Consider the following 288358-nt stretch of genomic DNA (forward strand, 5'->3'; position numbering starts at 1 on the left):
GGTCACTCACTGTGAGCCTTCAGGGAGACTGTTCAGTGCTGAACGTGAGAAATCACAGCAGCGTCAAGGAGATTTTTATGCATGGTTCCTTCGGAAAAATATCAACAATTGGCTTGAAAACATTTTATTGAACTTGAGCAAAGTCCCAGTTGCCCACCGTTCAGATGATGAAATAATCGCTCATTCAATGCACAAGTGTGAATTGCAAGCCTGCTACCTATGAGGCATGGAGTTCATTCCCGGGAAACACCTGGTAGGCACAATGTCCATCTGCAATCTGCATGTGTTGAAATACGAAAACTGGCTTTTTTAACTAAAAGAAGAAGTCAGCAAAATGGCTGCAGGTTAAGTTCTAAAAAGAAAGTAACACTAGGGCAGAGGGAAATGGACCAAGGCTCTCCCTCTGAAGATAGCATTAAGCTCAGCTTGAAAAGCTGACAATGAGTTAGAAAACAAACAGAAAAAGAAAGAATGTTCCAGAAAGTCATCTCAGCATGTAGAAGCGTGTGACGTTAAGGAAGAACTTGTGTACACTGAAGGCCAACGAGCAACAGGGCAGACGGCGAACAGCAGTGGCAGGAGATGACTCAAGGCAAGTCGTTGAGTCGGATTGCCAGGGTTGGTGGTGGGAACAGTGGGAACTGCATCCCAAGGGGCGAAGGACATCAGCGATTCTCATCCGCTGGGATGTGGTCACTCTAATCACTCTTTTTTAAAAAAGATTTATTTATTTTCATTGGAAAGTTAGATATACAGAGAGGAGAGACAGACAGGAAGATCTACCACTCACTGATTGACTCCCCAAGTGACTACAATGACTGGGAGCTGAGCCAATCCGAAGCCAGGAGCCTGGAGCCTCTTCCAGGTTTCCCACAAGGGTGCATGGTCCCAAGGCTTTGGGCCGTCCTCAACTACTTCCCCAGGCCACAAGCATAGAGCTGGATGGGAAGCGGGGCTGCCAGGATTAGAACCGGTGACAGGATCTCCAGCACATTCAAGGTGAGGACTTTAGCCACTAGGCCACCAAGCTTGCCCCTCTAGTTACTTCTAATGCCTCAAATGCATCAGACAACTGGACATTCGCCAAGGAATGTGTGAACTCCGGATTCATCCATGCCCTTTGTGGGGACCCCATTTTCGGCATTGCTCCTCTTTCAAGTCCTGTCTAAATCCCAGTTTCTTGCACAAGCAGTCTCCAGCATTCTACGTGTGCAGGGACTGGCTGTGTCCTTTAAGAACCTGGCACTCTAACTGCCCCTGTCAAGAGCCTAACAACGTAATCTCCACCCTACTTTAACCCCAGGACAATGTGACTATTTGAAAATGAAGAAGGACCCTGACTCTTCTCTGCACAATGCACATAGTGGGAACACATAAAATGGCATGTAAAATGCGCATGATAGGACCACATCAAATGAAATGCAGTAGCAACTATTTGGGATGTACTTGGGAAATCAAAGAAAACTTGTCAGCAAGTTTCCATGGGAGATACGTTTGTGCAAGGCATGAGGTGTCTGCAGAAAGGCCATGGGAAGCACATAATCTCACCACAGCAGAATCAGGCACAAATGTTTTCTTTTAATCTACCAAAACTACCTTTTAATTCCATTTTCCACAAACTTCCTGAAATCCTGTAGCAGGAGCTGGAATCTTGTCAAGAAAGGCATTGAGTGCCAAGGTGAGGAGTGTTTGTGTGGAATAGGCAATGCTCACTCCTGGTAGATCTGAGGGACAGCCACAGACTTCCAGGGCAGTCAGTATAGAAACACTGGAACTCCTGGCACAGGGCACTTGCAAGAATCTGCCCACATGGTATATTACTTGAGAGAGTTTTGTTTCAAGAGCAGGATCAGAGTTAAGTATTTCCTCCCAAATAAAACAAAAAGGAGAAGAAAGGCTAGGCAGTAGAAACATGCACTACAGCAAAGCTGGCTGAAAATACAGTCAGTCCTGACTGTTGAAGGGCTGCAGATGCCAAGCCAAGTTCAAAGGTACACTGCTGTTTCAAAGTGACCTTTGTTAGGCACGCAATTGCAATCAAACAGAGAGACAACCGATAACACCAGCGTGTTAGAAGCAGGCACAATGGGCCACAGTCATCTGATCCAGTCATCTGGTCTGATGATGGTGGTATTCCTGTCAATACAATTGTCATCTCAGAACCATGTTTATTTTTAAACCCTATCTTTGTTTTGTGTTACCTGAAAGAGATGTCTTCATTTTCAACCTGGCTTTGATGAGAGAGAAGGATTCAAAATTCTAAATATAATGAGAAAAATATTTTTCCTGAGAAATACCACCATTGGAGACTAGGGAGGGGGTAGTCTGTAAGTAAAGAAATAGCCCAGAAAGAATGCTACAAAAGGGCTCACATATACCATGATGTCCCAGAGGATACAGCCCAGGTCGCAGAGGGGCGAGGATGGCCAAGAGGCAGCATCATACACAGAAAGCGGATGTGAGCCCAGCCCTGACCTATGCTTGGCAAAGCCATTGCCTCCTCCCAGCCCCAGGAGCACAGCAAGGCCGTGCCCAGCACAGATAACACACTCCCTCCCTAACACAAAGCCCAGCACTGCTCAGAAGAGCAGCTCGGAAATGTTCCTAAAACATGTCCTCCCGCTGAGCCTCCTGCTCTCGGGGACTGTCTGGTCCAGGAGCCTGCCCCCATCGCGAAGGACATGGACAGCCTGCTTTCGCAGATGCTGTCTCCGAGACCCAGGAGGTCTCGGGGTGGTAGAGGTCAGAGCAGAGAGCCCTGAGTTCAGGGATTTGCTGGCTCTGAGACGCAAGCCAGATGAGCTGTTCTCTGGATCCTCAGAGAGATCTTCCTGCAGGGAGTCTGAGAATTAAACCAAGTGTTCCACCCATCATGTCCCTGGCAAAGAGAAGTCAGTCTGGACTTGGAGCAGGAGAGGACGTGGGAGCTCAGTCAGCCATTCACTCTCCGACTCTGGGATCCCTCCGTGCTTCTCTCTTCCTTCCCAGAAACTTCCTCTTCCATGTAAGCTTGCACCAGAACCCAGCCTGCAGCCTCCTCCAGAGGTGTTTGCTGACACCTGCGTGGCTCAGGTGCAATGCTGGAGAATGAAGCACAATAGGCAATGTGGTATCTCTGGAGGTGAGGGTGACCTGAAACTTGAAGGGAAGAAATGGGGCAGATGTTAAGAGAAGGGCACTTCAGAAACACAAAATGGGGGTTCCTGACACCAGAACTCCCCAACACTAGAATGAGCACTGCCAAACCCACCCCTCCCATCCATGGAGCTTGCTAAGCTCATGGGAGGAGCTCCTCTCCTGGACCAAGAAGAAGGAATTTCTCACCTTCAGATGCTTGAGGAATTGGGTGTCCTTATACGACCAGCCACAAAGCACTGGAGCAGTGCGGGGTGTCTATAACTCACAGGTGTCAGTGAATGGCTCTTCCAGAAGATCAGCTCTGCCCTACACGGGCAGCACGTTGTGATGATTAAACTGCCTGCATTTCCTTTGGATACAGCATTCCGATTTTGAGTGTTTGCTCTAAATGAATCTCTAAATCTACAATTGAAGCCCGTTATCGGTGAGTGTAAGCAAGAGCTATCCACGATTTATAAAAATCTTGCATGAGAGCCTATATCCATGCATGCTATGTTGTACAATATCCTGATTAAAATCAGTTCAGAAGTTTCTCAAGAGGAAAGGACCTGACAGATCACCTACCGCCCTGCACACTCCCCCACTAGGAAATCAGAAGCCTAACCCGCAGAGGGGGTAGGAAATGAGTAGCTGAGCCTTGGGTGTGGGTCATCAGGAGCTGAGAGCAACTCAGAATCAAGGCTGACATACCGGTCCAAGCACTTGTCAGAAACAATGTTCCTATACCCCTCGCCTGAATTCTCTTCTCCTTGACAATGGACCCGATCTTGCCCAAAGCAGAGGAGACAGCAGCCTGTGGTCTACCTGTGTGTGGGGTCTGGAGCTTCTCTGGCACTAGACGCTATGTCTGGCACATTTGAATAACGGGGATACTTGTGGAGGCCAGCGTCTGCCTTCCAGGAGAAGTCGGCTGCAGTTTTTCTCTGTGGTTAGCTCTTCAGTTCCCTGGTGGTCTTGGTACAGGCAGCTGGCTCTAGGGTCCTGCTATGTGAGAATCAAGATTTGGATTTTGAGTGTGGCCTGTACTTCAGGTGGATGGGTCTCCCTTGTACCAAGTTTTCCACTGTCAGACTCTATCAGACCCTGCTTACACAGCTGGGCAGCTTGCCCAGCACCATCTGGACGTTTGGTTGCAAACCAATGTAGACATTTCCAAATTAAACAGACTGTCTGTCCCGAACCATTCTTGTCTTCTCAGTAGATGAAACCACTGGTTATCTACGCTATCCCAACCAAACCTGAACATGTTACTCCCCACTCTGTCCTGTCTCTTGCTATGTATGCAGGTGCTGCCTTCAAAATGATTCCTGAAATTTGCCCCTTGCTCTCACAGCTCTGGTCATTCTTTCCTATTTTCTATTCCTCTTGCCTAAATTCCAAGAATGCCCTCTCATTCTGTCATCCTTATTCTGGCCTTTCACATTTTACGTACGTTGTCCAAATCAGAAAGGCTCCATCTCTACTTAACTTCCTTTCAGCATTCCCCTCTGGATTCCGACCCTTTGCCAGAATCACAAAGACGCCTGGTGGCTGAGCTTCAGTCAGGCAGTGAATGCCAGCACATGGTCTCTGAAATCAGAACCTCAATGCCAAGGCTGACCTCACCTGGGACGTTCACTGGACCCCTCTGAGCCTTACTGTACTTGTATGCCAAAGAACATAAATAACATTGATTTTGATTGGCTTAATGCAAGAACAGAATTAGATAATCCATAATCAAGTAATTGGCTGCATGGCTTAAGACACGATACCTATTATAAATGAGTGTTGATAAGAAGAGTCAAGACTCATTGGCCTCTGTATGGCTCAGCAACTGTGCTGAACTACTTAAACACAGGTCATCTTTTGCAATTTACACAACACAACTTTTTGGCTTTAATGCAACTGAATCACTGTATTTGTCTAAGAAAACACTGGTCATAAGTTACAGACCTGAGACTCAAGCCCAGGTCTGTTTATTGAAGTGTTTAATGCTATTTCAATTCTACCAAGGAACGTGGTTCAAATACCAAGATAAAAACACTGCTGTCTGGGCCCCAGCGCAGTGGTCTAGTGGCTAAAGTCCTCACCTTGAACATGCCGGGATCCATATGGGTGTTAGTTCTAATCCGGGCAGCCCTGTTTCCCTCCAACTCCCTGCTTTTGGTTTGGGAAAGCAGTCAAGGACAGTCGAAAGCCTTGAGACACTACACCCACGTGGGAGACCCAGAATAAGTTCCTGGCTCCTGGCTTCGGATCGGCACAGCTCTGGCCATTGCGGTCACTTGTTGAGTGAATCATTGGATTGAAGGGCTTCCTCCCTGACTCTCTTTCTCTCTGTATATCTAACTTTCCAATAAAAATAAAACAAATCTTTAAATACATGTTGCTTGCTGTCTGGAAATAGAAGAAAATCTTCGAAAGAGAGCAGGTCTTTTACATGTTGTCACAGCACACGGTCTCTAGCGTGCACAGCTGACGAGGAGACATACTTACACAGAACGCATGTTAGCGCATGTAGAGTGGAGCTCCGAGTGGAGCTCCCTGATGTGGACCAGAAAGACACCGAATTTCAGCAAGTGTCTTTTCTGCCTCTAATTAGGTGATCTGACAGCATTTACCCTTCAAACTGTGGCGGTGACAGACCTTCCTCCCTGATTGGCCTCTGTTGAACCATCCTTGCATCCTGGGATGGATTCAGGGTGCACAATCCTCTTAACATGCTGCACTTCTGCGGCTGTGTTTTCTTGTCTGGCTTCAGTAACAGAATGATGCTGGCTTTATAGATTGAGTTTGATCACCGTCTTCCTTTTCTATTTCTTGGAACAGTTTAAAAAGAACTGGTATTTGTTTTTCTTTGACTGTTTGGTGTAAGTCAGTAGTGGAGCCATCTGGTTCTGGACATTTCTTTGTTGGGAGACTTGCTATGAGATTGTCGTGAGTAATTTCATTACTCATTGTTGGTCTGTTAGCGTCTTCTGTTTCATGATTCAGTCGCAGTGGGTACACGTGTCCAAGAATTTGTCCCTGTCTTCTAGGTTCTCACATTCACTTAGCCCTTGCTTTGTGCACATGTCTTTTTTTCTCAGCTCTCTAACGTATTTTCAAATATACTTTGTCTGTTGTAAATGAAAGCTTTGTGGGCTTTCAGCAGATGGCTCAGGCAGAGCATATAACCCATAGAGCACTTAAAATTAAGAAAAATTCTTAATGAGATGAATTACGTCCCCTCAAAATTTGCGTGTTGACCTCTTGACCCAAAGGACATCAAAATGTATCTGCATTCTCTGATAGGAATCTCTCAGTAGGGAACTGAGATTAAACCAGATAATTAGGTTGGGTCCTGATCCAATCTGACTGTGTCCTTCTAAGAAAACACTAGGACACATTGTGTTTGCAAACAGACAGTGGCCAAAAACAAGCCAAGGAAGAAGGCTCAAAAGTAGCCAACCCTGAAATGTTTCCAAAACCAAGAGAAGTGCATTTCCATTGGAATCAATCGTGTATTGTGGAAGAGCAACTAACAGATTTCAGGAATCAAATGTGTCGTTTTAGTTGATTCTAGAACATTCTGATTGTGTAACCTTGAGCAAATTATTTAGCCCTCTATAAATTTGGAAAATAGTAAGTCCCCATTCTATAGACTTATTTGTCTGATAAAACGCTAATATAAGCGTTGTGATTAAAATGTTTCTGATCAATCAGACTCAGATTATATCAACATTATCGCTGCTACAAGTGAGAAACACAAAGATACAAACTCGTATTTATTTAATATATTTACCAGTATCGCCACACACAGATACACAGAGAAGACTGAAAGAAAGTATCCTTGTTTGTTAATGACGGGTCTCGGACCTGCCCAATTAGGTCTTATTTTTCCCTCTTTCTGATTTCTACAGTTTCAAATTTCTCATGATTAATATGTGCCACCTTCATCAGAAAAAAATAACATTCTTCTGCGGGTTTAGACAAGGAATATTTTCTAATGTCAATGATTTTGTGTATATATATAGGTTCACCTTTGGTCGTTAAATTCATTTAAACGCTCTGAACCATTTTTGATCATCTGAAATACGGTGACAGGCCCTACCATCAATCCCCACATTCGAGGCTTGCAGGAGCATAAATTATTTTAGGAGTCATGTCAAGTAGAGTTTATTCCAAGGTTTGCTTGCAAATTTTAATCAGAAAACACAGAAGGTATATGCAGCTTAGATTGAAACACCCCTTCACCTTGTACTCACAGGCAAGTTGACTTACTGTTACCTGGCTGATAGAAGCAGCAGAAGTTACAGCTTGTAGGACAGAACTGAGGGAAACACATAAAGAAACATTTATTTTAAAAAAGTAAATCAACCATAAAGATCCTCCCAGCAGACCTGAGAGATGGAAGCCTCTCTCTCATTTTCTCCTTGGCAAAATTTAATCTATCGCTGGGGTTTGTCAAGCGTCATATTCAAAGAGATGCAAATTTGTCAGAGCCGAGACCCCAGCTGACTCCGAGCACCTTGTGAATGTCAAAGGGGCTTAGAGGTTGGAGTGACTCTTCCTGCTTCCAACCTAATTCAGATGCTTGTGTGTGCGCACGCGTGTGCATGGGTAGTTCCTGTGTGCGTGTGTGCCTGCATGCATGCGCGTGTGTAGAAGAAAAACTAAGACAAAGGCACATTCGCGTTTGAGTTCGGTGTCTTCTTCGAACGCATCCGTTTGCAGTAAATATGAAATTTAAACTGAAAATACCACACTGGGAAACAAAAGTGCTTTCAAAAAATCCAGTCTGTGCCTCCATCGCAGGGCTACTGAGACACATCGTTTTTCTTTTGCTCTGTTTTGATATTTTTAAATAGCAATCATTGTATCCATTGGCTTGTTCACAATCCACTCCAATTAACTGGGTTAGGGATGATTGTTAATCCGTGAGTGATCTCGGCCCTCTGCACAGTTCACTGCTTCCAATTCCCTCAAGTGATATAAGTAATGTATTTACAATAAAAAATAAGAGATTTTAATTAATATTTTGTACACACGTACAGTTTATGCGAGAGTACTGCTCCGCAGAGGGACGGGCAAGATTGTTCTAATGTGGATTTCTCTGCTTAGTACAAATGAAGGATCAATCTATGAATGGCAATTCTATAGCATGGAGAAAGATGATGGGTCCCCCCATTCCATAACAAAAGACCCCCAGATGAAGCAGTATAATTCAGAGCATCTGCACAGAATTTGTCCTATCATTCACCATTCAACAAACACCAAACTCCTAGTAAGCACTGGGCCCTAACAGCACAGCTTCATGTCTTACTCGGTGTCTGCTCAGAACGAAACTTAGCTTTAAAGGAGAATGTCTTGGTCATCCCACAAGGGAAGCTTCCTGATTGTGGAACCTTGGAGTTTGCCTTCTCAGCTATTTCCTCTGCTTGGCCTTGCCCCCTCATCTGAAGGTGGACAGGTTGCTGGTTGGGACAGCTGAATGACTGGGTTGTACCCTCATTTCCCAAGGGCTAGCCTGGACATGTTCTCACGGTGCTGGCACAGACACAGAAGAAGGCAGGCCTGATTCCATCAGTTCTTCACAAAACTCCATTTGACTCACATCTGTTGATACCTTGATGGCAAAAGTCACCAGGATGACTGAGTGGGGTGATGCAACAATCTCAGCGAGCAGGCAGTAAAGACACAGGCAAGGAGGAAGCATGGAGCCTGTGTGCAAGCCCTGCCTTGTGTGGGCAAATGCTCACGGCATTCGTCATGTATAGCCAGGGAAGGAACTCTGGGTCACTGAGGGCAGAGCGGCACACATAGCAAGGAGACGCAAGAAGGGCTTTTGGTGGAAGACAAGGCCGAAGTCAAGTCTGAAGCACCATCAGGGGCCCATCACACAGATCAAGCAGACAGGAACTGCAGTCCAGGCTAAAGACCAGGGCCAAGGCATGAAGGAATAAAATCACAGCCAGCAGGCCTGCAGGTGTACAGGGAGAACAGTGGTGGGTCAGGCAGAAGGTGGCACGTGAGCCTGGGAAGTGAGCTGAGTGTCAGCGTCAGAAGGCAGACCTAGGACTTCACGTTCACATTGCAAACTCATGAGTCTACATCAAGAAAGCAGTTTTAACCAACATGTTTGTATGAGTGTGGTCAGCGGGATAGCAAGGACGCCAGCTTGGGTGTCTCCTCACAAGAGGACGCTGCTGCTGATGCAGACAGATGCAACAGCACAGTCTACCATTACATCACTCTGAATTCTACCACGCGAAGAAACCGCTCCGTGACTGTGATGGAAAGGGATGATTGTCTCTTTAAGAAAGTGGTTGGGGCAGTGCTTTGGTTTGGGAAGTCTAGAGACAGTGGCATTAGATTGATTAGGTGTGTACATGTTGGCTGAGAAAGCTGCAGAAAAGTGAAGAGAAGTGTTTGACAAGATGAAAGACTCTTCAGCAGGTTAGACAGCTGCTTGAGTAGAGAGATCCATAAAGGAGCAGCAAAATACCCGCACCAGGAAACAACACTTCACGGCCAGAGCAGCTAGCAGCGAGACCACGCCAGTGCCGTCTGCGTGACAGCTTCAGCCAACACAGGTTGAAAGCAGACTTCCACGCGCCTGCCCCACAACCGATGGGCAGTGGCCCACATTTGGTTGAACCCAACCACAACATTTGGCTGTTTCCATGGATAAGGAAGCATTCATAGCCAAGAACTCCTTGGGCACCATCACAGCCTTTGATGCCTCTCTTCTGAGTCCCCTTGACTTGCCCTGCTTGACTCACTTCTTTGGTGCTTAGACCAACCAAAGCCACGATTTAACCCAAGATTCAGAAAGCACTTGGGAAACAGATGAAGCTCACAGGAGAATGTTGTCAGTTGTGGTGTTTGGATCCCAATGGGGCTGTCCTTAAGGTTTCAGCTATGGGCTCTGGGATTTGGAGATAAGACTCATGTTGCCAAGGGTCCCACCCTGGGACACAACTCCTTCTTCTTGCTCCCCAGAGGAGCTTCGCTGAGGGAGTGCATGGGTCAGTGGAGTAATGGGGGATCATTCCCTTGTGTGCCCCTTGGGCTGACCAGGCCTTCCCAGAGCCAGATCGCCAGCCACAGGAAACGTCCCAAGCACAATGCACATGCTGGCAGGTCTCGAGACAATGGGGAGCCTGTCAGTCCCATCTCCAGAGCAGTAAGAGAACAAACTCCTTCCAAGATCCCCGGGTCTCTGGGGCCTGACACCCTCTGTTCCTCCGATCTCATGCCCCACTCCCCTCTCTAATTCTGCCCACACTGGGCTTCCTTGTTTCAGCCTGGGGCCTTTGCATGCACGGTTCCCTTGATTTGAGGTGTACCTCCTGACTTCCTCATGTTTGCCTCCATCTCTGCTCACGTGTCATTCCTTCTGAGAGCAGCCGTCCTCAAGCATCCCATGCGACCAGCACACCAGAGTGAGGTTCTCGCTCCTCACAGCATTTGACACTGAACCGTCTGCTCTGGCTCGTGCATTGTGGTTTGCCAAGTTCATCGCTGATGGCAGCCTTTAGTTCTGCACTGCTGTGGCCCTCCAACCGGAAGCATTGGCCTCACTCAGGAACTTGCTGAGAATATTGAATATCCAAAGCTGCAATTAATATCCTTGGAGGCTGTGGTGTGCTTTATGATTTACAAATCAATGTAATAAGATGCCTGGAACATGAAGGTGTAGGGGACCAGTGGTGTGATAAAGCACATGAACCCACCTGTATCCCTTACAGGTCCTGCATTAAGTCGCGGCTCCTCCACTTCCTGACCAGACTGCTGCTGATGCACCTGCTAAAGCAATTAAAGATGGTCCAAGTGCTTGGAGCCCTGCATCCATCCACGCAGGAGACCAGAAAGACGATCTCAGCTCCTGGCTTCAGTCCTGGTACTTAGAGACATTTGAGAAATAAACTTCTCTCTCTCTCTGTCTCTCTCTTCCCTTCCCATCTCCGTAGTTCTGACTTTCAAATAAATTAAAATAAATGTTTAAGAAACAGAAATAAATTCCCCAAGTCCAATCCAATCATTCTGCTGACACGCTCTTTCAAATCAGTAAAAATAAATTCATAAATAAATAGATTTTAAAAATAAGCACATATTAGATAAATGAAGGAGTGAATGAATGATGTTATCCTGCATCTCAAAGACACATGCGGAGAACATCGCCCAGCTGCACACTCCCTGGACCAACTCTGTGGATACAGACCTTGTATGTGCTCATATCTTGCTGTTGGTCGGGTGTGCAGAAAGCCTGAGGCATGGTCCCTCGGAGGGGTGCAGAGTCTGGGTTTCATAACAGACAGGTGTCCAGTGTCCTATTAGACTGGACAGGCACGTTGTAGCTGCAGGAAGATCCTTCCTGTCTCCTGACACAGTCATAAAACGCACGTACTCATCTCTAATTGGTAATTGCTTGAAGCTGAGCAGTATTCAATCATGACCATAAAACACCCTAACTACTGATTTAATGATCTTTCTAAAACACAAACGTGTGCTCACGCACACACCAAACACAAGACTCAGAATAAATAAATAAATAAAGCCTTTGCAGGCACCCATTTTAGGTTAATATTAAGTAAAAACAACCAATGTAAAGCTGAGTCTTTGCCCTGACCTTGTCTATATGCACACAGGCAGGAGCTGGCAAAGAACTGTGACGGTGAAGGCCAGAAAATTTCTTGCACAATTGTCCTTACTTGTTTTTTTGTTCTTTCTACTGTTATTTCAAACTGTCTCCCAATAATACGTAAATAACATTGAACACAAGAGGTACACTCAGTAGTTATAAAATTTGTTGGTGTTGGATAAATTGAAGCTTCCCAGACGGTCTTAGTGGGTTGGCATACCACTGCGTACCACCCAGCTGCCTCATGGAGGCTTGGCTTATCTTAGGCCTGCAAGACCATGAGGCCGTGTGGAACAAGGAGTTTAAAAAAAAAAAAAAAGGAAAGAAAACCCCATCTTGCAGACTTGTTTCCTATAAAATTCTCAGCGTGAGGTTGGGATTCAAAGTTGCCCTGCTCTCCGCCCCCTGCTCTCTGCTCCTCGGCAAGGTCAGTGCCCAAGATCTGAGAGGCCTGCAGCCACCAGGCCTGTCTCTGCTGGCTTCTGCAGGTGGGCAGCGATAAAGCTATGGTCCTCATGGTGTTAGGGACTATGTGTATACATCCCAATGCTTGCAGCACAAGATGCCCCGGGAACCCTGCCATCTTGCCCCACCTGCACACGTAGTCCATTGTATCCTTTGATCTTGCCTCATGCGTCCAACACATCTTCGCAGCCTCCTCGGCGTCAGCATCATTCTAACTGCTTCATATGCACAAGCCCGTTCATCCCCACAGCCTTCCTGATTGGCCTTTGGTGCAGAGGAAGACATCAAGGCTGTGAACAAAGCCCTGCTTGCTTTGGGCTGGGCTGTCCCACAGACTGACTCACCAGGTAGCTCAGAAGCTCCTGGGATGGTTTGTAACTGCAAACTTGGGGTGTGGGCCTCGGGTACTGCTTCACGATACAGCCCCTGGTGCGAACGGGACTTTCCTAGGGAGTTGGACCTCTTTGCTGCCCCAGGAGAGTAGGGAGGAAAAACTCCGAAGGGGCCAGTGAGCTGGTGAAATCCTAATCTAAGTAGATTCCCAAGTTCCTCTCTATTGTTTCAAGAACTGGTTCTGCGGAGCAGCAGCTGTGGTTCTAGGGCACCCATCATCTGGCTATCCAGTCACCTCCACTCTCCAACCCTCCCTTTCCCCACTGCTCAGTACAGAAGCCCTTGACTTTGCAAGGCTAATGGAAATCTAAGGGACAACAGCTCTCAGCACACAGTAGGTGCTTAGCAAAACTGCTGGCTGAATTCCAATTGAAAGTGGAAGTGATGGATGCACGCGCAGAGGGTATCTGAAGAGCAGATTCGTTTTCCCGGAATTGGACTCTGCTAACAAATTGAAAAGCACTCCAGCAACCTGAGACATGCATCGTATGCAGGCTTTTCCACTGTTTGGTCCTGAATTTTTTATCTTCCAAGAATAATGACCTCAGCCCTGGGCATTTCCAGGGGATTAATGACCAGCGGAATTTAATGACCCCAGCTCCAGCCTAGAGCCATCCCACATTCCCTGGGTACTCATTAATCCCAGGTAGGCCAGCCAGCCTTTCTTCTCGCTGCCACAATCATGCTCAAGTTCAGCCCCGCGCAAGTAGAGGGACCACTGGGACTCCCCGCCTCAGTTTCTGTCCCCATCCTGCTCCAAGCTCCAGCCACTGGCTCATTTATTTACAGGCCCAGCCAGCCAGTAATTAAAATATGCTAAGGAATTCTGCGCTCCGGCAGCTGGATCCAATCATGAGTGGCTTCAAATACGGGCCTCCCTCCCCCCGTCCCCCACCCCGTGAACACACACATATTAAGTTTTAGGGCAGCAGCTCGCAGGGCGCCACATTTTATGTAGAAGGATTTCATGAGATTTTAATGAGTTTGCACCACCGCGACAGGAAATTCACAAAGGATCCATGCAAATGGCTTTGTCTCGTGCAGTTGGCCGGGAATGGAGATGCGATCTGCTACCTGGTTTACGCTGATGCAGGCACACCGCTGCTCGCAGGACTGCAAAGCAAGACCGAGACACTAATGCCTGGGGGTATGGCACAAAACCCCAGGCCGGATTTGCGTGCCTGACTTAATGACTGACACCAGCACCCAAGCCCCTCCCACTTGGATCCTCAGTCTTCTCATCTGTCTGGTGGGCAGCAGACAGTAACTCCGATTCCTCCAAGACTGCTTCCAGCCAGAGCGGATGCTTAATTCCTGCCCAGAGACTGGCAGGTGCTTCAAGGACACCACCCTCCTTCAGGGGCATCAGAGGAAAGAGGAGAGCCACACACTCCTGAAAGGATTGGGAGTTGGTGCTTTGGGATATGGCCGTGAGCATTGAGCCCTCACCAACCAACAGGACCCATGCCCTTGTGAGAAACCTGAGACTGTGTCCTTGCCTCGTCCCCCGTGCCAGGAAGGCATCATCAGGCATGGCACCTGCCGGCACCTTATCCTTGGACTTGATCTGGAACCATAGGCAACACACCTCTGCAATTTGTAAATGACACAGTGTGTGTTAGAAAGCCCTCTGTGGACGCAGATAGGGCCGACGGAAGTTTAGCCCAGCCAGGCGATTTCCTGGCTGTCCAACACCTGCCCAGTCCTGTATTCTTGTGTACTAGATGCCAAAGCCAGATTGGCATCTGGTGGCATCTCCCACGGTGACGGCACACAGCACACAAACATTTCTTGCCTCTCTACTTTTCCCTTTTTCCACCTCTAGCATCCTCCAAATCAACGACAAAAAACAACAACAAAACAAAATAAAAAACAGAGCCAATACTACAAACCTTTCTGGATACCTTAAAGCAATCACATCTAACAACTGATTTTACGACAAGGGAGTGGGGTACAGGTTGGAGTGGTGGTCAGAAAAACACATTTCGCAGCTGAGAAATCACAGGCACCCCTGAAGAGATCCGCTCAAAACTCCCTCAAGATCACGCTGAACGCAGGCCCCTGTCCTTGCCCATTCTCGCATCATCTCTCTCCCTCTCCTATCCACCATGTTGTCATGAGCTTCTAGACGTGCCCATTCGAAAGACGCACACAGCCACAGATCATGTTTCCATTTGAAGCAAGGCTTTGGATGAATTTAAGTCAATGTTTGAGATGCAGGCTGTCTTCCGTTGTCTCTGCCAAAATTCTCGGTTGATTAAGCAACAATAACATGGATTATTGTACAAGCATCTCGGGATGGCTGCCTGCACGGCTGTCTGCGAGTTCTGTTGTACTGCAGTCAATGAAGGCCCATTGTCTGGATAAGTTCACCTGTCTCGCTCTGGGGAGAGTGGGACCACACACGAGATCCAACAACGTTGTAGAAACGGAAAGCCAGCCCAGGAACTCGTTCAGCTTGCAAAGAGGAAATGGTCTGTTGGGAGGCCCCAAGTTGTGTGGGGACTTTAGCAGCCACCTGACTGCTGTGGGCCTCTGGCCGGGGACTTGGGCCACGGAAGTTGAACCACCTCTGGAACTCAGTCAAGGAAGACAAAGAACTCTTCTCTGTCATTCTGGGCACAAACAAAAGAAACTTGTCATTCCAACTTCACAAGACAGTGCTTGGAAGACGTGGCGCTCAACTCCACTGGGACAGCCATTTTTTTTTCTTTTTGCTGTTATTACAGAAGAAAATTATAACCATAAAAATGTCCAATTTAGAAAAAAAGGTGCCACTTTAGTGTCATTTGCATAAAAGCTGTTACACACAAATTGTTATAGAGACAAACGAGTAGTGCTCTTGCTGAAAATTGCTTATATCTTTGGTGTTTTCCCTTCAACGACATAAAGCCCTCTTCAAACGGAAATTCATTCTCAGGTAAATAAAGCTGAAAGCGAAATCTCACCCATTTGAGAGAACGTGAGTGGTTTTCCATGGGGTTGTACGCAAGTTTTGAGAGCCCAGGCCTTCTCCTCCCACTGGGAGTACCCACTTTGAGCTGCCTGTGGCCTTGTTAAGCAGCTTCCTCCGAGAGAGATGCGATGGGAGCCACCGTGAGCCCAACTCCTGTGCAAGGAGCAGCAGCGACACCTTGCAGGCAGAGGCCAACCAGGCTCGGGGCTGCGGGAGGTCTGAGAGAGGAGTGGCTGGTGACCGCGCTCCTCAGGAGTGAGCACTGGGAGGGGAGACTGCCAGCTCCTCAGTAAGGCCCAGCTGACTCCACAGCTGTATTCCAGGAGCTTCTCTGGGCACGCCCCACTTCGCACACTCCCCACCTCTCAGCAGTTGAGCCTCTCAGCTTCCCCTGAGCCACCCCTTCAGCTCAGAGCCAGCTTCTGGAGTATTCGTAGGGTCTCTGAAGTCCAAAAGAGCGAGCACACTGAACGATTATGTATTTTTGCTATCTTGTCCCCTATCTGTTGCTTGTACCCTCCCCTCTGCATTGGGATGTCTTTATTAATTACAACGTAGTTGATATTGGATCAGTAGGAATGTATATCAACTACAAACTTACAATGTCCACCGTGACTCATCAAACAGCCACTTCTTCCTCAATGTGATGCTATTTGAAGTCAAGACCTGGGTCTACCCGATGCTCACGTCCAAGGGCCAAGGCCGTGACTGCCTCAGTACATGCAAGGAAGACTCCCACTGAGTGAGTCCAGGAAGTACAATCCACTCAGTACATGCCAGAAAGTGAGTCCAGGAAGTGCAGTGGGGCCTCCAAAAGTATTTTGATGCCCAAAGCAATTTTTTAAATAATCTGTACATCTGAGAAGGGTCTCCAGAAAGTTTGCAGAAAATACATAAATTCCAAAAGTGTTTTGTATCAAAATGAAGTTAGAAAAAGAAATGTTCAGTTTGAAGCTCTTAGAATGTGGATTTCCTTGTCATTATGTCCTAAGCGTTACTGCAAGGACTTTGTCAATGCAGCAGACACTACAACTCGGACTTTCTACTTTCAAGATTACGAATAAGAAGCAGAACCACTCTGCTTGTGTATCCATGCGGATTTCTGCCGGATTGTTCATCCTTGGCTTGTGTCTGACCAAATGTCCCTGGGGAAAAGCATCGCTTGAGCCACCTGGGTGATGGAGGGACGAGGGCGTCCAGGACCCCCTTAGGAAGGAGCAGCTCCAGCCCTGGGGCTGAGACGCCCTCCCCTACATCAGAGAAGGACTAAAGATGCATTCAGAGGACAATGTGATTATTTTAGAGGTCATGGGTCCCGATGAGATAAGGCTCAAGTGGTGGCGATGTAAGCAGCGAAGAATTGGATTAGGGGACGATTTTGTTCAGGCCAATTCATCAAGGCTTGTCTAGATTAGACATTCACGAAACCGCTGCTGGTGGATCTGAAAAGCAAACAGCTACAACAAAGACAATTAGGCAGCTCCTCTGAGCCCTGTGCGCAATGCAGATGTCATCGATGCGATGTGCCCACCTATGACTTCGTTGAGCCTGGGCACGCAGGAGTAGAAGCAGCACCGGGGGACAGAAACTGTGAGAACCCCACCGAGCAACCAGATGCAGCTTCCAGGGGTGAAGTGGAGCCCAAAAAGGAGCACGCTTCCCCCATGAGACTTTGAGACATATTGAGATGGCAGCTAACACCCGCACGCGGAGGGCAGAAGACACCGCAGTCACTCATGAAATGGCGTGTGGGGAGAGAAGCACACGTGCAGATATGTGGCTTCCCTACAGCTGCCTCGCTCAACGGGGTAACTGCAGACCCCACTTTGGGGAGACATCTGATGCTGTAGAAATGGAAATATCCAGGAACAAGCTGAACTTCCGTTCTTTTGGCACAGATAACTTCCAATCTAAAAAGTTATGATCCCAGCAACTTAAAATGCCCCTTCCAAAATTTATGATCAATGGTATACCACATCTCAAGAAGAGCAAGGAAAGGAAAAAAGGGTCTGGCTATATTTTGTTGGCAGAGTCCCCCCACCTTAGAAGAGGAGAAGCAACAGCTGGAAACTGGGCCACAAGCTCTGCCAAGAAAGCAAATATAGGTGAGTCTCAGCACCGCGGTGAAGTCCATCTCCACTCTGAATACAGGCAGACCAGTGAGTGGACACACTGAGAGGACAGTGGGCGGAGCAGGGTCCTGGGCAGAGCGAGTAGGAAGACCGGGCACAGTTACCCTGACAACATGAGTCCAAACCATCCAGCATGCTCAAGTCTTCTCAAGCAGAGTGGAAGGAGTTGACTCCTCGGGAATTCCAGCTTAGGGAACTAGAGCAATGGGAGACAAACCTCAGCTCAACATGAGGACAGGTTCCTCAGCAGGTGAAGACGGGTGTGCCCAGCGGCATGAGCACCTTGCACAGCAGTGAGGACCAGGCAGTGAAAGGGAGTCGGCAGACATTTAGGGGCCCTGTGGAAGGGTTTCCTGCTCAGGGTGGGAGACTGAGCCGCATGGTCCTGCCGTTCTCTGGGAAGCTGTATCTTGACATGTGTGTGCTTCCCTAAGAGATACTGTGGAGGATATTGGTGACTCCTGGGTAAAAAACTGAACAGTGATGCATGCCCAGTTCTGGACATGCACAGAGTGTCCAGAAGGCAGAAAACTCTTACGCATTTTGGTGTGATCTAATCGCCCGGTAATCCTGTGGTGATTCCTGACGCCTGGTCAAAGTGATGGGTGATGTGAAGACTGTGTATCATTTACTGTCCTGGGTAGCTTTTTGCAGCTACAAATGATTTCAAGCACCCCACCACCCTGAAAGGCAGGATGACTTCATGGTATCAGAGCCATGCTCCAGCAAGAGGGGTCAGGAACATCTACCTGTTTGCACACCCAGTAAGTGGTGGCAACAGGAGTTACAAAGACACAGCGCAGCTCTGGAACCTGGGCTGTCAGCTGCTGTGTGGAGTTGCCCAAGCCTCAAACCAGGTTCCTCTAAAGACCTGAGATCATTAGATGTTACCCTCTACCCAAGAAAGCTGCTTCTCTTTTCACACTTCTCTGCTGCTCCAACACTGAGTTTCAGGGCTTCCTTGCACAAGTTCTTGGATTGTTTGACCATCTGCCTGAGGACTTCCTGAATCAGGAAGACCGAGGCAGGCAGGTCACCGCAGGCAGTGGTGGAGGGCTGGAGACCGCGGTTGGCATCAGAAAGATCCCCAGCTGCAGAATTTCTTTGTCTTAATTAACAGACTCTATTTTTAAGAGAGTAGTTTCATAGGAACAGAAAAATGAAGCGAAGAGTCCAGACTTGCCATATGTCCTCTTTCTCTTCTACCAAGTTTCCACTAAGTTTAACACCTTGAGTTGGGATACCACATTTGCTGTCATGGATGAGCCAATATTGGCAATGTCATTACCAATGAAAATCCCTCGTCTGTTGGGGTATCCTCGCTGTGCTGCATTGTGTGGGGCAATGTCATGTATCCACAACACCGTTCTATGGGATAGTTCCCTTGCCCTCCCCACTTAACTCTTCCCCTGAGCGAGGACTGCTCATCTCATCTTCTCCCTGGACTCCTGCTCTTCACACTGCCTGTACTTTGCTTTTCCCAGGTTGCTGAATGTTTAGGATCACGCACTCTCTGACCTTCCAGCTTCTTTCACTTAGCAACATGCATTTCAGTTTCTGCCATGCCGTGTTGGCCTATTTCTCTGGATCAACCACTGGGTCCCATAGTGTGGCTACTGCAGTCTGTTGCCAGTACTCACCACTGCGAACACATCTGGGCTGCTGCCAGCTCTGGACATGGTGAGTAAGCTCATACAGGCACTCAGGTACAGGTGTCAATGGAGACACTGGGTTTTCATTCATTTGGGTGAATACTTAGGAACATGGCTGCAGAATTGTCTGATGGGACTAGGCTGAACCTTGTAAGAAACTGCCAAACCCTCTTGCAGAGGAGATGTGAGTCGGTTCTGGGGAGGGGCAGGATTCAGGAGGCTTCTGCTAGAGAAGAGGGTGCTGGGAAGCTAGCCGGACTCTGCAGATGCTCATCCTTGCCAGGAGACAACGCCAGGTGACTGAGGATGCAGCAGGGCGGGGGGAAGGTGGAAAGGACCAACTTGACAACTCCATCAGTTTCACCAAGACCAACCCATGCAGGACCGTGTTTGCGCAAACGTGTCACATTCGGCAAAGACCCCTGGGGCCCCCCTGCCCTCAGTGAGCCTTAGGTGATATGCACCTTCGCTTCCAAGGCCCAGCCACAGGCTCCCAGCGACCCACTTCTCTTCCTGCCGTTCAGCAGGATGTCTCATGCTTTACCAAAAACTAACCATTCAGTAAGATTGTCCTGTGTAGTAATTACGTGATGATCAATGTCTCTGGCTCCACTAAATACACGTTCTCTCGGCAATCGTTTTTATTGTTATGAACCCGGGCGAGTGAGGTGCTGCTTCATATTTAGCAACATATAATTTACCTCTTGTACATCTTCCTCTAAACTTGCGGTTACCTTGTCTCAAGGTAAAGGGCGGCAAACAATGAATTATTGTCATTATCTTATAATCAAGCCCAGAGCCACCAACAATGCATGTCATTACACCCTAATGGGAGAATAAGCAACCGATGCCGCCGTGGTCATTACAGCAGTGAAATTTAATAATGCGCCGACTCCTTCTCCCTTCTTATTTGCAGCACCAATTAAAACTGTTTTCAAGGGTTTCTTCCTGCATTGTCTGAGTCGCAGTTAGCAGAATGATTGTTTGGCAAACAGTCTGGCAGCAGGAACTGGGGGATTCTTCCCCTTCAGACTGCAAGCAGGTTAAAGGTGGCACCGTCCTTACTCTGTGGAAAGTGTGCTCACCTGAGGGGGGGCTGGACGTGGGGTGGGAAGGAGCAGAAGAGTCTGTGGACTGGAAAGTGAGAACTGTGGAATCCTATTACAAGCACTACAACTCACCATTCCCTACGTAGCTTACAAATACTGTTAACAAGACTTATTCATTTGAATAACTGAGCAAGAGAAGGAGAGAGAGAGATCCCCCCCACCTCCTGACACTCCTCAAATGACCACAACAACCAGGACTAGATCAAGCCGAAGCCAAGCCCTCCGACTCCAACTGGCTCTCCCGCATGGGGGACAGGGTCCTGAGTCCATCAGTCGGAAACTCGTTAGAAATCACTGCAGCCAGGAACTGACACGAGCACTCCAATATGAGAGGTGGGTAGAGCATGCAATTGCTTCACCCACTATACCACAACAGCTGTCCCAAGCGCTTGTGGCATCAATTCACAGATGAGAAACTGATGAGTTACACAGATGAGAGACCATCACATGGAAACTGTGCTAAGGCCTGTCTACCTAGGGTGGACCTCGGAGCCGTGCTCTCTCCCACAAGCTACATCTGCCTTTGCAACAGGTGACGGCACGAGTGCTTGGGTCCCTGTCATTCACATGGGAACCTGGATTGACTTTTGGGCTTGCAATTTTAGTCCAACCAGAGCCATGAAAGCATTTGAGGAGCGAACCAGCAGGCAAAAGATGTCTCCGAGTCTCTCCCTCCGTCTCTGTATTTCAAACAAAGGGAAAATAAATCGCTGAAGTAGATGTGTTGACCTGAATCTCACATGTAGCTGGGTGTCCTGGTTGTCGTCCCGCAACACTTCACATGGGCTCTCCCCAGATCCCAGTGCCAGGGCCTCCACTCCCAGCTGTGTGCCAGGGCCTCCACTCCCCAGATCCCAGTGCCAGGGCCTCCATTCCCAGCTGTGTGCCAGGGCCTCCACTCCCAGATCCCAGTGCCAGGGCCTCCACTCCCAGCTGTGTGCCAGGGCCTCCACTCCCAGTTGGGTGCCCCCTTAGCCTGCAGGCCAGATTTCAAGCTCCTGCATTCCAATACCTTGTGAGGCACAACCTTCTCTCTTACAAGAAAGAGTAATGTTTCTTGACCCACTCCCCACGCCCTAAGCCCGCCCAGTCCTGATAAGATGCAGGCAAAGCACGTTCGCATTAGCTCCTCTGGATTCTGTATTGAGAACTGAGCCTACTGAGTGCTGGTGTATACCACATTTGCCAGTGAGGCTGAGCTGGGGCAATGCAAGGTCACAGGCAGGTTCCAAAATCATGCCACCAGTGTGTCTGCTGGTCGCAGGAGTCAGGGTACCTCGGCCCCCCAGCGTGATGCTTCCTTTGTTTCTGGGGTGCCTGCTACACTGCACTGCCCATCTCCTCCCTCTTCCTCCCCTGGAAGCTGCCAGATGGCTGAGCATCCTCAGAGGAGGACTACTGATGCGGAAAGCCGGGGAGAGGATGAACCATTCTTCCCGTGCATCCATGGAAACGCTTCTCCAGTGCCTAGTACCCCAGGGCCTGGGATCTGCTTTGGCTAGGCCCCCTGTGTCCACTGCCCCAGAGGTAGGGAGACCAGCCAGCCTCATCAGCAACACTCTTCTTGCAGTGAGCTTCCCCAGCCAGCCCTGTGTCAGATTCTTGCAGATCGCCACTTCAGAGCTGTTCAGCACTGCCTGGATCCCACTTGCCTGATCAACACCAAAGAGCTGAGGGTGGTGATTGACAGTCACGGTCAGCAACAGGCATCAGTTAAACCAGATGAATGGGATGGTCTATGCAGAAGCAACTCGACTCCATGGACTTTTTCCCAATTGCTGGCACCCTGTCTGGGTGACAAGATAGCTGACACCTCCCAGGTGTCCATAAATATTTGATCCATGAATAAACAAGATGTACAAATGAACCTGCTTAGAAATTATCTGGTTTCAAAGTTTTGCAGTTATTAAATGTCTGCAGCCACAGATCTCTGGAAATCTCATGAAATCTGCAGATACACAGGGGAAATGTCCGTGCTCCTCACATCTGCATGTGACTTTTGGGCTCAGCGCTCTCTCTCTCTCTCTCTCTCTCTCTCTCTCTCTCTCTCTCTCTCTCTCTCTCTAGAGCAAAGAGTGAGCTCACAGGTTCCCAGGGATAACCCCTGTACTCACTCAGCCTCTTTCGGCACTTGGTGTAGAAAATCAGACTCTGGGACTGGTGCTAGAATGAAGCAAGTTAAGTTGCTGCCCGTGATGCCAACATCTCATGAGGGCTCCACTTTGCGTTCCAGTCGCTCCACTTCTAATCCAGTTCCCTGCTAACACACCTGGGAGGCAGCAGAGGAGGCTCTAGTGCCTGGGTCCTTGTGCCCATGTCGGGGAACTTGGAAGGAGCTGCGGGCTCTCAGCTTTGGTTCCTGATCCTGCTCTGACAAAGTTGTTTTGGGGGTGAATCAGCAGATGGGAGACTTGTCTGTCTCTCCTTCTTTCTCCTTTTCTGCCTCTCTCTTCTCTCTCTCACTGTAACTCTGCCTTTCAAATAAATAAAATAAATATTTTTTTTAAAATATCAGACCCAGGGGACTCAGGGGATTGCACCAAGGTTTTGCGGCCCCAAGCGTTGTAGAAACACTTCCCAAGTCTCCTCCTGTTCGCACCTACACCCCTCACCGCTCACCTGACAACTTTGCCCAGCACTTCCCCAGCTAATCAGCAGCCGCTCAGTTTGACAAGGCGGTTGAACAGGTATTCAACTTACAGTAAAAGTTCCGATCTTTTAATTTTTCTAATATTCCCATTAATAACGTCTGTTTAAGCCATCAGCTGTTTCCCCAATGTTAAAATGTCTTTGAAACAGAAAATGAATGCAAATAATTAGAGGAGAAAAAAATGTGGGGAAAGCTATCCATTTGTCAGGTTTGGCATTAAAATGTCCTGAAATGCAGGGTTTGGGAGCATGAAATATATGAAACTTTTTTTTTAAATAAATGAATTCCTATAATAATCATGTCAGCGGATGCAAATCCCATCATTCTTTCTGAGAATGCCATGATACATCTTCCATGTGCACGGAAAGCACAGCCGAGTGTCTTTTCCAGGTGGAAATGCAGCTTGGACAGCACTGAGGGGCATAAAGCAGAGTGAGAGGGGCTTCCGCAGGGGACACAGGAAGACCAAGCTGCTGACAGCTGGGCGGCACAGTGCCTGCCTCACCCTACTCTGCCACCGCCCCTGTCCCCGGGGCCAGGCACACTGAACATCTTGTAAGTGGTGTCTATTGCCCAGGGGGATGTGCACATGCAGAAATTGCTGGGTTCAGGGAGAGCAGAGAGGGTGGGTCTGGTCCCCTCCCTGGCGCTGTCTTTAAGGCACTGAGACACAATGAGCTGAGTCGAGAACGTGCATCAGCCACACTGCTTTAGAGAGGAACTCACGGCAACAGGTACTGGCCAAGGACAGCTCAGTGAGGAGCTGAACCAGGAAGCATCGCAACAGAACGAGGCCCAGGTCCAGAGGGGCTGGAGAAGGTTGGCGCCCGGCCCAGGGTCCAGCCGTGGCTGGGGTGGCCGAGCCTAAGGCTCCGCAGGAAAGATGGCAGTGTGAATCCAGACTTTGTCCCCAGCCAGGCGTGTCCTCCAGACCTGCCAAAAGATGATGAACCGCCAACAAACTGGCAGTTGTTTGCTTTTCCTATTTTAAATCTTACTATTTATCTCATCACATTTTCTTTTAAAAAATGAGATAAAAGAAATTAGAAATTTAAAATGAGCTCACCTCAACTGAGAAAATTAGAGCCAGAAGACAGAGTGTACTGTTTTCAGGACTCGTGTCCAACAAACACCAAGGAGGAGGCTAATATTTTTTTCTTTTTTTATTTTAAATAAAGCAAAATGCATGTTAATATGCCATTCCAGTTATGCAAGCAAAATACAAACATAAACAAGTGTGAAGAACTTTGGGGAAATGCAGCTTTTGAGACTAGCTGAACTTGGTTTTGTTTTGGTTTGCTTTGCTTTGCTTTATTTTGTTTCGTTTCTGAAGGGCCAAAGAGTGCCTCCCGTCAGCAGGTGCAGCCCCTTGCATCTGCCGTCATGGTCTGCTGCCTCGGCCCCTAGGCCCCTTCTGCTGTGGCTCTCACTTCCACAGGCCCAGGGACATCTGATTCCTTATTGGTGTGGCTCTCATTTCCACCGGCCCAGGGACATCTGGTGGATTCTAGAAGCAGATGAGCTGCATGTCCAAAATCTAGGACACTGGTCGGAGATGCTGCTAGGCACCCACGATGCAATCCATAGGGCATCCCCCCAAAGACTAGCCATGCCTTCATCCTGCAGGGAGAGAGCTGAGCGGATCCCCCACCCTAACCTTGTGGCACATACAAATCTGTCTATACCAGTACACCTCTTTTTTTTTCAGAATTTATTTTATTTTAATTGGAAAGTCAGATATACAGAGTGGAGGAGAGACAGAGAGGAAGATCTTGCACCCACTGATTCACTCCCCAAGTGGCTGCAACAGCTGGAGCTGAGCCAATCTGAAGCCAGGAGCCTGGAGCTTGTTCCAGGTTTCCCACATGGGTGCAGGGTCCCAAGGCTTTGGGCTGTCCTCCACTGCTTTCCCAGGCCACAAGCGGGGAGCTGGATGGGAAGTGGAGCTGCCAGGATTAGAAACAGTGAAGACTTTAGTCATTAGGCCACTGCACTGGGACCAGTACGGCTCTTAATTTTTTCCTCTCGGTTTTGCCTGCGACTCCTCAGGACCCCCCCCCCCGAATGAGCACTCAGCCCTCCTCCACTGGACCAGTTCTTTTTCCTGATCCTGACTTGCATCTCCCTTTGTTATGCGCTAAGCGGCCTCTGCCTGCCTCGCTCTGTTCAAGGTCTCCCCAACATCCCAACATCTGCCTCAGCTGTCACACGTGCACATGTGCTCATGCACAAACACACCCATTCAACACAGGCTCCTATGCCCACATGCCTTCTCACGCATGCATGCACACATGTTCACATTGGTACATGTGTACACAAAAACACACCAATGCAGCTGTATGTTCACAGGCATACAAGGTGCACTTACACTCTTATTGACGCACAATCAAAACTGCACCATAATTACCACTCACACACACACACACACTCATTTCTGATGCTTACTGCTAATCTCCTCTTCCTGTTAATCTTCCTCTTTCTGTTTCAGTCCCTGACCACCTCCCCAGGAGCTGACTATCTCTTCTTTGCATCCTTCCCTACCTAGGATACATTTCAGTGTATCCCACACACTTCCTTACCTGGCCATCAGTCTCTCTTACCAAACTCTACCTTCCTTGGGAGCAAGCTCTGTTCGGCAGTGATTAATGGTGGGGGGAATCCCAGTGCCTATAAAACTGTATCACATAATACAATGTTAATAACAATTAAAACAAATAAATCAAACTTAAAAAAAAATAGGAAGGAGTCAATGAGTCACTGATTAAGCCAACAATAGAGCAGCAGGGCATGGTCACAGCCATTGACTATAGTCACGGTAGGGGGCTAGATGCTTAGGGGTCACTGGGCCAACCAAGTAGCAATTTCATTTACAGACAGTTGGGTGGTCAGTTCCTAAAAAAGGCTAGGCCACAGAAACCTCTTGGCTTGGAACCTACTGGAATGGAGCCCAGCGTCGGGTGGGGACACTTGGTGTGACCTAGAGGGTCCTCCTTGGCAAGGAGAGATGCCAGGGGACCTTCCAGTCCCAGCTTTCGGCTCCAGTTGGCCCCTCCTTCCGTAGTCCTCAGCACCCAACCCGGAGGCGCCGACCCTGCTTCCCAGGCTGCCCCTTCCATCGCAGAGACCAACAGAACTTTTGTGTCCAGGGACCCATGAGAGACTCGGGTTAACCAGAAAACCAGCATTAGCAGGCTGAACCGTCTAAGTGTGCTTGCTTTCTTCCTCCCTTTTTTTGTCTCTTGCCTTCACATTTGCATGGAACAAGCAGAACTTTTAGTCTCGGTGGTTCAGACAAATGCATTAAAAAGATGAACATTTTAGTTAATGTTCTAAGAAGATTTCCAAAAGCAGTTTTGATTGTGTACTATTAGCATTAATTAATTTCCAGACTGGGACCAGCCGCTCTATTAGGGGAATGCATATTTTAATCAATTTCTCCGTGCTGCTCGGTGCTAGTTAAAGGTAGTTTGGTGGGCTGCGCCTGCCCCGTTGTTTCCATTTAACTCAATGCAGCGCAGAAACCCAAAGGCAGAGTGCAGAGGCAAAGCTGGTGGCTGGTCAAGGAGTCATGTAGAAACAACTACTCGCCACCGATGCCCTTCTTCTAAGGTCAAACGCCAGCTGCAGGCTGGGCTCGGGAAGAGGTGCCACAGGCAGTCTGCGACTGTACTGCTCTAGCCCGGGAGGGAACATGGTACAAATTAGATGAGAAGACAAAAGTCCCTTTTTCTCAAGCAGTTCAGCCTCACGGCTACACGAGCCAAGGGCAGACTTGATATTGATCTAGGGCTCTCACATACAGTGAATGTCCCATTCAAGTGCCTGTGACAGCCTTGGTTATTGAACAAGGTTGTCACTCTTGATTTCCAACAGAATGCTGGCCTGGGAGACCCTGATGACCTTTGCCCCCAGGTGGATGTCTATGTAAAGCTTTGTGACATGCTTCATGATAGTTTTAGTGGGTTTGAAGTGATCATGAGGACATGTTTTTCCTCCCTTGAAAAGTATAAATTCCTTCCAAATTAACGCTTGAATCCAGCCTCTCCCAGCCTGCCCATTCTCACACAGACAGTAGGCAAGCTCTAACTCCCCGGGGATCATCTGAGTCTCTGCTTTAAGATTACTTCAGTCTCGCCAGTCCTCCATGGACCCTCTTTTCCTTTAGTCTTTGTCCAAAAAGGCTACAGATGTGTGAGCACACACTGGGTGTGTCCATGCGTACAAATTAACATGTAAGCAGACATTATTCTGAGGAAGAGGTACAACGCAATGTGAGTGTAGGCATGCACATTGGGGCAAGTCTGTGATATTTGTATCTGTACAAAGTAATATCCATATAAGCACACTCCTGAATTTCTATAAGCCCATGTACACATGTGCACCTAGATGAAGATGGTCATGTTTTGTGTGTACTTAGTGTGTCTCTGTATATATTCATGTGTACTCATGGATGAGACATCTGGCATCAGAGGATGCCATGTCACGTTTCTCACGAGCTGATGTCAGTGCACAGTCTCTTGTGTATGTGTGCCTCTTTCTTGCCCTCCCAAGAGCAAGTGTTGGCTTCCCCGTGTGACCCGTCATCGTGGGCACTGGATGAGCAAGCACTCAGGCGGCTTCCTCGGTCTCTTCTGCTCAATCCCGGCAGAGCCCAGAGTCAGCTCACGAAAGTGGGAAAGGAGAAGAGCAAGAGCGGAGTGGTCGTGGGGGACCAGCTCAAGGACAGTCTCACCATCCCCCACCTCTGCCGCAGAGCCCGTGACTCAGGCTACCCATCCATTATTGAACAAGCAACTTAGGAAAGACCAGGCAAGTGAGGCCAAATTGCCTCACAGGCTTTATGTGAGATCGTAAGCAGATTGAGTTCTTGGAAAGCTTGTAGGTTGGGTGCCAGAGACTGAGCCCTTCAATTCCAGCACACAAAAAATAAACAAATAAAAAGGAAATTGCAAACAAAGCCGGTGACAAATGGCACCTCTTGCCACCACCAACCTCAGGATCTGATCATCTGAGTGAACCTGGTGACCCCACGGGATCACTTAGTACACACCGCTGGTTCTCCACCTCAGCTGGTCAGAGACAAATTCTGCACAAACAAAAAGTTTTCTTCTGGGGCCCGGCGCGGTGGCGCAAGTGGTTAAAGGTCCTCGCCTTGCACGCCCGGTATCCCATATGGGCGCCGGTTCTAATCCCGGCAGCCCCGCTTCCCTTCCAGCTCCCTGCCTGTGGCCTGGGAAAGCAGTCGAGGACGGCCCAAAGCTTTGGGAACCTGCACCCGCATGGGAGACCCGGAAGAGGCTCCTGGCTTCGGATCGGCATAGTATCGGCCCGTTGCGCTCACTTGGGGAGTGAATCATCGGATGGAAGATCTTCCTCTCTGTCTCTCCTCTCTGTATATCCGCCTTTCCAATGAAAAAATAATAAAAATAAATCTTTTAAAAAAAAAAAAAAAGTTTTCTTCAGTGTGAGGGTTAGTCTTACAAATCAGTACACCTAGGCCGTTATGCCCAGAGAGTTGGTCAAGACTTATTTTGGATATTTGGGTAAAGGTGTTCTTCAGATGGGACTAACCCACACGTGGAGTTGAACAGATTCCTTCTATAGCATGAGTGAGCCCAATCTAATCAGCCCTAGACCTACAAAGAGACAACACAACTTTCCCCAAGCAAGCTGGGCTCTAGCGACAAAGTGTCCTTGAACTTGAGCTGCAGCTCTCCTCTGTTTCCACATACACTTCCTGTTCATTTGGTCTCTCTGGAGAACCCTAACATACCTGGAGACCAAGAGCTGATCAGAATGAAGCTCAAGTAGCCAGACTGCCTTCTCACCGAGTTCCTGCACAGAGACGTGGGGGAATGGGGAACTGAACGACAAGGTTCGTGTTCCGAGGGTCCCCCAGCCTCTAGGGAAAAGCCCAACTCTTGTTTGCAGCATGGTATGAAGGAGGGCAAGAACACGGTTCCAAAATGGAGTCCAAAGCCAGCCGGAGTGACCGTTGGGCTTTTATGCAGTTAGTCCTTTTATGCAGTTAAGCTCTCTTTGGGATAAGTTTGCCATAATAAACTGAAATACCAGATGCAGCAAAGACATCTAGGAGGTCCTTTATTCCAGCAGCGTAGGAGCCACAGGATGGAAGTGGAGGCAGAGGGAGAGAGAAGGAAAGGGGAGGGTCTCCTGCCCCCATGGTCGCAGGAAAGGACAGCAAGGGAAGAGCGAGACAGGAGAGTAAGATGAACAAGGAGGAAGGAAGAGCCAGGTAGGGGAAGGGGCAGCACGTGAAGGGGCGCACGCCTGCGGGAGTGTGCCTGCTTTGTGGCGAGGGCAGGCATCACAGAGCCACGAGGAATTGTTGGAGCCACAGGGGAATGGTAGGTGCAGGGGAGTTTAGTGGGAGAAGCCACACGTGGTGGGAAAGAGTTGTCAGCCACAGCACCATGAGTGTACAGCACATTGGTGGGAACAGGATTATGAAGCTATAGCAAATTGGTAATCAACAAAATTTGAACCTGAAGAGTGAACAAAATCTTAAGGAAGCTGACCTAGGGGAAGCAGATACTTAAAACAGTAACAAGTCCAAAATGGCGGAGGTCTTCAGGGCCAACATCATTCCTCACAGGGAGGATTAGCCAACTGAGCCAATGCTCCAGGCCCAAGATACTTTCATTCTTGACGGACTGGCATAAAGACCCACGACTATGTACAAGACATTTGCCTCCCCAAAACAAGATGGAGATTTGAGCTTTTCTTCCTTTTTTTAAGATTTATTTACTGTTATTCTAAAGGCAGATTCACACAGAAAAGGAGAGACAAAGATCTCCAGTCGGTCGGTTGACTCATCAAGTGGCCACAACAGCCAGAACTTAGCCAATCCAAAGCCAGGAGGTTTTTCTTGGTCTCCCATATGGGCACGGGGTTCCAAGGTTGGGGCCATCCTCTACTGCTTTCCCAGGCCACAAGCAGAGAGCTGAATGGGAAGTGAAATAGCCAGGATACAAACTGACACCCATATGGGATCCTGGCACATGCAAGGCAAGGACTTTGGCCACTAGGCTCCCACACTGAGCACACAGATGAGCTTTTCAATTAGACATTTAACTCAGTGGTTACTTAGAATTTGCATGCAGTGATGTCATCAATGATTAATAAAGATCATTATTACAAATGGGATGCTCTACGAACCAAATCAGCCAAGAGTTTATTCACCAGTCTCAGTTGTTGCACTTTTGGAAGCATCGGACCAGCTCAGAACGAGAACTTTTTTTCTGAGTGCTCCCTCCTGCGTAGCATAGACAAGGAAGAACCCTCCAGCAAGTCTCTGCATCAATAACCTCGGCTCCAGGAGTGAACACCTGACCTGAATGTGTCAGATTATCTCTTCTTAGAATGGCAACTGTGTCCTGTGTTCATCTCTAAGCCAAGACGAAGTATTTTGATTGGCTATTACTAGGACACAAGCCCTCATTGGCAACCATGGTGCCAAAAGAAGCCAAGATTAGCACCCCAAAATCAGACATTAAGGTGTTGAAAAATGGGGATTCTTTGCAAGGAAAAAGCATAATTGCAGAAATGTATGTTTTCTAAATCTTTTTTATAATGAATCTATTGCCAAGGACAACTACCATGATCCAATTCGTAGGGCTTCATTGCCATTTTAGATGTGATTATTATTATATATTAATTTTTAAACTCTTCGTTATCATTTTATGTTAAAGGCAGAGATACAGGGAATGAATTTCCCACTCATTCCCCTAATGGTTTCAACAGCCAGGACTGGGCCAAGCTGAAGCCAGGAGAGCCCAGAGCTCACGCCAGGTTCCCATGGGAGTGGCAGGGCCCCAGTTACTTGTGTTGCTTGCTGCCTCCCTGGATGTGCCTTAGCAAGAAAATGGATCAGAAGTAGAGGAATCAGACTCTTTGTTACAGCCACACCAAGCAGCTGCCTAGTCGCTGCTCCTTGGGTGTAAACTTCATGTTTGTTTGTTTCTTTGTTTTTGATTTGGCACATTACCCCATCTAACAACAAATCAAAACACTGTGTGGGTGTTTAATGCAGAAACTTTGCTCCACTTCTAAACATCAGGACTGGGCCCAAGACAGTTCAAGCACATTGGCCTCGGGTAGAGTTGCACAGCCATCGATGACTGACACCTGTAGGGAAGTTCTCAGTGTTTTTGAGGATGGATTCGGAAGCAGGACCGCAGATAGAAAACTACACATGCAAGGGTCGAAGGGCAGGCAAGAGCCAAATCAGTAGAGTGGAGTTTTCCAGGAGATAACCCGCAGAGCTCCAAGACCCCACACATGAGTGGTCTGAGGGTCCTAGCCTGACCAACAGGGCAGTGGGCAACGCTCCTCCATCAAGGAGGAAGTAGCTGGTGAGGAGAGGATATCCGCTAGCCCCTCCAAAGTAAACCCTGTATAGTTGCCCCCATGGAAGCCTCCATCCCTTTGATCCTGCCTCTGTCTTTCCCCTTCCTTGTCACCAGGGAATTCCTACACATATGTCCCACCCCCAGTGTCACCATCGGACTCTGAGCATGCGTCCTTGCACAACTCCTTCCGTCTGTAGTCTGCCCACCTTCCTCTGATATACCTGTGAGCTAGGCAATTGAAGTGAGGCCCTGTCCTCCAGCAGAAGGGCTGGCTGCCCTTGCAATGAACCACTGAACTGCCACTGGTCAGCCACCACCTGCGGCTCTTATGGGGGTAAGGGAGTCGGGGTCTCTGCACCACACAGCGATGGGTAGCCAGGGTCTCTCCGGAGGGCTCAGCCTTAACACAATACACTTGCTCTCTAGAATGGAAGGTTGGAGGTAGGCTAGATAAATAAAGTCCTCCAGGATGCATCTTTATCTGATTGCAGATATGCAAAGTTGGCCCAGGGATCTGGCTCTGTGTTGTGAGATAGCAGCTTTTGATGGTAAATGAAAGCCACATCAAAGCGGGAGGGGGTATTTTATAGCATCTGGATACCTGGGCTAAATGTTTATACCTTCAAGTTTGTCAGTCGGTCAAAGAATCACCATGTGTCTTAGAAGAGTCTGAGTTTTAATATGAAATGCCTAATGTTTGATTGCCGAGATGATACGTGCTTATCGGATGCACACATCGGTGAGAAAGCGCCATGGAGAAGCACACTCCCGTGGTGTTTCGGAAATCCTAAGATTTGGCTTCTTTCTTAATTGTTAAGGAGGAGCGTTGGGGGAGAAGGCCTTCTCAGGAAGCAGGGAGAGGCCTAACAGAATCCTGAGCTGTCTTGGAGGCAGAGGCAAGTGTGGCTGTATCTTGGCCAACATGATGCAAAACATTTAATATCATCTCTGAGCTCATCTCAAGAGTTCTGAATGGGATCCCAGAACTTCTTAGCTCCCTTTCCGGAAACGCAGAAGTCTGGGGCTCAGGAAAGCCTACACACCATAGGGTTGGCATCTTTAAGCTTCCTCTGCTTTGGGAAGGAAACTGTTGCTTCCGCCACCTGGACGTTCGGGGGAAGATGCTCCAGAGGCAGCTTTGCTTCCTGAATCTCAGCCCACCTGAACCGGGGGGAAGATTTCCAGTGGCTGAGTCAACACAGAAGCACTGCCCCCAAACCCTGAATGGCTCCCACCTAGAAACGACTTTCATTGGAGAGGTCAGAGAGATCATTCGCCCACCTCCTCCCCAGGCAATATGGATCCACTGCATCCTCCAAGTGCAACATCCCCATCTCAGACTGCCAGGGAGCAGGGTGAGGGCACCTAACTCTCAGCCTCCTGGTCATGAATGCCTGCTCTAATGAGAACAGAAATAGGTAGAGTGGCTGCCCTCTGCTCCAGTGATCATTCCTTGCAATCCCATCTGTCGTGGGGAGCGCACTGTGCCTGTTCCAAAGAGGAGGTTAGTGAACCTGAAGAAGCCATACTTGCGATGAGGAATGACGAAGGGAGAGGGATTATGGGAAACTCAGAAGAGCAAGAGAAGATGTTGCCATCAGACCATGTACAACAGGCTCATACATTTTACCAGGCAACAGAATTACCTGTCTCCATGACACTAGAAGTTCATGTCCATGAGGAGCAGTCTGACTGAAATAAGCTTTGGTGGATCTACACAATGGAGCATTCTGGAACTTTGGAAACGGAGCAGTTTCATTTCCACAAGTGGGGGTGTTGTCAAAGATGGATGCATCTGTAACTGCAGATTCTTTGTTGAAAAAATAAAGAGAAAGGTGAAAGCCAATGACACGTCATTGTCCAGTCTACACTTTGCATTTCTACGTTTGTCCTTGCTGCGTGTGTTAATTTGTCCATCCATTATTAACTGGCAGCAGGCCCCTCCGCAAATTCTGATGCCGAAAGCATGGCCCTGACCGTGCTGTCTCAAATGTGGCAAAGGCTCTGGATCACATGAGGACAGGTTGCTACTGGCTGATTTTATATACTGAGGCCGGAACCTCCAATGTGGCTGTGCTTGTAGGAAGGCAAAAATGAAGGGGAGTGAGACTGTGAGAGTGGAAGTCTGAGCCTGTGAGATTATTGTGTTGTCCTTGTAAGAAATCCCCGAGATGCAGCTCCTCCCCATTCATTGTGCTTTGTAAGGACATGATGCAATGGCTGCAAGTATGGAAGCCAGCCCTCATCAGAAGCCAGGCGGTCCAGGCTGGCCTTGGGCCTCTTGGGCTCTAGAGCTATGGTATGGGGAAGACTAACACAAGGGCTGAGGAAGAGGTTGGCGTCCACTCGGGCTGATGTGGCCACCTCCAGGCAGTCAGGTAATGCTTTATATTCAGGTGTAGGGAAAAAGGAGAGACAGCAGGACCTGAGGCACAGGGCACCCCTGGTGCCAACTGACTGGCTTCAGGCACACCAGGCTTGGGAGAGGGCTCCCTTTGGCCGCTTTCCGGCATCCAGTCCAGGTTGTATTACCAGAGGTCACTGCTGCAGTCACAGTCACAGTCTGCAGGTCACCGTCCTGACCGGTGTGTCCACTCATTCTCCCAGGGGGCTGCAGAGGAGGCCGTTCTGCTGTAGCACTACCTGCTGCTGTTACGGCCTCCCCGACCCGGGAGAGGTTTTTGAACGTCCTCTATCCAGCTGTGCCAAAGTGCCCTCCATGAAGCCTTCACCCTGAAGGTGCTGACCACACCAACTTCCAAGTTCACATCACAACAGGGAGCCCTAACCATTGCATTTGTGTCTGAACAGCCTCACTTTAGCCCCATTGCCTTCACAGAGGAATGACCATAAACGCTTGCTGAGCAAACAAATGAATAAGAGTAGATAAGAGGAGGGAAAGATGGAAGCAGGAAGAAGGGCAGGTTTAAATTAGGTAATGCGTTCTCTTAAAAAATGCTCCTTGAAAAAATAAAAAAGTAAAATAGGGGCCAGCTCAACAGGTCAACTAAACTTCCACCTTGCAGTGCCGCCATCCTATACAGGTGCCGGTTCATGCCCTGGCTGCTCCACTTCCCATCCAGCTCCCCGATTGTGGCCTAGGAGAGCAGTAAAAGATGGCCTTAAGTCTTGGCATGTCCCAATATTAAATCACAAAAGTAAGGGAACTCCCTGTTGTTTGATACATGTGCTCTCAGGGTGCAAAGCAAGTCAAAAGCTTTGCTTTTCTGGGTTTTTTCTTATCTCTCACACTGCTGCCCATTCAAGGTTCAGAATTGCCCACTTGTTGAAATCTAAACTTTCAGAGTAAGATGTCATCAGAAAAGCCAGGCAGTAGAGAAGAGGATTGCATGTGCTAGCCTGACCTTAATCTAGCCACCTGGCCTTCCTGCATTAACGTCTACGTTTGTAGAATGGCAGGGTGGTTCTTGGTACCTTCACCGGATTATTTGTTGTGAGGCTATTCCAGGATGCCTCATGTGACAGTCAGTGTTTTCATCCCTGTGTCTCCAAAACCTCACAAGGTCAGCACAGGCTGGGTCGTTGGCCAGAGCCTGATGGTCAGAACTGGGCACTCAGTGTGTGTCTAGGTGTGCAGGCACCGTGACACCGACACAGATAGTCATCAAGGCAGACACAGAAGTGAGCGACTTTCTCATGGCTACTTCACATTCGTGAGATGACAGGTGCACTTTCCTGGCAAGGTAAGCAGCGTTAGATTCTCCCATGATGTGGGTAGAGCGATAACTTGCCCTGCACCTGTCTTCAGGTGGTACCCTGTAGCTTTAGGACTTTGGTGCCTCCCTGCTGGCCACTGCTATCCTCCGAATCCCTGCATTACGTGTGATCCCCCTTGTGTTTTGGTCATGGCTGCCCTCTAAACTCTAACGTGAGAGACCAACCAAGAATCCAGAGTCTCTCAGAGCCCCCCTCTCTTCTTCCCGCTTGGATCCCTCTCCAAACCGGAGCATGCATATGAACAAAGTTGAATTCTGCCCATTAATGTGAAACCATCTGGAAGGAGAGAATGGTTCAACCCTGCCAAGACAGTTTCTATTTCTGAGTGATTTTGTATTCCAAATTCTCCAAGCTGGCCTACTCCTTGCAATCCCAGGCCCGGCTTCTGTGGAGTACTGCAGACTGCATATGGTCCCAAAGGAGCTTGGCTTTCCTCACAACTTCCCAGAGAACTCTGGCGGTACCAGCCACGTCTCCTTCCGCTCAGCAGCTGATGTCTTCCTCATCACTGTGCTCTAAATCCGATCCTAGTGTTCTTGTCTGGAGTTGGCGTCACCGTGGGGGAGGAGGGAGCATTACCCAGGCACAGAAAGAAACCAGAAAGAACCGGGAGCAGTATTCATGGCCAAGTGGGTGTTCTTACTGATGCCGGCTCACATCTTGACCTGCGACAAGATAGTGAGTGGGAAGTGCCGTGGAAGAGGAAACTGCCCACAGGTGGCCCTTGGCTGAACTGCAGAAGAGGGTCTGTGCTGGCCTCCTCCGCACAGAGGTCGAGGACTAGGCTGCTCCCAAGGGGCAGCATCTTGAAGACTCCCAGGGCACAAGCATAGAACTCCTGACTTAGAAAAAGCAGGGTGAGAAGCTTTTATTGCAGCAAAGCCTTTAAAGCAAGGAGACAAGGGGCCATACGCTGGGTCAGTCATAGTCTCCCCCCAGCAACCTGCCAGCCCATCCTTGGCCCCTTTAGGCGGGCAGGCTTGCCACCCAACTCTGTGATATTCCACTGGCTCCCCTGATTTTCTGCTGCCTTTGCCTGTTCTCAGAGTCTGTCATCATGTTGGCACTTGTGCATCAGGTTGAATGACATGGACTTTGTCATCCAAATCAGTAAAATTCTGAAAGTCAGATGCTACTCATAATTACTCCATGATAGCAAGCAAAAAACAAAAAATTTTCAGGGCAAATATAAATATAAAAATATATGAATAAAATACAAATTTTGGGGAGACACAGCCATTCAGACCAAAGCAGAAAGCCTTCCTCCAGAGCTAGTGAAAACCCGATTTGAGAGATGGGATCGAGACACCACCCACGGAATCAGCAGGCCCGGTAGCAAGCCAGAGGGGCAGCAAGAAGTGAAACAGAACAGAGAGCATGCAGAAACTACGGCTGGCGGAGTTGGTACTCAGGGCTGGGGAGAATGCAACCCAGCTCCTGAACCTGTGCTTCTCACTTTGCAGAGAAAACTGCCATATTCCATCAAGCACTGAGCCCGGTTCTAAAGGCAAAGTTGAGATCTGGCAGGACAGATCGCAGGCTCTGAGCCACAGGGTGTAAAATGAGCTCATCTTTCCTGAACGTTCAGCAAATCTCTCCAAGAGAGTGTCTGTGGACACTTTTCCCACCCCCTCCGAGAGATATTCAGTAGTAACATCAGGAGAGGTTGCAGGTTGCCACAACTGGGAAGGTAAAGCGGCCGCACCCTTGCGAGTGGAAAGCAGGGCCATCGCTGCATCCCACAATGAATAGGACTGCCCCTAAACAGCACACACAGATCCAGTCAGAACATGATGGAGTGAATGGTTGTGTCCTCCCAAAAGGCGGACCTGGAAATTCCATGCTCTAAATGTCATGGCATTAGGAAGTGGGACCCTGGAGGGTAACTGGTTAGACCAGGAGGGCAGTCAGGGGGAGTAAGGACGTCCCCTCCAGCAATGACAGGGCAGCCACCTGCAAACCAGCAAGTCAGCCCTCCCCAGATGCCTGTTCTACCAGCACCTGGCCAGCCCAACCTCCAAAACTGCGAGCAAACATGTGTTTGCTGGGGAAGCCCTGCAGCCTGATAGAGCAGCCCAAACAGAACTAACGCAAGTTGCATGCAGACATTCACAATGCCAAGGACAAGACCTTAGAGATGTTTCTATACCATGTAACTTGAAGCAGGGATTTGACTTAGTCCCTGGTCTCTGATAGGCACACGTGTGTATAATCTTAACATGAAGCCTGAGACATAACTGTAGAAACTTCCATTAAAGACTGACACAGCTCCTACTAGTTGCCCTATGTCGTCCCAGCTGGAAAGAGGGCAAATGGGTTCTAAGATCAAGACACAACCACATTTGGGCATAAGAATAGGAGGATTTGGGAGCCAGAACAACCACACAACAAGCTAATCCTCTCTCCAGCTGCAGCACCGCATCCTGCCACTCCTGATCCAGCTCCCTGTGTATGGAGTTGGAAAACAGTGGAAGGTGACCTGGATCCTCGGGAACCTGCACCCCTGTGGGAGACCTGGAAGAATGTCTGGCCCTCTGGCTTTGGACCAGTTCAGCTCTGGCAACAGAGGGAATGAACCAACAGATGGAATATTTCTCTCTGTCTCTCCCTTGCTCTCTCACTGGTTATGACTCTCATATAAAATAATTAAATCTTTGAAAACATAAAAATAATAGGAAATTTTGATCCCACAGTGAGTAATGACAGCCAGCTTGCCACCAGCCATGCTGTTGGCTCTGTGAGTCAGTTGCACTTGCTAGGGTGCTGGCTGGAATGATGAATCCACCTTCCAGGGGACTAATCTCCTTGGGCTTGGTTCCCATCTGGGACCCACCCCAGCCCAATCAAAGGGCCGCCTCTATCAGTCCTGCCCCCGAGCCCATGCAGGGTGGGGATGGGTGTGGCATAGAACACATGAGGTATGTGGCCCCTTCCAAGGTGCAAGGCCAACAAGACAAGAGCAGACTGGGAACCTTGTGGGAGCCCTGGGCAAGATGGGCTCAGCTGTAGCTCTGGACGATGCCAACCTGTGTGGGCAAGTCTGGCCTAGGAGTTGGCAGAGCTCCTGCCTCCAGGGAGTGAAACTGACACTGTGGTTGTCTCAGCTGCCTTCTGTGCACCAGGGTCCTCCACAGTGCTCCCACAGGCCAGGGAGGGCTCAACCCAGCCCTCTCCCAGGGCTGACACTTAGATCCTGCCACCTCGGGCAGGGCAAGGCTTGGCAGAAGAAGCCACAAGGTCTGCCTGAGACACTGTTGAGCACAGACATCCTGGCAAGCGCTCCTCCTGCTGGGTAGTGATTTGAAAGAGCACAAACAGGCCCCTCATAAACACTTGATTCAAGACAAATATTTATGATCCTCCTTTAATATGGGCACTCTGCTGGATTATGGGATATGGAAATAAATTAAATAGATCCATTCCCTGCTATCATGGAGTTTACAGTCAAAAACTCCATGAGTCACAAAACAAATCCATAACTCCAAGAGCTATTCACTATTTGCCAGGCCTATGCTTCCTGCCATTGACAAATTTGACCATCACAGCCACTGGAGATGCCATCACCCTATACGAGAAGCAAGAAAAGAGAACTTCAGAAAGTTGGGAACCAGCCCTTGCTCTCACATGTGCTGCCAGCTGGTTGTAGACCTAGGACTTGATCCTAGGTTCGTGCCTATTCCTGTTCATCCAGGTGTCTCTCCTGACCCACTATGAGCAGCTCTCTGTCCTGTGCTCAAATGGAATCTGTTCTTGTGCTGGAGAAGACAATGGAGACCTAGATGGTGGTTGTCTTCTGTGTGAAGCAAATCTGTCTTTGCTTTCACCCAACACTTATTTACCAAGAGCTGCAGGGGATGCCTGGATGAGTTTTCAGGTCCCTTGTTCCACGGATACCCAGGCTACTTCAAAGATGGACAGCTCCTGGAAGTGGGGGCAGGCAGAGGTGGTCATATGCTCAGGTGGAAACAGGTATGGACCCAGGGGCCATCAGTGGGGGCTTCAGAAAGGAGGTAGCCTGGGAGCCAAAACCCAAAGAGGAGCTGAGTGGAGCACGTTGGAAGGGACATGGCTGGTCCTATGCCAAGGGTCTGTAGGCCCCTGACACGGATTAGTTGGGCATTCACAGGCCATCTCAGCTCTGCGACTGCTGTGAGCTCCTGTGCAATGCGCACACAATCCAAAACAGGCACGGGGCGCTCGGGAGAACACAGGATGAAGAGGCAAGTTCATTGCAGTGCCCAAAATAAGGGTTTTCACTAAGGTCATGGAAATGCACAATATGAGAAAACTATGCTTCCATGTCAAGACTGTTTTGCCCCCAAATAGACTTAAATTCCCATTTCCATAAAGGTTTATGAAGCAACCTGGCATCTGCTACAGTTAGGGGAGTTGAGACATCTCCATGTGTGTTTCCTGTACCCATCTAAGGTTCTGCCAATGCTGTGGACTTGGGGTGGGGCAGGGACCCAATGACTCCAACACCTACTGATAAAGGGGTTGGTGAGGCAGGCTGGGGTCCTGACCTTGAACACACTGAGCACCACTCAAGACAGATCATGCCTCTTAGGCCTCCCGGAGATGGGGTATTCTGCTGGAGGGTGCCAGCCAAAAGCAAGGAAAGAGAGGGCCTGGTGCATTCCCAGCATGCACTGCAGCCCAATGGCCTACTCTCCCAGGGACATGAATCCGTGTGCAGAAGCCGGGCTGGCTGGTGGGGCTGGCTCAGCACTCGGTTCCCGGCCCACACCTGCTGCACCCTCTGGCCCTGCCGGATGGACCAACCTGCCTGCAGGTTTTCTCAGGATGTATGAGCTCAACAGAGAGCAGAGAACTGAGACTGGCGAACTGCACAGCACTCCCTGGCTCAGTTGACTTCATTGCTATGCGTCCAAACGCTCACAGGCAGACAGGCCTGGCTGCCTCTTCATAAACAGAAAGCTCTTAGAGGATCTTCGCTAGTCATCCCCTCGGGCCCCTGATGCAACGCCCACCTCCTGACGCAGAACTCACCATCGAATCTTGCAAGTAGATGAGACCTACGTCCCAGGGCTGTGAGGTTTTAGCAGTAGCCCACCACCAGTTCTGTAGAGCCAGGTTTACAGGAAGCAGATACACCCATGTTCGTTCATACAGTCTTAGGTTGGTTTACCCCACAGCAGCCAAGTGCAGAATCTGTTTGGGCTACAAAACCTAAAATATTTACTGTCTGGCCCTTTGCAGACTGTTGGCCAATCTTTCCCTTAAGGTACACGGGACCTAAACCTTTTTCCCCATTTCGTCATGGAATCATTCATTCAATGATTTATTACCAGTTTCTCTCTAAACTGGCAGCAACTTGAAAGTAACATATCTTGTCCTCTCTGAACCCTTTTTGTTGACCACAGAACCTGGAAAGGCCACGGGAAACATGCAGTGGATGGACACATGCAGGGAAGAAGGGAGGACACTTAGTCTGTCATCAGGGAGTTGGCCCATCTAGTGGGAGAGATCCACCTGACCGCAGAAACAAAAGTGGCATCAGGGCAGGGTTGTGAATGCACAGGAAAGCTTTCCAGAGGAAATGATGTCTGACTGTCTTAGTAAGTGGGGTGCTCAGAGCCCCAGCTAGCTCTAAGCTTCAGAGGTTCTAGCATCACAGGCATTCAAAGCTGAACGAAGCCCGAGGAAATCAAGTGAACTCACCCATTCCCCATGGGTGCACCTGCTACAGTCTCAGCCGTGAGGCAGGAGACGGGGTCTAATGGTGGACTAAACGGCTTGAGCCTGTGATCCTGACGAGATCTCCTGGCAGCTGGGTGATGTGAGGAGCAATCCCGTCTTCTCCCATCACTTACTCTCTGTGTCCAACCGCATGCCCACCTAGGGGAGAGTCCAGCACTGAGCGGTAGGGTGAGAACAGACAGACACACGGCCCAACAGTCAGACAGGGCTGTGTATCTCCCCCAACACTGACTACAGCCACGAGCCTTGCCGTGCGTCCCGGTCATCATGCGTGAGACAATGGTAACAGCTTTCTGTAGGGAGACTGGATGAGCAGCTCCTCCCCTGCAGTTCACAGGGGCCACCTCCCAATCAAGCAGGCTCCTGTGCTGTGTAGAGCTCGCAGCAGCGAGGCGGCAGCTGGCCTCCTCGCCTGACCCAGTTCTAGTGTCCTGCACAGGCAAGCCTCTCCATCCCCCAAGGCGTCCTCCTCTTGGCCGCTGAGCTGTAAACACAGTGGCCTGTAACACCATGCCTGAGACGCTTTCCCAGGCACCTGCCCACCCAGGGCTCTCTCTGGGGCCAGGGAGGAAACCCAGCTTGTCCTGCAGAACAAGGCTGTTTTATCTAAAGACATCTCCATGCTGCAAATTGCACAGACAAGCACACCACACCTTGCAGTGAGCTGGCTTTCCCGAGGGGAGCAGGACCTTCCTCTTCCCCTTCTTTTCCGTCCTGCTTGTCCTGCTGGAGGCACGCGGGGGTGACAGCGGCATTTAGGGGCAATGAAATGCAGCCGCAGCAGCAGCAGCAGCAGCAGCTCCGTCTGAAAGATTCCTGCATGTGTTCAGGGCATTGCCGTCATCTTTCACTTCCCATCTCTCACTGCCCTTCCTCTCTTCCTGTTTCTCTTTCCCCACTCCATCTCTTCCTTCCCTCCCTTCTCAGCACAAAAAGTTGAGAGGGAAAAAGTTGCAAAGTGGCAGGTACAACAATTGCCAGGAAATTCTCGCGCCATACATCTTATCAAAATACTCCGCGCATGTTAAGACTCAGAGGAATCCGCAGCTCTCCCAGACTCACATTCCAGCTCTTTTTTTTTTCTATTTAAATTTCACTATATTTCCTTTTTTAGCCTCTCCTGCAGGTCTTATATATAGGACAAAACAGGCACACACAGCTCACTTCCTCACTTCTGTCATTTAAAGAATGAAGAAACCAGCAAAGAGAAATCTATTTTGAGCCATTTCTTGTTAGAATGCCTTTTGCCACCACGATGGGGGAGAGCAGATTTCAAAGAAAGGCATGATGGACAATGAACGTCAGTGCTGGGCCGCAGGACTGTCCCTCAACACGAGGCCTGTCATGTGCTGGGTTCTGCTGTAACTGCCGTCTGAGGACCCGGAGGTGAAGGCCAATGGCACCTCCTGGGACTATTTTCAGACACTTAAGAAACACAAATAGACATCCATTCTTGCCCTGGTCCGGAGATGACAGCTCAAAATCCAACAGCACTTGGCTCTAGGAGAATAAGGCCTGATCCTATCAACCACCACTTGCTTCCCACGGCCCCTGTGCACTGAAAATCAAGTCCAAACACTGCGATCTGACTCGCACCAAAGTTACAAATACTGTAGGTATCTTTAGAAGCAGCTGCAAAGTGGTTTCACTGCTGACAAGACGGGTGTTAATTACCAGCCAGGACTTCAGTATAATACTATTTAAATCATTTTAAATTATCCCTCTCAAAAATTAATTTTTCATCAAAGATTACACACAAAAAATCATGATATCATCTCTGCAGCTGCGATTTAGTAATAATTTCATCTATTATTACCAATGTCAGTTGGATAAAAGGAAAACTGGCACCCCACCGTGCCGATTCCAGCACAGGCCATATATAGAAATTTTTAACTATCACTTATAATCGCTTTGATGAGCTTAAACCTCCTCTCAATTAACACCCTAAATGACACCGAGACATCTTAATGGGGGATGTAAGGAAGGAAGAGACTTTAATCAAAGAATAAAGAGAGAGTGCCAGGAGAACATAGAGTGGGCTGCACACCTCTTCCTGTCCCATCCCACAGCTGTCCTTCAGCCCTCTGGAACCTGCTGTCATTTCAGATCCAGGAGCAAGGCAAGTGGCAGCAGCGGCTGGCTCCACTCTCTGGGAAAATAAAGACTCTCCCTAGAGCCCAGAGCAGGACACCAGGCTCGTGGACAGGGGCCGCCTCGTGAGACTGTCGCTTGAACAAGTGCAATAAAGGAAAACAGGAAAGAGGGAACCATCGTCCCCACGGAGCCTCATCAGAGCATCCCAGGGTGGCAGTTTTGGGGCTCCAAGTCACTCCCGTGGAGGCGCCCCAACTCTGCCTCTGCAGGGCCCGACTCCACAGTGTGTCCCTGAAGGCACATCCAAGTTACACAAACTCACACAGCTGTGCGGATGTCGCAGAAGGACGTTTCGCAGGCCGTTACTCTTTATCGGGAGCTGCTGTTCCCAGGCTTTGGGAGGATTGGAAATAAAATAAAACAAAATCCAGATGAAAACTGACCGGCACAGTTTACTCTTTCTAAAGCGTGCTGGTGGTCTCCATGGTGATCTTTGCTTCCAATTAAGACGTCCTAATGAACATGTGTGCGTACCCGAGTTCTCCTCCCCAGAAACAAGCTGGGCAATTAAGGGCCCTGCAGGAGTCCGATCCCTCAAGTCCGCACGCTTATGGGGTCAGAAAATCAACAGTTTGCAAAGTATTGGAAATGGCATCTTTTTAAAATCAGATGCAGGGCCCGGCGCAATAGTGTAGTGGCTTAGGTCCTCGCCTTACACGTGCCAGGATCCTTATGATCGCCGGTTCTAATCCCGGCGGCCCCGCTTCCCACCCAGCTCTCTGCTTGTGGCCTAGGAAAGCAGTCGAAGACGGCCTGAGGCCTTGAGACCCTGCACCTATGCGGGGACCCAGAAGAGCTCCTGGCTCCTGGCTTCAGATTGGCTCAGCTCCAGCCGTTGCAGTCACTTGGAGAGTGAACCATCAAATGGAAGATCTTCCTCTCTGTCTCTCCTCCTCTCTGTATATCTGCCTTTCCAATAAAAATAAATATAAATCTTTTTTTAAAAAATCGGACGCAAAGAACTTGACTTTTAGATCTGCTTACCGCAGTCCTCCGTTGCCTGATCCGCCCAAAACAAGAAGAGGGTCCTACCGTTTTAGGTGCCAAGGTGGAAGAGAAACCAAGGATGAAAGAGAAAAACGGTTTCCTACCTGTTCCCGAAAAGGGTCAGCATCCGTGCAGGGCCTCGGGACTGCCATCCAGGCGCAGCCACATTCCCAGGCCACGATCCCACACGGAGCCTAATCCAGCTTTTTCATGCAGGTTGTGTCGATGAGAAACGGAGACAGCAAAGCAGAATGCTGGGCTGGCATGCTGGCCTCACGGGTTGGTATTCAGCATAGTGGATAGGATGCCCCTTAGGCATAGGATGCTTACCTGTGCCATCTCATGGCCTGGAATCCAGACTCCGCTCTGACTGATGCAGGGGTGGAAGAAGGTGATGGCTCGAGTGCCTCCCTGGCACGTACGTGGGGCATGGATGGTATTCCTGGCTCCCAGTTTCAGCCTAGCCAAGCACTGACTGTTGCAGGCATTTTCAGAGTGAATCAGCAGTTGGACCACCCCCTTGCCTTCTCTCCATCTTTTAAATACATTCAAATTAAAAGCAATTAAAGAAAAGACTGCTTTATGGGCGTTTGACCAAGCAGTTAGCATGCATTCATCTCATGCCAGCGGAATAACTGGGTTCAAGTCCTGGTCTCACCCTTGGTTCCAGCTAAGCCCCACCCCACACTGCAGGAGGCAGCAGCCATGGCTCTAGGACCCACATGGGTGATGTGGCTTGAGTTCCCAGCTGCCCAGCTTTGGTCTGGCCCAGCCCTGTTCGCTGTGGAAATATGTAGAGTGGATTAGTGGAGAAGCACTGTGCTTCTGTCTCTCTCTACCTATCAAACATACACATAATAGGCTTTTAAAAATTCTTTGAAAGATCTGTTGGCTCATAAACCTTCTGCAGTCTTACACAAATAAAAGTAGTATTAATTTGCTTTTGTATTAAAAGAGAGTTCAGTTTGACATACAATATGGATTAAGATCTATTTCTATCAGCACTTAAAAACCAATTCTCAACTCTCAGTTCAGGACTCCGACTTTGGAAATAGATTTTCATCTGAGCGTCGCTTCTGTGTGACTCGTCTAACTTTATGGCTGGGAACGAGTTACTTTTTGTGCTTTTTTGTCATTGTTTTTAATAAAATCAGAGATGCTCCTCAGTTTACAATGAATTACATCCTGATGGGCCCCTTGTATCCTGAAAATATCATCGGACAAAAAGGCTTCTGAACATCACAGCTTGTCAACACAACACACTGTAGAAAATCAATTGTTTCTCCTTGTGCCCCGTGATGAGTGCAAGTCACACACACTTCTGCTGCCCGGATGACTGGTGTGCTGTCCGCTGCACAGGGCTCAGTAACTGAGGAGGCCAGTCCAACGGGTGCTCCGTGCACTGTACTGATCTTCTAGCTCATTAATTTAGTCTTAAACTGTACGTGTTGTGTTTATTACTCTACCTCCTAAATTCTTTATTTCCAGTGTCATGCATTTTCTAGTGTTTTCATAGGATTTTACCTTGGAACCACTTATTTCTATTTCAAGTTCTCAACATCCCTTAATGCCAGGGGTGAGTGCTTTTGCTGTGAATGTGCCCTTAATGCCCTGCTTCTTAAGAGTTTAGGGAGTGAGTGGAGGCCATTTAGCACAGTAGTTAAGCCCCTGCTTATTTCAGGTACTTAGACTCACATCCCATATTAGAGTACACGGAACTGAGTCCCACCCCACTTTCTTGTTCAGGGGAACCCTGGGAGGCAGCAGATGAGCATTCAAGTACTTTGGTCTTTACCACTCATGTGGGCAACTCAGGGTTCTGGACTTCTGGCTTCAGCCTGGCCTGGCCTGGCACCTGCTCCTATCCAGCACAGATCCTCCCTCTCTCAAAATCTATTTCAAATAGATAAAATTAAGTAAGTAGAATTTAACAAATAAACAAAAAAGGTGTTTAAGCAGTGGGATTCAGGTCCTAGGATATAGTGTCATGGCCACCCTCTTTATTTCATTATCTCAACTCTCAGAAAAACTTTCTGTGTTGCCAGGTCCAGCTCTCCCAAGAGCCTGGCCGCCTCTTGCCATGCTTTAACAGCAAAGAAGGATGTAGACCTGGTTGTGCTCAGCTGCTGGGCTCTCACCCACACAGCTGACGACTGCATTGAAGATGTTTCGATGGTGGTACAGCTAGCTTAACCTCTTCCTGCAGTATCTGTATCCCGTGGTGCCATTTCCTGTCTCGGTCACTCCATTTCCAAAACAGCTCCCTGCTGATGGCCTGGGAAAGCAGTTGAAATTGGCCCAAATACATGGACCCCTGAACTCACTCAGAAGAACCATGGCTCCAAATTTTAGATCAGCCCAGCTCTGTCTGTTGCAGTCATTTGGGGAGAGAACAAATGAAGGACGATTTCTCTGTGTCTCTCCCTCTCTTTGTAACTCTGACTTTCAAGTAAGATAAAATCTTTAAAACCAAATGTGCAAGCTCTCCTCTTGAACCCACCCTACTGACAACGACCTGCATGTGTCCTCTGCTTCATGCCAAGTCACAGCTGTCATTGGTCTCCTAAACTTGCTGGCATGGCCTGTGTCTTTCTTCTGGCCCATTCACTCATCTGTCAAGGTCGTGGCCTCTCTGGCACTGGCCCAAGGAGAGGGGCCCAGCAACCCACACTATCCATTTTTCCAGACCTACAGAAATAAGTCCAAACTGTAGACTACTCCTTACCTGACAACTAAATGGACATTGAGACTCTGACACCAGAACCACCAAAAGAGCATTTTCTATTCGTCAGATAACATCTCATTCCTGCAACTCTGGACTCTGAGTCAGAAGGCAGAGTTCAGGACGTGACTCCACTGGCCATCTCCAAGCCAGCTTTTCTTCACCTGCCTGCAAGGCCAACCGGAGCTTGTGGGAACATCTGTCAACCTCCCTGAGGTTGTTTCTACCCTGGACAACATCTACTCCTTCTACTGTGCCTCACAAGATGGATCTAGCTCAGGCACCTCCTCACAGCTGAGCAACACGTCGCAGTTGCTGGTCTCTGGCCTCCTGAGGCAGATGAGTCAACTCTGCAGGATCCACCCTGCAAGCCAGCCAGAAATGAACCCTGTGGTTTCTCATCTCATCGTCCCTCGGGCCTCCAAAACACCCAGTGAGCTGGATGCCTGCAGTGGATTGTGTGGGCACTGATGGTCCAGCGTCCAAGCTGCCCAGTCTGCTTGAAATGGACGCGTGCAGGCAAGGAGACACAAGCCAGGGCTGTGCTCCATGTCAGCTGAACCCTCTGCAAGCACCAGCCCAAATGAGGGCATCTAAATCAACCCCAGCGTGTGTGCCCAGAACACCCCATCCACTTCTAAAATGAAGGGCTCTTTAAACATGTGAAGTACTGGATTTGGAAAGGATTGAAGATGTGGGCTTGCGCAGTGCAGAACAACTTAACATTATGGGAGCTCTTCAACTCTTTTTTTTTTTTTTTAATACATACAAGCACTTCAATTTGGAAGTGACTCAACTAATGCTCTACTACTACACGGAACACGCTGCTGACTTGAAAAATGTGATCACTCTCAACATTAGAGAATAAATCTCCCCCAAAGTCTCCAAGCTGGGGCATGGGATGGGGTGGGAAAAAAGCGGTACTCCCTCCTCCTTATCCATGACGCATCTTCACCAGTTAAAGAAAGAACATTTTGAGTGTATGAAAGTGCTTGATGCATTGAAAGAAAGGGCCCCATGAATCAGACATCCTGAAAGAGGGGCAAAGGAGAAGCAGGGGACCAATGTGTCGGATCTTTGAGAGTTGAACTAGTATCTAGGACACAACACCAGGTACTGGATGAACTGCACACAGACAGGGCGTGTCAGAGCCACAGCAAAGTCAGGCCACCACAGGCCCAGCCTGCTTCCTGCATGGACACAGATGTGTTCACTCCTCCGAACTTTTCCAAGGTGCATGTTCTTTTCTGTTCCTGAAGCCTCTTTTTCCCCTTTTATCTTTTATGCGCACCTTGCCTTTCCATTCCCTCTTCTGTCCCATTGCTTAAGTAATCGCTCTTAGCCATGTTGGAACTCTGCCTCAAAACCCATATGCTTCAACTCTAACCCCAGGATTGCATAATGTGACTGTATTTGCAGATGGGGTCTTGAAAGAGCTGTTCAAATTAAAACAAATTATGATTGCTGCCTTCATAAGGAGAACCTTGGCACACACAAAGATAGGTCAGGGATATATGTGCATGGGAAAGACCATGTGAGGTCCCAGGCTCCGGGAGGCCATCTGAAACAAGAAGGAAGGTTATGGATAAACCAAGTCTGCCAGAACCTTGATCTCGGACATGAGCTTCTAGAACTATGAGAGAGGACATTTCTACTGTGCCAGACACCTCGTCTATGGCATTTTGCAATGGCAGCCCTTACCAATTCTTTCGCACATGCCTGACCTACATAATCATGGCACACACAAATGCCCCATTGCCTTTAGACTTGACCTTGCATTTCCTTGACTCTGCTGGCAAGGTGGTATTGTGGAGCACTTCTCCTCTCTGGCCTTGTCTAGCCTGTGTTCCATTGGAAGAGGGTACACGGCAATGACCTCAGCATAGACCTAGCTATTCACTGGCTCCACAGAGCGTGCGGATCCTAGGAGATTAATCTGCCCTGCTCTGCAGAAATTACCAGCAGGGCAGCTGATCCAATTCACCAGACCATCCATAGTCCCCACATCCAATGTGCACGTGGGGCATCTCCAGGGGTATAAAAAATATATCAGAAAATTTATTATTTTGAAGTAAAAGAGAGGATGAGGCTAGCAAAACCCTGAAGATTTCATTTCTATGTGGTATAAAATGTTTGTAAATATTTAACAGAAACACCCAGCAATAAACCCAAATTATTGCCAAGTGCAGAAAAGAACTAGAGGGTAATTTCTCAACGGAAAGGGAGGGATGGAGAGTGTATTTTACCACGGCACACACATTCTGACATACTAATGGGGATCATGTCAGTTAAATGTTGACATGTACCAAATCATGGCCCACTCTAAATGCCTTAGTCATGGCAGGGGGTTAGAAAAGAGAATATTTGAGAATAATGTGAATTAAAAAGGCAAGTTAGTTTAAATTTCTGTTTGGTAGGCCCCCAGGCCTACAAGTCCAGTGGGAATACACTGTAGCTCGGGCTTGATGAGTGGCCTTAATGAAGTTGGACAACTTGGAATACATGCATAAAATGATTTTAAATATTGATACGATGTCATTGTATGTCTGAAGATATTGAAATGTTCATTCTCTGAGAAAGACAGATTCCATCTAATTTATTAAAGGTGGAAATGATTATTTACATTTGAAAATAGAATGTGTGCCCAGATGGAAGTCCAGGCAATAAAATAATTACATTTAGGGAAACTGATACAGTTCACCTTCTGGAAAGGAAGGGATCAAAATGTGTCTTCATACTGATGTCTCAGAGTCTGTGGTGGCTGCGACAACACAATGGCAGCTTCCTTTAAGGTGTGCATTTCAGGTTCCTGCTGTAAGTATGCAGATCTTCGAAGGACACTTAATGATGCTTAATCTGCACACGTGAAGAAGGCGAGATGGAACACCCTCCTGGCACGATGGGGGCGCCCCTCTCTCCCCCGATGTATCTATTAGGACATTTCCATGACACTGCCTGGCGTTTGCAACCTGCTCTATGTCGCTCACTGATGGGAGGAAGAGGCCTGGCCTGATAGTGGGAAGCTGAGCTCTGTTGTGCTATGAGAGTTTCCACGGAGAATGCCTCCGGGCAGCTGTCTGCCTCGTGTGTTCGACATTAGGGCTGCGTAGCAAGCCAGAGTCGAAGTGTATTAAAGCTAGCAGGCCGTGCAGAGTCAGCTGGAGCTTAGGATGTGCTAACTAGGCCGAGCAATCAAGGGCGGACCCAGGTATAAAAATAAAATCACCACAAGCCTATTTCATTTCCTGCCCATGCATCTTGGTTTGGAGAGCTAATTGCACTTCACTGGACGTGAAGCTTCTGCTCGTGGGAAGCTGTGTCAGTGCTCGCCTCACTATCCTATTACTTCCTATTAATCTCCCATCATTTTCACTATGGCTGTGCGTGTGTGACAGGTAGACCACACCGAAGCACCAGCAGCTTCTGTCCTCACTTCCCCCATCTCCTCTGCTACATGGGAGCCCAGCCAAACTGCACAGCACCTAAAGCAGTGACAAGAGCTCCGAGAGGGGCCACGGCCAGGGCCAACAAGTCAGTGTCTGGGCAAGCCATGCAGGCATCCATTCCACACCACTGTGGGTGCGATCCCCTATTGTGACACAGGCAGGAGGATGGCAACAACATCATAGGAATGTTGTATAGGATTCAATATGCCAGGGTGTTGAAAGCTTACAGCAGGTGCCCACCTTGCTGTGCCTTCTGTTGCTGCTCTTGTCTGTCAGACACTGTCTTGGGCACTGAACTAGACACATAACAGACAAAATCCCTGTCTGAGGGAAGCTTATTGTCACGTCATGTCAACAGTCCCTCCTGTGGACTGAGCACCACTCATTAGGCACTGTGCCAGAGAGATATGCAATTGACCATGCCTATTTCTCCCTTTGGGCTTGGAATCACTATTTTCTGTGAGAAACTCCAGTAATGAGGATGGCATTGGGTGCCTGAACATGCAGCATGCAGCAGAACCAAGAACCCCAAGTTTCCCTCCACCCTGGGACTCCCTGGATCTCAGACTCATCAAGAGCAGCTTACCATTTAGCAGAGCCAGTGCTGACAGTGGTCCTTGCCCCACACACTCACTTCTGCCCAGGGGCCTCTTCTTGGGGTCCAATGACTTAAGCACCATGTGTGAGAATTCTCAGGGACCAGAACAGGGGACAACAGCACTGATGGGTTGTCTGTCTAAATAGAAGGTTGAGGTCTGAACGTTCTTCCCAGTCAGCACTTGGGTAGAATAACTTTCAGTCACAACACTCAGGCTGTTGAACAGAATCTCCTACCTGTCGTCTTAGGTGCTAACAAAGCACTCTGTCTCACTGCCTGTGCTGAGGTCAGAGGGCAAGAGCCTTTTTGCATAGAGAGCTCTCTTGACCCACACTAGAGATGGTAGGATGCAACCACCTGGACTGTGTCCATTCTCTGACCCCTCTGGTCTCCTAAGTCTTTACATTAGTTGTGCTCCAAACAAATAGGTCTCAAAAGCAACCCATGGAAATATTAGAAAAATCATTATGGTAGAAATTACAGTGAATCATTAATAATCATCATTCCAAAATAAATACTGAAATGTCTCTGATGAGGCTGGCCTTCTAGCTATCGTCCCATGTAACCCTCTCCTGGGCTTGGAGCACACACACACACACACACACATGTTTCACCACCATTTTATCAGTGACGAAACTCTCTTAGGTTTCTGAGATTATCCAGTTCTGCTGGGATATAATTTTTAACTCAACCTGCATGGCCCCAAATAGTTGAGCTTCTAGGGTCCAATGCTTTGAGTCGTGAGTCCGAATCCTATAGTGAAGGGACAGGGTAAACTGGGGACAGTGCCTTCTTCCCTGGACTTTATTTCTCCCCAGGTGCAGTTAGTGGGGTGATCTGTTAACTAGTCACCATTCCAACTGGAAAAACGCAAGCTGCTGTACACTGAAACAGACCCACTGAGACTCGACGGGTAGGGAGCTGACCTTGAAAGTCTGCCCGCCACATTACTTTCAAAAAGTCGTTTCCCATCTCTAAGCCTAGTTTGCCTCCTCAAGATAGTGGAGATAATAGGATTGCCTGTTTTATCCAGTTGGGATGAAGGTTAAACAAGATAATGCCTTGTAACAATGCTGAATGAGAGGAGAGTTCAATGAAGAGATGCTATTATAACTAAATAGCTGCTATGTAGGACTGAATGCTCAAAAATATTTCTGGGACAATCGCTGAATACAGAGTTTGCACTTCCAGTCTGTGTTACTTTGAGCCCTTTTGTATATCCCTCTCAAACACGGAGTTGTCCTACTAACAAATGAGATGCATTTGATACTTACCTTAATTATTTCTGCAACATTTATTTCAGATGTTCACATTTATTTGTGTGGTTCATATTGCTTTCTTCCTTGATAATGCGCAAAAGTGCTTCTTCTATTCAAGAAGTGAAAACAACTCAGATTGACAAAAAAAAATAAGTTCTTTTCTTTCACTTTCTTGGTTATGCATACAGAGCCACATACAAAGCCTTCCAAAACTCCAGTCAAAAATGAAAGATTATAATTTTAAAGAGGGTTAGTTTTTTTAAAAAAAAATGCATAGGAAGGAGGATAGCATTGTTTTTAAACAAAGGGTCTTGGTCTTGCTTTAAGCTGCCGTGGGTATGCACCAGAAGGCGTACCCTTCTCCACACCACATATGGATACTCCCTCTTAAGGAAGACAGAGATAAGGAACTTGACTCGGGGCTCCTGGTCACCTGCTCCCACTTAGTAACTATAGTTAAATACATCTGGTCAACCCAAACCGGCTCTTGAATCAGGAAGCAATTCTTCAAATAGCCTCTTCCTTCAATCATCGTCTCCAGAGCATCTGTTTCATGTTACATGCTGCACCCAGGCTCCCTGGGGAAGGAGAAGTACCAGGCCGCCAGTTGCTCACAGCAGTGATACAGAAAGCCTGGCATGCTTACCCCCACACCAAGCCTTGCATGAATCCTCATCACTCCAAAGTACTCTAGTATGTGAAATGGGGCCGTGAATATCTGTCTTACTGGACCGCTGAGAAGTCAGTCAGAGCCCATATACAAAGGCCTTTGAACCTAACAGATGTGCAAAAGTTCATCCCTTTTTCCCATTCTCCTTACGTCATTTTTGACCTTTAAGCCGCTCATCGCTTTACCCCTTGTTTTCGAACTTAATGGGTTACTCTCTTGAGTTTAGACAAGACTAAGACTCCTTGAGGACCATGTGGTAGCCGTTAGAGCTGCCTACCAGACACAGCCAGCTCTCCTCTCCCCCAGGATGTTGCAAGACAGCACTTCTCTGCCTCCTTGGTTTTGAGTGAGGCTAATTCTGACCCAAATGAGTGGAGGTCATAGGTATCCTTTTCCATTGCTCGGGTCACATTCATTATTTTAGGTTGATTGGTTGATTGAATTTTTATGCATTTTTATTGAAAAGACAGATTTACAGAGAGAAGGAGACACAGAAAGATCATCCATCTGCTGGTTCACTCTCCAAATGGCCAGAGATGAGCCAACCCAAAGTCAGGATCCTGGAGCCCAGATGAAGAGAAAGTAGAAAGATGTGTGATGGGAGCTTCAGAATATAACCAACTTCATGGTCCCAACACATTGGCATTAAAACCAGATAGAAAGATGGTGACCTCACTGCATTCCAGGAACAGTCCTGGCTACTAGGAACACAGTCAGAAAGAAGATCTAATCCTTTAGGAGTGAAAATCAAGTTGCACAAAGAGTGGGAACATGCAAAGCAGTACAGAAACACACACCCAGGGGTTAGGAAGACAACATTCACATCAGCAAGCCCTAGCTCTTCGCCTGCTGTACTGTCTGTCACTGATGTGTGCGGCTGCTTTAAGCAGCAGATTATCCCCCTGGAGGAAAGGGGCAGTCCACCATGAGATTTTGTGATGATGAGATCGCCCTTAACACAGAGGAAAGGCACCACCGGCCCAGCAGGCAGAACTGTGTGCTTTCAAGTGACACTTCCAGGTCTGGGATGGAAGTAGATTTGGGAGGTTGCTCTGAGTCTGACACCAAAGCTATGCGCCAATTTCTGCTTGTGTAGCTTCTAAAGAAGGAATGCACAATGACCTCACTCACCTTATCAGCATGGCCCTGGGAGACAAGGCAGTGGAGCCCAGAACAGAGGACTTGTTGAGTTCAAATCTTAGTCCCTACTGGTTGTAGTCCTCGGTCTGGTCCCTACTTGGTCTCCTACTTGTCGTGGGAATGTTGGGCTAGTTCCTGACTTTCACATGCCTCAGCTGTGAAGCGGTGATAGTAATAACCAATACCAGTGGTGGGGAAATAATGCAAGGATTCGCTATTGAATGCATGGAAGGTGGGTGGTTGAGTGCTGGGCAGATGTTAGCTGCTAGTGGCATTGTCACTTCTGTGGTCATTATTGGGAGTGGCGGTGGTGCTGGCATTATCATTACTGTGGTCGTTGTTGGGGGTAGTGGTGGTGGTGCTGACATCATCATTTCCTAATGAAACAACTAAGAAAATTCACAGACAACAGAAAGTCCAAGCTCTCTGTCCTCCTGATCAGTACATGGAGGGAACTGAGCCCACAGCCCAGGAGGCACCAACAGGCCCTGAATCCAGGGCACCATTATCGAGACCAGCAGTTAGGAGGCAGCTGAAGATCATGGCTTTTACTCTCAGCCAGTGAAGCTCTTCATTCCTCCCGCTTCATTGCTCCTGACTAACCATGGAGAGAGCGCTGGGTGCACTGTCAGGCTCATCAGGAGACTCCGCTCTGATTGAGGCACCACAAGGCAGCCATAAGAGCTCAATTTCTGTTCGGAACTTCATTGATTGTATGCGGTAACTGACGAGCTAACAAGGAGAGGGAGCTTGTTTGGGGTGTGCTTTTCTCTTTTCTCTCTCCTTAAGTGATTGCGAGTAAATGAAAGAAAAGCTACCTGCTCCACATCACACACATTGGCTTGCACAGTGCCTGTCCAATGCTGCCACTGGAGACCGGGAAGCTACACGGATTGGTGAGAAGCCACGCAAGGATTTCTGAGAGCACGCTGTTAATGTGAAGATCGTTTTGATTCGCAATTGCCAAAGAAGCAAAAGTTTACCAGGGAAGTTGGAAAGTTTCCTCATTGACTTACCTAATACACCATTTTCCTATTGACATAAAAAAAAAAGAAAGGTAGTTTCATTGATCACTTCCTAGTGATTTGACTAGGGGATTTATACTCAGTGCAAACCATTGATTGTAATGGCAATTCTTATCGACTTAAAGAGGAGTTCTGCTCTGATTGGGGTCCCACCAGATGAGCAGGCATCCACCTCCAATCATCTACAAATCAATGCTCAGGCACCACCCTCTGAAAACCCCAAGCAATCACTTGGCACCAAACTCCAAACTTTCCATGGAGCCTTTTGAAGCCACGGTAATAGTAAGATGAAGGTCGGTGTCTGCTCACGGAGACCCCATCGCCTGGGGTCATCTTTTGCTTTGTCCCCCACAGAACTTCTTAAAGTCCCGGAGTCCAGTAAGCACAGCTGGAAAAGACTCACGTGCCAATGGCCAGAAGACCCCAGGTACTCTCCACCAATAGCTTTCCTTGCATCCCTTCTTTCAGCACTGTCACATTGTTGCTTTCAATGTGTGGCATATGGCAGGCATACACGGTGAGTGCTGGGGATACATTTTGGAGAAGAGTGTTAGGTGCAGGTGTACATCCAGTCCAGAGAGCAATGCAGAGCCAATAAGTGGGCAGAGGGGTGAGAAATAGGCTTCATACAGTAATGAGCTTCATCAAAAGCAAAATAGCATTTTGAGTCAGGGAAGTAGACTGCAAAGTAGAGTTCTGCTGCCCTCCCCAACCCCACTTTCAACCAGTTCCTCCTGCCACCTGTACCCTGTAACCGCACCACCACGGGCTGAGAGATAACAAAAATATGTTAATGACATCTGAGACAGAAAAGATGGAGGAGAAGTTAGGAGAAGCAAAGCGGGTTGGGAAGACAAGGACGTGAGCCTGGCTGAGTGTACATGCTGCCTTTCCACGTGAACGTGGCAGACCGGACTGCATGCCCTCTCACGCTGCCCTTCTACATCCAAGTTGTTTTAAAGTTATCTTTTATTTCTCTATAATGAAGATTTTTCTTTCTTCTTCTGCCAAAAAAAAATGACCTCCATTCATAAGAGAGGTGTATGAGGCTGCATGAGGCCCCGGAGATTGGCAGGATGCAAGCTCCACTGACATAAGGGGCGAAGCCCTTCCCCCAGAGGCTTCTGTGTCACGTGTTGGCACAGACACCGGCCTCAGAGGGAGGGGGTGCTGCTTTCAGTGTGCTCTGACAGTATACAAGGACCAGGAGTTCGTTAAAATTGATGAACTCACTTACTTTCATTTATTTGGAAGGCTGGCAGAGACAGGTATTGACTCTTCCTGACTTGTTCCTCCAATGCCTGCCACAGCTGGGGCTGGGTCCAGGCGAAGCCAGGAGGCTGGAACTCCACCGAGGCCCCCTCCACCTCTACCTGTGCGAAAGGGCCTAGGAACTTGAGCCAGTACTTGCTGTCCCTAGGTGTGCACCTGAGCTGCAAGCTGGCACTGGAAGCAGAGGCAGGACTCCCATGCAGACACTGTGGTGCAGGATGAAAGCCTTTGCTAGCATCTCCTGACAGCCGCACCAAGCACCCCGCCCGTGAACATGACTCCACTCCTGATAAAATCTGGGTTCCATTTCCGACACCAGCCCTCAGAGTGACAGTGTGACACTGAACACTTTGCCTCTCTGGCTTTGTCATGTTTCAGACGGGGACAATCAGGCCTTGTCTCCAGGCTTTTTGTGGGGGCTGCAAAAACAGCATGAGAAGCCTGAATAAGCCAGGAGGTGGGGTGGTCAATCATGGCAGTGAATATTCTTATTAGCATTGCACAACTCTTTTCACCTCTCTATCCTAATGTCTTCCTGTGGAAAATGGCAGGAGACGGAGAAGTTGAAATAGATGCTTTTTGTCAAGTCTAATGTTTGCTAGCCGATAATAACTCTATTTCCTGATTTTGCGTTTTCTTCTTTATTCTTGTCTGCATATTGTATGCACAAGCTCATCGGTGCCAAGGTAGTTGGCTTTTGATCAAGGTTGTTGGGGAGTCCAGTGAGCCAAGTTGTTAATTCATGAACTAATGGTTAACCAGCCCATGCTGGGCAGTGGTTTCAGTGAGGCTTCTGGAGGAATAAACGCTGCTGGCATCAGCCTCGACTGCTGCAATCCACTACACCTGCGTCCGGTATCTGAGCACAACATTCTTGGTTAATTACCCAACATCCTTTTCCCACCATCCACAGGGGGTCTGGGTGGTTCCCCCACTTCTGCCCTTCACCGGCAGTGTGGCCCCTGGCTGTACTGAACGTGATATTCTGACTACTCATTTATATCAGCTGTGAAGCAAATGGATGAAGCTACACCCATTAATTTCTTTTTTTTTTTTTTTTAAGCTTATTTCTTTGTATTGGAAAGGCAGAGTTGGAGAGATCTTCCAACTGCTGGTTCATTCCCCAAATGGCCTCAGTGGCTGCTGTAAATCAGTCTGACCCAGAAGCCAAGAGCTTCATCTAGGTCTCCCACATGGATGTAAGGACCCAAGGACTAGGGCCATACTCCAGTGCTTTCCCCAACTACAGGCAGGGTGCTGGATTGGAAGTAGAGCAGCCAGGACTCAAACTAGAATCCGTTTAGGGTGCTGCTGATACAGGCAGATGCTCAGTAGATATGCCACCATGCTGGCCCCCCAAGCATATCTGTTGCTAAGATCTCTTCCTAATGCTAAAGAGTTAAATAATGGGAGTTTTCAGGAATTGCTGGTAGGATATGTATTATGAATGCTCTAAGTTTGGATTTCAAACTTTCTTGTAGCAGAATAAGCTTAATTTTTACTTCCATTTTTTCTCTGAACTTTTTGAATTGCTCTCACATCCCAGTCTTGTCCTACGCCCATTGTAACATAACAGGATCCCTGAAACATGGTTATCTATTTGACACTCCCTGCTCACCCCACCTCTCTCCCTGCTCCACAAAACAAACCCACGTCCCTGTGCCTTTCTCAGGTTTGCAAATGACCAGAGAAGAAACCAGAAGGCCAGCCAAACAGCTAGGAAGACAACTGCCTCCAAGGACCGAAACACTCCATGAAAGAGCCGTCCAGAGCTTTCCATCACACAGGCGCCGCGTTTAGACAGTAATTCCCCTGGGCAAGCTGCGTCTGTGCAATTTCCAGAGCGCCTTCTGAACAGCCAGTCATCAGGAAATGCCGAGTAATCACGAGCGTGCGTGGATTTATTGAGGGTCACTCTAACACTGGGCATCGTTAGCTCTGCAGTCCTTGAGAGTCACGCCTCTTTGCTCAAATGCTTGCCCTGATATGCCCTGCTGGCACGGACGCCCGCCCCCTGCACATTACCGTTATTATTATTTTGTGTTTCCCTAATACTTTCATTGAGAGATGATCATGTTATGAATATTAACTTTTATCGGCTGCATTTGTAACTGCTTAAGTGTAAAGAAGCAGCACTTTCTGAAAGCAAAATGACACTAATAATTTAGTCAATTTACTTCTTCCCATCTCCATGTTTACAGTCGTGTTGTTTTTTACTGCACGGTCTGAATGTTGATACAGTCATCCTGGTAACGAGCCTTTTGTTCTTCATAGAGATTCATTTACCACCCAGCACAGCAGTCCTGTAATGTAAATATTCAGTAACTATGCCTTGAGCCCTGCTAGGTGCAGATTCTGAGGGCAAGATGGACGCTGCTTGGAAAAACTCGCAGGGGACAGCGAGAAGGGCGCAACAGAGGGAAGCTCTGTCTCCATCTATTTGTCTGCTAGTAGGTTCTCTTCCACCTGTGTGCTCTCTCCCTATCTCTCTCAAATAAAATAAAAATAAATAAATCGAATTTTAAAACTAAAGTGGAAGGGTACTTATCTGGGAGGAGGTGGAAGTGGGGAGGGAGTTTGGTGAGCATGGCTTTAGTTTAAGGAGCTGAAAAAGTTTTGACAATAACTGGTGGAAATAGCTACAGAAATTCGCTAATGTAGTTAATGCCACTGAACTTTGTACTTAAAAATGGCAAATGGCATGCTGCATGTAGCTTACCACAACAGAAATTATAATACAAGATACAGAAAGCCTTATCACCCCTCCCGGCTCTGAGCCGCTCCCAGCCGGGTTTCCACACCCCGTCCGACTTCCCGCCCATTTTCCAAACTGCCGTCTTCCCGGGAGCGGCTGCTGTTCATAAGCCACTTTATTTGTAAATACAATTAAGAACCCAACCACAAAACACCATCATCCAAGGGGTGAATGTTCGCGGGCTCGGCAGCAGAGTGCTGTCATCCCCATTAACAGTAATGAGAGTCCTGTGGCTAAACCGCCACGCGTCTTGCTCAAAATTTACCCCCTAGAGTCTGCAGATGGAAAAAAAAATTATCTTGCACACAAACAGAAAACAGAAAATAAAGCCAGAAATGGGATTCTGGCCATGGAGATGCCACAGGGCAATTCACAGGCAACCTTGAGGAGAATGGCTTCGAAGAAGACCAAGGGGGCTTCTGACTGGCCCCGACTCCAGGATTCCTGGCATTTGGGAGCAGCTGGGGGCTGGGGACACTGGTGGCCCCAAGTCAGCAACCCACAAAATGCCCTCAAGGTAGACAGAAACACAGACTCACCATTCTTGGCCATCCAAAAGTTCTCGAGCTTTTGACTTCAAGTGGATTTCAAAGGAGGTTTTGAGAATCCTGGGGCATTCTCATAATTAAAGAGCTCAAGTTTTTATTTCCCTCTTGATTTTGTCAGAATCTCCCCTGGAGCCTTTGTCCCGGTCTATGCTGTTAGGGAATGCAATTGAATTAACACAAGGACAAGATGCCTTATTGGAAGTCAATTTCTCTCCATCTCTCTGCTACTGACTCTCCCCTCCCTCTGCCTCATCTCTCTTTTTCTATTCCTCTCTCTCCCCTCCCTCTCTCTCTCTTCCCCTCTTTCATCTCATCCCTCTATGCATTCACCACTCCCTCTCCCTTCCGCTCTCCTCTGTGGCAATCACGGGCTGGCATCCCTCCCCCACTCTGCCCTGCATCATTTTCCAAATTCCACCTGCAGCAATGTAATCTCTTCCTTTACTTCCCTGACCACAGTTAGGTGAACCACTCTCACTCACTATGCCCCCATGCCATTTCCAATGCCACAACTTCCTGACTAGGTTCTTACTGTCATTGATTCAGACAGAGAGCCGGCAGGTGGATCACTACTTTGCCAATGCAATGGATGCTTTCTAGCAAAGTTCTCATCCTCCCTTGCATAAGCTATGATGAGAGTTTGGGGCAAAGGAAGAAATCATAGAGCCTGCTACCTGTATCTGAGATTATGACATACCCTTTCTCGGAGTTTCCAAGACCAACCCGAGAATTGAGCAGCTGAAGCAACTCTATGAGCATAGCAGGGAAACCACAGTGACATCTACACTTAGCCTTAGAACAGCAGCTCACAGCGTGCAGCCCACAATCAAGATGCTGCCACGGTGTCTACAGGGTCAAGTACTCCCGCAGTAACATGAAGATGTGATTTGCCACTTCACACCCTGCTGGGATTGGCGCTGATGGTGCAAAAAGCACCTTGGCCCCAACTCTTCTGGAAGCCACTGAATTCCCCAAGGTGGCACACCTGAAGTTAGAACAAATTATGCCAGTTTCATATGAGAATGCTGTGGCGAAGCAGTAGAAATTGCAAGCTAGCTCCCTCAGCCATGTGTGCCTGGGCCAGCGCTTGAATCTCTGTGTCTCACCCTCCTCTGTGGGATGATCATAATGCTATGACTTACCTCATCTTTTACTCCAGGATTCAAGTAAAATAGATCAAACTTGGGGCCAGTTCTGTGACACTGGTGCCCATGTAGGCATTGAGTCCTGGCTGCAACTTCTGACCCATCTCCCTGCCAATGTGCCTGGAAAAGCAGTGGAAGATGAACCAAGTACATTGAACTCTTCACACATGTGGAACACCCAGAAGAAGCTCCTGGCTCCTGGCTCCTGGCTTTGCACAGTCTCAGCTCTGGCTTTGCAGCCATTTGGGGAGTAAACCAATGGATGAAATATTCTCTCTCCCTCTCTCTGCCTTTCAAACAAATAAGTACATCTTTGAAAAATTATCAAAGTTCATAGAATGTAAGAATTAAATATTACTTGGATTAGTAGAGAAACAGATGCTTTTTTTTATTCCCAGAAACCAGAGATTCTGATTGTAGAAATAAAAGCAGAATTTGGTGCCTTAGATTGGCTTTGGCCCCTTGCTCTAGCTCCTGCCTGCAGTTCCCTATCAGCACCGACCAGAGGAGGCTGTAGTGATAATGCAAGTGGTTGCGTTCCGTGAGAAACCTGCCTCCAGCTTCTGGTTGTAGCTTGACTGAGCTGCAGTTATCGCAGCTCTCTGAGGAGTGAACCAGAAGATGAGAAATATTTGTGTCTCTACCTTTCAAATTAAATAAATAAACAGGCAATTTAAAGCGATTAATTTGAAACAAAGAGCAAGAAAGACTACATTCATCCACTAGTTTAATACCGCAAATACCCAGAACAGCCAGGAATGGGCTAAGCAAATATTTGTCTTCAACATGGGTTGCAATGACCTAAGTAGTTCAACCCTTCCCTTGTTGCCTCGCAGCAGGCACCAGCAGCAAGTTGGTTGGACAACAGACTAGCCAGCATTCTGATATGGGGTGTTACATGTGATAACCAGAAGAAATGGCAGCAAGGGCGAAGGGAACCCTTGTACCCTCTTTGCAACTTGTTTGTAAAATCTTTTCCAGTTGAAAGTTAGGTGTAAGAAGGAAAACTTCCTCCCTCTTGAACTCAGAGGGACAGCCAAAGACCCTGTTGCAAAATGTAGCATGTGTTCTGCCCCTGACCTTTTCCCTTTGACCTCCTAGGATCCTCCTTCAATAGCCTCTGTGACACCCTCACACTGACAAGCTTCATGCTCTGCAGTCGGCTCTGGCTCAGGGCTCTTCTGCCTGGGATGCTCTCCCTCCCCTGGGATGCTCTCCCTCAGCCATCCCCGCAGCCTATAACTCTGCTTCTTCCCGGTCCTGCTCACAGGTGAGCTTGTAGAAAGGGCTTACCTCATTATCCCATTTAGGCCATTGCTGCCTGCTCCTCTGAATGATCCAGTTCTTTGCTCTGCATTTCCTCTTTCTGCCTTGTCAAGTATCACCGTCCAAAGCTGCCCGTGTCATGTCCTCACTATTGTTATGGTTTTTGTTTATCCTGTCTTCAGTTCCATGTGGGTGGTCTTGCTTCTGCCCACTCTGGCATCCATCAGCCCTGGAACCTGGGTCTCAGCCAACACTGTCCCCTGGATGAGCTTCTCCAGGTCCTTCCTAAACTTTCCCTTCACTTGCTTAGTGTCTACACACCTGTGCCCAGGTGCTCACAAGAAACAGAGTGGGTAGAGGTCTCACCTGCAAAGAGGACAAGGGCAAAAGACCTCAATGAGTTTCCTTGAATGGATACTGAGAGCCAAGTAGGACTCCTTCCCTGCCGCCTACACAGATGGTGTCTAGAAAGGCAGAGATGGAGGAGTAAGCCTGCATCTCAGGCAATATGTAAGTCAAGTTGAAAGTTATGAAAGATTTAGGTGAGTTCCTTTCTAAGCACCTTTAAAATTCCCAGAGGGCTTTTCTTACGTGGTAGGTATTATAATGAAAAAAGACCCAGACATGACAAGAGACACATGGGTAAAGACAGCTATTAAGGCAAGAATGATTGATTCCATAACATTCCAAGGAAGTACTCCTTAACTCTGGATACAGCCACCCCTCAATGGCAGCCTCCTTAATTTGCATAGGTAATTGACAGCTTGTTAACAGCTCATTAGGAACACTGAAAACCATGTGACAACCACAAACATGTGTGTAAAAAGGGACAGAATCCATGAATTGCAGGATATTGAGAACTCAATCAGATCTCAGACTACAGGTCAGAAAACCAAATGAGAAAGCAAGGACACCACCCAGTTGTTTTTTTCAGAACTTAATCCAACAGGTCTCTGATCCAAGGGTGACAAATGCTAACCCGGGCTCATGATTATTTTCAGGATTCAGAGCTAAGTTCCAATTTAATGTAAATACAGATCATTTTCAGTTTCTGAAAACACCCATTAAACTGCTTATACAGTTTTAAGTTTTGTTCTTAAAATTCACCTTTTTCATAAATACAAGTCATTTGGACTCCACAACCTAATATTCTGCATGGAAGAAAAATGGGAAATGTAATTGGATGTTAGCCTATAAAAAGGAGATCAGTTTCCTGATTTGCACACAGTTATGATCGGTAAATTTGGAGGCTGCCTTTTTTTAAAAGAACATTTGAATATAAATAGTGCAAATAATTGTTACATCAGCAAATCTGTTCTGAGCATTAGATGCCCATGTAGAACTCGTCTCTGGCAAATGGTTTCCGTCGGTGGCATAATGAATTTACAGAGTGTATGTGGCTCTGAGTTAAATGAACTCAGGTCCAACCCAGTGTCACCTGTCACTGTGCCCAAGGGCACACAACCCCTCATGCTACTGACCTTGCAGATTTCTATGCTTTCACTTTCTGCATGGTTCTACAGTAGGCATTGGATAGCAGGTGTGGACTGAGAGCCTAGAAAATCCTCCCTCTTGTTCAGGCCTTGCATTCTGATATGGTTCTCAGATGCATAGTCCAACTTGTCTTACCACGGACAACCCAGACAAACCTACTCTAAACTCCTCATTGTTTATTGGAAGGTCAGATAGACAGAGAGGAGGAGAAACAGAGAGGAAGATCTTCCATCTGATGATTCACTCCCCAAGTGGCCGCAACAGTCAAGTCTGAGCCCATCCGTGGCCAGGAGACAGATCCTCTTTCGGGTCTCCTACCTAAGTGCAGGGTCCCAAGTCTTTGGGCTACTCTCAACTACTTTCCCAAGTCACTGGCAAGGAGCTAGATGGGAAGCGGGGCTGCTGGGATTAGAACCGATGCCCATATGGGATTCCAGCGTGTTCAAGATGAGGACTTTAGCTGCTAGGCCACCACGCCAGGTCCTAAACTCCTCCTTTTTCCTGTACCTGGTTGCCTCCAACTCAAGTGGACTATCTCACCTAAATTTCCCTCCCGCACCCTGTCCTTTCACATGGCCTCAGGCACCTCACCCTGTCAGACATGGCCTGAAGGATGGTCAGGTCAGTGAAGCCAAGTGGACAGAAACAGCAGGAAGTCAGAATGTAGGGAAAGTCCCAGGATACACATCTAACCTTGGCTTCAATGTTCCCTGGCAAAGCGGTTCATCTCAGGCTAGATATTGGCACTAAGAAGGTCTCAGTTTCTTACCCTATAAAACAATTCCTTAAAAAGTGGGAGTTATACTACGTGCTTCAAAACCTGGAGGTGCCAGCTAATTGAGACAAAGACTCTAGCAAGAATCCATCTCTGTCACAAAGGGCCTTGTTATGAAGGTCGTAGCAGAGACAGGTTGACTGGATCAGGTTGGTTCCTTGGACGCGATGTAACTCAATGCAGAAATCCAGGCGCTATCTGACTCAGAGCCTAACAAATGCAAATGAACTTGACAAGGCAGAGTCCCCATCTCTGGAAGGAATCCATGCTCCAGCAGGTGTGTCTGCAGGACTGTATCTTTTACAGGACCGAATTCATCTTCCTTGTAGATTTGGATTAGTTTGGTTTGTTTTAACCCATTAGATTATTGCACACGGCCCAGGTTAGAATGTGTCCCTAAGGAATAACTGTAAGATTGTGTTGCTAGCTTCTTGACTTGGGATTTTCACAAAGTATGATGGAAACTCGGACTGCACTTCCATGCATTGTACAGGGCAAGCTTGTAGATTTGATGTTTACTGAGAGATTTGTATTCATTCCTACCCAGTGGCCAAGGTGAATGGAAAGGGGTTTTCTTATTTGTTTTTTGGGTGGGTTTTTTGCTCCATCTCTTACTCGATCAAATTAGTTACAGATTTGCACTTTCTGCTGGGGATCTAGTTCTATGTCCCCAAATACATAGGATAAAATTGTCCAGAAATGCCTGAAATTATAGATTGAAAGCCTGTGTTGTGGCACAACATAAGCTGTCACTTGCAATGCAGGCATCTCACAGCAGAGAGCCAGGTCAGGCTGCAGCCTCTCGGCTTCCGATCCAGCTCCTTGCTAAGGCTCATGGGAAAACAACATAGGATGGTCCATGGAACGCTCAGCCTGTGAGACGTTTGTGGCCAATTGAGGGGTGAACCAGCTGTTGGAAAACTTTCTCTGTCTTCCCCCATCCCATCACTCTGCCTTTTCATTAAATAATCTCTCAAAAGTATAGTTTATTTTTGTACAAAAATTAAAATCCATGTCTAGTCCTTTTCATAACACTTATTTTCCAAAAACTCACTCGTGTATCTCCTGTTCCATTACGGGCAATAAATAACAGACTGAGGGTCTAAAATCAATACCTCTGAAGGACAGAGGATGCCAGCAAGCTAAACCTTCCTTCTTTTACCTTTGAGGTCACGTATGCATTAGTGCATATTGTAATCCGATGTCCTCACATATTTGTACCTGGAAGAAGATGCCTGACTGCTATGTTGCTAAATCCAGAAGCCTAAAAATTGTTCATGCAATCAAGAAGCAAGAAACTCTTAATTCTTTCCCATCTACTCAGGAGCTGCTGGCAACCAAACAAGAGAGCAATGGAGAGTTTATAAATTTGGATCGATAAGATGTAAAGAGCCACGGCTACAATTTTGCAGAGATATCCACAACAACTCAGACCAAGTAAAGCACGAGGGAGAAAACCCCAACGTGGTCCTAGCATTCTGCAATTATAATCAATTATTCATGATAATTGATCAATAGCTATTGCTGCCTAACAATCTACCCCCCAAACTTTGTGGCTTTAAACAGCAATCACATCTTGTAATTCCGTAGCCAGGAATTTGTGTAGGGCCCAGCTGGGTGGATCTGCCCCACATGATGCTAACACGAACCACTCAATGGTATTCAGCTGGAAAAGAGCTAATCTGAAGGACCAAGACTGCCTCATTTTTTTTTTATGTCTGAAACACCACACAATCTGCATAGTTGGGATCGTTAGCCAGTGCTCACAAGTGACCGCTCCAGTGTGGTGGTCACAGAAGTAGACTACCTACACAGCTCAGGCCATCCAGAGAAAGGTCCAAGAACTAGGACGGGATGCTACCCTGAGCATCACTTCTGTCCTCATTTATTTTCCATCAAGTTGTCACAAAGCCAACGTGTGGTTTGGAGTGAGGGGACTCTTGGCAGGAGAAGCAGCTAAGGGTTCATGGCCATCTTTCATCTGTAGCACAAAGCATTGACTAAAGCTGGGAAGGAATTTGAAGAAACTGATGATCTTCAAAGTTCATTGCTCCTTGTTCTGTTCAATACGTTCTCCGATCATTTGCTTTCCTTATCCAGAAAAGGAGAATATCAATGTGAAATTAGACTGAAACATTGTCATCTACAAGTAATGGAAAACTGATTTCTACTCACTTAAGCCAAGGCAGTTCTCTTTTTCGCATGTAGAAGACTTGAACTAGGAAGTCCTGGATGGGGGCAGTGGTATAATAGAGAGTACACAGCTTGATACCTTCTTTCTTTCCACTGTATCACTAGTGGGATATTCATTCATCATTTAATGATCGCAAGATATGCTTATCCCAGCATTGCGGTTGCATTCTGTGCAAAAAGAAGAGATGGCCTGTCTTTTCTAGATTTATCCTCTCTTATCAGGAAAAAGAAGTTTTTGCAGGAACTCCAAGCAGAGTTCTTGTGTCTCCCTGGCCAGGATCTTGTCACTTGACCAAGACACCAACAAAGGAACCTGGAAATTGGGTCTTGAGCTACATACCTGGCTACCATTGCAAAACTGGCTTCCCCTGGCAAGGAGTGAGCAGGTACGAGAAGGAAATGCATGTAAAAGACATGCCATGAGCCAAGGATGGAGCAAGAGCCGAACGCTCTCACTACTTACTGCCATGCAGTGACGTCAGCAAACAGTCCGTGATGACGATGACGATGGTGATGTTTTGGACCTTATCTTGGTCCATCAAGAACATGAGGTAATTCATTGCAAAAACCAACCAGACAAAATAATGGGCGCTGCATGGGAGGACGGGAAGAACTGGAAGAAAGCAATCTCCTTTGTAGATATTTGAAGGAAAATACTTTATTTCTGGGTTGATGATTACAGATAGAAGACGTTTTGCTCGTGGTAATGAAGATCTGGTGAAGGAAAATGTAGTTATCCAAACACAGACCGACATGCAGTGTTGTTTGTTTTGTTTTTAACGGAGACCAGCATTCGGCCTAGATGCTGACTTGATATTCTCGGGTTCGATGCCTTGCTCCTTGGCCATGCAGCTCCTGGATACAGCTGCCCGCCAGTGTCCACTCTCGGAGGCAGTGCCCGCTCTCGGAGGCAGTGCCCGCTCTCGGAGGCAGTGCCCGCTCTCGGAGGCAGTGTCCGCTCTCGGAGGCAGTGCCCGCTCTCGGAGGCCGTGTCCGCTCTCGGAGGCAGTGCCCGCTCTCGGAGGCGGTGTCCGCTCTCGGAGGCGGTGTCCGCTCTCGGAGGCGGTGTCCGCTCTCGGAGGCGGTGTCCGCTCTCGGAGGCCGTGTCCGCTCTCGGAGGCCGTGTCCGCTCTCGGAGGCGGTGTCCGCTCTCGGAGGCAGTGCCCGCTCTCGGAGGCAGTGTCCGCTCTCGGAGGCCGTGTCCGCTCTCGGAGGCGGTGTCCGCTCTCGGAGGCGGTGTCCGCTCTCGGAGGCGGTGTCCGCTCTCGGAGGCAGTGTCCGCTCTCGGAGGCCGTGTCCGCTCTCGGAGGCAGTGCCCGCTCTCGGAGGCCGTGTCCGCTCTCGGAGGCGGTGTCCGCTCTCGGAGGCAGTGCCCGCTCTCGGAGGCCGTGTCCGCTCTCGGAGGCAGTGTCCGCTCTCGGAGGCCGTGTCCGCTCTCGGAGGCAGTGTCCGCTCTCGGAGGCGGTGTCCGCTCTCGGAGGCCGTGCCCGCTCTCGGAGGCAGTGCCCGCTCTCGGAGGCGGTGTCCGCTCTCGGAGGCAGTGCCCGCTCTCGGAGGCGGTGTCCGCTCTCGGAGGCCGTGCCCGCTCTCGGAGGCAGTGCCCGCTCTCGGAGGCGGTGTCCGCTCTCGGAGGCAGTGCCCGCTCTCGGAGGCCGTGTCCGCTCTCGGAGGCAGTGCCCGCTCTCGGAGGCGGTGCCCGCTCTCGGAGGCGGTGTCCGCTCTCGGAGGCCGTGTCCGCTCTCGGAGGCAGTGCCCGCTCTCGGAGGCCGTGTCCGCTCTCGGAGGCAGTGCCCGCTCTCAGAGGCAGTGTCCGCTCTCGGAGGCCGTGTCCGCTCTCGGAGGCAGTGTCCGCTCTCTGGAGCCGTGCATGGAGCTTCGGATCCTTCCTTGCATTTAAGGGCTGGACCAGGGAATGTTCTTTCTCTCCCCCTCTCTCTTCTCCCTCTCCTCTCTCCCTTACTCCCTCCCTTCCTGCCAAGTAAGTGAATAAATACTATTTGAAAGAAACAAACAGACTGTTAATGAAAAATGAAAGAAGACCTGGAACATTGGGCTTAGATCATGAAAGCGGTAAGATGGTATTATAAGTGAAACTCATAATCTCGCGACATTAGGAGAATTATGCTTAAATTAAGCACACAAGAAATTCTAAACTCTAAACAGAAACCGTTCTGTGGGTTTCTTCCACCACACCTGCTTTTTGCTTGTGGCATTCAGTGCAGCCTGTATTTAGGACACACTCCCAATGATAATGTGTGTCTCCTTGCCTGTTAATCATGGCCGTACTGCTAGCGGGGAGGGCTAGCAGGCCATTTCTTTACTGAGTCTTAGAGATGCTATGGGGGACACATCCGGCGGAGAAGGGCTCATTTGGACCCAGGACAGATTCTCACGCAAGGGCATCCTTCTCATGCCCACAGGCGGGGAAGGGGGTGCGTTCTCCTTTCCTGGCCCACACCCCATTCTTTCTGCCCCGAAGGACCTAATGCAGTTATGGGATTTTTCAACAAAGGCACGATGGAAAGCTAATCCTTCCAGAAGTATTTTACAGCAGCAAAAGCGAGATCACAGTAGAGACAGGAAAATTCGCCCATGCTGCCAGTCCCACAGATCTCCTTCCTGCTAGGAAACTGCCAGGGCACTGGATACTGCCACTGCCCAGCTCCCTAGGCTTCCTGGTCACGTGTCAGAAGTGAACTTCTTACCAAAAGGGTGTCTTCAGCCTCATCCATTCACGTCTAGAAGCTGCTCTGTCATCACTTCCTAGACAAAAGCTAGTCACTTGTAACCTGGAAACACAGCTGATTCTCTACACACATTCTGGCAGAGTCTTCCAGCACACAGCCCCAACGCCCTGCGGAGGGCACAGGCGGACAGAAGACATCACACACCAAAGTCTGCAACCACATTTGGAAGAATGTGATTTTTGAAAACACAGGCAGTTGTGTCACTGGACATTCCTGCTGCAACGTCACAGGCTAGTTCTAGACCGAAACAGGCATTAAAAGGAGACCTGCTCATCTTCCACGCTAAAGATCACCACCCTGGAGGCCCCAGAAGCAGAAGTAAAGAAACCCATGATGAGCCACCCACACCTTGCCTTCTTTCCCCTCTCCCTTCCCGGTTCTGTGGCTGCTCCAGGCAGAGGGCCAGCCCTCCATCCTGGGCACCCCAGGCTTGGCAGGAAACCAATCAATGCGTTGGAAAGGCGGGAAGGGGCCTCCTGGAACCGGCGTCCTCTGCGTGCTGTGGCCGTATCTGCAGTCCTGGAAAGATGCGCCTGTCCTGTGCAGCCGCAGCCTGCACCTGCACAATGCGTCTCAAGGTGCGGAGATCCCCTAAGGGCATGCAGCGGCGGCCCGCACACCAGCAGGCCTGGCACACGCATGCGCGCGCTGCCTGCCTCTCCCCCTCGACAACTCCCAGCTTTATTAGGATTATTATTCTCCTAAGTGGCACATGTACTACCACTTCCTGCTCCACCGGGCCCCGCCGAAAGCGACGGAAGCTCGCTCTGCTCGCGGTGACATCTGTCTTGGTGGCAGCCTCCTCAGGCGGTGCTCCTGGCAGCCTGAGCGCTGCCACCAGGCCTGTCGGGTGGCTCCGCGTGACGCGCTGTCACCGCCGCCTCGTCTTGTGGGCTGCCATTTGCTCTTGACTTACCTTTGATTTAGAGGCATTTGCATGCTTTCATCACCTGGTGGACCAAGTCCGGGGTGAGGCCCCCATGGCTGCCTTCTGCATCCATCCGCTGTGGGTACTGAGCTGACTTTGCTTTGAGGTGTAAATGGGACCTGGCTGGCCTCGCCAGCGAGTGTAGACTGTCACTTCCCGCCTCCCCAAGAGATGCTACTTTGTGCCGCCTTTCCTGTGACCCCCGTGTCAATTAGTTTCTTAATCAGCTGGCTAGACAACGTGGGAAGCCTGCAACTCCGGAGGTGCAAGGCGGCAGGCTGTCCCTTGGCTGGCTGGGCACAAGCTCTCATTAAAGCACCTCGAGGCCTCTCCAAAAAACTCTTTCTTTGCCTGCGTGCACACCCCAAGGAGACTATCCCTGGCGCCAGCGCCTCCTACCCGGCGCAAACGCCAGCCAGGACGGGGTTAAATTGCTAATGGAGGCTCAGCGAGGTCTGCCAGAGCCGAGCCTCCAACACTTACATCTGTTCAACAATTATTACAGCATTTTTGTCATAAAAAATTCAACACCCTGAGTGTCATGCTAGCAAAACCTGAAAATTTATGCAGTGAATAGAATAGCTAATTTCTCTGAGGAAATGCAGGGGGAAAATTACAGATTTGACTTAAATTCCAAACACCAGAGTGCACACATCTGACGCCTTCCTTGGGGTTTTTGTCACACAGCCGGGCCAAACGAGGACTTCCCGGCCACCAGGAAGCAGGGTCAGCCCCCCTCCACGCCGGCACCCACCTGCCCCACTCCCGGGTGCCTCCATGTGTGACCTCGGCCCCAGTTCCAAGCAGGCATGCGATGCAGTCCGATTTCCATCCCGCACTGAGGCTGGCCTGGCTATTGGCTTGCATTTCGACCACTCCCTTCTTGCAATTTGCCCCCACGCCTTTCAAACAAGTCCTGGGAGAGAACAGGAGCGCCGGAGAAGGCCTCGACAGCTCGGAGGGCCTTTAATCTCCTTAATTCATTCTAATGCTGTTTGATGCTCGTGCCGGCAGCACTGGAGTTTGTCTCTCTGCTCCGTAAAGGTCTAGAATATGGATTTTATGCTAAAACTAAAGCTGCCTAGTTAGGATGCCAGCAGAGTGGAACAATATGCTACAGGCGATCGCCGACTCCTCTCCAGGGCCAGGGACTGACTTCCCGGTGGGGTGTTTGTTGCTGTGATAATCATTGCAGCCACGATGAGCTGGAATTTCTTATACCGTCACCACCACGGTGGCACAGCACACGTTCCCCGAGTTTTTGCTGTGAAGAGAGGGGACAGTTGCTTGTCTCTCTTAATGGCTGTTCTGGGTCTCTGATTTTATTCTCCTGGACAAGGATGGTCACAGGGACCCCACGTCCTGTACCCCTTCCCAGTTCCTCTGATTGTTCGAGTTCAGGCACAGTGAGCATTTTTGCTGCATTTTTACATCTACTGCTTCCTCCGCCCAGAGCTGCGGGGCAAAAGGCACCGCTTGGTGGGGACGCTGGGGGAAGGGTCCTGCCCTGTCATTGCCTCTCAAAGCAGAAACAGTGTTCAGATAAAATCAGAAGCTGTGCAGGTGGATTTGAGGGTGGCCTCTCCTGCTCCTTGGCACTGCAGTGTCCAGGGGCGTTCACAGATGCAGACTCAGTCACCAAGCCTCTGTGATCAATTAGTGGTGACTGGGTGCAAGGTCCCCTCACCACCCCCTACCCTGGATGTGCCTGGGGCACAGAGCACCCACTGGGAAGAGGGCCAGCCCTGCCTGGCTCCCTGCCGAAATCTCTCTGGAGGCCACGTCCCCAGGTGTTGGTGCCATAGCCCAGGAATTGCCTCTAGCTGTGTCACTGGCACCAGCCTCCCAGTGGGTCACGGCACAGTCCTCTTCCTTGACATCCCCCGTGGGTCTGTCCTGAGGCTGAAGAACTGCGAGGGGGAGCCCAAGAGGCCAGCCATCAGCAGCCAGCGCACACCTGAGCAACCCCACATCCATCGGGACCTGCTCGCATGTGGAGACAATGGAGACAGAGCCAGGAGCCACAGCCATACCGCTGTCCGTACAGAGCAGCTCCTTAATCCAGTCCCTGGCCCAATTCCCAAGCCAGTATCCCTGCATACAGCCTGGGACTCCAAAGTGGAAGCAAATTCCCCACACCTATCCAGAAAGTGAGCGTGAGGAACATGACCAAGTTTCAAGTGACTGGGACACGTGGGTCCTTGCTGCTGCTTTCCAGTGAAGATGGGAGCTCAGTGCCTAGGATGCAAGCGAAACAGTGCTCCAGGCTTGGCCCTTTGAATCAGGAGAGATGTGCCCAAGGGGGAGGTCTCACCGGTCCCAGATGTCATTTGTAGGGAAGAGGTCACAGGCAGCTCCGAATGTTCTGGAAGGGAGCAGGGATGGAGAGGGCTGGCCTGATGGACTGCACTTTCCCTCCAGCAGAGCTGTGAATCCAGCTTCCCGACCCATGGGGGTGCAGGAAGTGGTGTTGAAAAGCTCTGGGGTCCCCCCTCCTCAATCACAAGGACGTGTTGGGATTCACCTACCAATGCCACACCCTGAAGTCCAAGTGCTGAAACATCCCTTCGGGGACTCTCCCTTTCCCGGCACCGGCTGTCTACCAGGGCCACCTGCCTTCCAGAAAGGTCTCAGAGCTACCCTGGCCCATGGCTGTCCCCACACATGAGCAAGAGAGGCTGTGTGGGAGCAGGACAGGAGTCCCAGTCCGTCATGGCCCAGTCTCCAAAGCACAACCTCCTCACAGATGAGCCATGGGTGTGAGCCAGGCCTCACACAGAACAGGTTCATTCTGTGGAATTGGACAGAGTTTCCTAGCTGAGGATTCATCACTGCTGGAACAGTCTTTGCAATGGGAAGGAGCAGGAGTTGCTTACATCCTCAACACAACCCACACCGCGCACATGGTCCCAGCTCTCTCCCAGAGGCTTCCTGTGCATGAACAGCAGGAGGCAGGAATTACTGGGAATCATGGTACACCCAGAGTATTGTACACGTTGACCCATCCGGGCAGGTACACAGAACCACAAGGCCAGGACATTGACTGCCAGTGGGACCCCTGGTTGGCTCCTAGTGCCAGGCATCAGAACTTTCCTCTCTTCCCACAACCCCTGCCCTTTCAGCAGGACATCACTCCCTGATGCTAAGCCCAGGCCATGGATAACACTGAACTGGAGCACTGAGCACTTTATCTCGGCCACTGCCCAGAGCAAGCCAGCCTGGTGGCACTGCGTGAGTGGGTGCAAACTGAGGCTTAACAACTAAATGCAGCATCCTGGGACCGTTTGTGCAGTGTGTCCCGAAGCAGTCTTGTCCATTCAATAAAGCACGTGGCAAGCAGTGAAGAAGGAGCAAGCTTGAAGCTTCTCAGGGCAAGTGTTGGGAGCCAGAGGCGACAGACTGCTTCTGTCCGTTTCCGCCAAGAACGGGCAGTGTCACAGGATTCTCCATCCCAGAACAAATCGGATGGACCAAGGCTGGAAGAGTGCGGAGCACAGGCTGAGCAGAAAATTGAGCTGCACTGCACTGTGGAAATGTCAACGTGCTTTCAGCATCAATATAGCCCATCCCTGGGAGCCAAGAGGACTATTGTGGAAATAGTAGAAATAACAGCAGAAAGAAACCCAATCTTTACCCAAACCCTACTAAACGTAAGACGAAACAAACCAGGCCTGAGGAAAGCATAAGAAGTGGAAACCAGCATTGTAAGGCGGCAATTGAAAATCATACCTGTGAAAAGGATTTATTACAGGAAACTGAAGAAACCTTAGAATGTACCAACTTTATGTCCTCTTTAAATTATAGCAAGTTTGAGGAATACTATTAAATAGTTTGTTTTTAACATAGCAGGTTTGGGTGAAATCTGAGAGTTTAAAGGAGATTTGAAAGAGACTATGAAAAAATCAATAAGTGATTTTGCTAAAAGTGTTCAATATCCCAGATGTGGTTCTAGGCATTTCACATGCATTACATCCATTATTGCCTATAAGTCCCAAAGTCGGGTCTTCTATGAAGAGAGTTAAACATCTTGTCTAACTCGGAAAAACTTCTGAACGAAAGACCTGACATTTAAACTCAAGAAATCTAAACCTGTGCACTCCGTCATCATATGGCACTCGCAGGAAACAGGACAGAAGCTGCATATCAGAACATGCAATCTGTACATAGAAGGCAGCCTCAAGAAGACTTCTGCCGCCAGGAGTAGAAATCAGAGTCGGACAGTCCTTAGGCGAAGTCTTTTGTTTTTGCATATAAAATTCTATTCGAATACAGCTCTATCTCATCGTTCGTGGCAGGTTTTGTTTCCAAAGGCAGAGAAGAATTGGAATGACCTAAAGAGCTAAAAACATGTGCTGATCTGCCTCCATGCACTCATGGCTGACTTAAACAAAGACAGACACAAGTGGTGAAGATACGGGTGCTGCCATAGAGCTCAGGCCCAGGCCAGCGTGGTGTGTGGTTAATATCGTCTGGAAGGAAGAACAAGGCTGCTATATTTCACTTTGTCATCTGAAGAGTTCACTTTCTTCAAACAGCCTTCTCCAAAGAAGCTCAAATCTGAGACTTTAGATCCCTGGGGAATTTTTTTTTTCTTTTAAACTTAGAGATAGTTTGTGTCATAAACAGGCTAGACAGGGCTTGCACGCCTTCATCCCAAATGAGTGCTGCCTTAAGTCTCAGCTGCTCAAATTCGGGTAGTCTTCGACTGAGAATGCTTTCACATTAAGAGGAAGATGAAATGGAGTGTCATGAAATGGCATGACTTGAGAATTTTATAGAGGGGGGGGGGGGGGGGGGGGGGGGGGGGGGGGCGTGATAAGGGGGGTGGGGAGTGGGGGGGGGGGGGGATGTTGTGTCATTAAGCAGAGGACCCAAGAAACCTCAATCCCCAGACATGCTACAACACCACCCGTACATAACCGACCACCTATGCCCACATCAGAAGCCACCCCCCAGACACACAGCAAGCAGTGCCAGTGAAACCACACCCCCTTCATACCGCCACGCACACGCCAAAAGAGGTTGTTTCCAAACTGTACAGAACATAAGCACAAGGTCATATCTAATAACGATTAATCCTAAACTGAACAAAAAAAAATGACACGGACATCCCCTACGCAAGGGTACCCCTTACCGCAGACACAATCACCCCACCCGCCTGGCAAAAACCACCACCACAAAAACCCAAAGCTCCGCGCAGCACTCTCCTTCACAAACCACGCAAAGGCCACCACCCCCTACCCATACACCCCCCTTCTCACTACTCCAACCACCCACCCCCCGTCCTCATCCCAAACCCCGCCCCCCACCCTACTTCCCGCACAAATACCCAACACCAACCACCTACCCCCCCCTCAACATACTCCAATCCCCAGAAACCCGTATCTCCAAACCCACCACCATCCCCTTAAACCAACTCCACTCAACAAATCCCCAAACCCGCCCAACCCCGACCACCATCCCCACCCTCTTCCCCCTGCCAAATCCATACCGTCAACATCTCCTCCTACGACCACGTTTACAAAACTCACCCACCACCCACCACGCCCCACTTCTTCCGCATTCAATAACATCAATCCCAAGCAATCCCACCCCACCATTACCCCCCACCCCCAATCCTTCCACACCGCAAATCAAACACACTCCCCAACCCCCCCCCCCACCCCTCTTGACCCCCCCCGCCTCACCCTCCCTCCCCACCTCACAACCTCAGCATTGAACATCGCCGTCCTCCCCGCCCCCCCCTACCCCCTACCTCACACAGTAAACAGCCCCGTTCCCCTGGCAATCCGCTCGCACGACCCATCCTCCACCTCCGAACACTGGGATCCCATATGGGCTCCAGCTCATGTCCTGGCTGCTCCACATCCCATCCTTGTAGCCTAGGAAACACCGGAGGACAGCCCAAGGTCTTGGGACCCTGCACTCAAGTAGTAAACATGGAAGAAGCTCTCGACTCCTGGCTTCCCTGGCTTCTAATCAGATTGGTTCTAGCTATTGGGGCCATTTTGAAAGTGAACCAACAGATGGAAGATCTTTCCCTCTGGCTCTCCTTCTTTCCATAAATCTGACCTTCAGACAAAAATAAATAAATCCTTAGGACAAAAATTCCTAGTATGTAGCCAGCATTGTGGCATAATGGGATAATCTTCCACTTGTGGGCCAGCATACCCTGTGTGAACTGATTTGTGTCCCAGATGTTCCCCTTCTGATTCAGCTCCCTGCTAATGCGCCTGAGACAGCAGCAAGGGGGTGGCCCAAGAGCTTGGGCTCCTGCATTCATATGGGAGACCTGAGACAGCAGCAAGGGGGTGGCCCAAGAGCTTGAGCTCCTGCATTCATATGGGAGACCTGGAAGAAGCACCTGACTTCACTCCCAGCCATTAGAGCCATTTGGGAAATGAACCAGCAGATGAAAGATGAAAGATTGTGTGTGTGTGTGTGTGTGTGTGTGTGTGTGTGTGTGTGTGTGTATGTAAAACTCTTCCTTTAAATAAAAATAAAACAAATCTTTAAAAAAAATAAATAAAGCTAGAGCTAGAAATGGTAGTCAGGATTTGAACCCAGGCCCTCTGATTGAAGACATAGGAGCTACCAGCATGTTCACAGTGAAGTCGAATGGATTAGACAGGTGTAATACAGGCAAGATGGACAAAGGCAAGTTCCTGAAGTCATCTTGGTGTGAGTCACGTTCAGAAGAAAAACAAACAAAACATTCAGAAACTGAAAAACGATTCATCAATACTGGGCAGGGCATCCACTCTTACGCCTCAGAAATGCTAGTTTTGTATTATGAAGTGTAAACACATGACATCCTTCAAGCTCTTGCCCGGCCTCTCTCATCCCAGTGCCCCATCGGTTTATCCCACGCAGCTACAACCCAACCCTCTTATTAGAATTCTTCAACAAGACCCCTCCGTTTACTCAGAAGTCTACCTTGGTTCTGGGTGTAAAACAAAATTACCCTATTCTTTCCAAATTAACATATATATGGAATGCAATTCCTAGCAAAATCTCCTTATCTATATTTTTTGAAGGGGAAGAGACAGAATAATTTAAATTTTGTTACGAAATTTCCAGGGAAAATTTCTAAGAAGCTTTTAGAAAAGCAAAAGGAAGGGCTCTATGCTTTATACTGGTAACAGGACACTAGTACTTGGCATGTTGGAGTAACTGTCTCCAAGGCAGACTTGTGCACGTGGGTACATGTGTGTACAAGCACAGCATAGAAGGAAGGAGTAACCCCTTAATTATGAAGAGATGGGTGATCTAATACATGAAGTACGAAGAATGATGGATTTTATAAAGGAAGCTAAAGCTCAACTCATTTTAGGTAAATTACATTTAAATTGTTTTACGAAAAAAAAAAAGCCAAAAAGTAGATGAAGAGAATTTCTGGAAATTATGGGTGAACAATGCAGTGAGTGTACGAATGAGAAGAGTCCCCAGACACCAAACCCATGGACAAACCTTCTAACACCTGCACGTTTCCGGCCTAGCAAAAACCTGCTGAAGTGTTCAGGGTCCACGGTGAAGTTGTTAGGAAATGGGGCTTTGTGGGGGGCGTGGTGGGAGAACAGGTCATGCAGGACACTTGTGAAGAGATCCAGACTAAAGAAGATTCCCTGCGTGTTCCCACCACTTGAGGTCGGAGGGAGAGGGTCAACGGGGTACACCCACCTCCTGCGGTGCTGGAATCTCATACAGGCACCAGTTCATATCCCGGATATTCCACTTCCTATCCAGCTTCCTGCTAATGGCTTGGAAAAGCATCAGAGACTAGCTTAAGCCCTTGGGTCCCTACACCCTTATGGGAGACCTAGAAGAGACTCCTAGTTCCTGGCTTTGAACTGGTCCAGCTCTGGCTGTTGCATCCATTTGGGGAGTGAACTGTAGAAGATGGAAGATTTCTCGTTCTTTCTATATTTTTCCCTCTCACTTTCTATAACTCAAATACTCAAGCAAAATAAATAGATCTTTTAAAAATAATCTTCCAAGTGCTGGGTCCATGAGCCCCAGGGACTGGGGTTTCCACAGGACCCAGGCTGCCTGGTCCAGGTCTTTGGAACCTCCCTGAGTGGTGGGTGCTGGACACATGGGCCCTGGAGGGAAGGGCTCTGACAGGGTCCAAATCGCCTGGCCTGGGACCTTGAGCCCACCTGCATGGTTGGTGCCAGATCTGTGAGTCACAGGAATGGGAGTGCAGTGGAGCCCAGGTATCCTGGCCTGGGTCCTTGGACCCTCTTGTGCAGTGGGTACCAGATCCATGAGCACCAGGGTGCACCTATGAGAACCAGTCCTCCTCAATGAAAAAGATGGAGCAGTGGATGGCAGGCCCTGATGCACATGGAGCACATGGCAGCCCATGGGGCCTGCAGAGGACATCTGGTACCACAGTAAAAGGAGAAAAGAACAAATTGGAAACTGCCAAACGATGACAGCAAAAATGTGGGCAAATGGAGACTCTAACACTGACTATGTCAGCCAATGGGCATTGGAAGGGTTTCCTCTCCTTGGATCAGGGAGACTGACAACATTTCAGAACTATTGAAACCACCCTTGGCGCATGCACCGCATTCGGGACCCTATGTTGATATCTGGTTGTTCCCCATCCCTGAGTGATGGGGTGGTTAGGAGGCTATGTATGGCTCATCCCTTTATCTCCTCCCTTCCCCCAGAAACAGGAAAAAGAAACAGAAAATTTGGAAACAATGGTCATACCCAGTTTTCCTTAACCCTTGACCCTTCCCACCCTTATCAACTATGTAAACACCATCTAAAATGAAGTTATTAAAAAATCCTCCAAACACATGATGGAGCCTTTGCTATTACTTTTTAAAATATTTATTTATTTGTATTGGACAGTCAGATATACAGAGAGGAGAAGAGAGAGAGGAAGCTCTTCCGTCCACTGGTTCACACCACCAATGTCCACAATAGCCATAGCTAAGCCGATCTGAAGCCAAGAGCCAGAGGAGTCCTCTGGGTTCCCCATGCAGGTGCAGGGTGCCAAGGCTTTGTGCCATCTTCAACTGCTTTCTCAGGCCACAAGCATGGAGATGTTTGAGAAGTGGGACCGCTGGGACATGAATCAGCACCCATATGGGATCCCAGCGCATGCAAAGAGAGGACTTTAGCCACTAGGCTATTGCGCAGGGCCCCTGCTACTATTTAATAGGAGAAAAATAATTGCTGTTATTTAATAGTATTTGCCATTACAAATAAAATCAAAGTACAATGCAAAAGACTTCCACAAATATATCAGAAACAACGCTAATATCCTTTAGACATAAAAATATTCAACAAATTAAACACACACACAAGTTTTGTTCCAAGGGGAAAAAAATAGATACATAGGCAACTTGAAATAACAAATGTATGTAAAAACTCTCTCTCTCTCTCTCTCTAAGTATATATATTTATGCAAATCAATGAATGAGACTCTATAATACTGAGCTAGAGTAGGAGTCTGTCTGTGAGTTTGGAGAGTAAGCTAGGACAGGAAGCTTCCATCACTGACACCTGGTACCAGGCTGGGCTGCACCCTCTGTGAGGGAAAGCCCCTGCCTGACCACAGACCATCTCCCGATGCGTGGCTGCTATTTGCAGATGAGACAAGAATGATTAAAATCCTGAAAAGTAAGGCTTTCAAGAAGCTTAAAATACTTACCCATTTTCTTCTCAATAATTTCACTCCTAAAGAGGTGTCTGCAGGAAATAAGCCTTCTGATTAAAACCAGTTACCATAGCAATATACATCACCTAAATAAACAGAAATTAGGGTACACTTATAGATCCAATCTATTCATGGAATGATGCTGGATGGTTTATTAAAATGCTTTTGCTCCCTTGATCGTATAAGAAAAACAGAGCTAATATGCTACAGAAAACATGCTGTGTGCACACATACAAGTAAGAAAGAACCAACTTCATGGAGGGAACGGGGGTGAATCCCCACGTGAAAGATCAACCTGTTGGTTTGTTTCCCATCCATCCCGGTTCAGTCCCTCAGAGAGCACTGGGCATGCACTGCCCAATTCCTTTATTCCTGGATCTCATTGTGGAGCTTGGGGCCAAAAGAACATCAAGGTCAGCTTGTTGGATTTACATATGAGGTAGCTGAACTTAACCAATTAATGGACAGGATGCCCTTCTAAATCTGAATCTTGGATACACACGGAATGACTTTTGAGTAGCGCTGGACACACAGTGAGGCAGTTAACATGTGCTTGAGAGACCCACATAAGAACACTGGAGTTCAAGTCCCAGCTCCAAGCCAGATTCCAGCTGTCTGCTGAGGCATTACCTGGGACTCACAGACGAAAGCACTGCTGGGATCTTTGCCACCCATTTGGAGAGCTAGACTGAGGTCCCTGGCATTGGCTCCGCCCAGCACTAGTTGTTGTGGCACTTGGGGAGTGGACCAGGGAATAGAAGATACCATTCTCTCTTTCTGACTTTCAAAATAAGTACAATCTAAAGAAGAACAATGACCTTGAGTCTAAGTATATCACAAATGTTCAATGGAGTATGCTACAAAAAGGGACTCACACAAAACAACTGTATCTAAGGCTCAAATACAATTGAGCATTCTTTGTATCAAGTGGCCTTGCCAGGACACCCTGAAACAGAGTGACTGTCAAAGGATGGGGGTCTCCAGCCCCGTTTGCTTGTGAGGAGGTAGATAGTGGAAGGCACACAGCACACGGGCAGGGCAGGAGTAGGGTAGGGTAGAGAAGGTGCAGGGAGGGGACCTGGAAGACACAGCAGCTGGGACCAATATAGACTTCCCCTGGCCCATGAAACGCCAAGGACCTAGAACTGCAGATGAAGCGGTCCCAGGGTCCAGGGGGAGATCTGCTGAATGAGGTTGGCCTGGGGTGAGTTTACTCCATCTGCATTTGCATATTTCTCCCATGCTGGCCAGTCTAATTTGTAAAGACACACTACATTACAAAGTAGACAACCTGCTTTGTAAATGGACCTCATTTGCAAAAGTTGCCTTATGATGCTCGAAGTTTCTCTGCTCTGCCAGGCACAGAGCAGCTGGGGGCAAGGGGCACTCCTTCCTGCCATCCTGGCTCAAAATGGCGCATGCCCGGAGAGATTGATTAACCTGCCAGTCTGGATCTGGGTCCGAGTCTCTGAGGGTTGATGAGAAGAAAGAGGTCACCGCAGTCAGGTCAGCAGAATCCCAAGCTGTCCCTGCAGATGGCCGTGCCCTGTTTCAGACACTTGCAGAGGAGGAGTCCAAAGACGGCTACCCCAGCCCGGCCCTCGGCCAGCCCCTCTACACCTGTTCCCCCATGAACCGCTGCAGCGCCTCACATGGGGACCTCATCCCACTCACTCTCCTACCGCAAGGAACCAAGGGGAAACTGAACACACACGAGAGTTCCAAGCCAACGCTTGGCTTGCATCACCTCACCGGTTCTTCCCAGCAGCCTGACAGCAGCTTCAAAAGTCACCCTCCAACAGCACAGGCTGGAGAACTGCCCCGTCGGTGAGCTCAGATTCCAACCACACCCTGGAGGACACCAGTGCTGAGTTCCCTGCCAGCTCAAGGTCCTGGCAGGCAGTTGTTGCATGAAGGCATCAAACCATAAGTTCCAGACTAAAGATGGGAACAGGTATGGTCGGCAAGCACACTGGATGCATCTTATTACACACCTTTCGGGCTTCCCAAAGTTTTCCTCTTAAACATTTGGGCAGTCTGCTTCCTGAGCCAACGTCCCAGCTTCTTTTGGAAGAGTCTTTGGGGGAAAGAGTGTTGACAGCACTCCACACTTTCTGTGGTCCATCATTGATCTTCAAGCCCCATCTCTGCCTCCACCTCCTAGCGTGACAGCTCCTGGGCAGCAACTAAACCCATTTTATTTTCCTCTTACTCCATTTTGTTTCTTTCTGCCCCCATGAAATGTATCCGTTCCAGGGTTCTCTGCCATCTCTTGTCTATGCGTCTGCTCAGCCTTTTCCCTCACCAGTGGAACCTGCCTGGCCGCCTCAGCTATGGGGTCATTGTTCCTGTGTCCCATATCCCATGCATCCTCCCAGGACATCCTCACAATAAAACTATTCGATTTGGAGGGGCTAGTGTGTGACAGTGGTTTCTTCACCATTTCCTCTTCATCAGAATGCTTGAGCTTCAGACAGGAGTCACCACCAAGCCAAGCTCATGCTTGACCCAGGCCGTTTTCACTGCACCTGTTGCCCACAGACAACAGTTTTGTGCTGAGTAAATGGCTCAGGGCGTGGGCCAGTCTGGGTTCAGGAGACCAAGCTCTACTTGACCGCCACAAGGCTAAGTGTAGCAGGATACCTCAGAGCTTGGTGTATCACAGATGCCCCAGATCCCTTCCTAACCTCCCACATGGGATGCAAGGACCCAACTTCTTCAGCCTTCACTCACTGCCTCTCAGGATACATTTGCAGGGAAGCAAGAGTCAGGAGCATAACTGGGACTTAAACCTACCAAGGGACACAGGACCTCTAGCCAGAATCCCAACTGCTAGAATAAACACCTGTTCCATCCCCTCAAATCTGAAGCAGCACCTGGGAGGAATGGCCTTATCCTTATACAACAAGGCTGGGAAACAGCGCCCAGGACACTGTGGTGTCTTCTGCTGGGGTTCCTCCAGTGGGGAGCTGCCACCTGGCGTGGCAGTACCACCCTGCTCACAAAGTCCACTCAGACCTACTCACACCTGCTTGTTCCTGAGCCAAGTCCTCGGAGCGGAGATGAGATCAGCTACCTTGGCACAGGCATGCCTCCCTAACAGAGGAGCAGCCAGAATCCTGGAAAGCCTTTTGAGGCAAACGCACATCTTTCTTTTCCTCCTGGTAAGAAATCTCTTCAGCCGTAATTTAAGTCAAGGTGGCAAAGGGGCAGTCATCTCAGGGAATCTCAGAGAAGATAGTTTAATCCCATTTAGGGACACTTTGAACAATGACTTATAGATAATGAGGGATTTAAAATTCCTTGGTCAGGCCCTAGGTAAAGGCTTTTTACGGGGAAAGAAATGAGTAATTCAGTGCCGGCAATCCAGCCTTTCATAAGCTTTTATTAGTGATTTGTTGGACATGGATAACATAAATTTTGCAACCAATCTATTCACAACTTAAATTGGAACTTGGTCCCCTTGCTCTTCACAAAGCATTTCAGAAACATGTATAATGACCAGAGATCAATAAGTCCTATGCGGCGTCGTATCCAAGCTAAAGGGACATGACTGTGATGTTTCTGTTTATTGAATATCATGTCAACACATCCCCATTTCAAAGATAATACAACAAATGCTGTCAAGTCTCTTTATCCATACAAGGGGTACACAACATAGTTCACTTTTTAAAAAAAAAAGTGCTAACATTCTTTATCTAAATAATCCATGTTTTGATCTACTCTGCCAAGTAAAAATAATTTTACATCGAATGTGTCAGCTGTCAAGACACACTGTGTCCCATAGAAAAAGATGCTAACTTTGGAAGGAAGCTCGTCCCAGTGGATTCTTCCTCCCCCGCCCAGCTCGTTGAGGGAACCATGAGGCTGGTTTAATTAGTGGTGTTAATGTAAACTTGGACTTTTTTTAAAGAAAAATATGGGCAGGAGGAAACAAAGGGCATATTTTTCAGAAGAGGCAGAAAATCGGCTGTGGAATACTTCCAACCTGTAGTTCTCCAACACAGCATGAAATCTGAAAAAAAAAAAAATGAAATTTTAGTCGTTAGAACCTGACAGCTTCCAGTCATAATATGCTGACATATGTAGCAGGAATTAAGCAAGTCTCCCAGCAGAATGAATGGCAGAGACTTCTTCCCAGGTCAATCACTTCCTTCAGCTCCGTGAATCACAGCCCAGCAGTGGGTCACCAGACACGGCCAATGGCAGATACGGCTTCCTTAAGCCTTGAGTTCTTCCTGAACTAGACTCTACTTTGTGACATGAATTAGAGGCCAGAGGATGGCTTTCCAGAACAGGGAACAGGGTCCCAAGGCTACATAGACTTGCTGAAAGCAAAGGGGTTTGGCCATTTGATACCCTCTAAGATGACCTTATAGTCTCACTGTCTCATCCTCCCAGGGGTTCCTCCGGTGTCAGCAAATACTTCCTGGGTGAGCCCTGTGCTAGACCTTGGCTCAGCTATGGGAGCAGCAAGAGATCTGACAAGCAGTGAATCCCATCTCTTTCCTCCTAGGTCTGGGAGGAGTAGATATAGAACAAACACTTGGTGCTGACACTGTAGGTCGGGGACCACCAAACTCTAGTGACCCACCCCCGGGATACTAACGTCTCCACTGGAGCATCCTGTGTCCCTGCCCGAGGAGCTTGACCTTGGCCTGCCTTCCTTTGTCAGATGGTGGCAGTAGCAGTGTTTTATCCTAGGGCTGTGGTGGGATCTGCTGAGAGCATGAGGACATATGACGTGTCCCTGGCACACGATGACAAAACCTACCACCTGCATGGGACACCTGGATTGAGAGCCTGGCTCCTGGTGTCACCCCAACTCTACTTTATTGTGGGCATTCAGTAAGTGAAGCTGCAGATGGAAGATCTCTGTGTGTAGAGGGGTTGTCATTGCACCCACCTAGCTTTCAAATAAAATAAAATAAAAGGAATTTTTGTTTTAAATTGCAAAATAACAAAAGGCTCTAGAGTTTGAGAATCCACATGTCATAAGACCAGAGAATCTAGGAGCTAAGATTCCAGCTTGTGTGTGTGTGTGTGTGTGTTGGGAAAAGGGTTACATCAGTCTCTTAGGACAAAATGGTGAGGAAATGAGAGTCCAGGTATTGTGGATGCTGGTCTGAGTTGCTTCATTTGCATTCTTACTTTCAATCTCCACCAGGAAGCCCTGAGAGGCGGGTTAAGTCATTATAGGGTGATTAATTTTCTTGCAAAGGATGTAGGCCTATTCCCGAAGGCCTCGCGTAATTCAAAACTAGCACAATTCAAGATCAATTCTCTGGAGGAAGAAATGTAAAGTAGGGTTTGCGTTAGTTCAAATCTGTGCATAAACGAGGACTATTAATACATTATGTATCACAATTTCAGATTTGTTTTATTCAGATTTGAAAAAAAAAAACCCACAGCTACACCCTTTACTTATCCTGGGGCGGGGCTGATAAACAGGTGCAAGGATGAAGTATTCTCATTAACGGGATCGGTACCAGCATACTCAGAGCCAGAAAGACCCCTTCTTGGGAACTTTCTAGCAGCACTGCCAGTCCTGGAATGCTCAGCTCTCCTTGTGTCAGGCTTCCCTGTAACGGGACAACACAACTTACTGGACAAGAGTTTCATGTCCAGTTCTGGAGAACCATGAGTTCCAGCCCTAGCTGAGCCCAGGCAGCCGATTTCGTCTTTCGGACTCCCGGCAATAAAGTCAGACACAGCAAGCCTGGTAATGTCAGTTCCCAACAAGTTCTAGCCGGTGTCTCCATGCGTTTGGATTTTCGCTTCCTGCACTCGTTCTCCTCCCTACACATGAAACAACGAAGCTCACTGTGCCAGGCATCTTTAACACGTCTTTGCCAAATGGAATGAAGGGATAGGCACTTGGCTAACCACGGAAGATGCCAAGCATGATGGCTGCATCTTGCATCAGAGCACTTGTTCATGCCTCGCACTCCTGACTCCTGCTGCCTGCACTGATTTTCCAGGTCACAAGCAAGGAGCTGGATGGGAAATGGAGTAGCTGGGACATAAACTGGCACCCGTGTGAAATCTTAGCTCCACAAGGCAGAGGCTTAGCCTGTTGAGCCACTGTGCCAGCTCCCAAGATTATTTGGTTTTTATAACTTGTTAGATGACAAAGAGACAGAAACTCCAGCTGCATGCATGCCTTCCACTCCAACTTGCTCCTGTTTGGAGAAGCCCAGGCATGGACACTCCTATCCCAGCCACTGTAAACCACGGAGTGGGGTAAGCTCCCAGCCACAGTGCTTTATTCAAGGTGTTGCCACTGGTGTGACCGTGAGCTGAGATGGGCTTCCAGGCTGCTGCTGGCATTTCAATAACGCCAGGACATTATGCGCTATAAAAACAGAACATCATTGCTTACCAGGGGCTTATAAAAATAATTGCGATCCAGCCTGGCCTCTGTCACTAGTAATTTATCGCATTGGTCTTCTTTTTGTTAATGCAGTTTACTCGAGTCAAATGCATTATATGTAAATTAGGAAGCACATTAGACTCAGAGTCGAGACGTGATGTGCCTAGGTGTGAATAAGATATTTTCAATTCTTACCAATCCCAGATGAAGGCAGGTGACATATTCATAATGGGAGAGGGTGATGTGCTGGGTGGGAAGGGAGGACAGCTCCCTGAATGCACAGCCACCAGACAGAGACAGATGGAGTCCCTGCCGGCACGTAACTCCTGCGTGAGCTGCTGCTGCCAGGACCCAGGGTCCAGCACCATTGATCCCTGCTGCCCCTCACTGCAGCCAAACACCAAATTCTATTCAACCAATCCCTGCCTCGCTTCCTGACTTCTCATGACCTGTTCTATAGTGGAGTGCCCGACACATGAGAGCTGGGTGTGATACAAGGGCCTGCTGCTCTGTTGCCCACGGTCTGTGAGTCCTTCTAAACCACAAGCCACCGAGATCTGTCAGCGCTCCCACACCACTGAAGTGCCTCTCTTTCCTGTTGATCGTTTTGTTTCAGCCCTGGTGGCTGGGAGTTTCTGCAGTGGCCGCTCACTCACTCGGTTGCTCATTGATGAGTAATCCTTGAACTCCTCCGGTTTCCTGCTTCTCTTCATAGATGTTTCCCAAGCCCTGATTCACCTCTTCACTCCCTGTGTGCTAAATGACATGCTGTGTGGTCAGAAGGAAGGGAAGCACAGAGCGGACGACTGGTCACACTCAGCCCGGCTGGATGCTCCGCTTGTGGCCATACACCAGAGAGAGCTCCTTGCAGCATGGTCTCTCCGTGAAGTCACCCCTCCGGGCATCTGCTGCCCACATCTGAGGGCCTGAATCCTGTCCCAGCTCCTCTGCCCCCTACCTGCCCCTAACCTGTTCCTAACCTGCCCCTAACTGCCCCTAACCTGCCCCTAACCTGCTCCTAATCTAGCTAACGTGCATCCCAGGAGGCAGAAGTTGATGGCTCAGGTTCTTAGGCCCCTGCCATCAATATCAGAGTCCCAGATTGAGCATCAGGTGCCTGGCTTCACTCTGGCCCACTTCTATCTGTTGCGGATCTTCAGGGAGTAAACCAGGAGATGGAAAATTCTCTCTCTTTCTTTCTCTCCCTCTCTCTTTCTTTCTCCCTGTTTCTGCATCTCAAATAAAAAATTATCAAATTTTTCATGCAGCTAAAAATATATTTTTATTAAAAAGAATGAAGAATGTGAAGAATTGCTTTTTTCTTTTGCTCAGCAAGTTGAGGGTCAGCAACTAAGATGATCAATTTGAGTCTATACAGTCCAGATGCCACCCTTGCAACAGCACCATGGTGTATCCTTCATAAAATCCCCCTGAGCTTTTGCAAAAGGCAAATTAAGTGAAGGAATGATGGAACTGTGCACCTGCACTGCAGTCTGAATAAAAGGTTACCTGGTACCCCACACAGGAAGTAGGAAGCACCAGCGCTGCACAAAAGATGCAGGTGAACAATGGCTGAACAATCGAGCCAATCAATTATTAACCAGGTGTTAGGATGTGGCACATGCAACCGAGAGTCTGCAGGATGTGGGCCAATTTAATAAGACTGAGACTGACTGGCTACCCCCACATGCCTCTGGGTCGCCAGAAACCCCAGTGAGCTTCTGAGCACAGCTGGGACTCCAGCACAGGACGGAATTCCATCAGGGCTCCGTTAGCTTGTCAACGATCAGACTTGAGCCCAGCTTTAGGTAACCTCCTAGATTGCCTTGTATCTAGGCAAGTGTTACACTGCTGGAGAAAAGCAGCCAAGGCTGACACGCATTCTGGGCCTTGTTAATGCCAAATTTATTTTAACTATACCAGTGTGGCAGCATAGTTGCCTATCTTTTTTCTTTTTTAAGATATATGGGGAAAGGCAGGGAACACTGGGCCAGGACATGTCACCCAGGCTGCTAGGCAGGGAAGCTGCAGATTACCCAGGAAAGGGGTTCTGAAATATACTGGAGTGGCAGAGCTGAGGGCACGTTTGGCAGGGGAGGAATGACCCAACCACCGCAGTTTCAGGTAGGCTAGAGAGCTGATATAGAATGGTGTAGAGGGTAGAAGCTGGCGGTTATGTCTGGGTCAGGCCACGACACCCATCCACATGGGAGACCTGGGCTAGCTAAGCTATATACAGCACCTGCCACCTACTGGTACATGCAAAAGCTGGGGCTAGGGGCATACTTGGTTAGGTTAGGCCACAGTAGCCACCTGTGAGTGTCAGAGTAGGCTGTACCACCCACCAGTGAGAGCCAGAATGGGTCTGGGCCACTGGGTTAGGCCACTGTACCCACAGCTTAGTGTCAGGACTAGGGCAGGCCATGTCAGGCTGGGCTGCAACACCCACCTACATGTGCAGGGCTGGGAATGGGCCTGGTAGGGAACTTGGGGAACTCACCTGGTTGGCAGCTCCTGCTGGTAAAAATGAGAGCCAGAACTAGCAGCAGGCCAGGCTGGGCTAGACCGTAGCACACAATGGCATGATCAAGAACCAAAACATGGTGCAGGCCAGGCCAGGTTGGAATGCAACACCCACAAATTCACATGAGGGCTAGGTGCGGACAAGTCTGGGCTAGGCTGCTGCACTCACTGGGCAAAGCTGAGCTGAGGCAGGCTGTAGCACCTGCTGATGAATGCCAAGACTGAGGGCAGGCCATCTCAGACTGGGCTGCAGCACCTGCTAACATGCACACAGCTCAAGGCTTGGAGTAGGCTGGTAAGGAAACTGAGCTCTGCTAGGCTGCAGCTCCCACTGGTGAGCACAAGAGCCAGGGCTGCTGGTAGACCCAGCTGGACAACAGCAGCTCCTCCAGAAGAAGTCATTAGGATATTTTACTACCTGCAAGTGTTTTGCCTTCGATGCTTTAGTGAAATTATTGTCATTTAAAATGATTGTCCCAGTAAGCGGAACGCTGCCTCAGCCTGCTTCCCACTGAAAGTTCCCTGAGGTGCCCGGCTCATTAAAAGAATCATAGTAAAGAAAGCGGCTTCAAAGAGATGCTCCTTTTGTACTTGAAGGCCACTCTGGGCCAGGCCCTGGGAGAGCTCCCAGAAGAAACAGCCCAGCGATCTGTTAGTTCACCCAAGCGTTTGGACAAGCATCCAGATAGAGACAGGATGGGATGGACTGGAGGGGGAATCATAGAAGGTCTTGCAGAAAATGGCATTATGGCTGGACTTCCAAGGAAATGCCCCAGAACTGACCAAAAGGAAGAGGCACAGAAAGGGCAAGTTCCTTTCCAATTATCTCATTTTCCCATGCATGCAACAAACAATTGCCACGTCACTCCATCTCTGCTCCTGTGATCACCAGGCAAATGAAACAGAAGACTATCAATATCAAGCAAAGAAAGTACAACATTCAGAGAATGCTTGGCTGACTGTTCGCAAGGATTGACCATTAAAGCAATAGAATGTTAAAGAAACTTCTGTGAGATTAGCAGATTATGAGCAAAGCTTTACTGAGTAGCTGGGAGATGTGGCCTTTCCATAGAGTGACCCAAAATATTATCTTCCAAACTCAGGTATTTTGAGCCAGAAAGACGGTGCCTTTGATTGACCTTAGAGGAGATTTCTTCAATCTGCCTCAGGCAAACTGGAGTACCAGTCACCTGAAGTTAAAGGACTGGTGGTTAGATCGGATCTCAGAGGCAGCAAGACTCACGTGACTGACTGATCTGAAGCATAAATGATCAGTTGTAAATTATTGTAGCAATTAGTCCAAATACTTCAGTGTGGTTAAAACTGGACTGGTTCTAAAACACGTGCTTGACACAGATTTGTAAAAGGAAGACAAGACTGGAAGGCCAGTGTGCCAACAGGAAACTTCCCTTTTGGAAAATCTGACGTCCGTGAAAATCCTCCGAGACAGTGATAGTTCCCCAGCCGCTTGACCTTGATGTGGTGTCTTCATTGGCCTTCGTTCATAAGCACAAGTACTTCAAGTATTTTGGAGGATGGGATGGGGTCAAGTACAAAGGCTTGGCTCCTGGTCTGGAGCCACTTTTCCATTATTTACTAAGTTTCAGGACCGCAGTCTCCTCCAACATAGAATTGCTGGGCCTTCCTCAGAAGACAATGTGCAGCTTGGGTAAAACAGTATTTAAACACTCCCAAGAGTTCTAGGACACACATTCAGCATATCTCTCTTTCTTCAAAAAACTTGAAGCCCAGAGTACACTGAAAAACCCCTGCTATAACCTTAATTCCCACCTAAATTCAAAACAGCTTCCTTATAAATGTTAGAGACTTTTATAAGGAAAACTCAACCAGGAGCACATTCACGCAGTCCAGGAGTGGACTTCGTCAGCCTGAGGGGCTTGGAGACACAGCAAGCCTAAGATCGCTGGGAACCCACTCTGATGAGCGCGTTTGCATCCATGAATAGAGAACTTAATAGATTCTTAAAAGAAAGTTGGATAATTTGCCCATTTGTACAACCAAGTCTGGTAGATTTTAATGGCATTTTAAGCCTCAGAAAATAAGGTTCCTTAATGTAAATGCTGACAGACTCTTGCTATAACGAGACATCCATCGACACAGTAATAGCTTTAAGAGGACTAGTAAAACACCTATTTACATTTTGAGTACAAGCCTATTCCCTAAGCACACACACACACACACACACACACGTTTGAATCAGACAAAAGGCCGAAATGCCACCCTAAGCTGACTGACACACGTCATCGAGGCAGGAAAATGAACTGGAATCAGTGTCTAGCACCACTATTAGTGACTGTCCCCATTTATGACCCCAGTGCTGTCATGACTGAATGCTATCTGCTGACCACTTGGACCATTGTCAGCTTGATCCTCTGCAAGCATTATTCTGGGATGAACCTGTTAAAAACGGACCCAAGCCAGTAAGCCATAGCACACCAGGTGGGTTGTGTGTGTGTCCACTGGCTTTGCAGCAAGTGCCATACCTAACATAAAAGAAACGCACATCCAATATTGTTTCAAAAAGCAAAATGGAAATAAGACAGGGAGGCAAGAAGACAGGCCAGGAGGAAGGAGGGAAGGAAGAAGAAAGAGGCAACCTAGGACATGCCTAGGATTTTAAACAACAACCTGGGCTGCCACATGTCCATCTCAGCAAGCAGCTGGTTTCACCCAGAACCTGGCCTGCTTGGCTGAGCTTCACCTCCTTTTTCACTTCCATGTGTGACACAGAGGGTCATCAGTGGTGAATGAGGGGTCTTGGTCCCACTCTCAAAGGAGTGGGCGTGATGTTTCACTCCCTGCGCGTCCAAAGACAGCTACTACTCTATTCCATTCCTTCACCTTTGGCAGTTTTGGCAAAGCCTAGCTAGAGTCTCTTCTCTCCTCAAATTCATCCCCATCACAGCTGTGGGTCTCTCCATCCAGCCCTTCCCAGCTCCTGAACCCAATGCTGGCATCGCTGCACCAGCCCGCGTTCTGCCACTGTCTTGGGAAGTACCGCTCTGCATCCCAAATGTGCCAGCCTGATTACCATTGTCAACAGACTTCTTAATGAAGCTGCCAATACTGTCAATGGCATCTTTTCATGACTCTTCTCAAGGAGGAAGAATTCTACAGCTCCCTGTTTCACTGCTGTTTGGTTCCTTCGCTTTATATCAGAGGCAGAATGTTCTCTGAATGACAACAGCCAGCGGAGATAGCAATACCGGCTGTATGTACCAGATTCTCTTCCCACTCCAGGTACTGTGCTAAGCACTTTATACAAATGATGGAAAAATGATTCAAATAAGCAGAGATATAAGACACTTCCAAACAGATAATTCTGGGTTTACCAGCCAGTATTAGATTCTCAGTGCTGGATTCTGATACGGTTAGTACATTCTGGTACCTACACCATGACACAAACTACAGACACCATTTTTCTAACCACTGGTATTAGGCAATAGATGATTAGACCCTGTTCTCCCAGATCCATAAGGATACATAAGAATGAAGAGGAACAGGCAGAACACGTCATATTCTACATTGGGCCAACTGGTAGACCACGGTCAGTGTCAGACTAGAACTTGGGTCCATCAGTTTCCAAGCTTTCACTCTGCCCCACTTCCAGGGATGCAATAATGGCCAGGGAAGTCGGGCATATGTTTACCTCATGACTCCAAAACAGGTGATAATGAGGATAGGATGATGACAATGACAGCCTCTTTTGGAATGGTAGAGAAACCGCGACACAAATGACCTTTTCCTCCGCTCTCTTTGCTCTTGCTAATGGCTCAGAACACAGCAGACTCCTGGACTGCCCTGGGAGTCCACCCACCACTGGTAAACTTATTCTGGAAAGAATGATGTAGGGAGCAATGCCCACACACGGTGGGTGACTTTCTATGCATACATATTAGAATGAGACATCTACCACCATTAACAGCATCTTCATTGAAAACAGCAGACTAACAGATTCAGCTGCTGCTCTGTGCAGAGTATGGCTGTGAAAACGAGCAGGTGTCCGTCCAAAACCTGGTTCTACTGCCTACAGATCGTGGAGTCTTAGAAGAACTAACCAAGCCCTGCAGAAGAATCCAGTCTTCTCCCGTAAAAAATGAAAGCAGGACACTTGCCAAGAGACCACACTGAGGTGCCCAGCACCCGTGCTAATCCTGGACACGTTGAGGGTGGAGAGGCACCAAGGAAGACAGAGTGGGTTCTGCAGTAGACAGCTGGGTTGACACTTCAGCATCATCACCTGCTAGCTGAGAGACTTGGTACGTGATCTCCTTCCCCCCAGTGTCCAGATCTACACCACCAAGTGAAGACTATTGTGAAGATGAAATGAAAGAGCTTAGGGGTAGGCTTTGACACAGTAGTTAAGGCCACATTTGCAGCACCTGCATTGCATGCTCAAGTCTCAGCTCCAGTTCCGATCCAGCTTCCTGCTAATGCTCACCCTAACAGGCAACAAATAGTGGCTCAAGTACTCGGCCTCTTTGTCAACCATACAGGAGACCTGGATGGTATCCTGGGTTCCTGGCTTTCCTGGAGTTCTGGCCAAGCCTCAGTTACTATGAATATTTGAAGTCAAGCAGCAGACAGAAAATCTCTGAGCTGGCACCAATGCTCCCATTCTGCTGTCAGCTCACTCTCAGGTCTACACTGAGCTATACAATGGTAACAGCAAAACAAGTGGTCCAACACACACAGGGCTGTCCCAGAGGGAGGCAGCAGGTGCGGTGCTGGGTAGAATGGCGAGAAAGCGTACCCCAGAGCCTCACCAGCCTCTGAAGAGGCATGGCTCAGTGAGCGTCCTCTGCTTTCTCTGCTACCTTACAGAACAGCTGAGGATGGAGTCAGTAATTGAGTTGGTTAGAAAGTCCCTTCTCTCTTGCTCCATGGATTTCCAAGGAGTCACATTTTGAATTAACTAAAAAGTTCAGCAAACTGTGTTTTCCAGACCAGTTGGTTCAGGACTTTCAAAGTACCTGCTGTATTCTTCAACCAAGGCCAGGCACTGGAGGAGTCTATAGGAACATCTTTCCCATGATAACAGAGCTGGGGTGGGGAGGGGATGCCACTGCACAAAGCCTTTCACGGAACAACATAAGACAGTGATGTAAGATAACACACCATGGAGTGTCCCGTGAGTACCATGCTGCACCATTCCCACTGGACAGGTCAGTTCACCTTGCCAGCAGCCTGTGATCCCCCAGCCACTGGGCCAGGTCCAGACACAAAAGTAGGCGGGGGTTCTGTGGAACCCTCCGCCTTCCGCACGCGCGTCCCAGGCTGTCACTTCAGAATGCCACGATGCTCCCACTCCCCTTCCCAGCTCTCCGAGCCACATTGTACTAATAAGTAGTGATTTTGGAGTCTTTAAATGTTAGACTGTATAATGAAAAAGGGCAGGGAAGTGTGCTTAAATACCAATGAATTCCAGCATCTCAGGCTGCCAGAAGTCTGGTCTCTACCTCCGCTTACCAGCCCCAGCACATGTCGTTGGCTGATGAGTAGAGATGAGCCCTCCTGGCTTTGTGCTTAGAGGCCCTGGGAGCCCAGGTGCAGGGGTGGCTGTCAGCTGTGAGAGAAGGCCCTGGTGCAAGGAGGGGGCCCTGGCTCCATGACCGCTCCACCACCTCCCTTCATGGGTGCTGCCAAAAACTCGCATCCAAAGCTCAAAATCGTCTCTCCCCTGAAAGAAGCCAGCACTTGATCAAGCACAAGTGCCCATTCCACAGCTTTGGCATTCCTCTTCAGGCTAGCTGTGCAGACCAGACACATGCTGTGTGGACCCAGGAGGGCAGCAAAGGCCAGCTCCCTACCAAGCACCGCCTCTGGCTGTGTGGCTATCTTGGGAAGAGAGGCAGTCTGCACACCCAGCACACGATTCCTGAGCACTGATCACTGCTCACTCCAGGGGCTGTGTCTAGGAATCCTCCATTCCAAGCTGGGAAGACTGACTTACAACCCAGGCATCCAAGTGTGAGAAGGTCCTGGTGAGAGCCAATGGGCAGCAGGGGAGGCGGCTGCAGGCGAACATAGCCTGCGGACCATGAAGAGGGCCAAGCTGCAGAGAGGAAGTGATGTCACTGGGAGACACCGGGACAGGAGCCCGTTCTGACTCATCTGGGTCCCTAACCTGCATGACACCGGATGCAGGTTGAGGCCAGCAGCACACAGCTAAAGCAGCACAAGAAAGAATCCGTGCGACCCGATGGCAGTCCGCCCCGAAGCTGACATTCCTTCACTTTTTCCTCTTGTTAGCCAGCTCTGACTATCCCAAGAATGCAGCCCACCAGGGCCAGAGTCCAGCAAGGCTGACCGGAACTGCCAGGTCCCAGGAGGTGTTGTGCCTCCGGGATGCTCAGCAGTGTAACAGGACACGAACCAGCAAGAAACTCATTCCTCTCCAAGGGGAGCAAGCCGCCGCAGTTGTGTCCTAACTAACTAGACGGATTCAATTAACGGCGCTAAATACAGTTCCTACTTGAAAATAACTTCAGTTTACTGCTTCTACCAACCTCATTACATTTGATGAGACAGACTAGATAGTAATAGCCGTCAGATGCTGCAAACTTGGGGCCATGGCCCATTGAGTAGAGGCCTGCAGGGCTCAGCAGGGAGCGGGTGGAGAGGGTGGGGGTCTTGGCGTGGGATGGATCTGGTTGGGAGCTCAGCCCTGCCTCCTAGCACCTCTGGGAACCCGGCTCCTGCTCCCTGACCTTTGTGCAGAGTTGGCTAAGTAGAAGAGAGCTCTTACTTCCAAGGGTTACCGTCAAGAGGAAATTCTGGGTGTATCTGTGGGGGGGAGGGACAGTGTGTGCTCTAGTGGTTAAGGCACTGGTTAAGATTATTGCTTCCCACAGCAGGTGTCTAGGGTTAGGCCGTGGCTCCACTCCCAAGCCCGGCTCCTGCCAGGGCAAACCTTGAACGGCAGCAGTGACGGTTCAAATGTTTGTGTCCCTGTCACCCAAGTTCCTTCTCCAACTACAGTCACAGACTGAGGTATGGAGGCCAGACCTTAACTCTATGAATTTGGGGAAAACCCCACTCTGATTCAAACCCCGTGGCGCCTCAGGAGCCTGACTTTCCCCACCCCAAATGGTTGCTCTGGAGCCAAGGAAATCACCAAAGTCCCAAGGAGGGGCTGCACGGAGTGCGGCGTGTCGGCTCTGCTTCCTAACTCCTGCAACTCAAGATGTGCGTGCTTAGCCTCTCAGAACTACAGCTTCCCAAATCCCCGACGTGATCTCTGTCCTGTCTGGAGAGGCCCTGGAACCTCTTACAAGAAGTCTTCCTTACACTGCCCTGTCCTTCCAGGCCAGCTTAGCCACTTTCCAAAATTCTTGTTCGTTCCTACTGTCAAGGCCCAGGCTGTTTCGTTGTGACATTCTGCGTTCTTCTCAGCTACCTCTATTCTTCATTTGTTTTATGTTTGTTTATTTTGAGAAACTGAGAAATACGGAAAAGAGAACAGTTTGATTGACTGGCTCAATCTGCAAATGCTTGTAGTGCTTGCACTGGGCTGGGACCAACACTGAACACCAGGAGCCCAGGCCAAGCCTTCCAAATGGGTGACCTCATCTGAACACTTGATCTTCCTGGCTGCCACCCGTAATCTGCACTAGCAAGGAGCTGGAGTCAGGACTCGGAGCCAGGCCTCTGGTGTGGGATGAGTCCAACCTAGTCAACATCCTAAGAGTTGGGCCCACACCTGCCACATTTCCCCTGTCTTCAAATTCAGGGATTACATCCCATTGCCACTAGGCCTCACGACCCAGCCGTCATGCTGAGGACCCAGCACACACTGCCTGAGTGAATGAATGAATGAACATGTCCTCCCCTTGTTCTTCAGAAGCGGCACCGAGCTAAACAGAAGCACGTGCCTGCCTGTCCTGTGTCCTGGACTGCAGCGGGACTGCCCTAGGGCAGCAGCACTGCAGCCAGGGATGTCGCTTCGTGCCTAACGTGTCAGTGGTTGAATCCATTGCCAACTATTTTCCATCATGACCTGCGCTTAGCTCAGCCCTGAATTAGCCATGACTGTTCAAAACTGAAACTGAGGGCCAGCATTGTGATAAGAACGTAAAGCACCTCTTGTGAAGTTAGCATCCCATATTGGCATGGGTTCATGTCCCAGCTGCTCCACTTCAGATCCGACTCCTGGCTAATGCTTCTGGGAAAGCAAAAGATGGACCATGTGCTTGAGTCCCTGCCACCCAAAAAGAAGACAAGCACGAAGCTTCTGGCATCTGCCTGGCTCACCCCTCACAGCTATGTCACCTCTCCATCTCATCTCTCTCTCTCTCTCTGCTGCTCTGACTTTCAGATTAAATACATAAATCCTTTAAAAATAAATCAATAAAAATCAAAATGAAACTCGGACAGAATGAGCCTTGCGCTGGAACCACGATGGTTGGGGTTCCACTTCAGGAACCCTTCCCGGCAGCTCTGTAATCCCCACCTAGATTCCAACCCTTCCCTTCTCCACATGCAGCCTGCAAAAGAGACAGCTTCCCCATGACTTGCAAGCCAGCTTGGGGTGACCGCTCCACATGTAGCAGTCATTTAACAAACGCCAATCCCCCTTTCCTTGCTGCTTCATTCTACCACCCTCACGGCCAATAGATTTTAGAATTTTGTACAATAAGGAATGCTAATTAGAAAACAGAGAAAGCTTTGGGTATGGGGTGTTGTGACTCCCTACGCTGTGGGGGTCTGAATGTGTCTGGAGTGGATTGCCATTTAGTACAGAACATTCCCCAGGAACTTCAGAGGGTAGGAACACCCCGGGTAAGATTCTAGCGTCAAGGAGGGCTGGGAGTGTGCTTGCGCTCCTTCCACGTCTTGATGAAAATGTCCCAGTCTCCTTGCCCCTACAAACGAGAGGTGTGAATGGTCAGGTACAGGCTCGTCTGCGGTCCTGATGGAGGTGCCGTGTATAGATTTTCTTTTGGTTTCTAGAATGTTTACTACCACTCTTGACACAGCAAAACCTGACGGATTCTGATGCATGGTTCCTGCAAAAGTCCCCGCCCTCACTGGCTCCTGGACTGAGACAGCCCAGCCTCACCATGCAATTGTGGCTTCTGTTAGCAGCATCCGTAATCACTCCAAGGCAGACATCCACCCCTACTTCCACGGGGAGCCGTGCTATCGTGATTAATGCCTGGCAATGATATTTAATTAAAGTGTATTTACTTTGTAAGTACTTTCGGAGCATTTTTCCTGCAGTGTCCCAAGCATTCGTATTGTAAGCAGATCTAACACATCACAGGTAAAGACAAGGATTACAACAACACGCCATGCATGTGCACACCAAGCAAGCCGGAACCAGGTTGTGTTTTTCAATAAAGAATATTTGCAGTGAGCAGATTTGGAAACAATTTGAGTCTCGGGTCTACAGTGTTAGCTCTCTCTCCATATATATCATAGACACAGACATGCACTCAACAAGATGTGTACACTTTTGAGTCTTCTGTTTTATAAGAGCTTTCACCTTCTCCAACCTGGCTGTAGGCTTCTAACAGAATTAACCTTGAAACTTCCAGCCTCGTTATGTCCCTGCTCAGAAACCCACACAGAGTCAGGACTGAGAGCGACATCGCAAGCTGCTACAGTTGCTTCCTGGTGTCCCAGTGTGGAATTCACTCAGGAAAACACATCTGAGATCTGTCCCACTCTCCCTGCCGATCCCAACTCCTCTGGTCTAATCTCGCAAGGTCAGCAAATCAGCTCTCACACAGCTGAGATCAAAACTGGAGCTGACTGACAATGTCTGTGCCAGGCCTGGCCAGCGTCGATGCACCTGGGAAGTTGCCCTGACTTGGGCCGTGAAGCCCTAGTTACAACTGTGGGGAGCTAGAGCAGTGGTTCTTCACTCTGGTTCTGAGCCCTCCCTCCCGATAAACTTTTTTTCACGCCAGACTCACCTCTCGTGCCTGATTTGTCGAAAGACAGCGGGCGCATCCCTTTCCCAGATAAACGAGTAGCGTAACAAGGACGTCTAGATAGGGTCCACTTTTCTTGACAGCTTCAAAACCCTCCATTGCTTCACATCTCTCTATATAGATACAAATATAGATATAGATACAGATATTTCTGATCTCATTTCAAATGGAGACAGAGAGACTTATTTATATTTTATGCAAAGCTACTTAAATTCATGCAATTCAAACTGGGCCCAGCTACCTCCGGGCGGCTGTGTTATTAGTCTCATTCAGTAGATGAGTTGGGTCCTCTGCCTGTGGCTTCGGGGATCCTGCACAGCCCCTCAGCCCAGGGCGTCCTGCTGCAAACTGGCCGCTCCTTGAGTGTGTTCAGAACTCACAGCCGGAGGTGGGCACTTGGCACAGCGGTTAGCACAGCCTCCCGAGTCTCCCGGCATCCCGCGTCCCAGTGCCTGGGTCTGAGTCCAGCTTCCTGTTCATGCACTTCCCAGGGAGAAGCAGATGACAGGTGGGTCCCTGCTACAACCTGGCTCGAGTTCCAGCCTCCTGGCCCACCTCTGGCTGGCTGTTAACAGCTATTTGGGAATTAAACCAGCCTCTAGCTCTCTCTCCCAGTCTGTCTTTCTCCATTTTTCTCTCAAATATTAAAAAAAATATGAATTTTATTTTTTAAAAAGCAAATAAATAACCCACGGCCATATCTGAGACAATGAAAGTTTTTCAGTGCGCCCACACTTGGCCACAGCCAGGCTGTGCTCGGCTATTGCTGTTTGCAGAGACGTCCACCAGGGAACACTGACCACAGGAAGCAAAGACTGCAGCTTTCGACCTTAAACAGTAGTTTGAAGAAAATTAAATTGTCTTGATTCAGTCTCTAATTCATGAAAACTAAACCGTTCTCCACTTTAAATCAGCTGCTATCCCAAACAGAACGTGTTGCTATTCTTTCTCATTTTGAGGACGAAAGTGTATTTTATAACAAGGTGCTCCATTGCTTTTCACCTATTCATCCTACATGTGTGCATAAATGGTAAATGAGCTGGAGAGACATTAAAGCCAATTCCAATGCTTTTAAAACCAAAGGTGACATCAATTTAGGCTGCCTTTCTAATAAATTCTGGTTTTTTTTTTCACTTGAGGAAAAATACGTAATTACTAAGTTTATGCAATTTAACAAGGTATTTTTAGACTCAGAATAATAAACTGCTCTTAAATTGATAGTCTTTGTACTTATTACAAAGAGTTAATGATATAAGGCAGGGGAATATAAGTGCAGTTATTAAATACTTTATTGATAAGTTGAGACCAAGAGTTATACCAACAGAGCAACTGTGAGGGGGGAGAATGGTGATGAAGTTAAAATATAAACAAATATATAATGCCACTTTGCAGGATTAAGTGCACTGTCGAAAAGAAAAATTTAAGGAAATAATTTAAATAAATGGTATAATAAGATCCTTTTAAGAGACAGCTGTTGGGATCCATATTTAGATTCATGCTCCTTTATCCATTCTATGAATAACAACGAGCTTTTGTTATTTCCTTACATGAAACCATTTTTACAATACATTCCAAGTGGTATAAATCACTGGGAATGTGCAGACCCCTAATTCGTGCCGTTTATTGCCACTAAGAAAATCATCATTCTCTCTCACGTGGGATCTTGCTCTCTCTCCCAGTGCACTTCTGGATTGCAGGCATCGGGACAGTTAAAAAGATGCTGCTGCTGTCTGAGCTTATGGCCAGGAGTCCACTCTTTCAAATACAACCCAAAATGTTTTCAGATTTTTAGCAGGGAAGAGGAGAGAGAGAGATTATCCTTGGTCAGTTTTTCTCTCAAAGCCTGAATTAGGTGAGTGGATAGAGAGGTAAACATCTGTATACTCCCATGGCTTATTTATATAAATTTACAAAGGCTTAAAGAGCTTTCCTTTTTCAAATAACAACAAAAAAGCAGTATTGCAGGCCCTGACTCCGCAATACGGACTAGACTTACCGACAGAGGTCAAGAGGAGAGTGCAGTGCCAAGCCACGGTGTTGAGGCTTGTGGCACGTGGTTCTGACCATCGTTCCTTGGTCTGTCTACCCCGGGCAGTGATGCAAGCACTGCACATCACACTGTTCCACCAGCAGAGATGCTCTGTTATACACATGGCAGACACATCCAAAGAACAACACACACAGCCCGACACATGCCTTCAGGAAGCGCGCACTGTTATTCATGTCAGAGCCGTGCAGGTGCAAGTGACTGCACAGTAGAAACACCGGGCTTCCCTCGTAGGCAGCTTACCCGAGTAAGACCCTCACTACCAAGTCGTAATGTCAGTACCTAAGTGCTGACGAAGGTGGAGGAGTAAACAAAGCTAACTGTCCCAATCTGCCATGGGGCTCGTGCTCAGAAAGCTCCATGCTGCAAAACTGGGAGGACCCAGAGCCATGGCTCAGCGACTAAACCCTAGCCTTGCTAGTGCCATGATCCCATATGGGCACCAGTTCGTGTCTCAGCTGCTCCTCTCCCCACCCTGCTCCCTGTTTGAGGCCTGGAAAAGCAGCAGAGGATGGCCCAAAGCCTTGGGACCCTGCACCCGCATGGGAGACCTGGAGGAAGGTACTACTCCTGGATTCAGATCGGCTCAGCTCTGACCATTACAGCTACTTGGGGAGGGAGCCAGGGGACCTAAGATCTTTCACTTTATCTTTCTTTCCGTAAATCTGACCTGATTTTCCAATAAAAATGAAGAAATCCTAAAAAAAAAAAAAAAGGAAGAAAGAAAAGAAGAAAGAGCAAGAGAAAGAAAGAAAGAAGGAAAGAAAGAAAGAAAGAAGGAAAGAAAGAAAGAAAGAAAGAAAGAAAGAAAGAAAGAAAGAAAGAAAGAAAGAAAGAAAGAAAGAAAGAAAGAAAGAAAGAAAGAAAGAAAAATTGAAGAAACTAGCAAAGTCCTGGGCAATCAGGGACAAATTGGAAGCAGTTGGGAATTTGCTTTGGTTGGGCCAATAGTCACAGAGGAAAAGCACTGAAAAAAAATTAGCAAGGACTGGAGCACACACACGCACACAAAAATGACAACCTCAACCAAGAGTGATTTGAATTTGCTTACCTCAAAGGGGAAACATCATGCGGAATGGTAGCTCCAAATGACCTGCAACTTTAAAAAGAAGTTTATTGATTTTATGTTCTTGAGAAACGCAGAGAGAGGAAGAGAACGTTTCATCCACTGTCTGTAACTGGGGGCCAAGCTGACACCAGGAGCCAGGAGCTTCCAGCTGTGTCTTCCACATGGACGGTGGGGGCGCAGCAGCTAGGAACAGAGTGCGTTACTGGGAGCTGAATGGAAACGTCAGGTATGACCGGGACTTGAACCAAGCAGGGTGTGATCGTTTCCTAAGCAGCAAGTAGTTGAACCCTCTGCACAGCAACACTGGCTCTGATCCACAGATATTTTAATATTACAACTCTCAAAAGTTGGCTGCATTTGCTGTTGTTTTCCAAAAAGAATGGATTGGTTTGGCCCACCATATTCCACCACAGTTCTCAGTATTTTGGGTGAGAATTTGGAAAACAATTTTCGCTTAGCTAACGTAGATAAGAAATGATGCATTGATTGTCTAAAATCCTAAACTGGAGGGAAAAATTATTATATTGAGTTCACAAGAGATTAAATTGAACCTGGAGAACTGCTGCATGTGCAGTGTGTGTCCAGGCTCGCAGTTTCTGGCCAATGCTAGCGCCTTCCCTTGAGCCCACCATACCACGTGCTTTGTGAAGGCAAGGTGTTTTTAGTCAGTCTGGCGGTTACATACAGGAGGTATTTTCTGCCTTGGAGCTTCAAATTCCCGCAAAGAGAAGTGCTTGGAGACTATGCCAACCAGCACTGTGTTATCCGTGGGAGAAGCAAATGACCTCCTGAGAGTGGAGACTAAGGACGGTGTAGGGCCAGCTGAACCCCTCCTTCAGTTCAGACAGCTGATGTAGCCTGGGGCCGAAAGGCACCCAACGTCTGCACTCAGATCTCTGGTCACGGTCACGTATCTGACCTGTCGGGGAGCTCTTAGCTTCTACTTTGTTTTTTATAGCCTGTTTTATCAGATTATCCTCAAAAACTTAAACACAGAAGGAACCCGTAGCCCGAAAGTCCACTTCTCAAAGTACACTCAAAGGAACCGAGAGCCAGGGAGGCACGGACAGGTGCATGCCACTGCTTCTAGCAGCCCCTGCTCCTCCAACAGCAGCCACAGGTATCAATCAACAGATGAACTAAACACTGCACAAAGAAGTCTGGAAACGGACACGAGCAACAGCGAGGACAAAACTGGACAACATCTTACCAAGTGGCACAAGGGCACAGCTGCTGTGTGAATCTGCTCACGGAATTATCTAGAATACAAAAATTCCTGGAGACAGTGGACTAGCTCCCCAGGGAAAGGAGCAGTTGTGGCTCAGCAAGGACCAGCGTGGGACTGCTCTTTGAAAGACACAGGGATGGCTGCACAGTGTGCTGGGTGCCTTGTACAGTTGACCAGGGCCATGGGGCTGGCATGGATGCTGCTGGGATAAGCCACCACTTACCACACTGGCATTGCACAGCAGGGTGCTGGTTAGAGTACCAATTGTTCCACTTTCGATTCAGCTTCCTGCTGATACACCTGGGAAGGAATCAGACAATAACCCACCAAGTACTTGGGTCCCTGGTCACCCATGCAGGAGACCAGGATGCAGTTCCTAGCTTCTAGCTGCGACCTGGCCCAGCCTCAACGCCTCTAGCCATTTGGAGAGTGAATCAATGGATGAAAATTTGTTCTCTGTCTCTTCTGTCTCTATCTCTGTCTGTCTCTTTCTCTCTCTCTTTCTCTCTGACTCTGCCTTTTCCAATACATCCTGAAAAAGGGCGTGTAAAGGGGCAAACCAGCAAAGTGCACGCTTACAAAATAGGAAAAAGAAAGAAACATTTTAAAAACAGGATCCTCAAGACAAAGGCCTTGGTGAGAATTGACCAATCAAGTTCATGACGAAGAGCAGAGAAGCCACTCCTGGGGATCGTCCTTGTCTGATGCCGGATCCCCGGGACACCTGACCAGGACTGCAGCCTCCTGGGCAGCTGTTCAGGCTGGAAGCTTCGAGCTGCTTGCCCCCTGCAGTGCCTGTGACCACCCCCGCCCCAGCATGGGCAGTGGCGCCTCTCTGAGGAAGAAGGAAGCGTGAGACATGAGCGTGGGACAAAGGCAATCACAAGTTGTACTCAGAGGAACCTTCCCCCCGCCAGTCCAGAGCTTTAAAATCCCTGCCTCTAAATGGAATTTAAAATGCAATTATTGTGCTGTAATTAACTTTGTCCAACGGAAGCCCTTTCAGAACTTGCTTTCTTCACTGACACATTACTGAGCCAGTTAGCTTTTTTTTCCTAGTGGTGTTCGTTGTTTTGTTTTGGATTTTTTCTTTTTAATTTTTTCAATAAAGTTTTTTTTTTTCTAATCGTCAAATTGGCAGATTAAAAAAATATCTGATTGGATGCATTTGGGCTCCTTCCAAGAACTCTGTCACAGCTCGTTGAGTTCCAGCTTTCCTCTAGTGGGGGGAAAAGTCTCATTTCTGTAAATCAAAAATGTTTGTTGCCACGTGAAGCAGGCTCCCACAGACCAGCCTCCAGCCAGCCAGTCAGCCAACAGAAGACAATGCGAACAGCCATTGCGTATTGGCCCTGCCCTGCTGCCAAAGTTCACAGGGTTTTGTCTTGAACTCACTCCAACTACAGCGGCTCAGTGAGTCCAGCAAGGGGACCCGGGCAAACCGCTTGTGGGAAGGCACACGGGCCTTGGCCCTGGGAAATGCAATCCGAGGGCCCCCAGCCTTTCCACGCAGCAGCCAGCCTAGACCTCCCCTCTTTCTTCTCAAGTACAGTCCTGGGGAGGCTGCAGGGCACCCTGAGGGGGTTAGGGATCCCTGCTCCTGTGGCGCAGGCTAGGCAGGACTGGACAAGCAGGTGAGAGCAGCAGATCCTGAAAGGCTGGCAGATTCGCTCTGGACCCTCTGCTGTTCTCTGCAGCAAAAGAAAGGGGACTTCTGCTAACGGCACCCCTCCAATGTTCCCTAAATTGGAAGTCTCCACGCAGCTCCTAACCGACATGAAACTCAGACGTGAGCTCTGGGGCTCCAGCTCCGCAGACCACCTAGAGGGCGAATAGGGAATGTGTTGAAGGCTCTTAATCTGGGGTTCACATTCCTGCTTCCACAGAGGACATTCGTGCTCATGCTCCCCAAAACCTCCCACACCTCCACACCAAAGTGCCTCCTGAGGCCCCAGAAACCACCACATGCATTTTTTTTCCTTTTTTTTTTTTTCTTACCAAGAAAACAAAAAAAGCACTAGAGGAGAAGAGAGCATGTGAGAACCTGGGCAGATATACGTTGGCCCTGCCCATAACTCTCTATTTAGCTTGTAATCAAAACAACTTAAACCCCGTTACTGTTTGTGTATCTGCCAAGTTTCTCCATTTCAGCAGTCAGCAGCAGGCCCTCAGTGTGGCAGGCCGCCTTTCAGATTCCAGCTGACTCTGCCAGGACCCCAGCACGGAGGCAACTGCTAGATTCAATGCCAGCACACAAGGGCATCCCTACACCTTTGCCGCTTGCAGTGCCCCATGCTTCCTTCTGCTTCCCTGGCTGTGTGAGGGGCCAGGGATGCTGTGGCCTGAAGCCAGTCCTCTTTCCTGGGCCCTGGCAACCCAACCCTTGCCTTCCGAGCCTGAGCCAGTGTGCGAACAGAAATAAACTGCTACATGTTGTCATTAGAAAGAAGCAGGGGTCTTAGACGGGGGAGGTATCACCCCGGCACTAGATGGAAAGAATGCTCTCAAAAAAACTCACTTTCAAGTGTGCAAAGATACCATGCAATCTACAGATAACGTTAGGTATTCAGATTTGCTGCCAAGTGTAATTGAAAATAAAATAGACATTAAATGCATATAGGCACATCTTTAAATCTTGCATCCTAAAAGCTTCTTGTGAAACTACAGATAAGGCTTCTCTTTGCCTAGGAAAGTGTAAGCTTTTCAAATCCAGTCAATTGGCGGGGGGGGCGAGGCAGGATACTGGGGGAGGAAAAGTGGGGACAGGGCCTGGGCCACGAAGGCTTAGCAGCCTCCGTGGTTACAGGTGCCGGTTAGCAGAGCAGATATTAAAAAATAAGCATTGTTATGACTGCAACTTTGACTATAACCTGCTGATTTGATGACTCACACTAAATTTAAGGAGCACGGGCTGCAATCTTAATTAACACGAGTGTGGCCATGCTGATATTATTAGCAACAGCCGAGCATGAATATAGAGCCTAAGAAATCGTAATGAAGGCCCCAGAGACATGCAGCTCGGCCGGTGCCATGGACGCCATAAATGCGAGAATGACCTCTTGATTTCACCATTTTACCCAAATCAGCTTCCACAGGAAATAATCGATTTTGAAAAATGCGTTAGAGACGGAGTTGGGATGTTGGGACTGGCAGTGACAAGGTGTTTTCAGTGAATGGAGGAAGAGGCAGATGGTGGGGAAAAGCTGGCGGGTGGGGTACCATGCGGGGGTTTCGGTTTCCCCTTTGCCTGGACTGTGGCTAAGAAGCCTGCCTGGGCTGTGTATGGCTTCATGATCCCTGGCCCAGGCTGGGGGTACCTCTGCCCTTGGCCGCCGGAACCCAGGGTACCACACAGGTCGGGGTTGTCCTGACCCTTTCATTTGTGGGAGAAGCTGCAGTGTCCTCAGGGCTCCAGGCCCTAACCCCGCCCCCCCCCGCCCCCCTGGGGAAGCTTTCTCTCTCAGGCTCAGGACCTTCCTTTGGGGCTGCAGGAGGAATGCTTTTAAGAGAAACACCAGTTTGTAGGTTTTTCTTTCCTAACCCGGCAGCATTTCCTAAAGCAGACAGAATTCCAAATGACTGCAAGGTTTAAGAGCGAGGCCAATTACCCAGTGCACATTTCTGGAGACGCAGCCGCCAGGGGAAAGCTGCAGAATCGCCTCAGTCCCCAAAGTTTAATCAGCCAGAGGGCAAATTCCCCCATCAAGTTTGTGCTTTTCCCTCAAGAAGGCTGTGAAGGCATCCGATCACTTTTTGGGGGAGAGGGTGATTTTGTGGGTGATTGTGACAGTGTGAAGGCCAGGACACAATTGCCCCGTGGTCAGGTTCTCCAGGAAGCAGCTCCTCGCATCCCCGACAGATCCAGGCTGTAGCTGGCTGTGGTGGGTGTGCTAAGGCCCCAGCTGACTCAATTGGCAATTCTCTGGAAATGCGATTCACATTCTTGCGTCCTACGTATCAAGAAGAGGAGGATACTGGGATTTTTTTTTTTTTTTGCTTTTTTCCCTCTTCACCTGGTCAGATTACTAAAATAAAAACTCTACTTTGGAGGCACACACAGCTTGCCTCTCTTAGGCTGTGTTTGATCTGAATGAAAAAGCAAGTTCATGGCCAAGGTACAACGCCAGTGTTGTGGCTTGCAGAAAAATGACCAGAGGGATGAGCAAACAGGCCGGTTCCATTCACAAACTGCTGTGCCTCAGCTATTGATTTCCAGTCCTTTGTGCAAACCCAAGCCGACACAGTGCCCCTGTCCTTCCTCAGAACCCTGAAGGGGTGTCCTTTCCCTGAAGGTGCTCCCACCCACCCCCACCCTCTTTCTTGGTATTTGAAAATAAACTGTAAAGTTTACCCTGGAAACAAATGATTAATGAAGTGTTTTCAGTGCACCCCAGCTGTTCACCACAATAGAAGAATAATTTCATGTTTGGGGTCCTGAAGTCCTTTGATTTTTTTTTTTCTTTTTGGAGGGGGTTGGGGACAGGGCGATTAAAGGGTTAATATTCAAATCATAAATTTGCAAGGCCTGCATAATGGGAGCGCCACCCTCCTAACAATGGGAATTTTTAACAATATCCAGCCTTGTTAGCAAGAGAGTTACATGCATTGAGGGCAATCAGTGTGTCTTGTCAGTTTCTTTTTATCTACCATCTCCAACCGCCGAGGAGCCGAAATGAAGCACTTTGGAATTATCAATTTCAGCCACATTTGCATAACAAAGCCCCCGAGGAAGAGGCATGATAAATGTGAAGGACCCCTCTTGGAAAAGGAACTGTCAACCGCGCCCCGAAAGATTCTTCGACCGAGCGCATTCCCCCGGACTGCAGTCAGCGAAAATGAAATGAAAGCATTAAAGAAAGTCATTCTCTCAGAGAGAAAAATCCCCCCTCTGCACAGAGAGGACTGGATGAAATGACATTATGCATATGAAAATGTCCAGAAAGATGTTTGATTTATGTATGCATTAGATGCAAATTCCATTACGGTGCGCGCGCTGTTGTGTGATTCGGCGCTGAACACATCAGCGCCCTGATCAGATCTGATCTCATTAATTCCGACAAGGAGAGAGAGAGGGAATTGAGAAGAATTTATGGCCTGGACACTTGAAAGAAGTAAATTGTAATTCTGTTTAAAGCTGTAGCGAACCTTTTAAACACCTTTTATTATAGCAAAGAAGCACTCACTTTTAGAACACTGTTAGGACTTACTTAATCTTGTGCTGGGGGCTTCTGGTCTTCATTTTGGGAGAAAAAAAAAAAATCTATGACCTTGTTTAGGGAAAAGAGAGAAGAGGAAAATGCCTGTCTCGGACCCAAATTCCGGGATAACATCACAATCACAGGATCAAAGGAGCCATGCCTCTGTGAATAATGGGATAAATGTTTGGTTTCCTGGAACCTGCGTTTTGTTTGTTTTGGTGGCTTAACATTTTCAAATAAAACACCAAAGAGTAAGTGAATATTTTTATGGGACCCAGTGCCAGATTTACATTTGAAAACATCTTTAATTGCATCGCAGATAAAAGCACGGGTAAAAAAAAAAAAAATGCGTGCCGGCAGGTGCAGTGGGAAAAGTTGTCCCCGGAAACCTCAACGTGCTGGAACTGCGCTGGAAGCCCAGTTTCAGACCCGAATTAATAATCATCATTGGCAGGACCCAACCGACAAGTCGGTTCGCAGAGGAGCAGCATTTCAGAGGCAGGATCTCAGATTGCTTATCAGTGACGATCCTGATCTTTCTCGTGCTCCTCGGAACAAGACCTTAATAAGTCGTTTCCTCCCTTCAGGAGCCATAATCACCCTTCATGGGTGAGATGTCCTATATTTACTTCATAGCGAGTGTGAGGCGCAAAGTGTCTCAATATGTTATTCCATCAAGGGATCACGGTTCCTCCCCCAGCATTCATGACCCCCTGGGGTGCAGCTTTGCCGGCTGGAGTTGCGGTTCCCTGCGCGTCTTTCATCTTCCCGAGTCGTGATTAACTGTCTTCCCGAGGCCGGAGGTGGGGGCAGACACTGGATTCGGAAAACGTTAGTTACTGATCATGTTTGATTTCAGATGGAAATGAAGATATCGAGGCGGCATTCTCCCCTAGAGCCGCCTACAGCTTCCTCGGGTAATCCATTCGGATAGAAGTCATCGTTGGGTTTAGCGAATGTTTATCCAAACGGATGCAGCAAACTTACACGGGGACACGGACGACAGAGCCTTGGAGGGCATGGGGGCTTCAGAATCAGGTGAACCTGCTTAAACGTCACCTTTTGTCAAAGGCTAATCATCTCCACGTCCTTCCTCATTTCCACCTAAACCGAAAAAGTACCTGGCGCATGCCAGTGGTGTAATCATTGATGGAACTCAAGCCTTATTTATATTCTGTTCCTGGGCGTCCTGCTTTTCAGGACTCGGGGAAGAGACCGCGTCTGTGGGTTTGCCCACTGGCACATCAGTAAAATAGCTGGGACTTCCTTCGAAAAGCCAGGCGGAGGGAGAAAAATTCACCTTCCTGCAATTGTTAGAATAATTAAGTGTTTCCTCGTTTATCTCCGTGATGGCTCCAACCACATGGTCAAAAGGCGTGCTTGGACCACAGAGCTTGTGTCGGAGAACATGGGATTTCGAATCCTCTAACTTGGGGAGCTTGAAAGAATCGTGCACAGTTTTGAATCGGATTGTCTGCCGTAAGAGGGCAACTTACGCAAATGAGGTGGCCCCCACCCCAAGGTGCTTTTGTGTCTCTGGTTGGGGTGAAGGTGTGCGTTGAAATGCACACCAGTTTGTTCTTCAGTTGAGCCACTCCTCAAATACACGCAAAGGAAATGTGCAGATTTATTTCTTATCTAGGAAGGGGGTAGGGACAGCCTTCTCAAGTCTTCACCCCTTTCCACATGACACACACCACACACACACGCACACACGCACAGGCAGGCAGAATGGGCAAGGCTTGGTGATTAAGGTCACGCCGTTTGTTCCTTTATGCCCTGGCTAATGTGATTGAATGGGAACAATACCTTTGAACTCCTGGGTTCTGATCTGCATACTAATTGATCCCGACTCCTTGACAATGACCTCAGCAGCCATCCACCCATTCCCACAAAGGCAGCTGGGCCCTACTCAGAAGTTGCTATCAGAATCCAGCAATAACAACAAAGTCCCTTTATGAAAAGCGGCTTTCAGCTGCGTCTTACTCCCTAGCTCCCCCTGCGAGACGCTGTCAGAAATAAAAAGTGTTTGTCCGGACTGGAATACGGTTCCATCCAGGAATGCTCAAGCTTTTGATCATGGGCTCTCAGGAGTCAGGAGGAAGAATCTGGGTGTTTGGAATTTGCCCTGAGCTTGTAACATTTTATCCTCCACTAAAAAAACCCCTATGATGACGGGTTCCCCACAAGGCACTGCTCCAGCTTGGAGCTGAGAGCTCAGACTCCTTCACGCGAATGTCATTCCTTGAAAATGAGAGGGCAGCCACCTCCCATCTTTAAATGGTAATCATTCTGTTCATGGTGGATTGTGTGCACTAAATTTTGATTTTAAAAAATCGTTCAATAAGTTGTCATTTCTCTTGTGTCCTAGATTTAGGGTGCCCCCTTAAATTTTACCCCCAGTCTGTGTAGTTTAGTTTTCCCACCGTACCCCCTGGCTCCTGGCACAACCCTGCTGGGGGATTGTACCTCTTCTGTATTCTCTAGGGCATCTGGAAGAAAGAAATTCTGAAACTGAAAGAAATCCTGGTTGTTCCCCAAATGAATACCTACAAGTGTACGTGGGCATGGAGACAAATAAAAGCATAGTATTTCATGAGTACTCCTGTGCATGTCACTGCCATGGAAAGTCCTGACTGGCCACCACATCTAAGAACAAATAGCCGCGTGCCCGGTGACTATTACAATGGGGTCGTTCGGCTAGAAGACACCACGAAGCTACATCCTTGCTGTGGTTTTGAAAAGAAAGCAAAAATCTCATTTTGGAAGACAATTGATCAATGAATTGTGTTAAAAGCAAGGGCAATATCAGTCCCAAAGCAAACACTGCAACAAAATCAGACAACCTTTGCTCGGATAGAAACCTGTCAATTGTATTGGACTACAGGATTTCCTGGAATTTTGCCTCGGGGAGAATTGGAAGAGGTCACCCCTCACAAACAGCACCGCAGCATCCTGTGAACAGAGTCTGTCTTACTGACGGAGAACGAATCACCCCGAACAAGGAGCCATGCATGCGCTGGTCCTCTTCACGGGGACCAACATGGCAGGCAGACTGCAAGAAACAAAAAGGCCACCTGCTTCCCATCCAGCCACATCCCCACCTGGAATCCACCTTGGTCTTCCCATGACTTAGAGGCCAGCTGTTTGTCCTGCCCAGCCCAGGGTGGTGTTGGACCCTGAGGACATACCACACACACAGGAGCACACTCGGCTTCCAGAGCTTTCCATTTCGGTAAACAGGCACTTTCCTAAGAACACGTTGCTCTAAAAAGGAAAGAAGGAGGGGAAAAAACTGTCTGTAATTTGTCATGAATTTCAATTACCAAGAAACTTTTGATTTATTTTTCTCCCTTTAAAAAAAATTGGCATTTTTCCAGGTTTGAAGAGACTGTTTTTTGCAGAGAATAGCAGAAAGATAAAGATTGGTGTGTGTGTGTGTGTGTGTGTGTGTGTGTGTGTGTGTGTGTGCACGGTGTGCATGTGTGTTTGTGTGTGTGTGTCTGCACAGTGTGCATGTGTGTTTATGTGTGTGTGTCTCTATCTAGAAGTTGTGCACGGGAGGACCTGGCTGGGCTCGCAGCCCCCACCGAAGGTAGCTGCATACAGGAGTAGGCGGGGCATTGTGTGTGCCAGCCGTGCATTGTTCCGGCAGATTCTGTGGCTTCCCACAGGAGCTGCCACGTCACAGGAGGGCTGCACCATCCCAGAGTGAGGAGGCACTGTGCACTCACAGCAACTACACAAAGAAGGCCTGCGAGAGGAAATGAAGCATCGTGTGCCTGGAAACCACACGGGGATTTTACTCCTTTCAGACACACGGAATACTTACCAAAGGGAGCAGAACTTTTTTCTTTGAAATGCGCAACTGTGTGAAACTTGTCTGGTTTCAGATTTACACAGAAATTTGGAAGCATCTTGTTTTTATCCAAACAAATTGAAACTGAAGAACCTCTTCTTTAAGCAGGGAGCAGATTCGCACCGAGAAATCTCATGCTCCTAATGCATTAACCTACCAGCACTTGGACCTGCTGCGTTCAGCCACTGCCTGTGTTACATGGTGCCGAGTGCTCGCTCTGCTCCAGCACCACCCTGAGGATGAGGGAAAGACTAGCCACATGTCAGGGGCAGGAGAGTACCACAGCCCGGAAGTTACCACGTGGGACACGCTCATTCCCATCTCCTTGGCCTGTCTCTTCCACTTGCCACCCAGCATCTAGCTAATTTGCACGCTGGGCAGCAGCAGGTCAAGTGCTTGACTGGGTCCCTGCTGCTGCCCACAGGAGAGACTCAGACTGAGTTCTGGAATTTGAGCTCTGTCTTGGCCCAGTCCTGGCAATTATAGTGTTTGAGAGGCGAACAAGAAGATGGAAGTCCTTTCTTTCTCTCTCTGTCTCTCTCTGTAACTCTGCCTTTTACCCAAGAACGAAAATAAATACAAAAGTGGGGAAGCTACTACCTATAATGCTAGAATCCCATATCAGCACCAGTAGCTCCACTTCTGATCCAACTCTCTGGAAAAGCAATGGGTAATGGCCCAAGTCCTTGGAGCCATGCACCATGTGGGAGACCTAGATGAAACTCCTGGCTCTTGGTTTAGCCTGACTCCACCCTAACTATCTATTTATTTACTTTAAAAAGAGGAGTTACGAAGACAGAAGGAGAGACAGAGAAAGATCTTTCATTGACTGGTTCTCTCCCCAAATGGCTGCAACGACCAGAGCTTGGCCAGTCCAAAGTCAGAAGCCAGAAATTTCTTCCAAGTCTCCCATGTGGATGCAGGAGCCCAAGGAGGATTTGGGCCATCTTCCACTGCTTTCCCAAGACACGTGGAGCAGGACAAAAGCAACGCAACTGGGACACACCCATATGGAATGTCAACACTGGCAGGTGGAGGATTAGCCTATTATGCCACAGCACCAGCCCTAAATAAATAATTTTTTTAGATTAGCAAATCAATATGATGTTGCCCTGATCTCAAGAAACTCTGTATTCATGAATGGGGGCAAAAAGCACAAAAAATATGGCCTCATGGGACTTCATTCTAGTGCCCCCATGAGATAAAATGAGCCTCCAGTAGGATCGTGGTATGTGGAAAAAGCTGACCATGGATGCTAGGGAGGACCAGAGAGGCCACAGGAGGCTCAGGGAAGCCCAGGGAGGTCCAGGGAGGCCCAAGGAGGCCACAGGAGGCCAGGGAGACCAGGGAGGACCAGGGAGGTCTAGGGAGGCCCAGGGAAGCCCAGGGAGGTCCAGGGAGGCCCAAGGAGGCCAGGGAGGACCAGGGAGGCCAAGGGAGGCCCAAGGAGGCCACAGGAGGCCAGGGAGACCAGGGAGGCCCAGGGAGGTCAAGGGAGGCCCAGGGAAGCCCAGGGAGGTCCAGGGAGGCCCAAGGAGGCCACAGGAGGCCAGGGAGGCCCAGGGAGGCCAGGGAGGCCCAGGGAGGCCCAGGGAGGCCCAGGGAGGCCCAGGGTCTGCACTGAGGTTAGCACTAGGCTCATGCTGGGCAGTGTGGCTCTCCTACCACAGGGGACACTTTGTTTTGTTTAGTAGATAGTTTATTTGGGAGGCAGAGAAACCCCTCCCATCCCCTTGTTCACACCCTAGTTGTTCACGGCAGACGGGCCTGAGCCAAAGCCAAAGCCAGGAGTCAGAGGCTCAATGAGGCTCAATTTCCCACGCAGGTGGCAGGAACCCCATCGCTTGAGTCACCACCTGCTGCTAACAGGGTGCACATGCACCAGTACCCTAAAGGGAGAGCAGAGTCAAAGCTCTAGGAGCTCTGCTAGGGCAGGCAGGCACCCGAGGCAGGTGACAAACACCTGTGGGGCCACTTTAGGAAGGACAAAAGGAAGCCAGAGAATAAGCCAGGGAGGGGCCTCCGCGGGGACAGGAGTTCCAAGAGCAAGTTCAAAGGACCAGGCTCAGAAGCCCAAGCCCAGGACACATACACATGTCTGAGCCTTGGGAGTGTCAGGTAAGAGGCTCGAGGGAGCACACATGGCCCTTGAGGGCATGTGAGGCTGCTGGCCAGTGGAGGGCTCTGGGCACTGGAGTGACATGAGCCCAGGTTCATCATGTGCCAAAAAGACCAAGGCCAAAATGCAGGCCGAGAGCTTCTCCAGCCCCGATTTAAACATACCCAGCACAGGTTGGCTTGCACGAGGAAGATGAGCCTGTACCCAGCCAGGGGAGTGTGGGAAAGCAATCGGTGTGTCTCCCCAACACCCCCACCACTCTGATGAACATGTCACACTCATCTGCTTTTCCACCAGCAGTCTTCCGGAAAAAGGGGGGAAAGTCAACTTGCAAAGCAGACACAGAGGTCACCCACTCTCTGATGACGATCCATTCATTTAGGAAGTTCGTTGGTAAAGCAAAGAATGAGAAGGGAGAAGCAGCCTTCATCTGGGCAGAGCTGCTCTCTGGGTGGCCCTCCGGGGCAGGGCTGTGCGGAGGACTTGCACGCAGGGCATGTGCGTTTGGCAGGGAGGTATGTGTAGCTGTGGGATGCCAGGCTCACGGCCCCCACGCTCACTGGCATCCTTGCCACTTGGTAGATGAGGGCCCAGGAGGCAACAGCCCCAGTAATCTGTGCTGATGGTATATGTGCAATACACGTACACAAGGGCTCTTCCAAAAGTTTATGGACAACAGAATTAAGAGAATGGTCATCTTTCATCAATTTTTTTTGAAGATTCCTTGCACAGTTACGATGCAAATATCAAGGCATACATATGTACAAACACTTGGAAAATTAAAAGTTTAGTTTCATCAATAATAAAACTTCTCAATTTCCTTCTACTTCTTTTCTGTTTAGAATATGAATGTAATTAGTTATTTGTACTCATACAGTTAATATTGTATAGTTATCTATTACACACTATGGCCATGTTATGGAACATGAGCCAGTATTGTAAGTCATATGAAAACCATTGCCTGCAACATAGTAGAGCTGTAGCTGTTAGTCCTGCTAGAGATACAATATGTACTAGGGTTTAAATTACATATATGTGTTACAAAGAACATTTATTAAATGCATATAAGAACAAAAAATACTTAATAATAAATATGTGATTATGGTATTTTCTCAATACTTTGTTTCTTAAAAAAAGATAAATTGCCTGTTTGGTTTTTTTTTTTTTAAATCACCTGTACCAAAGAGAAGTCTCCTACACGGACAGGCAGCGACCTTCAAGACACAGAGTCATGGACATTTCTTCTTCCCTGTAAAACACACCTGGCAATAATTCCGCATCTGCAGACACATACGTAAATCTACTTCTTCATGAAAGCTGCACGCCATTGCAGTGAAAACCTGGTGTATGTGGTGTCCACTCTACAACTCAGTCCGGTCCTTCTCAATCAATCACTGCCCTGAGCAAAGTCATAAAGGCTACTTCTTTGTGAATGTCGGTTATCGCATCCGTGAGTTGGATGGCTACAGTGCACCTGCCGGGTAAGCATGTGAGTCATGCCGCTTACCCCTGGAGAGGTGCCTGGGTTCCCACTCCCCCACACCACCTCTGTGAAGTCCCTCCTCCCACTCACTCCCAATCACATTTGCATTTCACATTTTCCTTATTACAGAGAAACTATTTTTAATAATAACTTCCATTTCCTTTTTATATGAGCTGTCCACTAAGTTCTCCGTCTACTTTTCCATTGAGTTGTTTTTTTTTATGTTCACGATTTGCCAGTTTGCAGGAAGTCTGTTCATTTGTTTTCTTTTTATATAGGAAGGAAACTAATCTGAGCTACAGTACACAGGTTGCAAAACAGGAGTTTTACATTTACATACAAAAAAATAATGTGCAATCCTTCCACAGCTTCTGGATTTTGTTCTATGCTTAAAAAAAAAAATCCTTCCTAATTCTAAATTTACTGAGCGGCAAGGACAAGCCCAGGATCCAGCAGAGCAGAAAGTTTAGGAAAAACAAGAGTTATTCAAGGGAAGGAAGGAGAGGGAAGAAAAGGCAGGAATGGAAAACAGATCCAGAACACTGCCCCCACCCCTGGGAAGGATAGGAAAGGAGAGCGGTTTCATTCAATAAGCAAAGGTGCCTTGCCTGCCTTAAACTATGCAAGCCTCAGAGTGAGGGCTTGGCAAGTGGGAGGAGAAAAGTGAGAATGACCTGCAGCCCAGGGGAGTTACAGGGGTGAAGGGAGAGAGACCTGCAGCCCAGGGGAGTTACAGGGGTGAAGGGAGAGAGACCTGCAGCCCAGGGGAGTTACTATGGGACTAACCTATACTTCATTCTCCTTGACTATAAAATGACAATAGTTATAACATCAATAACAAGAACAAGAAGAACACCTGCTGTCCAGGGTTTTGAGGGTGCCCTGCAACAGTCAGTGAAGTAAGATTAGCACAGGAGACCTTAATCAGCAGCCAAAGACTGCTTTGTGCCACACACTCACTCATTCATTCTTTCCTTGGCAGACCACATTGTCACACCATGCTAGACATGCTGCAGAAGCACCTGTGGATGAGACATAATCCTCACCCTCAGGGAGTTGAAGTCCAGAGCGGGACAGAACATAAAAGAACTATTTCAATGTAGTCTTCTAAATTTTATTTCTTTCATGGAAGAGAAAAAAAGAAGCTAGAAGCTTAGAAAGATACAAGGAAGCTACATCGACGAGAATGAAGGTCAGGGATGGGAAGTGAATATCAAGAGATGACACCGGGAGGAGAGTTCATTATTCTATGTTTGTGTCTCAGGAATTGCGACTCTTGTTTCCTGCTCTCATTTTCAACCAAAACCCAGCACGGGGACTGAGGTATCCGCTCTGAACCTGTTAAAACCAGCAAGGAAGGTACTTCTCTTAAGGAAAATGGGGCCCTAAGCTCAGGCAGCCCAACTGCCCTTTTTCCTCCAACCTTTTTGTTTACAACCTGCAGGTTCAATTCAGATGCAAATGGCTCTGTCAAGTGGTGAATGAGAAGGGAAGGCCAGGTGACAGCAGGAGGCTATTCCTCCCCCTGCCTCCGGGCGTCCCCTGAATCATAGCAACAGGAGTTAGGGTAGTGAGCCTTCCCCTCCTAGGGTGAGTGATGAGGGACCGTCCTCCATACATTTTTTCCTGCAAGCTGGATGGCAAATTCCATTAGTCATCTCAGAGGACAGCCCGTAAATATTATCAGAATATAAAATACTGTAGGCATTTGGGGAGGAAATGGATTCATCTAAATATTAAGGTTTCTCATCTGAGAATTGGAATTCAGAACCAGAAAGTCAAAATACAACTAGCACAGGCGTCTTGGTTCAGAGCTGACCCTTGAAGGGCCCGTCCACTGACCCTGCCAATCACAAGAGGAACGAGATCAGAGGCCATCTCTCTCCCAGATGAGAGCGGGGCATGGGCGCTGGAAACCGGGACGCAGTCGCTGTGGTTGAAGACTACGCTATCCATGATGGGAGGAAGGCAAGTCGTCCTTGCCATGGGCTGCTGTGAAGGCCAGCGAGTGCGGGGCTCTCGGGACACTTGGCCTGGGCCACCAACCCAGGGAGGAGCATCAGCAAAGGTTGGAAGAGCTCACATCTTAGTTTGGAGGACTCTGGTTTTTCTTCCCCACCTTCCTGCTCAGGCCTGGCAAGAAGACAGGTGTGCTCTGCCTACGTGAGGAGACAAACGTTGAAAGCGTTCAGTAGAACTCTTCACGAAACTTGCAAACACAAACATCTGCTTCAAAACGCCAAACTCCTATTTTTAATAAGAAACCAAGGACAAGATACCAGGGCAGGGTGGGGACTGTGGCAGCCTGCAGAGCTCATGAATTGTGCCAATCATTTCTGTGTGTGAATGGCATGGAGAGCTGCCAAAGATTTCAATGCATTTAATAATAATAATAAAAAAAAACTTGTGCTCTACAGTTGTCTAATATGTTATGTCTCAGCTTGTATAAGTCAGCAACGGATACAAATTTTGGCCTGTTTTGTGATGCAATGGGTTAAACTACTGTCTATAAAGTCGGCAGCCCATCTTATAGCACCAAATCAAGTCCCAGATGCTTCATTTTCTTCCTCTCCAACTCCCTGCTTAAGTGCCTGGAAAGGCACAAGACGGTCCAAGTGCTTGGGTCCCTGCCACACACGTGGTAGAGTGGGACGGAGCCCCTGGCCCCTGGCTTAGGCCTGGCCCAGCCCTGACTCTTACTGACATCTGGCGAATGAACCAGCAGATGAACGACCTCGCTCCTTTTCTCTCTCTCTTACAGTCCCTCAGCCCCATCACTCTGTCTTTTGAATAAATAAATATGTCTTTAAAGAAATTAAACACCTTTAAGAGTTCAACAACATGCATTTGTGGTGCATTTGTGGCTCTTGGGCTGTCAGTTTGTGAATTCTGCCTCACCCAGCCAGGAAACCTTAATGGATGTGGTGTTTGTGTGATTGAATTTAATATTCTGCACAGCTAAGTGCGGAGACAGGGCTGCCAGGGTTAACAAAAGTTATGAAGCGTGTTTCTGTTCTCTGGCATGGGATACGTGACAACATTGTAATGCAGCGGGCTGAGCCTCTCTGTGCAAGTCAGCATCCCGTTACCAGTCTGAGCCCCAGCCACTCCCCTTCCAATTCAGCTCCCTGCTCATGCGCCCAGGCCAGGCAGCAGAAAGAAGCTCAGATGCTCAGGTCCCTGCACCCACAGGGGAGACTTAGAAGGCATTTGGGCCTCTGGCTTTGGTATGGCCCTGCCCTGGCTGCCGCAGCCAGTTTAAACTGGACCAGCAAGTGGAATATCTCTCTCTGTCTCTCTCTCTTTCTCACTCTCATCCTCTTCTGCTCTCTATAATTCTGCCTTTCAATTAAACAAATCTTTAAAAAACATTTGTCTTCCCTGTGTTACTGAAAACAGTTAAATGAATGGATAAATGAGTAGCTGAACCAGAGCACCAAGGCTAAGGTTTTAAGTTAAGAAAGTCACACAACAGAAATGAGGCAGATTAGAGAAAACACGAGATCCATCTGGAAAACTGCTCACCCGACAGGTTGTGGTGTGGAGTGGTGAAATGTGGATGGAGACAGAGGCCAGACCTTGACTGGCAGGCCCAGGGAAGACACGGTCAGAAACAAAATGGGTGCGTGAGAATTCAGACACGATTCTTGGCAGCTCTGCGACACCATTTCCCCAGCTGTTGAATGGGACACACCATGGCCATGTCTGGTGGCAAGGACCTACCTCTGCCCAGAGCACCCTGGCTTCAGATCAGCTCAGCTCCAGCCGTTGTCACCATTTGGGGAGTGAACCAGCGGATGGAAGCTCTTTGTGTCTCTCCTTCTATCTGTAAATCTGCCTTTTAAATAAAAATAACTATTTTTAAAGCATGACTTAGTTTATTTTTGAAATTTACATGTAGTTTGTGGACTTTCTGCTCATCAAGAAATAAACTTGCCCTGAAAGAGACCCAGCGTTTTTATCCCCAGTTTGAGAGGACCACGGCAGGTGCCTGTTCTCGAGCAGGCCCCATGGCTTGGTAGAGCCAGAAGGTTGGCTCTGTAGCTAGGCTGCCCACAGAGGAAGAACACAAGCTGGGCATGGACCTTGGAGGGGAAGCCACCCACAGGGACACAGAGCACCTCAAGGACAGCTAACCGAGGCTGCTGCGTCTGGCCCCTGTCCTCCCCGAAAGGAACTTGAGAACTGACAGGGGAAAAGTTTCTGACTTTCTGTAACCTTTTCTCAGAGTTCAGGTTATTTCTTTAATGCATTTGTCTGCTTCAAAATCGTCTCCTTAGCCTCTCAAGGGAAACCAATGTAATACACCATCACATTTCTCACCGGAGAAAAAGAACACTTACTCTTAATAGGTGGCAATTTTGCCAGATGTTATTGACATAGTAAGTGCGAAATTTCCGTGATCCTCAATGCAGAGTGCAGCAGATTAAAGAACAATGAGGCACGGTACAAAATGAAGTTTCAAAAGCCGCAGTGTCAAAGTCAGGGAAAGTGTGAAAAAATTACATCTCCGCTACCCTATTAAGAGAGAGTTTACTAATTACTCTATAAGGCACCAATTTCAAAGTACCTTCCCCAAGACTAGGGAAAGTTTTACAAGTGTGATTTTCCCCTACTGCTTGTCAGCAGAGAGAGAGAGAGAGAGAGAGAGAGAGAGAGGGAGGGAGGGAGAGAGAGAGGAGGCTCGGCAGGACGACTGATCATGTCCCTTGCAGAAGGCCAAGGCACTCACTTGGACTAGCTGAAAGATAAACCTTGCTGGACCTCTGCTGGCCACCAGCCAAAGCCTCAACAGACCGGACCCTGTGCAAAGTACAGGACAGGTGCCATGTCCCCACAGTTGTTCCCGTTCTGTGGGCATCAGAGCCCTTCCCCAGCACAGCACTGGATGCAGGAAACTGACACTCAGCCACAGAGAGCTAAGGGGCCAGTGCATCTCAGACCCAGGTTTCCGTGATGGGTCATAGGTCCCCAGTTCACATTCCCTGCCTTTTCATTCTAATATCCCAGTGGATTTAAGTTGATTTTTAAAAATTTTTGAACGATATATGATGCTTCTTTGAAAGACACCAGAAACAAGATGCTCGCATCTGTCTCAGTAACTGGGCTGGGCCAGGCTGAGTCCGGGAGCTATGAACCCACTACAGGTTTCCCACCTGGGAGGCAGACACCCAGCCACTAGAGCCATCACCATTGCCTTCCAAGGTGCACGTCAGCAGGCAGCCGGAGCAGAGAGTGGAAGCCGGGCACTCAGGTCTGGGAATGAGCCTCCCAGGTAAGGCTTAACAGCTGTGCCTACGCCTGCCCCATTTAACTCATTTTTGAAGCAATGAAAGGCCCTCTTCAATTTAAATGTTAAACAAAAACACAAAATAGGGAACCGATAAAAGCCTAGTTATTCTGCTATGGGGGCCAGTCTTCCTGGCTCTGTTTTGGTCTCTGCTTCCAGGGCTCCTGAGGACTTTATCAGAGAGCAGTGGAAGCATGAGCGTGCGCACCCAACACTGCACACACGGACGTGTGCAGCAAACACACACAGAGAAAGGGACCCGGCTGTGGCAGTTCTGCTCAACTCCTCAGACAAAAGCGTGCAGTCCTTTACGATCCTCTCCAAAAAGCGTGCAGTCTCCAGAACAGATACACAGCACTAGCTCACCCTTTAAGCTGTTCTCTTGACAGTACTGTATGTGGATTTGGTGCAGATGAAAGAGGTGAAATTGCAAGGAACCCCCTGCCCTCCCCGCCCCATGCTGGTTCTCTGGCACCAGGCTGCAGAATGAAATTCGCCCCTCAGTGCCTCAGGATGTCCCCTCATTTTCCTTACCGGTGTGTATGGTGTGTGTCCAGCTTTTCAGGATGGTTTTAAATGAAAGGCTTCTCAAAGCAAAATGACTACTTCCTCCAGGGAAAACCGAGTAGAACAGGGGTTCTGCCCGTTTCGTTCTGAACACAATACCTCCAAACAGACCTTGACCCCAAATGAGCCAACTACAGGGTCCAAAGCCAGGAGCACATCCATGGGGATAGCTTCAAGGCCCAGCCTGGAGGGTGGCTGTGGCTCAGCGCACCTGCTCAGATACAGGCAGTAGAGGGAACCGGCCTTCAAGGCGGACAATTCAATTCCAGCCACTTCACAGCTGAGCATCACTGCCCTTGAGTGTTGCTGGAAGGCAAATAGGAGGAAGAGCTGACAGAATGGGTGAGACAGAGTGGTCTATGTTCATCAAGCCTCTGGCTTGGACTGCTGTCTGCTCCGACCGCAGAGCCTCCACTTGATCAGGTAGCAAGATCAGAGACCAACTCACTCCAGGCAGTGCTGCCTGCTGGAAGCATTCCTCTGTGAGTCCTACCTCCTACCCTGGAACCGAAACAATTCCCAATCCAGCACCATCGCATCCCTCTAAGACATCCCCCACTCCCTAACACACAAACACATAAAACTCGGTACAGGATGGGATGAAATATAAAGGCCAATCCCTCCAACAGGAGGGGAAACTAAGACCCCTCGGCCGAGGGAGATGCCTGCACCTGTCTGAGGATGGAAGAACTGGAGCCAACTGTAGGGGTGACACAGCCTGGCAGTCACAGTTTAGGAGTTGATCCCTGGATTATTTGTGGTCTCTCTAAGCCTTTCTTTGCCATCCATATCAGGGGTTTCGCAACCCTTTTCTGTCATGAGGCAGCTGGTGATGGTTGGTGACGTGGCAGCTCTGTGCAGCATGCCAACATTTGCGATGCCAGCATCCCATATCAGAGTATAACTTTGAATTGTGGCCACTCTGCTTACCATGCAGCTTCCAGCTGTGCCTGGAAGGCAGCAGAAGATGGCCTAGGTCCTTGGGCTCCCGCACTCACATGGGGGACCAGGATGGAGTTCCAGCCTCCTGACTTGGGTATGGCCTAGCCCAGGCCTGTTGCAGCCATTTGGGGTGTGATATTTCTCTCTCACACTTATTCTACCTTTCAAGTAATAGATAGACAAATCTTTGAAGAGGCAAACAAGAAATCTCTTAGGCTGAATGGTCTCTGTCCCAAGGTAGTCAGTTTGGCCCTATGACTTGAAATCTGCTTGAGGTGGCAGGTTTTCAAATGGACATGGCTGTGCTCCCATGAACACAATGAACAAAACGGGGTTTGGCTGAGCAACCTGCAGTTTATCCGTCCTTGGTCACCATAACCAGTCAGTCAACAGTCAGTCTCTCCAAAGGTTGTTCAGATGCCCAACAAAGATAGAACACATGGAATTCTTGAGAAAGAAATTCTAGCTCATAATTGGTGCTCAGAGCATGCTGGGTGCAGGCTTTCTTACAGAACACACCGTCCCTGCACACATGTAACACAGGGCTGACAGCACACTGAGTAGTAGCCAATGCTGGCATGACATGCAGGCCTGACAAAGACTCCATCTTAAAGCTGTCACCAGAGACTTGGCAGGGATGGGGCAGGGCAGTGCAGATCTTTAGGTCAAATCTTTAGGCAGATCTTGGATGTACTTCATTAAGAGGTTCTTCAGTGAGAAAATGTTTAAAACAAGGTAGCCATTGCTCATGATTTAAAGACACCTCCAACTTACAGAAACTTAGTTGTTGCTCACCCTGGGAAAAAGGCAACTCCCTGCAAAGATGACACCCCAGCTTAGGCCATCAACAGAGCCGTGAGCTGTCTAGACAGTGCGGCACAGCCCACGCACAGGCCTGTGATGAGGGGCAGCCCCTCTGAGAATGGGAGAGAACTCCAGAGTCTTGGGCATAGCATACAGGGAGGCCCTGTTCCAGACAAACATGAGCCCTGAAGGCAGAGAAGGCTTCGTGGAGGAGGACATGATCTGGTTGTTAAGGATGGCGTAGGAGTCTGTGCAGAAGAGGAGACGAAGCATGGCCTGGGAGAAACACATTGGCTGCTAGTCTAGATTGCTTCCATGCCCTTGGCATTCTTGTGGATGTGGGTATCCCAGCAGACAGGCAGGCTAGCTCCCACCCTGACAGAGCAGCCCAGAAGATGGACAGACACTAGAAAACACCCACTCTTGAAGCTCTGTTGATGTATTTATTCTTCCATATGTGGAGTAAATAAATGCTTATGGAGGACCATGTATATGAAGGAAGCTTGGAAACTCCGGCCTATGTGTATCAAAACACCCTTTCCCTCTGTAGGCAGGTACTGACCTTGCTCAGCAGACGGTCTCCCAGGAACTGGCCATGGTGCTGGAGAGTTGAGCTCAACCTACCTGAGCCAGCAGCCCAGGTGAGGGGCTGCCATGGCCCTGATTTGACCTCTTATGTTTGGCAGCATCTGCTGTCACTCGTGTCTAGATGTGTCATCTCTTACTGATGCTCAGGACTCTGCCTAAATGTGTCCCTTTGTTCATACTACCAATAACCTTCTGGGTGTGCATTTCAAGCAGGGCCCTTCTGACCTCTTGGGTCATGCAAAAATAATTCTCACACACACATACACACAAATTAGGGGCCATGGGACAGCAGAGCAATAGCACACTGGTCTAGCTCTGTCACCGTGCACCCAGCCTGCTCTACAGTCTACAGACTATGTGTAGAAAGAGAATATGATTTCACCAACAAAATACAGGGGGTAGACTGCTAGCACAAAGCACCCAAAATGCAGCCTCCGTGTCATGGCACTACACAGCTTGGCACCTGCTACCATGACAGAACATTGCAGTCGAATCCACCAGCGCCTGGCAAGTCTTTGTGGAGGCATTGATGCTTCTTTCCCCTTGCCCATGTTTTATTTCAGAGTCTTGAACATCTATATACTTTGGAATAGGAAAAAAAACAGTGGCAGAGTTTTATAAACAGTAATTCATGGAAGAACTTCATATAAGCTATTAAGGCTAATGAAGCTAAAAATACAGAATTCAAGGATGTCTGCCAATAGGAGAATGGAACAATTGGCCTAACCCACCTGGCCACCATTCAAACAACCCCCTTCAGGAGGGGTATACAGCCCTGGGAGCCAGGGCTGCAGGCCCAGTGAGAGCAGTCCGTACTCTGTCATGGAGCAGTGACTGATAACCTGAGAAGACCTGTTTTTCATCCCATATCCCCAGGTTACTAAATTTTATTCCTAACACTTTTTTTTGGTTAAATTTCTCCTATCTTTGGGAAGGCTGAGACTCCATTAACAGCCCCCTTCCCATCCAGCTTGCTGCTTTTTATTCACCCGACAGTTTCACGTTCAGCCTTCAGCTTTGCCTCTGCTAACTTGAAACTTCTTTGCCTTTCTCTCAATAGCTTCAATCACCCGTCACTCCAGAACATTCTGTCATCTGATTGGCATTGCTCAGTTTCACCCGGACAGCTTGGGTGGGCTCAGCATGCTCCCACTGACACAGAGCTAGTAAGAATTTCAAACAGGCAGATATGCAGAAGTCAAGCCAGGGCAGGCTCCCAGGGTCTCCTTGACCCTGGAAGGCAGGGAGAGCAAGTCTGACGGTGTCAGAAGTACAGGTCGTGTGGCTGAGAGGGACTGGGGAGAATAAAGAGGCTAGGAATAGAACAACCCAGGGATGAGTCAGAGGATGGGAAGAGGTGGCAGAGGGCAGATGACACCCACATGGTGACAAATCTGCCGAGTTTCCAGATGGAAAATGCCAACCCGATGTGGGGCTTCTGACTCCCCTTCCTAAAATACCACTGCCCAGGTGATTGACACAAATGCAGGGGCAGTACCTCGAGTCTCACTTTCTTATAAGGAGAATGGGGCTCTGTCCAGCTCCACCATTTCCAGATGTGAGACCAGGAGTAGGGTATTAGCTAAAGCTGTTGCTGAGCTTAGCTTCTTGGTCTATTAAAAGGAGGTAGTGACATAAGATCAGAGCATCTCTCTGCCTCAGTGCAGGGGGATCGGAACCTTGGCTCTAGGGCCAGCACGATGATGTGTAAGGGTAAATAAAGCTGCCTGCAGTGCAGGAATCCCATATGCATGTGTATTTATATCCCTATTGATCAACTTTCTATCCAGCTCCCTGCTTATGTCCTGGGAAAGCAGGGGAGGATGACTGAAGTCCTTGGACCCCTGCATCCACATGGGAGATCTGGAGGAGGCTCCTGACTCCAAATCAGCTCAGTTTCAGCTGTTGTGATCATTTGAGGAGTGAGCCAGCAGACAGAATACTTCTCTCTCTGAAGCATGGATTCCAATTCTGGTTCTCTTGCTAACTGTGTGAACTCAAGCAAATGACTTCAGTGCCTCAGTGCTTCCATCTGTACTCTGGGTGACACAGTGGCAGGCAGCTTCTAAAGCCCCAGGAAAGCCGATTGAGTGGCAAAAGCGTTGGTAGAACAGTCAGCATGTGGTGAAACCTGCTTGAGCATGTTTTTGTTCTTATCTTCCAGGCTTGCTGCAGTGAACATGGTCCAGAACTGCTCATATTTGAGCTGTGGGTATCAAGAATTCAGAAAATGAAGTCTTCACATTGTCCTGTTGTTTGTTCTCTAATACAATGATTTTTCTAAAGTAGGGTTGTGTTTCTAGAGCTGCCTGATCCAAAAACAAAGGAATGAACCAGCATGATCCACGGCATTAACCACTGGCTTTTGCCGCCCCTGGTCCAAGCCACAACTACCTATAGATATTGAGCCCAAAGCCAGAGGGTTACATGGCATGGACCCAGAGTAGCTGTTTCTCTCTCTGAGAAATGGAGAGAGGGGGAGAGGGAGAGGGAGAGAGGAGGGAGAAAGAGAGAGAGAGTGAGAGAGAGAGAGAGAGAAACAAGAATATCTTTTATCTGGCTGCAATTCACAATGCATGGGACTGAGCCCAGCTAAAGGCAGGAGCCAGCAGCTTCTTCCAGGTCTCCCATATGGATACAGGGACTTAAATATTTGGACCATCATCCACAGCTTTCCAGGTGCATTAGCAGGAAGCAGAACTGGAAGTGAAGCAGCCAGAACTCAAACTGATGCCCTGAGCTGTTGATACCATGTCAACATCTACTTTGGCACTGAGAAGACATGACATGGTATCAACAGCTCAGGGACTGGGCGAGTGCAGATGCCAAGCCAGTGAGAACAAACAGTGCAGGTTCTGGATACAAGCATTCCAGGCACCAGCAGTGCCATTTACTCTGTGGTTGCTCTGGGATTTTCCTTAACTGAGAAATTAAAAGAACCAGGCATGGGTCGCACAGAAAAACAGGGCTTATTCAAAACTAAGACAAAGGTATTTGGAAACTCAAGACAGAGAAAAGGGGGCAGTACCCAGGCTGGTATTTGAGATGCCCACATCTCACATGCAAGTAGTGGATTCAGGTGCCAGCTAACAGGCTCTAGCAGGCAGCAGTGATGGCTCCAGTACCTGAGTTCTTTCCTACTGTCTTAGGAAATCTAGACTACATTCCTACCTCTTATTTCCAACTCTGTTCCCATCCTGGCTGTTGGGGAGTGAAACAAGGAGTAGGAGTTGGCTCTCTCTCTCTCTCTCTCTCTCACTCTCTCTGTGTGTCTCAAATATATTTTTTTAAATTAAGAGAAGTAAAAAAGATTCTTAAAAAACATCATGGAGAAAAAAGTGGAATGTATACCGCAAACCCCCTAAGAAGGCAAGATTATGTAGGTCACCACCTTGGGAAGGGCTCTCTGACTCCGCTGAATTTGGGAGCAGGAAAGGATGCCACACACTCATTTGCTACCACACATGTTTCCAGTGATGAAGTCTGCGCATTCCACAGGGTCAAAATCTTAGTTATGTTAATTGCAATTTGTGTAGAATTTTTCATGTATATGCTTCCTAAATTGCCCATGTATAACCCTTACAATTAATTCAATTCTTTGTTAATTTAAAGACTCCAGCATAGGTCAAAACATTATGGGTAATTCCAATGTAACAGCAGATGGCAAGAGCCATGATTCAATGCTTTGTTTATATTATATTGAGATATAAAATATGACAAAACCAACACACACACACACACACATACACACACAAACGTTTCTATTGCAAGCTTAGACTTGTCATTGTCCATAGAGAAAGCACAGGGTGTGTTAAGGTTTAACAAGGAAACTGTAGGCTTTGTTGCATATTATGTGATTCATCCTCTGATCTCTTTCAAGAGCTTTATTCTAGCACCTTCTGAATGTCATACTCTGCATTGGGTGTTAAAGTGCCATAAGTAAAGGACCCCATTCCACTGGGGAGAATAGTATAGTGAAACACTCAAGACAACTAAATTCCACTGATGAGGCCTTCAGCCTTGCAAACTGATCTACACTTAGAACTGTAGAGTGTAGTACAGCTGTTACTCCCATATGGATGCAAGTGGTCAGACCAAAATTGATGATAGAGAGCTCTGGCACTTGGAGGTAGGTGGTCCAGGGTGGAGCTGGTACTCCACAAAGTCAAGGCCTCTCCATTGCAGCTACCATCTCCCTATGATGACTGATCATGGTCCAGTAGCAAAAGGGAGTGGGGTGTCTCTCAGGAATTTTGCTGACATCTCTTCAGCAGGAGCCTTTTCATGTTGTTGCTTAGGGCTCCGTGGGATTGTGGGAAATGTAGTTCTTAGGTCTGATGCTGTTGTCATACATAATTGGGATTTATGGAAGACAGACACAGATCCTGGGGCAGCGAACAGTCTGCCATGGTTCTCTTCCACTCTTCAACTTGGAAAGACTGGATTGAGTTTTCCCGTCTTTGTTCATTTGCCAATCAACAGCAACCAGGGCAAAGGAAGGCAAGAATGAAAATCAGTGGATACTGTCTGAATCCCATGCGGTCTACAAAATGAGCCATGCTTTCCAATCTGTTAAAAATGCAGGCCGCTTAACTGTGACTGTCAAGATGAGTTCTCCGTCATCTGAATCAAAATGTCTCCTACCTCATAATCTCTAGAGAATTTTGTCTCCAAGTTCCCCAGCTCCTTCATTTTCCAGATCAACTTACCACGTGGGGTAAGGTGAGAAAGGCCTTTTGTGCCCTCCTGTTGTCTTCCTTGAATTTCCAAAGTATTCCCACCACAATTTGGTACCACTTTCCTAGATAAATCTGAGAATAACATAATCAGGAGGTTTCAGAGGATATTAAAATCACCACACCCATCGGGCTGCACAAGACATACCGTATCAATGTTTTACATTTTTTAACGGGCAGATGTGTTAACTTAAGCCAACCTGAGCAAGGGAAGGATTTACTGATCAGCTCCTGGTCTTGTCCGTCATTTGTCATGGCAGTCACTTGTGCAATCAATGCTAGCTACATCAAAAATAATATTCACAACACTTAGGGTGATTTGAAGCAAGATGTTTGACAAAGGTGGGGACCCATCACACAAGGAGAGTTAGACTTAATCAATGATGGCTCCATCCAGAGTTTTTATTTATAGCTAATGTGAACATTTAAAAAAATGTACAGCCATTAATTATTAGCAGGTTTTTTTAAGCCAAAAGTACAAGTTGAATAAACGTACTTTGAGACACTTAGAGCTGAGGCATTCTTTATAAAATGACTAGCTAAAGAGTCCCTTGGGTTGCCTTTTAAAGGCTTTCAAAGCTGTAATAGCACTTTTTCCACCAGAGACACACCCCTTGAATCCTCCGAGAGATACAATAGCATAATTGTTCTTTTAGGTTTCAAGGCCTTGACATATCTGTCACAGAAAGAATAGTGAATAATAATACCAGAACTATTTTATGCAAATTCCAGTTAGAGGTTTCAAGACTTCCCTGAGATGGATCTTGCCCTCTTGTTGACACTTGCATTGTCACATCAGCTTTACATAAGAAAGTGGTTAGAGTTTGCCTTTTGTTCAATAATTCTCATTTTAAAAAAATCTTTAGATAAAGTTCAAAAACAAATACAAAAACAAGGAGATGGAAACATCAATTTGGAGATGTAGCAAAGGGAAAAACAGTATTCGCCGCAATGAGTTCTGCCCCCTGCAGCTAATCATTTTGCCAAAGGAGTTCTCCTTCAACTTAAACCATCACGGCATAAAATGAATGCTTATGAAGGTGCAAAGTATGCAAATGCACAGGGGATACCAGCCTGCACATTGGCTGCACGGACACATCTTCCGAAGCCTGACTTGTCAATTCATGGCCGTCCTGGGAAAGACCCGCACAGCAACCCAATCGTCAGCCCGTTATAGTTATTAACAATAAATAGGTTAATCCCAAAAGCAAACCATTGGTCTCGGAAGCGGATCCTGGGAGCAAATAATGACATACACAGTGTGAGAGCTGAAGAGCACCTGCCAACCCATCCCTTATTCTAGCAGCTCAGAAAACCCCCATCAGCTCTCAAAATATAGATTACAAGTAAGGTTAATTTCCTCCAAAGGACAGCATGAAAAAAAGTCTGTCCATGTCAGAACAGTCCAAGTTGGTAGCTCTATGGCTGCCTTTGCAGAGAGAAACCATGGCAATCCCCCATCTACCCACTCATCCATTCCTCTGCGCATGCATTCATTAATTTAGTCATCAAATCTTTACTGCTCCTCTACAGTGCTAATCCTATAAGTGCATTCTGTAATCTTAAGCATGTGGGACACATATTCCCAGCCCTCTGGAACTCTTAATGGAATGAGGAGCAAGATGCACACCAAGCCAAGGAGGGCCTGAGGCCACCAGAAACATGAAGAAGCTAAGAAGATACTTCCTCTACACCCTTTGGAGGAGGCAGGATGCCCTGAGACCTGGGTACTGCATCCTAGCTTCAACATGCTCACAGTGTGGTCAGCCTGGACAAAGGCAGTATGAAGTACGCAGTGCTGTGGACAGCAGCTCAGCAGAGCTCAGAGTGGCAACCCAGGCCTCAGGAAGGCTTGAAGATCAGAGTGCAAACCCAACAAACCTGTGGGAGTCACATCTCCCAGTCTGTGACATGCGGTACACATCTCAACCTCTCTGAGCTGGTATCCAAGGGTAACTGCTGTGATATTTCCCACAGACTCAGGGCCGGCTTCCTAGTTACGGCTCACCCTGGGTCCACAGGCACATCCACTAAACCTCTGACAGTGAACGCAGCACAACCATGCCTGCTGAGTGCCGTCCTCACCTGGGTGGGTGGAAATCCTTGGCAAACCAGGAAGAGGCGAGAGCTGTGAGCTGCAGTATCAATTTTGTGTCTTCCCTGGGGGACCAAGAGGCTTAATGTTTATAAAGTACTTTGAGATCCTGAAAGCAAATACTTTGTACCAATGTGAGATAATCATGATCATTAAAGCTCTGTTATTGAATACAGTGAGTCCTTATTGTCCCCTCATCCTGCAGGGAGCAAACTCCTGGCGGCCTCCTTAGCACTCTGAAGAGATAATTTGCTAAATCATATACCACTGCCCTGGAAAGTCTCACACACCTACAGCCAGGCACCACAGTGCTAATCACAGCCTCCACGGGCCCTGTGCTTTCCAGTTTATAAGAACCCTCAGAGGGCACCCTGCACCCTGCGCTGGGGAGGCATGGAGGCCTACCTGCATGTTACCCTTGATGGATGAGACGGGCACCGTGGGGGACAGGCGTCCAAGGTCTCACAGTGAGGGCTGCTAGAGAATCTCAAATCCGGCCACAGTCAGTGAGTCGTGTCAAGCAGCTCACTGTGCACTCTGTGGGCCTTCGTGTGCTGTGGGCCCGAGGGCTCCACGGGCCTTTGGGTCTTGGCCCTTAGGCTCTGTGGGCCTTCGTGTGCTGTGGGCCCGAGCACTCCACGGGCCTTTGGGTCTTGGCCCTTAGGCTCTGTAGGTCTTAGTGTGTCAGCCTGTGGCCTCATGAGCCCTTGCATGTCCCTAGGGGCATCATCTCAGACCATCACAAAACTCTAGGAGCTCACGGGATGAATGAGGCTGATCTGTCACAGCACCTTTGCTTCCACTCTCATTGCTTCATGCCTAGAGTTTTTGACATCGTTTTGTCATCTGTGCATGGGGAAATCTCGTTTGTCCTCTTTTTTTTTTAAGATCCAACCCAGAGCTTACTTTACTCTCAGAAGACTTTGGCAGAAACTGCAGGCTGGATCTGGTTTCCTGACTGTGGGGTTCTAGACCTGCCAGGTGGAGCCTCCCACAGCCTCAGCACAGCGTGCCATGTTCACTCCCCATCCTCTGCCAGACAGCGAGCAGCTATGCAGAGCTCACACTGTAGTTGCCTGTCCATTAGCAATCAAGTGTGATGCAAGAATAGAGCCAGCATACACGACTCTGTGTTAGTCTATTTCTGCTACTATCACGAAATACCTGAGACGCAGTAACAGCCACAAAAAAAGAGGTCCTTCACCTTACAGCTGTGAGTCTGAGAGTCCAAACAACCTGGTGCCAGTTGGAGGGCCCAGGCCATGCCACATCACGCAGGGGCACCACAGCGGGGCACACCCAGAGGAGGAGGCTGCATGGGGAGGCAGGAAGTCAGAGAGACAGCTGGAGTCAGTAAGCACCTCTCACTAGACTCTCCCTCTTAAAAACCCATTGCACCTGAATCTCACCACCTTGGGGACCAGGCTTCAAACACACAGACACTTGGTGAACTAATCACCTCTAAGCTGTAGCCGAACCCTCCTCCGTAATTCCTTCTACTGCACCACGTAGTTGCTTCTCACTTGCTGTGGATCATCTGCAAAATCGTCTCCTAACATCTGTAGGAACAGTCAGGATTACATGCTAAACAGCATCTTGCATTAGCCATATATTCTATTTTCATTTATTTACCTGAGAGACAGACATTCTTTCCATGGGGCCACCCTCCACTTTCTCACAATGGCCAGTACTGACCCAGGCCGGAGCTAGGTGCAAGTGGCAAGGATGCAGTGACCTGAGCCACCACTGCTGCTTCCCAAAGTCAGGCATCAAACTGAGGCTCAACCAACATCTCAGTCACTAAGCTGAGCACCTGCTCCAGGCTGTGTATTCCAGGTTCACGCTGTAGTTGCAATTACTTCTGCTCAGTGCTGTTTTCTATTTCACTCCTTTGTTCAAGTCAACTGCATTTTCCAGGAGAGAAGGGGTCTGACACCCAAGCCCACTGCTCCAACAGAGTGCCCTGAACTTCCTCCCTACCTGCGTGTGTGTAGCCAAGCACTTGTTTGCCTGTATGCACTTCTTTTCCTGCTGATTTGAAACCTACAAATAGACATCATCTTCCAAAACACACCTCTCCACAAAGCCAACCCACTGAAACAAACTCATTATCTTAAGACATCTCTGCGGCCAAAGGTTATGCTTTTCAGAGCTGTATTAATCTCTTTGTCTAAACAGCACAGACTTAATTGGTTGAGATTGGAGTTGTGCTGTTTTGAGTAAAAGAGTGTGATTAATGGGAGCTAAAGATGGTTGTACCGGAGCAGACTAACTCAGCATCATTCCCAGGCCTGTTACCATCAGAGCCGTCAGGGCTTGGGAAACCTGCCTCAAGCAGCACGAGAAACACACAACACCCTGGAAAGGCCGCACAACAGCCGGACGAACCCTGGCAGTGTGAACACAGAGCACCCACTGTGGTGAGATGTCAGGCTCATTTGGGGTACTCCTCTGGGAGACAAAGTTGTTGCTGTTAACTATTTGCTCTCATTACAAGATGCTTGGGTCCTCTAGCCAGGAGTTGATCTGACCCTTCCTCTCGGGCAGCCAGCTCTGAGTCCCACAATCAAACCTCTGTGGATTGCCATGATAGACCCCTGACCTCTGAGCTCATGAAGGTCACAGGAAGAGACAGGAGAGCCAGAGGGGCCAGCGAGGAGGGTGTTGCTGGCCTCCAGAATGCCTGGGCTGGGGTACAGTCCTGCCCTTAGACCACAGTGCTTGCCTTCATGTCCTCCAGACCCATGTGTGGACCCAGGTGCTCCTGGACTGTCCACGGTTGGTTCCTCTAACTCATCAGCTTTCTGCTAAAGTCTTCATGTACATTCACTTAACTTGCTTTCAGACCCTTTCAGTGAGGTACTGTTTTGCTCGCCCCCAGGCCACACACCTACTGAGTGACGATAACCAGCATGCTACCTAGCCAGGCCCCCGTCAACAGCCCTCAAACACGCATGCACACACACACACACACACGCACACCTGGCAATGGAGAAAACACAGGAGACACAGGTCAGAAACAGTTGGGGACAGTGTTGTACTGGAGTGGCATAAGCCCACTCATGCATCTTTTATCAGAGTACATTCAAGTCTTAGCTGCTGTGCTTCCTACTCTCCTGCTAACGCCCCCTGGAAGGCAGTGGACATGTGATAGCCTGGATAAGAAAAACTGGCAGCCGTGAGGCTAGACCCTGGTACATTTACAGGAATTGTCCATAACCTCAGGTTTTCGCAAAGTCACAAAAGGGAAGCGGGAGTGCTTATCACAAGGAAGTACCTCGTTCCAGGGTGAGGTACTTACTTTCCTCTTACAGTTCAAGCAATAAGGCGATTGCCCCAAACTGATTTGCACACATGGACTTGAAAGGACCTGTTTGCCTGGTTCAGGTGTTTGCTGCCACACAAGCTGTAGCTCTTCCTGACTGGATGGTTGAGAGCACACCATGCTTAAACTGATTGGGTGTCTGTGCTTGGCTCCACTACAGTTGATTGGATAATTAGTATTGTGCACGGATGTGAGCTTGGTTAATTGAATGATTCATATCATGTACCGCTGCTCTGTTAGTTGATTGGATAACTGTTGCTTAAAAAAGCCCTGAACACTGCTGTGGGAGCTGATCTCCTCTTGCTCTTGAAGCGGTAGAGGACACTCCACTGGCTGGTTCCCGAACTTCAAACGGTGTACCTCTGACTCATTTCTCGGGGAGATTTGGTCAGCTCACGACAGGTGATGGCTGAAGTGCTTGGGCCCTGCCATCCGCATGGGAGATCTGATGAGTCCTCCAGTCCTCCTGTCTTCAGCGTGGCCCAGCCACCGTCGCCAGCCTTTGGCGAATCAGCAGATGGGCCATCCCTCTCTTGTCTGTCTCTATCTCTCCCTTTCAAGTAGATGAAGAAAAGATAGACATTAAAACAATGGAAGCTGACATTTCAAGCTGTGGGGCAGTGGGGAGAGGGTGGGTGGGAGCAGAAGCTGGAATGGTCTTGGGGAGGTGGGGGAAAGGAAGTTAACTCCGAAGAGCTGCACTCAGCAGCCCGCAAGCTCTGCTTGTTTTTGATTATAGGGCCTTTGAGGGGCATTCCTTACATGCCTGAGACTTCTATCACAGAAGGACGTTGAGTTTTTGTCAAATACTTTTGCTGCGTCTGCTGAAATGGTCCCAGGCAGTTTTTTATCCTTCAAGCTGCTGATTTACCAGATTGACTGATTTGGGTATATTGAACTGTTGTCACATGCGTGGGACACAGCCCGCGATCCTGGGGAGGAGTCCCTTTGCTACACTGTGGGATTCAGTTGGTCAGAATTCTGATGAGGACCTGTGCGTCTGCGTTCTCCAGGCAGGCTGCCCTGTAGTTTTCAGGAGAATGCTGGCCTCTGAGAATGACTTTCTCTAACATTTCTGGAATCAGTTGAGTAAAACTGGTGACACCCTCAAAGCAGTACTTGCTGAGGCTACCTGGTGGTGTGTCTGAGTGTGCACCTGTGTGTGCAAGTGTATGTACTAGAAGCGTAAGATCCCAGTCCTGTCACAGCAAAAATGAGTGAAAGTCAAGATACCTGTAGCTGTGGAAGGTTCCACGCTTACCTGCACAAGAAGCACTGCCTCAGGTGCACCGTATGAGGAGACTGCGCAGTACTCCGAGACGAATAATACTCAAATGTGGTATTTTTGTTTAAACCAACAATGACATAAAAACCCATAATGAACAAAAGACCAAGATTTTAAATGAAAACAAGATCAACCTCCCTTGTTTTTTCCTGTTGTCTAAGTGTTAGTTATTTTAACGCAATTAAAGTTCTTAAAGTTTTTACCTCATTACGCGCAGCTAATTCTCGCGGCCAAGTTCTTTCATCGAGAGCCGAAAAACACCAGCTGCAACGAGGTACTTTAAGGAGGTTTATTGCGGCGGGGCAGAAGCGGGATGGAGGTGGCGGGAGAGCGACAAGAAAGAGAGAGGGCAGGCATCTGGGGGACCCTTTATATCATTCAGGTGAGCCTGCAAGGTGGGAGGGCGGGGATTGGGAGGGATGGAGGGCAGGCCCCCAGGGGATTGGTGCCTAAGACTGTCACAGCTGATTGCCTCAGTCTGATTGGTAAGTGGCTGGGTTGGGGGCGGGACCCTCCGGGTGGGAATCTCAGGTGAAATGCCGGACCGGATGGACCAGACCAGCGCTGTGAGGAGGAGGAAATGGCGTCGTGTCTAGGGTGGGATGTTGGAATCACTCCTTATACTAAGCCTCTTAACATAGCTGAATTCACATGATCTGTATTTATCGAAAATTGTCATCTTTGGTTCATCACAGGTTGGTTGAGTCTTTTAGTTCCCCCTTGAATTCCGTATCGAGGGAGCAGGGCTCGCCTGTCTCACCCTCTAGGGCATTCGACCTCGAACATTCTGTGGACCCTAAGACAGTCACAAGTGTAACAGACATATCTGCATTGCAGAGAAGAGAATTGACCAGGGAGGGCAGTTAGAAGGAGGCAAAAGGCAAGATAGATCCAGAAGAGTCTTGTGAGTGCAATGCGCTTAGATCTAAGCCTGGGTCCAGTGAAGTAGCTTAGTGGCTAAAGTTCTCTCCTTGCACGCACCGGGATCCCATATGAGAGCCGGTTCTAATCCCAGCGGCTCTGCTTCCCATCCAGCTCCCTGCTTGTGGCTGAGGAAAGCAGTCAAGGACAGCCCATAGCCTTGGGACCCTGCACCTGCTTGAGAGACTCAAAAGAGGCTCTGAGCTATTGGCTTCAGATTGGCACAGCTCTGGCAGTTAAGGCCGCTTGGGGAGTGAATCCGCAGATGGAAGATCTTTGTCTCTCCTCCTCTGTGTAGATCTGACTTACAATTAAAATAAATAAATCTTAAAAAAAAAATCAAGGCCACGCAAAGGTCCTTCACTGTGGTAGGCGAGGAGGTTTCTGTGCATAAACACGAGCTGCTTCTTCTATTCTTGGCCTATTTCCTCTTCCAAATTGTGAGCAGATGCATGTTAAATTAGGATTAATGGAGCTCTTTTGTGGAGCACTGAGTTTGGGCTGTGCACAGTAGCAGTTTCGTAACACGTCATTCAACCTTTCTAAGAGGTTAGAAATTACATGCTTAAAGCTTCAGCCTATTTGTCTACCATTTGAATGATTCCAAACGGGAAGGGTCCATCCACTTTGTTAAGACTGGTTAAAAAGGAAAAAAAATTAGAAAAACACAAAAACCCACAGTGAACATCTCATGCCAATTTAGAACCCAGTGGTGTTTTAAATATAAACATCTCGTTCTTGGTAGTTAGTCTGGGTAGCCCTGGCTCTTTGCAGTCATATATTTGGGTAGAATTTTTTTGTGCCTTACTTATTTCCTGGAAAATCTTCGGAGAGGTCTGAGCTGTATGGCTATAAAAATTATTGTAATGCATTTTCTGTGCATATTAAATTAGCTCCCTAGACTGATGAAAGGTTGAGGCACTATTATTCTGTGTTCTTTAGTGTACTGCAAGCCCAAAGTAACAGGATTCTATTCAAGTATATTGATTGCTCCCACTGTTAACTAGCAGGTTGGCGTATAAAAATAAAACAGAGAAAGCTGCAATTGCATCTTCATTTCTTCTTCCAGCAAGGGTCCCTGGAGTGAGATTTCCAAGCACCCATGTTGGCTGTAGTCGGAGGAAGCGAGTGGCGGTCTTGGGAAGTTTCAGTCTGTTTATTTTTGTCTGTGGTTTATTTTTCTATTCTAAGACGTTACAGTTTTGGAGAGAGATTTGGTGTAACTCTCGGTCTCGCTCCAGAAAGGCTGAGTTCTGCTCTGGGAGAGGATCCTGGGGAGGCCTGCAGGCTGCATGAGCTTGTGCTCAATCCACACACCACACTGAAGGACCGAGAGAATGCCATGTCCACAATGTATCTGTTTCAGAAGTGGAGCGGTAGATGATATACAAGTTAAAAAAAAAAAACCCAAAGACTGATTTTTGATATCATTGATTTGGAGAGAAAAAACCATTCATCTAGAATAATGAGATGAGGGGTGACAGCCACTGTTTTACACCAGGAAATCAGGGAAAGAGACTTTGATGGCTGGCATTCCAAATTCCAATGTGGGGAAGGGAGCCGGCAGATATCCAAGCAAAGGGAATGCCACACGAGCCCTGGGTTTGGCAGGAATGGCACCTCAATCCAGTCATACACAGCAGGTGAACAAGTGGTTTGGGGGGGAGTCTGCTGGAAGCCACACATCACCCCCAAGCTGATAAACACCACCAGTGCCTTCCCAGAGTCCACAGCTTCAAGAGAGGCCCTACTGCAATGACAGTACTTCCAAGGACACTTCACACCTAAAAAGAGCGAACCACCATGCACACACAACCTTCACTGCCTATTTGGGTGCCACAGTGAAGCACTGGGCCAGGCTTAGTTCAGGAACATTGCAGGGATCCATCTGTTTGCTGGAGTTGCCTCAGAATCAAGCCAGGAGGGATGAGAAAAAACTAGGCCAGAGCCAGGCAAGGGGGAAGGGACTCATGGCGGATGCAGAACAGCAGAGATGGCTGGGCAGGAGAAGTAGGAGTTGGCTCAGAACAAGCCAGAGAGGACGTGGCAGGGCTGAGCTGGCGAAGAGATGTCAGCTCTTACTTGGCGGGTGATGGGGATTTGAGGTTTCTAGTGAGGATGTGACTTTGCAAGACATTTACTGTCCAAAGAGATCTGGCATCAGGTGGGAAGTCGCTAGGGAGATGGCTTGGGACGCACACACACAGAGTAGATTCTGTTATACAAGTTTATGTTTCCTATCCTATGAGTAGAAATGACCCCTACGTCTACACTGTAGAAAAGAGAAATCTTTGTCTCTTTCTCTCTCTCTTTTCCCACAATGCCCTCTCACCTCTGTCTGCCCACCTGGACACGTGTGTGTGTGTGTGTGTGTGTGTGTGTGTGTGTGTGCCTATTTTTGTTTCTAAGATTAAAGTTCACTTCCCTCCTTGCTTTTCCCTCTCCCTGTGCTTGTCACCTTCACTCTGAGTTAAGGGTTTTTCATTCAAATCCACGGTCCTGGCCTTGAAGTGTTTGGGCACAGGCATGTAAAGGCAGTGCAGAGGCAGAAAGAATATGTCTCATAAAAAGAAAAAGCTTTATCTTACCTGGAAGTCAGAATTATAGAGGAAGAGTGAGACAGAAAGATCCTTCATCTGCTGGTTCACTACCCAAAATGGCCAGGAGAATCAGAGAGGCTGAGCCAAATCTAGGAGCCAAAAGGCAGGCGCCAGTTCGAGTCCCAGTGGCTCCAATTCTTATCCATCTCCCTGGTAATGACCTGGGAAAGCAGCCAAGATCTTGAGCCCCTGCACCCACATGGGAGATTTGCAACAAGCTCCAGGCTCCTGGCTTTGGACTGGCCCAACTGCTGCCACTGCCACTATTTGGGAAATGAACCAACACATGGAAAATGCCACTCTTTCTCCTACTTTCTACCTGTGCCTTTCAAATAAAAATGAATCTTTTTCAAAAATGAGATCACCTATGTGGATGGCTTAGTGCAGTGCCTGGCACATGAGAAGCAGCCACTCTGACCGTGCAGTCATCACTGTTTTGGTAGAATTCTGCTGAGCTGGCCATCCCGAGGTGGCTGTGGTGATGCACCATGGTTTCTAGAAACCCATGGGAGAACACAGGGCAGCATCTTAACTGAGTTTGCTGAGCAGGTCAGAGCCGGTGCCTGGTTCCAGGTTTTTCTGGAAGCATTCCTCCGTTAGCTCGCCTTGGGCTGGGCCCTTGCCACTCCGTGGCTCGGAGCCGAGTGTGGTTCAGGGCAAGAGGGGCGTGCATGCCGGTGCAAGACGCTACAACTAATTGGCTTTACCATCCGAGACAGATTTCCTCGTGACAGCAGCAGGCCGTGAGGCAGGAACGGCACGTTCCGCATCCTGCTGTATAAATAGTGAGGAGACAAATGGTGTGGCTATAATAAGCCCGGGTCTGAAGCTGCTGAGACTGCAGTCACCGCCATGAGGACTCCTCTCTTCTCTGTCTCTTTACCTCTCATTTTTGGAGGACTCAAAAAAAAAAATCACAGCCCATTCCAATTTTGTCCCTGAGAGTCACTCACTGCATCTAAAATAAAAGGTAAAGACATATAGAAAATATTGAGCAGAGAGGGAAAATAAAACCACCCACTGGGATCTTTTTAAAGCAAGAGACATCAAGACTCACTGTGTCTTTTCGTTTTGTGGGGATTCCCTTGGAACAGGGACGCCCGCTCCCCAGCTGCAGACGGAGTTGTGGGAGCTCAGCAAAGGAGCTGACCGTCCAGCATGAGGAATCCGTGTTCCTCCTTGCAGCTGCGCCACAGCCTTGCTGTCCTTGGGGCAGAACGGGATGGTCAGCAACTTCAGTGGCTGTGAGTGTGCCCGAGTGCTCCCCTGCCCATTCTGTTCCAGGACACCAGGCCCGGGGCTGTGGAGTTAAGTCCATTCCTCCATGCACCTGCTCTCTTCCCAAACAAGCTTTGCCCTTCCCCCTCAAGTTTCAAAACTTTGGGGAAGGGAAAGAAACCAAGACGTGAGTCACCAAGAAGTGAGAGCAGCCGGTGGGATCCTCCATGGCAAGTGGCTTTTGTCCCCACTGGAACTCCTTCAGGCTTGCCTCCTCGAGGCTGCAGCTTGAGGAGGTGGGGCTCTGTGGGGAGGGCTTGGAACATTTAGACGGACCCTCACAGACAGATTGATGCCATCTGCAGGACTGAGTGGCTTACACATGTCAAGGGCAGGCTGCCAGTCTGGTCAGTAAGCTGCCTTTTTGCCTTGCCCCTTCCACATGCACCTGCCTGTGTGCCTTCTGCTTTTCTGCCACATGGGGAGAAATCTGAGGGCCTCACCAGAAGCAAGGTATTCGCTGGTGCTGTGCTCTTCGTCCTCAGAACCTGGCTCCACATAAACCTCCTTTTTTGATAACTTACCCAGTCTGCGATCTTCTGTGACAGCAACAAATGGTGGACTAAGGCATGGTCAAGCTCCGACAGTCTGGTGCCCACACGCAGGGGCAATGGCACCTGTTTCAGTGTTTCAGTGGGGCCCACACACAGGGAGCCTGCACCTGCTCCAGGAAGCTCTTTGTCCCACTTGCCTGAGCAGGCAGATCACATGGAAGATGGTACCAGAAATGAGATGAAAAGACGTGGGACAACACATGATTGTGATTTTGTGGTTTGCCATGTCAAATATTAAAGTACATGCTAAAGCCATGCTCAGTGGAACAACATGGCAAGAACAGAGATGATAGAATAATCACTGGGACTGAGCAGGAGGCCCTGGTGGTGGATAAAGGCGTGGAAGAAACCGTCCTATTCAGCAGGTCGTGGGGACTAAGCAGGTACCTGGTTCATAGTGACAGTTAATGACAAATAGAAGAAAAGAGAAAGGAATCAAAAATGAAACATTACATGAAGTGTATTTATTTAATTATTAAATATTATTTTCTGTAAGGCAGCAGACCAGGGAGAGAGAAATGTTCCATTCTGTGACTCACTTCCCAAATGGATGCAACAACTGAGGCTGGGCCAGGCTAGCTAAACCAGGAGAGCAGAATTCCATTGACATCTCCACATGGATAGAGGGGTCCAACGCTCGGGTCATCTACTGCTTTCCCAGGCACATTAGCGAGGAGCTGCGTGAGAGGTGGAGTAGCTGGGATTTGAACTACTGCCTACGTGGCATGTTGGCATCACAGATGGTGGCTCACTGCCGCTTCATTAGAATATACTAACAGCCAGTAGGAGAATGGCAGATTTGAGCTGATGCGCAATTAATATCATGAGCCATGCAGTAAACCATAAAGTGTCTGCTGGATAGGAGAAGCTGTGGTACTAATCAAATCTCACTGGAGAGCCAGAAAGGAATAAAAATGGGTGGGAGTCAGAGACCCATTAATAAGTTTTCAAATTGTGCCCTCTAGTTCCCCCAGGAAGGAGTTGCTGCAGGACAAGGGTGCCTAAGCCATCAGCTATGCCTCCTGGGCGTTGGAATGTCCATCACCAGGCTGGGGGCACACCAAACAGTGAGCCAGTTCCCATCTCCCGGCTAACACCACCACCATGTCCACTGGGCTCATTTCCAAACTCAAATGCAGTTGCTGTCCAAAATGCAAATTCAGGAGCTTGGTTTTGGCACTCATGCTGAGAAAGCAGGGAGAGAACTCCCAGCAAGTAGGAGAGGAAGGAAAACCAACCCTGGCTTCTCTGGGGAAGATGGAGCTTCCTGGGGTAACGCCTTGAACCCTGGAGTTGAGAGCTGAAAACCCCAGGCACCTGCCAGACTCTGCCGGGTGGAGAACTCTCCTTTGGCATCTCGCATGCCTGGTATTCATTTGATAAATGGATGAACAGAGGCTGAGGATCTGAGAACAGACTTTTGCAAGAACCTGCTGCTCCCAACTTGTAGCAATCCTCCTCTTGGTCACGAGGGAACTTAACCTGCACCTGCGGAGATGCAGAGTGGAGTGTCCACCCAGACACGGAGCAGTAACCAGCCAAGCTCAGCTGGGTCCCAGGTAGGCAGCTACATCTCCCCAATGAGGTTCTGTTTCCTGGTCCTTTCTTTTATCTTCGATGCTTGCACTAAGTTTCCTGCATGAAGGCCTCTCACAGGCCAGGGCAGTCCCAGACATCTCCTACTTGGTCCACAGAGCAATCCCAAGAGAGACTCTGGACAGTGCCAATGGGGTCCATTTGACAGATAAGGAAAGTGACACCCAGAGCCACAGAGCACCACCCCGGACTCAAAGCCAGAGCCCGCCAGTCCCCTCTTCTGATCCCAAAGCCTGCCTCTTGCTGGCCTTCCCACGTAACGCCAAGCCAAGTTGGGGACTGAACACGGGAGCCACAGGAAACTCAACATCCCCACAGGTGGAACCGAGGCTGAACCATGCATCTCATTTCTGGTGGGCTGCTTCTGTGCAGAGAAAGCTTCTGAGGTCCGCACTATTATCCCTGATTGATTAGCAATGCCTGCTAAAGGAGTTCAACCACTAGAGAGCCTAGGCACCCAGCCAGTGCACGAACAGGACTCAGAACTTCCTGGGGCCTTGGGTCTTTCTACTAAGAATATACATACAAATTCATTATATGGATGACATTTCATTCTGTTATATTATTAAGCATATTAGTCATCATTATTATTACATGTTTTTCTTCTGATTAAAAAAACAACTTTTGGCTCCTGGGAACTACTGAGACTGCTCAGTTTGTTTGTTTGCTTGTTTTTCAATTATTTACTTGAGAGGCAGGCAGCACGAGAGAAGGGCCCCCCTTGTGCTGGTTCGATCCCCAAATCTCCCAAAGCTGGGGATTAAGTCCAAGGCTTCCCAGCAGGAGCAGCAGCCCAACTACTCAGCTCATGGTCCACATCAGCGGGATGCTGGACATGGTGGCAGAGATGGGACCCGAACCCAAGATTTCAGGTGTGGAATGAGGGTTTGCTCATCAGGATCTTAACCAACAGGCCGCGCGTCGGCCCCCGAGCCTAATTACAGAAGTCAGCCTTCATGAGGCCACGCTGTGTGCCATTCAGAAGGAGTGGAAGAAGAGGCAAAAGCTAGGGAGTTGACCCACCATCACCCTGGAGAAGCCAGAATTCTGTGGGATGCCCTGGGGAGAGCGGCTGCCAGCAAGGCTTCCAGAAGGACAGATCTGTGGCCCTCAGACTGGGGAAGGGACATCTGGGCCAGGCTGCCCTATCACCACGAGGAAGCAGCTCCAGACGGGTGAGCAAGTGGGAGCACCTGCTCCCCTTCTCCCCCATCCCTGCCCTTCTCCCTCACCTCCTGGCTTTCAGAAGGCACTGATTAACTGGACAACCAATGAGAGAAAGAAGGAAATAAACAAGGAAAGGAGAAAGGAGAAGAGAAAGGAGAGGTGAGAAAGGGAGACCGTGGTGCTGGCCCAGCTGTCGCTGCTGTTGGTGGAAACACCCCCACACGGGCAGGGAGCAGGACGTGCAGAGCCGGGAGGGTGCACAGCGGGGCCCTGGGTAATTGCCCTGGCCTACTTACCGCTCTGGGAAAGGGAAACACATCCAGCACCCGATCTGTTTTTTCTTCCTAGCTGAAGTTGAACCTAAAGCACTGTAATTTTAATCAAACCTCTCCCATCTGCGTGTAGTGTCTCTGAGAAGTTGAAGATTTAAGTGTATGTTGTAGCATTTGTGGAATTGTCCCAGCAGGGAGGGAGAAGGGGCAGAACGGAGGTAATTATGCTACACTTAAAGGTATTTCTGTTGCCAGGGAAGGTTCTTTCTTTCTTTCCCTTTTTTTTTTCTTTTAAAATTTCCTCTTCCTCTCATTGAGAATTTCGATGATGTCACAGGCAGGAGAGGGGAAATGGAATGTCGCAGCCAGAAGGGTGATCAAGAGAGACAGAAAGAGAGAGGAACGGGGAGAGAGAATTGCAATCTCAGTTTGGAACAATTTAGGAAGCAAGGATGAGGCCTGAAGGGCAGCAGCTCAGGCGAAAGCAGACGTGTTTCTAACACAGATGCCCAAGACAAAAGATGCTCTCCCATCCCACAGATCCTCCAAATATGCACTGGGCCAACAAACAGCACCACATCTCCACCCCCTGCCCCAGCAGCCCCAGCAGCCCCAGCAGCCCCAGCAGCCCCAGCAGCCCCAGCAGCCCCAGCAGCCTGCACACAGACACAGGAACGCCCAGCATGACGTCTGGCACTTAAGCAGCTGGGACCCAGTCAGGCATCCCTGCATGTGCTGACGCTTTGCTGCACATGTGTAAGCACACACTGGGGGCACACACAAATGGCTACAGCCAAACACACACAGAGAACATGAAGGACCTGCATGCAGGCACCCTGCTGGCATGAACCTGACCCGCACAGGTGGGCATGCAGGTCATGTACCTCCACATGCAGCCATCAGGTAGTAGGCAGGGTCTTCAAAAACTTCATGGAAAGGCAAATTAAAAACAAAGAACATGCATAGGTTTAAAAATTTTTTGCCCACCCCAATAAACTTTAAAAAAATTTTAATTTACTTTTATTGGAAAGTCAGATCCACATAGAGGAGAGAGAGAGAGAGAAATCTTCCATTCTCTGGCTCACTCTCCAAGTAGCTGCAGCAGCCAGAGCTGAACTAATCCAAAGCCAGGAGCCAGGAGTTTGCTCCAGGTCTCCCACGCAGGTGCAGGGTCCCAAGGCCCTGGACTGTCTTCCATTGCCCTCTCAGGCCATGAGCAGGGAGCCACAAGGGAAGTGGAGCAGCCAGGACATAAACCAATGACCACCAGCATGTGCAAGGTGAGGACTCCAGCCACTAGGCCACCATATCAGGCCCCCAGTGACCTTCTAATATCATTTTTCATCCCCAAGACATATTTGCTGGACCTTTGGGTACCAGGAAATTAGCTAGACATGTTGAGATCACCCAACCTGAACAAAGGTGGATGAAGGTGCAGAGCGAGGAGGGCCTGGGTCTGCACGCCCTGCGGTTCATCTTGTCTGTGAACTCTGAGTGTTAGAACGTGCAGAGAAAAAGTATAGAGACTGGAGAGACGTCCTGTGCGCCAAGCACTTGTCCTTAACATCAACCTGGGTCATCTGTCACAGTTTACAGACCAATATTCACTCTTGGATGCTTTTCTAAACAACTCTCCTTAAATTTATTTATTTATTTATTCATTTATTTATTTATGCTTTCAATTTATTTGAAAGGCTCAGAGAGAGAGAGCGAACCTTCTATGTGCTGGCTCACCTCCAAGCACCTGCAATGATTGAGTGTAGAACAGGTGCAAGCCGCCAGCCTGAACTCCATCTTTCCCTTCTGCATGGATGACAGGGACCCAAGCGCTGGAGCCACCTCCTGCGGGCACCCAGGCTCCCACGTCTACAGGAAGCAGGACTGGCAGCACATCTGGCTCTGATCAGGAGGCAGGTGCCCACAACATCCAATGCCTGCCTGGACTCTGTGTTTTCTAGTCCGGGGAAGAATCTCTCAAACCTCTATGCTCCAGGAAATTCCATCAACAACAACAACAAAACAAACGCAAAAGCCTTCTGACAGCCACCTGTAGTCCCAATATTTCTCTCAGGTTCTCCCCCCAACGTTGTATCTCTGCATATCTCAATCTTATCCATTCTTCCAAGGCTTTTATAGGGTTACCGCCCCAGGAAACCTTCCTGAGTGCCCTCTGTCCTCACTGCTTCTTCACTCCCCAGATGCCCACAACAGCCAAGACTGGTCTGGGCTGAGCTCAAAGCCTGGACATCAACCTAGATTACCCATGTGAGTGGCAAAAAACCAGTTCCTTCATCACTGCCTGCCCCAGGTTGTGTTCACAGAAACCTGCAGTCAAGAACTGCGGCTGGCAAGTAGATCTGGCCAGTCACTTGTTCTTTTAGTTTCTGGCCCAAATACCAACCCTTGTTTGTTGATTAACACAGGATTTGTGCACCTCACCACCGAGAGTGGCCACTACAAGGAGCCATGGTTGAGCAGCTCAGTTTCCTGTTCTGGGGGCCAGGAGGAAGACCTGTCTCTCACAGGCCTCCCTCCTCGACTTCTGCCCAGAATGCGGCAAGGTGGCTTTCCTAGGATTGCAGACACATTGCCTTCACCCACACGCAGTGTGCCTGTCTCTCTGTCTTCCTTTTTCCCTTTGTTAGGACACAGTCATGCTGCCTCAGACCCACTCTGGTACCTTCACCTTCACTTCAGCACTTGCAGCTAAGTCTAACTTACAGCTCCCAGGGCTTAGGGCACAGGTTTCTGATATGAGGACATCATTCAAACCTGTCCTGCACCGTTTTGTACGCCTGTTGCTGCCATTCTACACACTGTAACTTGGTACTTGAGGGCTTAGCAGGCTTCCTGGGTGAGCTGACATCTGCACAGCCAGAAAGGACAAGGACTCCAGGCCATCTCTGGAAGGAAGGATCCCAGCCAGCCACGCTCAGCTGCTGTTCTGGGGCCCTAAAGCACAATGCTCTGCAGAGAAGAGTCTCTTAGATGTGGGATCTCTAAGGGCAAGCTTTCAGATCCCGAAGTGCCTTCCTACAGGTGCCACCAACCAACTTGGTGTCTGTTCTCTGGCTTCTCTGAAGACCTAACCCCCTGAGAAAATATATTAACAAAAAGTAGGGGTGTTTAGAGAATGACAGTAAATTCATAACAGTCTGCTAGATATGGAGATATAAAAGAGATCTCAACTCCCCCTTTTCCCACAGGATTTAGGGCATCCAGACCTAGACATGCTGTGGGATTAACCAGAAAAACCCCTAAGCTGATCCAAGGCAGTGCCAATCCATAAAGGTAGTCTCCAAATCCACAAACGTCACCAAAAAACCCTAAGAAACCAGGAAGAATCAAGCAAAAATTCTGAGCTCTCAAGAAGGAGAAAAATGAGCCAATAGCTGATGGGAAGAAGAGATGTCGTTAAGACACAGGGAGAGCTTACACAAAGATGCTGGAGGAAAAGGGAGAGAGCAGGATGATGTTTAAACATTTCCAAGAGCAACAGAAAGACTATAGGGTCTAGATGACATTGGACCCCACAGTCCATGGAAACGGACCTAGAGCTTGGTTGCTATGGTCCACAAGACCTAACTAGACTTACAGTCTATAGGACATGGACTAGACTTGGGCCTTATTATGCCCACTGAATCCAGCCAGGAGAGCTGAAGCACTCTGTCTCTAAACGCACTTCAGATTTTGAGGCAAAGACAAAATGACCACACTTTCCAATAGGTTGACATGTCCACACATGGAGCAGCCGATCTCAAAACAACAGGGGTGATCTGTGACTTTTCTAGCAAATCGGTATGAATGTTCTTGCCCTTGACAATGTACACAGCTGGCCCCATTGTCTGATTCTTAATACAGTCCAATATTTTCCCTTCTGTTATGCTTGGCACAGTGACAAGAAAGGAAGAAATAAAAATTCCCCCTGTTTAATGAAGCTGTTGAGGAGCCTTTTTTTGTCAGAATTGACATGACCATTACCATTTTGATTCCAATTCTGACACAAGAGTCCCATAGCAACCTGATCCTCTCCATGGCAACTTCCCCCACTCCTCACACAAAGCCTGTCTTGACAGTTTATCATTCAATAAAAAGTACTTTTAATTAAAGATGACTAAGAACTGGCAGTACAAAAATATATATTGAACACATATTTTTACTGCAACTAACATTCACTCACGAAGGAAACAACCAACTGAACTTTGAAAAGAATGGCCGTATACCTTGAATGATGCAGGCAAAGATTGGTTGCATCCAAAGATAGAATTCCGTTCAGGAAACTGCAAGTTAAGTTCTAGCTGAAGACTGGACCTCGTTCTAGGTCCTGAGGACAAATACTCCAAAGAAGCCTTGACTGGGTATGCATCGTTAGCCTCAGAAAATAGTAACAATTGCCAAGTACAGTCCATGCAGTGTGTCTCAGTGAGGCCTCCCCACCCCTGTAATTACCCTCATGCAGCCATGGAGAAGCTAAGACTCACGGAAGGCAAAGAGCAGGCCTGATATCATGCTTTCAGGATGTCCCAGCATGAAAACCCAGGTGCAACCTTCACAGCCCCAGCTGGTGCTGCCCCATTGCTGACTCCTGCGGTACCTCTAGAGTCACTTGGTGTTAACATCCCTCCAAATGGCTGAGTTCTCACCATCCCAGTCAGGAACAGCGGCCTGGAGGTGAGGTTTGAACTTGTGCCTAGAGGGTGGGAACTAGGCCCCTAATCCTTGCAATCCAGAACAGCTGTCCCCTCTCCCTGCAGTGTCACAGCATAATTGACTATAGTTGGAGAGCCATGCCTTTATTACCTCTAACAGCCCCGTAGCCACTGATTGCCTGCACTGATGGCTAATTTAATTTCTGTCAATACAGCATTGAGTGGCTTTAAAAGAGCCATTATCTTTGAGGGCCTTGCTTGAGGGTGATGTTAGGGGCCTTGCCACACAGAGCAGGCTTCCACACCCGGGTGGTAGCATGTGCAGGGCTGCCAAACCCTCAGACAGAAGTGCTGGCGCCAACCTCCCAATTTGCCAATGGGACAGCTGAGACCTGGGGAGGGGTAAGACTCGAGGTTGGGGTGACTTCTCCTGCTGGATGAGGGCTGGTCCTCTGTGATACCTGTCATGACTGCCTCCACTCTGTGCTCACGGACCCTCCTGAAAGCCCTCGCCAATGCTGCATTTGCAAAGAGACACTGTGTGGCCTTCCAGAAGTGGCCCTTGGCCTCTGCCTGCCTATCCATCCTCATCGTCCATTTCTCCTGCTCTGTGGCTCATGGGGAACTGAGCCGGTTTCACATTCCTGAGCTCTTGGGGGAGTCTCCTACCTGCATTCCCTCTACAGGCTTTTCTGACCAGGTCAACACAAACAGTTTCTCCTATGCCTGCCAGGGTGCGCCTCATCTTCCCTGGGATGTTGGGTTTTGTTCATCCTGTCAGCTGATCTTTGCTGTTGTGTTGACTTCCTGTGGTCTGCCGTGCGCCATGATTATCACTGGAAATTAAACAGTTAGTGAAGCCCAGTACAGTCCCTGACCTCACAGAGCTGAAGCTCTACAAGGCAAGGCACATCCTGAACAAGATAATCGCTCGGCTAGAATTGGGAGTAGACCTCTGGAGAAGAAACCGTGACAGAGACCCAACATCAGGGGAGTCAGTTCTAGCTGTAGGAGTCGGTGACCCCTACTTCTCTTCTTCCGTATTTACCCAGACCCATGGCCCTTATCCCTTTGAACTACATCAGCGCTGTTCAATGGTGAGCCCCTTGAGCGTCTCAACAGGTAAGATCAGAACTCTGATGCAGCTCTGAATATGCTTAGAGTGTGAAGAGAAAGCTATCTTCCCTGTACTGAAGCACTGTCTAAGAATAATTACTCAATACCTAGACCTAGAACAGAAACATGCAAACACAGCTGGTACATTTTCCAAAAAACAAAACCCTCCTTTGCCAGTTGTAAAAGTCAAGGGTAGTGATCAAAACAACACCCATATATCCACTCATCCTTCCGTTCGCTTATTCAGGTACCTTTATTTGTCTACCCAACCATTCATTTAGTTGCCCAAATACCCATCCATCTAACCAACCAGCAATCCATTCATCCACCCATCCATTCAATCCACTCATGCATTAACTCGTCCAACCATCTATCCATCAACCTTTTCACTCACCCATCCATATATCCATCTAGTTAATAACCATTTATTGATCCCAAGCGTGTTACAGAAGCCAAAGAATGTGGAGAACAATCACCAATGGATTCTGCCTGGTGAAGTTCCTTTTGTTCTCCCAGTAGATCACCACTGTTAGGAATCCTTCCTCACTCCCCAGACAAGGTTACCTGTCTCGAGCCCCCATCCCTACTACCTTTCCTATCATCCCAAGAGGTTTTTGTCCCACTCTCCCTGGTGACAATCATCATTATATATCATACTGTATTACATCAGTATGAGTCTGTTTCTATCTTTCACAGGACTGTGTGCTGCTGTGTCTTAATAGTATTGCTTTGTCACAATGGCTCTGATGGTGGTGCCTGCATGAATACATGATGATTAACAAAAATAACTTTTGAGGCCTTTATCTCAAGGGGGCGAACTTAACAGGTGAAAGAAGTACCACCTATACAGAAAATCACAGAGAAAGCAAGCCAGGTGACGGGTGTACATGCATCAACGGTAAGTAGAGGCAAGGGGCATGCTAGTCCTCTGGAATGACAAATGCGAAAGCACAGAGCTTGGAAAACACAGATCTGCAAGCGGAAAGCAATGCCATTCCTGAGAGTCCAGCTCCGAATTTAAGAACGAAGCACGGAAAAAGGAGACTTCAAACGTTCCGTGGGCTTCCTCCTGAAAGCCGGTAGCTTTGTCCTTTCCAAACAACCAATACAATCAAATCTCAGGCCTGACCTCAGTTATCTGAGAAGGAAGGTGGGAGTGTGATTACTCAATATGTATCGTTATGGAAATATATTTCTTAATTTCTCTTTCAAATTCTTGCTCCTAAGAGATAAGAATTCAAGGCAGAAGAATGAATACCCTGAGTAAGTGAAGGCAGGATTTGTTTACAAGTAAGAGTGACTACACTTCCTGTGAGCAGCTCCACATGGAAAGATACTTGTGAGTGGGCTGGAGTCTTGTCTGCGAGGAGACAGCATGGGAGGAAGCCAGGGAAGAACCCAAAAGCAAGGCAGAGGGTCAAAAGGCCAATAGGGAATCCATCTGGAAACAGCAACCTGTATGGGTAAAGGATAGGGTCTTCAATGAACACCCAAATGGGGTGGAGTCTGGGAAGAGTTCAGTGTGTGTGAGGCATTCTGGGAGTCTCATGGTGTCTCCACATGGGGCTTAACTTGCACAGAACCATAAGGGCAAGCTCTCCTTCCAAGTTCTGGCTGAGACACAAGTACATGTTAGGGAAGTGAGCAGACTAGATTGACAGATTAACAGGTGGGTTACAAAACAGGGTTGGCAGACATGATCAGAAACATTGTGTAACTCACCTGTTCCTATAACCCTTCCTGCCTAGTCCTCCTCCCCATCCTTTTTAATGCTTGTTCTGATCATCTCTATATGGGTGGGAGGCCAAAACTGCCAAGCAGCCATGTGATTCTGACTAATCCCTTCGCAGACAGAAATTATGATTCATTTTTGTCTTCTACCTACCTACCCCAGCTCTACACAGAGAGGGAAACCCCACTTCACACTGCTTAGTTGCCAAAAAGAATAGGTTGGCATGGTTTCTGTAGCCTTAGGGTACCTTTTAGTTAAATGGACTCCTCTGTTGAAAAGAAGAAAATAGGTACTTTTGTCTGAAACTTAAATCATTAATAACACTTGACATGCAAAGTGTTGATAGTTACTGAAACACTGAGTTACATGTCACAAGACTCTCAGGGTCCCCTGGCTGATGACATAAACAAGGTGTATAGTGGGTCCTCAGATTTCCATCTCACCTGGTTGGAAGGGGAGGAGTGAGCAGTGCAAGGGATTCAGAAAACGAACTTGGAAGGATTTCATGGCTGAGTTGGCATCAGGAAGGAGCATCTGGGGAGAGACTTCATACGTTCTGTGACACATACGCCCTCTTCTAACACTGTCCTGGTAGGTAAGTACAGTTTCCAGACAGCTCCAAAGGCTACCTTGTATGACAACGTTATGCTACAAGGCAAAAGTTAAAGCACCAACACATGCCTAGGCCACGGCCATCAGAACTGAGACAGTGTGTGTATTACAGTGTGTGAGCTCACCTGGCCAAAGTGAGCACTGGGAGGTCAGGGAGACTGGAACAGGAGGATGAGGGCAAGCCCCGGGCAGCAACACAAGCAATGGAGGATGAATAGCTAGCCACAGAACGACACGGGAGAGGAAGTGAGAGCCACTCCTAGGGCATTAGGGTCTGACAGGCCTGAGGAGTGATCTGTGGCTCATGAGGAGCTGCGAGATCTAGAAACAGGGGCAGCGTTCAACAGAGACTAGGTCTCTTGCAGTTGGAACAGACACGGCCGCTCATCTTGGTGTTTTCCAACAAGCAGGTGCCAAGTGGAATCTTCTGCTCGCTCAACCCACCCCACTTCTTGTCAGCAACTAGCAATGTTGATGTCTTGTGCATAAAGAGGAATTACCTGGCAGCTGATCTCTGTTATGACATGTACGTTCATGGCGAGGAATGAGAGAAACTCAGCAGTGACAGAGAGACCAGGAAGATGCCTTGTCTTTCCTCATAAGTGAAGACGGATGTCATAACAGAGGATCAGGCTTGGCCTTGCGGCCATGCATGGAAACCCCCCATTCAGCAAGGGAGAACTTCTCTGGATAACCATCAGGGAAGGAAGCGTGCTTGAATGTGAACTTCCCTGTCAAGACCGTCATCTACGAATGGGTGTTTGCAAGGAATGCACTACCAGCTGGAAAGACCCCCTGCTTGGTTTATATCGGCAAATTCTGTGGCTTAGGTAAGCAATGGATGCTTTTTTTTGCCCTATGTCTGTGTGCATGTGTATTGAACATTTTAGAGCTCTGAGGGGGCACCCCATTTATAGACAGCAATCTAGTTTTTCACAGCCAAGTTAGGAAACAGGAGAAATGACAGTGTTTTTATGACAGCATTTTTTTCCCTCCTTCCCTTTGACCTAAAACAGTCCCCACATCCCAAAAAAATCAGCCTGCAAGTAGGCGGGGGATACCACGGTGCCAGGAAGGAAACCGACAGCCAGTCCAACCACCAACAAAGCGATATCAGCCCTCCTGCCTTCTTCATTGGGAACTGTTTATCCAAGGAAAGATGCAACACGTCACCTTAATAATGGGGAAGATACTAGAACACGGTTGAGGAAGAAGGAAGGAGAAGAGAGACCATTCACGCCGCTCCATGTCTCTGCTGGCTTTGGATAGATTTCGATGACATCTGTCACTGTCCCACAGCGATGGACTTGGTGCAAGGAGCTGATAATAACACGCGTGGACTCTCACTGACCATAAGAGTGGAGTTCCTGCTGGATGTTCAGCCAGCTTGAGCCTCATTTATCAAATTTGAATTACCAAAGACATACTTGGCAAGTTTCTTCAGATATCCCTGCTTGCAACTCAATGGAAAACCAGGTAAGAGACAAAGCCTGCCTAAATGGGAGGCAGTTGGAGCAGGCTGAGGAGTGGCAGGAGCCACCATGCAGTGTCCTGAAAAATCCCAAAGCTCAGAATCAAGAGTTCCCAGGGCTTGAGACAGTGGGACCTTGAGAAAACGTTGGGCGCTGAGGTGTACATTCCAAAAGGACACAGAGGGAGAAAGGGGGTGGAAGCAGCAGATCAGAGAAGGGCCTGGGATGGCAGTGACTTGCAAGTCTGTAAGTTGCACAGGTTCTACATAAAATTCATTCAACTACATGGATTGCTAATAAGGCTCTCAGCAGAGGTCCACATGGCTTGCATCCCATCTGCACATGCTCGGCCAGACCGCAGGTCAGTGATGTCGGTGGACAGCTAACTCTCTACGTCATGATGCAAAGATTTAACCCTCCCTCCGAGAAGAGCTGCTGCTAAGTGTTTTCTGGCACATCCAGTTACCAGAGAAGAACATGGGAAAGAGGAACGGGAGGTGTTCCTCTGAACCCTCTGACCCAGCATGCTCTTAGAGAACCCTGACTATTATCTCCACTCCAGATTGGCACCTGTGCACTCTGCTTAAGTAGGCAGCCAACCAAGTTGTTTTTTTTTTTTTTTCTTACAGGGATGGATAAGAAATTTTCAAGGTGCTGCCTGATTCCCAGTCTCTGCCAGAACTGCCTAACTCTATTGCTGTGGCCGCTTGGTGGTCAATGGGCCTCTGTGCTCATACAACGTTATTGCTGTAGGCTTATGCATTTATTTGAAAGAATGCTAAGGACAGAATGACATCTTCCATTCACTGGTGCTCTCCTCCCATGGCCACAACAGCTGACAGTGGGCCTGAGCCAGGAGCCTGCAATTCCATCCAGGTGCCCCACGTGGGCAGCAGGGGTCCTAGCACTCAGACTGTCATTTGCTGCTTTCCGAGCTACACTCCCAGGAAGCTGAATGGAACGCCAAGAAACCAGAACTTGAGCTGGTGCTCTGTTGTGGGTTATTTCAAGGCAGCTTAACCCACTGCCGTTCCCCAGTGCCTGCCTCTAAAACCTGACTGGTAAAATCGGGTGACAGACCAGACTTACACTGCAAACTGGTGCAGGCTGCCGGCTCCTGATGTGATCCACGAATCGAAGTCAAGTTCCCTCACCTGCTGGCTGCTTCTTCTACAAGTGCCCCTATTTCCTGTGGCGTTCCTCCTAAGTGCACCTTTCCACTCGCTAACCTTGCCCTTCTCACTATTCGTGAACGCAAAGAGAAGATGCAGTTCCTGGGATTTCTTCCAAAGCCCTCAGTGTCCTTAAGGCTCATTATTTATTTTTAATATGTATTTACTTAAAGGCGGAGTGATGAGCAGGGTAAAGATCTTCCATTTTTTGTTTTACTCTCCAAATGTCCACAACAGCTGGATGAGGCTGAAGCCAGGAGCTAGGAGCTCCATATGGGTCTCACACTTGGGTGGCAGGTTCCACACATCTCTGCTTTTCCCAGTTGCATATTCAGAAAGCAAAACAGGTGAGACTGATCCAGTGCTCTGATTTGGAATGCCAGCATGGCAAGTGACAGCTTCACCTGCTATGCCAGGACATCTGCCCCCTTGAGTCTAGCCCTCAGATAAGCTAACACACGTTCCCTTTGCAGCAACACACCCTTCTGCCTGCAAGTGCCAGGGCTCTTCCCATCTGCCAGACTCCACCTCCAGCCAGGTGTGCAGTAGGTGTTGTTTTGTTTTATTGGTGGTTGTGAGCACAAACCAGATGTTCACCTTGTTGGCCCCAGGGATGCCGTGGCTGTGCTTTGTTCTCTGTTTCTCTGGACCCAGCACCTGTCAACACACAGTAGGTGTATCATATTGACTGGAAGAACAATTTGGCATAACCTGATTAGAATTTAGAAGATCTTTTGAAAAGTGGCCCACAGCAAGCCATCTAACAAAATCATCCTTGACATCATTTCTCTGAATGATCTAGGTAGCCCCTGGATGTGTCAGCTATTCACTTGAGTCATCATTTGCTTTATCTGCTAAGGAAAGGCCATGATCCTTGATCCTTTAAGTGTCTGTAATCTGGAAAATATCTTCTTGAATCATCCTGTGGTGTTCCTCTGTTCAGATTCAGTCACAGGTGTAAGGCAAGACCATTCAACAGCACCCGTTCAACACTGACCATTCACACCATGTCCCACTGACACTCTTCAGAGCCTAATAGATTGTCTCAAAATGCATTTTATTGCTGCAGCACTGTCACGCGTTTGTAACATATAAATACTTGCACTGGTGTAGTGTTTCTGTAATGTATGAATCCAAGTGATCTCTTAAATTGAAGATCAAACTGCGTTTGACCGATAATTGTATAAATGTCATGAATGTTTTCATATTCTTTGAGGTTTTAGTTGATTGTTCTTTCAAGAATCATAAGAAGCCAAAATGATTTAATGTCAAGTCTGCATGGCTTTTCAAAAGGAAGACAGAAGATGATTTTCTTCTGCTTGCCTCCCCATGCTTGTTCACAAGTTAAATTTCCAGACTGATAGTGACTCTGAACTGTATTGATTCTTCTGGCTGAGGTTTTTGGTTTTTTTTTTAACACTCATAAATCTAGAGGATATAAATCCTTTGAATTCTTTTTTCAAAATAAAATTTCCATGTTAAGGTCATTTTTCAGATAGGGTTTTAGCTCCTGCAGGAAAGCAATGCCTACAGTTGAAGTCATAACTATTTTTTAAAGCCAAGTATTCTGCAGAAACTTAGGCCAAAGCACAATGTGTAGTTAATTTCCATAGTCACATAAATGTACATTGTAAACAAAAAATGGAATTTCTTGAAATAGACTGAAGGTTTGGTTTATGCTTCTATAGCCTCTGTAGCCAATCCAGGTGGTGCAAGAGATGCCTTTTTCCTCTGGTGATAAGACCCACCGGATAATGTCCAATTGGAGTAGGCCATGCCAATTCAATTCCAAGGAGGAATTCTATCAGCACGGCCCCAGGCTCATGCCTGCAGTAGGCAAATGTATGATGAGGAATAAAGTCAGCTCCACTCAAGGGCTGCATGGAGCCAACGCCACCATCTTTCTTTTTTGCTTATCCATTGTCCTCTCCAAGAGGCAGCCTCCAAGCTTACCTCCACCAATATGGAAAGAACGTTGAATTTGGAATGAAAAGATCTGTCTTCTAATTAGAATCCATAACCACCAAACCCTGAGACTTGGAGAAAATCCTCAGAATGCAAGGGTTTGGGAAGGGGACAAGCAGGATGCATAACCGAAGTTTCTCATTGAGTTCTGCGAGGGTGCACAGCATCGCATCTGGGGCTTTCATTCATGTTCTTTCCCTTGCTATCCCTTCAAAGACTACCACGGTCTTGAAACAAGGGTAACTTGGTAGCCCAGGGAGGAAGAATCCCTCTGTGCTGCAAGGGAATACAGCCAAGTCAGACAAAGGCGGAGGATGACTGAGCTCTCTCTCAAGAAGGAGGTGGCTTGTAAGATAGAGCAGGGAAGAAGGGAAAGAGGGAGGGAAAAAATGAAGAAAAGGAAGCAAGGAGGAAGGGAGGGAGAGAAGGAAGATGGAGTAGACACAGAAGGGAAGAAAGAAAACAGGGAGGAAAGAGAAGGAGCAGTGAAAAAGCAAAATTCTAAAACAAAAAAAGAAAAAAGCCTCATCCAAGCCTGTGTCTGGTCTCACACTGAATAAAACAGGCAAAGAGTTTCCCCCAGACAATCATCAACTGCTGTTTTGTTACAGTATCACTGGGCTTATTAAATGTGAATATTTATGATCTCAATTATTAGGTTTCTTTTTCTTCCCTTTTCTCCCTGCCCACCATACCAATTAATATTGAGTTCTCATAATGTGCTTGTGTGAGACGCCACAATTGTAGGACAAAAGAAGCAGGAAGCTGTGTGTGGCAGGAACAGTGAAGGCAGAGTAGAGTGGAAAGATGTAAAATTGAGCACACTGACTCCAGCCTGTTCATCTTTTCTGTTTTTTTCAGGTACCTTGGTAAAATTGGCATTTACTAATTTTCACTTTTATTTGAAAACAGAGAGATGGAAATACAGACTTCCCATTTGCTAATTGATTTCCAACTTGCCCACAACAAAAACTGGGGCTTGGCCAGGCCAAAGCCGGGATCCGGGAACTTCACAAACTCAAGCGCTTGAGCCATCACCTACTGCTTCTTCGGAAGGCAGACGGGAAGCAGGGGTAGCAGAACCCAAAGCAAGCACAAAGTTATGAGATGCAACGATCTCAAGAAGTGTCTTCCCAGTGGCATCCAACATCAGCCTCTGTCTTACCTTTAGCAGAAATTAAACGATGGCTTTGGTCACACATGGAAACACCTCACACTCAGTTAACTCTGAGGAAGAAGCTTTCCCAGTTCAAGGTGCTGGTCTCATCATACTTTCACAGAAATTAAAAAAATAAAATCTCAAACCCAAAGCATCTGTCCTTTCCCTTGTATATGTCAAACAGTAATTGGCAACGGTTGGAGTTTGTTGCCTTTATTGCTTTTAATAGCTGTATAGCCACTGATTGCCCAAGCTGATGGTTAATTTAATTTCTGTCAATACAATATTGGGGCTGTCTGCATATTCAGACCATGATTAACTGCTGCAGAGTCCATAACACGGGTGTTATTAGTACTACATTTAAGTACCTCTCGGGAGAAGACAAATTAAATTATGTTGAAAATGCTGTTGATTATCATTACGGACTTATTTGTAGAGCACAATTACTGATGTGTTGTAAAATAAATCAAATTTTTTATCATCTTGGTATAAATTAACTTTACTGTAGGAGAATGGAAAGTAGAAAAAGTATGGGCCACCTTGTGTAAGCTAACAGAGCACTGCATTAAAATAATAATCACACAGAAACCTAATATTATATTTTAATAATGAGCTACTTCATGACCAAGAGTGCCTCATAGACTACAGGATTCCCACAATAAAACAGTAAGCTCAATGCATGCCACGCTCTGTTGACTCGAAAGCAGGTTGAGGCCTGGGGATGAATTATTCCTGGACAGTGACTCCAATGCAAACTGAAATTCTTGCTGGAGCAATTTAAGGAAGGCAGCTCTAATACGACTACATTGACATCGTGTGTGTGGTCATCATCGTGCTTTAGCCATTGCCGTACCATTTACAGGGTTCTGTTCTCAAATAAGACAAATTGTGCCAAATCCAGTACTTACGGTCAATAAGCCAGAACCCATCACCTCTGTAATTGCAAGGGCATGCAGAGAAGCCAGGCTGGGCCAGTGGGCTGAGGCCTTTCAGAGGCATAGTCACATAATTAACTCTAACTAGAAAGCCTGGTCTCAGCTTGCCCATTAAATGCCAAGGAAGGCGATAATACTATGTGCTCCTTGGGCTATTGTTCTGAGCAATTTCCGCTCATTTAAATAACTAACTGGCTATGTAGTTGAGTAATGTGAATAAGAAGCATATACCACTGGGCTCCCTCATTGAAAAGCAAGTGGTAAGGTGCGCAGTGGGCTGGGAGAATTTCAGTCAGCCCATGGCCCCACCATGGGTAGGCTGACCTTGGGCAAGAAGACATGAAGCATTTGACTCATGGCCTGAGTTTGCTTTCTGTAATGTACAGCACATGGCCACAAACTTAGTAGCTTAGAGTAAGCTACTTGTATCCAACCATTATTTTGTAGTTCTTTAAGTCATGAATCTGGTGAGCTCTTCTTAGGGGCTCAAAAGGCTGAGTCCAAGGAGTCAGTTCAGCCAGTGTCTCATCTGGAGCTGCCAGTGGGAAATCTGCTCCCAAGTTCACTAGGTGGCTAGTGGGATTCAGTTTCTTGAAGTTGAAGGTCCATCCTACTGCTTTCTCTTAAAATCCTTGACTTAGCACATGACTCCCAGGATCACATGGTAGCAATTAAGATAGTGCTGGAAGTTGAGGTCTGATTTAGCTGTTTATCCATGACCCAGCCTTCCTGCTTGATTTCGTAACATCTCACACCTGTTCTACTCCCTAATTTGATACTGTGCACTCATTTCACTAGATTGACCCTGAAGTCTCAGCCTATACAATGCTTCTCCTGGAGCTCCAACCAGGTGCACAAAGACAGGCTCGGGGTGTCCTTCCTGGCCCAGCTCCATGCACACACACACACCATACCATCCAACCTCCCCTTCTCACAGTGATGACAACACTACTGCAGCGGCTGCTCACCAGCGGGTAGAAGAGCTCAGAGATACACCGATCCTATTGTTTCCTCGCTAGGTCGTCAGCACAGGCCGTAGTTCAGTGAATGGAGAGCCAGCTTCTCGGGATTTGGGGGTCTGCCCCTCTAGAAATGGTCTGCGAGAGCAGACACAGCTGAAGAGAGGGGTCTCTTCACCAGCTTCTAGAACCCTGGCTTCATTGATATGTTCTCTATTCCCGACTGGGAGAAGCCACCTGCTGTCAGCCGGTTCCTGCTGTCTCCGCAGCCTCTTCCTGGGGCTGAGCAGTCCTTAGAAGGCAGGAGAGCAAGAGACCTTAGGTCTCTGGGGCCAGTGGATATCAACCACTTCCAAATCTGCTTCTTAAAAAGTCACTCATTTCAATGCAACTGTCGGGAGAAGGTGGTGGAGACTTTGCCGAGATCCCGACACGCTTCGCAACGTCCGAGTGAGTTCTACGGTATCTTGTGCTTCAGCCTGTGGTGACTTGAGATAGTCAGTCCTCCAAATGGTGATGGCAGCTTCTGACATCTATTCAAATGTCCCCATAGGCTACACAGACATCAGCAGGTTCATTCTACACGGGCCTTAGAATTGAAGAAACAATCTTCAAGGATAGGCTGACAGGAGTCATTCTGCTCAACATGAAGCCCAATCGCATAGACCAAGTCACTGAGACAACAACCTATTTGCTGAGGAACGGGCATGTACATCAACATGACAGGATAGAGACCTAGACCCACGCAAATAGGCCCAGGATGGTTTGTGACAAAAGTATATATGTGATTCACCAGGAGAAGGGAAGGCATCTTAGCACATGTTGTGTGGCAGGAATGGATGTCCAGAGGCCAAAGCAGATGAAGTTCAGCCCAAACCTCCCATCTTCCACAAAAACTCACCCCAAGTAATGATGGGCTTCAAAGCGGGGCATGAAAGTGCAAAGCTTCTAGGGACAAAGAGAGAAAACCGTCAAGACCTGGAGTTAGGCAGAGATGTCAGACTGGACATGAAAGATGGTAGCCATTAAAACAAAAACTGGGGCCAGTTTCTCAGTGCACCAATTCAAGTCCCAGGTGCCATGTTTACAACCTTGCTCCCTGCTAATATGTCTGGGAACACAGCAAAAATGGGCTAAGCCCTTGGGTCCCTGCATCCATGTGGGAGACCCAGGTGGAGCTCCTGGCTCCTGCCATTGGTCTAATTCAGCTCCAGTAGTTGCGGTCACATAGAAGGAAGATCTCTTTCTGTCCCGTCTCTTCCTGTCACTTTGTCTTTCAAATAAATAACCTTAAAAAAGGAAAAAATTACAAATGACATCTCGCTCAAATTATAAACTCTGGCTCTGTGGAAGGCACCACTAAACAGAGGCAAAGTCCAACTGCATGGTGGGAGGAAAGAGTTGCTTACTGCACTCCTAATAGAGAACTACCAAATAATGTCAAACTCAAAGCTCAAGAAACATACCAAATAATAATACCAAATAATGTCAAACTCAAATCTCAAGAAACATACCAAATAATGTCAAACTCAAAGCTCAAGAAACAAAAAATCCAGCTAGAAAATGAGCAAAAGTCACACATGGACACTTTGTCCAAGGGTATATCTAGATGGTAAGTACTCATACGTATGCAAAAAGATGTTTGACACCATTAACCAGTAGGGAGGCAAGAAAAAACCACCCACAAGTGAATTATCACTGTGTATCTATGTGAGTGACTAAAATACAAACCTGTGACACGCCAGAATGGCAGATGTGTAGCAAAATTGATCACGCACAGTTGGTGGGGTCGAAAACATTGAGCAGATTCTTAGAAACAATTACCTTACATTTGATCTAGTAATTACATTCTGGGGCACTTACTCCACAGAAATGAAAATCTGTGTCCTTGCTGGAACCTGTGCCTACACAGTCATGGTGAATTTATTCCTAATACCCAAAATCAGTCCCTACATTCTTCAGTTGGTAAATAGTTAAATAAACTGACACATTCACATACCGTGGAATACCATTAAGCCACACAAGGAAATGATTTCTGTGCATGCAACAACCCAGAGGAATCTGCAGAAACCTGGGCTGAGTGAAGAAGGCCTCTTCCAAAGGGTTAGCGACAGGACGGTTCCACTTATACAACATTCTCGAAATCAAAGAACTAGGAGAATGGAGAAGAGATGAATAGCTACCAGGTGTTAGGGATAGCCGACTTGACTTGGGCATTACAGAGTCATTAGGAATCTTTGTGCTGAGGGAATTGTTCTGGATATTGGCTAAGACATAAAGTCATAAAGCTGCATGGAGACACCTAATCACATACTAGCGGTCTCACAAAAACATCAATGCAAAAGAAGAGGAAATTATGAGTAAGAATTGGAGACTGGGTCAAAGGCGACAAGTCAGGTGTGCCGGTGTTCCACAGAGTTGTAGCATGCTGCTGTCGTCACTGGCGCAAGTTGACCCCTTTGCGACGGAAATTGGAAAGAGGTTAGTTTGCAACCGGGACAAGGTTTTCTGAGGATCTGCGCTTGAACACAAGAGAGGCAGTCCAGCAGGAAGAGGCTGTGCTACCCAACACTCCGGCAGGAACTGAACAGTAGATTCCATTGACTTGGGGAAGTATGCCTGCACTTTCTCGCTCTCTGGCCTCCCTTCTCAGCACACAGAACTCTTTTTTGCATCCTGCTGTCAGCTGTTTCTTTTGGCTCATATCACACTCAAGATGGCGGTGTCACTGCCCTGACAAGGTCAAGTACCTGTGGTGTTGGGCTGGGCCTGCAGGTTGAGGCCTTCCCTTAATGAGACAGCACAGTGTCACTCAGGGCTAAGTTGCTTCTTTCTCCCGGTTACTGCGGAGCTGGAGATGGACGCATAGTCAGGGCAGCTGGGTTTGATTAAGTCCGGTGCCTCTCCTGTCTCAATGCCATGGGCAAGGTACTGGAGGAGGACTCTATTTTAGGTGTTACAGGTGTGTTTCTGCAGCCATCTCAATACAGGAAGCTTAATTATTTAAAAACTGCCGTCTCTGGAATTCATTTCACTGGAATAATTGTTGTGTTCTTGACCAAATGCTAACACTTTCAAAGAGTTCCCTACCCTAATTGCCCAATAAATAAATAAATAAATAAATAAATAAATAAAGCAGTCTTTAGCTCACCACTGACATGAACCACACAGACTCAGCAAGGAACTGAATGCTTTGCTCATTTTTGAGGGCATTCTAGAACCTCATTACAGGTAGAAATGATGAAAGACAGCAATTGGCTTCTCTTGGGCTGGTGTGCTATTTATTGCTGCTGGAAATTAAATGCATATACACTGAGAAAAAGAGGAAAATGAAATACGAAAAGGCCTTTCTATGTGAAATGCATCAAAAAGTATTAGTCAATATCAGCTTAATGCAGCATCCCAACATTTCGCTTCTCGTGTCTCCACACAAAACTGAAGATCCATATTAGATTGGAGCAAAGTATAGATGAGAGGCAGACTTTGAACTGTGTGTAGAAGCTGAAATTGGATTTCTTTATGATTTAGGACATGTTGGGTTATTCATAATTCATCACAAGTCATCTTCGGTTGCTGTAGAGTAAAAACCAGCACCACCCAGCTCTCCCACGGTGTTCAGGAAGGATGTACCTGTGTTTGCTACATGAGGGAGGAACGGAAACAGAGAGGGAGAAGGTGTGTGGGGTCGCATGTGTGTGCATTCCTGCACATGTGCACATGTAGACAGATGTCGCAGATTGGGGCTCGGGGGTGACCACTTCAAACCCTCTCAAAATAAAGGCAGGCCAGAAGTCAGAACCGAGAGAATGTTGTTGTTTCATATGAACCTTAGGAAGTGTGCAAATCAAGAGCCACGTGTCAGCTTGGGCTGGAGTCACCGAAGGCATCACAGCTACAAGCCTGACATGGTAAGGCGTGCTCCGCAGGTGGAAAGTGACATGCTCAGGGGAGCGAGTTCATCCAGACCTGTCTTGTTAGTGGTGAACTTTCCACGGCTCCCCACGTGCGCTGTGCACATTTCTAAGGGACCACCTCACAGCTGAGGTTGTGTTGTTGCTTCGGTGTCTTTCTCCTCTTGTAGCCTGTAGCTCAGGTCTGACATCGCTCCATTTCTGAGACAGAGCACTGCAAAGTGTTGAGTGATGTGTCTTGACGTCTAGTCACTGAGCACCATTTTAAGGCTGAATAGCACCTTCTCGGATTATAGCAACTGGCCTGGCTTGTCCTGGTTGACACTCTTCCCTCTACATTCACTTCATTTTGCCTTGTTAATAAGATTTATTTTACTCATTTGAAAGGCAGAGTTACAGAGAGAGGAAGAAACAGTAAGAGGAAGAGAGAGTGAAAGAGCGAGAGAGTGAGTGAGAGAGAATAAATCTTCCATGTGCTGGTTCACTCCCAAAATGACTGTCATGGCTAGGGCTTGGTCTGGCCAAAGCCAGGAGATAGAAATTCTGCCCGGGTCTCCCAAGTGAATGGCTGGGACCAAGTACTTGGACCATCTTGTGTTGCCTTCCCAGACACATTAGTGGAGGCTTGGATCCGAAGTGGAGTAGCTAGGGAGACACACTATTGCTACAGATAGGATACCAGCATAAAGAGCAGCCTGACCATTGTGCCCCATGCTGGCGCCCTACTTGTTCCTTCCCTAGCCTGTGTCCAAGGATGCTCACCAGACTCACTTTGTTACTAAGGCTTCAGTGTCTGACAGACTCTGAGTTCTGTTCAGGTCAAATGGGAAGCAGCGGATTCCCCTTCTCCGGACAGCGCTAGTTTGGGAAGGGAAGGGGGCACTGTGTTTTGCTACCAAAGGTCATCATTCTGACTCCCCTGGGTGCATGGTCAGCCCTAGGGGTGCTGGCCAGCTCCTGCTGTTTGCTGCTGGTCACCGACTGTCACTGTCCCCTGCTGCTTCCCTGTGCGTGAGTGTGCAGGTGTGAATGTGCTTCTGAGTGTTTGGACATCACTGAGACCCAGTGATAATTAAAGGCCTTTGTCCTTCTTCCAGGAAGGTAAAAATTTAGAAAAGCAGTGGCATTGCATGTTGCCAGCTCTGCTTTGACGCTGTTTAATTGAAGTGACTGGTGCCCCAGGGACAAACAGCTGAGAGGGGCCAAACCACACAGTGCTCTGAAGGCCATTTTGCCGAAGCCTGCCTGCTTGCCAGGCTCTTACAGTGGGGACAAGAATGGAAGAACCTCTGCCAAAGGAAAATAAAGCATGGGGCCCCGGGGGAGCCAGCACAAGGGCTGTGCTGGTAGAAAACAAGCCATACCGTGTCAACAAACAGACAATGAATGGGGCCTGTCAGGAGCCGGGAATTTGGGAAGCTCTGCTTTCCAGGCATTTTATGGCAGCAGCAAAGAGGCCAGGGGGATGCATGTGTGTTGTCAAAGCAGCTCTTCTCATACAGCCAGCTTAGAAGGGCACCACGGGAGCATGTTGGGCAGGCCCAGGTTTCCAGAAAGCCTTGGGCAGCTGGCCTACCTGAGCCCAGGAAGAGGCCCTTGCTATGCCCTGCACGTCTGTGTTCACTGCACACACAGATCGAGATTCAAATCCCCAAGGTGATAGTAGGAGGTCGAGGCCTTTGAAAGGGGATGTGGGGGATTTGGGCTGCTGTAAAAGGGGTCCCAGAGGGAATTCTCTGTCCACCATGTGATGATACAAAGAACTAGAAAGTACCTAGTAAGAACCAGGGACTGAGCCAATGGAACCTATGCTACACCTGTTCTGTGCCCCTGGTTGGTTTCATTCACCAAAGCAATGCTGCAGAATGCTGACTACGGAGCAGACACTGCTCTAGACAGTGGAGAATGCTGGCTACGGAGCAGACACTGCTCTAGACAGTGGAGACCCAGTGGAATGCACACTCACCAACTGAAACAGTGCAGGAAAGAGATCCTGTGATTCAGACAGCTCAGAGGGCTGAGGAATGGGACCTGCTGGGTGGGAGGGCTCCAGGTGGGAGCTACATGCATAGATGTCTGGCAGATGAGAAGGACTTTCTCTCCCAGAGAGGGAGAAAGACAGCATTCACACAGAAGAGCAGCACATGGCAGAACCATCGAGAGGCAGCTCGAACGCTAGTCCAAGCCGCTTGGAGCTTCCACTAAGCTAAGTAAGGTTGATAGCGAAATACAACCTATATGGGTATCTTTTAAAATTATGAAAAGTATTAGGTGCAACCTGGGATGGTCAGTTTACACAAGGCCTTGGCATCTGCCCACAGCCGCAGCTCCTGTGGCTTCTGTTCCTACAACGTAAGAACATCACAGAGAGCTTGCAGCGTGTGGGAGATAGAGCACGTGCGACACCACCACAGCTCACTTGGGTGACACATTCAGGAGGAACAGACCGTGGCAGAAGAGCAGAGAACTCAGCGATGAATCCACTTACTGGAAAACGGCACTGCCGACAAGAGAGGGAAAGGGGAGACCTCCAATCGCTGCACTGCAACAGCTGATCACTCACATGGGAAAAAACGGAATGTGGCTTTCCTCCTAGTCGGCAAAATAGTACAAACTGGGAGGCTTATAAGCAACAGACACTTTGTTGCCTGACAAGTCCGAGACCAAGGCAATGCAAATCTGGTGTCTGGTGGGGGGGGCAGTCTTCTCCCCAGCTCATGCACCAACCCCCATCTGTTCCCCGAGCTCCCCTCACACGGCAAAGGTGCCAGGTGGCTCCCAGTGGTCTGTTTTAATAATGGTACCAACTGCATTCCTGAGGGCCCCATCCCAAGGCAGACAATCTCCCAAAGACCCCATCTCCACATTCCTTCACCATGGGGCCAAGGATTGCAGCACCAGAGGTTGGAGGTGGAAATGAAATTAGGATCTGAAACTATAAGACACCACCCCAAAACTGAAACTTTCAGAAGTGACAAGAACCCATGGCCTTACATAGATAATTTAAAGATCTTGGAACCCAATAAACCAAAAAGGTAAACGTGGATCAGATTGATGACACTGAAATTAAGAACCTCTATTCACAAAAATGTTATCCATAGCAAAGCACGAAGGACACATCACCATTCATAAGATTCTGCAAGCACAGAACCAAGACTCAATATTCATGATGCCAAATCCAAACCAAAGATGAACCTACAACGTACAACAAAAGAAATAATAAAGCCAGATTTAAAAAATGGACCATTGGTGTAAGTGGAAAATCACAGAGGATAACCTATGAATGGTGAATCATGTCTGCCTTCCCAATATCTACAGTCACAGAGAACTACACATGGACATTCAATCAGAGATCATTGTACATAGATCAGCAAGCAAACATCTAAAGGGACAACCATGCTAATTTGACGTAAGGACCTTGTCTGTTCCTGCAAGCTATCTGCTTAGCTCTAGAATGGAAGGACAATTGTCAGCTACTGGTAAGAGTAGGGGTGACCACCCGCATGGCTTCCAACCAGTGGGCAGGTGATTGCTGGCAAGATCCACGTGTGGCCCCTGTGGCCAACCCACCCCGATCCCCGAGTGACTAGAAAGAGCAAGAATTCCTCTTACCACAACCATTCGAGGCATTATACATTCATGGTTTCTGTGTCACCACAGCCTCTCCTGCTCTTCTGTGTACAAAAAGGCTTCAGGATATTTTAGAGGACTCAGACTCATATTGGGCGCAGGGCTTTTCACCAACAAGTTCGACTTCTAACTATTCTTTAAAAAAAAAATACACCTGCTCAGGAATGCTTAAAAATTCTCAGCAATTTAAAAAAAGATTCCTTTATTTTTATTGGAAAAGCAGACATTCAGAGAGAAGGAGATACAGGAGATAAAGATTTTCATCCACTGGTTCACTCCCTATGTGATCACAACGGCCAGAGCCGAGCCAATCCAAAACCAGAAACCAAAAGCTTCCTCTTGGTCTCTCTCGTGAGTATTGGGTCCCAAGGCCCTGTGCCATCCTCTGCTTCTTTCCCAGGCAGCAAAGACATGGAGCTGGATAGAAAGTGGAGCGGGTGGGATCCTGGCACATTGAAGGAGAGGATTTAGCCACCGAGAAATCGTGCAGTGCCCTCCACAGCATGTTTTACAAACAAACCAGGAAATGGTCCAGTAACAAGATATTGTTGAAAATGCACAATGGTGTATGCATATGTATCCATGTAACAGTGCATGCATATGTGTTACATACATGCATTGTGTGTGTGTGCTGCACATGCTCTTCTGAAAGTAGCCTGTTACTCAGTGTCATTCATGGGGAGGATAGTATCTACGCAGCAGTTCATTTCCATCATAGTTAAATATTCCATCTTGTGTGAGACTGTGTGTGTGTGTGTGTGTGTGTAGGTATGCATAAGCATTAGAAAACAATCTTCACCTTTCAGAAGAACATATGGAATGTATTTCCCTTTAGATAAATCTGAAAACTGCATGAAATCTGAGCTCTATATCATTCAGAGGACAACCACTCCTGAGACAGAGGAAGAATAAACAGACTCAGTGCAACCTAGCCATCTGAGGAGAAGAGGGTAATCAAGATTGGGGAGCAACAGGGGTAGGGTTCCCACAGGTGTGGTGCTGCAGTCACGCACTGAGAGCCCCTTGCTTTTAGTTTGATCCTATCCTTTCACGCCTCACCCCCTATCAAGCACAATAATCATCCATAGCAGAGTATTACAATGACAAGTCTGAACTAGTCACACTCACTTGTACACAAGGCTACAGGGGCCAAGGCAGTGTGTGTACATGCTGGAGGGGCCATTGCCATGGTCCTGACTTGAGGAATGCCATGGGGTATCCGGTAAGCAGAAGACCCATCAAGGATGGTCAAGTACAAACTGGCAGGGAAGCTGACAGTGAATGTGGATATGGAAAGGATCCTGCCTGGGCATGGAGCTAGCATACACAGCAGGAGCCAGTGTGAGTCAGTGACCCAGCAAATGCTAGGAGAAGACACATTTGAAATTGAAGTGAAAATCCAAAGGATGACCTGAGAGCTTGAGTCAAGGGCCAAACCAAGAGCATGAGCCCAACATCCTATAATAGAAAAATCACTCATATGAGTAGAGGCGAGTCAGGATTACATGTTTCATTAGCTTGTATTTTAGGAAGTGGATGAGGTGCTGATGGTCTGAAAGCAGGAGCACCTGCCCCCACCAGAGGGGCCTTCAGAGAGCAAGCAGAGGCTGCAGGGGAGATTCTTGGGAAGAGTGGTGGCCAGGAAAGCTGCTTTCAGCTGAACCGTGTTGGTGAGGGGTGGCTCTCAGAGCAGAGAAGAGGATGGGAACATTGATTCCCGAGGATGGAAAGCTCCTGAGAGCACTGACATGGAAGAAGGAATGGGGGACACGCAAGCTGGGTTGGATCATGGAGAAGAGAGTATGGCCCTCTGGCACTTATGGTAGGATTGGCAGGAAGAGGTAGAGGTTTAGGGCATCATCTAGTGAACACAAGAGGTAACGTGGGCGTAGGTAGCATGTGGGCGTAGGTAACATGGGCGTAGGTAACATGTGGGCATAGGTGCAGGAATCTTGGGGAGGAAGGAGAGCAGGGATGATGGCCGACCAGCTTGGGTGACCTCCTGGTTATGATGGTCTCAGCATCTGTTCTGTTGGACCTGAGTATGACCGGCCAAGAAATGACTGTGTCCATCCACTCCACGTGTTCTGGGCCCACAGAGGTGTGCATTGCAAGCCATCCCCACTGCTGGAGAGTCTTCAACTGGGGGGGCTTAAGGACATTCCCACCCTCATGCAGTTTATAAAAACAAACAAACAAACACAGCTCATGTAACTTATTCACTCCCTTCTCATTTTCCTGTGAGGTAAACCAGGGCCTGGGAAGTTAGGAGGCCCTCACAAGCCCCCGACTAGAAGGCAGCAAGACAGGCCCGGATCTGCCTGACTCCACGCCATGCTGCTCTGCCCTGTGGAAATTTTCTCAACAGCACAATAGCTTGGCAGAGCAAATCAGGCCAGCGGGGCTGCTTGTACCCCAAGCACACACAGGAGGCAGCTGGAGTTCTATTTTGGAGCGCCATCCTAGAAGGCCCTTCTGTCATCCATTGCCACCTCCTTGATGCCGTAGAGGCTGACATTTATATTTTTAAACTCTTTTTGTCAAAATGAACGCTATCATTCTCAGGTGCAGGATCCCACCCTGTCGAGCACCTGCAGAGGCAGGAATAAATTGTAAACAAAAATTCCCAGGATTACATAAGATGTTAAAACTGGAACAAAAAGTTGAATTTAAACAAGTTCAATTCGAACTCTAATAGCAAATGTGGAACAATGGAGGAACCCTTTCTCTATTCAAAGTCTTCCAAGAACAAAGAAAATTGTCCCCAAATAAAGCAATAACCTAATACCATATTAATAATAACCTTGCATTTGTATAACCTCCTTCACTTTGTAAAGCAATTTTCCATCTGCCATCCTGTGGAGGGGTGACTTCAGGCACAATTGTAGTTATTAAACAAAGCCAAGAGTTTATTATAAGGTGGTAGCCTAACAACCACCAATCTACCTTCCACATTATCACCAGAGTGAAACTTTCTCAAAAACAGCTCAATTAAGATCACTTTTGGGTCTTGGAACACTGGAGTCCTCTTCAGAGGCCCTGTGCAGGTGTCAGAAGATTCTAGCACAGCTTGGCAAACTTGCTGGTCTGGCCTCTCACATATTTTCCATCTTGTTTCCTCTCACTTCCTAAAAGCGAATGCTTTTCAAAAGGTTAGGGACCCTGAAATCTGAGCTGGGCTCGGTTCCTGCCCAAGCCCTTGGCCCTGTGCAGTGGAGAATGGACCTTCCCTGACCCCGTCTGGAACACAACCACCCAGTGGCCATGCTAAGGGAAGGCCAGGTGCAACAAAATACCCCAAGGAAAACAGCGCTGCCTTTCATTGGCCTCCTTGGTCATGTCTGGCTGGAAGAGAGAGAGAACTCTGGCAGAGGGATGAAGGCATCAACTCTTATCAAACTTTCCCAGACCAAATGCTTACAAATAAGGACTGACCTGGTGAGCCCCAGTAGTCTTGTAACACTAGCTGCCAGGTCATGCAAGAAGAGATGGAGACTGAGACTGAACAAGTGACCGCCTCCAATTTCTCTGCTCGGCCAGTAAGAGCTAATCCACATTCTTGCTGGCACTCAGTGATACCACTCCTCAGATACCTACTCCACATTCCTTTAAGTACACACACACACATACTCCTGATATGCATGTGTTGTCAGGGACAGGGAAACTGCAGAGCCATGGATGCCCTTCACTCTACTTACAGGTTGTGGAGCTCGTCCTGTGAAGCTTGAGCAACTCCTGCTGAAAGGCAGGAGGAAGCCAAATCAGGAGAAATGGGCGCACCCCGGGGGCCACCTTGTAAGCAACAGGATTCCAGGTCATCAGGAACACTGCCCCAGCCCCTCCACTGTGGGGATGTGCCTGCAGGGACTGCTCTGCAGAAAGCGGAGCTCCTGGTGAGGGTTCTGATGACAAGAGAGACGGGATCACTGACAGGACACGGAAGGTCAGTGAAACTTCCACACTGGCCCAACTCAGGCCGAAGAAGAGTTGATATCAAAGCTGGCTCTCATCTCAACATTTCGTCCCCAAAAGGATATGGTGCTGCCCAACCTCTAGGAAAGGGAGGGATAATGACCTCAGGGAGTGTTGGCACTGAAATGCGGCCATGAGGGCAGTGGGTGGGCCGGATGTGAACCAGGACAGGAATAGGACCCCTCCCATCACTGAGCTTTGGTGCTTCCTTCTGCAAACAGAAGTGACATCCACCACCTGGAGTCCAGAGGAACTGATGAGATCCTGGCGGAGGGTAGGGAAGAGGAGGGAAGTAAAGCCCAGGACAGGGGACAGCATCTGCCTCCCTCCAGTCCCGCTGCTTCCAAGGCTCCATGAGATCCACAGAAAATTCCCTAAGAGCAAGGACCAGGCTGTACGACCTTTCCAAGCCCAGCCATGGTAGTCTCAAGTAAAATCATGGTGTTGGCTTTCGTGTTAGCAAGGCCCTGTAATGCTGCCTCCAAGTTCTTAAAGTGTTTTTGCTGTCACAAAACAGATGCTATTCTTCATATTTTACTAATGAGAAAGCAGAAACTGAGAGATGGGAAGCGACTTGCTTAGGGCGCCACCAGGAGTAGCTGATGGAGTCAGAAACTGAAACGCAAAAAAAAGAAACAAGTTATTTTGGAATAAGTTTAGAGATACAGAGAAGTGGCAAAAATAATATAGTTTCCTCGCCCAGTGTGCTCTGCTGTTAACATCTTGCATTACATAGCACTGCTGTCAAAACTTAGAAACCGCCATCGCTGCGTTACTACTGACTGAACTTCCCATTATGCTTGGACTTTTTGCCAGTTGGGGCACAGTGGCCTTGTTCTGCTCAGGGAACCCATCCATCATGTCTTCTGGTGTTCACCAGCAGCTCCCAGCCAACAGGGAAACCCAAGAGCAGCCCGTGATCACAGTCCTTCCCTCAGCCCAACAGCAAAGGGACCACTCCAAAGGGCTGGCCAGTCCTGTGCGCAACAGTGTTGTTCCATGGTGTTCCAATTCTGCATTGTCTAAAATGGAGTCATTAAAATACTCACCACGTGGCCAGTGTAACTGCAGCCAGTGTTAACATCTTCTACTTAGGGAGAATGGCTACACCAAAGACGTGGAGTGGGGTTAAGTTAAATGAATCCTTTAGGACTAGGAAGGAATTGGAAGCAAGCCTTACCTTATGCATATTGCTATTACAAATGAGAACCCACGACGATGAAAATGCCAGGAAAAATACACATCGTTGAGTAGGGGTGGGTTTTTAAAAGTCAGCATTTCTCACACTGGACTCCTTGGACACTCAGAAACTCCATAGGTGTGCATGATAGAACAAAGAGAAAGAAGAGTGTGTAGTGATGGTGATGGACACAGGCGCTTTGTATCCTGGGACACCCTCTGTCCAGGCCCTCCACCACAGTTACTAGAGAAAGAAGTAACCAAAAGCACCATGCAAGCTGTTCCTCTTGTTTACCTATTGGTTGAGCCCATTGTGGACTTGACGGCAAAGACTAAACCTCGCCCTCCTGCCCTTCCCCACCCCTGCCACCCCAGGGATGCAGGTGACACTTGGCTGTGGGCTTCACACACCTTCCTTTCAGAGGAGTGGAAATTTTCTGTGTGTTTTAGTTCACTCAGGCAAGCAAAGCAGTTATTTAAAGAAAAACAGTCCAATAGGATATTCCTACACCTTGCGCCTCCCGTGGTAGGCACTCTTTGTACACTTCTCAACAAGACAACCATATCCTCACCTCTCCACTCCCAGCCACTTCTTCAGAGCTTGCAACATGGCCAACCTCAAGGGACAATGAATTTGGGTGAGCATAACCCTGGAATCCACACTTCTCTTACCCAGATAGTCACTGTGCCAGCCTCCCTTGAGTGAGGGCAGTCACAGACATCATTTTATGAGATTCAAGGCGAAATCTGCTGGGCAGAGGACTCTAAGTGAACTTGCTCTCCCCTCATAGACATAAGTGCAAAGGACTGCTTGTCACCCTCTTTCCTGGCAAGGTCCTAATTCTTAGAGTTTTAGTAGTCATTCTTCAACCATAGGAGAGCATGTGTGAAGCAGGCAAGCCAGGGGAGGGGGATGGTGGAGAAGGGTGTTTGGTCTAAGTAGACCTCACTGGAGGGCCTGGCTTAGATTTCTAATGCCAACTCTTGGTTCCCATACCTGCCAATGTGGACCTTAGTTACGTAGCAATGCTGACTCAAGCAGTGGGCCACTGCTGTCCGTGTGGGAGACACGGATGGAGTTTCTCTCCTGGCTTTGGCCTCCGAGGTGTTGAACCAGAAGAACGGGAGCTCCTTCTCTCTCTAGAATAAATCTCAAAATATGTAAGTGAAGGGGAAGCCAAAGACTGTGGAGCACAAATGAAAGGGGTTCTGGTCATTAGTTAATCGTTAGGCGACTGCACTACCCCTGGAATCACCGATTTGTTTTTCTTGACAAATGAGATAATAAATATAGATTTTAAAAACATCTCCAGGCAGTTTAATTTTACTAGCAATAAAGTAAATCTGTTCTGTCTTGCACTTACAGAGACAACGCTGTTTGATGTCAGAGGCAAAGAGCAAGTTTGCAGTTCACAGGCTTGGTCAATTTCTTGTTGTTATGGAGTTCAGGAAGAAGATGGTGCTCACAGAAGTGATAAAAGGCTATTCAATCAGGTTGGTTGGTAGAATCAGGACAAAAAGAGCGGTCTCTTAACTGTTGATGCAGTGCTCTTTCAACTCCGTTCAACTCAACACATATTTGATTAATGGCTCTGTTCCAGCTGGTACCTCTCTTCCCAAGTTTCCAACTCAGATCCAGCCAGCAGAAGATACAGAAGACTAAGATCCCTATGAAATTTCCATTCCTCAAGGTCCCTCCTCTCAAAGCTCTCTTCACTCGCTCAGGGAAACAAACACTGCAGACCTCTTTCCTCTGCCCTAACAGGAAAAGCCAAGCCACCGTCACTACAGGGACGGGAGAACATTTGCAAAATGATGGCGATAGATTTTGGAGTCCTTCAGAATATCTCTTCCTGTGGAATATTAATTTAGCCTACTTTGTTGGCAGGAGATGTTTGGAAGGGCGCCAAAAATGTATGGCAATTAATCAACGGGAAATAAAATAAACACAAATTGCAGATTCTTGTCAGAATGTGATGTCCTGATGTCTTGTATTTAAAGGACAAACTTGCTTCCTTAGTTAAATGGATAAATCTAACTTTTTTGAATGTATTCTGGCAACAGAAAGCATAACATGGCTCAGAGTCAGCTGGTCAACCAGAAGAAGGGGTGGGACAGAATGACGGAACTGAAATCTAAACTTTACTCTGGATACTCCTGGCCTTGGATGGCCTAAGACCTTGCTCACAGGGGAAACTTGATACAGTTGCTCTCCCATCAACTTTTAGATTGACTCCCTAAAGCCTGCTGTACACCATGGACAAGGAGCCCTTGCCCAGCCTGGAGCCATCTTTATAGGACAGAAAGCATTCATACACTGTGTGTTGTCTGGGCAGGCAGCCCCACCTCATGGTTTTGCATTCTGACAGGACCTGGGCTCCAATGTGAGCAGAATGACCTGATCGAATCCCTTTCTTTGCTGACCCTTGATTTTCCATCTACCCCAGGCCTCCCCATCCCACTGTGCCAGAGAGGTCTGAGGCAAGGATTATCACAAGCGAAAAGGACCTGCAACATAACCAATGTTCATTCATAGGCAAAATTAGTATTTGGTTCTTCTGGTTCCTCTGCAGCTTGCCTGTGCTCTTCCCTATGAAAACTTGATGTGGGGTTTTCATGATAGCCCCTAATCCCAAAGTAAATACACCCCCAAAGTCTGCCCTCCCATTAGTTCTCTGGAGCCCCATCATCCTGTGAACCCCAGACATGATGGCACAGCCTAATCTGAATCCTCTGTAGTCCAGAAATTTCTCCCATCTCATTTCTGTCTGTCCAGCCTTGCTGTTGACCCAAGGTAAAAGACCAAGAGAAATGTAATAACTAGGTCCTCTGACTGGATTACCACTTGTCACAGATGCACTTGAGTACTTGATACAAGGCTGACTTGAATTGGCACATGCTTTAAATAGAGAATCTGTCACAAATTTTGAATATTTAGTGACGAATATTTAGTTAGCGAGTTTTTATATTGAAGGTATGTTAAATTGCATTCAGACGTAGCAGGCTAAATAAAAGATTATTAATAGGAAGTACACATCTTTTCATCATGAATACTAAGAAATTTAACAACACATGACTTTTTTGCTTCCTTTTTTCTGGCCACCATTTTTGGACTGGAGTAAGCTTCGGGGTACCAATGATGCCCCCTGGATTCTAGTTGTCCAGGTGAGAAGTCTAAAATTCATCAGGGATGTATTTCTTCCTGGGTCTCTGGGGAGACACTGTCCCTCGTCTCTTCCAGCTTTCAGATGGTTGCCAGTACGCTTGTGGCCATGCCAAGCTAATCACTCCCTCCATCTTCAAGTTGACATCTGCTTTTCTGTGTGTGATCCCTCGGGAAGGGGCACATATCATTGGACGAAGGTTTACAATGACAGTAATCTAGGATGAACTCCACAACTCAAAATCCTTAGTTTGCATTCACACCTGCAGAGACCTTTTCTCCAAATGGATCAGATTCGTATGTTTCAGATTGCAGCTGTGGGTTTATCTTTTGCAGGGCCCTTGTCAAGCAACCAAGACCCCTTCTCTAGTGATGGTGACCGCTGAGCCAGTGATGTGAGGGACAGGCATCTGAAATCTGCCTATGTCCTTATTCATGCAGAAAAACTACTGCTGAAAAGCCACCCACCAGGGGAACCCACAGCACCAAAATCTGAGGAACAGAACGAACCCCCTGAGCTCTTGGTTCGCATTCTTGTCATTTGCCTTGGGGTCTTTCTATCCAGAAATGCTTCCCTGTTTCCCAGTCGTGATCCTTGACTATGGCGTGAATTTGCCATGGTCTTTTTTCCCAACATGGCCCACAATTCCTGACCTTTGACATCAAGCTTGCTTAGTTGCATCTCTGATTCTTCATTTATCACCAAAAACACGGGTAATGTCAACATTTTTAGGAAAATAGGAGGCATATGAAATGAGTTCAATCGTTTTGAGTGAGTGCCAAAGCAAAACCAGACATAATCTAATAGTCCACGCTTGCCCCAGCGTGTAAGACAATGTGTAACATATGTGCTTGCCGGCTTTCAGCTGAGTTGAGGCCTTTGAAAATGTCATTCTGTTACAATGAAAGTCGCTCTTCTGCTCCTGTTGGAATCATTGCCCATCCCATCACTGTTCTCCTCTGTCTTTCTGCACTTATCAGCTTGTAATTATTTTATGTACTTCCCTGCCAATGTTTTGTCCATCTATCTGATTGGAATATAAGTTCTGTGAGACCAGACTTCATTTATATAATCACAGGGCCTTGCACTTAAACTAATCCAGATAAGAGTTGCTGTACGTGAATGGATGGGTGGATGGATGGGTGGATGAATGATTAGTTGAACTGATGAATGAATCCATATAAAAGTGGTAGATGAATAGGTACATGGATTATGGATAGATAGATTGTGGATTATTTAGTGATTGATGAATAGGTAAGTGGTAGATGAACAGATACATGGATGGCTACACAGATGAAAAAAGAGATGATTATTTGACAGGTCAAGTTGTCTGCTGGAACCAGCAGGTCCAGATGAGGCTCACATTATTGAGTCAAATCCAGCCCCCGTCTAAAGTCCTCAGGTGCTAACAGATAGTCTTCACAGAGGGCTGGCTGTGAGCTTTGGTTTAAAAGACCTAGAAATGGAAGCTGGTGAGAGCAAGAAGACAGCCAAAACCTGCTAAGCTGGAAGGTCCCACATCGTAGCAACGGGAGCAGGAGGATGGAAGAGTTGGCTCACTCTGTTCTTACCAACTTCAAGTTGATTGCTCCATCTGTGATTATGAAAACTATTTAGTTGTGTGTCTTGTGCCCTGAGTTAGCCAAGTGCATACAATTTATGAGGGGAGCACTTTAAAGCATATTTAATAAAGCTGCGGGCTTCCACACATATACCAAATCAACCATGTCAACTGTGCTGGCTTTCAGAGACTGGAGGTGTCCTGTGGCAGTGCTGACGCTCCTTAGAAGAGTGTATGCATACCAACACATCTCAACGGAAGAGGGGAGACCATGTCTGCTTGGCCCAGACTGCAGTCATAACAGCAATGGGTTCATGATAAAGCTAATCTGCGCAGGATGGAAAGCTAAGACATCAGAAAGACAAAGGGGACATAGGAATGAAGGTGGGGTGAAGACAGGAGGCAGCACAACAGGACCATCATCATCATGACAACACTAGCAATAAGAAGGACAAATCCTTGCACATGTTGACTAGATGTCAGACATTGTTGTAAATGTACTTTATGCATTCTTTCTTCCAGCCTCTGCAACTGCTCTGTAGGGTGGCTGTTTTCAGTTTCTTCATCTTTCAGAGACAAAATGAAGCAGTGGTCGGAGTGATGAGGCAAGTCTCTTCCGTGGTCACACATCTATAACGGCAGCACATCCAGAAATAAATTCCAGGCAAGCTGAGTCCAAAGTCAATATTCTTGCCAATTCCTTACAATTCCTTAGGAAGCACAGATGAGCTTGATTCTGCTTCCTATGCCACAGGAAGGAGCAGCAGCAGCCAGAGCTTTGGTTTGCCTTCCTCAATAGAGAGTCGACATTGCTTCCTAGCCCACCCCATCTGCAGGGAAGGGTCACACAACCTTTCTTGTCCATGTAACAGTAATGGTGGGTTCACTTTCAGGTCAAGCGGCTTGAAAGCAGCTGTATGCCTCCACCTTCCTTATCCTCTTTGACTATCTTGTAAGCCCCTTGTGGAAAAAGTAGAAAATATTCCATGAGCATACATCTTGGATTGTGGGAAGAAAACTTAGTGTCAAGCCCCATTGATATTTTAAAGCTTTGTTACACTCGGTCATGATTTGACTGGTACTCATACTATTATGCCTATCATTTAACCTCTGAGTCACCTTACCCTCCTTTAGAAAATAGCACTAAGAAGGTATAAGCCACAGTCAGATGAGTAGAGCTAGGAAGGTATAAGCCAAAGGACCACAGTCAGAACACATTTGGCATGGATCTGTGGACAGATTAAATTATGTGCTCCACAGGGTGGTGGTCAGGTCTGAATGTGTCCCATCAGGTCACGATGCCATTGGAAGTTTTAAATATGCAAAGCTTCTGGATCATGGGAGACACTCAAAGTTGGCAGCCACTGCAAGATTTACTTTTTGCACCAAGTACAGCCAAGTTGGTTCCAGTTCACTCTGAGTTTGAAGCAACCTATCCAAGTCAGCTTTATTTATCTAATGAAACATATGAACACAATTTTTTATTACATTCAGGGTCTGTTAGATCCAAAGCAATGGCTGGGTTGATTTTCTGTTCCCACTCTGCACTGAGATCCAAGGCATTAGCAGATGGCAATCCGCTCCTTCTGGCCTCATATTTAGAGAAGGGAAGAGGGGGATTTTTTTTAAGCCAATAAGAGTGCTTCTGTGACACCCAGGACGGCCGTAGTCTGGCATCACCATGGGCAAAATGTCTGTTCCCAAAGGTGCTACAATCGACATTTATAAACACGTGCCCATGATTCCCCTGGACAGACCGTCTGTTCTTATGCCAAACTCTCACGATGAGATGAGAGAACTGTCAGCCATGTCTACAGCCTGGTGAAGTTTACGCATGAACAAAGAAGTAGAGACAGGGAAAGTGTACCCATTCATCCACTCTGATACTGAGCTGACATTTGGGCAGACACAATTTAGTTCTTTCCAAGTTAATTAGATAACTCTTTAAATTTTTGTTTTGAAGTAAGTATGAGGGGGGATTCCACAAGGATCATGAAAAAAATATAACAAAAATATAAGCTTACTGATGGGGGAAAATGCTGAAAGCCATGCCTAGCTTCTTCATAATACATGTTTTCCATGAATTCCTTCAAGACCACTGGGATACTTACAGCAAGTTGCAAAAGATTAAAAAAGAAGAAGAAGAATTCCTGCTTGTTCTTCCTTCTGCCTACACCGTGACAGCAGCTCCTATATTTGTTGCACATGGCAGAGTCAAGAAATGAAAGGTGGCGTGATCCGCAGGCCTTAGTCAGGTCTCACCTACTGTAGTGTGTGCTCATTTAAGTATGTTTGCGTGTGAATCTGCTGCCACATGATTCATCATACAGAGCTCCTTTAGCCACCTGCATGGTGCTTCTGATGTTCACTCCATTCTAGAATGCACAATTGTCCGCTACAGGAAACATTAAAAAGGAGTAATAAAGCTAGCAATATCAACTACGAAGTTTTCCATACATGAAACCCTGTTTTTAGCACTTCAGGCATGTCCTTTCAGAGTTCATTGCTTGTTTTTGCTTTTGTATTTTGGGTGGTAATATCGGGTTCGTACAATGTGACATTTATTAAAGTCATTTACTAACTTTTTACTTCATTTAATCTCTGAAGAGACCAGCAATTCAGAAGCTAATATGTCATTATCTTTCTTTTACACAGATCCATCCAGAGTCACGGCGTCAGTGAATGAGATAGCCTGAGCCTGAAGCCTGTCTATTTTATCTTATTGTCATCTCAAAACGCTGTAGATGGAGCAAAGCAAGTATGTATATTCCTAATTCAAAGAAAAGGAAGTAGAGGACCCATAAGCTTGTTGAATAATGCCACATACATTCTAGAAAGAATGAACCTGGACCTGGAACTACTTCTTAGGTCAATACTGACTGACATACCAAGGACAACACTAGGAAGGTCTTAGTGAGCCCACAGCTTTCACACCTGTGTCCATAACAAGCTGGTCAGAACTTTTGCTCTTGCCCATCCTGGGGTGTGGCTGTACCCAGAGTGCTAGTCATACTCCCTCCATCAGCATAGACCCATCTGTCCCTATACCTGCTGCACAAAGCATCAATGTGGTCAGGGTATTTGCCTTGAGCTCTGTTAGATTGTGTCTTTGCGCATCTCCACACGGAAAGAAAGCAACCTTTATTCTAGCTATTATTTGTACTATTAAGAGACCTATACAGATGCAGATAATGTCTGAATGGATCCCTAACTATATCAAACAGCAGAATTTCAACAAGGGTGTTGCATTAAATTTGAGCTGGCAAGAGCTTATAATAAAAGCACAGTAACGAGCAAGCTTTATGATAAAATTAATGTAATTAATTAGTGTTTGTAAAGGACTTCGAGATCACAGGGTGAAAGGTGCCAGCTAGAGGAAAAGTCATCTCAGAAATTACCACTATTATCATCTTAAGACATGGCATATATTATGCACTATATGAGCATTTCCAAGCATATATTCATGTCCCAGCTATAACTACGTTAATTTATAGTAATTTGCAAATCAGGTCTCTGATCAGCCCTGGGAACCCTTTCTGGATCTCTAAGTGGATGAGGTTATGACTCAAGTGGTATTTTAAACTCTATCCTGTGATAACCTATTAGAGCAGCCCCTACTCCTGCACGTGCTCAAGCTAGAGATTCAAATTAGAACTGACACACGTAAGCCCAGGATGCACTCATGCACTCTATGGCGTGTCTTTGGGGATTTGGTGGAGTTTCATCAGCAGATCTGTAAGCATCTATTTCATCCTTTTCTAACTTTTCTGGATGCCTCCATTTACTATTTCTCCCTGATCCAGTAATATTCCTGGGTCTTGGGATCACCCTTCTGCTATCAGTGTCAGCCCTGAAGTGCACAGAATTGAGCCTGCCCTGACGTGGAGCTCAACAACTCTAAGTTGATGGGGAAATATTCATCTCAAAGATTTGTGCACCCAAGAAAGGCTCAGCCATTCCAATAGATGAGTCCATTTGAAAACAAAATATTTATTAACTGAGCCACTCAATTCTACAAGGCTTGGGACATTAAAAACATTAAACTACTTGTTCAACAACCAAAATCACATCAATAGGGAATTGGAAACCCTAAGAGCAAGTCACTTCTACTCCTAACCTGACTTGCCAGTTGAGAAGAAACCTCAGTTTCTTTACACTCAAAAGATGTAAATTGTACTGGAGTTTTGCAAACTATTGCCTCCCAGAGTTTTGAAGAAAGCATCAATGTCTGAATAAATGCATTTATTTTTTTCATGAAGACTTTTCTGGCTGCCACACTCTATGAAACTTTATAGAAATTATAATAACCTTTAAAAACCCAGCAACACTAAAAACATCATTACTAGAGTGTTCAATTAGAAGCACAAACACTCTGCAAAACAATCTCCAAATGTAATTGTTTAATAGCAACATGCAAATTGAAAAGTGCAAAACAAGATGCCCAGGGAACCAATTGTGCTCTTTAGCTGTTGGTGAACACTGAGGGCATGTTTTGGTGATAGGAACATGCTCGCTAATGGCTGGTTTAATTGCTGAAAGTCAGTCCTAAACTGCATGTGGAACGTGTCTACGTGGAGTGAAGTCTGAGCCAGCTGTCATTAGCTTAGAAAACCCTAGGATCATACAGGGATAACCCTTCCAGCTACAAGGGGCCTTCAGAAAGTCCATGGAAGTGAAATTAAAAGATGCTTGCCTCACTGCCAAATAATGTTTTGGAGTCCCAGGCACAGTATTTTCACAATGTGAGTTCTCCATGAAGCTTTTCAAGTCCCTCCACATGTACATGGACTTCAAAGCCGTTGACAACAAAAGAAACACATCTTTGAATTCCAGTCTGCCTCGGACACTACTGTGTTCCTCCCACCTCATGTCTCCATCCTATTTGTTTCAGAGTCATCACAAGCACTCACCATCTCGTTTCATCTCTCCAGCAATAATTCCATGAGGCCAATGTTGCTATCATCCCCATCAGCAGAGTGGGAGATGGGATCTGATGGAAATGGAACCTCAGGCTTCCACCTCACATGGCAGCTCAGTGCTGACCTAGGGCAGAGCTCAGCTACTCAACCCCATAGATTCACAAGAGGCAGACCCATGAAGCAGAGAGCCACGAAGTCATGTTAGCTCAGTCCCTTTGTCTTCCAGGGAGCTAAATGGGGCATCATTCAGCAAGAGGCTCAACACTATAAGACAAGGGACACAGGCAGACTTAAGATCCAGTTCAATGCATCCTCATGCCTAAGGGGGCGGGCCAGATTTCAGACCCAGATCAACAGCAGCTGCATGACTAAGAAGAGAGAGAGCTATATGACCTGGGGAAAAGGGGAAACTGGCTTGGGGGAGTACTGGTTAAATGGATGCAGGCCCAGTAGGTAAAGCACAGGGGTTGGACAGGGTACACTGTGCAGGATCTGTGAAAGGAATTTTGCTGGTGAGCAGACAGGCCCATCCATTGAGTACCGGCTGTAATGCTCGCACACCGCAGAGGCAGTGGCCCCGAGGCCTGGGATATTTATAATTGGGACAAGGCTGCCTTTCAGGTCAAGTCTACCAACCATGTCTGCAGTGAGGCTGAAGACTAAACTCCTGGCACGATCCAGCTTCAGTTGATGTTTACGACCTTGGCCAAAGACCGTTGCCTCCCAGCAGTCTCTCTTGACACAAGGGCTAGAGTAGGAGGAATCCTATGTATGTTCATGTCAGATCTGTGCTTGGGTCCAGGCAAGAGTGATCTCTTCCCTCGAGTGTCGTAACAAGTTGTCATCAGGATCATCTGTCTCCACCATCTCCAACTTACACAGCTAGACAGTAAATGGTAATTGCGTTTGACATAGACGCTGTATCCATCCATTGGGATAACCTCAGGCTGGGAGCGGCCATTATTATTAATGTCATCATCATTACCATTGTTATAATCATCCATTGCATTTTTAAGTGGGAGAAATAGTGGTAGTTCTGATTCTTTATTGCTATGCCACACGACATAGGGCCTTAAAGTGATGACCCTTTGGTTATCTGTCTCACTATTTGCAGTGACAGAAAATCAGACAGAGCCTGGCTGGTGGTTGTTTTGGTCTCTGCACTGCTGGCTTTGGGCAGGGAGTGGTATTCAGTAAGAAATTAGTCCAGGCTGGAGGACTCAACATGGTTGCACTTGCCTAGCATTTTGATGGGGACAGCTGGAAGACAGGGTTTGGCTGGGCTCCCCTCTCCATGCAGTCTCTCCAACAGAATAGTCAGACATCTTTCTTGGAAGTTCCAGGCTCCAAGAATCCCAGATGGAAGTTCCCAGTGCTATTAGAGGGTTTCCAGTTCTGGAACTGGCATATCATCGGACCTGCCATATTGAAATGGTCAAAGCATTCTCAGTCCATCCCAGATTCAAGGCTAGCATCTCTCCTCGTAATGAGAGAGCTGTCAGATATCCATGGCTATCTTCAATTCACTCCAGACTCTCTCTCTCTTCCTCTCTCTCGATAGAAAAGTACACTCTGTCCTTCCTGAAATCCCTGAAGTCCCACTCCAAGGTGACATTACTTGAAGTCTAATATTTATTCATCGGAATCACAGGTGCAGATGAGGCTCTTTGAGTGTAGTAATAACCTGGTCCCAGTGGGTCCAAACTGGCAATGTTTCCACCAACATAATGCCCTAAAATGTCAGGGGGTTCTATGGATCTCACAGTGACTTGTACCATTATACTGGAACCACACTGTGTTCCTTCCCAAAAGAAACCCTACCTTGTTCCTGAGAGTCAGAGTGTTAAGAGCCTCATCTTTTGGTCAGGTTGAAAATGTTGCCCTTAGTAACTTTACTAGGCACACTGTTAACTCACACTGGCTTTTCCAGAAGAAGGGAAATCAGTGATAGAAGAACCACAGCTCAGTGTCTTCACCCTGAGGCCATGCTGGACCAAGACACCATTGGATTTGTTCTTTGAGAATGTTTCGCTGCCTGGAAAGGTGGCCCACGGTGCTTTGTTTCCTGTATTTCTGCTCAAAAACCAGACAACTTTGTCTTCACCTTATCTTTCTCTCTTTGTATTTTATCACAGTCCAGTAGAAGAGGTGGGTGGGCACTTTCATCCCCTTGTCAGCAGGGGTCTTCAGCCAGGTCACAGGGTCCCTCAGTGTCCCTTTTGTCTCTCACATTTTGCCCAACTGTCACGTGCTAACTCAGATGCCTTTTCCTCCTTGGCCTACTAGCCTCCACAGCCCCACGCGACCTCTCCAGCTTTGTGGTCCTGAGTCTCAGCATCCTGCTTCCTCCACCAGGTCATGGATGGCTATTTCAGGAAAGACTGCAAGGCTAAATAAAAACACATATTTTTAAGAGTTTTCATATATTTTATTCATACTATGATGATACATATTATAATTGATCCACACATATACATTTAAGATTCATAATTATTTAAATCGTGTCTTGGGATGACCGTTTATTGCATTTAAAAATGTTTCAGGTTACCCAAAATAGATGTCACTTTGACATAAACTTCCTGATTTCTAAATCTTGCTTCCATAATGCTCGAGGCGAAAAATTTCATCTAAATATTATTGAATTGCAGCACGACATTAGCATGCAGAGATATTTACAATAACAGAGCCATTACAACTCAATCAAATGCTGATTTCAGCCAGAATTATGCAGAATTAAATCTTGCAGGATTCAAATTATTAAAAATCAGAGACTCAATAAAGTGTGGTCTGGAAGTCCCATTTATCAAGGGACTCAGAGTGCCTCTATGGTTATAGTGACTTTTTCATATAAATTCTGCAAAAATTTGCATGCATTTTAAGAGATCAGAGTTTAATTCTTATGGAATTCAAGTAGCTATGCTATATTTATAAGGCAGTGGAAGCCAGCTCTGAAATTCTGCTCAGTGTTTCCCTGCTATGTCTCACATTTGAAATGCATGGATTTTTATTTCTGGTTCCCACTGGGTAGAAGAAGCCACAGTGAGGGTACAAATAGAAAACGCTTTACTCCAATATGAGCCAGATCAGGATGGAAAGTTATTGCAACAAGCCGATGACCTCTGTATTTTTCTGAAGAACAATCCAAGTTCTTGAAAAACTGTGACTTGTCCAAGATCATATGACCAATACCGGAATTTTTTCACCTTGTCCTTACTTCCTGGTTGATGTTACCTAATGTATGGATGATAAATTCAAGGGAGATGAACCTGCAAGGGAGAGGAGACAAGGCATGGCTTCTCCCCTCCAGGTGCACATGTTACAGGCTAATAAAAACTTAGAGATGCTTGGACAGTATCCGAGACCATGCCAAACACAGAACACAGGAGTACAAAAACAGTGGAAGTACAGCTTTGGTTCTGCTAGGAAGTCAGACATACCAAGACATAACACAGATTATGAAGGTCTTGGGGGGTACTGACAAGACAGCTCATTCACTTGGAGCTAGCCTCCGTTGCCCAGCCCAGCCTCCACCATCTGGAGCCCTGCTGCCCAGGCTGGATCTCATTCTGATCTTTAAAGAGAGACTTTAGCCAGGCCTCCATAAAAGTGACAAAAACAACAAGTGGCAATGGCAAATATTCTTACTACTACTTTCTTTGACAGAACTCATTCAGTAGCTCCAAGCTCCAGCCTTCTTGGTTCTAGCCATCCCCAACCACTGTTCCCAAGAGAAGTGAGATCTTCTCTCTATTGAGCTTAAGGGTGCTTTTCTTTTAGAAATAAAAGTATTTGAGACTTCACCTCTGTGCCAAGTAAGGATCTTGACAAGTCTCGCACAAAACCTCACTCAGGTGCACCAACCACATGTTGGTTGTTCATAGGGCCTGTGAGCACTCGGACTGCAGTGAATGAGCTCATGGTATACTTTTCTAGCTCTGGTCCTCCTGGGACCCCGTTCTCCAATTCAGGAGGCTGGCCTCTTGAAAACCTGGAGTATCTGCCCTTCTGTAGAGGACTGATACCCTGCCTTTGAAGTGGAGATACCCAAGGGTTTCCATTTTGGTCCTGGAGCTGGCTAACAGACACAAGTTAGAGATTCCACAGTGTTTCCATCAGACAGGTCTCCTGGCCACACAATCCCACAGTGTCACTGGTTAAGACAACTGCAGGGAGGCGGGGCGTTGGGGGTTGCTGGAGGCATGAGTATGCCACCAGCCACCACCTCAGCGTCCCATACACCTGATCCTCAGAAAATGCTGCCAAGAGGAGACACGATTGATGGCTTGCGTCTCCATAGCATTTAGCAGCCATACTCCCACAGCAGTGTCCTGAGGTCACTGGAAATCCAACACTCATGCATCTCTTGTCCTCCCCTTTTACTACGGTCATGCTTACAAATTTTGTTTGTGTATGTTTTATGTCAATCATTATCAACTTTAAGGACGAAGTGTGCATTTTGAGGTTGTTCTCGCTCAACCATTATGCCCTCTTCTTGTCCAGCATACCTGCTCACAGAGCTTCCTCCCTACGCGTGGATCTGGTGCTCAAGCCTGTGGTCTGCTTTGACCACTGGAAGACATGGACATACTGGACATGTGACACAGATCTGAAGTCCAGAGCCGAGTGAAGCCATCCCAGAAAAGATCCTCCTCCTCCCTCCAGTCTATCAATAGATTAATGAAAATAAAAAGCAAGCATGTGTGCCTGTTAGGCACTGAGTTGCAGTGTCATTTGATAGGTGGAATTACCACAACAAGTATCACAGAAACAGCTTGCGTTGTTACATTCTCCAAAGTCTACAAATACTTGTTGGCGTAGGGATTGTCCCGCACTGTCCTAGGTCCTGGCCACAGACGGTAGATGGCTCCAATGGATTCGCAAAGTGACATCTGTTTTGCTCCCAAGCACGCTAACACCTGTCCTCTAAAAGTCTCCGTCTCAGTGACTCACTCAATGGGAAAAGCAAGCTTTCCCCTCACACGTGCAGGAGGAAAGGGGCAGATCCTTCAAGAAGTTGTGAAAGAGACTCAGCCACTTAACCATCAAGCAGCATTGAAGTCTCATTCATGCAACAAAATAAAAAACCAATACTGAACTCCACTCTCACCAGAGAATGAGCCATGGATATGGTCTGGCTTCAAAACAAGTTCAAGCTATTTTGTACGAGCACGTGAGTCATCCAGTAGCAGAGAGAAGAAGCGGGGACTGACTTCACAGAACAAAGCGAGCCATCGTCATGAAAAGCCAGGGTTTTATTTGCTATTGTCTCCAATGCAGCGGTGAAGCTTCACTTCTAACTCGTCACAGTTATTCTACCTGACGCGTCTGTACTCGTATCAAAGTTGTTTCAACCTCCGGCCTATCTACATAACCCATGTGAAAGTCTGAATTCTCCAAATGTAGACCACGTGCTTGAGGGTGCATGCTGAGTGAACGAGAAAGAGAGAAACTAACAGTTCACAACGCCCCCAGCTGGAAGCCAGCAGGCAGAAAGGTTGTGGGCCAGTCCACCCAACTATACCCACCAGAATCCTTTTCCTGCCAGGGGGATGGAACTACTTCACTGAGAAACAAGGAGTTACAGAAAAGGCAGTAGGACTCTTTCCTGCAGGACCTAATGGGATCCTTAATAGGATCACTCACCGGAGCCTATCCCTACCCACCCTCAACCACCAACTGAAATTCTCAAAAGATTCTGAACTCCCCTGGCCTGGCAATCCTGTGGTGCCTGACACTCGGGTTGAATACTGCCTACCTGACACCAGCCTGAGGGCACCTCTCAGAAAGCCCTTCTCCTAAGAGGATCTGCAAAACTTGAAGACCCAGAGTTCAGACAACTGGAATCCCACAGCCAATGCTAAAGAGCAACATTGACAAAGCTATACCAAAAGCCCTTTGGAACAAAACCTGAAAGACAAACAAGTTTCACGAAACGACCTTCAGCAACTCTCCGATCCCTGAAAACTCTTGTTCTTTAGCCATTCTCCCAACACACATATAACAGCCACCAACTGCGGCACTGACATCCCATATGGACACCAGATCAAGCCCAACTGCCCAAATGCTCTACTTCCCATCAGGTGCACTGCTGATGACATGTAAAAGCAGTGGAGGATGGCCCAAGAGCCTGAGCCCCAGCACCCACATGGGAGACCTGGAAGAAGCTCCTGGATTCAGGCCAGCCCCAGTCCAGCAGCTGCAGTCATTTGATGAATAAACCAGTGGATGGAAGGCTAGCTCTCTCTCTCTCTCGCTCATTTTGTCTCTGCCTCCTGCTCTGTCTCTGTAATTCTGCTTTTCAAATAAATAAAATAAATATCTTCTTTTACAAAAAGCAAAAATGACCTTAGAATCTTGAGCATATTTGCACTGAAAATTCTAAGGTTTAATTTTTTTGCCTCTTGGTTAAGATCTATACTTAGTTTTGTTTCTTAGAGGGTATGAGTTTCCTATTTTCAAGAACAGCAGCTCTGTTGGAGTCGAGAGCTGTTAATTTTGCATTGATTTACCTTCTGCAGGTGTGGCATTCCAAAGTTGATGGCTCTTAAACACAGCCCTTCAGGTGACTTCTGTCACATCTACAGCAGATTAAATTATGAGCTGTGCAGTGCCAGTAGATTTTGTTGTATCAGAATTTTTTGAAAACTGGTAATTCATGTGTGGCATAGACGCGAACTCTCTATTAACCAGAGTAGTTGATTAAAGAGCCGGCATGTGCCTCCATCACACTGAGCAACTGACGTCCCTCCACCTGCACGAATGCAATACCTACATGTTTCCTTGCTTTGTATTACAGGATTCTGGCAGCACCATGCCAAAAAAAAAGAAGAAGAAGAAGAACCATGGAAAATGGAGTCAGAAGTTGTGGGTTCTGTGTTTCCTTCTTAGGACACATTCAACATTCTCTCACTGGATGAATACACACAATAATTGATACTTTATAGAAGTGATGGCGGGAAGAACAAAAGCTTGTTGAGTCCTGACCCAGCCAAGTAGTTCTTTACTTTCTCAGGCTCCTGAGCAATTTCTTCGAAGCTTGGTACATTTCCTGCCCACAGCTTTCCCTCTCCTGGGTGCTGTCCAAGGGAGGAGGCTAGTCTTATTTCTTCTCTCTCTTTATAGGATTTTGTGGGTTCTTGACCCTTCAGACAGCCCACAGAAGTAGTAAATGTCCCTGTCCTTACTATGAGCATGGTATCAAAATTGCAGGAAGGAAATAAACTTCCCACTGGTGTGGATGTGTGAGAAGGCCCGGTACCAGCATCCAGGGATCGGGGGATGGGCAGATTGTGGAGTAGGACTCACAGGAAGCGCAGGTAAGCCCAGGTGTGTAAAGAAAGGGAAGAGGGGCTGAGCAGGTGGCTAGGGGCCCAAGAGCAGGGGAGGCACAGGTGCAGCCAGCGAGTTCCTCCTGGGTGCTCCCCTGACCCAGGGTGGTTACTGAGAATGCATGAGGTGAGCACACTGGACAATGGGCCTCCATAAGCAGAAGGAGGACAGAGGTGCAAATGCTGCCAGGATTCTGCTAAGAGAGACCCAAGGCTCCAGGGAAGAACCAAGAAACACAAGCAGAATCTGGAAACTGGAAAGCCCCGACAGCCCATAGCCACAGTGGCCACTACAAGCATGGTCGCAAGGATGAAGACCCATGCTGAGTGAGGAAGAAGGGGCTCAGGGTCTGATCCACTAACAAAAGGAAGGAGGAGTGATAATAAAGGCAGCTGCCCTGGAGTAGAAGGTCAGGGTTGGGAGAGCAGGTCAAAGAGGAAGCAAAGAGCCTGAGTGCTGCATGAACCTGTGACCTTGGCAAGTCCTGGCTCCTGGCCAGCCTCCCTCCCATGCCTGGTAATGAGCAGGTGGCACCAGAGGACCTGGAAGCATTCTCGGATCCTGTGTTCCAAGGTATTTCCATTTGGCATAGTGATAGAAGCATACACCACCCAATTCATAATTCCTTTACTTTTTTTAAAGATGTATTTGTCTTCATTAAAAGGCAGATTTACAGAGAGAAAAGAGAGACAATGAGAAAGATATTCCTTTCTCTGGTTCACTCCCCAGATGGCTGCAATGGCAAGAACTGAGCCAAACTCAAGGCAGGAGCTTCTTCCTTGTCGCCCACATGGGTACAGGGTTGCAAGCCCTTAGGTCATATCTGCTGCTTTCCCAGGCAACAAGCAGGAAGCTGGAAGGGAACTGGAGCAGCCAGGGTACAAACTGGCATCCATATGGAATGCCTGCGATTGGAGGTGGAGGATTGGTAGCTTAGCCAGCACTCCAGTCCCAATTTATAACTTCATCCACTGGAATTTTTCTCCAGGAAATAATCCATAGTTTAGACATGGGTAAGTGCACACCATGGCAATCTTCCCAAGTGGCAGCTAAAAGTGACAAAATGGTGATCACTACATGTGCAGCACCAAGGAATGACTGGCACATTGCAACACATTAGTTGGTCAAAGTAAGTGACGCTGAGCCTAGCATTTATGTCTTAAATGATAAATAGAAAAAATATATAAAATAAGAAACTGGGGAATTTGATGTCGTATTTCAACTGTCACCTGGGATGGCTGGGTTTGAGTCCTGGCTCTAAGTTCTGTGCCAGCTTCCTGCCAATGTACACCCTGGTATACAGCAGGTGATGGCTTAAATACTTGGACCCCTGCCATCCAGATGGGGAGCCTGGATTGAGTCCCAGGTGCCTGACTTTGTCGTGTTTCAGCCTGGTTCAGCCCTGGCTGTTATAAACATTGGGAACTGATCTAATAGACAGAAAGCTCTGTCTCCCACTGTCTTCCTACCTTTCAAATAAATCAAATATTGAGAGAGATAGAGAAGAAAGGAAGGAAGGGAGAGAGAAAGGGAGAGGAAGAATGAGAGGGAGAGAAAGGAAGGAAGGAAGGAAGGAAGGAAGGAAGGAAGGAAGGAAGGAAGGAAGGAAGGAAGGAAGGAAGGAAGGAAGGAAAGCCACACCACAGGTTGGTGTGACACCGCCCCACACCACTCAGGACTGAGCAGCCCATGGTTAAATGCCTGTGGGTGATCCCTGATCCTGCCACAGACTCAGCATTGGAAACTCAAGCAAGTTATCCCCTCTCCGGGCCCAAGTTTCATCATCAAATTAATGGAGGAGACAATGCACTAGATTGTGTAGAGTCTGCATGAAATAATTTTCATGCAGGACCCAGAGCAGTATCTTCCAGTCAATTACCAATGCTGGCTGTTACTGCAGAATATACAATGGCAACTACAACTGTGTAGGAAGGAATACTTACTGTAGGATTCCCAGGCTACACACTGCAGCAGGAATGAAAATCAGAAGTCCACAGTGGCTAACTTTAGAGCAGCCGATAGCATGGACAATTTCAATTTATTTTCTTTCTAAGAAAGTGCATTTATCCAAAATTCTTCTAATAAGAATGCACCAGTTATAGCCATGAGAAAAAAAAAAACAGAGTGACTGCTTTAAAAAGCCATCTCACAAATATTTGTGAGGTGGTGGGGACCTGGAGGCATCTCTACTTGACCACTACTGAGTTGTGTGAGTTTGGCTGAAGCACAGCTCTCTCTCTGTAAATCTGCATTTCCAATAAAATAAATAAATCTTTTAAAAAGACAGAAATCCATGACTACAGTAATCAGAAAAGATGCATTCTTTCATGGGAGAAAGCCCATCTGTGAGCAAGGGGACTTGGTCACCAAGGATGCGAACTCCTACCTTCTTACCCTGTCATCTTTACCACCATAGCTGACCAGCACAGACAGGAAGTCATGAAGCTCGGTTCATTTTCTTTGTGTCTCTTCACATGCCATCAGCCAAGAAAGGCTGGAGAATGCCACTCTGTATTGTGACATAGCAAGGGGCCAAGGTACCCAGCTGAAAACTGAGCTCCTGTTACTAAGAGACATAAAGCATGGTTTCTCTCCTCCCCCAGGGGAAGGATCCAGTGTGGTGCCATTGGAGACAGTTGGGCAGGAAATGTGTTTGGGCTCAGACCCCGCCTGCTCCTCCCATGTGGGATCATCAGCATTATTAATCTCACACAAGACAGGACCTGGCCATACACACATCTCCTTCCCCACACAGCCCTCCTGGAAGGGTCACCTCTCCCAGTGAAGACAGGATCACCAGATATGACCAGCTGTGGAGCTGGATGTGGCCTCTGCCTACTCAGTATGCTAACTTTTCCCTCGAGGAACTGGCCCCTGCTACCTCACTCTCCTCTTCCTCCATGGCCAGGGCCAGGCAGACAGCCCAGCCAAGTCCCCGCCACACCCCCAGGGACAACAAAGCCATCCCCAGCTAAACAGCTCACGGGCTGATACACCCAGACCTAGGAAACGGGACCAAGAGAGCTTGAGAAAGAGGGAGAAACGGTGGCATCTGTCCTGGAAGCGTGCTGGAGTATTGTGGATGCTGAGGACACATTCTGAGCCCAGCATGCGGAGCATCTGCAGGGCCCAGCTAGTGGCAGACACTCGCAATGCCTCGGCAGATAGAGAATTCAAAGAGGAGAAGCAGTAAGCTGAGTCCACGGGCGCCCAGGCAGCTTTGGTCTTTTCTGTAGATGCAAATGATGATTGTCCCTGCACATCCAGGGAAGCTTGTTCACGCTTCCCAGGCCGGAACCTTCCAGTGTGTGATTCCACAGAAAAGGCATCTCCCCTTCCCACACTTCAGATGTGGTTTTTGATGAAATATCTGCCAGATTTCATATCCAGTTACCTTACAGGACGATGATGGATACACGGAGGGTTAAACCACAGTTACTGCTAAAAGTTTGAATTTCAGGAAGCACTCTGAGTCCTCCACAAACAAAAAATCGTCTTTCCTGGGGAATTTGCTCTTATGGCATTTTAGCTTTTACAATGTCTCTGACTGGCAGATGGAGAGCCTTTCCCACAGGATTCAAACTTGTATGCTGTGCATGTCCATCTAAATCTCCCCTTGCCAAAGCAAGAGCAGTGGGCATCCCAAAGACAGGGCTTCCTTCAGACGAGGAAGCCAGCCATTGCCCCTTCTCCCTCCCACACCCACGTCCGGGAAACAGATCACAACTGGCCCCTATTCACTCCGACCTAAGCTGGAAGCAGCATCAATCTTTGCTTGGGAAGAAGACCATCATTTCCTCTGTAAATGACCAATCAAGAGGCATTTTGCACAAGTACAGTTAAATCCAGTGGCTCAAGATGCAGGATTTGGAGCTGGCCCTGTGGTCGTGACACCCCAGGAGGAAATCCAGCCCCGTTGTGTTCTTGGAACATGAAACCACGCTGTCCCAGAGAAACTGGAAGCGATGCTGTTTATTTAGAATTAGAATCAATTTCCATTTTACACAGTACCTTTCATTTTCGAGGCTCCCAAAGTACTTTACAAAGCAATAAGCGAGACAGTGATATTGCCATAGACAAGTGTAAGCGCTGCAATGCTCTCTGTAATAGCTCACAGCCTTGGAAATTAGAAATCGAGGGAGAGAGATGGAGAGACAGATGAAGAGGGGACGCAGGATAAGAAGAGGAGGTCGGGGAGAAGCGGAGAGGCCAAGGGGGGAGCCCTGGAGAAGCCCACCAAGCCCAAGGTGGAACAAAGGCAGCGTGGGGCTGGAGGCCACACTCCTGCTCCGCCTTAGTCTTAACCCATCTAGGGGCTTCCTTTTTTCCAGCTCGGTGGCACCCCCACATGCAGGGACAGGATGCTGCCCCACCACGGAGGCAGCCTAGGACTCACACCCCAGCCCTACTAGGTGACCCTGGGGGACTTTCTTAACCCCTCTGAGACTCACTGATTTCACCTATAAGATGAGGGCACAGAATGATCTTCCACCTGCTGATTCGCCCCCCAGATGCCTGTCAACAGCCAGGCCTTAAGTGGGAGGAATGAGACAGTTAAGAGTCAGAATTGGGTTCAACAGGTGAATCTGCAGCTTCAGGCACCTGCAGCCCATGACACCACTGCCTGCTCAAGTCCTGGCTGCTATGTGTCCCATCCAGCTCCCTCCTGGTGTGCCCTGGGAGGCAGCACGTGATGGCTTCAGGGGTTCAATCCCTGCTGCCCAAATGGGAGACCAGGATGGAGTTCCAGGCTCCTGGCTCTGACCTGGCCTAGCCCAGGCATCTGGGGGGTGAATCAGCAAGTAGAAGATCACTCTGTCTTTCTCTGTCTCCCTTTCCAATAAATAAAAGTAGGTAAACAAACCAAGAAGCATCTCTCTGGAGGACCACAGGTGGCTCAATGCAGTGGCATTACAGGACACAGAGGATTCAAAGAATTCCTGAATTCCCACTCCTCCCTTGCTCTCTGCACCACCACCGGGCAGGGCTTACTGTCTTTGAAAGCTCCTCATCTCAGTTGATGAAGTAAAATCAGCCAAGCCCCAACACCCATGGAACAAAGCCCCTGCCACTCCCTTCAGCCTCTTGCTGGCCTTGAGAGCTTGGTGTCACTGAGACTGCTTCACAGACAAAGCCATTGAGGTTCAAGGTGGCTGAAGCCCACCGGAACTCACCTTGGGGGCCCCTGACAACGCCTTAGAGTTCTCTGCAAAGGGGCAGGCTGCCTCCTGGTGGGGGACTCAGCTCTAGCCGCTGCACCATCCCCTTTCCTCAGGACACCACAGGCCCCAGTGCGTCCTCTGGAAAGCTCATTTCATTACTTCCTTCACCACCACCAAAAGCGCATTTGGCTGGCGTGAGCACAGACAATATTTTGGTTATACAAACGTAAGCACTCTGCCCTAGTCTGCCCACACGCCTAGCACCGAGCTGGGCATGCAGCCCCAGTCAGTCACCTTGGGGCAGATGCTGCCCGGTGTGCAAAGGTGCAGATGCAACTGGACCAGGGAACCCCGTCACCAAGGGAGAAGGGGAGAGGGAGGAACAGCAAGATGTCAGGACAGCAGCGAGACAGAAAGGATTCCAGATGAAGCAGCCTGGACCGCCGACTTCAGCATGGCCTCACTCAGTTTTGGAAATGGGCAGCTCTCTGGCTCGCTTTTGCCAAATCAAACCCAACCTGCTCGCCCTTGCTTGCTGGGAAAGTAGGGAGAAAGGGTGCCATGGCATGATATATTACTTATTTTAATCAAATACAAATTTTTTTTTCTAATTGTCACGGCGCAGGCAGCCTCTCGGGGGCTGGTCTGACTCCTGTACGTCGGTGACAAGGGAGGCAACGCAGCAGCTGCTCCGAGCCAGCCCGCCCGTGTACGGAGCCTCTCCCGTCTTGTCATTCACGTCTTCCCTAATTACGGAACATCTGCTTGCTGTGGCCATTAACACTCCTCCACCAGCTTGTCTAGTTTAATACCAGTGACTCCTGACCTCCCCCAAGGAAGGCGCTTTCTGTCAAAATTTTCCCCAAAGAAGCCAATTCTCCACGCAAAATTTGCACTTTTTTTTTTAATGCTACCTTCCTAAAGACTTATGAGAGGAAACGGGTTTGATTAGGCGCCATTTGGACAAGTAGAGCAGGGATGAGGAGGGGGGAGGTGGGGTGGGGAGTCATAGCAACTAGAAACCTTTTCCCTGCCTTATTTTGTTTTGGTGTGAGTCTTTACAAATTAAAGATGGAAGATGCTTTAAAGCATGGCCATGGAGAATCCAGTGTCCCTGCTCCTCCCTTCCCGCCCAAGTCCTGGCTACCACGCCGTGCTCCCGGTGGCCTCCGCCCGCCCAAATACAGACCTTGGCCATGAGGATTAATTAGGGGCTTCCAGGGTGCTGTTTGTGTTCCCTGGCACCCCGGGGGTCCTGAAATTGGGGCTAGAGAATCCCCCTTCCTCCAAGGAAGACCCAGAGGAGGTAACTTTTTAATTTTAATTTTTTTTTCCCTTCTGGGAACATCGGAGGGATGAGAACTTGACCCCTTCCGCCTGCTTTCACGTTGGCTCCGAAAGTGTGGAGCCGCAAGGAGGAAACGGAGAGCCTATTTCGTCCAAAGCAGAACCGGTCAGGCACAAAATGCGGTGACTTTGGGGAGAGCGCCCTTAGGCTCAGACCCCCGCGCAGGACACCGCGCAGCCCGCGCGACCCCAGCAGCCTCGCGGGGGAGGACGGCCGGGCTTGAAACTCAAGTCTGGGGTGAGGGCCGGAACGATGTGGCTCTTAAGTGAGTGCATTTGTGAGGTTGGCTGCTTCCTCCTCCTGTCCTCTTTCCCTCCGGGAGGAAAGAGCGATGGAGACAGTTCCCGCCACCCCGCTGGAAAGAGTGGCAAGTGGGCACCTGATGTTTTACCAGGCAGTCGGACCTGGCTTCCAAACTGAAAACCATTTCAGCGCGGAGGCACTGAGCAGGCGGTTTCCGAGGGTTGCAGCCCTCCGCCCATCCCTAGAGTGCCATGGGGACTGGTTTGCTTTGTATTTGTCGCTAAGAGTCAGCAGCGATCGCTGACCCACGCACAAAGAAGCTCGGCGAGCGACGTAATTAAGAAAGAAGCGCAGACCTGCTGGCTTGGAAGAGCATCGGTGCTCCAGGCTTTCGGGGAATTCGCCTTCTCCTGCATCGTCCTGGTGCCGAGGGTGGCTTCTCCGGAAGCTGCCAGGGCCAAGCCACAGTGCGAGAGGGAGCGAGGTAGAGGGCTAAGTGAGGTAAAATGCTGCAAAAGAATACCTGGAAACACACTTTAAAAATGAGTGTGCCTTTCCAGGGCGCAGCACCATCTTAACTGTCAACCTCTCCCAAGCCCCTGTCCCAGAGTGTCTTGACGGGGTGGGATTGAGCCAGATTCCGGTGGTCCCGGAATCACTCCATGAAAGCCTTTTCATCCTTTGTAGATGCTGACTTACAAAAAAAATGCTTTCAGACAACAAAAGATGGAGCAGTAATTACATAAATCTCCTCATTCTTGATGAAGACACAATGGAGTATGAGGGAATCGATAGTGTGGCTGCTGTAATTCTGGTTTTTTATGATGAGCCGAACGCAAACTTGTTAAAATTGAATTCCACTTCTAGTGTATATAAAAAAAAATGGGGATTTGCACAAATCCGGAGGAGAAGAACACATGTTCTGTAAATGTTTAATTTTTTTCCTGTGCTACTTAGCAGATTGAAGATGGAGTGGCATCAGCTTTGGAAATGAACACGACAGCGAGAACGCAGACCGGCTGCCTGTGCCCTGCAAAGCGGGACCTGTCACCTTGCGACATCTCATTTCAGCGACCACACTTGGCTGTTCAGAACGGCCAGAAATTACCTCCTCAATTTTTAATCCAACTATTAAATAAACTAAATGCACCCTAAAGTCAAATATCTCCAGCTTATTGCCAATAAATTGGCTGTAATGATTTTCCCCCACAACCTGCATTTATAATATTTCCCATCCAAGAACAAGTAATTTTGTTGATTTTTCCAAAGAAAAGGTGAAAAATACTGCATTTAAAAATAATTAATAGATGGGCTTGCCTACCTTTGAATTAAATTAAAGGAAAAATATTTCTTTTTTGCAGAAATGATTGCATTCATATCCTGTTTGGTGTGAAAAGTAGATTCCAGAAAGCTTTTAACTAATTTGTTCAATTTGTTTCAAAGCCAACATGAATAGGCTTGGTGCAAATTCAGATTCATTAAAACTTAATTAATATGCATCATTATGCAAATGAGGTTGCAGTTAATGAGTTCTTAAAAGAAGCTTTCTTTAATTAGTTCAGTTTTAATGGCATCATCATTTATCTGACTTGTTTTTAAAGCCACATGACACACAAAAAGTGACCATCCTCCGTAATGTGTGGACTAATTGCGTTTCATCCTAATTGTTTCATGTTGGAAACTTTGAAAAAAGTTAAAATGTTTTGATATTAGGTTCTGGTAAATGGCTTTCACCAACTTCTCGGTTCTGGCGAAGGGAAGATCCTCCCGCTGGCGAGCGCTCTGCAGCTGATATTTTTCTTCTGACTTAGCCGTTAGAATCCGTTTTGAATCCGCCCCATTATGTCCGGGCGTAGCGACTTCTACCATCTTTGCAGGTACACACATAAACCCGTGAAGATAATTGCTCAACAAGTACCCTTGATTGTTATGTGCATGCATTAGTGTGGGTAGGCGAGCCTTCGCTGAGGCCATCTGCTACCTTCAGGAGCTGGGTAGCGTGTTTTAGCCACGGTTTTAAAATGCAGTGATTCGCAGGAATTACAGCCACTGCTCCCATCCGAGCATCCACGTTGGAGACGCCCGCCTGGTGGAGAAGGATGCTTAATAATTGTTGGGGGATAGGGAAATAAGAAAGAAAAGAGTGGGGGAGGCAGACACAGAACAGGAAAAAAAAAAAAGCTAACCCAGAAGATGACTTCGGAAGCTTCGGAAACACAATGGGTTTTTAAAACATTTTCAGTTTTATGAAATATTGTGCTACACAATTACAATTGTGTTTTGACATGCGGTGCCGAGTGTAATTCTTCGTGGGGAGAAAGGCAGGCGCTTTCACGCGCAGTCCTGGAGAGGAAGGCGCTGTGCGTGGCGCCCGGTTTCACGCTACTGGCAGGACTCAGAACTCACACAAAGTGCTTGCGGACGGGGCTCGAAAATCAATGCACGCACTCGGCACGGCTTTGATTGAAGTTTGATGTTTTGTTTCAGCTGAGATGGAGCTGTGCACGCGCCACCCTAATTAACAACAACAACAACAAAATGCCGTGCGAGCTTTGTGTTCCCGGAGACCTGGGCCAACGCTGCATACATTGTACATTTCACGTAGGAAAAAGAAAATAAATACCCCAACCTCTTTTAACACTTAGTCTTTTGAGTACCACCAAGAATATCCTGATGAAATGATTAGAGAAAAGGAATCCACCTCACAGAGGCAAAAGTTGAGGACATCGCAGTTGGGGGAAGCCTGCTGGAGCTGGGACGCTGGCCGCCCTGCTCCCAAGTCAGCGGGTGCGGCGATGTAATTGCCATCACACTGCCATATGGTGATGGAGATCATATTAATAGAATTACATGAGTAACTACCGAGGGAGGCTCAGCTCCCACGTTCCAAGTCATGTCAAAGTACGGATCAGGCCAGGCCAACAGCAGGTGTGTTAACTGGAGGGTTGCCGGAGCCCAGGGACGAACAGGCAAGGTATGCGGCAGCCAATGGTGGCCGTCTTAGCTGAGCAGCAACAGAAAAGGGTGCAATCTAAGCGGCCAACCAAACACGTTCAAAACCATCCATCGGCGTGATGTAATTCATACCGGTGCAGGAGCTCGTCTGATGACACCTGTTTCTTCAGCAGTAAGGCTCTGCATTTCCTACCCAGACCATCTCTAAATGAGACCATCTCTCATTCTATCGGGTCCAAATGTACTCATCAATCCCTCTCCTAACAGCTTGCAACATATCCTTGCATTTACCCAAACAATCATAGGGAAAAGATACACCTATGGCTGACAATTATAAAGTGAAATATTTCTCTTTCTGTATCATAAAAGCAGGCTTCCTCTTGGCACAGTGCTTTCGATTAGAGCTTGTCAGTCTCCAGGTGGTTTTCAGCACATCCCTTTGACATGGACAATGATTCTCTTCCATTCGTTTGTTTTTATGCAGAAGTAAATTTCTCATTGCAGACAGAAAGTGATGGGTTCACAGTCATGGGGACAGAAAGCCCCAGGCAATACAGGACCGGGGCCCTTAACCCCAGCACTGTTGGTCTTGTCCTGGAAAGGCAGGTGAACTCACAGCCAACAGAAGCAAGAACGAGACACAGTTCCCAGTGTCTGAGAGCAATGGGCTCCCAGCTAGCAGCTTGAAGAGAAAGGATAAATGATTGGAATCCACCGTGCCAAGAAGCGCTTGAGTTTAGGCCTTTCAGGAACAATATTCAAGACAATAATGCTAGTGGGCATCAATCATAATTATTTTAAAATTCTATAAACGTTTAGTGAGCACTTTCTTTGTGTCGGGGCACTGTGCCAGGTGCTAAACAAGCCTTGCTCCTGCTTTATCCTCTCAGAGCTGCTGTGGGAGGGAGGCACTCACGCTCACGTTGGAGGCAACAGGAGCTTGGAGAAGGGAGAAGTACTCCAAGTTCAGGGGCATGAGCCGAGGCCCCACTGCGATTTGCAAAGGCTGTGTTATCCCTCTGGTCATCTGGGGGATGCTGGTCACACGCATTCTTTAAAAATGGGGCAAGCCAAGAAAGTGGCACTTATTAGGGGCAATGTGAGGACCCTCTGTGAGTCAGAGGGTTCGAGAAGTCTTTGTGGGTGATGGGAGGAAGCAACGAAGCTGAGAGCCTTGACAATAAACACCAGATGTATTCTCTGGTTTGGGACTTTATCTGCACAAGTTAAGCATCCTGTCTTCTACCTGTACTGACTCATGAAGTGCTCAGTTATGAAGTAAGATACTCCTGTCGCCCCTTCTACAAGTCACAATAATCAAGTCCTCACGGCTTTAGCCACTAACCCTGAGCTGTGCGACAGGGACCGGGTGGGGACGGCGGTGTCCAGAGTTGTCCCAGCTGAGCTCCTCTGGACTTGTTGTCTCCATGGTGTTTATTAGAAGCACAATTTGCTTCATTGCCTGAGAAGCACTCTTCTGAAAAGCAAGGGTTTTTTTCGATTTTGTTTTTTTGTTTTTTCCTTTTCCAAGAGAAAAGTCATGTACCCGTGTATTTCATCAGCACGGAATCAACGTGACACGTGCTGTGTCCTCAGCAGAGGGAAAATCTGGTTAGCGTCACACACTCAAGGCTTGCAATACGACAGAGCTGCCTGTGTGCGCAGAGCAAGCACAGCCGACTCAGGACTTAAGGTTGGTGGGAGAAGCCCTGGAGGTGTTACCCTGGGCACCCACAGAAAACCAAACCCCAGAGAGTAAGATGCAGTCATCCCCAGGCCCCCACAGCGGCTGCGTCCCAGAAACCTGCTCATTGCCTCAGTTACTCATCCTCAACTCTTTCATCCACCTTGTCCATTTATTATTCTCATTGCTCTTTCATTCCTTCCTTGATGTGTAAAAAGCGTATTAAGGTCCCACTGCCATAGACACTGATTTAGACACCAGGGGTAATGTCTGAAATTAACATTTAAATAAAAAGAATTCCAGAAATAAAAAATCCCTGTCAGGTTCTAGTGCATACAATACAACTTTCATTTTGCATGGCATGATTCAGCAACTCAAGGCTAACATGAATTTTAGACACTACAGCTGCAACAGAAGGAAGAAATGTTGGCCATGAGAATCCTATCATGGAATGATCGCCAAAGCACCATGCATTTCTAAGCGCCTAGGTTCCCTGTCAACTCTCAGGCACCTCTTACTGTTTAAGCCTTTGTATCATCACCAACATACACGTCACCATCATTTGGAAATAAAATAGGATTAACAGATGCACCAGATTATGAATCTCCAGAGTGAAATGGTAGTGCGTCAGCTAAAGTATCCTAAACAAAAGTGCATATTTTAAAGACACTTGTCTTTGCTCCTACATTCGTTTTGATGTACACCAGTACTAAGCTGATTTCCCTTAATGTAATGAGGGAAGAGAGGGTTCATACATCTCCAATACTCCCTCTCAATGTAAGATGAAAGAAATAGAGAGCAAAATGTCTTATCACCCTCTTTTAATTGATATCTCATCCTTCACTTAAATTACATGTCAGAAGGAACTGTCAATTTTAAGGAGAATATTGATATTTTGTTCCCATCACTTATTTTTCCTGTGGAAGGAATAAAACCCTAAAACAGTGATTATATATGAATCACTTCTTATATATTGGAAGTACAGTATAATTAGAAAAATAATTTTTTCTACTTGTAACACAGTCTTATAAAGCATCCGTTCTTACAATGGAAGCCGTGTTTAACTCAGACAATTCAGCTGGATGGTTTTTTGGTGGAGACACAGAAAGAAATGACTTTCTTGAAACTGTTTCCTGTGCATCTACACGGTGAGAACAACCTTATCCACCACCGTCTCAATCTCAACGCGTGGTCGCCACAATAAGACACAGATACACTCACTATGATGTGTTGGCCATGGCAGGACACGGATATGCCCAGTATGACACACTGGCCAGGACAGGACATGGAAGTGCCCGCTATAACGTGTTGACTGTGACTGAGCGTAGACACACTCGTTCAGACAGTTGAACTAGTCTTCCTCCCACGAGATCCAGGAACTTAGACAAGAATAGAGAATGAATGAATCGCAGAGAGCAGCAGTGGCCCTATGAGTTGGAAAGTCACATCCATTTATGCAGCCACATGGGAGGCTAATAGTGTGGAAAAGAAACAACCCCCACTCATGATCCATTCACTCTTGCGCTGCCACAGGTTTTAGGCACCAGTCAGAGGCCAGGTCCTTGACTAAAACACGATCGGGACATAAGCTCTTATCTCCCTCTACTTTAAAATTGGATAAGAGGAAGAGTTCAGGCGACACCACATCGGATTTCCAGGGCCATCACAAAGGGCCCCAGCACATGTGGCACCAGCGTCAGTAATGCATCGCTCCACAGTTCCGAAATCTGTGATGGAGGTGGCAGCTGGCCTGCAACCTTCTGAGAGCCACAAGCAGGAATCTGTTCCATGCCTCTCCTACACTCCTGGCAGCTGCCATCATGGCATCCCTCAACTTTTCCATGCATCATCCTGTCCTCACTTTCAAATGAGAATAATTCTCCAAAAGAGAATATACAATGAAAAAATTACATGTGAGACAAAGAGGAGTGGGTATTGTGGCAAAGCTGGTTAAGCTGCAAATTTTGACAGCAACACCCCACATCAGAGCCCTGGCTCTGGCTGTTCCACGTCCAGTTCAGTTTCCTGTTGATTTTCCTAGCAGGCAGCAGATGGTAGCCCACATACTTGGGTTCCTACCCATGGGGGAGGACTGACTGAAATTCCAAGTTCATGATTTCAAGGAGCCCAAACATGGCGATTGTTGGTATTTGGGGGATGAATCAACAAATGGAAGGTTCTCTCTTCCTATTTCTATGTCATTCTGGTTTTCAAATAACTTAAAAAAATATAACATGGCATTTTTTTTTCTTTTCAAGGATATGTTTTTCTAACCATGTCATTTTTTTCTAAAGAAAAGCCATCATCATTGAAAAGGTGAATAAATTTGACTACTTGAAAATGTAACATAACAAAGATAATATTCCCAAACACACCAGCAGCTCTTAACAACCAATAAGAAAAGTTAAAAACTGTATACTCCTTGATAAGGAACTGGTCAAAGAATCAGAACAAAGCCCAGAAGAGTGGCTTCATTGCCCCCGCAAGCAGTCAGAGAAGTGTAAATTAAAGCAATGGTTTGTGTCCCTCCCTTCAGAGTGACCGAATGTTCCGGCAGTGCGTTCTTACACAGAGCCTCAAGGAGGACCAGAGCCTCCTTCACAGGTGCAGAAGCCCGGCTTCGAGAGCACAAGATCGAGAGAACTGCACACAGCAGAGGCTCCTCACCGCATTGCTGATCACAGCAACGAGCTGGGGAGAGCCAAGCCCATGGTGGAAAGCATGTGAAGCAACTGCAGCCGGTGTGCATGCAGGAGTACTATGCAGCAGTTTAAAAGCAGGTGCGCGTACACACACAACACAAGTGTATGCACACATTTAAAATGATGTCTGTGAGACTTATGGAAAACAGCAGGCACAGAACAGTTGTGCATCCGCTTACTAAACAAAGGTTTTCTGAACACCACCTTGTTCTGACGGGATGGGGGACAGAACAGAATGCTCCTGCACGTATGCAACAAGCAAGCACAGAAACGCTCCTTGGGTGTGTCCCTCCTTGTCCAGCAAGGAGCCAGGAGGCTCAGCAGCACCGAGCTCAAAGGGCAGAGTCCATGAGGTCCTAGAGGTCATGGACAGGTGCAAGTCAGGCAGAGATTTCAGTCCTCATTGTGCCTTGCTGTCTTGTTCAAATCTCCTTCTCAACCTTCTCTAGGCCCCAGGCCTGGTCTGAACATCAGAGGCATTTCACCGAGGATTTTTTAATTTGGGATCCCAGAAACTCATGGGATGCCTAGAAGGAGCTTCGCAAGTGTGTTAAGTGAATGCAACACCAGGAGGTATACAAGCAGAATAAGAAAAAAAAAAAGGAGGAATTTCCTTTTTTTTTTTCTTACACTTTTGCAGTTGAATCCAATCTTCAGTCAACTACATTCAACAAACATTTGCTGCTTACCTTCATTATGCAAGGCATTGTGTTGGGTCCTCGGGATTCAGAAATGCAAAGTAAAAATAGGCCCACAACAAACAAACCAGGCTGTGCCAGTTGCAGTCCACAGAGTTTGCGTGCATTCACACCCAGCTGACTCTCCCAGTCATGCTCCCTGGGGTGGCTTCCTGGCACTACGAGGATGTCCACCATACCACAAGGAGCCAGAGACCCACAGAGGTCATGGCAAACACTGGCCTGTGGTACCCCACCCAGAAAGCAGCGTGGACTCCAGTTCCGACTGCCCTGATTCCAAAGCCATTTCTAACACTTCACTTGGTCAGCTGTGTAACAGGCCTGAACATTTGTGTTACTGACAATCAGACCAACATGGCCAGAGCTTCTTGAGCCTGGAGTTGCTAGTCTTTGAGCTAAACGGATACCACCGGACCTCCAGGTCATGGGACTTGTCCGTGTCCATCACTGCAAGCATGTGAGCTCATTCTTATAATAACTCTCTCTTTCAACAAAAACACATACACACAGAAAATTGATGCACAATGAAAATAAGGGATAAGGTTGTTTTGAGGCAAAACTTGAAATCCATGCAATTTTTCATATCATGCATTTGGAGAGCTTTTAGAAGATGTGCATGAAGTTAAAAAATGTTTTGTAGACAAACAACCTTATCTTTGAGCTCTATGCTGAAGTTCCTTCGGCCCTGGATCCCTGTCCTCATGTTCCTGCTTCCCAAGAGGGCACTGTCTTCCTTCTCAAAGACTTTGCCCATCATGCCTGAGTGAAGTCACTGCTCCACCCACATCCATACCTCGCCCTGCCCTTCATATGCAACAGGAGCCAGCGTGACACAGCATGCATGCCTGCATACGTTCTAGCCTGGAGCCAAAGGTCTGTCCCAGTGGTGCATCAATGCATTCCCGTCATCTGTGACTGCGCCAGTTACAGACTGCAGCCTCACAAATGACGCTGATGGATGAATGGATGCATGAGTGATGGATGCACCTCATTCAAGGTGGGGGGAGCATCGCTGCATCTCCTAAGGCCTGAGGACACTGCCATTCTTCTCCTGGTCTCATCTCTCAGGAAGGAAATAGCTTGCCTAAGGAAACACATGCTCCAGTCACGTAGAGCTGGCAGTGGGGAGAGGAAGCGGGGCCGTGTTCTCCGGCACTGCAAGGGGAGGCTGCAGACAGGACAGACAACATGCTCATGATCCTGAGCCCTGTCTTCTGGTCAGGTCTTGGCATTTCCATCAACAGAAGCCCAACACACCAGGTGACCCCCATGATACACACTCACATTTTACACTGTCCTAATAGGAAGAAGTTCAGGCTGTCAGATTCCAGGATCACACCTGCTCACAAAACCCAGAGACTAACAGGTGCAATGACACAGAAGGCACTGGGGGAGGTTTCACTCAGTGCTTGCACATTCTTTCTTCACCAACTCTGCAGACTCCTTAAAAGACTCTTCCTTGCATGACACTTAAGACCTTCTATGATCCATCCCTGATGTCTTCACTGCCTTGCCTCCTTCCCCAGGACTTGCACCCCCTGCTCCCTGAGCCTGGCTCTCAACCCTGTTTCCCTACTGCTCCTCTGTTAGCCCCATTGATTGCTCATCTCTAGCTCTGCCAACCTGTGTGTGCCAGGGATGCACCACTGGCAGCTCAGGAGGAACTGTTTCCACCCAACAGGAGCCTTCACGGCCTAAAGCCATCGGTACCAGTTGGTCTCTGATCCCAGAGCTTAGCTCAGAGTGGACGTCAGGCCCGGATTGGTCCAACTCAGGCGAATCTGAGCTGTGTTTGAGAGGCTACCAGAAGGGATGCTAGGAGTCTTCCCTTGACACGGGAAGGGAGGTGGCAAGAGCTGCTGGAGCTGTTTGGCCACCAAAAGGGATCAGCAGCACTGAAACAACCAGGCAAGAAAATGGGCCTGCATGCAAGAAGTCTTCAAGCCTTCTCCAAGCAAGCCTGAAGCCAGCTCACCCTCCAGCTTCCTCAGTAAGTCACATGACTTTCCCAACATCTCACGCAACAGCAGTTATGCACCTAAGCTGCCTGCCATCGCTCGAGGGGGCCTGGCCATGAGACTGGAATCTTCCGAAGGGCAGGTTCTGTACATAGTTGACCACTGCACCTCCTAGTCATGATGCATGCCTTCTTGCGTGTAAGTGCTCGCTTACTGCTTGCCGAACACGCTCAATGAAATGAAAAAACAATGTTCTTTAATAGCTCAGCTATGCTCACTTGACTAATGACCCAAATTTCTATTTGATGTGATTATGAAATAATACCTTCAGCCAATTTAGTGTATAAAAAGTTCTGGTGGGGACATTTGTCTTTATTTAAGTATTCCTTAAACATTGCTTATCTTGCTTATGGGAGAAAAATATTCAAAAAGCACTAATGTTTTTGTGTTGAATATGAGATGAAATTCCTAAGGACTAATTTTCCAGATTACTTATTTTATATTTAGTGTCATTAATTCCACATGTGTGAAAAACATATAATTATACCCACACTATTAGTACTGAATAAAATTCCATATTATTCAAGTGTAGTAATAGATAAATTGGCACTAGACTTGTGTACACAAATGAGGTTTTTGAACTTCAGTGTGATTTCAATTATCTCACGTGAGCATCAAAGGTCCTCAGCACCCCACCTAGCCTCTGTTTCTGTTCAGTATTCCTCCATCTCAGCTGTCCTGCCAGTGGAATGCCCCATGGTCAGTCTCTATGGACTCTGGACAGTTGTGTGACAGGAGGCCCAGGACTCCCTGGACATGTTGGAGAAAAGAACAGAACAGCCACCTGTGCCTTGCCACCTGCTTCTCATACCCTCTTCTTGAGACCTTCTGGTTGGGAAGCCCTTAAGCCAACAGTGCTGCCCCCAGCCCAAGGTTTCCACTAACGTCAGTGAACAATTGTCAGCCACTGCTTCCCTAACAGCTGGCCACAGGCCCCACATTGCCCTTGGCTTGCAGGAGAGTGGTCAGGATTCCTGGGACAGCCTCTTCCCTTTGGTCTTGGATGAGTAGCATGAGGTTTCTTTTGGGGAAGCCATCTAAGACTCAACGAGGAATCTGCTCCCTCTGCTCCCATTGAGTTTTTCTCCGTTCCCTGTTTCATCACGCAGGTTGGCAAAGGGCCGTTCCCACAGTACTCTCCACGTACTGCTTCCCATGCTGACAGGGCCAGCCCAGCTCTTTGGAGGTTTAAGTGAAGAGATTCCCAAGCACATCCACAAATCTCCAGGCACAGGATAACAAAACACCCATAGCATGCACCCTGGAGGCTGGGAACACAACTACAGGTTTGGGTTTTGAAGAAGTGCTTGCCAATGGCTGAGAAGTTCCTAAATGCAGTCACTTACTCTGCACCTCCTCTTTTAAAAGTATTCATTTCTTTATTTGAAAGGCAAGTTACACAGGAATGAGAGAGAAATTACTCTTCTGCTGGTTCACTCCCTAGATGGCCCCAACAACAAGAGCTAGGTCAGGCCAAATCCAGGAGCCGGCATCTTTATTCAGGTCTCCCTAGCACCTGGGCCATCGTCCACAGCTTTAGCTGTTGCATTAACAGGCAGCCTGATTGGAAGTGGAGCTGCTGTTGCAACAGCAGCTCCACTTCCGCCACTTTGTAAGTAAGAGGGATAGCAGTGAGGACCATGAGGGAAATTCTGCCAGTGAAGTCCAAAACTTACCACAGAATGTTGTCCTCATTCAACTCGAGTCTCAACGGAAACATAAGGTTTGGAAGCAATTCTAAGAGTTTGAAGAACTTTGTGCAGGGGAGAAAATGACCCGGGTCACCTTGCTACACCACACAACCTCTTGAAATCTTTAGTTCAAAGTAAATAAGCTAATGGCTGTGAAATGCTTCAAGCGCTTCCAACCATACTGCACCCCAGAGAAGCCTTCAGAAACGATAGATGCTGTTGACATCGTCTCTCTCCAATTTTTGTCCGTATTCTGTGGCTTAATTTCGACAGAATGCTGAATGCTCTGGCAAAGAAGGATAAGGAATAGGCCAACAGGGGTAAGCACACAGCACAGAGGCACTGCTGTGACAAACTTCACGGTGTTGTAAATGACAGGTAACTGGAAAATGTCTTGCGATGGGCACTTCTGTTCCCTGCCCCAGAGAAGGCACTCAGTGCTACCAGACTGATTAAATGAGCTCTTACTGACTCGTGCACATGTGCCTGTGATTTAGGGAGCTGTTCCAGCATACAGAGTTGAAATCGGACGCAGGGGGTACAGAAAGGTGGAATATGGTAGACGGTTCGCCTTTGAGTACATAAATGTTATTTACTGGTTACAGAGTAGAGACTGCCTCTCATGGAAAAACTCAGTTTCTAGTAAGTGTCAATGTCAGTAGATCCAGGGGACATTCTGCAATGAGCCAGAAAACAAGCCCTCCCCTTCCTCTTTTCCTCCAAAGAAGGATTCCACTGCAAAGACAAACGTGAGTCAGCACCTCCCATCTTTGCCAGCTCAAAAGTGCTGACTCGTGCCTTGCTTGTCAGCTGGACACCTCTACTTTTAGCTTTTGTCCAACTCCCTGCCTGTCACAGCCTCTTGCCAGGGGTTCCCCGCTTGACAGAATTCCTCAGAGCATTCTTGGGGTGCAGCCCAGGAGACAAAAAGAGTATCAAGGCTTCCGTTTCATGCCTGTATCTTTGCCCAACTCCTGGCCAATGTGTGCAGCCAGAGAAAGAGAGCAACTGAATGATGTTCTAGGACTTAAGTGAGGAAGGAAGGGAGGAATAAAAGGACAGGGTAATCCAAAATCAAGAATTCAAAGCCAAATGGGTAATGGGTACTTGTAGGTCAAGATGGAACATTACAATTCTAAAATGTCCATGGATCTGTCAGGAGCCAATACAGCAAACCTGGTTTTCCAGAACATCATTAATTGGAAATGACTCTAGTCACGTCATGGGTAGGTGTGTGGCTCATCCTGAACACATGTATACTATATATATATACACACTCATGTTCCTCCACTTCCATTCTGCAGATAAATTTAACTTCCTAAAAACTTGGTGGATGTGCAAGTTCATGAAAATCATTCCAAAGCTTTTCACATATGTACTTACTTGCATACTATTTACTCCATGACCAGAACTCCGTACAACGCTCTCGTCCACCCTGGTGTCAGCTGGCCATGAGTGAGGGCCACGGCAGAAGGCAGGTCACTCGGTGACCAGCAACAGGCATTTGGAACGTCTGTGTGGTTTTCCCTTGAGGCAGTGCTGGAGAAGGAAGAGATGTTGCTGTATTACCTTAAAGCACAGAGTCCAAGACAACGCTTGGGGAAAGGGTGTCAGGAGGGCTCAGATGCCCTTTGCCCTCAGTGATGCCTTGTTCTACACCCTCCCTCCCACCCAAGGCTCCTGTGCTCACTGCTCCAGGACACTTAGGAAATATTTGCAAACTAAACTTTGAGAAAGTTCTACTAGGACAACTGAAACAAGTTAGAATCTTGTTGATCTTTGCCTGGTCAAGAACGATAGTGGCAGGGAAGTACATGCAGATGATGAGGCAGCATTGCAGCCCATCCACCTCCCATCTCCACCTGTTGCCGTCCGCACTGAGGCGGAGCCCCATGTCGGTACTGCTTCATGCCTGCCCTGCCTGAAGTTGCTTAAACCTGGCTCTGTGGCTGGTTTAGTTTCCATGGGGGCCACTGTGCCAAAGATCACCACTCAGAAGCTGGTTTCCAGTTCTCATCGGAGTATGAATTCCTTATTGCAAATCACTGTAAGCATGTGGCAAAGAACTTCCAAAGACCATTTGCATCCTGTGGCTCTTGGCTGCACCTCTCCCATCTCTGCGTCAGGCATCACACCCCTTCCTTCCAATGTGGCCCTCCAGCCTCCTTCTCCTCAAGACGCAGTTATGGCATGAGCCATCTGGATAGCCTGGGGTCTTCTTTTGTCTTGAAATCCTTAAGTTCATCACATCAGCCACCTCCACTTTACCATATGAGATCAAATAACCACAGATTTCAGGAATCAGGACCCAGACATCTTGTGGGGGGAAAGCATTATCTTCTGACCATGATGGGCAAGGTCAAAGTGGAGACACTTTTTCTGCTACTGGAAGTCCTGCTTCCAGCCCCATGGATGAGCTTGCCCTGAGTGATCTGATCTCTGCTTGCCAGCATGTCATAGAATGGCCCTTCCTGGACCCATCATACACATGCAAAGCCATGACCAATGGGTTACAAACAAAGCAATGCATGCCACTTTTTGGAGGGAGCTTTGAGGTGTCAGTGTGAGACCTTCTAAAAACCTCATTTTCCTCTTATGTAATGCACAGGTAGGCAGAGCTCTCATTGCGCTTAGGGGACAGAGGGAGTAAGCTTCCCCAATCATATACAAGGACACCCAGTTCAGCTTGCCTTTCAGACACGGCTTTAAATTCTATTTGGGATAAACATATATATCCATCCAAAATCATTGTTATCTTAATTCAGTTGTAACTGTGCATCCTGCTTTCATTTGCTAAGTTTAACCTGAGGTGCAATGGGAACCTGTGTTGAAGCTCTGAGATTTGGGTATTTTTTTGTTTTTTCACAGTAAGGCTGAACCCTCCTGACTGCTACAGGCCACCTGCACATGTGGTCTGCAGAGTTGCTGTGACTGAAAGTAAGTAGTGCCACCTTTTCATGGGCAGGAGTGTCCTAGCCCAGTTCAAACCCCAGATAGCATCTTTGTCCTCAGAACCCATAGCAGGCCAGGTAGCATGGTCGCCTGTTTGCCAAGCACTTGGCTGCTCAGGTGTCCAGTTCCTGAGGTCAGTGTTCTTCCCTTGCTTTGCAGGAAAAATAAGAAAAGAAACAGAACAGAGCAGAGAAGGAGAAGCATTCTCCATAGCCAATGTTTCTTCCCGTGGCTTTTACTTAAACCTGCGGTGCCCACTACTGTTTGGCAAGGCTAGTGTCATTTAGAAAATGAAATGTGGTTTAACATAACATAATAGGTTTTGTTAGTTTGTATTTAGTATATCAATGTATTGTATGCACAAGGAGCCCTTGGAACCGTGTTTTAAATTAGAAAGCATTTTCACATGCACTGGGTGATGAGCCCTCTCACTAAGGCAAATGATCACCAGAATCATCGTAAAATGCTTCTTAAAGCCACCAGATCTGCATCTGACGGTTGACCAATGCAAGCAACTGTGACATAAAAACAAAGGCTTGATGTCATAGATGTGCAGCTAAACCTTCGACACAGGTGACAATCGCCTGTTAGGGAACTCAGATGAAGCCCCTTGGGACATCCAAACGATGGTTCTCAGACCCTCTGTGAAGTTGCCAGTGCATGTTTAGAACTCCTTTGAGCCACCTGCCACAGTTTTCATTCCAGAAGAAATGCGCTGGTTACTGATGTGTAAGAATAGCTGGATGTGACACATGGTGAGAATGGCTGAAGGTCAAGTGCCCACACAGCTGCCACAGGGAAGCAAGCATCGCCCGTGGCATGCCATGGTGCACCATGGTGTTCTGCCTTGTGTCAGCTTGAACCTATCCATCTGAATTGCAGAGGCTCCCCTAATTCTTTTTTTTTTTTATTAGAGAGGAGGAGAGACAGAGAGGAAGATCTTACATCTGATAATTCACTCCCCAAGTGGCTACAATGGTTGGAGCTGAGCTGATCCAAAGCCAGGAGCCAGCAGCTTCCTCTGGGTCTCCCACGTGGGTGCAGGGTCCCAAGGCTTTGGGCTGTCCTTGACTGCTTTCCCAGACCGCAAGCAGGGAGCTGGATGGGAAGCAGGGCCGCTGTCCTTAGAACTGGGGTCCGTATGGAATCCCGGCATGTTCAAGGCTTTGGCCACTAGGCTATCATGCCTGGCCCCACCATTCCTTTCTTGTTTGCGCACGGATTACCCCTCCCCAGAACACAGTTGATGTCTTCCAGGAAGCTCCAGTGAGTGCTTTACAGAAACCTGACCTAGAATCATGGTTGGCGACTTTTCCCATTCCTTCTGAATGCCTTCAGCAGACTGCGGGGCCTTAGAGGAAGGATCACATGAGAGATATTCACGCTTCTCTCTGTCTCTCCCTTCATACTTATCTTAGAGACCCCATTGCACAGCAGTCATCCATAAAAGCAGTGCTCTTCTTCCTGGGCTCACCTGCCCTGGACTAGCTTCAAGTGCATCTCAGAGGGCCAGCGGAGCCCATCACAAGCAGCAGCAAAGCCTGACTGCGAGCAGTGAAATGTGTGATGGAGTTGATCATAGAAACAAACAAGTGCAGCCCAGGCCCACGCCGACTGTTGAAGAAGAAAGGTTTTATCAGCTTTGAATGGATCCCACCAGGGGGAGAGGCAGAGAGGAAGGGGAGAAAATAACAAATCTAGCAGCAACCTGCCAAGGCACAAGGAGCGGCAGTGCAGGGCGTTCCGACAGAACAGCCAAGGAGAACGTCACCTTGCGGCTAGGAGGAATGGCGCTGTTCCTATTTGCTAAACTTATTTCTAAAAAGATCAGCAACTAATCCATGTGGAGGCCATTCTGTGTGCTGGACACCTCGCTAAGTGCTTCGCAGGGATTTCTTATCTAAGCTTGCTGGCACTTTTCGCTCAAAACATCTTACCGTTTCCCCTGAAGCCGTTACTCCAGTGGCATTCCCGTTGTGGGCTTTCCACGAAACCCACCTCCAAGCACAGGCCTCTCATCACTTGGGCAGCCAGCCATTCTTCTTTTGGAGGTCAACATTCCATGTCTGTTTGGCAGCAAGTGGACGCCGTGTGAACTTGAGTTCGAATTCCAACTCTCCCAGCTGCACAGCTTGGGGGATCGTGTGTGTTTGTGTCTCCAGATCTGTTTCCCCATTCGTGAAACGGACTTACTGCTGCCTAAGTGATGGATTCTAAGACAGGTTAATGAGATAATGCAGCAGAGACTGGGGCATGCAAGCAGCCAAATGAAAGTGAGTGATTCATATTGGATTCTTGCCTCACCCTATGAAGCTAATCACAACAAATTCACTTCTGCTTCTAGGCAGCTCTCAACGAGGCCATTAACAATCCTCTTGCCCAAGAATACGACTGAACTGGCCTCCCTGAGCCGACTCCCGGTGACCACAGCTTTCCTTGCCACATGCCATTGATCATCTGTTTAATAACGCCTCCCAGGACTCGGGCAGACACTTGAGCCCGCGTGCCCGCTTTCCTCTCTTCTTAGGAAGGCAGTGCGGAAGTCCCCATCCCCGTCCTGGGGTATGCGCTCCACGGCATCTCAATGCTGTCCATCGCAGCTGTAATTTCCATTAGTTCAGATCTGGACCAGAGCATTTTAATCCGTTTGTCATCAGAGCTGGATTTCAAGATTAAACCTCATCTGGAGGTCTAAAATGGCTGGCTGGAGATTTGCTGCCTCAAGTGAGGCCCAAGAGCCAGCTGCTCCAGCATCCCTGTGCCTGAGTTACGAAAGCAGCATGTTTCTGGTCTACCCGTTTTCTCCTCTGTCCACTCTGATTCTTGCCCCAGACCTTCCGGTTCAGAATAGGAATTTTCATAAAGACACCTGACCTCCTGCCTCCGCTTTCCCCAGGCGATCTGGGCACACCTTACAGTTTGAGAAGCACCAAACTAGAGAGGCAACTGTCAGACTCGGCTGCACTTCGGAATTAACTGGGCAATTTTCAAAAATTTCTCCTTCCTCACCTCTGTCCCTAGAGACTCCAATTTAACTCATTTGGAGCAACGCCCAGGTGCAGGTATTTGTGTTTTTTCAAAGTGCATGCAGTGACTATAATGTTCAGGCAGGGTGCCCAACACCTTTCCCTCCCCAAAACCAGAGCTCTCTCATTTAGACCAGGTTGCCCTCCTGGACGGCACTGGGGCCACAGCTGGAGGTCACAGGGTCGTAACTGTGCAAGGAGAGGTACCCAAAAAAAGAAGGAACCCTGAGTGGCTCAACAAACATCTCCTTGTAAACATGTGTAAGTCGATACAGTTTCATTAAAGTACAGTCACATGCTGTGTTTATAACGGCAGAGTTGCCAAAAACCGGGCGTCAGTAAAACAAATCGTATTGTCACAATGGTTATTATTATTGTAACAAAACTTTACCATTTCTTACCCCTCTGCCAATGCAATCACAATGCATAATGCATTTGAGATTACTTCCAGCTGTCTCCTTCTCTATGAATGGAATGTTTCTGTGCACACAGCATTCAGACGCCGGGTACATTTGCATGATAAGCAGTCATCTTCCCATTCATAAGGGGAGGTCCTTCACTGGCCACCATGACCAGCCTCAGACTTGAAAGGGACCCCTTTCCTCATCCTGATAGGTCATGCCATTGAGTGGACTATTAAGACATGAGTGAAGACAAACAAATCTCAGATTCAAAGGCCTCATTTCCAGTGCTTGCTTGGTATTCCTGGTGAGCCTGGCAAACTCTCTGCATCTGTACTGGATGCAGATGTAACTATTCTGACCACCTATAGTGTCTACTGTGAAACCCAGATAAAACAAGATGTAAGAATGGGTTGGAGAACCTCAGAAAACCCCACGAGTGTAAAGTTTTATATTTATAATGTACTAAACACCATCTTTTTTTGCCACGATAATAACATTTTCACCATCACAGGGACAAGGGGAAAATTTACCTCCAAATTTGCCATTTTCTTTGTAAATAGAGGAGAGAGAGAAACAGAGAGTCAGGAAGGAAGGAGGGATGCGTGAGTGGATAGAGAGGTGAGTGAGTGGATGAATAAATGAAGTGATGGGAAGATGAATAGATGGATGAGAGAGACAGAGAAATGGACAGGTGGGCTGAGTAAGTAGGGCGACAGGTTAGATGGTTGAGTGAATAAGAGAACAGATGAATTTCCAGATTAATGGTTGAGTGAATGGATGGGTGGATGGGTGGATGGGTGGATGGGTGGATGGGTATGTGGAAGGATGTATGTATGGATGGGTACAATGGAGCCTCATTATACAGCCCACCGCTCATTCCTACACCTTGCTTTTTCATGGCTGTGTGTCAATGAGTTTAACGGTCTGATAGCATCATTTCTTTTGTCCTTCAAGGCCTTTGTTTTCTGCCTCAAACATCGCTTTCCACCGTCACTTCTGGCTGTTTCCATGATTTCCTACCACCCCAAACCATGCTCCTTCCCATCTCTATTCCTTGGCGCTCTACAAGATGCATTCAAACTAGGTGCCAACTCTGACTCATGACTTCTATTTGGAAATGTTTAGTCGTTCCGGAAGAATTCCTCCCTCTTCTTCCATCACAGCAGCTGTCACAGATTGTATACATTTCCACTCCCATGCATTCCTTTTCTATTAAACAAAGATAGAAAGTACCAGCATCTACTCGGGTTGCTGTGTGTGATGGTACGTGGCATCAAAGAGGTTGACTGGCTTGTCTGAGGTCTCTGTGATGGAGACAAGACTCACACGGTAGAGACTCAACCCATATCTGCTAGGTAGACTCTTAATGTCAACCTTCTTCGTAGACTGCATGACACTGTGGCGACTGATTGATCTGTAGAAGGCAGGCATTTCTCAAACTGGAGCTACAAATCCTGAGAAAATGTGTTACTTGTTAGGAGTCATGCTAATCTTGACTTTGGGTGCCTACTTGCACAGTGTCCTCATAGAATAAGCCTCTCATAGAAGCTAAGCATTATCCTTTTGAAACTAAAGTCAAGCCCTGTGATATGAGTCTCTTGGGACTAGTAGCTGGCCAGTTAGACAAGTCCATTAAAGTAGAAAATCATATATGCCTTCGGATTTTCATTTTCCTTTGAAACATAGAGTGCATTTTAATTTGCCCAACATTTGCCCTGTGATCTATGTCTTGTCTTTGAGTGTGTAGGGTCTCACAGTGTAGCCACAAACCATACATATCATGCAATATTTGTGAATCCCAGTTTGAATCCAACACAGTTAGAACACAAAAAATATACACCAAATGCCCAGGACAGAACATTCTTTCAGATTTCCCCCTTTCCCCCCAAGCCTTTAATGTTTCCTCATCCACATCCAGTTTGATGGAAGTCTCAGCATCTTTTGTGAGTTTCATCTTGAGTTTTGTAAAACAACAACTTTCCTTTCCCAGAAGTATTTGTTCACATGGACTATGTAGCATTTCATTACATTGTAGTAATAGAGATACCAGGGCAGGGAGCCTGGGAACAAGCCATGTGCCTCTTCGCAGGCATGCAGATCCTCACCTGGGATAGGTGTGGCCAGAGGCAGTTGGTGAGTCCTGTGCAGCTGTTGAAGTGTTTACATGAGCCCTGGAGAGGTGGCAGTTAGGCCACATATTGGATGCAGTGAGGAGCAGACTAAGAGAGCATGCCCATGGTTTACTGGAACCCATACAGCAGAAGTACAATTGGCTGCAGGTTTCTTTGATCCCAGGAGCAAACTGACAGAGAGATGGCAGGAGGTAGAAAGCAATCTGCCTGGCTGTGGTCTGGGTCTCTACCTCATCATTTATTAGCTGTATGGCCTTGAGCAAGTCAAGGTCAAGGAGATGCATCTTGCAAAGCTCTTGCTGGGAATGGAGTGGATGGTAGAGGAAGAAGACCCTGAGCACACAGTAGGTGCTCCAAAGCAGGCTCCTCCAGGCTTCTGACACCTCGACTGGTCCTGTTGAAATAGACGCCTTCCTTCTCTCCCTCCTCCCACACTAAGAAGTCCCTGAGTACCCTTTTTAAAATTAGCATTTACAAATCCCTCAGATGCTCAAAAAACTGAGACTTACCACTTACCCTGTTTGCACTTGCAAATTGTTTTCCTTTGAATTTGAAAAAAAAAAAAAGCACACGTGTGCATATACTATTAGGATCTGCTACTATGTACAAATGGAAGGTCAAACTCCATCACACCCTCTCTGGTTTCAGGCTAGGCACTCCCATTTTAATTGCAAATCCATAAGCCTCTTTTGTGAATTGCATTTGGTTTGTAAAGGAAGAAGAGTGCATAAGTCACAGGATCATTTCCAGAAGTCACATCACACAGACATTTTCTAATGCACATAACCGGATAATACGGTAACCAACCCGAATCAGTGGCAAAATGCTTTGAAATCTTAAGTAAGATCTGAGTCACAATGGTTCTAACATTTATAGCTTATAGAATTTCTGAGCCTAAGTCACATGGAAATGGATTCGCTTTGTTTTTCATTTGGGCAGCAACAGAACGTGCCATGCAAGCTACTCTTCTAAAAAAAGTTCCATTGTAGTAAGCTGTAAGAAAATATGCGTAGGGCCCGGCGCGGTGGCGCAAGTGGTTAAAGGTCCTCGCCTTGCACGCCCGGGATCCCATATGGGCGCCGGTTCTAATCCCGGCAGCCCCGCTTCCCTTCCAGCTCCCTGCCTGTGGCCTGGGAAAGCAGTCGAGGACAGCCCAAAGCTTTGGGAACCTGCACCCGTGTGGGAGACCCGGAAGAGGCTCCTGGCTTCGGATCGGCATAGTATCGGCCCGTTGCGCTCACTTGGGGAGTGAATCATCGGACGGAAGACCTTCCTCTCTGTCTCTCCTCTCTGTATATCCGCCTTTCCAATGAAAAAATAATAAAAATAAATCTTTAAAAAAAAGAAAATATGCGTAATATGTATTTAATAAAAGGTAACACTCTGCCATAAAGTGCTTCACTGAGATATGGAAACATATTAGGAGCCATAAAATGGATCCAAGCAACATGACGGGAGAGAAGTTACCTTTACTGTCAGCGTCTAGTTCAGAAATGGTCGAGAACGGAAGAGAATCATTAGTCAAGGGGAAAAAAAGGAACTTCATCAACTGCCACACTGACAGTGTTGGTGGCATTTTCTGAGTCATGGGTGGATGTGTGGTCCTGGAGAGGTGCCTAGACATTGTAATTCACAAGAATTCTAATTAACAGTGAAAAAAATTACTCGTTTATTTACATTTCCATTGGAACACCAGATAGATTATTTGCTAAAAGCCCCTTAATGATCTCAAACTACATAATTATCTAGTATGTTGGACCCAGTAGGCGAGGCTAGAAATGAGAGCAAAATTATTTTTTTACCCAAAAACCATTCCCTTACAACTCCTGCTAGACATCTCTTTTATCGTTTTTAAAAGTTATATTGGTTTTAAAAATCAAAATATTTTATGCAAAATATTTCATTTAAAAAAAATTCACTCTCGCTTTTGGGAGAGTGTATGTGCAATTGTTAAAGATGTACCACAGATTGCAATAAATTCTGAAATTAACACTGAATATATTTTCATATTATGTTTACATATGGGTAGGGTTTTTTTTAGACTATCTTTTTTAGATTTATGAGATTCTCTACAATAAGATTTTGTGTGAGTATATTTAAATTTCATATGTGTATATATTTATACACACAGAGAGCAAGATTACATACTTGCTTTAATTTCTCCCAATCTTCAAAGCTCATAAAATATTTAAGCTGTTTCAGAACCAGAATAGAAAATGCCTCAAACTGTTGTTTAAAATTACATCCAACCTTCACCTACCCATGCTAATGAATGGGGCAGCGTGAGGATGAGGAGGGCGCATGGCAGGCTGTCGCGTCCACAGGCTTGATGGCCAGCCTTGCCCTGTGGCCCCCTCTGGCCTCCGCTCCTCACCCCCTCCTCACACGTGAAGTGCAGCTTCTGTTCTTTGCTCTTGGTCCTCATTTGACCGCCGAGACCTCCAGTTGGGAGTGTCCAGCGAGTGAGTCATCCATAAACGGGGCTAAGAGCTGCAGGCCAGCTGTGGGAGGGTTTCCTTCCTTCCTTCATCTCAACACATTTCCACTGAGGACGCAGCCTGTGTGACACTAGGAGTTGGGGCAATGACCGTAACCATGATTGCACATTCTCTATTTCTGTGGAAATTTTCTGTGGGAATTCATTTTTCCTCCACAAAATGAGGAGGAGGTCTACACCCAGGGCTCCTACCTCAGTCTGCCTTGGTGGCTGGGAGGGATCAGCAACTATTGACCCTCAGAAGTGAGTCTTGTGCCGAAAAGGACAGATACCAACGTGGAGCAGGCAAGACAGATGGTGGCCGTGAAGGTCCTTTGGGAAGCATTGGTTTGGGGTATTAAGGAAAGGTCAGGCAGCTGGGCCAGTCTGGACAGCACGGGGCCTATGCCGGCTTGGGAATAGATGCAAGGATGCCCTACAGACAGAGCCAAGTCAGCTTTGACCCGTGAAAGAGGAGAGGGGCGGACTCTGACCCGTGGCAAGACCAACGCCTGTGGGTTTCAAGTTTGTTCGGCCTACTGCGTGGAGACAAGACAGAAGATGATGGGAACATTCTAGATAACAGATGACGGTACCTGGCTTGGACGGGGCACTGGAGTTGAAGACGGAGGCAGCGAGACCCAGCTCCTGTGGAAAAGGCCACTGGACATAAAAACCAGCGGCACGGAAAAGCAGCAAGCAGCAGGTTCCACAGGATTCACCTTTCCCATCCCATCCATCGGGGCTGAGCTTCGTCCCCACAAAACCCACGCATGGAAGCCTTCACCCCAAGACCTTAGCACCTGACTGTCTAAGAGACTGTTAGGATTTAAAAGCACCTAGAGTTAAGCGCAGCTGATTCCGGCAGCCAAGTCCTCCTTTACCTTAAGCCAAAAACACCAGACGCGATGAGGTCCTTGAGGAGGTTTTCATTCCAGCAGGGTGCGTGCGGGAAAGGGGTGGTGGGAGAGCAAAGAGAAGCAAAGGGGAGGGGGCACACGTGGAGGCTCATTTACACAACTCAGGTGAGCCTGCAAGGTGTGTGGGGCGTGGGGAATTGGCAGGAGCTGCGGTGGGTGGCGAGGAATCGGTGACTGGGATTCGCAGGTGGTTGCTTGAGAGTGATTGGCAAATGGCAGGGGCTGGGGGCTCAGCGAGAGCTTGGTGGGTGGCGTTCTCAGGTGAGCCAGGTTACATCTGATTGGAGGATAAGCGGACCGGCGGGAATCTCGCGGGCTGTGGGGAAGGGGAAGCAGGAGGGGTGGCTGGCTCCAAGAAGGAATGTTCGAATCACTCCTCCCAGAGAAATTGTTTCCCCTTATTCACAGGAGCACACCCCCACTCAGTGGGTGTCTAAGACACAGAGAGCGCTGAATCCATCTCTTTTTTTTTTTCTGTATGTGTGTATTGACAGGAACAGAGTTTAATTGATAAATTAGGCCACGGTCATCAGGCTAAAAAAACAGGGTGGGACCATCAGCCAGCACTCTTTGTGGGGCTTCTGGGATGAAAGAATTTGACATGAAAATAAGAATGAGTGAAAGACAAAAGAAACTGTACTATCGAAAGAATTTCTTTTATTTTTTAATTTTTATTTTTCAGAATTGTGTGCACAGAAAATCAAGGGCTCTATTCCTGCTTGGCTGGACACCTTATTTTTTCAAAGCCTAACATGATGATTTTGAAATTTATCCAAATAAGTTATCAATTATTCACTTTTTTTGGCCAAACTAAGCAGATAGAATGAAGTTTTACCTGTCGGTAGATATTTGAGTGATTCCCCAGTTTGACTTGTTCCACATAAAGCTACGGTAAATGCCCAATTCCTCATGAGTCAAATCGTTGGAAGCTGCGCATCCGTTGGTGGAGGTCTTACTGAAGAGACTGTGTCGTTTGCAGTCCTACCGGAAGTGTTTATCAAAGTTCTGGTCGCTCTACGTCCTCAGTAGCATTTACTCAGAACCAATATTTAAAATTTTTAGCCATTCTGGCAGATGTGTTGTAGCATCTCATTGTGATTGTAATTCATATTTTCCTAAAGACTAATGGTGCCCAGCCTCTTTTCACATGTTTGCTTGCCATCTGTTTATTTTTGGTGGGTGCTTTGCTCAAATCTGTTCGTTTTGTAAGTTGTTTGGTTGGCTTTGCTGGGCTTAAGAGCGGTTTCGACATCAGGAGCACACATCCGTTATCAGATGACTTGAACACCTTCCGTGTGGCTTTGCAGACACTTGTGGTGTGTCGCAGATTTTGATTAATCTATCTGTTTTGCCTTTTACCTTCTCACTTTTGTTATTATATGTAAGGAAGTTCTGCTAATCCCCAGTAAGAAATGTTTTCTTTTAGGTTTGATTTTTTTTTAAATGTTAGATTTGATGTTTAGTTGTGCCATTCGATGCCATCCCATTTCGATGTGGGATCATTTTTTTCCTGGTCTCTGTTCTGTTCCATTGAACTGTTTGTCTACCATAATTACTATCGCTTTATTGTAAGTCTTATGTCATCCAGCCAACTTTATTCTTCTTTCCTAATGTGGTTTCAGTTATTTCAAGTCATTTCTATTTCCATGTCAATTTTAGAATTAGTTGATCCAGTTTCACAAACATGCCTGGTACAGTTTTGCTTCTGTTGACTCTTGCTGATCAGTTTGGGAATAATGGGTTTTAATGACTGTGGTTTTGCCCATCGAGCTGTTGAGACAGTTCCGCTTAGACCATCACCGTGGCTACGCGTGGAGAGCTCAGACTCTTCTTTTACCTGCCTTTGTGCCGTTTTCTTCTTTCTCTGCTCGCTTTTGTGTTAATTGATTTTTTTTTTCTCACTCCATTCCTGGGCCTATTAGCCACAGTTCTTTAAATTTTTTTTCATTTTAAAGGAGTCTACAGTATGCATATAAATGTTTATAATATATTACAAATATAAATTTATCCACGTTTGTTTCGGTAGCTCATTTCTTTGTATTAATGAGTCATATTCCAGTGCACAAAATCTGCAACTGTGTACTTATTCACGTTCCTGTTGATGGGCACCAGGGAGATTTCCAACTGGAGATTACCATGAGTGAAGCTGCTATGAACGAGTCTCTGTGTGGACACAGCCTTTCTTCTCCTATCTAAGAGTCACAAAGTAGGTGTGCATTTGGTTCTATAGATCCCGCTGGACTTCTTTCTCCAAGACCGTTGTCTGGTTTCACATCCCCATCCAAACTGTATCAGCCGTTAGTTGTCCCCTTCCTTGAAAAGAACTGGAAAGTAGAAACCTTGCATCTTACGTCACCAATGTGTTGTGGTATTTCATTGTGTTTCTCTAATGGCTGAGGATGCTGACACTGCCTCCTGTCCTGACGGGCTATCTGGAGAGTTTCCTTGCTGGAATTTCTGTTCAAATATTTTACCCACATTGTGACTACTTCTAATTTTCAAAGTTCTCTGGAAATATTCAGATGAAAAAGAGACTGGTAGATTAAACAGTGATCTAGGCTCACATGAAGAATTTTGCTCCATAAATCCTTTCCAAACCCAGTGAGATGGGTCAAGCAACAAGTGTTATCTGTTATATTTGCAAACCCATTACTTTTCATTCTACCAAAGACCATAGTATACATTTTTAAAAATCATTTCTTTTGGAAATTTTCAAACCTACACAAAATGGGATCCTGGCACATTCAAGGTGAGGACCTTAACCATTATGGTATTGCACCGGGCCCAGGGTGCTGATCTTAAAATCAAGATTGTGAATGCCACAAAGGCGCAGGCAAGAACACGACACACACACTTGCCACGGTCTCTCTTGCCTATCGCATGGGGCAGGGCTGTTCCAGTTGATGCCTTTATGGGGTCCCCTGCAAGCCCTGCTTTGATTTTGCTGCATTAGTCTCAGTTTAGCCTCCTGGAACCTGCGGTTATTAGTCCATTACCAAGGGAACTCCATCTGAAGCGGAAGCCACCTCTACAGACTATAGCTACAATGCAATTAGCCTCTTAAGTGCCTTACATAAAACATATCCAGGACAGCTGTATGAACTCAGAGCGTACAGGATGAAAATTCTGGAAGAAGAAGGCCTTTCTTGAGGTTAGCTTTTTGTAAGAGAACAGGGGGAGGGGAACAGCTAATAATTACAGAATGCGTCTCAATCAGCACATTTGGACATGACTTTATTATCTCACCCTCTGTGCTCCAAACTCTCGTTTCACTGAGTAGTCAGGGAGCCAAGCCTGATAGCAGTTATCTAAACAGAAGCCCGGAGGTCTTTTGCTCCTGTGAATTCTTCATGGAAATGAGTTGTTAAAGGGTGGGTAAATGATACAGCTTTGGGGAAAGGAATCTGATGAGACTTATTAAAAAATATGCATATTTCTATCGTAATTCCACCCACAGAAATCAGTTCTACAGAAGTAGGAGGAGAAATATACAACCATTATACATATATAGGTAGATAGATATATGTATTATATCTATGCATAAATGTGTGGAGAAGGCAGAACCGTTGGTTGCAACAAATCTCAAAACTTCCTGTGAATTACAACTACCCACCAGTTGTGACAGAGAGGAGTGAATTAGGGCACGTCTGTCGTGTGGAGTAGCATGCAGTTAGACAAAATGACTTATCACTGTTAAGATTAGTATTCTCTGCGCCGACTTCAACAATTATTGTGAAAATCTCAAGATGCCGAGGATCGTTGTGAAACTGCTCCAACTCTAAAAGAAGACAAAGAGAGAAGGTGAGAGCAGAAGAAGCAGACGAGAAGACAAAGACGCCTTCCCCAAGCCCCTGCCAAGTCGTCTTTCTCCTCTCAAACTCACCCCAGTCTCACCTACCCAGTGGGTCTCCCCCACCGCACCAAGGAGACAGGTGTCACTCTGGATATGTCAAGCAGAGCGAATGTACGGGAGCAAATTGGTAGAGACAGTGAAGTGATAAGAAGTCAACTCCGTGCCTCCAGCAGACTGTAGAGTCACAAAGCCTGGAAACAAATGCTACACTGGGAGCAAGGAGCCTGGAGGAAGACAGGAGAGAACAAATAATTCTCAGGTTTATGGCATCTTACATAATTCATACTAATAACAATGATTAATAATGATAATAAAATTTGTCACATTATTAAATGGATATTTAAAGTTTGTTATGAATAGTTCTTATATATTAATAAATAGTACATTAACTTTTTATCAGCCTCATTTACTTGAGTTTTCTTAGCAATGGACTAACGTTGGAATTACCGTTTCTTCATTGTAATAAATGATGAAACTGAGACTTGGAGAGGTAAAATGATTTTCTAATATGAGACATGTAACATGTAAAGGACCCAGGCTGGAAGCATTCCCATCAGACTAAGCCCTCCAAGCATGCTCTTGTAGTCTGTGGTTGGGTCTTGTTTTGCATCTGACGTGGTAACTTGAAATGTGGCACACATCCTTCGCAGGTCTCTGGACGTGGCACCGGAGCACCGCCCCTTGTGTCTGAATGGGTTTGTGACTCTTTTGACAGCTGAGGTCATCAGAGCAGAGGTGACACTGCCTTAGCCACTGGCACACTCATAGTTGGAGCTCCTAGCTGCAGAGCAGGGAACCTCACTTCATTGAAAGCATTATGCTGTGAGGAAACTCATTGAATGCCATTGGTGCTCAGGCCATCAAGTCCAGCCCTGGCGGAAACCTCCAGGTGATTTCAGCCCCTGCTGCTCAAGTCTCCCCAGCTGAAGCCCCAGCGGAGTAGAAGGCTGTTCTCACCACACTCTGCCCAAACTTTAGCATCGGGACAAGGTGCATGCCTGAGTCGGCACGCAGCAATCTGGGGTAAATGGAGAGGGCTAATTGAGTGAGTGAATGGTACATGCAACCCTGACCATCCACACAGCACACATATCCAAACACACTGCATGTGGAAACAACTTGCCTTGTGGCTCATCACATTTTCCAGGAAGAAAGAGCTGGAAAGCAGCCACTGGGCCTTTTGGGGCTCAACTGATGGTGAGACAAGAGTGTCCCTTGGAAACACACGTGCACTGACTAATTTGCATCCCTGAGTCAGGGTGAGCACCTGGAGCTGAACGGTCTCTGAAGAATACGTGAGACATTGAGTTTCCCAGCCAAGTCTAATCCCTGCTGTAGACAGTAATTTGGTATCTGGCAGAGAGAGGGCACCTTGCAGAGCAAAGGCACAAATAAATCCCATCACCTAATTGGAATCAAAACGGAAAGCTAATAAGTGGGCATCCCACTCTGCAATGTGGCTTCTGTGCGCTGCATGAGCCAAGGTGGGATTGATGGGGCTGATTCTGTTCAACGAACCCAGAGCAAGGCCAACAGGATGCTCACAAAACTAGCTGCGCAGGCACACCTGTTGCAGGTTACTCAGGTATGCTGTCCATAGAGGTACTTCCCTGTTTACTCAGAGTTCAACTTTACCACCATTTCCCTTCAGAAGGAAGCAGTGGTCCAGAGAAACCTGTCCAACCTCTTTTTCTACCAAGTGGCAAAGCCAGCATTTGAGCCTGCTTTCCTCTGTGGTCCCTCCACCAGTAGCATCCACCCCTGCTTTCTATCTGGGAGGGGACCTTGCTTTAACTTTGCAGGATCCAGCCAATTCCTGGATGGTGAACAGGTGCCATCATTCTATGCTGACGTTGATCCCCAGCTGGAGACAGGCTGTAAGAAGGTTCTGGAAGGGATTCTATCAATGATGCCTGCTGTGAGTCCTCATCGGGAATAGGGAACGAAACCTCCACCTACCTGCTACTTCCAAATTGCTCATACTGGACTTGACTCCTGGAAAGAAACGACCTTTAAGAAATAAGGCCAGCGGAGAAAATGTAAGAACTCAGTGCTCATGATTGCTTCTAGTGGTGTGGAGGTTTGGCCCTAGAAGCAAGAAAAACAAGACTTTAGCTGAAGGTGGTGTGGAATGAGGAGTATGATTTTGTGGACAAGTTTTATAACTGCATTATTATGTTTGTGTTTTAAGAGAGAGAGCTTTCCTTTCACCGGTTCATTCCCTAAACACCTGCAATGGCAGGGCTGGGCCAGGCACTCCATGCTATTTCCCAGGGTGTGTGTTGATAGGAAGCTGAGGTTTAAACTCAAGGACTCCGATATAGGTGCAGGTGCCTCATCAAACTCTCACCAAACTCCTGTCCCCGTGATCAAGAGAGGGCAGGAACCACCTACTCTCAGTTGTACCCCTGTGACCCAGGAATTAAACCCAAACAGTGGTAACGATGTGGCCATTTTCAAAGGAGGAAATGTTGAGTCTTAGGCTTAATCCAGTTCCAGTATCTCTGTCAATTTGGGAAAGTTAGTATCCACTCCAACTACAATGTTTAAGTTAACAATGTGAAGTATAAAGGTTTAGGACAAGCATTCATTACAGCAAAGCTGGAAGCTGCAATCAGGTGCCACAGCCAAGACTGTGAGATGTGGCATCCCTACCGGTCAGATCTACAGACCCAGAGAGTAAGAGCCACAAGCTCTGTGGGTGCTGGGAGGAAGCCACTGCACTCACACTTTGTCTTGGCTCACCTAGGTCAAGAGTCCAAGGCCCAGCAAACGGAGGTTCCAACTGGCTCAGCTGGGCCACCTAGTGCCACATGGGCAGCAGCAAGAGGGAGAGTGCAGCAAGTCCCTTCTCCCAACAAAGACAGGAATGAGCATCCTCCAAAAAGAAATGGGGGTGCTGTTTCCACAAAGAGGAGGAAGCTCAGCAGGGTCCTGATAACTCAGATTCTAAGAGAGGCTTGCAAGCAGAGTCCCAAAAACTGTGAATGTCTGCAGCATCGCATTTCAGCAGGGGCTAGCCTGTTATGCTCATCAGTCCATTGTAACCAAGTCAACTGGAAACGTGCCCTAAGCCCAGCATGGAGGCCTGAGTCCGGAGAAAGCACTAGAAGTGCATTTCCCAAAACCTCCACATTGGAAACCATAAATGACCCAGGTGTGACTTGGGCACCCAGAAATCTTCTGAGACTGGAGTCCTGGGGGGCCAGGAGAGGATCCAATGGAATTTGAACGAGACTCTACCAGGGAAGCTGGGTCACCATTAACCAGGACGTCCATACCCTAAGAGTGAGGAATTCACTCTAACTTCATCCCTTGGTGTGCGACTCTATGCCCGTCTACCCTAATATTGCAAAAATCTATATCTGGATTTAAAAAAAAAGCCTAGGTTGGATGGGAGGACTAGGCAAGATATAAAATAGTTACTAATTTTAACACATTTTTTATAATGAAGGCGTTGCTTTGAAAAATCTTCTGTTTCCACATATGTGAATAATTTAACTTGACTTATTAACTTCAGTTATATAGGAAAGAAGTCTTCCCTTCTGATAACTTCTGTGTCTTGACTCCCGCATGTCTCAACCCGCAGCTGCTACAGGGTGACCACTGAAGGAACTACCATCCATCAGTGTATTTCTCGTCCCAGAAAGTGGGAGAGGGGCTTTGCAGACCCCACTCCCTGGACTCTTTTCCTGGGCCTGGGCTGCCTGTCGCCCTCTGCAGCAGCAGCAGCAGAATGAGGTGTGGCTCAGACCATGCCTCCAACACCAGCATGTCACAGGAAAACAGATGCCTTTGCGTGTCTGTCAAGGACTTGGGAGCCAGTCGGTGAGGCTGCTGCAAACTTAGCAGGGTCTAGCGTTGCCTAAGGGGCTGCAATCAAATCACACTGGAGCTCCACTGGCAGGAAGAAAAACAGAGTTCCAAAAGCAAAGTGTGAAGCAGCATTTAGATTTCTATTTCCGGAAACTCCTTGGCAAAGGTGATCAAAACGGGGCTCCTGTTGGGTCACAAGTGCCCAGAGCCGCACGGAATGCATCCCTGACCAGCAGGGCTCAGTCCAAAGGCAAGAACCACCTCCTTGCTGTGATAGCCATTTCTTCTGCAGTCCTGTGCTCTGGCATGTGATGCAAGGGAAGATTTGAACCTTAGGGAAACCACATAATTCCAAAGTCAAGGAAAGTCCTTTCCAGGAAGGGAGGCCAGTGTTGCAGCCAGGCACTCCTGCACCAGCAGCAAGCACCCTTTTGGAGCCTGTTGAGAGCAAGACCAAGGAGCAGCCATGCCACACCCCATGGTGGCCACAAGATCCTCGGACCCAGAGAGGGGTCATGCCTATCTAGCCACACTACCGGAGGTTCACATCTCTGCAGGTGACGGCTCTGTTCCAACAACCCAGAACAGGAAGCCATCTCATTTCCCTTTCTACCAGAAATGGAGCCACTACTCCAAATGTATGCCATTCCCTTATTGGTTTTGCTATCAGGATTGCTAATGTTTATTCTTTTTTTTTTTAATCTAACTGAAAGACGGGGAGAGAAAGAGAAGGAAGGGTGCCAGGCCATGCTGTGGGCCAATGGGCAGAGCTATTGGGCATACAGGCTACGGTCCAAGGTCTCAGCAGAATTTGCTCTGGCAGGGCTAAGTCCCAGGGGCTCCACAAGGGACAAGTGCAGTGCATCCTAGCATCTCACTGTTCTCATCGAAGGCTGTCTTGTGTATGTGTCTTCTGTCTTGCATTTTGTCTTCGCAATGCCTTGCTGAAGAAAGCCAAGATAGGCGTTTCACAGAGTGAAGATGCCACTGGGGACCTACTCCCCCTGCTGGGATGTCACTTTTGGCTCCACTCCCGAATCCAGCTTTCTACTGATCCAGACCTGGGACACAACAGGTGATGACTCAGTTACTTAGGTCCTTGACACCTGCATATAGGCTTGAATTTTGGTCTCTTGGCTTCAGTCTGGCCCAGTCCTGGTTTTTGTGGGCCTTTACGGCGTGTAACCAGGCTGGGAGACCTGACTCTCTCTCTCTGCCTTCTGTTTTTCTCTGTCTCTCTGCTTTTTAAATAAATAATAAGCAACTACAATTTTTTTTGTAGATAAAATTTCCCCCCTCCAAAGGTCATGAAGATATTCTCCTTCTGTAATTTTGTCTTGCCACAAACTGCATGTGTTGCTCAAAGTGACATAGAAACCCATATACTCCCTGCGAGATGCTCAATTGTGTCCAATTACAAAAGTTAATATTCCCTGCTTCAGTACTGGGATGTGAGTGACCGATCAAGTTTCCACCTGCATTGAAGTAAACTTCTGACTTCCCTGTTCTGTTCTACTGGCCCGCTTCTCTCTGCCCACACCTTGTTTAGCCCTTTCATAAGTAAGATTCATTTCTGTCTGCAGAAAAATTCTGTTTCATTCTATAGGGGCCTTCCTTCTTCAGCACCCCTTTTAGACCAATCTGCCACCTGAACAGTTCCTCCTGGCACAGGAGCTAGGGACCCACTGCCGCTCTGCAGCAGCCTGGAGAGCTCTGTATGAACTACGTCCTCACCCCTCGATGCCGTGGACTGAACGTTGTGTCCTGCTTTCCCAAGGTCAGATGCCAGAATCCAGACCACCAAGGCAGCAGTGCTCAGCGAAGGGGTCTTGGAGAGATGGCTAAATGTTGTGGCAGAGCTCACCGACAGCATCAGTGCCTTACAGGTCCTCTGGCCTGTAAGGATCTTGTTGGGACCCCACCCGGCCCCAGATGGGCCAGTGCCTGAGCTTGAACGTTGCAGCAGTCTCTAGACTGTGAGCAATAAACTCCTGTGTTCCGCTATAGGAGCCGCAACAGTCTAGGACTCTTTTCAGGAACATCTCTGCATGTAGGTGACTTCAATAAAACTTTCCCTAATAAACCAGGAAGATATCATCATTTCCTCCATAAGAATTCATATGGATTTCGTTAAATTGATTCTTTGATTTTTCTTTCCTATTGAGAGATTTTTGCCAACATTTCCTAAGAGTATTTGTTGATTTCATGAAATGCAAATGTCTTAGGGGTTGTGAGTTTCATTCTATCAATTTGGCTAGCTTCTAATTCACTCCATGATTGATTTGTGGATTTGAGGGAAATTCCATGTAGACTTTCATAGCATCTTGGAGTAATATCCTGACATCTTTATGCTGCCATTGCCTTTTCCTCAGAAGAATAACATCACAGCCGTGCTGACCACAGCCGTGCTGGGCGTCCCCACGACCTCCTGCGAGACTCAAAGAGACGGTTCTCACCACTAACCAGTAAGTGCGGTGCAGGGTGATTTTAGACATAGTGACTAGGTTATGGAAGGCAGAGACGACAGAGATCGTCCAACCTCTGGTTCACTTTCCAAGTACCCCCAGGAGCCAGGACTGGGCCAGGGGACACCAGATACCCCCAGGAGCCAGGACTGGGCCAGGGGACACCAGATACCCCCAGGAGCCAGGACAGGGCCAGGGGACCCCAGATACCCCCCAGGAGCCAGGACCAGGTCAGGGGACACCTTGGAATCCAGAATTTAATTCAGGTCACCTGTGTAGGGAACAAGGGCCCAAGGACTTGAGCCCTCACCTGCTGCCTCCCAGGTTTACAAGGCCAGGAAGCGGGGCAGAGCCAGGGCTTGAATGCAGACACTCTGGTTTGGGATGCCCTCATCACTGTACCACACAACCCTCTCTGGTCGCAATGTTTTATATTTCATGAATAGATGTGCACTTATAGTTCACATTTTACCCGTATGTACTGAGATTGCATAAAGCTATTTTCTTTTCTCTGGTTGATGCAGTTAATTCCATTGACGGATTTGGAATCGTAACCTGGGTTTCCTGACCTGGTACGGTCAGGAAATCTGACCTGCTATGATGTGCTTATGTGTTTAAAATGGTATTTCAATCTATTTTGCTGAACGTTTTTCTACCTGTCTCCATGAGATTGAGGCTAAATTATTTTCTTCTTTTTGTTGTCATTGTTCCTGCTCCGTTTGGTACTAAGATGAGGGCGTTCCACAGGATGGGTTGAAGACTGTGCATTCTTCTTCGGTCTCTGTAGGAGTTTATAGAGAGAATTATTGCTTCCTGGCTATTTGATAGGACTCCCTTTTCAAACCATCTGGTTCTACTGCTTTCTTTGTGGCAGAAAAAAAAAAAATTCAAATCACCGATTCAATTCCCTTAATGGTTCTAGAGCCATTTCCCCTTCAGTCAGTTGTAATAAGTTATATTTTTCTTGTGTTTTATTCATTTAATTGCGGACTTCAAATTTATTGGCATACATGTTTTATTCATTATATCATCATCAATTTAATCCCTGCATCATTTTTTATCTCTAAAATCATTTGTTTGTGCCCTTCTTTCTCAGTTTTTCTTGATTAGCTTTGCCTTTTGTCTGTTTTATTAATGTTCGCGGAGAATCAGCTATTGATGTATTGACCCTCCCCGATGTTTATTTCCCATTTCCTGAACTTCTTTTGCGACGTGTTTTCTTCCTCTGCCTTTCCTTGAGTCTCACCTGCTAGAATTTTTTCTACTTTCTTAAATTACTTTCTTACTAATGATTTTTTTTTTCTGTAACCTAAGTAGATTTCTTTGTATTTATTATATCTTTAGCGTCATTCGGCACACCAGCATCAAAGGTATTGTCAAAAGTTCTAAAAACAAAATTAAAAAATAAGTCCATTTGGGGGCAAATTTTTATTTTTTAATCCATGTCTCAAGGTGTGGAGGGTCTTCTGGAAAAAGACCACAGGAAATGTATATTAGGAACAAAAAAAACTACACATGGATTAAGAAATTTCTTTGTAAAAATAAGCCTGTGGCTCAATCCCATTTTCCACGAACCTTCTAAAGTAACCTTGAAAATATATTTGACAACAAATAAGCCTGCCTAGTGTAGAACCTGGATTCCTTTCCATTTTAGTGGCCTGGCAGTTGCTAAGAAGTGTAACCGGGTCGGGGAAGGGGCACTTTGGTGTCTTTCTCTTGCTGTTTCACTTCGATTTCTTAGGGAACTGCAGGGTGGCCCCTGACAGCTGTCCAGGCTACCTCTGACCTCAGGGGCTGCCAGCCTGGCTCACACAGCAGGACCACTGGACTAGACTATTAAAAATTCAGGTGTCGCAGGTCACATCCCATCCCAGGCACATCAGAAAACATGGCATGGGCTGTTAAGAAACACTTAAGTGACTGCCACAGGCAGCCAGATTCCAGACCCAGGGCACCCACATGGTAAATTTGCAGAATAAACCCATACATGGTTCCACACAACATGAGTTCTAGAATTTGGTCCAGTGTGCTACCAGGTTCTAGAAACGCCCATAGAACCCCTGCTGTGTGTGTCTTCTCTTTTTCTTCTTCAAGCAGTAATTAAGCAGAAAGTCTGTGGAACCTGTCAAGTTCTTGAAGTGCTATAAAGCATGTCTTTATGTCTTTACTAATAGTCTCTGCTATTAGTTACATGAAATACTTTATATCTAAAATTCACTGTGTATCTTCAATTATTCTATCATCTTTAAGGCTGTTCTTTGTATAAAGTGGCCATCTTTTAACTACAACGAAGTCTGTCTTATCTGACATAAATATTGCAGATCAGCTCTTTGGAGTGGGGGTTAATATAACTCTTTATCTTTTGTGCTTTAGTGTCAATTTTAGACACCTAACTGTCTAGTTCATATCAACCCTCTAAGTCTGAATGTCAGTTTGAGCACCTGCTTCTACGTGTATACTCAAATGAAAACGAACCTGCCTTTAGAAGAGCGTTCCACAAGTCAGAGTTAAGTTATTCCAGTCAAAATTATGACGTTGTATTCAATCCGAGAATTTCAAAACACATGGTCTTAATAAGTCCTTCCAGCCAGAGGACCTGGAAACGATCATTACTTCACGCAATAATGCAAGTTTGACTTTCCAGCTCGAATTTGTAAAAGCATTAAGGCCCTTATCCCACTGCAAAGCCACTAAACCTTTCAAAACAGTCACATTTGGGTGAGCATTCAAAAAAAAGTAATGTAAATATAATCCCCACTGATGAAAAGAGCCAAGCAAAACATTGCCTCCTTTCTGGGAGATGGGCGGGAGGTCTCTGTGCAGGCGGGCGCCTGGCCCTGGGGTGTCCTGGGGTGCCATGGGGTGCCCGGTGCTCTCTGCCTCCCTCCATGGGCCTGCAGGAGGCTCTGCTACTCCTGCGTGAGCCTGCCGTCAGCTGCTGAGAGCACCAGTGCTGGAATTATCTCAAAGACACAATTAACGTGAGAGTAGGCAAGACTATGTTTAAGAAGTCAGAGTTCAGACAATCCCAAACTTCAAAATGCTTTTACATGCCGTCACTCAAACGCTTCCATTTTTTTTTTTAAGATTAATAAATTGTTTTCGAGGCACCTGTTGCCAATACGTAATTTTCATTGAGCAGTTTTCTAGAGAGCGTGGCCAAGTGTCAGTGTATAGTTCCTGCTTGATGTTGCGTATAATTTTTAGGATATTCTGAATGGCATGTGCTAATTATTTAGTACAATAGCTAATTTTATGGCGCTGAAAGACTATAACAGAAGGGCTGTAATTACTTATAATAGGAATGTCTCGTTTTTTGTTAAAACCAAAGTGTGGGAGGCAAAAAGGGAAATAAAGGATAATTTTACACCATCCTTGGAAGAATGAAATAGTTAATATTTTCAGGCCTGTGTCACTACTAACACTGAAGACTAACCATATGTCCCCGACTTCCAGGGAAAACACTGGAGCTGAGCGAAATTTACAGCAATTTCTAAAATACGTGTTCAGATTTTATTTCCCAAAGCAGATGAAAATCCTTTTCAAATCGCGTCTTGCACCATGTTTTCCAGTCCTGCGTGGCTGTTCCGAAGAACAGAACAACTTTTCCAAAGTTGCATTTTTGACCGCCTTGGCCAAGGCTCACTGGACCTGGGATCTTTGGGCAGCACTAGCCCAGACCCCACGTGGAGGCATGCACCTGCAGGATGCCACTCACCTGCGAGGCTGCTCTACAAATAGCTGCATTAGAAAGGCAACACAGCAAAACACGATGAAACATCGGCTGGACTGTCAGCTCTGCTTTGAGGACGAGTCTCCCCCAATGGTCAGAGATGTGCTCTGAGATTCGTGCATCGCGCTTGCCCCTGCGTGGGGGGATGTCTGTTAAATGCCATCAGCCCGCCCCAGGCGCTGTCCTGCAGCCACTGGAGTCACACTCTGAGTGCATTTGTACCAGGGAGGGCGAACTCCTCAGGACTTAGTGAGGAGCAGGTGTGCGCAGGTCAGGACAACAGCCGGAGCGATGTGACAAACTGAATTATTTACCAACACCGCAGGACAAAACCATCCTTAGAAAGAGCCCATCGGAATAGCCATAATTATCTCTGGCTGGTAAGTTCACAAAGGATTTGAATGTTCCCCTTAAACTCTCTTGTATTTTCCCCTAATATTCCCCAATAAACTTGCATGGATTACAATACAAAAAATATATGACCTGCAAACATCAGCACTTGTTGTCGTCTTAAAGTCAGACACAGAGAACTGAGCAAAACTCCCCGATTCTACCCAACTCTAGAAGCCATTTGTTTCTTTCCAGAATTCCAAGAATCCATGGATTTCCCCACCAGCACACACACATTTGGGAATTGTCAAACACGGTACAATATGCATCACTGGTGATGTCACCTGGTCCTGACATCACTGGGTATGATCAACACAAACCACGGCAGTCACGAGGTCACCAGGTGACACAGTCTCACAGCACCACCACCGCATACGACACCGTGTGCCACTGTCCTCTTTCTCGTTTCCTTGGCTCTTCTTAACTCCTCGCTCACCTCCCAGCCCCAGCTCCCCTCACATCAGCAATTTTTCAAAATTATTTCTCCTGCCCCAGCTTTCTCACTTACCTTCAACAGCAGCATCCCATATGGCCACTGTTCCGGTCTTGGCTGCTCCCAGCTGTTCCACTTCCGATCCAGCTCCCTGCTGGGAAAGCAGCAGAGGACGGCCCAAGTGCACTCAGAGACCTGGGAAAGATCTGGCCTTTGCGCCCATTTTGGGGAGTGAACAAGCAGACGGAAGACTTCTTTCTCTGCCTCTACCCTGCTTTCTCTGTAAGCCATTCCAATAATAATTGATTAATCGTTTTTGAAAAAGACGTTTTTGGAACAATGACTCACACAAAAGCAAAGATAAAGATCCCTCATGGTGCTTTAGAGAGGACAGACAGGTACTCAGGTCTGGCCACACTGAGGCTGGTGGCTAGACAAGGGTGCAGTGGTCTTAGGAACACAAGAAGGCCACGTAGCAAGGACGCAGGGTCACAAGTGTGGGAGCCAGGGCATGAGCTGAGTACCATCCTTCCTCCCAATGATCTCCCGAATAAGCCAGTGGCTCTGTCGTGCATACAGTAGAGGGTTGTGCCTTCCTGGCCTGATCTAGCGTGCTCTCAGGCAATATCACTGAGCACCTGCCAGGCACCAAGCACTTCCTCTAGGTGTAGGGCACAGGGACAGCACAGACGAGGTCAGTACTAACACTGCAGAGGAGCAAGGGGACAGCACGACAGCAGCATGTAGGTGGACACAGGGAACGAGAGGGGGCGGGAGACCGCCAGGCAGGCTGGGGGAGGACTGAGGGGCGGTGGCTGCCATCTCCCAGCCTTTGAGCACTGAACAGGGAGCCGGAGGAAGTGGGAAGGGAGTCCCACGGGGAGAATCCCAGGCCAGGGGACTCCAAGAAGGCTTCCCAGGTCTTAGGAAAGCAGTGAGGAGGGCTGAGAGGTCAGACAGAGCCAGCAAAGGAGACACAGTGGGGCAGCAGTTTACTCACAGGAGGCAGTGGTGGGAAATGGACCAGGATGAGACACATCTTAAAGACAGATTAGGAAGAAAAAAAAAAAAGACTTGCTTGTGGACTGGCTCTGGCACAAAAGAGAGGGAAGACTGCAAGCAGCAGAGCTGGTTTACAAACTGTCAGGTGCCACACAGGGGCATCAAACAGGGGGCCTCAGGTGCCACACAGGGGCATCAAGCAAGGGGCCTCAGGTGCCACACAGGGGCATCAAACAGGGGGCCTCAGGTGCCACACAGGGGCATCAAGCAAGGGGCCTCAGGTGCCACACAGGGGCATCAAGCAAGGGGCCTCAGGTGCCACACAGGGGCATCAAGCAAGGGGCCTCAGGTGTGGGGCCTGTTCCGAGTTTCCCTGGAGGAGGGGAAAGAGTGCCTCCAGCCACAGGTGAGTCAGTGCTGTGTGCTACCACAAGGATGCCCAGGTGCCGAGGGAGAGAGGTGCAGCTCCACACGTTCTGAGCTAAGAGCAGAATCAGGACGCCAGCCTTGGCTTCTAATGCGTGGGGCACAGCACTGTCACATGTCCATGGAGGAGTGGACAAAGTGACCCGGTCAAACAATACAGCAGACCGCAGGCTTCCTTCTCAACACCGGGAGGGAGAAGTCTTCCCTCTTCAGAACAAATGGCCCCATGGTTGGTTATAACAACCCCTGGCTGTACCATTGGCCGTCTACACCTCCCTTCTCTCTCCCACAAATCACACTCCACTTGCGTGAACACCTGCATGTGCTCATGGTTGTTGGGGGTGCTGAGCTGACACAGCAGCTGAGCTCCTTCACGGGACCCCTGCATCCCATATCTTAATACCAGCTAGCATCTCAGCTGCTCCGCTGCCTGCTCAGCCTCCTGTTAACACACCTGGAATGCAGCAGCTGGCGGCTGACGTCCTTGGGCCCTTGTCATCCACACGGTGGCCCGGTGGAGTTCCAGGCTCCTCCTGGCTTTAGGCTGGCATAGCCTTTGCTCTTTTTGGTCCTTCAAGAACCAATCGGGGGTGGAAGACCTAACCGCCTGTTTCTCTCTCCCCTTCTCTTGCCTTTCAGGTAGAAGGAAAATAAACATTCTAAAAACCAAATCTGAGCATGAATTAAGAAAGAAAATCATTTCAACCGTTCAGCTGGCTGTTTTCTCATCAGCAGCTACTTATTGTGAGCAAGCTTTCAGTTCTCATATTGTTTGCACAGCATTTGGTGACGTGCTTCTGAAAAACAGCGCTACAAAAAAAGTTTATATTAATTACATGACTCCTGGACCCCGAAACAAATGGACCGATCACGTGAAATAGACCAGCCGGGCTTGCCAAACGAGGAAGACCGGATGCCTCTCTTGTGTGCCAATAACATAAATGAGTTTGTTGTGTTAAGCAGGCATCTCAACCAGCATACTCACTTCCAAATAGCCTTAATATTTATTGTAATGCCAAAGTAATGTCAACATTATTTACAGATTATGAAAAATAATTTAAGGCTTGAGCAAACTTGCTGTTGGACTGTAACAAGTTTCCTAATCACAGAAATATTTATTATGATGCACTCGGCGCTCACACTACTGTCTCCAATCATGAGCAAGTACGATGAAGTTTTAACTGGTTTAAGTCTTGTCAAAATATTTCTCGGTAGGACTGGAATCTTCTGATGTACTGAGTAACACTATTGATTATATCATGAGATTGCTATAACCTCACCTTTTGTATCCAAATTTTTTTTTACCGTAAATTGTCAGCTTTCCGGAAGAGCAAATAAATCATTAAGCTAAATACAGGCTGTCAGGTGAGTGCCGTACGAGCACGGTCTTGAACATCAGGTGTCTTCCCTGTGTTTTCCCAACCTCCTACCTTATTTAGCAACACATTCAAATAAAGACTTTCTCATGAAAGAAACAAAGGAGGTGCCGTCTCAAGAAAAAGGGAACCAAAATGTTTCAAAAATTCAAAATGAGTTCTGCTGAAATATTTTGACTCCAGGATGGGAACTGTGTTTCCTACAACACATCCCAGAGAACTCCAGCCCACTCTTGGCCCAGGTGCTGCAGGACAACAGCCTGCCCCAGGGTGGTCCCAGGCAGGCAACTGCATCAGCAGGGGTTTGGGACAGGGCAGGAGTGGCTCCTGTCCTGCCCCCACCTTGGCCAGCGGTCCTTCTGAGTTGGCTTGCTTAGCCTTCTCAAGTCTCCAGAGCCACATTTCTGGGCAAGGGCTTTGCTTGGGTTTGATTCTTCTTCAAGACAGTCCAACCTGCTCCCTTTTAGAGATGTCTTAATTAGCCTAATCCTGATTAGGCCCTTTCAGTCAACATTGCACTGCCCTGCTGTAAATGCCACTGCTCGGCCTGCCTCTCTTCCTTTTCAATGTGCTGTTTTCAATGTATTGTCCAGTCTCAGAAATCACAGGGTTCCCAAAATATTTCAGGGCACCAGGCACACAGGATAGTTGCAATACTTCCTCTTCTCTGAAATGTTCAAAATCAAAACCAAAAACATCTGTAAGGTTGTTGGTCAGCATCTCATTCACAGTGAGGGACAAAGGGTTCCCTCCAAACTCGGGCATCAAAATGTCTCATCAATGGCAACTTATCTTTTTAAAGTTGACTTATTTCATCGAAAGACAGAATGACAGAGAGAAAGAGTGACACAGAGACAAAGACAGGGATCTTTCAGCCATTGGTTCACTCTTCAAATGGTTGCAAAGGCCAAGGGTAGACCAGGTCAAAGCCAGGAACCAGGGATTCCATCCAGTATCCCATTGGATAGCAGCAGCTCAAGCACTTGGCCTGTCTTCTGCTCTTTTCCCAATTGCATTTAGCAGGGAGCTGGATCAGAAGTGGAGCAGCCAGGACTTGAACCTGCACTGTAATACGTGATGCTGGTGTTGCAATCAAAGACTCAATCCACTGTGCCACAACCACCCCACCCCACATACCCCTGCATACACACTCCATGACAACTGAAATTCAGGATATGATGGCACAATTGTAGCCTGGACTATTCAGCAGACAAGGAATAGGTGTTAAGGATTTTCTAGCACACTCATGGATTCACTCCCATCGTGAGTCCTGTGAATCAGGGGCTCTCTGTACCCACTTTCCGGATGAACATGCCTGGGATATGCAATGTTCTAGTGACCTGTCCAACACTACAGAGCCAGGAAGGAGAGGTTGGAACTAGACGTCTACCCAGTGCACCACAGCAATGAGACACAGCAAAAGAACAACCAAATAACTTAGAAAGATAACCCAGCAATGCAGTAGCTCTCATCCCAACAACTCAAAGATGAGCTGCTGATTTAAGCAAATGTCACAAGTGACTTTGCCAACTGGGGCTCACGGCAGAGCTTACCTCCAGACAGCCACTCTGTCCATCAGTCCAGAGGCTTAAAGTCCAGCTCCATGACCCTAGGCAGGTACAAATAACTTCTCTAGACTTCAGTCCATTCCTCAGTAACATGGGGAAGCTGATACAGGGTTCTTGGCAATTCATGGAGATGTTCCCCTCCACACACACACACACACAGAGCCCTTCATGCGTGTAACCTCAAGTGCAGGTTGACTGTGGAATACAGCTTCCCCACAGCAGTGCTGAGGGCCACGTAAGTGGGATTGTCCCTTTCTTGGGGAATTTTTCTATGCATCAGAGTGTGTTTAATCACACAGCCTTGTCTGAACCGCTAGAGGCCAGCAACTCCTCCGCCAGTGATGATGTTTTGCCTGAGTGACAAAATGAATAGGACCAGGCTGTGCTGCCCCACCCAGCAGGACATCCATAAGCTGCTAATGGCTTAGGAGGCCATGGCCAGTGCCACACATGGAAACAGGTCTGCACACATTGGACTAAATTAGATTTAAAATTAAATTTCATCTCTTTCCTTTAACTGACATTTTTGTTTGTTTCGCTGTGGCTACTAGAAATCTGAAAAGCACACCTGTGGCTTACACCAGCCTGTGTCTCTCTGTGGGGCGCTTCTGTGCTACCGACTTCAGCGTCATCTTCAGGAAGGCCATTCCAGAAGACCACCTCAAGCACTCCTGAACCGTCATTTCCACATGGTCATCAGACATCACCTGTGGTCTGGAAGCTCATGGTCAGAGAGAGAGGCTGACCCTGCGGTCACAGCCCTTCTTCCAGCCCATCCCAAGTGACTAGCCATCTCGGCTCGTCCAGCCTCACCCCTTCCAGGCTTTTGCATCCCAGTCCATTTCCAGTGTTTCTCACTGTGAAAAGACCATGAGCAGAGCGTTGTGTACAAACACAGCAACAATGAAAACAACGGGGCATGATGAGTCACCCCAGGTAAGAGCACTGACGAACACAAAGCCCTTTCAGATGCGCAAAGAGAAGGGGACGGATTAGACACGGCACACAAAGTATGCTTTTATTTTCAAAACAAAAGTGTATCTATTGATATTCATAGGGATGCATAGGAATAAATCGAGAGTCGTTTCTTGATGGCTGGTAAGACCCCAGATGGATTTTAGTCTGATTTTAGAGTTTCGTTTTGCTTCCAAGTTTTCTAAGATGAATGCGTCTACTTCCACAACAGCGAGAAATGCGACGGTACACTCTGCTCTCATCATTGAAAGTGTGATTCCTGTCCTCTTGAAGGGTTGTTATATAACGTGCAAGAGGAGGCTCGTGAAACAGCTTGGAGAATGAATACAGGACCTGGTCATGGTTGCCTAAACATTGGCATCTGGTGATCTGCAATGGTTTTGTCACCCAGCAGGTAAGTGGCCATGCTGGAGACACCTGGTTGTCACAACCAGCGAAGGAGCTGCTGGCATCAGTGGGGGAAAGGCCTGAGATACGACCTAACACCCTATAACGTGCAAGAAAGTCAACACAGCGGGTCACTCAGCCCAGACCAACCAGAGGGCCAGGGCTGAGGAAGATTGGTCTCCAACTAATGTGTTTTCAACGTGCCGTGGTTGAGCGGTCTAATGGGAAGCCGTAAGTGGCGGGTAACCCATAAACGGAAGGTCCAGTTTGAGCTCCATTTCATGTGGCCACATCTGCAAGCACCTGACATCAAGTATCCTAACAGAAAGAGAAATTCGAGTAGTCAGCCAATGATTGACTCATAAAAAAATAACATGGTCACGGAAGTAAACAGAAGTCACCTTGCACTAGGAGGCGGCGTCTGGGTCGCGAGCATGGCGGGCAGGGAAGCCATCTGCTGTGCGTGGCCCTGCCGGACCTGTTTTGTCGCGAGTCTACAGCTTTGAACACGCTTTGTCTGGCGCCCTTCACAAGCACTACATTAGCTAGAGTTCATTTGAAATTCATCATCTCCAAAGAGATACAAGACACTGGAGGTTTAGTTTCCAGGATTTTAAATGTCAGGCATCCAAAATGTGCTGTGGAGACACAGCATCTGGAAGGCGATGTTTTTGAAATTTATCTACAAACAGGAACTGCTCCCTGAGCTTGGCTTTTTCAGAAAAAAAAAAAAAATCCCTGAAAACACACACTCCCAGAATCATGGTGGATGGCGGGCCGCCCTCTGTGAAAAATAGAGCTGTTCTGCTTAAAACCAAACATTTGCTCCCGGACTGAGCTGTGCTGCGAATGTGTGAGGGCACCTGAAAAAGTTCATATGGAGGGGGGCTGAAAGACAAGTGTCTTGTGATGCAAAACAACACACAATTTTTGGAACATGTGCATGTTTTTTTTATGACGCACACATCCGTGAATTTTTGAAAACCCCTCCTAGCAGGTTTTTCCAAAAGTTCCCAAATGCTGGTGCTGTAGCTCAGTTTCCAGAATTAAAACGTGTGGCCTCTGGCAGGGGACGGATGAGGGCTCCTTGCCAGACCTTGCCATGGAAGACACAAGGAGGCCGTCTCGGAAGCAGAAGGCAACTTCAGAACTGTGAGCCACAAGCGGAAGTGGTCAGGTCACCGGCGAGCCCAGCAACACGATCTTCAGCTTCAGTTGTCTTCTCTGAGCAGACAGCTGATCCGAAGACGCAGCTGTCAGGCAGTGGGGCAGCATGGAGAGCAGGATAAGCCTGAAGTGCAGGTCAGGTCTTCGTGGACTCTCATGCCAGGAAGTAGCCTTGGGAAATGCATGGTTTATTGTAAACTGCCTGCTTCCCTTCCTCCACTCACCCTGCGACAGTTTGCTCAATTCCCATGGACTACATAGTGAGACTCTGGGGCCCACAATAATGACATGGGATTCCAGGACAAGTGGCAGGGCCACAGTCCTGCTGGCTGCCTCATGCCCACACTCCAATGCAAATGAGAACATCAACCCAGAAGGCCATGGAGGAGTCACTACACAGAGCAGACTGGGCAGACCTTTGCTTTAGAGGAAAATACAGCAGAAGCACGGAACGGCCTTGGAAGGAGGGCTGGGAACAACTCCATCCCCAAAGCCAGGGCAGCAGCTGTGGGCCAGAGCATCACAGGGAAGCAACCCACATTCAGGGCTCCCACGCCAGAGCAGCGTGTGTGGTCTTTGTGGTTTCCACCTCCAGGGCATGAGGACCACAGTGTGACCTTACAGCATCTGTGGGGTTTCAGTGAGTCACTCCAGGTAGAGAACAGACTCAGAGTAGGCCAGCCTTTGAGTTAGCCATGCCTGTTATTATCTGGTCCTGAGGGTCCAAAAGCCCGGGGGGAGAGAGAGACTGAGCCTATGGAAGAAAACCACATGAGTATAAAAGGCAGTGGATAAAGAGATACTGGATGGAAAGCTGTTGGAACAACTGAGATGGGAGCTCATGAGGATGGTGGCCATGGTGGCAGGAAGAGTGAAGGCAGAGGACAGTGGCGGCGAAGAGATCAGGGTGGAAGAGGAGCCAGAGGGCAGAGTCCAAGGAGCTGTGTCTCCCTCCCCTTAGTTCCAGAATTGCAGCAAGCTCTTGCCATCACCACCACAGCCAATCGCTTTACAAGACAGGTTCCCTAAAGGCAGGAAGCTGCGTGTGGTTGGTCAGAGTCCTCATGCCACGGCACACATGCTGGCAAATAGCAGATGCTCAGTAAACTCGGCTGCATAAATCCGTAAGTGATGTGAACATATGTGTGGAGGAGGGTAAATGTGTGTGCCTATGTGGATATACACAAAGGAGGTGGAGCGTAGAGACTGTGGGTTATAGTTAACTACTAGGGAACACGAGTTTCAAAACGACATATGACGAATATATACACATACACATGTACACACATAAATATACATAAAAGCTTTAACTGGATTTGAAGCAGTTTGTAAGAAAAGTATAGTCAGATGATAGAAAATCTAATTTAGGAAGGGGGTAAGTATGTGAAGGTTTCATTTTTCCAAACTCCAGGAAGCTCTCCCTTTCCACAGCAGCGCACGTGTCTGACCCTGCCAACGTCGTTGGAGACCCACCACCATCTCAGACTCCTTCGATCAACTTGCACGTGAAGCCAGGAGCACCAGCATTGTCCTAGCAGTGTCCTCGGCTGCCTGGAACCCAGCTTCTCCCATGAGAAGGGGTGGGCAATGCCAGCCGCTATGCTTTCCAGAAATAAACAACAACAACAAAATAGATTTGAATCAGATGTCACCACGAGGGAACCAAGCTATCCCCTGTAAGGTGCTCACTGATGCTTCTGCAAATTCCTGTAGAATCATTGAAAAGCAGAAGTACCTGCCAGACATCTGGTCTATGTCCCTTACTACTGTGCCTGGTTAGTCATCACTCAACTTCCTGTGAGGGCACACACTCTGGGAGATGATTTGAAGAGTCAAGATCTTCACAGCAGGACCTGGACAGGCTGAATCCCCAGGAAGTGGCTTCACTCTAGCCCCAACCACTGGAGACATCTTAGCAGAGAAGGAGCCTGTGGGAGACCTCCGTCTCTCTGCTACTTAAACTCATGTGGCATCTTTCAAGGCGACAAAGGGATGAAACAAACAGGTCAGTCTCTCTCCTGCATCATAGTCTTCTCTCAAACTCGGGTAAAGCACAAGCCTGAAGCACAGCATAAGCATCCCACCCCGCCTCTGCCCAACTTGACATTTGGACTCAGTCACCAACCGATGCATCACTCTTCCCTGACTCCTGGTCCACCAAGCTGGAGCTGGCAGCGCCCTTGGGAGAGGAGCGGCCTAGGACAGCTCCCCCCAACCTCACCAATGTGTAACTACTGGAATTGGCACCACCGCACAGGCAATTCAGCAGGAGTCGACCCTGTCTGCCATCACATCCAGCAGAGGCTGGCTTTGACAAGCACTTGATAGGAGCTGGCACTGACTTTCTGTTGCTCTGCAGTCTTCCGAGAGATTCCATGGATAAAGCACCAGCCTTGGGTGAGGCAGCAGCAGCTGCAGGGTGTGTGGTATGTGTGTGCAGGATGCAGGGCAGGCAGTCCTGAGCCCAGCTTGGTCACAGTTCTGTCAGAGGTGGGGCTGGAGGGACAAAGCATAAACATGAGCATCCCAGCAGAAGTGCCGGAGTGTTACCAGGATAGCAAGGTGCAGGGAGGTTATCTTACAAAGTTCCCCATCTTCCAGAGCATGCCGGGAATATAAGGGACCCTCCACCTGCATTTCAAAGGATAAAGTGCCAGGCCCTACAGCCCAGTTAAATGACAGGGTGGGCACCTGCGCTGTGACGGCAGGGCGAGCTGCCACCCGGAACCCCACATCCCATATGAGAGTGCTGGTTTGAGTCCGAGCTGCTCCTGCTTCCAACCCAGCTTCCCACTACACTGCCGGGGAAGTGCCAGACACCGGCAGCTCAGGATTTGGTTCCGGCCACCCAAGTGGGTCCCTCGGATGGAATTGCTGGCTGCTGGTTTCAACCGTGCCTATCCCCAGCTGTGATGGGCATTAGAGAGTGAGTCACAAGACAGACAATCTCTCCCCCTCTCTTTCTGTCACTCTGTCTTTCAAATCAGTAAATCTTAAAAAAAAAAAAAGAAGAAAAGAAAGAAATGGTAAGATTCTCCTCCTCCTTGAAAGTCAGAAATGCAGACAGCATAAATAATGACAAGGAGTGTCTTTCAGGACCCGGTGACAAGCGGCATACAATGGCAAACTTCACCGTGAATAGGGGCCACGTCTGTCTAACTTTATGCAGCACACCACAGACTGCCAAGTACCTGTGGGTGCTTAATAAACGCCTTTGAAGGATGATGAATGCCGTCATTATTGCATCTGCCATTATATTTTTTTTTAGTGAATGAACCTTCCTTATCAATCTTTATAACCACATTTTCAATAGCATTAATTTAGCCACCTCCTGAAGCAAGTGCTTTGCTAAATTTTAGCCCTCAAAACTTGTCAAAAAACAATGCATTTGATTTTTTGCAATGTCACATGCCAGTGCCAAAGAAAATTTAACTCACAAACGATCTTCCCAATGCTTGTAGCATAATGAGACCCATAAAGAATATAAAAGAATTCTTTTCCAGTTTCCAGTCCACGTCGGCACTTCCGCTCGTGACATTATAGGCTCTTTTTCAAAATGCGCTCTGATATTAGCAGTCCATGAGTTTTGAAAACAAAAAGCCATTGTCTCTAGAAGTAGCTGCTTAAAAGTAAATAATGGATATCACTTGTGAGCTAAGGTGATTTCCACTTTATTTTTCTTTTTAACACACACTACTTAAGACCAAGGCAGGCACAGAACCTAACAACACTGCGATGTCTTTTCATTAATACAAACCAGCCCCTCCCTCACTTTCACTGATTACCTGTAACCTACATTACAACCACAGCTTCAGAATCAAGCTTTGGACCCCTCCATCCAGCCCGAGTAACTCACTGCCCTTCCAAAGCTGCGGAATCTATTAATTCTGACACTCAGCCGATTTAATGAAAACACTTTCCTTCCCTTTCTCCTCTCTTCCCTGCCCACTCTACTTCCTTCTCGTCTTCCCCCAAACAAGGAGGTTATAGACGTAACACACCCACTCACTCACCATGCAAACTGACATCAGGCTCAACATGCAGCCGTGCGCATGGGGCAGAAAGATCTGCTTGGCAGAGCACACACAGCCCTGCAGGGAACCCAGGAGAACCCCACACAAAGCGATCATGAAAATGGGCCCAGTCGAGCCCCAAGGAGTCCAGAGTGGGAACCACCAGCTTTGGGGTGATCCTAGGGGATGGGGGCACTGGCAAAAGGCTTTTGAAGATACTGGGGCAATTGAGCAGAGAGAGGAGCTGGGCAAAAGGCACCACCAGCAGAGAAAAGCCAGAGGCATGGTGACAACGCAGTGAACACAGCATTCAGGAGTGAGAACAGGGGGGATTGGGGCAGATGTTGAAAGAGGAGTGCATGCCACACTACAAGCCTGTCCGATGCAGTGGAGCACACAGTGGGCGCTCTGCTCACACATGCTCCTGCTCGTGGTTGCAGTGGAGCACACAGTGGGCGCTCTGCTCACACATGCTCCTGCTCGTGGTTGCAGTGGAGCACACAGTGGGCGCTCTGCTCACACATGCTCCTGCTTGTTGTTGGTCACTCCACTCTCCAGCTCACTGAGAGCCGCCGTGCACACTGTGTCACAGTGAGGGAAGGAAGGAGGGGCCCAAGTCAGGCAGATCAGACGATGTGGCCGGCATGTCTGTCACATAAACAAACAGCACATTCTCTTGCCCATTTCTGATCTGCTCTCTGCCCAGCATAGTGTCTTGCAGGAAGTGCTGTACTACTCCTGGGTCGTCAATTAACAATGACGCGTGACACTTGATGTCTCTATTAACAAGTTCTGCCTCCCTCGTGCTTTCTGGAAACATTAACACAGTATGTGTACACACATCGGGAGGAATACCCACTGTGTGTTAAGAAAATAAGAGCACACAGGGCTGTCTTCTTCCCCTGCAGATGTTCACAGCTCACAAGGAACCCGGCAATGCTGTCCTTGTGGCGACTAGCTCTTGAGAGGCTGCTGCAAGCAAAAGGGATCCGGAGAGTGTAACCCTCTAGAAGTCATGCAAGATAGTGGCCTGTACAAGGCAAAGGAGGTCACATAGCCAGTGACGGCAGGAGAGTCCAACTGGACCTCAGGCTCCAGGTTCAGAACGGCACACAAGAGACAACTGGCATTGCAGGGTAGCATGCAACAGAAGACAGTAAGTTCTAGAAAACAGACCCTGGCAGCACATGGGAAGAAGCAGTCAACTTCCTGTGGTCAGGGGAGATTGCAGAGACACAGAAAGGTGTGAACTGAGTGTTTTACAAATCCAGAGGCATTCACTCTGCAGGAGACGAGAGAAGGGGAAGAAGATAAAAGAAAAGAGGTAAAACCCATGCCCTGCGTTTCATGCCAGGGCTAGACATGACCCAGACAGGCCTCCACCTGCCCCTGCGAAGGACCCCTTCCTTTTCAGAGCAAAGTCTAGTTGCTGTGGTGAACATCTCCAACAGGTAACTGTAGCAGTGAGAAACTGAACAGGGGAGAAGCCTCCTTGGAGTGTAAATCGTCAGGAATCCAAGTGAGGCTAACAAAAAGAGAAATTAAACACCATGCTGTGTCATGGCACTTTGACCTAAGTGTCCACTTAGAATTTCAAATAAAATTAGAAGATTCTTCTAATAATTATATAGGCTGGCAAATAAGGGGCAAGGGCAGGTGCACATGGCACCAACTGACTGATGGTTTCTTGCAAAATAAAGGCAAATGGGGCTGACCCCGCCTGGGATACAATTGCAAGGAGGCCAGGGAGGAGGCAAGGTTAGCAGCGACTGCTGTTAAATAGTGATCCATCCACCAGGCACCCCAACCCCTCTTCCATATGCATGGCAGCCTCCACACATCCATATTCATTACCGTCCTGAGAGCTTCGGAGTAGCAAATGCAAGCTTGGGAGATTTCAATTCTAATAAACGTGCTTCCGGTGACAAATGTCATGAGCCTCCCCACCAGCCTCAAAATTAAGCTGATAAGAGAACATAGCAGGTACTAGAGCTGGGACAAGCCCACTGCCCTGAAAACCACAAAGCAGAGCACTGGCAGCGTGGCTTAGCCCGCGAGATCACTGCTCTCCCATATGGGCGTTTCCCAGGGCTGCTCCACTTCTAACCCAGATCCCTACTAAAGCACTTAGGGAAAGCAGCAGCAGATGGTCCAAGTGTTTGGGTCCCTGACACCCACATGGGAGACCCAGACAAAGGACCTGGGTTCTTGCTTCAATGTTAATTACTGCAGTTATTTGGGGAGTTAACCAGCAGACAGAACATCTCTCTCTGTCCTCTCTCTATAATTCTGCATTTCAAACATATAGATATATTTAAAAAAAAAAAACAGTCAAGCGGGGGCTTCTCCAATTGGACATTAACTCAGTGCCTGCCATCATAACATCTTCCAGGTATGCCTGGACTGGAATCTTCACGTGCTCCTTAGGGGTGGGCCACCTCAGAGCCCCCTGCCTCAGTGGCTCCTACATCAACCTGCTGTAGCAAGAGCGCCCACCTCGAGCAATATCATCCAGGTCGTCAGGAAGCTGGAAGGACTGGCTGGGATTCTGGTCTCTGATCACACATGGACAAAGGCTGTCAACCACGCTTAGGAGCTGAGCATGCAACAATATGTAGGACCATAGCCGGCCAACATCCACGGGCTCTGCTCTCCCACTGCACTCCTCCTGTCATGTGGACAGCATCTTTAGGATCTCTTGGGGACAAAAAGGGGGCACAGAGAGCTATACACAGCTCCAGGCAGCAGCAGAGCAAAGCAAAGGCTGTCCCAGGGGCGGAAGGGACTGTGAAGAACCTCTCTGCTGGGTTGCAGGCCTTCACGCTCAGCGCAACCCAGCACATCTGGGAGAAGCCTTCACCCTTCGATGTGCTCCATGCACCTGCATGCCTAGATGCTCTCTCTCCCTATCACCTCAACTGTGGCCATCTGGAGTTTGTCCAAGTGCCAACAAGTTATACAATGGCTCTGCACCCTCCAAAGGCCCAGGCCAGGTGCTTCCCAAGGGCTCTGCACCCTCCAAAGGCCCAGGCCAGGTGCTTCTCCTAACACATTTGAAGGAAGCAGGAACTGAGATGTAAGGAATCTCAGTATGGGGAGGTATCAACTCCGGGATGCCTGATGCTGGGGAGAGGCTGTGCTTCTGGCTCCAGCCTGGGAGAGGGCAGGGGTTTGAGAACAGCCCATAGCACAGACCATCTCAGTAGAATTAACACAGACCCTGGAAGCTCCTCCTCTCTCCCCACGTTTTGGAAGGTTGCCGGGGGCCCAGGATTCAGCTTGGCTCTACTGCTGGCCAGGTGGGACCCAGAGAGGCAGTGCCTTAAGTAGATGCCATCAGCAGAGGCCTTGGGGTGGGGGCTGGGGAGCTCTAGAGTTCAGTGAAGAGGAGGCAGGCTGGGCTGCTGCTGCTACTGGCCTTGCTCAGGTTTCTGCTGTAAGTGGATAAGAGAGGCAAGTTTATTTTAATGCAAAAATTAATTATTAATTAATTAGAAACCTGTGCACAGGTGAGAATCTTGGGCAAAGGAAATATTAATAAAAACACAATGCGTCGATTTTTTTTAATGCTTGGGGCTAAAATAAACATCTGTGACTTGCACTTTTCCGCAAATATTTTTAAGTACTAGCGCACATGCACACATAAAGAGAAAGTGGAAGGACGCTGGGCGAACTGGGGGCCCAGCTGGCAGGCTTTGCTGTGCAGGGGGTGGGCGCAGGGGCGACGACGCGACCTCCCTATCGACAGAGATACAGCCCACACCCTGATGCAGTGCTCCGGACTGAGGCGGCGGGATGCCCACGCGGGAGAGAGGATTAGGGACGGGGATCCGCAGGGCTGGCCACCCGGAGGCGATGGCCGTCCCTGCTGTGGTGTTCCGCTGCACCCGGCCGCCGCCGTGGCCGGGCGGGATGGGGTGGGACTCAAGACGCTGAGAGCAGGTTTGGAGAGAAAACAAGCAAAGAGCAGAAGCAGATTGCGAACTCAACATCCAGTTCCGAAACCAAAAGCGCCTAGCCTCCGGAGCCTTGTGCCAGTACCACCCCGCGCCCGGAGAGAGGGGGCCACCCCGGGCAAGAAAGCCAAAGTGTTCACGAGTTTAACCTTGAGAGGAAATCCGCACTGGGGAGAGAGCGGATCCCACCTGGGCGGACTCTGGCCGTGTGAGCAGGTGGGTCCTGGGCCGCGGTTCCGCGCTGGTGCCTTACAAACTCAGTGGGGGACCCTGCTCGAGGCCCGCGGACTCGGTTCTCACCTCCTGAGCGCGCCGGGACGCACGCTGGGCACTGCAATCCGCACCTGGAGCCGCTGGGCTGGGGGCGGCCCGCACCCTGCCAGAGGGGCAGAGCCTCCAGGAGGCTCCCTGAGGCCGACGCAGCTTCTGCGCGCCGCCACCTGGCCACTGCGTGTTCGCGCCCCGAGCGAGGGCGCACCGCAGCCGCCGCCCCCGGGGTCTCGCCGTGCAGGGCTGACTCTGGCCTGGGGGAGCCGGGGGTGCCCTCGCCTCCTCCGTCCTCGCCGTTCAAGTTTTCCGGGACATTTTAAGTTGTTGTTAAATCACTCACAGTGTGAATCCGAACCCGAACTGAGTCACTGCCAGAGCCTTATGTAGGTACCCAGACCTCTGGAGTCCCTTCTCCGCCAGGGACTAAGAAAATCGTTCTAGTTTCCAGGCCTTTTGCTGGGCTTCCTTTCCAGCCTTTCACATCCCGTAAAACAGCGAGTTCTGTCCGGTTCTGCCGCAACAGGTGTCTGCAGGCGCAGGTTACTGCCGTTCCCAGCTGGGCCTACTTGGCCCTCCACCCGGTAGCGGCAGGTGCTCCAGGTGCTCCCTGCCCTGATTCTCCCCACGGGGTCCCCTGAGCCTGCGCACCAGTCCAGTGTGCCGCAGTATCCCTTCTCCCCACCCCCTGCTTTTTCTCTGATTAACAAATAGGTTCATGAAACGCCTAAGAGCCTGAACTTGGTTTTTGAAGGTCTTGGGGTGCATATAAAATGATGCAATGTCAAGCGGATAAATCAAAGACATCACAGAAATAGTACACCAGAATAAAATCATGCCACTGATTTGTAACAAGTGCTGCGTGTGGATGGCTGCGGGGTGGGGGAGCACAGTTTGCTAGATGGCAAGCTAGGCCTATTGGCGCTGACAGCCGCGGAACACGGCGCTTGGGGAGGTGACAGCAGCCTGGTAAGTGTGAAGCAAGGAGCGCTGGCCTTCCTGATGCCCTGGCATCAGTGCGCAGGTACGTCAGCATTGTGCAAGGGAAGAGGCGCTGCGCCTGCCCGCCGACTGCTGCGCCTGCGAGGTTTTTTGGTTTTTGGGTTTTTTTGCCTGCAAGTACTATTTAATTGCTTTGCCATTAGCATGGTTCTGTAGGCGCTCCGGCTCCCACAGCAGCCCTTAAAGCGCATCGGCTCCTTGGGAGTGGTTCCTGCTTCCAGCCACATTCTGCAGAAGGGAAAATGGAGGCCAAAAAATTCAGTGCTGGCAGAGGGTGTCACTGCGACTCTGCCGTGGCTCAGGGTCCTCCCTCCTTAGTGTTGGCTGCTGTACCACATTGCCCCGCCTCCATCCTTGTGGAATATCAATGTTTCTTTCTTGCTCTGAAACTTTGGTTAAATTCCATAGTTTAAAAAATAAATCCTTATTGTTGGCACCACATCTCTGAAAGCGAAAACTAGCTGTGTGCTGGGCTGCTGTGAGAGGCACCTTGCAGATGGGGGTGAGGTGGACAGGCGTGCCCCTGGTCCCTGACACCCACAGCAAAGCTACGGTGCTGGAGCCCGGGGTGCATTGTTCTCCAAGGCGCAGATTCTCAGCTTCCTGTATGGAAGTCTTCATCTTCTGGGAGCCAAGCTTAAACGCCTCTCAAAACTTGGCCTGCCATTATCCTGTAGCTGTTAATTAAGCTTCCAAAACTTTACACGATGTTTACAGCGCACTGTGTGAATTGCAAAATAAATTAGAACCCGTGGCAAGTGGAACAAAACCCAGGCCGACTGTCTTCAAGGGTAATTGGCTCAAGCTGGTGTTTCTTTCGGAGGGGGAAGAGGATGTTGAATAGGTGAAGTGAGCTTCTCATCAAAGCCTCTGCCTTTCTTGTTCTCTCCCGGTCTGGAAGACTGAGTCAGGTTGCTGCCAGGGAGAGAGAGAGGGAGAGAGGGAGAGAGGGAGAGAGGGAGAGAGGGAGAGAGGGAGAGAGGGAGAGAGGGAGAGAGGGAGAGAGGGAGAGAGGGAGAGAGGGAGAGAGGGACAGAGGGACAGAGGGACAGAGGGACAGAGGGACAGAGAGACAGAGGGAGAGGAGAGAGGGAGGAGGCTGGCCCGGATGGGCTGCCCAGAAAGACCTCCCTTGTCACTTAGAAAATGAAGCCGACCAGACTACCTGAACCACTCGCACTGTGAGCAACAACAACTAAAATCACAACCAGGTTCCATCCAGTCCTAGAGAAGACTCCAGGTAAGCATTCTATTTGCCTTTAATTTTATAAGCCACCCATGTGACATTCAAAAGGCCAAAAACAGCTTTCCCCAAAGCCTTCCCCTGGGGAGGAAGCGCTGATGGCTTGAATCCTGCAGCCCCTGAGACACTCTGAGGTGCCTTAGCACTTGGGTGTGCTTCCTGCCTCCTGCAACTTCTGGGTTTGCAGCAAAAGCTTGAGATTTGGCCCTAAAAACTCATTGCCGTAAAGCAATGGGGAGCACAAGAGGAAGGAGGAGGCCGTGTGTTGCATCCGATAGATTTTTTTTTTTTTTAAGAAAATCCTGCCAAAGGATCCTTCATGGCAGTTGAGTTCTGACAATTTGAAGAGAATAAAGGGCGGTCTCTAGGCTGACTGCTTGAAGTCTTTGCTAATTTGTTGTAAAATGGGAGATTTGTCATCGGTCCTTCCAGCCAGATGCAAAAGCTGATCGTCACTTCATGACAGCAGCGCCAGCCTACTGCCGTTTCTCCACGTCCTGGGAAGAGAAAACAGAGAGAAGAAATAGAACAGGGGTTGGGTGGGATGTGGCTCCTGGAATGGACGCGGTTTAAATCTGCATTAACAGGAAGACTATCGGATCTCCCCTTCCAAACCACAGCCTCACAGTGCTTGATCTTATAAAATTCCTGATGATGCAATGACAGAGACACAGCCGGAGGTGACTACGCCCCGTGACGGCCGTTGTCCTCACACACAGCCACAGCCCTGGTGAATGGACTTGGCGTTGACAAAGCCGTGCGCTGTGGAAAGAATGCTTGCTCTGCATTGTTCCCCTTGCTGCCTCCCTCTGTCCCTCCTCTCTTCCTTTTTCTTCTTTGTATCTACTCGTCCTGAAAGATTGCATTTGTTGGAGGACAGACACGGAGAAGTGCAGCAAGCAGGGTTCTCGGCCTTGGCAGCTCTCCATTGCTGGCAGGTTGAGCTGGGCTTGTCTGCTTGTGGAACTGACTCAGTTTACTCAAGCAGGTGCAGGTGTCGATATAGTTTAGGAAGGGGATAAAGATGCAGAAATAGACACAGATGTAAATCTGAGTGGAGGTCTGGGTACCATCATGTGTACAGATGGGAAACAAGGGATGAAAACGGAAATCTGAACAAACTACTTAAAATACAAAAGAGAGATAAACGTGACTACCAACAGAGAGAGAGAGAGATGTGTGCTAGACATTACGGCCGCAGAGGATGGTCTTCATTTTGCCATCCTCACAAGCTTGATGGTGAACAGCTGGAAGAGTGCCCATTGTTGTCTTGTACCAATGGAAAGGTGCAAACACAAGCTTCAGCCCCTCTTGAAGGGCACCTGGTGCTTTTCTAAGCCGTCAGCAGCCCAGACGCCAGGAGGCAGCGTGGGGAGGCATGGGTCCCCTGTGCTCCTTCTCCCCTGTGTTTGTTCGCTCCCCAGCCATCCACGGAGGTAAGGAAGAGCTTGTTCTGTTCAGCCTGCTTTTCAAAATACCTTCTATGTATCAGAGCAGTCAATCGCTTCCTTTACACACCTGTACATAGTGCAAGTGCCATAGGTGACAAGCAGCCTTCCACGCCCCAGTCAGCCAGCAGATGAGAAGGGACATGATGATACTCCAGGCTGGTAAGGAAACTGGGACACAGAGAGAAGAAAGGAGTGGGCACCAAGGCCAATAGCATGTCGGAGGAGGATCCGATGCTGCACTTGGTCCCCAGGACATTGAAGAAGACAGACATAAGGGCTGCCACTTGGGTCATTGGCATCCCATCTCCTGGAGTTCCAGACTCAAGTCCCGGGTACTCCATTTTTAATCTAGCCTGCCAGAGATGCTCATCGTGGGAGCAGCAAGTGGGGGCTCAAGTGCTTATATCCTTGAGCACCCACGTAGGGTGCTGGAGGGAGTTGCAGGCTCCCAGTAGTGGTCTGGTTCAGTGCCGATCGTTGTGAACCTTTGCAAAGTGAAGTGGAGAACGGAAGAGCTCACTCCATCTTTCTCACTGCCTTGCAAACAACAATGACATTAAGTCAATGAAAATGTTTTAGTAAGATAGAAGATACATCAGGAGCACAATGCTTGATCCAAAACCAGGTATTTCTCTAGACAGGGATGTATGACCAGCTCACGATTCTCAGACCACACAAAGCCTGACATTCATGGGCAGAGCAGAGACTCAGGGCCTCGGGTCATTCTTCCACCAACACAGGCCAAGGAGGGCACATGGGACTGCCTGCCAGGAAAGTGGCTCCCATTATCTTGCCCCATCATTCCACTGGACAGATGAAGATCTTGAACCAGGCACACTGAATTTAGCCAGGTAGGTATCAAAGCCAGGGCTCAGAGATGGGGGCTGAGGTCAGAGGTCAGTGCTGGCGCAGTTTGCTGACTCTGTGTAGAAATTTGATCTGATCCTTTTTTTAGAAGGAGTCAGGAGTTGCCTCACAAGAAGGAATCTCAATGGAGAACCAGGAATGACCTCACAGGAAGGGATTCCAAGGAAGACTCCTTGGCCTCAGGCTTCCCAGGCGTCCCTAAGCAGGCACGGACAGGTGTACTCTAATCTGCTCACCTAGGATTCCAGCGGCATCCACATAAATCTACCCATTCTACACACTGCAGGGCTGGCTCTGCTTGTCCTCGAGGCCGGAGTCCTGGGGCTTTCTGTCTCGCAGGAGGTGGACATCTCCTGCAGTCCTCCAGTGTTCAGGATCTGTTCCGCCATGCCAATCACAGACCGACTGCAAGAGACCTCTTTATCTGGCTCTCATATTGTCACACTGACTTTGTTGTTGTTGTTTTCCACTTTTGATGTGTGCACAGCTTCAAATATTTAGAAGGAATAGTAAATATCTTTACTTTCCCATTAACAGAAAGAAACTGAGAAAGACAAAATGCTTGAGCAGCGTCTTGGTCGAGCCCTGGGCTTTCTTCTCACTGCAGCTCTCGGCGCCTCAACTGGCGACACATCCCACTGAGCACGCAGAACAGGCTTTGAATGAGAGTTAAAGGACAGTAGAGCCTATCTGTGAGTCACTTTTTGGGAGCTTTAGCCCTGCTTTTCTCACGTGTAGAATAAACAGGGATGTCAAACCCTGCCTGACTGTGTTGGCTGCAGAGGTGCTGCCACTGGGGACCTTGGTGTCAGCAGCTAGCAGGTGTTTACTTGGTACTGGCTCGGTCCGTGTGCACTCACGTGTCCTTCTCATCACTACCCTGAGACGGGGCTTCTGGAGTGGGAACCTCGACAGAGGTCAAGCTCCTTGCCCCAGCCACAGAGCTGGGACGACTGGGGTGTGGGGTAGCTGACTGGGTGCTCAAGACGCTGTGAACAGATGTGTCCACAGGGCAGCAGCGTGCAGTCCCGTGCTGTAGACAGTAAGCCATTCCAGGTTTTTTAGTTCAGATGTTGACAGAGGATACTCTCACAGCGCCAAGGGACCCATCCTATTCTTGCCTCACGTTGCCCGTTGGGCTCTGGTAACCTGACTTCTCCGGGGGTCCTTCCACCTCTGGCATTGTGGACTTCTGTGTATTAAATGCTGGGTCCTGCCTGGCAGGAAACAACAGGTCAGAAAGGCCCTCCTGGGAGCACTGCTGTCGGGGTTCACTAAAGCAGTTTGCACAAATGCCTTGCTCCCCTCCCGCTATCAAACACCACTGCTGCAGTAGCTCGGCTCAGCCCCCACAGTATTGGCTGTGAGTGCGTGGGCACCGCGACCTTGGCGAGGACACGCCATCCCCTCCCCTTAGCATCGTGCCTCTTCTCCGTAACCTAGGAAGCAGGGGATCAAGGACCCAGTGACACAGCAGGTGGGAGCAGGCTCGCCAAGCCAGGCAGTGCCCAGAGCTGCAGATTTCGTGACTGTTGCTTCTTTTCCACCCATGGCCGAGCTGCCTCAACATATCCTTTGCCCTGTTTCTGGGAGTTTCTTTTAAATTCCAGGTGCCAAACGGACCCTTTGGATGGAGGAGGTGGGTCTTGGAGCCCCTCCCTTCAGTCCCTATGCTGATGGAGGCCAGGTACTGCTGTCTCCCTCCCTTCCTCCCCACACCCTTCCGCATCCTACCTGCCTGCCCCCGCCCCTCTCAGAACAGAATTGGAAGCGGTAAAGTTCCCAAAGACAGCAGGATAAGCTTTCTTTCTGTGGCTAGTGCTGGATTCTTGGGGACTCCCCCGTGTTCCCACAAAAACCACCACTCTCTGCCCTCAGCACAAGAAGAGCCGATGACCCAGCAGGGCGGGTTCAGAGCCGTAGCAGCCTTTACTTTTCTGTGTTGATTCGTTACCTTTCCAACACCCTAAGTCTCGCATCCTGGCACTGACTCCTACCGGATGCATATTAATCAGAATCATAACCACAGCATCAGTGATCCAGGGTTTTATAACTGAGTTCTTGCCCTTAAGTGTCAGGATAGAGTTGGCTATGCAGAAACAAAGAGCTGGAGAAAGATTTTTTCTTTTCTTGAGTTTCTGAACTTGACATTATTTGGAGGGGAAAGGCTCAACTCTGGCTTGTTTCTGTTAATATGGGCTGCACACCCCACCCCTGCTTTTCTGGTTACCAAGAAAAATCTGCTTAGTTCGGGTCCAGCCCTTCTCCAAAAAGTTAATCAGTGGCACCTTACAATTTGGAAAAGACACTTAGCTCCATTCATTTAAGATATTTACAAGGTGCCTGTACTGTGACCCCCCACTCTGGGCCCACATGTAGACCTGTGAAGCTGTTATTTCCAATGTGCCATGCTATGGTAGGCAATTATTTCCAGAGTACTTCTCTATTAAAATTTGTTTTACAATATATGTGTAAGTTTTTTTCACAGGGCAATAAAACAATGTTTCATTAATGATAGAGACAAATGAGTGTGTGTGTGATCCTGGTAATTTTCGCTTTAAACATTGGGCCCTCTCTCGCCGAGCATTTTCACAGCAAGCTGATCACAATTTGACATGCATACAATTTAGGAAGATTGATTCATTATACAATTTTAAAAATTCTTGAATTGCAGTTGTCAAATAATGATTGTTCAGCCACGGAGTTTTGATGTTCTGAGAGTAGCCTTCTACATCCACCCTTCTGAAAACACTGGCAACAATTTCAAAGCAAAATAAAGCACTTGGGCCTGAAAAGCGATGTTGGTGACGGGGAATTAAAACAAAGTCAGCATGCAGGAATTCCGTAGAATACTGATGGTACTCAGCATCCTTAACAGCAGAGGATACAGGGGTGGGGAAAGGGCAGCATGGGGGGGTTGGGGGATGAACATTTGTTGGGTGTCTATTGCATTTAATGGGAGTGCAACTGATTAGCCATTGGACATGCAAATACAAGAAAAGACCGCTAAATCAGAGATGCTAAGTGACTTATTAGTGGCCACACAGCATTCATCAGCTGTATTACTCATCACACCTTAATCAGTCTGACCCCAAAGGTCACAGTTGTCTGCCCTTCTTTACTCTTGTCCTGATGCTAAACCAGCGTTATCTTCTCTTAGTTTTCCAGTTACGACCACAGTGATATAGTCAATTCATGACCAAAGTGGAGAAGTAAAACAAACAAAATACCAACAAAAGGCTGGGGGTCACTCGCGCCTTCCCAGTCCCTCCCCTACACACCATTAGCTTCAGGCTCACGCTGCGTTGGAGACAGGAAGGAGATGACACCGCTGGCCCTAGTGGAGGACTCGTGCGGCAGGAGCTGTGTATGCCATCGGGGCCCTGGAGTCTCTCTGGAGCCCTAAGCCCACGGCGCTCTGAGGGACAGAAGCTGCTCTGTGGTCCAAGCCCAGGGGAGGGTGGGGGTCCTGGCACTCTGTCCTGTGCATCCTGTTCTATTTTCACCCAGCACCACCCACACCCTCAACACTTCACTGACAATTCCGTGCCTTTTCTCCCCCAAACACAATGGAAAGTTAATTGAATGTTTTATGCCTTCGAGATATCAAAGAAATGAAAAGAACGTAGGTTTCAACCATATTTCAATAATAAGTGCATTAATTTTTACCTTTTAACTGACACTTGTACTAATTTCCTTAAACGCTCTTTCTGGTTCTTTTTTGATCTGTCTGGCTTTGTTGGGTTGATGATGAAGACTTGCTTCAAATGCAAAAAAATTAGCTCTCTTTTCCTTAACAGCACAATTACAGCTCGTGTGATGTCTCCATCATGAAAGAGAGCAGGGACAGACTTTTAAAGTCACGCGAGTTTATTACAAAAGTGGCAGTAATAATTTTAATTACTTTACTCCTACAAAAGATATAAAAATTGCCCTAATTGTCTAGTGGCACTTAGGGACTATTGTGGGTAAAAGGAGAGAAAAGCGTTTTAGCATTCTTGATGCTTTTTTAAAAATTATTTTTATTTTTTTAATTTGTCTTGGGTCATTGTTTCAACCAAGTACTGCAATCCATTGGAACCGTGAGCTCAAATTTCCCAGACTTGAGGAAGATCTGGGAATGCAGAATAAGTTCCTCTACATATTATCCCAAATCAGCTAGAAACGATAGCGCTAAGCACTATTTGTGGCTTACTATTTAAAGCGCAGGAGAAACAAAGAATAAACTCCTTTAATTTTGTCAAGCGCGTACAATGTTTAAATCCAGCAGTGACTACGGTTCAAAAGACCAGATGTTCTTGTGTATTTATATAATTATTTTGCACATAGCTTACCACTGGCAAAAAAATAAAATCAAAGCATATTGTTGCATTTGGTATTTCTGTGCTTGACAAAAAAGAAAAAAAACCTAGAGATTGCATTATATTGAATTAATTCTAATTTTATTAGAGAAAGAAGTGGAGAGACAGTCCTATTGGTCTTACACTAAATTAAGTCCAAGGATAAGAGGCGACATTGATCTGAGAATAAAAACCCTCCGCTCTAATGCATTTAGGTGAGCAGCAAAGACGCTGGAGCAGTTTGACCCGTTGTCAGTCTATTTTAAGACGAACATTTGTTAAATTCTAATGAAAACCGTTGCACTTAAACTCTGGCAAAGAGACAATCAGTCCTTCCCCCAGCCCCACTGCCACTCAAAATTTAAAAAAGAAGAAGAAAAGAAAAGAGAGACACCCAAAATTCAAAAAGTAACAGGAAAAAAAAAACCGTGAAGAGCGAGCAGTGTCAGGACAATGGTCCGAAGGATGCTGCATCGTGATGGAATCGGGTCCGAGGCCAAGGAGCTCTGCCTCGTGTCCTGTGTGGACAGTCAGGCAAGAAGTCATACGGTTCCAATGAAGAGGGACTTTTCTGACAGTACATTTATTAATTTTTTTTTTTTTAAAAAGTGAGCCCTTCCCATAAAACCTCCTCACTTCCAAGGTTCTGGGGCCGTAAGGACAGGACGGCTGCCCCATCACATGGGGCACTTAAACATTTCAGATTCTTACACACATAGCTTCCTAAATCTTTGTTCACATCACCCACACGTGTGAGAAGCGTTCGGGGAGGCGGGGACAGGTGCAAGGGAACGCCGCAGTGTGAAGGGAGGCAAACTGTTCTGTCTAATATTACTCTCATTTGGTGACTGTCTCCCCCAGAGACAAAAAAAAAAAAAAAAGACATTTTTCCTTGTTTTTTTTTTTTTGCAAGTTAGCAGAACTAAAAACTTAGAGCAGCTATTTCACTGCAAGAATTAAGAAAAGCTGTTTCCCAGGCTGGGGTACACCTGACCCTGGTGGCGGTGCAGACGGCTGGGCGTCGGAATGCGTCTTCACGGGACGCCTGCAAAAGGGGTCCCGCCTACCAAGCCAGCACTTGGCCCTTCGGACCAGTGAGGAGGACATCGCCTCTTAGTAACTCTGACCCCCAGGGTGTCCCTGCCCTCTTTCCTGGGCCACCAGGGCTGGTGTTAGCGTCCCTGGCAGAAACTGCAACACACAGCAGCACCCGAATGCACACACACACACACACACACACACACACACACACACACACACACACCGGAAGATCGGGCATCAGCGAGGCGTGGTCACTGCACGGGACAGGCTCTACACACAACTACCAGGTCAGCAAATGTGTACATGACCAGGGAACAGGCATTTATGTAAAGAATTCTCTAGAACGGGAATGAACAAAATCCAAAGGCAAGCCCTCCCTGGGATGAGTGAAATGCAGAGGTTTCCGAAAGCCAAGGCCGAAGCTTCCGCAGAGCCGCGACACAAGCGGACCCTGGAGAAGACACGACCTTGAAAGCAGGCTGGTGCACCTGAACTGCGCGCGTGGCTCCGGCTTCCCGGAATCCGACATTGTTCCCGCCACGCGCTGCTTTGCGCGAGCACACTGGGGAAAAGATGGCGAGGCAGGCAGCTTGGTCCTTGCCAAACTCTCAAATGTGTGACACCGCAAGAAAGACACCGTCAGCAGCAGTTGCTAATTTATTTTAAGTGCCCCCTGAGTTTTTTATGTATGTGGGGGAAAAAAAGAAATAAATAGATAGCTCCGAGGCTCTGCCTTGCCAACCCAGCCCAGCACCGGGTCTGCCAGTGGCGGTGGAGGTTTGCGGGTGACAGCGACTGTCGTGGGCGTGAGGTATCGCAGCGTGCAGCCAACAGAGCGCTGACGGCTCCGGTGGCGCTCCTCGGATATCTCACATTTGAGCAGCACTGACCTTTCCTCTTCCTATACTGGCTGCCGGTGCGCACGCTGCACGCTTCCTTTTTTTTTTTTTCTTCAGAGAGTCTGCATTTCCAACTAAAGCTGCAGGCTTCTAACCAAGCCCGGATTGGGCGGCATGTCTGGAATACACTGTCTGGTTTAGGAATCCGTTATCCAAAGCAAGGAGCCCGGGCGAATATTATAGTTTCATAAATATGCAGATTTTGTTTATTTAAACATTTTTTATGACACTTTGTGTTTTCCTAAATTGGGTCATCATTTTAATATAATTGGAATCTGATGTGTGTCCTGTTTTCCTTAAAAGCCATCTGGTTCATTTTCGACTTTGAGAAACCAAAGCATTTGTGGTGATGTCGTCCTCGTTTGCGGTTCCTTCGGAGCTGACTTGCGCGCCTCCAGGGTACTGGACCAAAGGTCCCAGGGTCGCTCGGAAGGCGGCTCTCCACTCCCCGCTCTCGACAAGGGTTTCCCAACTGGCCGGCTTAAACGGGGCCCATGCCATGAAAGTCTAGGGACACTCCTGGGACACGAGTTCAGCTAAAGCAGAAGACATCAGTCGAGACCACGGAGTGCCTTCCTGGGTGAGGACAGAGGACAAGCCATGGCCAATGTGGTTGAAACCACCAGTGGTGTTGAGACATTTCAGCTTCTAGGCAGACTGTAAGTGCCTTGAGGGCAGGAATCCCAGGCCCAGGAGCTTCCTCAGCTGAGCACCTGGCAGGTGCAAGAAATGGATGCAGATTCCAGAAGTCCAGGTTGCACCACAGAGTGGCAGAGCAGGTGGGTGATGGAGTCCTGCAACAGGTCACTGCACAGCAGAGCCACTTGAAACAATGAACATTTATCCTCTCTTGACTTCTGCAGGATCCAAAACACAGATACGGCCTGGCGGGTTCCCCTCCTCGGGGTTTCCATGGACCGACCTCCCCAGCGCCAGGAGCATGAACCTTTCCACAGGGACCACACTACACGGAAACTTCTCCAATGTCTCCCAGAGGTGCCATCCACTGTGCTAATCCAATTGGAGCTGCTAGTCCAGTTCACACATCCCAGGGATGGGGCGCACCTAGAGACACCTCAGACTCAGAAGGGCCAGGGCCAGAGCTACTAAGTACAACTGGACCACTGCACGCAGCCAGGCCCTAAGACCGACACACTGGTCAGTGATAAGAGCTGAAGCGACCTGCTGCTCACGCGAGGAAATAGCTAAGCCTCTACACGTGTGACTGTCACTCCCATACTCGTCAACTTAGGGGCAGGATGGAGGACAAGTGCATCCCTTCTCCCATGGTGCCCAACACGACATGAAGTTTGGACAGATGCGATCTGGGGGCTGACCCCCACACAGAGATCCGGTCACCCCAGAGCAGAGCAAAATGCTGAGTTCGAGAATGACCACCGGCTCTGCTTCATGGCTCACTTGGGGTCTGCCCTGCTCTGTGTCCACTCCTGTCCCCAAACACGTCTTCCACCCTCCCTCTGTTTGCTCTCACACTTGAAGAGAATTCTAGGACGACAATTAATGAGCAATTTTCAGAAGGCAAACTGTAGGTCTCAACTTGTTTGTGAATCTGCTGTCACTTCGGTACAAGAACTGGGAAACTTTTGGGTAAGGGGATGATAGTATTCCATGCTGGACAGGTGGAATTGCTTTCTGTCTGTTACAACTCCATTTTGATTCTGAAAGAGCTATCATAATTAACACCCCAATAGCTGAGGGTGGATGTGTTCTATTAAAATTTCATTAATAAAACAGGTACCAGGCTTGATGATACAAGAGTTATGGTTTACTGATTCCTGCTTGATGATTGCAACTGGCATTTTTTAAAAGGTTATTTATTTTTATTAAAAAGTCAGATTTATAGAGAGAGGGAGAAACAGAGAGAAAGATCTTCTGTCTGCTGGTTCACTCCCCAAGTAGCCACAATGGCCAGAACTGAGCTGATCAAAGTCAGGTCTCCCACACCGGTGCAGGGTCCCAAGGCTTTGGGCCGTCCGCTACTGCTTTCCCAGGCCACAGGCAGGGAGCTGGCTGGGAAGTGAAGCAGCCGGGACATGAACTGACACATATCGGATCCTAGCATATACAAGGTGAGGACTTTAACCAGTAGACTCCATCAGGCCCTGCAACTAGCATTTTAACAAATAAATTAGAATAGGAAATATCAGTGTGCTATGCACACAGGGAAAAGTAAGCATAGTTTCCTGAAAATTTAGTTGCCATCAGAGTAGCGACATAGGTAGGGTTTTGATATGCACACATATATTATTTGATTAATCGAAATTTAAAATGTGACTGTGAAGTTTGTAATTCTTTTAAAGACCTGTTTATTTACTTGAAAGACTTAGAGAGAGAGATATTGACCTATCTTCTGGTTCTCTTGCCAAATGGCAACAACAGCAAAGAACTGGTCCAGGCAGAAGCATCCAGGTCTCCCATGGGAATGGACCAAAACACTGGGCCATCTTCTAATGCCTTTGCAGCTGCATTAGCAGGGAGTTCAATCAGAAACAGCGCAGCCTTCACCAGGACTGGTGCCCACACCGCTTGCTTGTAGCCCACATCACTGCAACTTGGTCCCTGCAGCCTGCAATTTTGTAAAGAATTATATGAAATCCACCAAGTGGATTCATGTTAGACAGTGTGTACAGCACCTGCCATCGCACCTGCTGAGAAAGCTGAGCTGTGATGATACTGTTGCACTGGATACAACAGGATCATGCAGAAACAAGCCGTAGCCATGGCCTCGAGGAGGCATCAACAAGGAATCAGTAACCATGGCGGAGGGGGAGAAGGCCAAGCGTGAAAGAGGCCAGTGGAGATGAGCTCAACATACCTGCAGTCCTCAGCCACCTGCTGCTGGCCGTGGCAGCTGGCGAGAACCTTGAAGAGGGATTGACAAAGATGTACTCAACAGGGGTTTGAAGAGGCCGTGGATGTGTGGTGCTTGCTGCAAATACTGCAGGATGAGTGGGCTGTAGTCAGCTTAACTCTCTCCGGGAGCTGTACTTACTGAAGCGTTCAGACATCCACCAACAAATATTTACTGAGGGACTTTTATGTGCTGGGGACTGTTCTAATAACACGTGGGACGTCCAGGTGAGTACGACGGAAACGCGGGTCTGCGGCGGGCTGTTAGCATGGCTGTTAACAGGCCTGAATCCCGTGCTCCTTGGCTGTGACTTTAACTCCAGCTTCCTGTTTTACTGTAGACTCTGGGAGGCGTCAGTGTGACAGGTGACCAGGCTGCAGCCACCCAAAAGGGAGCTCTGGCTTGCATTTCCAGTTCAAAATGATCACTTGGCCCACTGGAGTCACTGTGAGCTTTTAGGGCCGGACCAGCAGATGGGAGCTCTCCCTCTGTTGTTCTGCCTTCCTACTTCTTGAATGCATACACTTTGGGAGAATCTTTCCCTTATGGAGTTTACATTTCAGTGCAGGGCAGCAGGGGTGGGGGACAGAGAACAGTGCTGGTGTAGAACAGTATGGGTGTAAAAAGTTTGTGCAAAGGAGAACTTAAAAAGAAATTTATTTTGCAACAGCAGCAAGAAAAGAATTTTTTTTGAAATTAGTAATACATATTTTCCATGATGTTTTTGAAGACCCTGCACACATGCATATACGTGCGTGAGAGAGATGTCAAATGTTATTAACACGGACTGTTCGCAGAGTGGTGGGACACAAGGGATGTGTGAGAGGCGACTGAGGGCTGGGGAGGGGCTTCTGGGCAGGGAGCAGCCAGTGTGAGCTTCTAGGTGGGCAGGTACTGAGTGAGAGGGAGGCCTTGACTTCAGGAATCAGGGGCCTCACAGAGTGAAGGCTTGTCCATGCTGACCCTGGGCGTCTTGTCCATGGCAACCTCAGGCAAGGACAGACAGGGACCACATGGAGCTCTCTCATTCCAGAGACAAGCCTGGAAGCGAGGGTTATCAGTTTTGTCTTATAAGCTTCTGTCTGTTTTATTGATTTGAAAGGCAGAGAGACAGAGAAGAAGAGAGATTCTCCCGTCTCCGGGTTCACTCCCCAAACGCACTGGGAGGAGTGGAGCCAGGCTAGAGCTGAGAGCCAGGAACTCACACGAGTGGCAGAGACCCATGAACTTGAACCATGACCCGCTGCCTCCCAGGGTGTGCGTGAGCAGGAAGTTGGAGTCAGGTGGAGGCAAAACAGAAACCCAGGCACTCAGTCAGGAGATGCAGGCACCCCAACTGACACTTACAGCACTGTGCCAGAGCCCACCCCTCCACTACGGGTTTTGGACCACTCCATGCCTCCGTGCAGAAGCCTGGTGGACGAGATCTCACAAGTGGCTTCCACCTGCAGCTCTGTGCCTGTCTCAGAATCGTGTGGTTCTCCTTTTCTTTGTGATTCCAGGAATTCTTTCTTTAGTCTCTTCATAATGAGCACGTTTATGTCTCCTCCCCTCAACTGTGAATGATCTGTCTAAGAAGCTCTTCTGGGGGAGGTGGGATTCCGTCTGGGAGCTCCCTTCTTGAGCTTCCGTCATCTCTGTGCACACCAGGCTCGCCCACACATGCCCATGCCCACACAAGCAGGTCTGGTGTTCAGGCCTCTGCTGTGCTGTATAGGACACACTAGACACCATGTAATTCCAATGTCTGAAAGGAAATCATGTTTATTTCCATGCAAGCATATTTGAAAAGGCATTTTTTGTGTAATACCCGTTTACCATGACCTTTTGGAAGATTCCCTCATATGCACGGGTTTCAGTTCTTTTGAAACAATCTATCTCATAATTTCATTTTCCTGTGGTTCCCCTGAAATCCCCTGCTAAGTTCAGTCAAGTTCTCAGGCTTGAACTCATGGTCTCCCTTAGCCTTCCCACAGCCTGGCATGCAGGGACTCTGCTCCCATGCGCAGACTCTGCGCCACGTGGACCTCCCACTGTCTCAGGCTTGGGGGATGCACTGATTACAAGCTGGGACTCCAGAGTCAGCCTGGAGTTTGAATTTCAGCTCTTGTTATTCCTTGTGGCCTTGAAAAGTTGCCTAACTGACCTTCTGCGGTTGTAACTAAGTGTAGTCATAGTACAGAGCCTACTAATTCTCGCCCACCGTCATCTTCTTCTCCAGCCTTACAAACAAGCTCCTCATTCCCCCAAACAGCAATTTCTTGCCCCGTCACTCACGGCTTCATACTTGGCTTTTTTGCAAACAGGGACAGCCAGATTTGGGTGGACATCACCTGACAGGATTTTTCAGTGAAAAAAAATTAACTTTTAAACAGAGACGATCAGTCTGGAAGGCTCAGCTCCCCTGTTTTTGTCCTAGTTTTGCTTCTGCTACTTAGAGTGTGGACATGATGGCTGAGGAGGCAGCAGCCATCTTGTACCAGCAAAGCAACCCTGAAGACAGAAGCAGAAAGCTAAAGAGGCAACAGAGGAAAAACTGAAAAGATTGCAGGGTCCTGATTCAAGGTTAAGTCCTTCTATCAGCTCCGTGGAGTTCACGTCCCGTGAAAGAGAAGTAGCATCTGTGTTAAGTACTGCTATTCTAAGTGTCTAACAGCTGAGTACAGCTCCTAGCTGACATACCATCTTACGGATTTGTTGGGATACTGGACAAAATAATGTGCGTTGGTCATTTCTATGCTGTAAACCCCCCAAGTCTGAGAGTAATCACTACTCTTACTAGGTTGCATTCTGCAGAGTCTATATTGAAAGAAATTATCTGTTCTACTTACACACATCCCGGCTTGAAATCCACACGGTGAAGGAACTCGCCCACGGACAGAGAACGTGAGAGCTGCCGCTGGAGACGGGGAAGGGGCGAGCGGACACGGATGCCACACTCTCCCAGCGCCATTCTTTCCCCATCACTCGACTTCACCTCCATTTCTCCTTTATCCAGAAAAGAAGAGGAAGAAAAATGACAACTTGGGATCCAAGGGCAGAGTAAATATTGCTGCTTTAAAGCTGTCTCAATACTTACCAATAGGAACTCTGGGAGGTATGTATTGTCAGCGGCCACCCTCTAACAAGTTGCTCCCTATTTAATCTGTCTTCCAAACAAACGTGTTTTTCCTCAAAGATGGCCGCCAAATGCCTTTCAATGTTGACAGCATTTAATGGGGTGCAATCACTTCTTGGACTCTGGCCCACCAAAAAGCTCTGAGTACAGAAATGTCTTACGTATACTGCAGCACTATTTATGGTGGTGGAAAACTGAAAACAACCAAAATGGCCAAAAGGTGAAACACTTGATGATAAATTTGCGCAGTGAAATATTAGGTTCTCCACTAGAAATGCCACAGAGAAAGTTTGTGATGACGTGACCACACGTGCATGCATGCAATAAACGTGCAGGGGAACAGAATTTGCTGCTGGTGTTTCGGAGACATTTGAGCCCCTGGCTGCTGATCTCCCTTTCAGTCCTCTGAGTCTTGGAGTTTGCTGCAACACGTCCCGGAGATGCTCCTGGAATGGCAATCTTGGTACCTGATGGTGCTTATGTTGAAGGTGTTTCCGAGAGGAGAGCCTGGGTGGGAGGAATTAACAGACCTGAGTCACATCTAGACTCTGCCTGCTAAGAGGCCCGGGTGCCCCCACAAGCACCCCTGGCGGGCTCCAACAGTTCATTCTGTCTTTTACATGTGAGCAATTACCTGTCTCAGAAGTGTTGTAGACACACGCCTTTCTCATTCCTTTTTTATTCAACAGATTTTTTTTAGCACCTGCCCTGTGCCAGACCATGTTGCAGTGTTGACAGATAACAACAAATGTCTCTTCTCCCTTCCCCTTTTTATTTTTTTCTGAGGTAAATTGATTTTATAAGGAAAGCATACATGCTGTGAGGAATGTAAAGTGAGGTCCCTGCCATTAGTAGAAGATGACCAAGAAAGCAGAAACGATTAAACAGACAAAAGAGCGTCATGTCCCATGGGAGAAGGCCATCTAAAGCAGGATGGAAACCCAAAACCCCAGCCTCACTATTAAAAAGTACAAATTATCTAGTGCTGGGAAGTCATGGGGAACTCACAGCATGGTCATGAGCCTTTCTTGCTGATACCATCAGCAGACGGTGGGCAGTGGAGACGCAGCACATCCCGTCCATGGCTTGGTGTTCACAACCCTAGGCCATGACGGTCTGGGATGCACATCCTGCAGGAGAAAACCACACAGCGCATTCTCAGCTGGGAACTGGTTCAGCTTTGTGAGCCATCAGCATCCTGTTGCCTTCGCTAGGGAGACTCACTGCTCCCAGGGCTGGTTCAAGCAGGACCCTCGCAGGTAAGAGGAACAAATTGGACCGTGACCACTCAACTGAGGAAATTCACAAAGTCACCCGGTGCCACGAAGCTGGCAGGTGATGGGGTGGAGACGGGAACTCGGATCTGCCTGGCCCCAGGGTAGACTCTGGCCGCTGTCCTACGGGCCCACCTGTGTGTCATCATGGCCTTGGCTCATTGACCACATCAAAGTCAGGCTGAACCAAGACGTCAGCAAGTCCCTGCTTATTCCAGGTGAAACCAACTGGCCACACTGTGCAGAATCAGAATCAGAAGTCCTCTGACCCTGATTGACAAGAGCCAGCCCCCTTCCCTGCTTTGCCATCCTCACGTTTATCCTCAACAGTAGCTCAAGAGTGGCTAAGGGACTTAAGATGTTCCATTCGGCCATGCAGAGGAAGAGAGAGGACTCTGAAGGGAAAGGGTTAAACATTTTATTATTCCTGCTGCATTTGTAGTAAATTGTGTAATAGTTTTCATGTCTTAATTACTTAAATTTTATATGGAGCTATAGTGATATTATCTCTTTTTGTCTCTACACAATTGTATTTTATAATAGCTTTTATTAGAACCTACATGAATGGAATTTAAAACGAACACATCACTTGGGTTACTTGTGCATTATAGAAAAGAGAGCGTTTCCCGAGATTTGGCAGGAAAAGTACTCTCCTTTGTATTTTGTGACACGTTGCAAGTGATTTTAGGTGGGGACATATTTTGAACAGAATGGTAACTAGGGAGACCACAGACCTTTTTCTCTGCATTGAGTAACTTCCTCGGCAAAGAAGGGTGGTAGGTATCAGTGTATCAAGAAAAACTCCCCCACGAAAGAGTTACCTAATTACAGTAAGATGCAAATGATACATATATTTTTAATCTTAGGTTTTCTTTTCGAAAAATTGGACGTAGCGTATGTATTACAGAATTGTCGGAAATGAGGTGTTAAATTATAATATCGCATTTCATCTGTTATCGTATCAGCTACACTCACTTTCTTAATCCAATAGTTAATCTTACGTGAAAAAAATTACACAAATTGCGTCCCGCTCTGGCTCCTTTGAAAAGGTTGTGATCTTTCCAACACACAGTTTTCACAACGAACCAATAAGTTGCATTCAAAGAAATAAACTGTAAGTGGTTTGTTGTTGTTTTTTCGATTTTATCTCCCACTCCTTTTTCTTTAAAAAAGAATCAGCATAGAGGAATTTTGTAAATCAAGAAAGTCTCTTGTGGACAGAAGCTCAAACACAAAGGGGGAAAACCTCAACAAAGGATTCGGTGGGCATTTGAGAGTGATGACAATGGAAGTAAATGTGAAGAAATATTATAGATGCATATTTAATATTGTTGTGTTTATTGCTTCATTTATAAAAGTCAACCAGCTAGAAACTAAGAATGAATAAACTCCTCACTGGGTAGACGTTAGACTCAGAGGAAGGTACACCTTAACTCTTGCCGTTCCCAAGGCAATTCTTTAGCAATCATTGTCTCATCATAACGAACACGCTCCTGCTGGTGGGAAGGAGGACATGAACACAGGAACAGCAGGCAGGTGTCTGACCCTAACTTTCCCGCAGTTGCACCCCACAAATGTTCTTGCTTTCAGACCCAGTTCACAACCACCGCTATTGAAAAGTGCCCCCACCTGCACCCAGTCCTTCCCTGGGAATGTCTCCCTCTCACTGGATTTGACTCCAGTGTGCAATAGTGGATCCCTGGCGAGCCTGACTTCAAAGCCCTGTTGGAGAGGCGGGGACTCCTCCAAACAGGAGCGCTTTGCAGGTGGGCCATGCTCCCTCCAGTTTACTTCCACAGCCCCTCCCTCATTCATACCTCTCTCAGGTGGCGTGTCTCAAGCACGGATGTAGTTGAGCCCACTGCATGATGTTCAGGCAACCAGGTCCTACAAAAGGGGTGGGTCTTCCCGTAAGAAATGACAAACTTTTGGCTACCACATGTCAGCTCCTAGGAAGGGTGGTTTAAGACATGAAATAGATTTAGGGGCATTCAAGATGGTACAGTGTGGATCTGAGGTGCTAAGCTAGACTTTTGATAATTATCAGAAAAGTTCAAAAAATTGGTCCCTAGGCAGGGGGCAGATACCAAGGTGACATTCATCATCTTAATATCTTACTCCACAGGGCCTGGCTAAACAGAAAGTTCTCAAGAAAGTTGAGCTTTCTTACATAAAAACCATGTTTTCCATAATTCAAGTTTCATGTGGAAGGAAGGAAGAGAGGAAGAGTGAAAAAAACAAAGGAGGCAAAGAGAGAACACAAAAATCACCAAACTCATGTTTCCTTCATAAACTTCTCACCATGACCTTCCAATCGCCAACTCCAATCCACTCACAGAGGCTGTTTCTGCTTCATCTGTAGTTGAACAGACCCCTCTTCAACCCAGCACTCCCCCAAACCATGCCAAAGCCCACCCGGCCACAGCAGGCCTGGCTTCCTCTTGCTCCGACCAGCACCACGGTTCTTTCCCTCTCCAAAGTCAGGCTTTCTCCATCCAAGCTGGTTGACTCCAAGGCTGGGTTCCTGTCGCTCACAACCCTTCCTCCACCTGGGTTCCCCCTCCCCCTAGTCCACTTTTATTTCTCTCTTCCTTTTATGAACATGTCCGCACTAGTAGGGAACATAAAGGCCTTCTTGAGGCGCTCATTTCACCACATTTGTTTGGGTGTTATATGGATGTTCAGGATGGAGATCAAGAGGTACAAAAATAGATTCTGTTGATTTATGAACCCTCGCTGTTTTCAATTCCCCATCAGTATGGGCAGGCACGACACAGGCAAGAAATGAAGCATCTGCTTCCCCCACGTTTCATTTGTGAACTTTAGCACCAGATGTAAATCATTCATAAAATCCCAAAGTGTTGCAAGGTACTCGTTTGCACAAACATACACTCCACAGACTCTACCTAGTGCATTCTATCGGTTGTTACAAATGGTAGGAGCAGAATTTTAATGACTACCAGAAATAAATTTTCAGCGGCAGCAGGGAGGAAAAAAAAAAAGAATGAAAGAAAACCTAGTGCTGGAAACCCTGGCATTCACTGTCTGCTTCTCAGATTCCTTCTGCAAACACAAAACTGCCGTGTTGGGTTTTCACAGTGACACATTTCCACCTGGCAAGGACTTCCATGGGATGTGGCACAGTCCGTTGGCACCGTTCTTTTGGATTTTTTTTTGTGGGGCAGGTGTCAGATCTGTGTTGGTAAAGAATCTGCCAAGGACAACCGGACAGGGTGCTTGCTTCTGGATAGGCAGCTGTGGCATCCGCCCTCCTTGGTCACCTGACGCTGTGTCACATGCATTGAACATCTGAGAAAGACACAGATCTTCACGATGTCACCACTCTGAGGGACTGGGGTCCAAGCACAGTGGTCAGCAATCCCACTACGGAGGCATGCTGCAGGCCTGCCTTGCTGGGCTTGCTGCATCCCATCTCCTGGAAACAACAAATGTGTGAAAGGGCTTGTAGTAAAGTTCAGATCTTTGAGGGATTCTGCCATCTTCTGGCTAAGGATAGGGCAGGTGACCCAAGCAGGCTAAGACAACTTGTGATGTTAAAAAGGAAAATTATTAAAATTCACATGTCCCAACAGGGGGAGTTCCTGCTGCCAAGTCCCCTGGGGTTGTGCCAATTCTCTGCTTGCAAAACCCTCTTTGTAGGGCAGGCTTGCAGCCTACAAGTTAAAACACAAGTTAAGATCCCCACACCTCACATCTGAGTGCATGGGTTTGAGTCCTGGCTCTGACGCCTGACTCCAGCTTTCCACCAAAGACTCCCAAATCCCAGATTTTTGGACTGTACTGCTTGCTTCTTTGACTTGGAAAGAACCTGTCTAATCCCACAAATTTTCCACAGAATTATCAGGAAGGGAGCGAGGGAAATCCTCGGGAGCTCGTCCTTGATCTTCTCCCTTAAGGAGACAGAATAAGCAAGAAGAATCATCAGAGAACGCAGGCACATTGTGGCTTCTCGACAATGACATTTCCCCATTGCTTTGTAGGTCAGATGGAAGGAGCGGGCTCAAGGGAGCCTGCATTTAATAGGTCATTGAAATTTTAATGAGTAACGTCTATTTTACCTCTCCCAGAATTTATCCATTCATTCACTTATGCATCCATTGGCTCATTTATCAATCAACTCATTCATTCTTGATTGTTAACTTATAGGGGTCATGAAAGATTCATGGATTTGCAGAAGAGTGCCGTTCTTTGCACACAGCGAAGAACACACCGCATTCTCTCTCTGCATCAAATAGTTACCACACCTGCAAAGTGTGTGGATCTGGTACCCTGAGGTCACGTTTCTCCCTGCAGAACAGTCTAGGCCGTGACTTCCCCAAGCCTGGATGTGTCAATGTGCCTCTGTCCCTAACCTGGGATGGACAGTCATCGCAACGTTGGCATCCCAAATCAGAGCACTGATGCCTGGTCTACTTCCAACCCAACTTCCTACTTTCATGCCTAGGAAGGCAGACGATGACATGTGGAAGACCCGGGCGAAGCTCCTGGCTTCTGTCTTCAGCATGGGCTGTCGCTAGCTGTTGCACCCATTTGAGGAGCGAACCAGAGGATCAAAGATTTTTCTCTCCCTATGTCTTTCCCTCGTTGTCTATTACTCTGACTTTCAAGCAAAAGAAGCAAATCTTTAAAAATTTTCTTCAGCATAAATATAGACATTTTCTACCCTAAAATCCATGTCGTTCTTTTCACACGACTCTATTTTGTGTTTTGTTTTCCTATTTTTGTTCTCCATTTTTCCCACTTTACTGTCCTGTTAGCTTGCTTTGGTTTTTCTCAAGACTTCTACTCTTTTCTAGGCACTTGGTCTTTTTTACATTGCTGGTGGGGATTTTAAACATTTAAAAATTCACAATGACCTGAGGTGGCAAAGGTGTCTTAAATCTCCTACCAAGAGCCAGGGACTGTTAGAAGTATGTGAGCCTGTGTGTATATGCAAACATTCTCCAGAAAGGTTGTAGAAAGATGTTTTGGATGTATGCTCAGGTTTTCATAATGCACACGTTCCATGAACATTCTTAAGATCCCCTCTTATGTGTATACTTTGCTGTGCGCACAAACACACACACACACACACACACACACACACACACACACACACACACACAGAATTCCTGACTCCGTCCTCAGGTCTACTTCCTAATTTCAGCTTCCTGCCAATGCAAACCCTGGGAGGCAGCAATGATGGTTCAAGTAATTGGGTTCTTGGTACTCCTGTGGTAACCGGGCTGGTGTGCCCGGCATCTGGCCCAACCTGGAACTATCTGAGGAGTGGACCCACAGATGGGAAGCAATGGAGAACTGGTTCTTCTCCCCCAAGAGAAGCCACAAGATTTTCCTCAAAGTATCCAGATTTTTAAACACTGATCATTTAGAACATCCTAACCAATAATACTTGACTCATTCCGTGCCAAAAGCATCCTGCACCTGCCACAGGTACCCTATCAGCATAACAGTGCACCTGCAGATAGCAGTGGTGATGGGGATGAGGATCATCGTGACCACAACGAATGTGATCCAGGGCAGTTAATCCTGGACGGCAGTGGTTCAAGCAGGCTCTGCTCTGAAGACGAGGACGCAAAGGTGCGGAAGAAGCTAGCTTCCCACAGGCTTCACAGCCAAGAGGGGCAGAGCTGGGCTTGTTTCCTGACACTTCACTCCCATGGCCAGGTGTCTAACTGGGGCACTGCCATGCCTCTCATGTCAACACGCAGTCCACATGTGCTGAGGCTGCATGATGCAAGGCCAGGAGAGCCAGCTGGGCTTGAGGGGATGCTCAGGCCAGCCCTAACTGCTGTGGTCAAGGACAAAGACGGGGGAGGGTCTCCGGGTGCTGAGGACATCTGGCCTGTGTGCTCACCAGCCTCTCTCCAAGGCATACCAAGGCCCATCAGCCTCTATCCACTCTGCTTAACGCCTTACCCATTAGTTTTATTCAGAGCATTTATGTGTTTGAAAATATTCCTCTTCATTATTCATATTGTGCCACAAGAATGATATATTTGAAGAAATCATCATGAATAAAGTGGCCAATTTAGCAGTGAGATTTACTAGGAAAATACTCAGTAAAAAATAGTCAGCTACCGCATTTGCTGGAGAGGGAATAAAAATGCTGTTTGGGCCTTAATGGTTATAGAACAATGTCCGTAACTGTGGGATCCTATTCAATAACGCTTCTTACAATTCCCAGACAAAGAAAGAAAGATTTATTTTTAATAATGATAAAAGAGGAAATAATAAAAGTGGTTTCGATTCTGAACACAACTAGTTGCAAAAAGAAAGAAAGAAAAAAAGAGTCCTCGTTTCCCCTATCCTTCTAGAATACTTTGGGAATGAGTGAAGGTTAAAAATAGAAATGCTAATAGTGCCACAACTAGAAAAGAAGTTCCAACTTGCAAGGCCAGATGGCAGGGTGCACACATTCCATTCAGTGCCCAGCAGCTCTGCCATCTTGTGAAGGTCTCGACCCCCAGCCATCCCCACAGCCACCCCCCAAATCAGGATGTGTGCTCTGTTGCAGGAAGTCCAGGGAAAACAAGTGCTGGGAATAAACATAGCCTGGATTTCTATTTTCTTACACAACCACGTGCTTACTGGTTCGTTCCATTGTCCATGCCTTCATCTATTCAGAGCACACAGTAAGCAAAAGGACCAACTGACCTTCTAGACTCATGTCCTCCACCATAGTACAAATACTGCCACCATGGCTTGTTCTCAGTGACCATGGGGAGTCCCAGGGACATAGAGCTGAGTAGGTATGGCCAGACTTCATTCTTGATGCCTGCTAGGAGCTGAAGTCTGCACCAGACGGCCACAGGCTGCTCACCCACTTTAGACCGGGTTTCCCAGCTTGGATCCAGGGATAGTCATGATATCCCCCATCCCCCACCCCCACCCCATGGGTCTGTGCTGCTGCTGAGGCAAGCTTTTAATAATGAGGGGCCACCTTGTCTCCATCCCAGTCTCAATTTTCCAGTGCAGCCACAGGTAGAGAAAGGCTGGGTCCCTGCCTTTCTGTCTGAGGAAGCTGCTAATAGAGAGAAATACTTACCAGGCATAGCCAGGGCGGTGGAAATGTCCTTCTGTGGAGTGGTCTAGCATTCCTGTGACAATGAACCGGCTAACAGGGTGCTGTCCATGGTGCTTACCTCACAGGATTCTTAGAAAAGCATGAGCTCAGGACCAGGCACAGAGCATTCCCTCCCTACTGTCAGAGATAGAATGTCAGGCTTCTGCATGATTGAAATATTTTATTTCCCTCCAACATAAACGGGCTGCTGTAGCAGGTATCCAGGCATTGGTTCAGCACATTTATTGCTCACGTCTGTCTCATACGAGGTATCGGAACTCCAGTGGGCAGGTGCAGCTTCTGCACACACAATCGTCTTTGTGACCACAGGAATGGGGGCTCCCCTTGCCAAGGCTGAGTTAGTGAGCACTAAATAGCTTTCAGGCCCAGGCGAAGCTCTGGAACCTGCCACAAGTACTCACCTGTCAGGCAGGTTGGCTCATTCTCCCCTCCTGACAGAGTCCGATGTCACATCACCGTTCTGACTCCAGAGCTCTCAGACTGCCCCGAGTACCTGGACCGCTTCTTGCAGTCATTGGGAGGTGGGGAGCGGGGGAGTGAAGCACAGGGTATCCAAGAGAGAGGAAGACAGGGCCACATGCAGGGGGAGTAGGTTTGGAGAGGAAGTGGGTGCTTGACTATGGGGGCCCTCCCATGCACAGGGAGAAGGTTTGGGCTTGGCTCCCACACTGAAAAAAAAACTTGAAAATAAATTTCCAAGCCAGACAGGACTCGGCACACTAGCTGCCTCCCCGCACACGACTGCCGAGCTCCGTCTCCAAGTCGGAGCTATTTCGCTGATTTGCTCAGACTAGCAGTTTCTCTCCAGGACTCGGATTTATTTAAGTTCACCATTAAAATGCAAGCTGGAATCTGCTCTAACATCTCCATAGCAATGAATGTCCTCAAAACCAGCGCCAATTTTAATGATTAAATTATCCTTATTTTATTTTCAGTTCTTCTTCCATCGTGGCATTTTCCCCCACACTTTATTAGACGTTGGCTAATCCGATCTCACTTTGCCAAATGCCAGCTAGGAGAGATGCCCCCTAGGAGATCTGTTCCAGCTGTGACCCCACACACTGTCAGGACATCTCTCCTCACTGTCCTTTTAACAGTGGTGTGGGACTTCTGGTGGCCCCATTTTGGAAGTCACAATTTACCATCCTGAATTCTAAGGCAAAGATTTCTTCTACCCAAGGAAGCTCTGTGTTCTTGGTGTTGTTGCAGAGAAGGATGGAGAATAAGGAACAGCTTTCTTTCTTTTTAGGGCTCTACAAGATGTTTAAGACGAATTTGTGCTATTTGAGTGGTGGGGAATGAATGAGGGGCATTCTTAGGGGCTACTGACCACTAAGCCCAATGTCGTAATTAACACAATATGGTAATTTATGAAAACCGACAGCCCCAGATGAACCTGTGCTGGGTATATCAGCAATGGCTTCTTTTCTCCTCCAAGAGCTGGGGGTCCTTCCAGGATAAGAACAGTGCCCGCTGGGTGGGATCACAATGCCATGTGGGAGAAGCTCAGAAATACTTCAAGAATTGCCTCAACACTAGGGTGATTCACACACTCAAACACGTTCACCAGGCTAACTCATTCTCACCATTCTGGGTAGCACTGTAACCAGCTTCTGGCCCAAGAAGGCCTGGCACCCCTAGGGATCAGGGTCGTGTCTGCGTGCTGTGTTCCTGACATTCACCCCCAACCCCACCAGATCACATAGGCTAGGACTGTTACAGAGTGCATATTCCTTCCTGGGGGTAGGTGTTAGCTATCCACGGAGCCAGCATCTTTCCCTCTCCTGCCTGGACCAGAGACTCACTACAGGGAGAGACGGACAGCCAGGCAATGCTGGCCCCAGCATTCCTGACTCACAGAGTGCCTGGACCAGCTCATTCCCGGCAGCAGGGTGTGTGGGACACAGGAATATTAGATGGCTGCCAGTTTCTCTTGCTGCTTCAGGGACCACCGTGGTCTTGTGTCCTTCTTTCTCCATCCAATCTTCAAAACATTCACCTGCTTCTCCCCTTCCTCAAGACCCTGCTCACTTGAAGGGTACTACGCCGACCAGGCTGAGGGACAATGGCCTTGTTGCCACGGAATGGAGACCATCCATTTTGGTGAGGCGGGAAGAAGAAACTGAGAAGGAAGATGTGTGTTGAGGCTTTCAGTGACTGCAGCATCTCCTGGACAAGCCTGGGGTTGGAAATGGAGGTTGTGCTTTTTACTGGAAGGCAAGGATGAGATCATGGTTCCCTGAGAAAGGACAGGATCCTTACCGTCGTCTTGCCCCATTGTTCGTTCCACTGTCGTCTGCTGAAACGTCCCCATGTCCTCCAGAAAGGACAAGAGCATCCAGCAAACATACACAAGGGCGTCAGCCCAGGGTCGAGGGAAAGACCAGAATTAGAACCAACCCAGAGCTGGCTCTGTACCAGGTCCTGTCCCAAATGCTTGGCTGTGCTGACCTAACAGTCCTCCTGTAAGTCCACAGCTCAAATCAAGCACACATCAGCACTGACTCTACCACAGTGCCAAAAATAAGAACAATGAGGAGCACATTCCTGTCACGAGAGGCACAGAAGTCAAGCAAGGATCCCCCTGCCACTCAGTTGCCTGGCTGAGTGACGAGGGAAAATAGTAAGGTTCCATATGCTTGTCTTTAGAAAAGAACCAGGATAAAGGCGTTGGAATGTTTTTCCCATAAACAGAATGATAGATGCTTGAGGAACCAGATGTGTTTGGCCTGACTTGGGTAAGTGTGTAATGTATACGTGCATCATAGCATCTCAGGGTACTCCTTACATATGTACAGCTGCTGTACATTTGCTAAAAATAAAAATTCACAGCGCTGTGCCCTAGTGGGTAAAGTGGCCTCCTGTGATGCCAGCACCCCATATGGGACCAATTCAAGTCCTGGCTGCCCATTTCCAATCCCATTCCCTGCTAACACACCTTTGAAAGTAGCAGAAAATGGCCCAAGTGTTTGGGCCCCTGTGCCCCCATGGGAGGCTGGCTCCTGGTTTCTGGGTTTGACTTAGCCCAACCCCAGCCCTCATGGAAATCAGGGGACTGAACTAGCAAATGGAAGATTTCTCTCTCTCTCTCTCTCTCTCTCTCTCTCTCTCTCTCTGTAATTTTGCTTTTCAAAATTCAGTTTTCTTTTTTTAATTCTTGAAATTAAAATAAAACAATGAGTTTTTAAAATAAAAAAACTAGTGCAACAATTAAAATAAGGCAGGGTAAACTTCTAAATCCTGCACTAAAATATTCTAACTATCTACTTCACAATGACACTTCATTCAACAGTTTAGCAACAACTTCATACCAAAAGACGAAGTCACAGAAAAAGAGAGGGGGGCAGTAGATGAGAAAAGGTTTCTCAGAGAAACAAGTCTTTCTCCTGGAGTTTGAAAAGCTGTACAGAAGTTGACCTGTGAGAAACGTTAGGAGGGGCTCCGTGTCATGCAGGTAAAGGGCAGAAGAGGAAGGGCTCACGGGCGGTCAGACTGACAAGGGCTTTGTAAAAAATGTGGAGAAACCAATCACTCCACCAACTCTAAGTGCTGCCACCAGTGCTTGCATCTTCACACCGTTTCTTTTTCTTTCCCACCCTCCTGTCCCATAGCTAACTTCAACATGAAAGGAGGAGTTTTGGGCATTTGGCATTGCCTTCAGCCCACCTTCCCCAGAGGTCAAAGGGATGTGGGCTGGCCTGCAGGAAAGTGACCTGCGCCCCAAAGCGAGCAGCCCGAGAGGGTCCACAATAGCTTCAGTCTTGGTCTCTGAGAACCAGGAACTGCCACGGGCTCAGCTGCTCTATAACCTAGTTCAGGAAACCTGAAATAGCGGAGTGTCTTTCCCTGCACCGGGCTATTTTTAACTTGCACTCCATCAAATGTATTTTTATCGCGGGTCTTCCAACTAAAACGAAAGAACTGAAAGCAACTCAAATGGCCAACATGAATTAAGATGAATAAAATAGAGCTACAAACAACAATAGACAGTTTGAAGTGAACGACGGTCGACACAGTTGCAAACGCTGAGTTTAGAACTAGGTCCTGAGTTTCCTAGTGGCCAGAACCAAGAGAGGATCCCCAGTCACCTGACTTGGAATGTTCTGAAAGCAACAAATGATGCCAGCTCCCGGAAGGAGACACATCTTTTTTTTTTTTAACCAGTTCTAAATTCTGAATGAAACGTCTCAAGCAAGACATTTAGAAAGCGGTGCAGAATCGCATCATATGGTTCTGAGACACCGTGAGTAACAGTTAGGATGCTATTTCAGGCGCTGTGCAGCAGGAGGGGAGGGGGCCCACATATGGGGGTTTCCTGGGATCCAAACCTCATCCCGCATTTGTCCATTCATTTTTCATCCCGACATCAACATTCATTCGTGAGTCTCAGACCTTGGATCGTCTTCTAGGCTCTGGAAGGGGAGCAGTGAGCTGACGCCTGGGAAAGGAGCAGCCAACATCTGGCAGGAGTGGGGACAGAACCACCTGGCGCTCCAGAGCTGAGCACAGCAGGGGACATGAACAGGATCAAAGGGCAGCAGTGACCAGTGCAGGTGCTGAGATCCACTTGGCATCCAGTATGGTCATACAGGCATGGGCAAGCCCCAGATGGCACAGGCCGTGTGCCACAGTGCCCAGAACTCAGCCGGCCTTCGGCTAAGGACTCTACCTGTTCCTGACCCTGTGTCAGTTTCTTGGGCGAGACCTGGGTCTGATTTCCTTGTGTTTGCACTGAAATCAGTAGATGGGGAGCAGAACTTTACAAGGCTGTATGTGCCACATAGGAACTGGACTAAGATGAAGCAGGCACCTCCAGGCTCTCCACCCAGGGCTCCACCTCAGTCACCTGCCCAGGTTTTCCCTCCTAGGTGCCCAGGCCCACCAGGTGTCTGGCTCATAGTAGGTGTTCAGTCAGGCTTTGTGGCTGCATCTGATCTAAGACAAACACACACTGTGCATTGTCTGTGCCGCTCTGATGGTGGGGAGGCAGCAGACACAGCATGCCCTCCTTCTGCAGCAAACCCAGACCCTCCAGGGCCGGCATCACCGCCTAGCAGGCAGATAAGGCTTCCCCTCGGAATGAATTCTGGTTGATATTTATGTCGAGAAGCAATCGGCCCATCAGAGCAGCGCGAGGCAGCGGAAGGGTGTTAAGACAAATGCATGGAGAAGTGCAGAATACCAGTTCCTGATTTTCCTGCCCAGGCCATGAAATATTTCAGAAGATTAAAAATGGTTATATAACACCCAGAATCCACATTGTCAGAAAGATTTGTAACTCAATGTTTTCCTACCCGGGTACCAAATGAAAGAGTTTCATCTAGGTTTTGTTCCCGGCGATTTTTTTAAAAATATATAAAATATGTTGAAATATTTAAATTGCTTGTCAAATGTAAACTTGCCTGTGTCCTGACACTTTTAAAATATAATGTGACTTCCGACATCACTTCTGCTGATAGGATTCTTAGAGTTGTTTTATCATGCATTAATGAAACTCAGCATCCCAAAGACGACTGGGTTTGTAACAGTCACTTCTTCCCCCTCCCCTCATCCCTATAATTTCCAGAATGTAATTCTGCCCCCAGCTGGTTAAAACATCTTTGACATCAGAGAGAAATGGGAAGTTTCCAGACAGCTCTGTCTGGGAGATGCTGCTGGGCTCAAGGGCGTGGGGCTGGCAGCAGCAGCAACGGTGCCCAGGGAAGGACAGTCCTGACTCTGGGGCTCCGTTTGCTTCTCAGAGTCGAAGGCTCCGCCTCTCTCTCCAAGCAAGCCAGGGCCCCCCCCCGCCAGAGGGGTGCAGCATGCCTGCTGGGGGGGGGGGGGTGCTTTAATGAGCTATCGATCGCCAGGCTGCGATCCTTGTGCCGTCACCGGAGACCCGGCCAGGACGGCGAGTTAATAAAGATGCCTATCACCCACGCAGTCCACGTCCAGAGCAACGGCTGCCACGGCGCCAAGATTTGTTTTCTTAATATGTGCATTTTTGCCTTTTCCATTAAGTTTTCTAAAATGTGTTCCTGGCTTGGCTGTGTTGCAGTGTAAGCTGCATGACTAGCAATCTCAGCACCCAGTGGCACTGACTCCCAGCCACGGGGGTGGACATGAGGTGGCTCTTCCCCTGCAGGCTACAGGCCCGCCACTGCCATGAGAGAGCCGGAAGCTGTGTGCGGGCCAGGACTGCCACCCCCGATCTCTGAGGCTGCTGCTGCTTCTGTGTTTGCAAAGGTTGAGAAGGGCTCTGCAGAGGACTCGGGCAATGACCCTGAAGCTGTACTTGCAAAACATGGTTGCACAGGAGAAGCTGAGGCATGTTTGGGGGATCAAGCCAGCAGGCAGCTTCATGGTCTTGAATGCAGGCTCAGTGCGATGAGTAAGGATAGGGGCAGCCTTTATCGGCACGTCTCAGACTTGCCTGACTAGGGTGTTGGGCTGGGCAGAAGGTGGGTACGGAGGAAGGAGCTCCAGGTCAGCTCCCTCTGTCAGCTTCTGACCAGTGACAGTAGAAGGCCACATCACCTTCCAGGACCCTCCCCCCCTGTGAATTAGCCGAGTGAAAAGACTCCAGTGTACCTGACAGTGCACAGAGCAGGGCCTTGCAAAGCAGAAATGTTTGTTCTCAGGCATGTGGTACAGCAGCTGAAATGCAGCCTCACACCCACCTCTCACTGGAGCACCTGGTTCAAATTCTGGCTCTGCTTTTCATGCAGCTGCACAGCTGGGAGGCAGCAGGTGAGGACGGCCAAGTACTGCTACTTCTGCCAGTCACGTGGGACACCCCGCTTTGATCCCAGGCTCCTGGTATCACCTTGTCCCTTTCCCAGCTGGTGGAGAAGTTCTCCATCTTTCTGCCTTTCAAGTTAGAATTTGAAAACAACAACAACAACAAAAAGGAAAATTCACGAATGACAATTACTGCTCTTTCTTTTAAGATGGGGCTACCAGGAGTTTTATGTAAAAGGGCACAGCCATAAATGAAGAGTTCAGGCTTCTCAGGCTAAAACTCTGAGTCAATAGTCTCTCATAAGCACTCACGTGGTAGCGACACAGACAAATGTCCTCCCTCACAAGAACTTGCTCCTCTGCCTCCTCTTCTGGGGAGCCCCCTGGTTGCGCCTTGCAGCTTCTGCTCTTAAGACTGAGCCTGGGAAGAACCTGCAGAAAGTAGGGAACCCCTTAAGGACAGGCCTGGATTGCCCCACCCAGTCTCCTCCAGATGCTCTGCCCCCACACCACAGGGAGGCAGGTGTGCCCTGCTGTGGAAACTCAGAGTGCAAGGCCTCTGAAAACTAGAGCAAGGTATGAGTCTTCCTGGAGGAGGTGGTCACTAAGGGTTGAAGCATAAGCAGAGCTGACCTGGGGGAGATCCAGGTGAGGAGAGAAATGCCAAGATAGGCTAGGCTACAGCAACACCAAAGCAGCCAAAAGAACCCACTGTGGGGCTGGCGTGGTGGCATAACAGGTTGGGCCACCATCTGGGATGCCAGCATCCCAGGTTGTACTCTGTCCTAGGCACAGGCCATGCAGGAGGACACCAGGAGATGGGAGGGGAAGTGGCACAATCCACGCAGAATCGCCTGAGAGCTTGGGATTCAGAAGAGGCACATTGCTGGGGGTCTCCCTCACTAACGCTCCAGCTACACTTAGCCATCTCAAGAGCTGCTTCCTCTGCACCCTTCCCTCCAGCCGTGGCTCATTCTCACACTCTGTGGCCCAAGACAACACGTAGTGACAGACACACAACTCATGCGTTCGCCCTCCTGAAATGCAGCTGCGCCCCTGGCGTCCTGATCTAGATGTGGGAGTTGGTTCAGGGCGGTGCGAATCACCGAGAGCCCTGTGCCCCGTGAGGTGAGGCTGCCCGCCTTTGTCATCCCCACAGCAGAAGTCCGAGTCACATGCCTCCTGGCCTCCTTGCCTCCCCACCACCAACACCCCTGTCGCTGCAGGAAGCGCATGGCCGTATTCCCACAGCATTCAGAATCCCGTCTCCTTGCCATTGTTGCTGCCATCACCCCGCCTTGAGAGCAGCCACAGCCTGACTTCCTCACCCACCCTCCCGCCCTGCCCCTAGCAGTCTCTGCAGGCACTGCTCCCCCTGTGCACCTGCCTCAGTTTCCCATCTCAGAGCACAGGCCAAGCCATGCCTAGAACCTCCAAGCTCAGACACGTGGTCTGCTCTCTGCCTAAGTTGCCCTGGCTTCTGGGCTATGGGTGAGCACCTGAAACAAGCACTAGGCTCAGGTCTGTGAACTTGCTGACCCCTCTGCCCACATCAGCCTTGCACAATCATCTCCAAGGCAAACTCCCTTACTTCCTTCTGAATGGGATTCCAACAGATCGGAATGGCAGCAGCCTCCAGGAAACGTCACCTCTCAATCCTTGCACAGCACATTTCCGGTTCTTCTGACCCTGCCTCATCCTCTGCTGCTACTCTCAGAACCACATCCTATGGTAAGAGGGACCATTTGTGTCTGCTCAGTCATCCATGAGGACAGGAAGCTTGTCTGTCCACTGCCATTCATGCAGTGCTCACACAATGCCAAGTTCAGGATCAGAACTCTAAGAGTGCCTGGGATGAAAAAGCAAGACAAGAAGAGGGCAGGAGGAAGGGAGAAAACCAGGAAAGAAGGAAAGAAGGAAAGAAGGAAGGAAGGAAGGAAGGAAGGAAGAAGGGAGGGAGGGAGGGAGAAAGGGAGGAAGGAAAGAGAAGGAGAAGGAGGAGGGAAGGAGGGAGAGAAACGTGAGAGAAAGAGTAGGTGTGAGGGAGGCAGAGAAAGAATGAAAGTAAGAGTAACAGAGGCGGGAGGGCAAGGAGGGAAGGAAGACGTCAACGAGCACAAGGGTGAAGGCCGGGCAGGGAGGAGGTGAGCTCTCAGCTATCTGCCGTTCGTCTTTATTTGGAACAGATCTGGACCCCGGAAGTGAACTCTGAGCCCTGCTAACTTCTCACACAGTGCTCTCTGCAAGGCTTTCCTTTGGCTCTGCTTTCGTCTAAATCCCTCAAACCTTCAACATCACACAACTTTGGAAAGCACGCAGCATGCTCATGGCAGAAGCTCCAGCCTGCGATCTTGTTGGCTGTACATCCTCAGGTTGTGGAATACCCATAGGGCTTTGTTCCCATGACTAGAGTGTGCACCAAAAATCAAAACAGCAGAAGGAAAAAAGAAGGTTCCAGACTATTACTGTAACAATCCAATTACAACGCCTATCAAACTTAACTTCACAGGTTACAGCTCCTAATTGCCTGACAAAAATTGACACTTCAGTCGCAACAGCATAATATAATCAGAGTCCAAATTAAATTTGATCGTGGGCAGAAAACGATGCCATCATTCGAAGGCATGGAAATAGGAGATCAGCTAGCATGATACACAGGATCAGAGATGAAAATTATTCATTAATAGCAATGCGTTTCTGATAATGGAAATGACACAGTTCAGATGGCTTCGTAAAAACACTATTAATTAAAAAGATGATAGACCTAACAAGGCGGGGAAGCCAGAGAACTTTTTTGGGGTGTGCTTGTTAAGGTGGAGAGTGACAACGCGTGAGAAGAGGCATTCCTGCCCCCTGTGGGACGGCTTCACTATGGTGCGTGCACCAGGCTTCCCCACTGCCACTCAGCCAGGCTGTGTCCTCCACGGGGCCGTGTTCCTGCAGTCATAAGAAGAGGTGGCTTTACAGTAAGTGCAAGTAGTGCTGGTTATAAAACAGAGGGGTCCAATTCATCAAAGCAAGGCACGTAGGATTTTATATCATGTGTGTCTGCATGTGTGCAAGTGTACTTGTATGAGCGTGCCTGTACACGTGAGTGTGTATGCCTGAGTGTGCACGCACGTAGAGACAGAGACAGACAGAAGGAAAGCGGGCTGAATACCCAAAGCAGGCACTCCCGAAAGCGTGACGTCAGAGGCAGAGCGTACAGCACGGAGCAACAGAAGACAGGGAAGGTGTGGCAACACTCAGCCTCACACAGCACCGAAAGCAATTCAACAGGCAACGGAAACTGGAAAAACATCAAGCAGGTGTAAGGAAACTCTTATTAACCCTAACTGGTCCCCAAAACAGAGGCAGGAACCCTAAGAGGAAGTGCTGGTATAACCCATACAAAAGCTGCAGGATGCTGAGTATCCCATCCAGGAACAAGATTGAAAAGTAAGACTCAAACCAGGACAAAAAGCATTTGACAAAGATATTAGGAGTTAGTAGCTTTAATATAAAAATGTTTCACAAAGATGTAAAAAAATAGAGTGACTGATATAAACACACAGTTCTCAAAGCAGGAGCTAGAGCTGGAGGGAGAGGGGACTCCACCTACCTTGAAGTCAGGTAAGTCAACTGAACCATGCAGTATCGCAGCTACTCCAACTGGCACAGGTGTAACGACAGCTCTCAACGTCAATATCCTGAGGAAAAACGTGGAATCAATCATGCGAGAGCCCATAGACCTCGCACCTGCTGAGAAGGTCCGTTTTCACTCAAACCTTCATTTGTGTGCCCAGGCCTGCATTGGACAGACAACCACATTCGAATCTCCAGAACTCATGGTTGTTTCATAACTTGTGGCAAAGGACAATGAAAACACCAGGTGGAATTCCCTGGGCTCACCAGCTAGTCATAAAATGAGGACATCATCCTGGATTCTCAAGGTAGAACCCACCCAGCCCCAGGTGATACGAGCTAAGGACTGGACCAACACAAGTGGTTCTGAGGACTCAGACAGGGCCCCAAGCCAAGGAATATAGGCACTCCAGAAGTCAGGAAAAAGAAAGAAGGAATAGTCGTCTGAAGATTCCAGAAGGAAGCAGCCTCACCACACTTACGTCAACCCAGTGCAATCCTCATCAGGTATGTGACCACTGGGTTACAACGCAACACACCTGTGTGGTCTGCAGCAGTTAAACGTGTGCTTGCTTAGGAAAGAGGCCGTAAAAACTGATACAACACCCTCTCTCTTCCCCTCAACACGACTTCCTAGTAATTTATCCTACTAGACATGCCTGGAAATGTCACTAAAAATGCATGTTGAGTGTGGCTTCTAATGGCTTGAGATGTGACAGTGAAATGTTGGTGTGCGATGGCTTGCAAATTGTGACTAGCCTGGAGTACTAGGTAGCATCACTGTGGGGAAGTTGATTCCTGTTCTTGGGAAGGCCTCTGTAGTCCGCAGGCTCCAAGACAAACTATGCAGCAGCGTGGCTCATAGCATGCAACCCATGTCCTTATAGCATCTATTTATACCAAACTATTAGCAACGTGTGGTGGGACTATAGGCAAGTTAAATTTTTTCTTTTGGTGATTATCTACTTTTCAAGTATTAAGTGACTTTGAAAAAAAAATTTATGCAGGTGTATATGGCAGATCCATAGAATGAAATAACACGCTGCCATTTAAAAAGTCAAATTGTAGAAGGATATTTAACTGCACTGGGAAAAATGTTAATGCTGTATTACTAATGGAGGCTGTTTCTTGATGTTAAATACATTATGATTCCAATTGTGTTTAAAAATAGACATTTGCACAGAAAAAAATCCTGGCTGTAAATGCACTGAAACACTCAGTGGTGGGACTCACAAGTTTTCTGTTGTCTGTGTACATTCTCTGTGATTAGAAGCCAACGGTTATTTTTGTTGCTGCTCCCAACACTGGTCCCTGGGATACCAGTCCTGAAGTAACCAATGAGAAGGAGCAACCGTGAGACCAACAGAGGCCTTCCTGCATCCCTGTCAGGTGCTACCCGCCCTTGGGCACCAGTGACATAGTCCAGCAGAGGTAAGGGACTGGGACACAGTATACAAATTCTGGTGGTGACAATGTCTGCTTTTCTAGACCTCAACCAGGATCTCCATCCGGTTTCTCAGGTGGGTGGCAGAGGACCCAAGCACTGGTGCCATCTGCTGCTGCTTTCCCAGTTGTATTAACAGGAAGCTGGATCAGAAATGGAGCATCAGAACTCAACTGGCACCCCAATATGGAGTAAGAGGGTCACAGGAGACTGCACGAGTCCCTGGAGCACAGCACCAGCTCCTCAGTGCATTTTCACTGGCTGTTCATCCCGATGCATCCTCAAACACCTGACGGATATGTGTGTGTGCTCCTAGGGAAGAGCAGCGCAGCAGGAGCTGGCTGCAAACACACTTGGACAACCTGGATGGGTAGGTTCTTCTCAGGATGCCTTTGGCCCATGCCACCCAGTCTCCCACTTACAACTACTCTGACTTCCTATCTCCGTACCATGCCCTCTGCCATTCTACCTAAGGATGTTCTGCCCCCGCTTTCCTCAACACGGCATAAAGCTGACCCACCTGTCTGTCACATCTTCCTTCCATCTTTGAACAGGCTCCTTGTTTTCAGTCTTAGGGTCCAGAAGCAAAGGCATCCCTCCTCAGTGTCTGTGTGATTCTGCAACCAAGAGGGAGTGCCCTCAGAGTCCACTCCCCCCCCCCGACAAGGAGGAGGAGTGAGTTGTGTGTGCCTAGAACACTTGGGTAAAACAAAAGGACATGGACTGACTTGTTTCTGGACGTGAACCCCAATCTGCTTCACGGCCTCATGTGCAAAGGAAATTTGGCCATTACTGACAACAGAGTCACAGAGCAGTTACATAATTGTGGACCTCTCTGAAGAAGCAGCCTAGCCTTCAATCACAGGAGATTCTAGAGAAAGATTCTGTGTGTCGCTCAGGGCCATGCATGGAGGAGCATGGAGCAGAGGGCAGGTGGGCAGCATGGCTGAACCAGCAAGTGAACCATGATGGAAAGAATGAACACCAGCATCCACCACATCTGGTCTTCTTTGGATGGCTAAGTTTCTTCTTACTTGGCATGCAAACAGGTATCTGTGGGTATGGGACACCACGTGATAATTTCCATGTGTGCATTCACTGTCAGGTTAACTGTATGAATACGTGTCTTCGATATGTTGAAACTCTGTTGGCCAAGGACACAGAAAGGGAAGTGACCCATGGCTGAGCTGATAGAGAAGGCTATGTAAGAAGCACAGTCAGTGCTAACAAGACGTTTGCAGCTCCATCTCCTGCATGAAAGCCAAAGCAGGTTTGCCAGGGAGGCAGGATGAGCGGCACAGCCGAGAGTCAGACCATGCCAAGGTGGGTCTTGCGCGTTCATCCTCCATCTCCTGGAGAGGTCACAGCCACCTGATGCCCAGGGGCTGCCATGAGAATCAAGCTTGGGGATTTGGCAGCCCTGGTGCAAATGCCAAGCCCTGCCAGGATCATTTGGCATGAGCTACCTTGCAGGCCAGCCAGGGAACTCGGGCAGCCAGAGGTTCTACCCCCAGCTTTGAACAACTCCTGGAGGTCAAGTTTGCAGGCCAGCAGAGGAAAGCCAGTGCCTCTCACGGTCGCCTCTGACTTCAGGCCCACAAGCACCTTCCACTGGAGGCTGGGGAGACACTGAGGTAGAGGAAGTCCACAGTGAGTCAGCCAGCCCAGAAACAAGATTCACACTGTTTGTTATGCTGTGACAGCCATTGTCATTCACAGTGGCCAACTGCATGAGGAAAGTTCTGGAAAGGGCTATAGGCGATCCCACAAAGCAGCACCTACTCAGTGCTACTGAGCCTGGAGGCAACACCCCTCATGCCACCCTCTTCCCAACCCTTGGAGAAGACCCCCAGCAAGCAGGACTGAGGGTCCTGGATCCCCTAGGGCACTGAGGGTCCTGGATCCCCCAGTTGCATCAAGGCTGCAGCTGTGGGTCTGCCTCATGTACCCTTGGAGTGTGAGCTGTCCACGGACTGCATGTCCTCGTTCTTGGGGGACAAGCACTCGTATGATGACACACAGCCCTAAAGATGCCCAAAAATACTTCGGATTTCAATTTCCACGCTGTA

Source organism: Ochotona curzoniae, unplaced genomic scaffold (genome assembly GCF_017591425.1).
Source record: "Ochotona curzoniae isolate NIBS_2020 unplaced genomic scaffold, NIBS_Ocur_1.0 contig_2688, whole genome shotgun sequence".
NCBI lineage: Eukaryota > Metazoa > Chordata > Mammalia > Lagomorpha > Ochotonidae > Ochotona > Ochotona curzoniae.